Raw genomic sequence first — 288,358 nt, 5'->3', positions numbered from 1 at the left:
TGTCTTAGCCGCAGAAGAGCAGCATATATTGTTTATGGTTAACATTCATAGCATTAACAACACATTTAATTTGAATTCTCAGTTTGCTCAGGTATTAAATACTTTTTTTTTTACTCTGTCCTTTGGGTTATCTCTGTATTACTGAATTGTGCTTTGGAAATGCAAATATAAATTACTTAAAAGTTACAGAGGCTGAAGTTATGAAAACCTGCCCTATTGTGCATTCCATATGATATTGTGATAATATGCTCATGCAGTTTTTCGGGTTACTTTTCAGGTTTTCCCCATCTTCTTACACTTCTTGCATCTTCTATCTCCACACATACTGTAGATAGATAGATCTCCACTGCCAAGACCATGTACACACCATATTTAAAACAAACATATCCCAACAATCCTGAGAGGTGCAGTTTATTAAGGCTTCTGTATGTTCTAGCTCTGTGATCTGTAAACTACAGTTCCCAGAATTCTTTGGGTGGCGTTCAAATGTGCTTTAAATGTAGGCTGGCAGCAGCAGTCATAGATAGGCAAATATTTCAAAGTCAGTTCATTCTTTCACAAAGCTCTGTTTCCAAGTATGCTTCAATGTTTAAAATTAACCCTGTCTTATTTAAAACTATGCTGCAAAAGTCAATAAATTGATCATTTTAAACCAAGCCCCAACCAAATATCCAGTAAGCCTTTTCTTTGCATCTATTAAAATGCTATTAAAATATACTGCCAACTAAAATTTATATTAGGCAGTTTCCCTGTAACATTTTGAAAATGTTTTTCCTATATATCTGAGACTTTTCTGAACCCATATTAATTTACTTACTACTTTAAATCACTTTAGCCCACACTTTGAGACGATTGGAAATATTTATTAGTATTTTAAGGTTAAGGTGCTTAGTTACATCATTGCAGAGTCAGATTTATAACAGCCAATGAAGTCATCCTTACTGATTCTCATAACTTTTTTCTTCACTTAATGCGCTAATATCCCATTATTTCTGTTTTCCAATTACACATATAGCTTATGGACCAGTAACCTTTATCTGAAGTACCATATATTTAATTTATAATAACCACAAAAAATGTTCTGTAATGATCTTGTGATTAATAGGGCAGAATTTAAGATGTATAGACATGAAATGTATTTCAGCTGTAGCAGGCTAAGAAATAGCATTAAAAGGGCCAACATTTTGCTAATTGCTCCATAATATTTTTGTAGATGATAACACTAAATCCAGTGTCTGGCTTCCAATTTCATACTAAATGTCATTTTGTAAAAATGCAGTATCTGTAGCAACATCATATTGTTGCAGGATGGTTTTTCTAATGCATATAACTTTGCATTCTCTGGCTACTCTCACAATATGTTATTATTTAAAGGTATCTGTAAAGTACAGAGGAACCGTGTGAAGTGTGGAATTCATTCATTTTGTCTACTGAGTATATGTATGACAACCATATATGTGTATCAACATTTATGAAAGGGACTACGGTTAAGCTTTTTTCCAGAGGGATGGTCATGCCAGTCTGTTGTATCTAAACCAACAAAGAGCCCTATGGCACCTTGAAGACAAATGTATTATGGCACAAGCTTCTGTGAACTATAGTCCATTACATCAGATGCATGCAGTGGTATCCTAAGTCACAAGTAGAATCCTAGAGCAGGTTGGGAAATTAGAATCCAGGTCTCCCCATCAGATATCCATGTATCGTCTGGCTCGAGCTCCCAACCTTGTGGATTACGGTACATCAAAGGGCTAGTTGCAGCACAGCACCTGACTTTCTTATATTATCCAACTCAACCAGGCATAGGCAAACTCAGCCCTCCAAATGTTTTGGGACTACAATTCCCATCATTCCTGACCACTGGTCCTGTTAACTAGAGATGATGGGAGTCGTAGTCCCAAAACATCTGGAGGACCGAGTTTGCCTATGCCTGAACTCAACAGTCAACCAATTGCCCCTGTTAGTCTTCTAGCATGTCCCCTGGGTCAGAAACTTCAGTGGGTGGGCCATGGAATGCTTCTTCTGTTTATGCCGTGAAAGATCCCCTTCTAAGCTCCATCCAACTCATTCATAATTCAGGGGACAAGTGCAGAAGTGATTGTGGGCTCCAACAAATTAAAACACAAATATGAGCCTCCTGTAAGTTTCTTCACTTCCAGAACTGTTGCAGTAAACCTTATAGAATCAAATCTCAACTTTCCTACAGCAATACAGGAGCAACCTCTTGCTGCTCTAGTCTTTGCAGTGTTTTAATTGAGAGGTAGACTTGAAATCTTGGACTAAGAAAGCACAGTTGAAGAATAAGTGACATATCCACATTGGAACAGGAAGTGTTTAGAAATTTCAGGATCTCATTAGCATCAGAATCTCATCAAGCATTAACTATCTATTTAAGACAGTGTACAGTCATAGCAACGAGGCTGGTCTGTGTGAATCTGTGATTTGGGTTTCCTGCACAACACAGATATTTATCAGGCAGGTGCTTTCCGCCCATAGATCATTCTAGAGTTCATAGAATCTGAAGGGTTCCCTCCCAATCCCACACACTGTGTTCTCTCTTTAGTGGATTTTAAAAGACCAAAAGCAAAAGATTATTTATCCTACTCCTTAATTGCATTTATTATACAAATCGCAAGGGATGCCTTAAAGTGAATAGATAATTCATGGCTTAATATCCTGAAAACATAAAAGGGAGGGGGGCCACTAGGTGGCGTATCGGAAGATGGCTGACAATAACATCTCTCCGACCCACACGAGGTAATTTGGAGGCTATGATGGGGGTAATTAGCCTCCTTAACCCCCCCAGGATTATGGGGGGGACGGCCCTTGCCTGCTGTGCCCTATACCACCCCCGAATTTGTGGGGGTGGGGGCACTGGGCACAAAGCCCTCCTGTGGGATTTTCGGCACTCCTCGACGCCGTCCCCGATTCGTGCCACTGGTTGCAATGATCTTTAAAAGAAATAATTTGGACATGATTAATTGCACATACATCAAGGAAAAAGGGGAGTAAATACTGCTGATAGAAGAGATCTCTGATAACAAGACAACAATAAAATATGAGAAGAACGTCAAGATACGGTAATGACTGAGGGGGGAGGGGGGGGAAAACCTGCCTCTACCTTTTTATGTGATTTAACAAGAATCCCCCTCCCCTAATGAGTCAGAAATTAAGGACTTAAGCTGTGGATTTAAGGCTGTGTGGAGATAAACTTTCGATCCAAAGCAATGTTTCAAGATGAAGCTGGAAAGCTAAGAGTTTTGGAGTGACGCAGTCAGGAAAAAATGCCGTTCGCCATTTTGTGAGGCATTGTGGGAGCTCTTGGGTCTGGGAGGAGAAAGAGAGAAATAGAGTTGTTTACATATCGTGAATCAACTCCTCGGTGGGACTTAAGAGCGACAAATGCCAAAATTTACGATGGATAAAGTGATGTTATCTACGAAGGAGATATATGGAAACCATCTGGACTTAGTGGAGGAACGGGAAATCCACACAGGATTATTACACTTGCTATCGGCTTAAGGAGACTAACAGAAGAGATCGTAAAGGAAAAAGAGAAATTATACGAACAAGATATGATGTGGCAACACCAAGATAAGACTGGATAGAATTACGAACTTTGTTTGGACTGATTGGGACTGATTTGGACATTAACGCAGTAATAAGAAGATGATCTGAATTCCCCTTTGGATCTTGAAGTATGGGTTCCCCCAACAAAATTTGGCTTTGTAATTCAGAATTTATATGATGTGATTTAATTTGATGTGATTGGCCAGTTAATAAAAATTATTTATAAAAAAATAAAAAATGAAAACATAAAAGGGAAAGGATTCTGTGGAAATATGGTCATTTGTCCATAAGAGCATGGGCAAAAGATTATTATTGCAAGGATGATTTCATAGTAGAAAACATTGCTTGGAAGCATGAGCAGCGCGTGGACAGCTCATGCCATCCAATGATTGGTCCATGTAGTATAACATGATCAACTGCGTGGTCTGGTGTGAGAACATGAGACTAATGTATTGTATTGTCTTTTATCTGCTGACTGAGGCAAAGCTTTCTCCTTGAATTTGTATCTTTCTGACTTTACATAATAAAGGCTGTGCTCCAGCAGCTTCTAGAAGAGAGCTGCGGCCAGACTTCTTCAACCCATCTTGGCGTGAGACTGATTATTTACGGATGGCGAGCGGGTTCTCGTCATTTGGTGCCCCGTGTGACTACCTTCGGACTCCACGTTGTTTCTCATCGTCCAGCGCTCACCACACCTTTCTCATCCGCTTCGGATCCCAGTGAGTGCTCCCTGTCCTTCTGCCTTTGTGGGGCAGTCTCTTTCGGACTTCGACTGATTTCGGACTTCAGGGCTGCGGCCCTCTCAGCACTCACCTCGTCCGGCACGGGTTTCAGACGCATCTTTCATCCACTTTGGATCCCCGGTGAGTGCTCCCGCCCTTTTTGCTATTATGGGGCTATCTCTTTCTGCACCACAGAAGAAGTTTTTTTGATGAACTTAAGTCTCTCTTGGCCAGTAACAACCTTGTTGTCCAGGATGCCGATCTTAAGGCACTCATAGAAGCCCTGGACACCCACTGTCCCTGGTATCCCCAGGATTGCACTTGGAATTTGAAGGACTGGGAAAAAATAGGGCAATTTTTCCAGAACCATCCTCAAATTGATGTCAAAGTGTTACATGCCTGGTGTAAAGTCTACAAAGCTATGTCGAGTTTAACTCCTGCAAATATTCTCCTGGCTGCTGCATCGGCTTTTTCACCTACCCTCCCTCCTTCGTCTCTATATCTCACGTTGCCTTCTTCGGAACTACCAGTTTATGTCCCTCCAAAACCCCCACCTCCTCTGCCCAAGGCATCTGGCACCGCTTCCACCCCACTTCAAGAGGCCCTTCGCGCCGCTGCTCCATTGCTGGCCTTTGATTCTACAACTCCTAATCTCTCTCCTGTGATTGTTCCTGCCGCCCCGGGGAGAGGCCCAGCCCGGCACGAACAGTTTGATTTGAGATTCATAAAGGAAGCTTTGTCTTCTGTACCTGATGACAAAAATGAGCGAGATGGCCGTTGGGGCAGCGTCAGACAGGATCCTACAGAGCCTTCTGGACAATTTGTCGATCGCTTGTATAACACCCTTAAGCGGCAAGTTCAAGACATGGCAGCCCAAGAAGTGATTGTCCGCCAGCTTGCGTTTGATAATGCCAATGAATGAAGACTGTAAGCAAGCACTACGCCCTTTGATGACAACTCCCAATATAGCCATTGCAGATATGCTTAAAGCCTGCCAATCGGTGGGGACTGATTGCCTGCTAGCCACGGCTTTGTCCACCACCGTGTCCCAGAATCCTGCCAAGGATAAAATCTGCTTTGGATGTGGCAAAGTGGATCATTTTCATGCGCAGTACAGATCTATCGCACAGCAATGTCACCCCAGCACAAAGTGCTCCATCTTTGATACAGGCCAGGACTTGTCAATTTTATGAAGCACATCTTAGATCTCACACTGGCCACCCTGGGTATTTGGCAGAAAGGATTTTACGCCTGCTGAACTTCACTTCGTCTTCGCCCAAGGAGACACCAGCGCCTTGCGACCGTATTTTACGCTGTCTGCCTGTGGGAATCTGCCTTCTGACCTCAACCCACCCTGCAGCTGGAGACATCGCCACATTGACGTGCCCTGGATGGAGTCACCTTCTACAGCTGTTCCAGTGTTTCCTGGCACATTGAAAGGCCATCTTCGTCTCTACTTTTTCCCTGGGACGCCACTTCAACCACCAAATATCATGACAGTTTTGCTACCTCTTGTTTGGGAACTGAACCTGGCTTTGAAGGATGCCCTCGCTATACTGGCATCGCTTGGATTTTACCCCCCAGATCTCTTCTTCTTCTCTCCTCCCTCAGAAGTCCTGCCCCATGGTGTGTTCCCCTGAGCATGTACAGAAAGCTGTCTTGGAACTATTGTGGACTCTTGGCAGGACAGGGGGTGAGGGGATTTCAGTGTGTTCCAGTTGTTTCATTCTTGTGCTTTGGCATGGTTCCCGGACAGAAAGCAAGTTGCAATGTGGTTCTTTAGCAGGGCCTGAGAAGACAATGGGCTCTGTTCTCTACCTTGTTGCAATCTTTTTAGTTACAGCAAGCGGGATATGCTTGGCTAGTGCCAGTTGGCTGCTGAGAAAAATGATTTTGAAATAAATGTCAGAAATAAGAGATGTAGCGCTTAAAATTTTTTATGTAATCCTTGCTTCCTAAGATGGAGTTTGTGCCTTGATTCATTTTCATTGTTGTCAGAGCTGCCTCTAGGTCCCAGCTCACAGAGGACCAACGCTAGGCTGTAGTAATGTACAAAAGTCTTTATTGAAGTTCAGTTTCCATTTCGAAGCCACAGCGTGCAGCCCTACGTCTTAAACCCTAGATCGGCGAAGTCCCGTCTGAGTCTCCTCCCCTATGACACCAGTTTAAGATCCTAGCCCTGCTCCACCTTTTACGCTGCTCTCTCCTCCTCTGGGTCCTCCTGCCCGCTGGGGCATTGCCCTTTCTGGACTCTTCCGACGCTGAGTCGCTTAGCTCCTCCCCCTCCCTCCGGCGGGCTTTAGGACCCGGTTCCCAATCCTCATTCTCTGCTGTCCCGCGCTCCTGTACATTTGAACTTGCCTCTCGCGCCAGCCCAGTGACCTTTCTCCTAACCGTTACAGTACTTCGGTCACTGCTTCCCTCTTCCGGGACACTGGCCGGATCTGACCTCTCCTCCGTTGTCCGACTTTCTGATGGAGGCGTGGTCAGCCCTGCCTTATCTTCTCTCCCTGGTGGGGAATGCACTGGCCCCGATCCTTGGGACTCTTCCCCCCCACTCTGCTCTGGTGGGGAAGCTGGTCCTGATTTCCAGCTACTGCTCTGGGAGTCCCTGCTGCCCCCTTGCTCCTGGGGCATTCCCCTTGGGAACCCCCTACCCCTGGCCACTGGCGCCCCCTTCTGTGAATCTTCCGATTCGCTGGAGAGGCTCATGGAATCCCTCGGTCCACTGTCCTCTTCTCCTACGCTCCCCTCGGATTCTTCCCCTTCGCTTTCCATCTCCTCTCTTCCCTGTGCCTCTGCTCCTGAGCCCCTGACAATTGTTGTATGTATATATCTGATCAATTGACTAATATCTCTGCTACTACTGATTATATGGAACAAATGATAGCCCATAATCCTTTGAATCCACCCGAAGGTTTTGATCCATGGAATGGTTGTTTTCTTGGCTACCTAATAGAACATAGTTAAGAAAAATATTATTGATTGTAATTGCATGTATTGTTGGTTTTATTATGGTGTGCTGTTGTATTCAATGCCTAAGGTTCTCTCTTATAATATAAACAAGAAAAGAGGGGATGTGGGAATATGGTCATTTGTCCATAAGAGCATGGGCAAAAGATTATTATTGCAAGGATGATTTCATAGTAGAAAACATTGCTTGGAAGCATGAGCAGCGCGTGGACAGCTCATGCCATCCAATGATTGATCCACGTAGTATAACATGATCAACTGCGTGGTCTGGTGTGAGAACATGAGACTAATGTATTGTATTGTCTTTTATCTGCTGACTGAGGCAAAGCTTTCTCCTTGAATTTGTATCTTTCTGACTTTACACAATAAAGGCTGTGCTCCAGCAGCTTCTAGAAGAGAGCTGCGGCCAGACTTCTTCAACCCATCTTGGCGTGAGACTGATTATTTACGGATAATTATTTACGGATAATTATTTACGGATGGCGAGCGGGTTCTCATCAGGATTCAGCCTTAATAATGGGGAGAATGCAGGCAAAAGTGAATGTGAAACACATAGCCTCATTACTGAGTGAGAAGCAGAGGCTAATTAGCAACTAATAGCAATTAGCCATATGACCAATGTTTTAGCCCCCATTCACACAAACTGGCTTGCTCCACCCCTGACAAAAATGTCACACCCTCCAACATTCCTCAGATGAAAATAGGGACATTTTCTGACCCTCCATTCCCCTCCCCTCCCCCAGCATTTCCTAACAGAAGGAGGGTGAATTCCTCCACCGCTTCACCAATGGGACACAGCACACACCCTCTCCATCCACCATCCTCAAAAAATCCTGATTTGATTTCATTCTGTTCTTTCGTAGATTTACAAAAAGAAAAGCACACACTGATAAATAGATATTAGAAAGGAGCAAGAGTAGATGTTGACACACAAAGTTTTTTTTAAAATTAAAAACAGCGAAGTTCCTTGTGATTCCCTCTGCTAGGCCTTTCTTCCTGCCCAGAGCAGCTCTGCCCTCTGCCTACCCCTTTAAGCTGGTATGTCATGCAGAAGAAGCAGAAGAAGAGTTTGGATTTGACATCCCGCTTTATCACTACCCTAAGGAGTCTCAAAGCGGCTAACATTCTCCTTTCCCTTCCTCCCCCACAACAAACACTCTATGAGGTGAGTGAGGCTGAGAGACTTCAGAGAAGTGTGACTAGCCCAAGATCACCCAGCAGCTGCATGTGGAGGAGTGGGGAAGCGAACCTGGTTCACCAGATTACGAAGACTACCGCTCTTAACCACTACACCACACTGGCAGGGCTGGGTCGCAGTGGTGGCAGCATCTCCTCCTCCTCACTTACTCTCTACAAGCTGCCCAAGGGAGGAGGGCCAGAAGCAGCGGGATGGAGAGGCAACAGGATCCTCCCTCACCACCCTTGCTGTCGCTTGCACCTGCTCATCCTCCTCCCTCAGCTTGGCAGCGGCAGCCCTGGCTAGGGAAATAGGGACACTCTGGGATCAAATCAGAAACCGGGGTGGCTTTTTGTAAATCTGGGACTGTCCCTAGAAAAGTGGGACACTTGGAGGGTATGTAATGTTCACAACAGTTATATGGTAGATGCAAGTGCTGGAGGTGGGGCAACCCAGAGCATGTGATGTTGGAAAGGGGGCTAGAGATTATGGTCCCTGTAATTCATTAGTAAGATTTCTGAAGAGGACTTTAGATGCCACCCAACATCATAGAATAGATTGGAGCCTAGCTGCATGAGAGCTTATCCTAGATTTTAGTTCAGCACTTCAATGATCAACCAGGTATTTGGGGGAAGACCACCGCTGGGGTGACACCACAATAAAAAGGTAAAGGTACCCCTGCCCGTACGGGCCAGTCTTGACAGACTCTGGGGTTGTGCGCCCATCTCACTTAAGAGGCCAGGGGCCAGCGCTGTCCGGAGACACTTCCGGGTCACGTGGCCAGCGTGACATCGCTGCTCTGGCCAGAGCCAGAGCCAGAGCCAGAGCCGCACATGGAAACGCCGTTTACCTTCCCGCTGGTAAGCGGTCCCTATTTATCTACTTGCACCCGGAGGTGCTTTCGAACTGCTAGGTTGGCAGGCGCTGGGACCGAGCAGCGGGAGCGCACCCCGCCGCAGGGATTCGAACCGCCGACCTTTCGATCGGCAAGCCCTAGGCGCTGAGGCTTTAACCCACAGCGCCACCTGCGTCCCTGACACCACAATACCCAGGGCTATTGCCCAATCATTTTGAAGGGTGATTGTGGGGGAAAGTATAAAAGCACCAGTGCGACATGTGCCAAACACTGCTTCGCGCTGCTGAACACCCTGTAATTTAAGTGTCCTTTGGCCTTGCTTTGGACTTTGGTTGGTTGCCCGTTCTGAGTCGGGGACCGGGTAGGAATTTTTTCCATTTGGCAAATTGGCACAGGCCACTTGGTTTTTGCCTACCTCTTGGCAGTTGTGACAACTTTGTAAGGTTTGGCGGTTAGGCATTGGCTTATTGTTCAATGGGGGAGGGGTCTGCCCCTCCATTTCAAGGGTATTTCATTAAAGGAATCTGGGGCCTGGATCCTGTCTGAAGTCTGCTTGAGGGGCTAGGGCCATGCTAGGCCTCTGGGGGCACCGGGGGAGATGCAGGCGGGTTCCCCCGATGCAGTTTCCCTTTGTGTGGTTTACCCTTACAGACTTCCTGCAAAGTGGGCAGGAGTCAGATATAGTCTTGCCAATACCGCTCTCATTCCTGTAATCAATAAAGTTGTGGCCAAAAACCTTAAACAAAATATCCATCTCTGTGTGAATATCTTTATTCTATTGGGGGGTCGGCTTGAGGGTCTTGCCACGCAATATCACATGCTGAATTCTGCTCAAGAGCTGCTGTTATTTACATAGAGGTATGGAGGTTCAGTAGAGGCTGGAAAGTAATAAGGAGATGCTGTATTTTATTAGGAGCCTGTTCAGTCCCTGAAGAAACCCCAGTCCCTTCTTATTTTATATATGCACAGCCCTTTTCAGAATAGCTCAGTTCCTTAGCCTATCATACACCTTTCACAGTACCATAGTTCCTTGGTATAGTTATACAAACTGCCAACCATATAGAACAAAAAGAAAATATTCCCAAGTATTACTGCAGTCTTTCTCAGAGAAAGGCAGGGAGAATAGCAAAGGTCAAGGATGGGTTGGGAAAAATATGACATGGTATGATCAGACTACTGCGGGAAAATGTTGTGCAATGTTTTTAGAGTCATGTTTGCATTACTTTCGGACGTTCCACTGGTTTTCTTTAGTCACTTTATTTTCAATGCTGATGAAGTCTTCCCAGAAGTGACAGTGGTTGGGTGGGTTTTTTTACCCTTCAAATGTATCCGGTTATAACCATTCTTGCCAGTGACCACACTTTCCATTTTGTTTTGCAGGAAAATGAGATTTACGATTAAATTTGGTTTTTCCAAATGCTCATTGTCTGACAGACTGTAAACTGAACAAAATGTGTACTTAAAAGAAGGTGGAAGGAAGAACATTTTGACGTATTTTTCACTGAAGACCACAGTTTGTTTAGAAGCCCAGTCACATTTCTCCTTTCGGTTGACATTTTTATTTGGATTTATAGTCTGCCTTAATGAAAAAGCTTAGCTTGGGTTAACAAAAAATTCCTTCGACCATTTCTGCTCAGAACAACATTGTGAAGTAGTTTGTGGTTAACAAACAACCTGGTTTTCACAATCAAATCTTAGCCTAAGCACAATCTCTCTGCATCAGCACATGTCCTGCTGCATCAGCAGGCTAAAGACCATAAAGTAGAAGGAGATGGTGGAAGAAACCTGTGAACATCAAAATGAGGGTGTAGAATAATAATTCTAAAGTTTTTATGCAGTGTCATAAAACTTGACTGTGATTCCTGTCAGATCATTGCAGTTCTTCATAAGAATTTGGCTAGTTTGGAAAATCTAAGATTTGTGGCCAGTAGTTTAAAATGGAACAATGAGCATTCTGATTAAATTACTTGGATACAGGACTCTTACCCCTTTGGTTTCTAAGTTTGCTTTCTGATCTAAGTGCTAAGACAGCTCACTATGCGCTATTCTGCTAAACCAATAGAAGGGCAGAACCAGTTATAGTTACTGTGGAACAGCAGTGCCTCAATGTCCTCTTTTTAGACTTCTGGCTGACCACAATGGGAAACAGGATTGCGAGGATAGACCTTTAGTCTGATTCAGCAGGCTATTCACAGTAGCTATGTTCACACACTTGGCCAAAACATTGGACGAGAAGTCTTCCAAGGACACAGGTAGGGACAGATAAATCTGTCAATTTCAGGTTCTCCCCGTTTTTCATTTTTTCCATTGTTAAGTTCAGTTCTTCACATTTCCACATCTGTTTGCATATTTTAAAAGAAATTCACCTGGAAATTCATCAGCATTTAGTGTGAATTTCTCTCATATGCCCACTCATGGACATTTCAGTCCGCAACAAATTGATTGTCTTAACATTTAGGATTACAGTGCAGATTTTGAAAAAATTATGGACAGGAGAATGTAGTGTTATAATAAAAACATTAGAATAACTACACACACAGCAGTGCAACACAGAAACTAAATACGGTAACACCCTCCAAAAAAGGTATGTCTGTTGTGAAATGTTTCAGCTGAGCTCAGCTGAGCTTCTAAACAAAATTCAAGATATTTCTCAATTGCCTCCTTGTGTTTACAGTATTAGAGACCACATAATTCCAGCACCCTTCTGTTGTGGAAGGTAATACAGTAGCATATTTAGTGTATGACAAACTGCAGTTGAGATAAACATCAACTCCCTCCAATGAGAGGAAGGAAATAGGTTTATATGTTTAACTTAGATTGCTTTTAGACAACCTGTTTATTGAGTATTCATCCTGATTTGTTTGCAAAGAGATTAGATGATGCCGGCTGTTTAATGAGCATTCATTCATATTTGTTTGCGGAGAAGTTAGACAATGGGCTTGTCAACATTTGAGCATTATTTAGCTATTAAGCCACTTTACCCCCATTCGAATTAGATCAGAGTAGTCCTTACCCACAGGTACTTGAATCTGTATAAGAGGAGAAACTTCAGTCTCCCCCATTTATATCAGTAGGCATTCTCTTTTGTGCTTGTCCCCACCTTCTAATTTGTTTATTCTATTATGCCAATTTGGCACCAACAGGGCATGCAGAGAGATTGCTGCACACACACTGTTGGGCCATAGTAAATTTGCTTGTGCAGTTTCCTGGTTTTGGGCAAATCTGAGGGATCAAACAAAAGATAGGAAATGTTACAAGCATAGCCAGAAAATAAAGCACTGAATAAGTTGTGGGCATGGAAAGGGAAATAGCAGAAAGTGACAGTTGATCCCTGTACCCCAAAACACCAACAAAAATATCTGAAACTCAAATGGAGAAATTTGGAGCCTGGTTTCCCCCAAATTGCCACCAAATTGGAGAAATCCGACTTGTCAGGCAACACACTGAGATTTATGTTGTTTGAGGGCAATGTTGTGTGGACTACACAATTTAAATGGGGACTCAAAACAGCTGCAAGCACACAGGAAATTCTGGTGTGGACAACCCTGTTGTTGCAGCAAGCCAGTGTTAACACACACTTTCCAGTGCATTTTCTTATCACTCTCCTTATCACAAAAAGTGCATTCTTTGGGAGAAGAGGGTTTGTTAAAATCATTTTAATTACACAACCTTAATTTGCTGGTATGTGATTGAATCCCATACAGCAACAGTCTGGAAATGTCCACAGCCTTAAGAATAATAATTGATTTCAGGATACATATTCCTCTGTCAGAAATCATTATTTAGAAATAAGAAGTCTTCTCTCTTCTGAGTTATACATAATAACCAAAAGGAAATTGCCTTTCTTGTTTTCTTGGGGGGGAATGACATATTTTTATGATGCTTCAGGTACAACTTGTTCCCTCCTAGAGTGGGAGGGCTTAGCCCCTCATAGCTTTATGATTCTTTTTCTTTTTCATCAATTGGAAATCTTAAAAAACAAAAATCAGTATCTTCCATTGCATAGCTAGGTTTGCAAAGCAAGCATAATAAGCATAAAACACCCCCACCCCATTCATGCCGCTGATTTCCAAGCAGCGTAAGGGAAAAACAAACACACGCTCATGGCATGGTAGGATTCTGCTACGTAAAATTGGGTTTAAATTGCTAGCTAAACACCATTGCAAGGATCAAAAGCAGCCTCAACAGTAACAGCAGCTCTGTTCTTTTGAAATTTCCTTGCTTGTAAACTTCAGACAAAACCTCTTTTTGTTTATTGATCTGAACATTTTAACAGGAAACAGGAGTTCAGGCACTAAAAAGCAACTTTTTCCTCCCCCAACATAAATTTTGCCATTGTGCGGTGATTGACAGCCATCCCACTGTCTATAAACAATCCACAAACCTCCCAAACTGACCATTCAGACTCTGTGCCCAACATTTAAACACTGAGCAGTTTTGCGCTCAATAAAATTCCTTCTCATTTCACCCTGGGTTGCCATGTCTCTTCAAACACAGACAGAAAAGCAGTGCTCTGTGTCCGACAGATTTTAATTTTCAGTCCTCATCCGTTCGTACAATGTAGACACAGTCAAACAAACCCTACCCACAGCCTAGCAACGTGTGGTTTAAACAGTCTATGTGTATGAGCTGCGGGGATGAAGGCCTGGACCTGTTCACACATGAATAAAGAAGATTAAGATTTCCTTTCAAAGACGTGAAGCTTTTTGACAGCCAGTGTCAACAGTGCTGTCTGCCTCTCAATGTGAAACAGTCTTCTATCACAGGTTCCCACAGGGAGGTCCTGCTTATTAGCATGCTTTACACTTCCATTCCTTGTCAGTGTTTAATTTAAGAATAAGGGTGCAAAGTTTTGCAAACTCTTACTTACCCACAAAGAAAGGATAACTTACTAGAAACACTGAAAGGAAATATCAGCTAATACGAACACCTACTGAGTGTATTCTTAGTAGAGGATAATATGAGGGTAGAGAAAGAGGCAGGAGAATGATGGATACAGCAGTAGTTTCTATTACCTAAACTACACCCCCAACTTTAATGATTAAAGCAAATCTTTTCCTGCAGAGCTGGCTCTGTGAAGCAACAGTGATACAGGCAACCAGATCCTAAACACAATTGTCTGTGTTTATTAAATGTGGTCAGCACTGCAGACAAGACTGTATATCTTAGTGCATATACTGCTGTGGCACAGCTAGTCCATGACATATACTAACAAAGAAACGGACAGGATTCAACCCGCCTGCCCTCCTCCTTCTCCCATGCAGAGGCACAAGGCACTGCCATGTATACTTAGGAAAATATTCCTTAGTGGTATCAGTCCCTTGTACTACATCGGGTGCAGTTCTGAAGTTTTCTGGACTGGGGAACTTTCAGAGGTCACAAATGACTGCTACTTGAATGAAAGGAGGACCCAAGGAAAGCCCCAAGAATGAGTGGAATATATGACTTATTACAAAACAGAGAAAAAACAGATGGGGAAGTTGCTGTGCAAGTAAAAAGTTGACTAGACTGTTCAAACTAGACTGGCAACCTACAGGTTAACATCAGGAGGTGGTAGGCAAAGAAGGATCCTAATACCAGATATGGGGAGGGGAATGCAGTATACGCTGAACAGACATGTGTGGGGCTAAGTTAGGTTACAGAGATTAGAAAAATAAGCAGCGCTGGCAACGAGCGGCATGGCCAACTTGCCTGAGGATTAGGGAAACTGAAAGCTTGAAGCAGAGAACAGAAGAGAAGAAAAGAAACAGAGCACAGATGTTCCTTCTCCTAGTTCTGAGGCGGGAAATGGAACTTCTTTTCAAGGGAAGAGGCTTGTAGGTTGTCTTGAGGTGCCAGGCCTCCAGGGTGATGATCTGTAATGGGAACTGGGGTGTGGGGGTAGTGGAGCCCTACAGGTCCTCTGAACCCTCAAGTCAGGCTGTAGACCTCCACATGTTGTTGGACTCCAGCTTTCATCATCCCCAGCCACCCCTGCCTTAAGCAGCAGGAAAGTTCCTGAGATAGAGACTTGAAGGGGAGGTTGATGAGCCTTTGTCATCCCTTAGGTCACTTAATAAGCCATGTACAAAATTGCATAAACTGAAAGGAGGAAGGGAACACTGGGGGTGATAAAATAGGAAGGGGGAGCCAACCTGATTAGAGATGGGGCAGTTTGGAGTGGAGCGGTCTAGGTAAGTAGGGAATCCACAAGAATTTAACACTGAGGTTTTGGAAAGATAATCCTTGAATTTGGTCACTGTTATGTACTGAGTTGAATAGGATCCAAAATGCAGCAGTCTGATCGGTCCTAGAACAATAGGATCCAAAATGCAGCAGTCTGATTGGTCCTAGAACAATAGGATTCAGAATGCAGCAATCTGATTGGTCCTAGAACAATGCAGTAGTATGATTGGTCTGCAGGAGCCACCCAATCCAGCTCCAGATGGAAGTGAATCCACAACCTGATTGGCCTACAGGAGAATTCCGGAATCAGCCAATCACGTGCAGCCCATTGTGTAAATAATGTATATAAAGCAGATACTTTGGGGGAACATTCATTCCTCCTCCCACTCTGAGCTGAATAAAGAGCATGAAATCCACTCTCGACTCTGAGTATATTTCAGTCACCTAGGCAATTTGTTTAGCTACAACGAAGGGGGAGAAAGGTTCTGAATTTGGGGGCGGGGTCTAAACTTGTGTGCCAGAAAATTGAGGTTTCTTGCCATACATTATGAGATAAGTGCAAAGGGATGTGGTGTGCAGATCTCTATTGGAGGTTTCTAAGCTTGTTATGCCCAGGAGTGTTTATGTGTCTGCTGGTCACATAGGAATGCCCTTTCTTTCCTTAGGGCTCTATGTGGATCAAACAAGGATGTGCCAGGGATGACTTAATTATGTTAGATGTCAGGCAGAAAGATAAGGGTACTGGCACATTATGGACCTTTCACACTGGCTTCCATAACCAATGAGAATCCCTCACTGATCAATTTAGGTCAGCAAATACAAAACCAGATCTTGGTCCTACGCGCCCAGACTTTTGCTTTGCACCCTTTCCCAGGGAACGCGGACATTTATGGAGTCAAGATTCTAACGGTTGTACAGAAACCATTACCTTTGCTACCAAGAATTCAGAACCAACCCATTTTCATCTGGAATTTGGGTTTAGGTCTTAGAGGCTAGGTCATGGGTCAGCAAACTTTTTCAGCAGGGTCCACTGTCCCTCAGACCTTGTGGGGGGCCGGACTATATTTTGAAGGGAAAAAATGAACAAATTTATGCCCCACAAATAACCCAGAGAAAGCACACATTCTACTCATGTAAAAACACCAGGCAGACCCCACAAATAACCCAGATGTATTTTAAATAAAAAGGACACATTCTACTCGTGTAAAAGCACGCTGATTCCCGGACCGTCCACGGGCCGGATTGAGAAGGCAATTGGGCCGGATCCAGCCCCCGGGCCTTAGTTTGCCTACTTATGGGCTAGGTAGAAGATACGATGCCTTGGCAGGGTTGAGCACCGCCATCACCCTTTTAAGGAATGAAGGATAGAATTCATCCTATCGTGAGGACGGGGCAATCTTCCATTGGTATCCCTCATGCATCATCAATAAATACATTTATTTCCAGTTTTCTGGGAAGCTTCAATAGTTCAGCTTGAAGTTGTTTTTGTTCCCTTGTTGCAAAAGCTGACTGCTAACTAACAGAATATTCACTAAACAGGACGAAGGAAAAATTTGAATTATCTATGCTTGCTAGAAGCAAACAAGATAAGGAAGCCTAATTAGGATTACATGGCTCAAAACAGAGAGCTTCAAAGAACTTTAAGTGGAGCTAAATGCTGTTGTCTTAGAAATAAAATACCTCAGGGATATGTAATAGATAACTGCCTAATTGAACACAACGAATTGTACAATAGGTGATTTCATAATCTGAGTAGGACCATTGACTGAAATCAATGAAGTAACATTGAAGTTTAAAGCTGAAATCCTAAAAGTAAGTTTCACAGGTCTCAACAGACATTTCTTCTGACTAAAAGTATACAGGATTGCACTGTAAATTGTAGTGATTAAATTCATGAAAAGAGAAGATTCTGGTTTGATTTCTGTTCTTCAAATTAAAAGATTAGATTTTTGCAAAATTAGGATACAATGAGTCAATATTTATTTCTGTCAAACAAATATGTGATTGTGCACACTAGAGTTATAATTTATAACATATTTGGTTAAGGTCACAAAGATTCATATTTGCTTAGCGGAAATAAATGTCATCTTGAGTTTTAATCTCCTAATGTTAAGTTTGTCTAGACATCCAGAGAGAAAAAAGTGAGTAAGTCAGAGCAAAGAGAGAAATAAATAGAGAGGATGTGCAAATACAACAGACATATCTGGATTTTATTCGCTCCAGTGTTATTTATAGGTATTCATTTCAGGCAGAACATTACATTCTAGCTGTATTTGTGGCAGGCCTATAAATAAAGTGACATTTAAATCATGAAAGCAAAGTGCAAAGAAACCTGCTACTTTATTATTATTACTATGAGGGGGTAAATGATCATGTAAATAGCAAAACATTGTCTAGAGGGAAGTACTTTCTTAAAAATATGTGTGATTTTTATTACTTTCCTTTTAATTGTGTTTTTCAAATCTGAAATTAAATTTGTAGCACACCCTTTTGAAGAAAAATATGACGATACGTATCTTCCTGCAGTTTTGGTTTTACATGGCTACAATTGCTAAGTCCAAATTAGAGGGGGGAAACCTAAAGTAATGTTTGGAAATGTTTGACCAAACTGAGGGAGGCAGTGGAAGACAGGAGTGCCGGGCATGCTCTGGTCCATGGGGTCACAAAGAGTTGGACATGACTAAGCAACAACAATATTTGGAAGGCTAGAAATGTTTAACAAAAAAAAAAGGTAGAAAGTATATTTTAGGATGACTAGCACATGGTAATTGCAATGTGCTGTATATGGGGCTACGGTACCTTTGAAGGTGACTCAGAAACTACAGTTAATCCAGAATGTGGCTGCTAGATTGGTGACTAGGAGCAACTGCTAGGACCGTATCACACCAGTCCTAAAAGACCTACATTGGCTTCCAGTACATTTCCGAGAACAATTCAATATGTTGCTGCTGACCTTTAAAGCCCTAAACAGCTTCAGCCCTGTGTACCTGAAGAAGCATCTCCACTCCCATTGTTCAGCCTGGACACTGAGGTCCAGCTCTGAGGGCATTCTGGTGGTTCCTTCACTGCAAGAAGTGAAGTTACGTGGAACAAGGCAGAGGGCCTTCTTGGTAGTGGCACCCATCCGCCCTGTGGAACACCCTCCCATCAGATGTCAAAGAGATAACCAACTATACATCCTTCCATAGACATCTGAAGCCAGCCCTGTATTGGAAATCTTTTAGTGTCAGATGTATTGTATGTTCCTGAGCCCGGCTTGGCTGGGAGGGGCAGGATACAAATAAAAATTTATTATTATATTCTGTTGGAAGCCGCCCAGAGTGGCTGGGACAACTCAGATAGGTGGGGTACAAGTAATAAATTATTATTATTACTATTATGATTATGATCTAGGATCACTACAATTAAAATAACCCCAAATGATGGTCGGTTCATACAATTGCCTACCCAAAAATGTGTAGCAGAACACATACAAGGTGTGGGCATATTATATAAGTACTCCAATTCAACAAAGTGCTCCGTGCCCTTTCAAACAGCTAATATCCCACTGACCAGCTGTCCCTTCACTCGTATTCACTATCAGCTAACCCACAGAATTTTCAGCTGCTCGAAAGTGCTCCCCCAGCGGTTGGGTCAGAGAGGGCAACAATGTGTGCAGCAGATGTTTGAGCATGTGGTTGGCTTCTAAGTGGTGCCCTCTGTCTGTGAAGAGCTTTGAAATAAAATAAATAAGCATCACAAATAAAAGCGTTCTGCCCGGACACAGAGGTCCAGCGCCGAGGGCCTTCTCGGTAGTGGCACCCACCCTGTGGAACGCCCTCCCATCAGATGTCAAAGAGAAAAATAACTACCAAACTTTTAGAAGACATCTGAAGGCAGCCCTGTTTAGGGAAGCTTTTAATGTTTATTAGTTAATGGATTTTAGGTTGTTGTGTTTTAGTGTATTTTAGTTGGAAGCCGCCCAGAGTGGCTGGGGAAACCCAGCCAGATGGGCGGGGTATAAATAATAAATTATTATTATAAAATAGTGCTCCTAACTAGGCTGGACATGTAACTGTAACAAGGGTGTGGGAAACTGCCCCCAGTCCCCATGACTCCATTATCCCTTCATTCACAAATTATGTTGTACATGTGGGGGCTGGGAGAGGAGTCGCAGATACAGGGAAGATAGCACCTGCCAGCCTCCCTACTGCACTGGCCTGTGTACGTTGAATAGACTTTGTGGACAGGCTCTACATACACATAAAGCTTATCTTGCCTGTGTGCTCCATATACACATTCCTGTGCCATGGAACATACAGTTCCCCAGACAGGCAAATATACAGCCTGCTGTGTCCTCCATGGTGGCTGGGCACAAGGTCTATTCTATGTGCATAGGTCAGAATAAGAGAAGCAGGTGCAAATTGCTCAACATGCATTCTGTAAGCATGACATGTGGCATGAACAGGAGAGAAAACACCACTTTTTTCAGCTAAGGCCTTGTTAAATGTTAAGGTTTTCTTGAGAGAAAAACATTTTGCCAAAGAAAATACTTTTAATGAAGCACTCAGCGTGGAAAGGTAGCAAGGCTTTAAAGGTTTTATCTTCAGAGACCTACAAGTTAGCAAAATGACTCCCATATGTAATCTCTCTGAATTAAAAAGAAAACTGTTCTGACCGCATGAATAACTCTACTTAAATGTGAGCATCACTCAGTTCTGATGGCATAGGCAAAGCTGATCTACTTTTTTCTCCTTCAGACTGTTTCAAGACTGAGATTAGGGATGGGTGGACCCTGTAGTTTCTAATACCCAAATAATCTGGATCTGCTGCTTTTGCTAGAAATGCGCTGCATATCTGGAAATAGGTGTTTTCATTCTGTATTTTGAGGTCAACAAGTTTTTAGAGGACAGAGAAATTCTTGAGCTCCCCTGCTCACTTTTTCAACACCTGTTCATTACTTGCTTACCTAATAACCTGTTGATTTAGTGCCTTCATGAGAATGTGATCCTTAAACATCAGCTACCTGGTACTGATAAACATCAGCTATCCGGTACTCTACAAGGGACACAGATAATAGAATCATATAGTTGGAAGGGTCCCTGAGGGAATGCAGGAATCTTTTCCCCAACGTGGGGCTCGAACCCACAGCCCCAAGATTAAGAGTCTCATGCTCTACCAGCTGAGCCAGGTGGCGCTGTGGGTTAAACCACAGAGCCTAGGACTTGCCGATCACAACTGGACCTAATGGTCAGGGGTCCCTTTACCTTTACCTATCCGGTACTGAATATAACATAATAGCACTGCTTAGCAAATTGGGTCTGGAGCACATCAATGTCATAAAGCAAATTCAGAATGAGGACATGCTACAGTGATCAACCTTGCCCTCCCTTGAAGAAGTGGACACTCCCAGTACCTTTCAAGATGCCCACCTAAATAATCGCAGAACAAAATTTGTGCTTTTATTGGATGCTGTAAGTTTTTGCTAAATGTGCCCTGATTTGGCTCAATTCTGGAAATATCCAGTTGTTCGTTATCATTTCCATTTTATTTTATTTTAAATAAAATTTTTATTAATTTCCAAATTTTTTAACATAAACAAAAACAACATAAAAACAAACACAAAGAATCATATTTTCTTAACCTTATTTCCATAACCCTCTTTTCCCGGACTTCCCCATACCTTTCCCTTTTTGCATCCTTAATTTTATACCATTATTCAGCAACCCTTCTTAACCAATTAAATGTAAATTCATTCTCCTTTTCAATTCCACCCTAAAATTAAACACAATTTTCCGCTGCAATTCTACGTCTTCTTTTCCCTCAGCATTTTAGCACTCCTCAATTTTATAATAGTTCTTAAGATACATCTTAAATTTCTTCCAATCTTCTTCCACAGTCTCTTTCTCTTGGTCGCGGATTCTGCCGGTCATTTCTGCCAGTCCCATAAAGTCAATCACTTTCGCCTGCCATTCCTCCAGCGTGGGTAGCTCTTGTGTCTTCCAATACTTTGCTAGAAGAATCCTTGCTGCCGTAGTAGCGTACAAAAAAAAATTCTTATCCTTCTTCGGCACCAACTGGCTGACCAAACCGGGAGCCAGTCCCTCATTTCCAAACCGGGAGCCAGTCCCTCACTAGGCTCAGACTACTACAGCTTCCACTACCAAATCAGAGGTGGTTGGTGGTGGCAGCGATGGTGTACTGGATTTCCCAATGTCACTACTCTATTACGTCATTTAGCTATGTCTGGCACACCATGAGGTTTCCATCCAAACAGGGAGAGAAGGGTTTATCCATCTTCCACCTGATCAGAGGTGACAGCGATGTTGGCAGATTGCATAGGCCTAGGCTGTCAATGTCAGTCATCACTACTACTGCTCCCACCATGTTGGCACTAGTCCCAGGCCTGGCAAGCCAAGATAGGTCTATGATGCCATCAGCCTACATCAGTAAACTAGGTCTCAACCAAGGAAACATAAGGAGACATTCTGGACCTTTTCCAGATCATTTTTGTACTTCAAGCACACTCCCTATGAGTTCTTCCAGAGTCTTTATGGGTGGTCTTCAGAATCCCTTGCCAAAATCCTCTCCCCCTTTTTCTTCCCTTTTTACAAAATCCCTAAATATGAGGATTTAAACCTACATCTTTACTAATACAGTGAGAAATCTACATCCAAATTTGAGGATTCACGAGTCTGCCTAGTGTTGTAAATGCCACATTCATATGACAAGATTAGGTGGGCACAAATGTTGCAGTTCTTCCAAATGGTAACTTCATTATCATTATTAAATAATCTGATTAACATGCTATGGGGAACAATAGGATATGCACAGGAAAGGATGTACTGGTACTTACAAGTAGCTTTCTAGTTGTGGTTTTGGCTATCAATAGGAATGGGTCAAAATTCAAGATTGATTGCTGGCTGATTTCAAATAATGAAGAATGCCATATAGTGGGGGGACTATTGAAACTGGTCTTGAAGCATTGAGTTGAATTGTAAATGAGTAGGATCTGTTATTTGGTAGCAAGTGTTAATGTTTACATTATTATTGTAATCTTATATTGGATATTGGGGAGTATGGGGTGTTAGGGGAGGGGTAGTACCTCTGGTGGTAGACATGTTGTGCTTCTTCTGGGGTAGTTTGTTCATCTTTGGTCCCCATCCTGCACTCAGCTCTCCCCTGTGGCTCCTAGAAGCTGTCAGCATGTGACAGCAGCCAGACCCCTGTAAATGGCTTTGATTAGCTGGATAAACCAGGTGAGAGTAGCCAATGAGTCTCATCTCTTGGTGAGTTAGGGACTTCCCCTGCATGCGAAGACAGGCTCCAGTGGATTGAGTAGTGGAATGAGTGGGTCCAAGGAGAAAGGTGGCGGTCTCTGCATGTGCTGTAGAAGAAAGTGAGGGACAGATAGGACCACCAACCTAGGAAGGTAGCCCATCTACGAGAAGGAAAACGCTGCACAGTTCAGAGGTAGGGGGTGCCTGATACAGCAGATCTTTCAGAAAAGATGATGGAATGAGCCCTGCTTCTGATAGAATGGCTGCTCCCAGGTGACACTTGAGGGACAGGAAGCCTGGCTTCCAACCAGAGAATGACTTACCAGGGGACCTCTTTTTACCTTCCATCAAAGCTTTTAGGGAAGGATAGGAAAAATATAAATCAGAACCCGATCTATGCTTTTTCTGTCTTGCAGCAGCAACTTTCAGGGCCTCTGGTTCCAAGAGTAGCTAGCTGGAGATGGTTCCTGTCCACATCCTGAATCAAGCTCTGCCCTCAGCAGCTCTTCCCTGGCTTGCTTGGAACGCTGGTTGGTGGACAGACACAGGAATGACAGGCAACCTTCACCAGGTGCTACAACACCTGGCTGTGGAGTGTCCAGTGATGGTTACTGGCTGAGCAATAAGGACTGGAGATTAGAGATTAGCATGCTATGACTCAATGATAAATCAAGACAGGGTTTTTGTGACCATTACTGTAATTGTTAAATGCTCAGTGTCCTCCATCACTGAGCCCCTGAAGGTGGTTGTAACTCATTCTGAAACCATTCTGAAAGCCTTGATTCATCTTCCAAACTCAGTGTCAAACAAGAAAGCAGAGAGAAATTGTGGGCACATGAACAGGGAGCTTAATTTCTGAACATGATATGTAAGGCTGTATAAAGCCTTTACTTCTTAGATGGGGGGAACTTGAGGCCTGTGTCTTCTATGCTCTCTAGAGCATGAGTGAAATTGTAAGTGCCTAAACCCGTCTCTTAAATTAAAGGGGTTTTGATCCTAGTATATATACTGTTAGTAAGTAGAGAAGTTCTCCATAACTACATCATGGTTAAGGAATTACCTTCCTTGGAGTCATGCCAAAACCCAAATATCTTCTACTGGAAACTGTACAAGAACTTTGTGGTATTGAATAGTTTTAGTTATTTATATTTTGGCATTATTATATTCTACCTAAATTAACTGTTCTGTACCCTCTAGGTAGGCTGACCTATATTAAGAAATTTTTCAGATTCCAAATATTCTGATTCCATAGCAGAAAACTCCAGAATGTTTTGCTCTATTTAAGATGTGCCTGAGTTATTTTTAAGGCAACTGAGCTGCAATGGAGGAAAGTATGGGCCAATTTTTAAAACAATTTCCTGGCTATTAATGTATGCCATGTGCTCAAAAGATTGTCCTGCCCCATCAACATGGTGAATTTTGAGCTACAATCCAGTACGCATTTAAATGTGCAGTTGTATACACGCTTATCGGGAAGTAAGTGCGACTGAACTCGTTTTGTTGTTTTTTGAGTAGACTTATGCCCTTGCCCTGTTAGGCCTCTTTCTAGTTACACTGATGAGCCAACAATGTCTCATTTCACAACACTTTATTTTCATGGATTAGATAGCTATTTACCACTAAGGGGTCTGGAGCTAAACTTGCAGTGTAGTACTAAGAGAGACGGAAAGTGACCATGGATGCAGGCAAGAGCTCCAGCAATGTTTCATCATGCTATGAATGCAGTATTCCCTGTACAAGCAAGCATAGTCCCACAAAATTTACATTGCCTAATTTCCTGTAGCAACACTATGATTTCATCAACTCACTTTTCAAAGTTCCTGAAATGAAAGAGGATTCATAGGCTGGTGACAGAACTTTCACATGAGATGATCCAACACCTGAATCAATGCGTCTGCAAATAGTTAACAACATTCAGTCTGCTGCCTCGTTCCCAGTTTTTAATGTCATGTGTAGCCATTCCAAGGTTCCCTTCGCCTTAATGTGCCTGACTTCAAACATAGCTTACTTTGGCAGCTCTAAAACATCTGCTCAGAATAGTGTGGGAATGCTTTAAACTAAGGATCCAAAAATTATGTTTAGTTCAGATTTAATAAGGAAATCATTTATGTTGGTGAAATAATACTCAGACATTGGAAACACATTTCATGAAGATCAACAATTACATTATGGAAATTATTTACTTACTGCATTGTCCCCATGTCTGCACAAATATGTTTTATAATAAAGTATAGATTTAGTGCATAATAAACATGCCTAACACAACTGGTTCTGCAATGAACCACTTATTGGCATTTTATAGTAATACACTTGAGAAGTATTAACGAATGGAAATATAAACAACTGTGAATGCTTTGAAATTATTCATGATTTTGAAAGCTTACTGCAGAACTGTAGTGGCATTCTCTACCATTCATTCCATCATTTGGCAACTGGACCCAAACATCTGGATAGTGCCTAGCACTGTGTATGTCCCATGCCAAACCACCAGAGGGCTCAGATCTCTGCTCCACTGAATAAACAAATTCTCACACCCATAATATGCTAAAGAATTGATAGACTTAAGATATGCCAGCTTTGGATGAGTCCCGATTCCATTCCAAAGCTGCTCATAAAACATGTTTGTGCTGTTTTGTTAATATTCCCAAAATAGAATTTGAATGTAACAATGAGAAATGATGAACGTCTTTTTCACTTGTTGAAATAACCCGTTGAGTAAGTTAGCATATGCTGACAGCGCTAAATTAACTAAAATGAGAGATGTTAAACCTGAATTATCTAAAAGCCATTCCCTGACCTCCATGCCTTTATCAAAGCTAATCACTGGGGGAAGACAGGAAGATGGTGGTGTGACCTCCTGTTTCACTTTCAATACATCAACAGCTTTAGACACTCTCAGACTTCTGTCATGGCTCTGGAGTCGGATTACTCATCTTCAGGGGCAAAGGGCAAGGACGCTGAAGCAGAAGTGGAAGGGCATGCAGGGCCACCCAATAAGCACTCTCAGATAAGCCTCTGGGGCCAATGCACACACCCCACTCAGATGCAGCGCTGCCATCTTCTGACTCAGAGAGCTCCACTGCAGAAGACCCAGGAAGACATGAGGCTTGCCTGCTCCACCACCGTCCAGAAGATTACTGGGCCCTTGCCTCTTGCAGCACAGGTGGTTCTAACAATTAGGTGGCTCCTGTTACTACTGCTCAGCTCCTACTTGTTCTTTACTGGAGTAACTTCAGAGCTCTGTGTTCCACAGAGAGCAGTTTGAGCCTTTGTCTTAACTCCTGTGTGAACCCTGCCTGAACCTTCTTTTTATCCTGTCTGAGGCTCATCCCACCTTGTCTTGCTGCAGAACTGCCACATTAGGACCTAGTGCTGCAGGGCCTGTAGAAAGAGATTGCACAGTGTGTGTGTGTGTGTGTGTGTGTGTGTGTGTCCAGTTCACCTGAATTGAACAGCTGCTATATATCCTCTGACCATCTGCGGTAGTAGTACAACAGAGCAGCAAAATTAGCTCAGCAGTGTCCTTTGGTTATAGGTTGAAGTGTTGTTGCAGAGAATGAGGCCCTGGGCTGTGCTATCAACATCTTTGGTCCAAAACATTTAGCACCATAGCTAACTAGAAATCATGTTCACAGGCTTGCAGCAGAGCAGAAAACATGTGCTCAGGGAACAAGGAACTGTTAGGCTCAGACAGAATGGCAGAATGCTACCTTGATTATTTTCATCATACATCAAACTATGTTCCTGTGTGATGGAGCATGAAAGTTGGGGTTATCTCTTACCACCAAAAACTAACACAACTTTATGCAAAAAGGAAGAAAGAGATTGATTTACAAATCATTGTTATCTAAGATGTTGCCCATAATGCTGAATAAATGATAAATATTATGCACAATTTGAGCCCTCCCGATTTTCATGCATTTCTACCTTTTAGGTGGCGCTGTGGGTTAAACCACAGAGCCTAGGACTTGCCAATCAGAATGTCAGCGGTTTGAATCCCTGTAATGGGGTGAGCTCCCATTGCTTGGTCCCTGCTCCTGCCAACCTAGCAGTTCAAAAGCACGTCAAATTGCAAGTAGATAAATAGGTACTGCTCCAGCGGGAAGGTAAACGGCGTTTCTGTGCACTGCTCTGGTTTGCCAGAAGCGGCTTAGTCATGCTGGCCACATGACCCTGAAGCTGTCTACGGACAAACGCCGGCTCCTTTGGCCAAATGAGCGCCGCAACCCCAGAGTCGGTCATGACTGGACCTAATGGTCAGGGGTCCCTTTATCTTTACATATAATCATAAATGAGTAAAAAAATAATAATCTGGGCTGTTATCTAATTTTTATCATATTGTTATGGCAGGTATTAATCCATTTTTTGCAAAGCTGCTTGCTTGCCCGCCCAGGATGATCAGTTGCTGTTTCTTCAAGGGAAGGGAAGGACAGTTACTCTCCAGGGATATGCTGCCACCTGCAAAAGAGTCTACTTGTATCTAATATGATCTGCTTTTATATTGGCAAATAAAGCAAATATACTGTTGGCCTTTGGGGCACAAACTCTGTAGCATTTGCCCTGGAACTTCCCACTCCTTGGAAGTGGAGAGCATATAGCAGTACTGTTGACACCATTGATTTGAGTAAATACAGTTGTACCTCAGAAGTCGAACAGAATCTGTTCTGGAAATCCGTTCGACTTCCGAAATGTTCGACTTCCAAAGCACGGCTTCTGATTGGCTGCAGGAAGTTCCTGCAGTGAATCGGAAGCCGCGGGATCTCCGTTGGACATTCGGCTTCCAAAAGAACGTTCGGAAACCGAAACACTCACTTCCGGTTTTCAATCGTTCGGGAGCCGAAACGTTCGACTCCCAAGGCGTTTGGGAGCTGAGGCACGACTTATATTGTTCTGTAGAGTTCTCCGTAACAATTTCCTGCCTCAAGTTTTGTTTGTGAAAGTTATTTTGATGATGCATAGTGGCTGAAGAAGATAATTCACCCACTTTCATTATTTATTTACTGTAAAACCTGTCGTTAAAAGGACCCATTTCATTTTGTACTAGATATCTATCTCTGTGTCTGCCATGTGATGTACAGAACGTGAGCTCACACCTGCACTGCTGCCACTCAACTGCTACATGAAGTGATGACTTGTACATGTGAAACAGTCACCTCACATAAAACACCACCCACAGAGGTTTTCATATCAGCTGTCCTTTCCTCAGGCAGAGAACTCGGTCGTAATCAGTCCCAAGATGCTTTCCTAAAAGACATGTACGCTGTGAAAAGTGATGTTTGCAAGCAACAAGTAGGTGGTACACTCACAATGGACGTCTGAAGCAGATGTTTCTGTTTAAAAGGTCAGCAGGTCTAGAGTCCAATAGTAGAAGTGAATATTTCAACTGCTCTGCACTCGGTTTCCCCACACACCAGCAGGCAGACATCATGTCACACGCTGATTTTTATCACCTCTGTGTGCCTATTCGGTATATTTTAGTCATTCACAAGCTTTCTGAGTTTCACCCAGAAAGCTGATGTCATTTTTCCACAGTTTATGGGAGAAAGGCCTGAAATTTCAGACAGCAAAATTATAATGGGTTTATACTTCCCCTGTATCAAGATACAGCAACCCCTTTGAAAAGCTAACACTGTCCCAGTCATTCCTAAATGACCTGCTGCAGCAAACCGTAAGTGCTTATGATGGGGAGGGCTGGAAGGCTACAGCTGCATGACAATAATGTAACTGCTCAAATGAAAAAAATGAAAATTGGTGTTACAGGAACAGAATCAGGCCTTTCTCTGGGTGTCCCAGCAGGTAAGTGACGCCGGTAGCTGGTAGAACAGATTTTCCATGGTGGCCTTCAGAGAGGCTCAAATGATGTCTACTTGGTTATCATTTCGATACTGAAAAATAACTTTTTTTTTGCTTTCTCAGGCCTTTTACGTCAGTTTTACTCTCTCCTAAATTTGTTTTGGTCTGCTTTTTTGTTTCTTTTGAGTTGTATGCTGCATCATATCTGTATCATTCTAGTGTCTGAATTTTCAAAATATACACTAACCCACCTCAGAACATTTTGTAAGAGCGTAGCCTACAAAAGCTGTACATAAATAACATTTTTTTTAAAAAATCACAAGCAGTAGAGATAGGATTTTTTAAAGTACCTTATAAATTGTCCATGTTCAAGAAGTCTGTGTAAATAATTTTGACATTTGAATTGGCACTTTCTTTTTTCCACAAATGTCTTTGAAGATGGGCTGTCTGAGAGAAGGTATCTACTCCCTACATTCTTATGTACAAACATAGTGGCTGGATTTACCTAACAAGCCTTGTTAAGGCTTCACAAGGACTTGCTCAGCATGGCTTTCTTCTCTGAATAGCATCTGGTGATCATAGCTGTCAAGTGTCCCTTATTTGAAGGGACAGTCCCTTATTCCAGCACCATGTCCCGCTGCTGTCCCTTATTGATGGATGTCCCTTAAATGATGTCCCTTAAATTTCAAAGGAAGCAGCTCCTCTCCCTCCCTGCCAGCCAGCCAGGGAGGAGAGAGGCTCCAACTGTGTTGCTTGGCTGTGTTGCTCACCCAATAAGAAGTCTAAGAATGACTGGGGGGTGGAGCTTGCATGCCTTGTGTGTGGCTAGTTAATGCAAGTTGAGGGGTTTTTTGAATGCTGGACGCCATTTTGTTGCATGTGCTGCTGCAAACTTTGCAGTGTAAAGCCAGGCCAGGGAGCCATCTTAAGTTGTGGCTGCACAGGTCTTGTGGTGCATGTGATTCAGATTCTATTCAGTTGAACCTCTGGTTACAAAGTTGGTTGGACAGTGTTCTCGAAGCTACCAGCATGAGTTTGACCAGACTGCAGGAGGACAGGAAGACTGGAGTGCCTGGAACAGGTGAGGCTGCAGGTCCCTTATTTTGGCTGCTGGTCCCTTATTTTCAAGGCTGCTGGTCCGTTATTTTCAAATCTGTAAGTTGACAGCTATGCTGGTGATGTGTTTTCCTTTGTGTTGCTGATCAGCTGGCCTGCAACCTTTGGGCTCAACTGCGTCTTTATCTGATCACACATGATGTCAGGTGTAGGATACGTGTGGCTTGGATAAAATGGTCTAGCACAGAGCTTTCCAAACTGTTGTGACGTGTTAATGTGTCGGCTGCAGTGTGTAGGTGTGTCACGCAAACACTCCCTGCACTCCTGCAAAGGGGTTAGTTTAACCTCTGGTTTGCTAGTAAAACTGAATGTCACAAAATGATGCGCATCTAAAAAGTGTGCAACCAACATGAAAAGTTTGGAAAGCTCTGGTCTAGCAGGACAAATGGTGAAGTCTGGCAGGCCTAATCAAACCTGTGGGTCAGAGGTTCCCCCCTTATTGGTGTACTAGGCTACCAAAAATACAAATTCTTTAAATGCAACAGAGCGATGTATAGCAAAAATGTTGCTTATAGTATAGAAATATGCAGTGTGTTGGTTTATTTGTGCTCTTTTCCCTTGTAGTTGCAATTAGAGTTTTGGTTCCCACATGGTATTCCCAGCACAAATCTATTTAGTTGACGCTACAGTTTTCTGTTCATGATATATGATATTGAAGAACAAATCAGAAAGAAAAACTACAATGTAGTTTCTACAGTCATTACAGACACAGGAAATATAAATTAATAGCATTTGGCTTTTGTCCTAACAAAACATTTGGCTAAGACAGATAATAACGTTATGAAAGTCAGCGATTTTATTGTAACCAGATCTCCCAACTGCAGAAGAAAGACTGTTAAGCTCCAAGACCACAATCCTAAATATATGGCAAATCTTACGATCCCATAGGAGTAAATGAGACTTCACTGGAGTAAGTATTCAAATGAGACTGGATGTGGGAAACGAATACATTGGGCTAACCTATGGATTCACTACATGAATCACCTTACTTTGCGTGGCCTTCATTGTCCGTTTCACATGACAATGACAATGAATATCTTCAGGCTTAAACTGTGATCTCACCCACTGTCCCTACCCCATCAAAAGTTTAATAGAGCCTGTGAATGCGGATTAGCTCTGTGTAATCAGGAAACCTGCACAAATTTTCATAGGCTCTTTTCAGACCTTCAGCTCAACATGCAGAGAGGTATTGAGGATAGCAAATGATTCTGCTTCTCTTTCCACACATTCAGGGAAAGGGCTATTAAGACTGCCCATGGAAAAGCAGTTTGCAGCATCATTGTATCACATAAAATATGATAAAAGCACTGAGCAAAACAACAGCAACAACAAAAGCGTGGAGTAAGCTATTCAAAACAAGCCATCCAGAAACCAGCCTCTCCATTAGATCATAGGTCTGTTATCTATGCAAACCTTTCCTCAATCTGCAGGCCATGGTAAATTTGGGAAGCTTGCTTCAGTAATGCCCCAAAGCCACTATGGATGGCCATAAACACCTTTCTTAGGTACAGAAGAACATTTGAGCTCTTCCCCAAATTTACAGGAGATTTTTTCTTTGGATAACATCTACCGTAACTTGGTTACAGCAAATAACAGGTGGGACTCTGGAATAAGGAATTAACTAGTTATCTGTTTAATCTTCGGTGCATTTAAGAGAAAATGGTTTATTTTGGCAGACAGAGGAAAATTAAATACTGACACGTAAGTCCACAGCATTAAGGCCACCCAAGATTAGTAATTTTATGCTGGTATTGCATTTTCTATTAATTTAATACTATCTAAGATACAAAGATGAGTTAAGAAGCGTTCAAAATCCTGCAGCAATCCTATTTCAGCATTCTAGATGGTTTAAAGTTAATCATTAAAATCCAATAAAACACATCTGAGACAGAAAATAATCATGATAAGTAATGCTGGCAACATTTCAGAATCTTTTTCTTACAGTCTATTAATAAATAAATTCTAGAGTTTAAAGCTAATGAGTCCTGAATTTCAATAAAACTGTGTGGTCCTATATTGGAAAATCCATGTCTGGCATCCTGACCACGAAGTTTACATAAGCTTTCTGGCAACATCAGTGTAACATCCCTACAATGCTAGTGTGGTTCAACAACTGCTGTATTTGAGATGTTCCATCCCTGCAAATTATTTGCCAATCCAGTAAATCTTAGGACTGAGTTACATATTTCTTGCAGACCATTACTACAGAATCTGCAAGCAGAGCAGTGAAAGGATCACACAGGTTATAAAACTTAATCCCCTGTTAAGGACAAGCATCTTAAGACAGCATCTTAAAATAGACAGCATCTTAAAAAGCAGAGACATCACTTTGCCAACAAAGGTCCGTATAGTTAAAGCTATGGTTTTCCCAGTAGTGATATATGGAAGTGAGAGCTGGACCATAAAGAAGGCTGATTGCCGAAGAATTGATGCTTTTGAGTTATGGTGCTGGAGGAGACTCTTGAGAGTCCCATGGACTGCAAGATCCATTCTTAAGGAAATCAGCCCTGAGTGCTCACTGGAAGGACAGATCGTGAAGCTGAGGCTCCAATACTTTGGCCACCTCATGAGAACAGAAGACTCCCTGGAAAAGACCCTGATGTTGGGGAAGGTGGAGGGCACAAGGAGAAGGGACGACAGAGGACGAGATGGTTGGACAGTGTTCTCAAAGCTACCAACATGAGTTTGACCAAACTGCGGGAGGCAGTGGAAGACAGGAGTGCCTGGCGTGCTCTGGTCCATGGGGTCACGAAGAGTTGGACACGACTAAATGACTAAACAACAACAAGGACAAGTGTCTTTGACATATGGGGTGCTGCAAAGTTCCATCTTGTCTGTCATGCCCTTCAAACATCTATATCAAACTGAAGGGGAAGAGCATGCAGAAATTGGTGCTGCTCCTTCATGACCACCTCCCCTACAGGGGAGCACCTGGTGAAAGAGCAGAAGTCTGCACCTGCAGCACCAAATGCTCTGCTTATCAGTGAACCATGTGCCACCTTCCCTACAGAGAAGAACCCTCACAAGGAAGCAGCAACCTGCACCCCGTAGGGTGGAAGTGCCTGCTTACCAGCTGGTAAGCAGAGGGTTCCATCCTGTGTGGTGCTGATCTTCGGTAAGCACCTTCCTTGCAGGGAAGGCCCTTGTGAAAGACCACCACCATGCATGGTTCTGCTCCAGGGGGCAGAGCATTGGGTGGATGGGCAAGAAAGCCAGTGTACACCCCACACCCAAGCTCTCATCCCAGCTCTCATCCCTGCATCCAAAGGCATTCATCCATGCCTTCTCCTTGGAAGGCACAGCTAGCCAAGTAGGTCTCCCTTTCACAGTTTCTCCTTCTTTCCATGCAAGACCCACCTCTCCTTCCTGCCTGGCACCCCACCCCTTACCTGACCTCCTGTCAGGTGAGTCACTGCTGCTTCCCAGGAGGAAGAGGGGCACCACTGAGAGAGATAGCAGGTCAGTGCCGTGCTAACCCCTTTGCCTTCAACCTTGAGTTAATCTAATCTACTCCAACCAAGGGACGTGGGTGGTGCTGTGGATAAAACCTCAGCGCCTAGGACTTGCCGATCATCAGGTCGGCGGTTCGAATCCCCATGGCGGGGCGCGCTCCCGTTGCTTGGTTCCAGTGCCTGCCAACCTAGCAGTTCGAAAGCACCCCCGGGTGCAAGTAGATAAATAGGGACCGCTTACTAGCGGGAAGGTAAACAGCGTTTCTGTGTGCTGCACTGGCTCTCCAGATGCAGCTTGTCACACTGGCCACATGACCCGGAAGTGTATTCGGACAGCGCTGGCCCCCGGCCTCTTAAGCGAGATGGGTGCGCAACCCCAGAATCGAACACGACTGGCCCTAACGGGCAGGGGTACCTTTACCTTTACTTTACTCCAACCAAATGTTTGCTTTAAAAAGTTATCATTTATGGATAGTCCACCACATCTATTTCAGTGCTCTGCCAGTGCCACCCATTTTTTCAGGAGTCACTATTTGAGACCCTTCTTTCATGTATTGTACAATGAAAAAAGTATCAACCCTACTGCTGTTCACGAGCAGTAGACACGTTTGTATACTAAGTGCTGAAAAGAGAAAACACCTCTCCCATCTGCAGCTTCAAGAAGTTAAGTGTCTTGGCAGCTGTCTAGTAAGTCTGGCCCAGTTATAATAACCTGCTGCAAACATGTACTAAGTGGCATGAAAATGACCATTATAGGCCCCGGGGAGCTTGTAAGTTTGCTGATATTCACAGAATTTCCAGTGCATATATTAAATTTCTCCTCCTTGCCTGCCCTCAATATTATAGCCAACCTAAATAAAATAAAATAAAATTCTCAAAACCCTAAAGGGAATTCCCAGCAAGATGAACAATTCCATACACTTCTGTACATATATAACCACTAAGAACTGAAGGTCATCAGATAATGTTGGGCTGCGATGACATGCAACTCAATTACTCGTAAAGCACAGCAAAACTTTGAGAGCAAACTTCTTTATCTCAACTATCATTCAAAGACTTTCCCACAGTTTTCTGCACCGAAAACGAACCATCAGAGAGTTCACAGATGTTTCACAGACATTTAAGTTTATTGCCAAGGTCAGCATTTCTGTTTCACATCATATTGAGGAAGGTGGTGCATATATTGTGTTTCTACATGCTCAAGTGATGCAAGGGACTTATATCAGGAATGGCAGAGTTTGTGAAACTGGTAAGTGTCAAGTCAAAGTTGATCAAAACTGCCTTGCCTGTCTCATAAGAGCAGTGAAGGGAGTGTCAGTTTTTTGCCTGTGACAGAGTCACATTCAGATGTGTCACATTTATGCTGAACAAATATACTTTTGTGCGATAAGTTTTGCAAGAGTTTGTAAGATCTGCCAAACTATTTAATTTCTTTCTTATGAATGTCACATGGTGACAACTAAGGATTTGAGCATGCTTAATACTTAGCTATGCTGGAGGAAAGATAAGGTGTTAAAAACCTTCCTAAACCCTCCATGGGCAATTACGGAAGGAGTAGTGGAAAAGATGGGAAGGGAAATTTTATCCAGAGCTTAGCTCCTGCAGAAATCAATTTCTCCTTCAGTGATTTCTGTATTATGCACATATAACCAGCAGATAGCTATCCTGGTGTTAGAATATCAAACAAGAATTCTCTTACCTCCTGCCTCCATTAGTGTTCCTGGGAGAAGTTCTTGTTTCCATTCAATCTTCACAAGGGGAAGATGCTCAAGATGCCAGATCATCTGACAGCATGATCTGGAAGACAGTAAACAAAGCTCTTCTTCATCTGAAGCTGTTGCAAGCTGCAAGTTGGAGTCCATGTAACACCCATCTACTGGGTTCTTTTGGAGTCATAGGCTTTCCCAGATTCTCCTAATCCAAGTTAGTTGAAATCAGACTGGAGTTAATGATTCCTCCCATCCCTGCAAATAATTAATTAAGCTGCATTATTGTATTATGTAACACACACACGAACATGGAGGACAACATACAGGTTGTATTGGCAAGCAGGGAATGGCTAATCTGACAGAATACATTGGAAAGTTTGATATATTGCTAGGAAGCACCAAAAGAGAGTAATGAGACAGCTCATTGCAGCACTGTTATTTTTATTATTCATTAAATTTCTATACCTCCCTTCATTCAAGGATCACAGGGTGGTTTACAGTAATAAAAACACAAAAATACACACCATGGTAACAAACAAAAACAATAACCCTGCCACACACAATTTAAAAGGCCATAGGTGGTTTAATTATCCAAATACCTGGGAGAAGAGGACTGTTTTTGTTGGCACCTAAAGATATGCCCCTTTCCACAGGCGTATAAAGGAGAAAATGATAAGGTGGGTGTTGAATGGCAATGAGATAGCCAAATACAGTCAGTGATAATTTCAGCTTAAATGTATGCTCAATAAGCATTTTACACAGTAACAGGCTGGTGGTAATTAAGCACATAGGAATTTGTTTTGGATGCAAGACACCATAATTCTTGGGTTTGGCAAAAGTTAGAAATAATGAAGGTTTGACTAAACTATGCCAAACACGGTAACCTCTGGATGCAGTTTAAGCCAATAAGCCAGGCCAGTTTGGCAGAACTAGCTGAGCGTGGCTGATGATGGCCAGGCATTAGCCTATCAAGGAACCCATTAACAGGGCAGAGAACACAAAGGATTAGGATTTCATTCTGGATGATGTAGGCTGGAGGAAATAGTTTCGTAGCAAAATAAATGTCTGGGCTGAAAGGGAAAACTCCAACAGCAGTGAGAAAACAAAGGGTGTTTATTACTAGCAATAATGGCTCAGTGGGATCAATCTCCAAAACCTAAGCAAGTCCAAAAGGGTGGGGCCTGCTACAGTGGTACCTCAGGTTACATACACTTCAGGTTACATACACTTCAGGTTACAGACTCCGCTAACCCAGAAACACTACCTCGGGTTAAGAACTTTGCTTCAGGATGAGAACAGAAATCGTGCTCTGGCGGCAGCAGAAGGCCCCATTAGCTAAAGTGGTGCTTCAGGTTAAGAACAGTTTCAGGTTAAGAACTGACCTCTGGAACGAATTAAGGTACCACTGTATACATAGCTGTTACCTGTTAAAGCAATACATATGCATAAACTTCCTCCAATCTAAAGTTACAACACAATACTAATTATACCATGTATGGTCTTTCCTTCATTACCTATTCATTAGGCAAGGAAACAAAGGACTCTCTCTTGTCAAATGTAGACACTTAAGAATGTTGTTTACAACCTTGGGAGTAAAGCTGCTCCTAGCACAAGATAAGGCACAAGGCCTCTAGCCTGACTCGTTAGCTGAGCTTATAGGTCTCTATGTGCATCAGTTTCACTGCGTTAGCAGCAAGAGGGAGAGGAAGGGGAGCAGAACACCATGTGAGCTGACTGTGACAGGCTATAACAAAGAGACACAGAGCATGGGTGATTTCTCTGCTTTTAGACTCAAGCCTGCTGCACCTATGGGAAGAGCAAGTGACCCTCTGTACAGGATGTAATGCTGGGATTCTTCCCCATCTGGACTCGGGTTGTACATATATGTAAATAAACCATATATCATAAGAACCCCACAGACTCTTCTGTGGCTCGTTTTTTCCAAAAGGAAACTGACCCTGGGTTTAGAACGTGTGGGACCCATGGAATCTCAGACTGCTGTGGAGATTGGGGAGGCATGTAACATTACAGAGGATGAGACCATTGGTCCATACAGCTTGGCATTGTCTGTACAAAGTTCCTTGCAGTTGCTTTCCAGCATTTACGGCAACTGTTATGTACTGAAGTTCTCACCCCGGGCCAGCAGGGGGATACTGTAGATAGTTCAGGTCCACATATGCAAATAAGGGATCAAAAGTGACGTTCAGTGATTGGATAGTTACAGAAAGTTGTTACAGTTACGTGGTACTGGAGCTCTATATAAGCAGGCTGAATGAACCCTTCAGTTCAGTTCAGTTCTGGCCTCTGAATAAACAAGAGCTGTTTGAAGAATCGCTGTGTCGTCTGATATGTTCAGCCACAACTTAACAGCAACTGTTTCTCCCAGCCCTGCTTGGGGATGCCACAGAAACTGGGATCCTCTTCATTCAAAGCAAATACCAATGAGCATTTTCTGTTTCCCTGAGAGAGCTGTCTCTTAAGTTCCAACAGTGCAATCCTGTGTACATTTATATGCAGGAGCAAGCCCCTTTGAGTTCAGTGGGGCGTACATGAACGTATGTACAGTGGTACCTCGGGTTACATACGCTTCAGGTTACAGACTCCGCTAACCCAGAAATAGTACCTCGGGTTAAGAACTTTGCTTCAGGATGAGAACAGAAATCGTGCTCCGGCGGGGCGGCGGTAGCAGGAGGCCCCATTGGTGCTTCAGGTTAAGAACAGTTTCAGGTTAAGAACGGACCTCCGGAACAAATTAAGTACGTAACCAGAGGTGCCACTGTATAGGATTGCAAATTAAGGTATACTGTCAAGGCAATTAATTAATGAAATACGAAAGTTTGTGTTGTGGTTCTTCGGCAATAGGGGACTACCACCTTAGCCAGTGTTTGTTCTAGTTTAAAAGGGTGTAGTTTGAGAAGGAAAAGGACAAGGGCTTTCCTGATATCCAGTGTCCAAGGACCCCTGAAAGCCAACCCTGATTGTTATCATGGCTACTAGTAGCTGCTCATAGCCTTATCCTTCATGCCTACTAAAAAAGATGTTGAAGGATTCTGCTTTGGAGCCGAAAATCCCTGAGACAGCCCCAATTTCCCTCACCTCCAAGGTAGAGTACTTGGGTATGTGGGTCTTTAATTAGATTTCCTCCAGCCATGATGATGTAATGCAAGCTGCAGAATTGTCAGCAATGAAGTGTGCACAGACAGAAAGGCAACAGTGTACATGACATCATTATAATAAATTAACAGCAACATAAACCAAACCATGCCAGTTTATGAAATGAATGAATGACAGGGCTCTTATTTTTGTAGCTCCCGGACTCGTTTCTAATTTACAGCTAATTTTTAAAGATGGTTATTAAACTTCAGCAACATGTCTAGCCATACTTCTAAGCACGTTAGTGCAGACATTTCACGCAAATTAACTGAACAATTCCAATAACAATTTTAGTGAAGGGATTGAATGTTGCTTTCAATAATGGAACAGTGCACTGTTTTGTAGCTGCCTGGTGTAACAGGTTTAACAAAGAAGAACCCTCAGTACTGTGGTACATTTTCAGGGCCGGTCCAGCCATTGGGGAGAGAGGTTGCCATCTCAGGCAGCTGAATCCGAGTGTCATGAAAGGGCGGTACCTTCTACCTTATCTCTCTTGGCCCGCTTATCAGCAGGCGGTAAAACATTTATTATAGTCAGGGTTTGCAATGCTTGGATAACTTCAGTGGCGTAGCGTGGGGGGTGCAGGGGGGGCCGGCCGCACCAGGCGCAACATCTGGGGGTTAGGGTTAGGGGGCGCAAATCCACGGGTTAGGGGGCGCAAATTACTTGCCTTGCCCCGGGTGCTGACAACCCACGCTACGCCACTGGATAACTTTATATAAGGGCATATGAAGACGACTTTCAATTTTTGTGACTTGTGATGTTTTAGATGGTTCTGCATTTTCAAGACATCTAGCTTTTGCTTTTTAATGAGTTATATTGTGCGATTTTTGTAAGCCACTTAATACTTTGATATGTAGCTTGTCTACTTCTGAGTATCTGTTTTTTAAAAAAACTTTTTAACTTTGAATTTTATTGACACTTTAAATGTATATTTTATGTTCTTTGTACACCACTTAGAGGTTTTATTTACAACTGAGCGGTAAACAAATCCTGTCAAATAAATTCAAAGTGCTGTTAAAGTGCTACCTGCTTTTAGTATCTTTCTTATTTATTCATTTTGCAGATTTCTTTTTTTAAAAAAAATCACCTTCCATTTTGTTATATGTTTTAATGAAGCTGTGTCTTATAATTCTTAAGTATATAAATATTAATAAATAAACTGACCAGGCATCATTTTAGGAGAAGGATTGGGTATAGTGAAGTGTGGGAGGGTTCAAGGATGACCTGAGCATAGCTGTCAACGTTTCCCTTTTTTTAAGGGAAATTCCCTCATTCCAAATAGGATTCCTCGCAAGAAAAGGGAAAAGTTGACAGCTATGGACCCAAGGCCTAGATTCAGCTCAAAATGACATTGCAGCAACAGGAACAAAACTGGCAGACGGGGGCACTTGGCCCAGTATATAGACCTTAAGCCAGCCTAGGCAAAACACACACCCCGCCTGTGAAAGGTCGCCTTAATGCTGCAATTAGTGAATCACAGCACTGGCCCAATCTCAGCAGGGATTGGTTGCCTGCCAGCTATTAACAGTGTCATTGGAGGATTTTAGAATCCGCTCTGTCTTTTGTTATGCAGATGAAGCTCCTGAGCTCCAGGCCTCAACCTGCACTGAATGTTATGCATACATAACATACGGAAATGCTTTAAACATGACTAAATTAATTATATTGTTGAAATATACAAGTGGGATAAAGGTGTCTAGAAAGACATACTTACCTACCTAGCCATCAGAAAATGCTGACAAAATGTGATTTTTCTCATTGTCATAAGGACATAGGTTTTGTTTACAGTGATGGGCATGATTTACAAATCCCCCCCCCAATGGAATTAGTGGTTCTCTGGATTTCATGAACACTGTAACCATCCAGAAGGGAGATCCATGCTCAAATGCAGGCTTCTACCTGTAGATTCCCATGTTAGACCAAGTCACAGTACAGAATATTTGGAACTGAATCCATGTTAGCACTGCATGCTCTGGAAAGAGCTGGTGTTGTGTAGTGGCTAATAATAATAATATTTATTTATACCCCGCCCTCCCCGGCCAGAGCCGGGCTCAGAGTGGCTAACACCAGTAAAATTGCAATAAAAACATAATAGGAAAAAAACCAATTTAAAATACAGGTTAAAACACAGCCTCATTTTAAAAGTAGTCCATAGATCAAAACCATAAGGGGAGGGAAACATAAGGGTCAGAATGAGTCCAAACCAAAGGCCAGGCGGAACAACTCTGTCTTGCAGGCCCTGCAGAGAGATGTCAAGTCCCGCAGAGCCCTATTCTCTTGTGACAGAGCGTTCCACCAAGTCGGGGTCAGTACTGAAAAGGCCCTGGCCTTAGTTGAGACCAATCTAACCACCTTGCGACTTGGGTCCTCCGAAGTGTTGTCATTTGTGGACCTTAAGGTCCTCCGTGGGGCATACCAGGAGAGGCGGTCCCGTAGGTACGTGGGTCCTAGGCCACATAGGGCTTTAAAGGTCAAAACCAGCACCTTAAACCTGACCCTGTACTCCACCGGGAGCCAGTGCAGTTGGTAAAGCACTGGATGAATGTGATCCCACGGTAAGGAGCCTCACCGCGACATTCTGCACCCACTGGAGTTTCTGGGTCAGCTTCAAGGGCAGCCCTGCATAGAGAGAGAGAGAGAGTCTGTCTAGAGTTCAAATCCCCATTCAGACATCTCACTTGGGCATATTAAGAACACAAGAAGAGCCTGCTGCATAAGGTCCATGGCCCATCTAGTTCAGCATCCTTTTCTCACAATGGTCCATCTGAAGCCTATGGGAAACTCATAAGCAGAACCCAAGCACAAGTAATAATAATAATAATAATAATTTATTATTTATACCCCGCCCATCTGGCTGAGTTTCCCCAGCCACTCTGGGCGGCTCCCAATCAGTGTTAAAAACAGTACAGCATTACATATTAAAAACTTCCCTGAACAGGGCTGCCTTAAGATGTCTTCTGAATGTCAGGTAATTCTTTATCTCTTTGACATCTGATGGGAGGGCGTTCCACAGGGCGTTCCACTACCGAGAAGGCCCTCTGTCTGGTTCCCTGTAGCCTCACTTCTCGCAATGAGGGAACCGCCAGAAGGCCCTCGGCGCTGGATCTCAGTGTCCGGGCTGAACGATGGGGGGTGGAGACGCTCCTTCAGGTATACAGGACCGAGGCCGTTTAGGGCTTTAAAGGTCAGCACCAACACTTTGAATCGTGCTCGGAAACGTACTGGGAGCCAGTGCAGATCTCTCAGAACCGGTGTTATGTGGTCCCGGCGGCCACTCCCAGTCACCAGTCTAGCTGCCGCATTCTGGATTAATTGCAGTTTCCGGGTCACCTTCAAAGGTAGCCCCACGTAGAGCGCGTTGCAGTAGTCCAAGCGTGAGATAACCAGAGCATGCACCACTCTGGCGAGACAGTCCGCAGGCAGATAGGGTCTCAGCCTGCGTACCAGGTGGAGCTGGTAGACAGCTGCCCTGGACACAGAGTTAACCTGCGCCTCCATGGACAGCTGTGAGTCCAAAATGACTCCCAGGCTGCGCACCTGGTCCTTCAGGGGCACAGTTACCCCATTCAGGACCAGGGAATCCTCCACACCTGCCCGCCTCCTGTCCCCCCAAAACAATACTTCTGTCTTGTCAGGATTCAACCTCAATCTGTTAGCCGCCATCCAACCTCCAACCGCCTCACTCTTCCTTCCTGTGGTTTTCCTCAAGTGGCATTCAGAAGCATTAGTGCTTCTGACTGTAAAGGCACAGCATAGCCATCCTGGCTGGCACTATGCTGCATGAATTTGACTACCCCCTTTTTTTTTGAAGCCATCCGAGTTGGTGACCCTCACTGCCTCCTTTTATTCTTTTTCTCTTTCTAACCCACCTCAAGAGGCTTGTTGTGAAGATGAAATGGTTGGAGGGAGAACCACGTTAATATTTCACAGGTAGAAAATTATATGTTATACATCGCAGAAGCAAAATAGTAAAGTTATTAGTTAAGCCTGTTGATTACAGCTCCCCTTCTCTCCAGGCCAAGCCTAGTCAACCAAGAGGAATAACATTTTGTTTTAAGATGCCAAGTGCCAACAAGTTTCTCTATTTACTCCTTTATAACTTTATGAATATCACAGTTTAATTACTTAGTGCTCTTGCCAAGTTTTCCCTCCCTGTGTCAGTTTGCAAAACAACAAAACGAGGGGGGAAATAGGATGGTTTGCGAAATGCAGCTACTGTCTGTTCTATATTTTTAAGTAAAGTTGTGCCAAAAAAAGAAAGTCAAGCAGAGCCAGAAAGTCTGTATGAAATCATTTATTACCCTGCAAAATATGTACTGAAGAGAAATCAAGTCCTGAACTTTCACTAATCTGTAATGTGGCTCCCTACATGAACAAATTTATTGTTCATGGGCCAGCACTCAAAATGTAATTAATTCCAATTTATAAAATATGCTTTGATCATAATTATTACATATATTAATGCATCATAACCATTTCTTTAGTGAAGTAAGTCATTCCCCCCTTCTGTTTCTTCCTAAGTGGGGTTTTAGGTGGGCAGGTTGTTGGGAGGGGGGTGGGCGCTGGAGGGAATCAGGTAGCGTCCAAGTTAGGATGGTGTGACTTTGCAAGTGTGAACATGGAAGGCCATAAATCTTCAGCAGCTCAGATCAGGCATTCCCTGCCTTTACCACTGATGAAATTCAGATCTCCAAGGGGTTAAAGCCAGAAAACCTGGTTTCAATCCACCATTATAAGGCAGGAAAAACGTGGATCGCACTAAAGATGATGAGATCAGCCTTCTAAATGCTTTCATGTACTGCGCAACATTAAATATTCTAACTATTGTGGTTTTTAAAGATATAAATTCAATGTGTCTGCCTTGGCTTTGAAAGTAACATGGGAGCTTGTTGCAGTTCTGGCGGGTGGAGACAAAATGCTAACACAGCAGCAGCAGAAGAGGGGGGGGAACCACACACACACACACACACACACACACACACACACACCACACACACACACTTTGCAGCCTGATCCTAGCCATTCCTGGTCAGAGATAAACCCAACTGAGTTCAATGGAGCTTACTTCTTTGGGGTGCAATGCTCTACTGATATGCTTTGGTGGAAGTCCCTCTGTATTGGTGGAATGTCAGGTATGCTGCTGCCATGACAGATAGGCTGGTAAAATATTCTGCCAGTGAAGGCATGTCAGGGGATTGGCTGCCACAGGGCAGAATCAAGGATGGGACATGAGCAACACACCAATCCTATATCATATGATCCCCTTAAATCCACAGCTGTGCCCACATTAGTGGCACAGCTTTACATCAACCGAACAATTTTACCTCCCACTGGCTTCCATGAAAATATCCACTCTCACAATGACTGTCAACCCTATGTCACCAGGGCAGAGCATGGGATATGGTGTAACTCAGCACCCAATCACAGCACACCACTGCCAGTATATAAACCACGTACAGGGAGACCAGACATTTGATGACAGAGCCCACAGCATGAGGCTGTAACTTCCTTGACTCTCGACATTCACCCTTAGATCTCACAAGGATTGAAATGGAAAAACGTGCTTTGCACACAACAGCCTGTTCTGAGAATGCACACGGGGGCTTGAGCCTTGCTAACTGTTCTCTGCCTAGAACAGGCATGGCTAAACTTGGCCTTCCAGCTGTTTTGGGACTACAACTCCCATCATCCCTAGCTAACAGGACCAGTGGTCAGGGATGATGGGAATTTTAGTCCCAAAACAGCTGGAGGGCCACGTTTGGCCATGCCTGGACTAGAACATCTCTGTGGAACTCCAAACACAAATCTGTAGCTTCAACTCTTCCTCTTCCTCCTGGAAGAGCTCCCAGCTCCTTTCCTTCCCCATTGCAGGCACCAAGAAAGGTTCCCAGTAAAAATGGGAACCTGGGCTTGTCTGAGCTGTATTACTCTTATCACTGTCCCATCCTTGTGTGCAACAGCTGGGAGCAAGGTTCTGCACGCAGAGAGTGCACTCATCCTCACATGCAGGTAAGCTGTGTAGTAAGGGGGTATAAGATTGCGGCCCATTTAACTTAAAAATTAAAAAATAGTAATATATGACACATTTAAAAAGTTCAAAAAAAAAAGTACTTTATATTACCATAAGGTAAAGGGACTTTATATTACCATAAGGTAAAGGGACCCCTGAGGGACGCAGGTGGCGCTGTGGGTTAAAGCCTCAGCGCCTAGGACTTGCTGATCGAAAGGTCGGCGGTTCGAATCCCTGCGGCGGGGTGCGCTCCCGCTGCTCGGTCCCAGCACCTGCCAACCTAGCAGTTCGAAAGCACCTCCGGGTGCAAGTAGATAAATAGGGACTGCTTACCAGCGGGAAGGTAAACGGCGTTTCCGTGTGCGGCTCTGGCTCGCCAGAGCAGCGATGTCACGCTGGCCACGTGACCCGGAAGTGTCTCCGGACAGCGCTGGCCCCTGGCCTCTTAAGTGAGATGGGCGCACAACCCCAGAGTCTGTCAAGACTGGCCCGTACGGGCAGGGGTACCTTTACCTTACCTTTTTAAAGGGACCCCTGACCATTAGGTCCATTTGCAGACAACTCTGGGGTTGCGGTGCTCATCTCGCTTTATTGGCCAGGGGAGCTGGCGTACAGCTTCCGGGTCATGTGGCCAGCATGACTAAGCTGCTTCTGTCAAACCAGAGCAGCGCACGGAAACGCTATTTACCTCCCCTCTGGAGCGGTACCTATTTATTTACTTGCACTTTGACATGCTTTTGAACTGCTAGGTTGGCAGGAGCAGGGACCGAGCAACGGGAGCTCACCCCGTCATGGGGATTCGAACTGCTGACCTTCTGATCGGCAAGCCCTAGGCTCAGTGGTTTAGACCACAGCACCCCCCCGCGTCCCATATTACCATAAAGGCAGTTCAAATAGCCATCAAGTTGCAAGTATGACTGATGGCAAACTTTTAAGCACCCGCTAAAAAAAATAAATGGCTTCTTCACTTGGCTCTTTGATATAAACAGTTCATTAAGTATTGTTGATTGGTCACCCGCTGTACTGTAGTTTGTGTGATACTTCCATTAATGTTTACATTTGCTGTTTTAAATTTTACTGTTTTGATGCCTGTAAACCACTCTGGGACCATACCAAATGAAAAGTGGGTTAGAAATTGGATGAATGAATGAATGAATAAATAAATAAATACAGGAAATAATGCATTCCAAATTCCCAGTTCCATGTTGTCATTTCCTCCTTGGCATTTCACAAAACTAAGGCGAATTCCTACAACCTTGGTTTTATCTCACTTGTTTCAATGCTGGTCTCCAAAAGTAGGTGGTGCTCTCTAAAATTCATTTAAAATAGGCAGTGTTCACTTTTGAAAAAAGAGAAGGGAACAACCACAGACCTGTTGAGCTAATCTTTCCTTTAACTATGAGACTTTGAATCTAACAAAGAAATTCTGCATCTAATTGGGTGGGAAATCAAATGGGAATATATGCCTTTGCTTCTGTCTTGACAAGAGAAGAATCAATTTTGAGGGTGTGCATAAGATGTATAGAAATAGTTTGGAACAATTAACACTGCCTGACTTCACATGTTCCATTGACAGTGCTTAAAACCAAGGAGCCAGACTTTATAATCTGTTTGCTGAACAGATGAGAGTATAATGTCGGTATCATTTTAATTACTATAAAGACAAGAATTAACTGGAAAGTGTTAAAAAGCCATGTTTGGCTGTGACGATAAGATATGTTAATGCCTTTTCATTTGGGAAGGTGGGGGGTCTCTGTAATATTTTCTGTATTCAGATAGAATGTCTCCTTTTTTCAAGCTATCTGAAGGGTATGTATTTCAAATTCTGGATTCTGCTTGAAATCTATTCCTGCTCCAACCACCTGTGGTTCTGTCATTTGTTCTACCAAGGAAAAGCAGGAGGCCCTAAGTGAACTGATCAAGGTATAAACTGACTGATATATTTAATTTTGACGTGTTGGGGACTATTGGAATTTATCTCAAACTTTACCAGGGCCATGTTTAAGCTTTGAGGGCCAATAAACATTAAAGCTATCCTCAAAAGCAATGGCTTATCTGCTTGGCTTTGAGATTTATGTAGGCAGTGCCTTGGTACTTGAATCATGATATATAAAAATTAGGTTTTCTATTTTTATTGGATAAGATTACTTTCTTGAAGAAAGACAAAATAGAGGGTGACCTCCTCAGAAACATCTATAAAGTTGAAGAAAAACATACAGCATACAGAAATTCCTTGATTTTTAAATGCCTGAAATATATTTTACTTGCACATCTTCAAGTACTGTTCACACACACACAGTTTGCTATATACAGTTCTGTACACCGCCACATGGACAAGTATTAATATGAACCTGTGGACATGTACAGCAGAGGGGTAGGAACTGCAACTCTCACCAACCCTGACCAAGTAGACCTGTAGTTTCTGTGCCACTTCCAAAGGCAGCTTTATGTACATTACCATACACTGGAGAAGTCTAATCAGGAAGTTACCAGTGCACAAACAAATGAAGCCAAGTTATCCCCATCCAGGACACCAAGGAAAGGGAAGAGGATTCTGGTGAGGGGTGTACTGGGACAAGCTGAAAATGAAGGAGAGGTTGGGGACTCAGGAGGTACTCACATCAGAGAACGTCAATGGGGCAGCTGATGTTTCATAGGAGCCAGATGTGGACCCATCACCACAACCAGAGGTGCCCCGTCTCCACAAACACAGCAAGCTCTGAGGCATCAGGAACAGCAGGAAGTGCACTCTAAGAGGCTGAGGCAGGCAAAAGAACACAGCCCAGCTTGCTAGTTGACCAGGTGAAGATCATGATGCTCGTTAGGACTGGGAAGAGGTTTGTGGCCACTCAGCTTGATTAAGCTCAGAGCAGGTGAGGGTCACATGATTTGTTAAGTGGAGACAGCTACTCAGTTGATGCAAGCTCAGGTGCGTCAAACAAGATTGGGAGTGGGGAAAGGGAAGAAAGGCAGAGAATCTGTGTCTGCTCAGCTTTCACTGTTGATTGACCACAGCTTGGCTATTTCAGGAACTCCACTGGACTACAATTTTGGAACTGACCCTAGCATTCCAACCTTCTGCAGAGGTTGGAATCTGGCCTTACAGTTTGACTTCAAACCTTTCTCATTGCATTGGACCTGACCTGTATTTGACCATTGGACTGTGTGAGTTTTCTCTAGTGTTGCCCTTGGGGCTGTGTGCACAATCAGAACTTACCTCAGAGTCTGCTGGGGTTGAGGACACCTGATCAGCCACCAGATGAAAGTAACAGAAGCCACTTCATGCCATGGATGTAATTTGTGACTCCACTGACCATTTGGAATTCAAGAGTACCCCCAAGATTCATACCTGTCCCTTCATGGAGTGTGTAAATTCATTTAGAACAAGGTGCTTTCCTTTCACCTGCACAGAGGAACCACCCACAACAATTGAGCTATGGTTTGCTGGCTCTAATCCAGTCCATTGATGAGGCCAGTCATATGAAATTCAATAGTACATGTTTTGGTAAAGAAGAGGCAAAGCTGAGGCTTATGTGTGCCTTAATTTTATTTCAAGCTGAGAAAAGATCCCTACCCCAATCCACAGGATGCCTCGTTCACCTAATGTAGTACCTGGCGGGTCCATTGACCACAATGAGAGCTGAAAATCTCTACCCCACAGGAAAAACCTTGCCTCCATTCCTTGTCCTGAATGCATTATGCCAGCAAAGCTTTGATTGCAGGAATGGAGTCAGATGCAGATCAGCACTAAAGTAATAAGTCACCGATGCCAGTGAAGTTAACTCTTTATTCAAATAAACCAAAATACAGTTCAGGCGTAGTGGTCTCAGCAAGCCTTTCGGGTAGGTTGATGACATAGTTGTGAGGACTAAAGATCCCTGCCTTCTCATCCCTAAGGATCCTCCTCTCCTGGGTGTCTCCCACACAGTCTCAAAACTACATCGGAGCACAACCAACCTCTGTTTTGCTCTTTCCATTTCTATGTGTGTTCTTAGAGACTTGGCGGGGGGGGGGGGGAGAGAGAGTTGGTTGCAGCAGGAGGGGGATTCTTCAGGAGTCTGTCTCCACTCTGGTCTTGGTCACCCTCCCCTCCAGCCTTTGCTTCAGCCTCAGAGTCAATCTGAACTGCTCTCTGCCACAGCCTCTTCCTGTTCACTAACCCTTGTCACCTCCTGCTGCTGACACCGCCTCTTCCCAGTCTGCTGCTTCTCCCTCTGACCACTCGTCACCATCCCACCACCAGTCCCTCAGCTGGTGCTTTCCACCACTCCTCTTCATCCAGCCAGGCCATTTGGATGAGGTGGTGGCTCTGTTATGGAATCTCCCTACAATTACCACAGAGTTGCTCTCTAACAGAGCCAGCACTGTGCAAGTTATACTGGATGTGGGCCTGCTTTTGCCCTATATCCAAATTAAACAATTAAAATACTTTAGTAATATTTTACGAAGAGGCTTTTAAACAAGATTTTCTTCATGCTACCAGCCAAAGCATGTTTCAAGCAACATGGGGTCAAAACAAGGCTCCATCTCTTATAAGTCAATATCACACAATCAGGTTTGAGAACCCAGAGCTCTGTCCTAAAGGACTCCAGAATGGTTTAATTACCAGTCCTTTTCATGATCCATCAATATGCCATACTGCAGCATCGCTGGTCTTAGTGAAGTCCCCTGGGAACAAGGTTTACCACTCCGTGTGTGACTGCCATGGATTTTGAACAAAGTAGGGGGTGAGAAGTGCCATATGGTGAATATTAAATGGAGGTTTCTGGGCCATAAATCAAATACAGTGTTTGTTGTCATCGCTAGAGTTATGCAACGGCTTTTTGCAAGGGTCAGAGGCTGCTGCTTGTGTTGTTTCTCCACTGGCCTGAATCATCAGCTCATTTCTCAACCTCTCATACAAAAATGCAAAGGGGGGGGGGGGCGGGAATCCATGGTAGAGAATGCCAGATGAATGATTTTATCATGCTACTTGTCTGCAAAATCCAATGTCATCCCATATGGACCCTTTCAAGATTTCTTTCAAAAGCCTCCTTAGGACTGGCCAAAATTCTAGACAAAGTATTTACTCGGCAGAGAAATCTGTTTATTTCAATTAATGTTCTTGCATGAACACTACTGAATTGCATAAGGCCATCCTCATCAGAAATGCATGGTTCGTCCCTCAGATCTGCTGCTCGCCCCCAACTCCACCCCGCCCCACTTTTCAGCTTAAGCATGTATGTCAATGTTGGGAGGCATTTGGGCTCTGTGGGCAAGATCCTTATCAGGCCACCAATGAAATGGCACCAGTGGACGGGCCTTGCTCCAGAAAATTCAAAATGAATAATCTACATATATTTATCCACCTATCAAATATATACACATGCACGGACACACACTAAACATTTGCCATCATCTGTGAACCACTTACTTGGAAGTCAATTGTATTCTTTCAGAATAAACAGCCTGTGAACTGCAAGTCAGTATAATCTTATATGCTGAGCATACATATTATTGTCTTTTAGCAGGGTGAAGTATTTGCAGTGTCCATCTTTTCTTGAATATATAGAATATATATATTTTTAATGATGTGATGGGAATTCTTTTTCTCTCTTTTCTACAGTTATCCCTCAATTATTCCACCCACACAGAGCAGCTAATGGCTGAATCCTTCCGGTATAGATTTTACGGCATCACCTTTGAGATCCTTTGGGGGCTTAAAAGTCTTGTTACACAATGGATTTAGAGGAACTGTTTGCAACAGGAACTCATCAGGTCTACCACAAAAACCTCATTACTTGAAAGCTTTCAAAAGGGTGACACATCTTGTAATAAAATGTGGAAATGAGCTACCTTTGCATGAACCTGCCAAAAAGCAATTACATGCTTGCATTACCACAATTAAGCATTTATCTTATCCTCTAATTGCAGATAAATGCTCCAAACCAAACCCATGACCAAAAAATGGGAAGGAAATGTTCTAAAATGTGAGGTGTGCTAGCGGTCCCGATCTTCTGTGATTTGCTTGGATATTTGGTATTCGTTATGTACATGAATAATTTAGTGGTTCGAGAACAGACCAGATATTTAAGCAAAGACATATTTTTGGATCTGGGGGGTCAACTCATCCAGCTCAGCCATTAAGCATAGTGAAGATCTGCCCACCCACGAAAAGGCATATTGCCCCAAACACACACAAAAAGTATTTGAAACAGCACTAAGGGCTAAGATAGGATGAAAGAAAGTAATTACTATATTAACTTTCTCTCCACTATAGCGAGTGCTTCCCCCCAATTGTGTTACAATGCACACGGAGGGTAGTCATGTGTGTTTACCCAATGTATGTTGAGCTGCCTTCCATGAGATGCCCTGAGAAATCTTGGTTTTTATTTGTGATGTATGTGGCAGTGAAGGAATGCAGCACATAAGGAGTTGTCTTCTTTGACCTGTGATGGGAGTCCACACTTTTAAAGTTTCACATGTGATTCCACAAAAAGCACTTGTTTACACAAGCTGCTTCTGTACTTGACTTTAACACAATGACTAATCGGGGGAATGGGGTTGCCGCATGTCTCAAGGATCATAATTCAGACATTAGCATCTCTGTTGATGGGATCTGTGGAGCTTTATGACAGGATATAAAGCCCCCCGCCAAATAGAGGAACACTAGTATCTATCTATTATTAGTAGTAGTATTAGTATTAGCATTACTATTAGCGTTAGTATTAAAATTTGTATTCCACCCTATACCCGTAGATCTCAGGGCGGTTCACAACAATTAGATCCCTGCTGGATCAGAGTAAACAACCATAGTCTATCATCCTGTTCTTACCATGGCCAACCAACTGCATTTCCCACTTATGGTCCACAGAAACTGGTATCCAGAAGCATATTACAGGTAGATTGCAACCACATTACAATGCTTACGTTTGCTTTAACTGTTTCTGAATAATAATAATAATAATAATAATAATATAATAATAATAATAATAATAATAATAATAATTTATTTATACCCCACCCATCTGGCTGGGTTTCCCCAGCCACTCTGGGCAGCTCCCAACAGAATATATAAAAAATCAAACATTAAACACTTCCTTAAACAGGGCTGCCTTCAGATGTCTTCTAAAAGTCACATAGTTGTTTATTTCCTTGACATCTGATAGGAGGGCGTTCCACAGGGCGGGCGCCACTACCGAGAAGGCCCTCTGCCTGGTTCCCTGCAACTTCACTTCAGGGAACCGCAGTGAGGGAACCGCCAGAAGGCCCTTGAAGCTGGACCTCAGAATGCTGGGGGTAGAGACGCTCCCTCAGGTATACTGGAGGAGGAATATATTTGGAGTTGTAAATTGTTGTAACCCTCCCTAGGACCTGATGAAAGGCAGGAATTTAATTAATTTGTTGTTGTTGTTGTGCTGGAAACTGATATACAGGGTGAACCTATTTCTCTACCATTTAACACACCCGTCCCTTTCACCTGTGCTGCATAACAGAAGGAAAGAACGTGGCCTTAAAGGAGCTGTGTGAAATGGCCCAAGGCATGCAAAGCTTTCCCCAAATGGATAGTAATTGCTCCTTCAACCGCTTGAGGCCAGAAAGATATAGGGTGGTATCCAATTAATATGCCTACCATAGTAATGTTTGTGAATTTTAATGGGTCTAATAGAATATATTGTTCTATTATTAAATATAGCTCCACGTGTATTTAAAAAAACCAGGACAAGAGACAATGCCTCGCTGCTTTACCACTTAATGAAAAAAACACATGATATATGGACCTTAGTTCTTGCTATAATCTGCTTTGGGAAGGAAAATTACATCACCCTCCGAATAACCCTAAACCGTGAATAGGAAATTATGGCTGAGACTGATGCTAATATATTTCCCAAAGTACTTATATGTTCAGATGCTCCAGGCAATTCCCTCAGCTGTTTTCAACAACAAGACAAGGGTGAGGGAAGGGGATTTAAATTAGATGAGCTGTTTGTCCAGCTGCACTCCTATCGCAGATAACCATGTCCTGGATACTATAAAGCGGCGTCACTAAAGGGAATAGCAACAAGGAACGGCTCTGGAATTTGAGCAAAGGGCCTATACCTGTTAAAACTGAAATTGTGAGCACTTAGGTGTTGGATTACACACATCAACAGGAAGAGAATGATGACTGCAGGCACTTTGGGAGAGATCTGGCGTGTGTGTATACCAGGCCCCGAGGAACATTCTTTGGCAACCTTTTGAAATTAACTCATGAATTCCTCATGTACTCTAGATGCAGTTGTGATGACTGAAGGGAAGAGGCATGATAAGACATTTACCTTATCCGTCATTCCTTCTAATATGTGATAGGTACACATTTTAAAACAAGCATCCTAGAAACTAGAGGAAATTATCACCTGCTGTCATTCAGGGTGATTAGGAATGACATCCTTTTCCATTATAACCCACAAGGGTGACTTGACATACACAATGTCTTCCTTTTCCTTAAGGGTAAGGCTGAGTGACATAGAGGCCGTATGTGGTTTCAGAAGTATTTTGTGTAGTCTTTGACCTCCTCTTAGGATCATTGTTTTCGTGTTTCTAGCCCCTGTGGTTGCAGAAATCCATTTACCTGAGAATCAAAAACAAACAAGCAAATAGAAAGGTGGCCAAATTCAAGCTGTCCTTGAAAGAAGCATTACATACTATGAGACAGGGATCCAGCTCTCAGTGGAAAAGCTGTAAGAAAGATCATAAGGAGATGTGAATGAACAGCACAGAGGATGTATTGTTTTCAACCTTTTGAGGTTGTTGGGTTTTAACAACATGCGATTCCACTGCTCTGAAAGCAGAAATGCACAATTCAGAAAACTGTTTCTATTTTTACCAGAAGGAGGGTTTGCATGTCTGTCACAGACTGAAGAATCAGGGAGTCACTAAATGACGGCAAGGCTGGCTGTTTCAGTAGATGTTTCCATCCAGAAAGACTGGTTGATACTGCGCTTGTTCACATTACCCACCTTTGGACCTTAGGGTGAAGGGCAGGAAATAAACTGTAACAATAACAAAACAACCCACCTTGCAATCCATTAATACTAAGGATAAAAACTGATACCACTGCATTTCTTGCCTAACAGTAATGTTGAAATTTTATCCTCCTTAACATACCGTATTGGCCTGAATATAAGCTTCAACCACAAATAAGACACACCTTTAAAAGTGGGGGGGGGGAGAGAGAGACAATACCCAGGCTGTGTCCTGGGAGGAGGGGAGCTACACCGCTTTGCCGACAGCCTCCCATCCTTCCTTAGGCAGCTCAGGGGAGGCTTGGGAGCTGTGGGCAGGCGGTGCGCCGTTGCCCCGCGCTCCAGGGCTGCTTCTTGGGAGGGAAGTGAGCCGTAAGGTCGTGAATATAAGCCATACTTTAACTTTTCACAGTCAAAATTTGGAAAAATTGAGGCTTATATTTGGGGCAATACGGTACATCCATTGGCATCAGTAAAAATGTGGAAAGGTCAAGAGTGCAGCAGGAAGCATCTTAATGACCTGGAAAGGCGTTACTGTCTCCACCAATATACACTATTGTATTTTTTTTAAAGCCATAAAGCCCATTATACAATGCTATCCCCAAGGAAACTCACCCAGTGCCCATATTGCTATACTTTTTTCATCCTCAACACCATTTTTTAATTCACTCAGGCATTTTAAATTTAGTTGCCTGCTATCAATGTATCTTGGTTGCATTATGTTGCATTGTTTGCTTGTCCTAGGCCAAGGGGTAGTTAATGTGCCTTCAGATGTTGTGGGTTTCAATTCGCATAAGCCTCAGCTGGCATGACCAACAACCAGGAATCATGGGAGTTGTAGTCCAATGGCATCGGGGGGGGGGGCACCATGTTGGCTACCCCTAATTTATGCTGTTGTAAACCACCTTGGAATCTAGATAAAATAAATATGTTTTATTTGAATGCTCTCTCCATGATTACTAGCTCTCAGAATGAAAACAGAAATGAAACAAAAAGCTCATATTCTCAGTATATTTGTGATAGGAATTTCATTTTATTTCTTCAATAATCTGACAATGTATATCTATTGTAACAGCAGGCAACTTTATTATGTGGTTATGGCTGAGAAACAGAAGGCACTAAACCAAACCCATGCTTAACAGAATAAATAGCTTAAATTAATGCACCAAATGCAGTCATTCTGACAGCTCTTTCATTTGAAATCTTTGCAGAAATGTCATACCCAGATCCAGAATAGTCAACTTGTTTCACACATAAACACATATAGTCAAATGCTTAAGCCATTTAGGATATGAGTAAAGAATATCATTTAATAAACTGGTATATTTCATTTGTGCATGCTGCATTCCACATTATTTCACTTAGTAGTCTCTTTATTTTGTAAAAGATTTAATTAGAACTCAGCAAAAGCAATGTGAAACTGCTGATTCTTAATAGTTAGGCTTGTGTGAGTACACATGCACACAAACACATGTAAAAAAACACACACGTGCCCCACACCCCATTCATTCCTTTCTATTGTCTCAGCAAATTTCTACCGTGGTTATGAGTGAAAAGCCAACCATCCGTGACATTTGAATGTTATATATACATATCGGCAGATGTGGCTAAATACTTTAAAAGTTTATTGATTTAAAAATGAGGAAAGTTTAGAAAAATATAAGGAGTAGAAAACCTTAGTCAAGTTATATGCATAAAATCTTTTAAGGAAAACTTTCTTTTCATCAGGCAAAGTTTTATATATCAAATTAAGAGGGGTATAAATAAAATACATTATATTATGGACTATGTATTAAAAAGTGACTGTTAACCATCTTTACCTAAGGCCATTGTACAATAAGATAGATGTGAGGTTAGTGCATTTTAGCATACACACATTAAAATAATTCCACTTACGTTCTGTTGAATTTATAAAAATAAGCTTTTATTATACACAATCAGTGAAAAGAACTTTTCACTTGCAGGTTATATAATTATGAGAAACCGATTTTGTTCACAAACCTGGAAAACAATAAAAGAAAGAATAGTTAGAAACAACATACTTGAAAAGAAACATGAGAAAATTAGTGTGAGCATCTTTTGTAAGGGTATTCTTACTGGTAATGAGTAGTGAGAACATGAAATACATAAATGTAGCTTAAATGAAGTTACACACAGTGATAAGGGATTATTGCCACTTTAAGAAATGTATTGCACAGGAAGATGTTCCAACCCTGATCAATAACTCTCATGATAAAGGAAGGATCTTAGACAGTATGGAAGCTAGACAGTATGGAAGTCAGGTCAAATTTGCATGTGGCAGGAACAAGCAATCCTTATGTGCTTGTGTAAATCTAAAGTAAGCAGAAGTTTATGTTTTAAGGATTAGAACAGGAATAGGGAAATTGTGGCTCTTCAGATGATGATGGATTTCAACTCCCATCAGCCCTAGCCAGCACAGCCAGTCATGACGATGATGGGAGTTGGAGCCCATTATTATTATTATTATTATTATTATTATTATTATTATTATTATTATTATTATTTCTATACAGTGGTACCTTGGGTTACAGATGCTTCAGGTTACAGACTCGGCTAATCCAGAAATAGTTACAGGGGAGTCTTTGGATGATGGGGAAACACTTCCTCAGGCCCAGATGGTATAGAAAGGGGTACAGAGTTAAGTGACTTTTTGGTACAGTGGTACCTCGGGTTACAGACGCTTCAGGTTACAGACTCCGCTAACCCAGAAATAGTACTTAGGGTTAAGAACTTTGATTCAGGATGAGAACAGAAATTGCGGGCCGGCGGTGCGGCGGCAGCAGGAGGCCCCATTAGCTAAAGTGGTACCTCAGGTTAAGAACAGTTTCAGGTTAAGAATGGACCTCCAGAATGAATTAAGTACGTAACCAGAGGGACCACTGTACTGTACCTTCATCTGAGGATCATAGGGCAGTTTACAATATAAAAACAAATACAATACAAAAACAGTAACTCTTCTCTCATACACTTAAACAGGCCATAAAAGGTAAAGGTAAAGGGACCCCTAACCATTAGGTCCAGTCGTGGACGACTCTGGGGTTGCGGCGCTCATCTCGCTTTACTGGCCAAGGGAGCCGGCGTACAGCTTCCGGGTCATGTGGCCAGCATGACTAAGCCGCTTCTGGCAAACCAGAGCAGCGCACGGAAATACCTTCCCGCTGGAGCGGTACCTATTTATCTACTTGCACTTTGACGTGCTTTCGCACTGCGAGGTTGGCAGGAGCAGGGACCGAACAATGGGAGCTCACCCTGTTGGGGGGATTCGAATCGCCAACTTTCTGATCGCGAAACCCTAGGCTCTGTGGTGTAACCCACAGTGCCACCTGCGTCCCAAACAGGCCATAGTTTGTTTAATTAGCCAAAGACCTGGGAGAAGAGGGCAAGATGTTTTCCACCCTGGGCTCGAAGGCTCAGTCGGCATATTTACCAGTGAGGGTGGGGTTTTTTTATTAAAAAAATTATTAACAATTTCAACATTACAAATTATCAAAACAAATCATCTTCATTATCCCCCCCCTCCCCCAGAACCCACCAGTGAGGGTGGTTTTAGTATGTTATGTAAAGAGTGACTACAAACCCAATGATGGATAGAAGGAAGATGGGCATGATTTGTCGTTCAATTTTCACTTGTTGACTGCCAATGCTATTTCAGTGCCAAAGTTAACAAAACAATTTTAAAAGAACGTATGAACAGTGCAGGTTTACTGAAAATTGGCATCTTGTTTGGCTTTATATTTTAGACACAATCACTTTTATTAAGACTAAGACTTCAAAAATGAGTGATGCAATAATTACTATGTTTTAGACTTATCTCTGCATATTCCTTTTCTGCTAAGTTTATAAATGAGGTTCACAAATGATTTAAAATTTCACAGTATACAGGAAAGTGTAATCTCTCCTGAATGCTCGGAATACCATTGTGAATGTTTATTTGAATGTAAGAGAGTCCTTTTAAGTCTAAATGACAAGTTAAACATTTATATCCAGTATGGTTTATCTTGGCATTTCCTATGAAGGATATTCAGTGTTGGGATCAGGATAAATTAGAAATCCCTCTATCATAGTTCTAAAATGGAAAGTCTTGTTTGCATTCACAATTTCACTGCACATTTAGATAAAATAGTTCAGTAAATTTGCTTTTAGCTATATTTGTTTAAATGGAAAAGCACTTATCACCTAACTTTTTATTGCATAGGTTACCAAAACTGAATGATTACACTGCTTATTTGGAGAGCTTGGCAGTTACAATACCAATGTTAAATGGCCCCAAACCTGAAAACATACCTTTAACAACTTCTATGTCATGCTGGCCACGTGACCCGGAAGTGTCTCCGGACAGCGCTGGCCCCTGGCCTCTTAAGTGAGATGGGCGCACAACCCCAGAGTCTGTCAAGACTGGCCCGTACGGGCAGGGGTACCTTTACCTTTACCTTTACCTATGTTCAGGTTATGCTGACAGTTTGTACAGTCCTGCTAAGAAAACCACCCTGTACTTGAAAAGTCTGCAGCTGTGATTTCTCCCTTTCACAAATGCCATTTATTTCACAGCGGAGCTAAAACTTACAATTCCACTCCCTCTCCAAATAAATACAAATAAAATAATTGCAATTCAGAATACTTTTTAGGCAATTTTGTGAACTTTTGCAACAATGTCTATTTATTTACTTTGTCTTCCACTCTTCCCTCAATGATAAAACTGCATAGGCAATCTGATTTGTTATGTCGCATTGCTATGCAATCTCATTCACATATTTTCCCTCATTGTGTAGTATCAGCCAATTGACAAACGCAGGAAGGAGGAAGCAAAGGGAAGGGAATGACACCAAAGAAGCAACAGCAATTGCAGAGTATTTAAGGCATCTCTAATTCCACCTCACTTGTTTTCATAAGTAACGCAAAAAAGTTTATCACAACAAATCATGACAATTACATGATGGAAACAATTTGCGGTTTATGGCTGTATTTCAAGCATTAAAATCTTAAGGACCAATTAACATGATACTTTGTATATGCAAGATTCATGTTCTTGTTTTCACTGCAATAAGTTTGTGGCGAAACAATACTCTGATGGCTTCAAAATGAGTAGGTCAGCCATTGGCCCTTAATGAGTTGAATCAAGGGACATTTGTGTGCACGTGTCAGAAATGAGAAGAGGTCAGTTTTTCAGGTGGAGATGTAGTGTAGCTATTCATCATTTTATCACATGCCCATTCCAATGGGCCAACCCACATCTCAATATGCACAAAGGTCCTTAATCAAAACACACCTGAAGTCCATATGGATCTGTCTACTTACAAGAACAAGAGATGGTGTCCTCAATGAATAGAGTAAAAAAAAACCCAACCCTAAATTTGGTATATCCACACTAATTCAGTTTAACTTAAATTTCCTGACTTAAATTTGTAGTTCACAAAAGGGTCTACAGCCCTGAATTTCATACTAAAATAAAAATAAAATTTTGAAATTCAGGTTTTGCCAGCCTGGTTCATGCTATATGATCTGTGGTCCTCATTCTGGCAGGAATCCCAGAATTAGGTATGCAAAAATACACCACTGCTAATCATAACAAATAAATGAATCTGAATCTGAAAACTCTGAATTCTTTTGAGCAAAAGCTTTCTGGTTTACATATCAGCCTCATTTGATAAACCTTTCTATTTTGTTTTCTCAATGATGCAGATGGTGTTTTAGACTTCTCTGTGAAACACTGAACAAAACTGCTATTTAATTATTTAAACTGGTAAAAAAGTAGGATTTTCAGTTCCACTTGTTCCATTCAAAGCTTCCTATCATTGGACCATACACACTGACCTGGGAGCAGTGCTTTTTTTTTAGGGGGTACTCAAGGATACACAGTACCAGCACCTCTTTTTTGTTGTAAGTTCCATCAAACTCAATGGGGTATACTTCTAGCGAGATATGCATCAGATTGCACACAGTAAATTTCCCAGTACAGTGCTCATTAAATAATGTTGTGATAAATGAAGTTCTTTCATCTCAGCTGGTCAGATGATTAAAAACTATCTATAAAAAGCATTAGACTACTGTGATACTCTCTTTCCAAATACCTGTGCAGCTGGTGTAATTTTCTTTCACTGTCCAAAATTAGCTTTACACCTGGGCAGTTATTATCTTGAAGAAGTTGAAGAATGTAGTAAATATTAGCTGCATGTAATTTATTAAAAGCTGTGTCAAAGGACACCTGTTGTTGTTGTGAAGATTAATTCTACAGCTCTTCTGCTCATAGTCATAAATTATGAAGTTTCATTCCTCTTGGCACTAAATCAAGCACAGAGTGTCCATGAAGATTTCTAATGCATTAACTTTCCTCACACACACCCAGATTAAATTAGGCTGGTCTTTACATGGTTGGGCCTTTTACCTGCACTGCACGCTGGGAATTGGCACTGTAAACGATGCCAGGCCTTTTACTGGCTCTCTGCTTTACAGACATTTCAACACCTGGGTGCTGGCAGCCTGTTGGCAGCCTGCGTTTTCCAGGAGTTGCCCTTCACTTGTGAGATTGGCTACAGCAACTACATTCCAAAACCAGATGGTTGCCATTACCCCATATAATTATTTTTTAAAGACTTATTCCTTTAACCAATTTACCAGTCTCAGATGTCACATACAGTACAATATTGCTTAGATCAAACATTTTTGTTCTCCTCCAATGGTTAAAATAGTACAAAGAACAACCTACTTCATGCAGCAAAAGATAGGTAACTATGAAAGTTGATATATGGGTTTAAATCAAGATGCTAGTCTGTTGCGCCCTTAGAATATCTGCAAGAAGGTAGCCATTATTTTAATTACAGAGTTTTGACCCCTCTCTGCCTTGCATGTTACAGGTTTAAGCTAAAGTAAACAGTTTTTACTCATGAAAGCAAAAAGCAGATTTTTAAATTACAATTCAGCGGACTGAACTAATTTAGTAACATGGTGTTGGTAGTTGCATTAGTAACATGAATGCTAGTTCTCTCAAAAGCCCAAATTAATTTGTTGCCTTATTATTGTCTCTATTTGTCTTTAACATCTGTTAATTTAATATGTGTAGATTTATTCCAAGAATGAACAATGAAACAAATAAGAATTTTAGATAAATACCGAGCATCAAAAGGAGCTGGCGCAAAGTTGTAATTCCTAGTTGACAAAATTAAAAGGTTCAGGAGATTTTCCTTTTAAACTAAATCTAAAATAAAATCTAGACCAGTTTCACATGGTTTTTCTTCCAGACACGTCCAGTGACTAGAGGAATAACATATGGTGATATCTGGGGTTGGGTGTTAGCTTCACAAAACTCTAGGAATTCATTCTTCTCAGGTGGTGGTTGACAGTGTCTGTCTGCCAGTAATGTGGTCAGGGAGTAATTTTAATCTATTCTAGTAATTTAACTTTTGTATGTTCTAAAGTAAGGTTGTAGTTTTTGTGATTTTATTATCTTATCTTTTTGTAAACCACTTAGAGGTTTCTACAATCAAGCTACAATTATTTATGAAATAAATTGATTTATGGAATTGGTTTCCACTCCCACTGCAGCCCTGCACACTCCACAAATCTGCTCTGAATTTTGGGGATTGTGCTAGGCTACAGAGAGGAGAAAAAAGGGAAGTCCTGCTGGGTAAACTGATGGTTGATAAATAGATAGATGATAGATAGATAGATAGATAGATAGATAGATAGATAGACAGGCCGATAAACAAACAAAGAAAAAGAAGATGATTTTGGATTTGATATATTGCTTTATCACTACCCTAAGGAGTCTCAAAGTGGCTAACATTCATTCTCCTTTCCCTTCCTCCCCCACAACAAACACTCTGTGAGGTGAGTGGGGCTGAGACTCCAGAGAAGTGTGACTGGCCCAAGGTCACCCAGCAGCTGCATGTGGAGGAGCGGAGACGCAAACCCGTTTCCCCAGATTACGAGACTACCGCTCTTAACCACTAGACCACACTGGCTCCCACATTTTGTACCCTATCTATCTGACTGGGTTGCTCCATCCACTCTCAGCAGCTAACTACCTAGTGATGATCCAAATGGTGTGAAATCAACCCTGGAAAGAAAATGTACATCTGTGGCATGTACTCTAATGTAGAGATTACTCTAAGTGCAGGCTGGATTGAAAGGTTCCTTTGATTTCAGAGGAAAACTTTCTCCATCAGGAAGTAGTTTGACCTAGCTTAATGTCTGAAATGCATACCATGACATTCTGAAATGATGTGAACATGCAGGTCCTAACAGATCACACATGTAAATGTTCTATGGATAGTTCTGTGAGCCAAATAGGACTCTATCTAATGTAGTAATCCATTGCACATCTCAGAAAAGTGACAATGGCAACTCATTTGCAGGTAACTTCCTTGTGTATGGACTCAAATAGCACTTTGTGAGCATCAGATTTTGGGTCTGACCTGGCCTCTTGGGCAACATGTACATGAAGGGCAAAATAACTCACCATCAGAAATAAGATAAATATTATTTAGAGCTTGATGTTCTAAATTTACAAGTTACGTTAAAAAATATATATATTGTGGTTGTCATATTGATGTAAACAAGTAACAGCTCAATGGTTTTCTTCCCTCTCAATTTCTCCACAAGTCTGATTTTTCTTACTTCAATATGTCTTGTTTAAATGGTTTCAGTTCTACTCACAAGGGCTACTCACAAGCATCTGGTTAAACAGCCTGCTACAGTGTAGCCATAAAATCTAAAATACTTTAGGAAATGACACACATTTTCACCCTGGCAGATTACAAACTACTGTGATTTTTTAAAAAAGCAACCGTCAGAGCAATTCACATTTCCAGCAAGATTATTTATGTTTACTTGCCACCATATATAATTTGTTGTAGCCACAGCACATGGAGGGAAACTAGCAGACACTACTTGTCTTAACGTCCATTATTTAGGCTCCTTAACCCAGTAAGATGTCTATCTCACACCCTTGAGCTGGGGCTGTGAAATATGTTTATGGCACAACAAGAATTATTCAAGCAAGCAAAGTTTTTAAAGCCCTCCCCTTTTTTAGGACAGCACTCCAGGATGCTTGGTATCTGGCTGTGTTACAACACTCATTCGACAGAGATTTTGGCTTGGCACAACTTTTTTATCCTTGGTCTCTGCATGTAGCACATATTGATAAGAGATGACTTAACATGTTAAGGTTTGTGGTATGGTAAGCAGGGAGGATAACCTACATGAACTTTCAGCCCTACAGTAACATAGCTGAGCTCCCATCAATAAAATCCACCGTTCTTCACTCCTGTAGGCAAATAAAAACTAAACCTGTCAGAAATAAAAAGTAATTTGCAGAGCACATATTTTGTGAAAATATGGTGCTTACTCCAAGCTGCCAACAATTTATATCAAACAAGGAGCAACCTCTTACGTTTATCTAGATCTGCTTCCACTCCTTCGCTTTCGTTATCGCTTGGTAAAATCCAAGGCTGGTGGGAAAGTTGAAGTTGTAAGAATTCATCCTGTAACAAAAATAACGGATGGAACAGGTATAAGAATTAGGGCTGCAATGTGTGTTTTTTTCAATTATACCCAAACAGATAAAAAGATTAAAGACCTTCAAGAAAATTCAAAAAGTCCTCCTGATTAATTGGGTATCAGTTTGGAAGGGGACTCTTTCTGCCCTTTCTGTGTTGTACTTGTCAATCCCAGGAGTTATGTGCTAGAATTGAGACTCAGAGCTGAGTGTGGGTTCTAGGCTCCTTGGAAGAGTCAACTTCACAAGGAAAAAAGCTGATGGCTTCAGTCCCCAAACCAAGGCCTAGACATCATACCACTTCTTCCAAGGAAGCTAGAAAGTTGCAGTTCTGTGGATTTTCTTGGGAAGAGGCTCTATTGAAGTCAGCGAAGTTAACAAATAGCCAGAAATCGATGATTTTATGCACATGCAAATTTAACCAATCCCAAACGCAGTTGATTAATCTATGATTTCTTTAATCGTGTGACAATTCTAGCAAAACTGACACATAGAAGGATTGTCTCTGTGTAGAAAAGTAGCAAATAAATGAATCTTGATATACAATGAACAGATGTAAGCTGTAATAAAATCCAGACTTCTTGCAGCAAAATAACCCCCCCGTTTTCTAAATTGCTTGCAGATCAGGGAGGACATGATTTCACACAGAGAAGCATTGATGTGATTTTAACACAGGATTCATAGGAGGATGGCTTCCTGGACACTTTTGTTTGGAAGTATGTTGTTTGGGCTGCTGTTGCTGTGCTGGGAATTAGCCAACAAGTGAAACCCAGTACCTAAGAAAGTTTATTGTGCTGAATAAATCTTTGGTCAATAAAAAAGGTAGTGATGTTTTGAGACTCACAAGGTTCTTCTTTGGAGAAGCCACAAGACAGAGGGTCAGTGTGATCTGCATTTGAAAAGGCAAAGGGCCCAGCTCCACATGACATTTGTCACACAGCAGTTTCTTTTGTAGTTGTGCATTTACTTTTTCTTGCACAAATAACCAGCACAGGAAGTCCTGAACCAGATTGGGGCTGTTTGGCATAGAAGAGGAGGGCATTAGCCCCTACCCTCACCACTGTCCTGACTTAAATCAACCCCACTGTATCCCTGCTAGCAGGTACCAATAATAGCAGACATGTGATGGAAGACTAATTCCAATCAGTTCTGCAAAGGAAGCCTCTGTTCCCCATGCCACAGTCTTGATACATCCTGTACCTCCCAATGTTGGCTATTTTTGAAATAAAAAGCAACTATGCGGCACCAAACTATGCAAAAAAAAAATGGGCCAAGTCTTGAGGTAACTTGCAACCAACCTACACTAGGCAAATAAGGTCACTGGAATGTATTAAAGTTGTTTCCCACTGCAGTTCAAGTTGTTTCCCATTGAGATGAATGGGATCTATTAGTCATGACGTAAGTTGGGTTCCAAAGACTTCAATGGGAACTAAGTTCAACTTATTTAATTAAGACATAACCCACTGATGCGGGTGGCACTGTGGGTTAAACCACAGAGCCTAGGACTTGCCGATCGGAAGGTCGGCGGTTCGAATCCCCGTGACAGGGTGAGCTCCCGTTGCTCAGTCCCTGCTCCTGCCAACCTAGCAGTTCGAAAGCACGTCAAAGTGCAAGTAGATAAATAGGTACCTCTCCGGCAGGAAGGTAAACGGCACTTCCGTGCGCTGCTCTGGTTTGCCAGAAGCGGCTTAGTCATGCTGGCCACATGACCCGGAAGCTGTATGCCGGCTCCCTCGGCCAATAAAGCGAGATGAGCGCCGCAACCCCAGAGTCGGCCACGACTGGACCTAATGGTCAGGGGTCCCTTTACCTTTAACCCACTGTAGAAAAGCTGTTTATAAAGCATGTTGTTGGGAAGGGCCATACAGTCTGACAGTCTCCCTGTCCCTCCCAAACATCAAGATAAGAGCTATTGCAGACTCCAAGAAATACTGTCCCAAAGAGATTCAGCATTCAGTTGTCACACTTCATAAAAGGCTGAGGGAAACACTGAGAATCTGATCCTCAAACCTATTTGTCTCAATTGGGAGTCCACCTGTAGAAAGGTCTGGAGATCTAAAAGACTAAATGTGCATATAAGTGCATGTAGGAAAGGATTTAAAAACTTGATTTATTCATTCTGTAGCAATAATAAAAACATTTATCTATGTTACATTGCTTGGTTTGATTTTGAAATGAGCTGGTAATACAACACACCTGCACATTTGCTACAGCATATTCCCTGCCAACAGAAATGCAGGCATGTGTACAAGAACTAAGATCATCAAGCAACTTATAATTCTTTCAGACAGAACTCTGAAACTAAAATTTTGCACTTTTTACAAAAAAAAACTTCACAGATGACATGTTAACCATTGCCAAATTCTTTAAAAATCGCTCTTTGCCTGTTTAGAAAAAAATGCCTGCTTATAACATGGTCTCGCCCATAATGATAGGAAGAGCTTTAAAGAATATCACTTACTAGAAATGGGACATAAAATGTTCTAGCATTCATTCTTTGAACACTGCACATTTTAATAATTTGGCCATTTAAAAAACACCAACGGATCTGACATTGAATTACTAAGCAAATTGTGACAGATTCATGGACTGCTGAGGATAAAACTCCTTTACTGAAGCTTCACACCTACCTGAATCAATTAAATAAAGTGTGTCCCAGCCATATTCAATCTTTTGTGGGTTATTGGTGCAATAGCGCAATATCCCAGTCTCATACAATGGATGGGAAGGGACAGGTTTGTTTCCTTACTACACAGATGGTATCTGAGATCCACAGACACGCTGGATCTCACAAAACAAAATTCTCTGTGGAATTCTACTTGTGAGCAAAAAGGAGGTATGTGAATCCTCCTCGCAATTTGCTTTCCAAATATAAAATATAAATCTCAACTTTTTATTTTAGGAGTGTTAACACCACTCTGAACATGCAACATTTGCCATTAACTCTTGTCATAACATGAAAAGAGCATGCTCAACTAGGACAGTGGTCCATTGAATTCAGCATCTTGTTATCACAGAGGCTAACCTGAAGCCTATGGAAGCAGATTTTGCTATCTCCCCTTTCCACACACACCCCAGCTCCTAGTGCCACCTCCCACAGTTACTTCAAAAAAATACCCCAACCCACTGGAGCAGATTTTCAGGGACTAATAGGGCTAAAGAAAGAAATCTGCAAAAATTGCCTTCCTCCAATATAAACCTCTGGCAAGAGATAGAGAAATAAATACATGCACGCTTATGCACATGTGTGTACACACAGACTTTGAACACCACTATGAACAAGTAGGTGTTGGATCTAGTCTCAAACATTATATGATAATATATGGGCAATATATGAATAGTCAACTGATTTCAATAGGTCAGCTCTGAGTATGACTTACCTGGATATATACAGGATTCTGATTTACTGACAATTTTTGCTTTCAAATATATAACTTACTTCGGACAAACTGCTTCTTTGAGTGACGTTTCCTAGAGTGTCTCCGCTTGTTTCCAGGAGCCCTGAGGGAGTAGTGATGGTCCTCCCAAGTTGGTTCTTTGATATTAAAGACCGGCTTCTCTGCATACTAACAACTCCCTCCTTGTTTCCTTGGTTGCTAGGGGAAAGAGGTTTTTGCAACAAAGCATTTGGGGCTGCAGGTCTGTTTGCTGGAGCTGGGAGCACAGAAGACCTGTTGGTCTGTGTACTGGGAGACTGAGGCCTACTGTTTGTGACACTTGAGACCTGCAGTCTATTGTTGCTAGATAATGGTGGTGATTTGTTTCTTTGAAGCTGGAGCTGAATATCTTTCCCAGTCAGACTTGGCACTTGAGGTCCTGAATCCTGGCTTGGTGGAACTTTAAAATTTCCTTGGTGATCTAGTGCAACTAAATTAGTTTGTTGGCTACTGGTAATCCGCAATAGTCTTCCTTCTTCCCACAGCGCAAGGTCCTTTGCGATGTCTGCACAGGCACAAAAGTAATGCAATATAACAAGAACTGAAATCCCTGTATCTTATTGATCATCATGTTTATTCGAACTTGAGGATATGGTTTATTTCTTTCTCTAATACTAGGGAACTTGAATTCATATCAGCAAGGGACTTACTAAGTAGTTTATGGCAAGCCACTTTCCTGGACTCATTCCTCACAATCATTTCTGATACAGAGAAACCCCTACAAGCAGATGTCATATTCTGCCAGGGAAAAAAGTGGATATAACTGAAATAATAATAATAGCAGCAATAGTAATATTCTGATGGCAATCTAAGCAATCTGGTCTGGAATAGGACTCTACTGCAGTACATGCTGCCACAACCCACATGCTGGGTTGCAATATCACTAAGCAAGAGAGCATTCATAAAAATTACAATCTCGAAATTTTACATACATCAGCACATCCCTAAAGAATCTCTTTTTTGTCATGATTTGGTGAGTGCCAGACTTCTCTAAATTCCTAGGTCCAGCAGGTGTTAGAATTTAATGAAGGCTTGGGGAGTTAAACTGGATGCTAGACCCCTAATGCCTGGATTTAGCTTCCTGTGTTCAGGAAATCACCTGGGAGATAGGCCTTTACAAGAACAAAGGAAGGCCAGACTGAAAATGGGTGAGACCCCTCCTCCAGCTCTGAGATAGTTAGAAGAACTAAAGCCAGAGTTTGGTGTAGAGTTGGCTGTGATGTAACCTGGAGAAAAAAGGTTGCAGGCTGCTAAAGGCAGCAAGCTGGAGGTCAGAGCACAATGATTGATTTGTGTTTGAATCCAAGGCTGCGGCTATGGCAATCACTGGTTTAATGGACATCTTTGCTTAATTTAATAAAAAGGTAAGAACAGGTATTGCTATTGTTGCTATAATATTAACATAATTGAGTGGAGAAAATGATGCCATCAATGATTTTTTTAAAAAAATGATTTTGCCTGCATTACGCTTTTTCTTTAAAAAAAAAATACATATCACTTCACTTCACAATTTGGAGACTACCTGTTTAAATTGTCTGGGTCAATAGATGACAATGCAAATGCCATAACTTAAACCAAATGTGGAATGAGCTCTCTCACAATTAAATTAACCTGTGTTTTTGCAAATGACTGGGTTCATTGACTTATCTACGGTGAATAAGAAGGTATGTTGGAAAACTGATATATGCTGTTTATGTTTCAATGAGAGTTCAATGAACATCATAACTTTTGGCCCAAGATGCTATCTAAAAAACTGATTGGTTCTGCTGATAAGCAAAGCATTTCAATCATTTCTCCACAGCTAATTTAAAGATTTCCACTACAAAATGGTTTTCATTTATTTAGCATAGAATATATATGTTGATTTTGAACATCAGCTTTTCCCAATGGAAGAAAGGAAATATTTCAAAAGAGAATATAGTGCCACCAAATATTTTGATGTATTTGGCATATTAATTTATTTAAGAAAGTTCTCATCCGTGGCACATAAATTGAAATAGATACAGACATAGAATATTAAATGGGACTATGAAAGGTCTGTGCAGGTAATAAGTCTGGGAAGCTGATGGATGCCTCACAATCAACCAGAGCCTAGCACTTGGTGATCTGAAGGATATCTACTTATTTACCTATCTACCTTTCTGGACTTGATTGCTAGCAGTAGCAGTTGGTGGGATGCCACTGCTCTCCCAGTTTCCATAGATAACATGATTCTGACTTACTGGGAGAAGATGGGAAAGGTGCAGGGAGCTTGGCATTGCACAGACATGATGGCAAGAGTGGCAAATTGGCTCCACCACACGGCACAGCTCAGAGCTCCCCATGCCTCCCCATACAGTGTGGGCCAGTAGCATGCTGTGTTTGGAAGCCAGGAGAGCAGCAGCACCTCCACTGGCCACTACTGGTAACTAATGTCTAAACAGAAGAGCTTTCCATCCTGAATATCTTGATGGGCAGAAGCAGGAGGCAAATGGTAGTGGTAGGTGACATAGACAAAGTGGGGAGGAGCATCACTAATTAAACCTCATCCTTATATGGTGAACACTGGGGCGAAGTGACGCTGAGCAATGAAATTGAACGGGCCAACAAAGACATGTTCAAATAACCCAGTAAACCTTGGATGCTTCTAGCCACTAGGCAGCTGTCCCTCAGATCTGTGCCCTGCGGAGCACATGAAGTAATAGTGGGACCCCACCCCTCTGCCAGCTTATATACCCTCCCCTGATGGGTTGCGTGCCTGCAACCTGAGACTTCTCCTGCATGGAGGTATGCCTCCTGCCCACACTCTTGGGAGCCAGACATCATGCTATGAACTGATTATTTCAACACATGTTTTCGCCCCATGCAAAAAGCACCCATAGCTCAGTGGCAAGAGCTTTGCAAGCAGAATGTCCCGGGTTCAATCCCCAGCATCTCCAGGTAGGGCTGACAAGGACTCCTGCATGAAACCCTGAAAAGCAGCTGCCATTCAAAACTGAGCTAGAGGAACCAATGGTCTGACTTGGTATAAGGCAGCTTCTGGTGTTCCTGTCCAAAGCTTCGTGTTTAGAACTGGGATAAAGTCTGACTGTGGAAACTAAGGATGAAGAACTGGGATCAGTTCTCTTCTGGCCTTGGTGATACCGGATAATGGAAGACCATCTTTGAACAAGAAAATTCCACTTGCCCTGTTTCCTTGAGTTTCTTTCCTTTATGGACCTAATCTTGTGACCCCTTCACTGTGACTATTTGTTGGTTTGCAAGCCCCCTCCATAGAGGCTGGCCCCTCTCACTGTCCTCGGAGCTTGCAAACCAACACTATTCTCCATAAGTAGTAGTAGTAGTAGTAGTAGTAGTAGTAGAAGAAGAAGAAGAAGAATAGTAGTTTGGATTTGATATCCCACTTTATCACTACCCTAAGGAGTCTCAAAGCGGCTAACATTCTCCTTTCCCTTCCTCCCCCACAACAAACACTCTGTGAGGTGAGTGGGGCTGAGAGACTCCAGAGAAGTGTGACTAGCCCAAGGTCACCCAGCAGCTGCATGTGGAGGAGCGGGGAAGCGAACCCGGTTCCCCAAATTACGAGTCTACCGCTCTTAACCACTACACCACACTTGCAGTAATTACTGCAAGACCAGGCACCTAAGAATTATCCTTCAGATTGCAGGTACAATGTGATGGCTTCAGAGGATAATATTTCCTTCAAACTTTGAGTTTTCTGGAGCCATTTGGGAAGATTTATACAGTGCTATTTTAGCAGTAATAACAATAATTCACTAACACTGAATGTTACTGAGCTATGGAAACAAATGTGTAAGGAAGCTGTCCAGATATATTTCGATTATGATCTACAGGCAAGCCTCGGTGTCTGTCTTAAAATGAGTATTGTTGACTCAAAGTACCACAGTAATGAAGACTGGGAAAAGAAAAACCACCCCTGTTAACACCTTATTGTTCAATCCATTAAAACCTGTCCTGAAATTTCTTCCCCAAGCAAATGCTAGGGTTTTATGCCACTATACCTACCAGCAAGGTGTTTTTCCATGGTTTGAAGTTCTTTTGCAGCCAATGAATCTTTCAATAGCTTCTGGCTTTGAGAGTCTCCACTGCTGGAACTCATAATGTCTAGATCCCAAACTGGTTGATTCTGGCATGATAAAAAAAAACCAGGGAGAATGCTAAAATGTTTTTGTATACTTATTAAAAAAGGTAGTTACCAAGCATCAAAACGGCACGTTCTTTTCATTACATAATTGAGACAGTCTGGTACTGCTTACCTCTATAGAGACTGGCACAATATATGGCAGCATACTGGGCCGAAATTTGAAATGGTTTATACTCTCTGTGGTCCCACTGACTTCAGTGAGAGTGCATTTAGTTTAAGTCAACATCAACTTGGCCTCAATATCTATATAATTCATCACCTCTGGGGACAAAACAGCATTTCTAGTGCTGTTGTATCATTGCAACAAAATATAAAAATAAAATACTCCTTTCAGAAGGAACTAGTCGTGATGACCTTACTGTACTTTGGGAGGACTGTTGGCAACGAAAGCATTTGTGCTGTCATTTGGTTATTGAACACTGCAGTGCTCAGAATTACTTATATTTTTTTGGACGTTAACTTTTAGAAGTTGTTTCATGAGAAACCATGAAGTAAACTTGGTAGTTTCTTTTTACATTCAGAGAAGCTAACAAAAAACATATGACCAGATGTGGAATACCGTTAAAACAACAAGCGTGTAGGTTAATTAAAGTAGAAATTAGCTATCCATTAGAGCACAATTTATTTTATTTATTACATTCATATCTTTCACTCTCTTCAAAGATCTTGAGGAAGTGTACATGCTGTCCCATCCATTTTATTCTCAAAACAATCTTATATGGTAGTTCTGGCTGAAAAGTGTCTGACCAGCCTCCATGGTCACATGGCCAAGTAGAATTTGAACCTTGGTTCACAGATCTGTTAATATATTTTCTGAGTTTCTAAGAAATGTGTTCATAACAAATGAACACGATACCATGAAATTATATGCCTATACATAAACCACAATTTTTTTTCTTACAGAACCCCAAAGCCTTTTGTTTAGCCATAAACACATAAGCTGTTGTGTTTATGCAAAAACATTAAACTGTGAAGCTCCACGTTAGCACAGGAAAGAAAATCTGGCTGCATTTAAATATCACATCAATCAACTTTATAAAAGCGGCTGGAGATTATATCTGGTGTATTTCCTTACTAATGCAGAATTTGGAATGAGAGTGTTCCAACTGACTTTGAGGTCCAGTGCCGAGGGCCTTCTGGCGGTTCCCTCACTGCGAGAATCTAAGTTACAGGGAACCAGACAGAGGGCCTTCTCGGTAGTGGCACCCGCCCTGTGGAACGCCCTCCCACCAGAGGTCAAAGATAAAAACAACTACCAGAGTTTTAGAAGACAGCTGAAGGCAGCCCTGTTTAGGGAAGCTTTTATTGCTTGACAGACTATTGTACAGTGGTACCTCTGGTGGTGTAGTGGTTAAGAGCGGTAGTCTCGTAATCCTGGGGAACCAGGTTCGCGTCTCCGCTCCTCCACATGCAGCTGCTGGGTGACCTTGGGCTAGTCACACTTCCTTGAAGTCTCTCAGCCCCACTCACCTCACAGAGTGTTTGTTGTGGGGGAGGAAGGGAAAGGAGAATGTTAGCCGCTTTGAGACTCCTTAAAGGGAGTGAAAGGCGGGATATCAAATCCAAACTCTTCTTCTTCTTCTTAATTCGTTCCGGAGGTCCGTACTTAACCTGAAACCGTTCTTAACCTGAAGCAGCACTTTAGCTTATGGGGCCTCCTGCTGCTGCCACGCCGCCGGAGCACGATTTCTGTTCTCATCCTGAAGCAAAGTTCTTAACCTGAAGCACTATTTCTGGGTTAGCGGAGTCTGTAACATGAAGCATATGTAACCTGAAGTGTATGTAACGCGAGGTACCACTGTATTTTAATATTTTGTTGGAAGCCGCCCAGAGTGGCTTGGGAAACCCAGCTAGATGGGCAGGGTATAAATAATATATTATTATTATTATTATTATTATTATTATTATTATTATTCCTACAGCAGAATAGGTTTAATTTTGAAAAGCTCTATTTTTGTCCCCACATTTAGCATTCAGTCCTCAAATCATGAAATCATGTAAACAGAAAAGCTAAAAACATACTCACACATGTACAACCCTGTGTGTTTCACATACTTTGTTAGACTCTTGTATCTGCAAACACATGTTGTCATTACAATTTCAGATGCGTAACTGGTCAACTGACATCTGGTGAGGGAAAGTGTTCCCTAAGAGGAAGTGGGGCACATATTTGGGTCCATCTACATGTCTGAAAGCGGTGCCATCTTTACTCCCAACCAATTGGCTTGGTACAGGAAACTAGTAAGACAATGGTTTCTGTCCGATAATTTTGTGTGTCAGCATCCAAACCTACAACCAAGAAGTACATTATCCTTTTCAAGTGTTTTGCTAGCAGCAGCGGCGCACAAGAGGGGCAGTGGCATTATCCTGGCAGCACTGCACTCATTTGCCTAGTAGCAGTGGCATCTTCACCCTACCAACCACCCCTGGATCAATTCTGCTGTAAGGTAATATCCTGACCAGGCAGGCATCTCACAGATACAGCCTATTTCTTTGTTGCTACACTCCTCTGAAAGCTGTGTCCCCATGGGGACCAGAGAACATTTAGTGGCCTTACTGCTCCCCAGCACGGAATGAAAGGGCCCCTTCCTGCAAAGGCTACACTCTGCCTGAACAGTGAGCAAATGTCTATCACCCCTCTTTTAAGATGGGGCACTGCAGAGTCCCGTTCCAAAGAACTTTCCAGATTCTGTTCCTTGTGGCACCCTCTCAGCGCTTGCCCAACTAGAACAAATAGCCAAGTGACATCTCAAAATTTTCCACTCCGGGTAGCACCTGACCTTGCTACGCCACTGCATGGATCTGCTTCTTGCAACTGACAGCAGTCTCTCTAAAGACTGGTTTAGAAAGCTATGCAGCAGCCTAGGACTTTGTGAAGTTCTGTCGCTCATTCTAGCTTCTAAGCCTATCTGCTCACCCTCTGAGTTGTCAGTGCAGCTAGAAACACTGGTTGTGAGCATAAAAGGCTTCTTTAACTTTCCTTCCCTGCATTATAGCAGTTTTCCCCACAGATCAGGTAGACTAGGCAGAGCACAATCATTAGTAGGTGCCAGACCACTTAAAAAGTGACTCCACAGTGACATCTGGCGGTCAGACTGAGGTTCTCCAGCCTCTGCTGATAATAACGTTGAAGCCAATGAATAAATAATACACTAAATGACATGGAGAAACTCTTCGGTGCTGATGGTAGGTTTCCTTCCTCTGAAATATTGTCCTGCCTGCAAATGGTGAAATTCCAGAGATGGGAACATGTCAAACAAACTTCTTGGGGAACTGATCAATGAAGAGATACTGGTTCTTGAAAGATTTCAACGAATATGTCATACACTTAAGACACATGTGATAGCTATATGTTAATGCCTTATGCATATATGTATATGGGACATGGGTGGCGTTGTGGGTTAAACCACAGAGCCTAGGACTTGCCGTTCAGAAGGTCGGTGGTTCGAATCCCCGCGACGGGGTGAGCTCCTGTTGCTCGGTCCCTGCTCCTGCCAACCTAGCAGTTTGCAAGCACGTCAAAGTGCAAGTAGATAAATAGGTACCACTCTGGCGGGAAGATAAACGGTGTTTCCGTGCGCTGCTCTGGTTCACCAGAAGCAGCTTAGTCATGCTGGCCACATGACCCAGAAACTGTACGCCTGCTCCCTCGGCCAATAAAGCGAGATGAGCGCTGCAACCCCAGTCGGCCACGACTGGACCTAATGGTCAGGGGTACCTTTACCTTTTTATATATGTATATATGTGTACTCTGTGAAACAAACACATGTTTCTGCTTCCTACCTCATAAATATGGCCTGTAATACCATAGCTGATAAGATTATTCAAGCTTGTCATTAGTTTTCCGAATGCTTGGGCATGACTGATGACATTTAGCACAACACACAGCAACAGGAAAAACGGTAGCAGTTATTTGTCTGCTTTCTCAATAAAGTTTTGATGTTTGAAAAAACAAAACCTTTATTGGTGGACATGACCATCAATGGCTACTAGCCATAATGTCTATGTAAGCATTAACCCTACAGTCTTCCTACCTGAGCTTTACCTAGTGCCCTTAATCCACAAATCCTCCCCAGTAGGGGAGACAATAAATATGTCAACAGACTTCCCAGCTGCCATATAAGCATTAAGCATGACTCTTGATCATGCTGCCATAAATGCACATTGAACAGAAACACTTATGAGTTCTGTTTGGGTAGCCAGTTGTGGTTATTGCATTCTTCCCTGACAAGGCAAGTATACAGGGCAGAGTCAAAATGGCACTTCTCATATTATGCATGGTTTTTCTTAGTGCATCACATTTATTTTCTTGAATTAAAGGCCATAGCTCCACATAGCTCCAATTGATCACTACAGCCCTGCTGCTTTCCAGAGGCTCTGACACCAAAACCAACAATTGGCAGATGAACCAAGAGAAACAAAACATAGCTGGGTGTACAGGCAAACTCAGAATCACAGAATTGTATAGCTGGAAGGGAGCCTGAGGGTCATCTTCTTCCACGATGTCATGTACTTGCCATACACCTCAGAATTTTGAAAATCTTTCCCACAAAGTATGCTTTAATTATACTGAGATGCTACAACAGGTATTCTGGAAATGCGTGGGAAGTTTAATATGTTGGGAAGGTTTGCAGTTCTGGCTCCTGCTGCCAGATAAGCCTGCGGACTTGGAAATGGACGGGCAGCAGGACTAAGCAAGTACTGGCTGAGGGCCTTCTGACAGTTCCCTCACTGTGAGAAGCCAAGTTACAGGAAACCAGGCAGAGGGCTTTCTTGGTAGTGGATCCTGTCCTGTGGAACGCCCTCCCATCAGATGTCAAAGGAATAAACAACTATCTGACATTTAGAAGACATCTGAAGGCAGCCCTGTTTAGGGAAGTTTTTTAATGACTGATGTTTTAATGTATTTTTAATCTGTTGGAAGCCGCCCAGATGGGCAGGGTATAAATAATAAATCATCATCATCATCATCATCATCATCATCATCATCATCAGTGGACTCTGCCAAGCTGCTCAGGCCCTGGGCATTTCTGACCTTGTTTATATTGTGTTTTCAAAGTGTCCTTTCTCACTTGTTTATAATTCTCTTTGATATTATTGCTATTATTTGCTTTAGTTAGTGAAGCAACATATAGACCAACCTATATGTGGCACCATATCAACAAAATACCCGAATTTTGGTGGAATTTTATACTACTTACCTAGAAATTTTGTTTGCTGTGATGTTTTTATTTTGTTTTAAAATGTTAATAAAATTCCAATATATAAATCTAGGACACTTTCTTTCTTAATATTTGGACTAGAGCAGTATGGCCCTACAGCTTTAAGGTGGTTTTTGTATCTCAGGCAATGTCTTAGTCAAGCACAGTTAATATTAAAATCAAGTACACACTGGCAGTTCTTTTTTAATTGTGACCTTGATATTACTGGCATTTTTATTTCATTGTAATGACCTTTGGCTATACACAATAAAACTGTGACTGGCTGAATCATGACAATTTTCAGACAAAGGAAATTATTAAAGCGTTCTTGTCCATGTTACTTTTGGAACTGGATTTCGGCTACTCTTACCTAAGATTGAACTGAGGCAAGGCCCCAGCTATCGCAGCAGTGGAAAACTGTTCTCAAGCAATATATCTAAGATGTATCTGCCAGCAGCTGAGGTCAGCCACATGTCAGTTTAAAAGTTTCCCCCCATGTCTTCATTATTTTTTCACTTACATTATATTTATTTTTGTCTTTACTCAAGTTACTACAGATAAATTCTTCCTGGCATGAACATTAACAGAAAGAAAAGACCCAAATTCAATCATTACTTATCTGGTTCTTTACATTTTTGGAAAATACTGTAAGAGGGTAGGAAAAAGGAAACATGCCTGAATATCAGCATATTAAAAAACAAGATCAACCATCACTTGTGTCTAGTTTCAGCACTGCATCTGACCATACACAAGTGATTTTTTGCTCTTCCACTTAGGAAATATACAAAACTGAAACACATTTAAACACATTAAAACTATGACAAATCTCAGGGCCAAAATTTGCATGACTGATGGGGTTTCTTCAAAGGTGTGCTCAATTAAACAGCACAAGAGATTTCAGTTTTAGTATACCCAAAAGCAAATTGAATGATACTGGCTTTGTTCACTAAAGTAGGTTGTTCCTCAATCAATACATTTCCTTTTATTATAATGGCTCTTTATTGTAAAAAATGCTAGCTATAGCTGAGTTGACTAGTCCTTATTCCCCCAGGACCATAACATAAACTTGGATCTGCCAAGTTGGGGAATCTGATGGAGTTGTTCTGGCTTACAAAGTTGTGTTCCCACTAATCTATGCCCCATTGGCTCCACCTGGTTTTCTAGAACTGAGGTTTTGTCACTCAGTACTTCCTCACCAGAAAGCAACTTCTAGTTCAAGAATAGTCAGCTAGGTTCTTTTAACAGTTACTATATCCCAAGGAAAAATCTGATCACTGGGCTAGTCACTCTTTTAAATAGTGACATTCACTCATCTTTTCTGAGTGATTGTTAATCTTGAAGGCTTAACCTGCTTTCTGGAAACAGAGGTGTTTTAAAGCAAGAGCCTGCAGAAAATTCGTGGAAGGGCCTAAGCTCAGTTTCTTCATTTTTCCTGTAGTTATATTTTATGTAATTTAACTATTGTACATAAAAGCTAATGCAAACCATTGATGGGGCGCAGACTGGCATTAACACAGTAGAATCCTGTGAGATTATGGAGGAGCTATTCTGCTTGCTCCAGCTCACACTGAAACAATAAACTATGGTTTATTGCTGCAGGAATGAGAGTCACATGCCTAGCCTGCTAACATAAGGTTAGCAATGCCAGCTGGGACAATTGAGAAGGCTGACTAGACACACGGAACTAGATTCAGCACTAATCCTTTTGGGGCAGGACTATCAAAACTATTAGCAACAGCCATCTGTTAGGTCTTGCACACATGGTTCCAAATCAAGTACCACAAGTCACTGCATAGATACTGAGTTCTAGCATGTGAAAACAGCACCATTTGGGGACAGGTATTCCAACGTTTTTGCAGCGTACTGCTTTTTATAATTCTTATACGAGAACAAATAACACATTCTGCACTTTCTGGGGATGATTTTATCCTTAGAACTTCTCTCCCGATGACATTTCAGAGGTGCATAAACATGCTTTTCATTTCTCAGACAAGGCTAATGTGAAGCTTGCAATGACCAAAGTCAGGCTGAAAATAACAATTCAGGAAAACAACTAAAAAAGGAGCCAAGATGAAATGTATTTCAGTGATACTGACGCCAGTAAAATCTGGAGATTGCTATTTAGTAATCAGCTCCTGTCAGAATTACATACAAATTAATTTGGCTGAACTTTTCATTTTTCCAGTTTCAGTTTCAACTTTATGAAATGATTCAATGTCAAAAAAAGAATGGACAAAAAGCAGTTGAACAATCTTCATCTACTCAAGATGAAATGGAAATATTTGTCACAGACTTCAGAACATGGTTAAACATTTCCGTGTTCCTGTGAATCTGTCTCTCTCATTAATCCTGCCTGAGGAGGATATAAGAAGACTGATAACTTTCCAAGCAACTAATGAAATACTCTGCATGCAGGGTAATTCACGTCATTCATTTTCCTCCTAGAGTTCACCAACTGTTCAATCTTTTTGCTCCATGAGCTTTTTTCAGGCACATGTTGCAAACGAGTCAACCTTTTTCATGTAATCTAAAAATAATAATCCTCCTCAGAGCTTTGTTGCAATATTGACAGCTATTTTTAATCCCTATGTCCAACATTAAGGTCCGTTCTACTTGAAATGCCATGTAATTGAAATTACAAGCTTTCTGCTCTGTATAGCAGGCAGCATGCCAGCACATTTTTACGCCAAAATCATACTGAGCTAGTCCTTCCCAAACCATGATTCATGCTGATGCGGACAGGGAAAACCTACACAAATGGCTGCATGTAATAAGACAGACAGAAGCAATGCTTTTGTTTTTAAGAACTGGTAATTCTGAGATTGAAAATCTTATGTTATTGCTGAAGATAGCAAAGGTTCAAATACAGTGCTGATTTTCATAAAGAGTGGCCCTTTTACTAATAGAGTTATATACATTTAGGATAGAAAGTTACATATACACCCCCTATTTGGTAAAGAAACGAAGGCCAGGAATCTAAATAAGAAGTCTTCAGGTCAGTAGTTTTTTTGGGTTACCTTAGAGGCATCAGCAAAGCCAATGAACACTTACCATAGCTTCCTTTACAAATCCTCATGATACAAAGGCAAATTATATGGTAGAATCATCTAAAAAGATGTATGTGGTAAATGGTCTGTTTTGGTGAAACCTAATATTTGCTCTTTATTTCCCATTGCAAATAGTCACTACATTTCCAATTAGCACCACTGCTCTGATTGTCCCATTCTCTGCCCTCTCCAAAGCCACAAAAAACGCAACCGGTTTTCATCTCTCCTCATCCTAAATCTTCATTTTTCCTCAGCTGAGTTTCAAGCAGGCATGATATTCAAAACAACGGAAACTTTAGGAAAAAGAAAAACTATCAAGAGATAAATTGATATTGAATTGCTTTGTAACGACAGGAAAACACATTATATGTTGTCTTGTAGATGCCACTAGCCTATTTGAAAACCCAGGATGACCCCTTCAACTCTTGACTTCCAGAATTTACAGGATCATTGCACTGCTGAAATCAGCACTTGGCTGAGACTGTGTGTTCTTTCCAGATGTGAATGTCTGCGGCTGAAGAAATATGAAAGGCTAGAACATAAAAATTTTATCCCAAGATGCTGGGGGAAAAAGACTTGGTTTGATGTTTTGGAGAAGGTTTTAAAGTAGGTTACTTCACAGATAACCTCCTTATTTATACATTAGCCACCTAAGCTAAAAGCAGATATAGAAAACAAAAGCACATGCACCAAATTACAAATAAAACATAAAAAATAGTACAACTGGTAAACCTAAGGACAATGAGCTATTTATGTGCCAATAAGGAAAAGGCAATGAAGATAAAACTCTTTGTTTGTATAAAGGAAGGAACAGTGCCATCCGGAAAAAGAAATAATAATGGAACTTTGAAACTGTGGGCCAAAACAGACAAATCATGGGAGTTTCATAAACTGGATATCCCAACACTTACATTTAATTTCAGAGGTGCCTAGGAGCATCCCTTAACTAGACTGGAGATGCAGCACTGGAAGAAGAGAGAATATAATCTCTCTACCTATGTCATTTCTCTGCTCTGAATTGCCACCCAACAGCAGAAGATACAGAGATTTCCACAGTGTGACTAATAGTAATGGGGTGGGTGATTTAGATCAGGGAAATGACATATGGCAGGGAAAGGGTTTCTGTTTGCTGCTCCCATTTAATTTGAGAATTCTCCCATGGCTGCTTGTTGAACCGAAAACAGTGGGAATCTGATCATAGTTCTCCTGCATCTCATCTATTTTGGTCTGGTAACAAAAAATTGAAAACATAAACTTAAGTAACAATGTGAGTTGGGCAGAAGAATAGGAGTTAGAAGTAAATTAAGAGTTATGAACAAAAAACCATGAGGATTATTTATTTAATTAGAGCATTTTTACCCTGCTCTTCATCCAAAATGGCTCTCAGCACAGCTTATTAAAATCAGGAGTGAGGCATATCGTATATATTCCACAAGTGACAAATGCCCCATTTTCTTTTTAACCGATGCGGAACAATATGCTTTGGACTCAAATTTTGCACAGCATTGCAAAATAACCTTGACTGAAGTTGCATCATTCATGGATAAAAGTTCGCAAGCGCTTAAGCTTTTCCGTGATGTTAACAAGTGTGAGGAGGTTATGCTGTTATATAAGAAATGAATGTCAGTACATTTATTTGATTTAGTTTCTGAAAATCAAGGGAGGCTGAAATGAGTACAAGATGTGCCATTAAAACTTGCTTTCTTGGTTGTAATAAAACACCTTATGAAAAACAGTACCTATTTTTGTGGAGAACAAGCCACTGCACACTCTTGCACAAGCCAACAAAAATAGATTATATGATTTAGTTTGACAGAGAACACTATCATAGCTATACTTACATCACAATAAAAATATAGCATATGATCCAGCCAGTTCAGAATTTTTAAGGAGGATTCATTTCAGTTGCAGAGTAAAGCAGATGCCTAACATGCCTCCTATTACAGGATTTTAAAGTGCTTACCTTTGTCTTGATTCTGCCAATATATCTTTAAAATTACATATTAAAAATTAACTTTAAAAATCCTAAGCTCTTGCAAAACTGAAAGTACATGTTTATATATAAACATTGACAGTTATACATGCTGAATATTCTGATTGACTCTGAAAACTTGAACCAACTAATTGGTTAAATGTGATTCATATTCTAGTCCAGCGCTCAGGGAATGTGATACGCAAACCTCCAGTATTCCCTTCAGTTTCATGCCAAATGTATTCAAGTTAATCTAGAAAAACTGAGGGTTTGTTTGTATTTATTTACAGAATTTGTGTTCATAAAACTGAAGACAGTATATATGGGATCCTTATTCTTACCTGCTCTGCTGCTTGGAGTACATTCTCCAATTCATCACTGCTTTCCATTGAAATTTCTGCTGCAGGCACTGGTGCTGTTTTAAAAGATGGGTGAAAACCAATAAAGAATAACGGACAACATTTTTTATTATTGTGCACTCCCCGACCACGAACTGCAGCTGTGGAGATGAGATCAGAAGCATCTGCTTCTGGGTTTAAACTAATCATAGCTCCCCATTACGTTTGAACTCAGGCTAGTTTATGTTTAGTGAAAAGACCAGTATCATACATTATGGTTTGAAGCTGGCTTGTTTCAATCAACTGAAGCTAAGCCAACCACATTGATTCCAAGTGCTGATATCACAAGGAACTCTGGTTTGTTTAATACTGGAAATGAAAGGTCTGATCTCCCTTTTGCAGCCGAGGAGAGGGGAGGAAAGAGTACACAAAATAAAGAGTATCCTGTTGTAATAAACCTCAGCACCCGCTGATCTAGGCTTGGCATGGCTTAGTTAAAACTGGGTTGCCAAAGAAGTCTCCTCTGATAATGAAAGCTTCTTTGAATAACCTCATAGCTGTGTAAGTGATTTCTTGACTTCTCATCTAAGAAACAATTTACAGTAGCATTGGAGGTGGCAGCAGGGCACCAGCAGTGCCATCCCAATAGCCACAATGCATTGACCCAGACAGAGAAGGGATGGGCTCTGAGTTGTTGGTAGCACCATCCTCGCTCCGGAAAATGCAGCTCTGCTGCCCTCACTCACTGCTGCTGAATATTTGGGCAAATACCATTGATTTGTGTCAGTTGACCCAAAATCTGCATTTGCTAACCTTTGCGTATATTTGTAACTTGCATGAACCAACCATTCATCGCTCAACATGGAAAAGTGGCAAATTTCCAATAAAATATCAGACGACAGAACAGCATTGTGAATGCAAGATTTACTACAATATGGAAGACATTAGGGCTTCAAAACTTTTTAAAGGATGTGATAAACACGTATCCCACCACATCACAGTGCGCACCGTGTTCATTCATAATGAAAAAGCATTGTGGGAAAGTCATTTTACAGACCTTTCTGTATCACGCATAGTTATTTTAACACAGCCTATATATTGCCATCCATGCATTGCCTTATTAACTGGGGCCAGTTTGCTTTGTTTTGCCACATGATGAGCAAATAGCTTTGCTCAGGAGTGATAACACTGTTAATCCAGAAATAATTGCTATTGTCAGAAAATACTGTTGTACTGACTTATGTTCTGATGAAGCAATCTATGAACAGCAGACTGAAACCATGGAATCCAGAACTAATGATTATGCAAGCATTTATATATATCTACATATAATTTTAATTAAAAAACTGACCCACTGGCTATGTGTTACATTAAACACGTGGACCAACAAATGTTTGCATAACTAGCATTAACTACTGGCATAATATATTATGTAGATATATATTGCAAGTCAAAGTTCACATGGTAATAACATACTGGACCCCAAAATTTGTTGATTAGACGCAACATTAATTTTAATGTTAAATTACGAAAGATGAAACAACACCTTGAATAGTCATACTACCTGACACAGAGTCTGTATCATGGCCATTATATCTTGGTCCAGTGTTACTCCAAGGTGGACTCTGATTTAGAGTACAGTGGTACCTCGGGTTAAGAACTTAATTCATTCCAGAGGTCCGTTCTTAACCTGAAACTGTTCTTAACCTGAAGCACTACTTTAGCCAATGGGGCCTCCTGCTGCTGCCGCACCGCCGGAGCACAATTTCTGTTTTCATCCTGAAGCAAAGTTCTTAACCCGAGGTACTATTTCTGGGTTAGCGGAGTCTGTAACCTGAAGCGTCTGTAACCCGAAGCATCTGTAACCTGAGGTACCACTGTACCAAAAAGTCACTTAACTCTGTACCCCTTTCTATACCATCTGGGCCTGAGGAAGTGTTTCCCCATCATCCAAAGACTCCCCTGTAACTTCTCCTGTTCCATAGCTATCTAGGAAAATGTGACCTCAGAATAAGTTATAGGCTCTTTAAGGATTGCATGACAGCTCTGCTAGGTCCCAGGGCAGGTTACAACAATTTAAAATTCAGTATGAAGAACATTTAAAACAATTAAAGTAATAGGAATATTGTGAATCCTGGAAACACACGACTCAGTGTCAGGGTAACACGTATCTTATGGTAAAGAGATGTATCCTCAGTCTTAACTAAAAGCTGCTTAGTAAGTAGCACCTTTGTGGGAAGAGAATTCCACAGCTTATGAGTTATGGGCAGCTCCATGTACAGCTCATTGCAACAATCCAATCTGGGATTACCAGAGGATGGAGTACTGTGGTCAAGTCATCTCTGCCCAAAAGGAGACGTATCTGAACAGCTCCAGTTGAAACTGGAAATAGGCAGGCCTAGTCTTCCAAACCTTAGTCAGCAGGGTTCACTGGGAGCTGCCCAGGGTCCTGCCTTGCCTTTGCCCATGCCAGCAATTCCCCCACAAGCCCCCAGAATACCAGTTTAGATATTCTAAACGTCATGAAACTCCCATCCCCCATATCACTCATTTAGTTGTGAGCTCTATAGGAATATTCCTTACACTGAATCAGATCAGCAGCTATCAGGATTTCAGATAGGGTTCTTTCCCAATCTACCTGGAGAGGCTAGAGACTGAAGCTGGAACTTTTGCATGCAAAGCAGATGGTCTGCTCCTACTGAGCTTTGGCACTTCCCAGTTATGGATTTTTAGCTAATTCATAAAGAACAAACTGCCACAGGAGAGGTATTTTGAGTGTAATCACATTGTGCCTGCTAACCAAGTTATACATCATTATCCAAACAGCAGAGATAAGCACTTTAATTCTGCAAAGCCTCAGCATTGTGCTGTTGTCTTCAAAAAGCAGAGTTGCATCAGCGTTTTCCACACAGTGTTAAGTCTAATCTCAACAGGGAGTGGAGTGTGAAGACTAGTGAGAGCAAAGAAAACAAACTTAAATAGTAAGGAACAGGGTCTGATGAGCTAAATTTCTTTCCACACATTACTGTAATTTGGTAACTGAAAAAGGAATTTACCTCCCACCAAAACTGGTCTTAAAAAGTTTCCCAGCAGATATTCTCGAATGTGTTTTTATCAGTATGTATTGAGTCGTTCAGATTATTCCATGCGAGGTAGCATAGCTCTTTCAAGAACTTACCGACAGATTGTGGCACTTCTTGCTCGAGAGTCTGGGACGCAACAGATACATCCTCTGTTCTTTCTGCCAAGTTATCTCCTTGCAGTCTAGGATGATTGAAATGGAAACAATTTTGAAGTTATATGGAACATTCCACTGATTAATGCACAAGACAATTGGACAGCTTCCAGCTTGCACTGCTAAGCACCAGTAGGAGGCTGATGCCCTTGCAAAAGTGTTGAAAGACCCTGAGCTGGAGGCTGCTGGCTGATAATTTAGTGCCTTACAGGTACGCAGCTGCTACTGGTGCCCAACATGGGCTGTTGATACTTTGGCTTGTATCTGCAGTGGATACTATTATTTTATTTATTAAATTTATATACCACCCTTCATCCAAGGATCTGAGGTACGAACTGGATCTGCATGCAGCTTGGGCACCACTCTCCATACCTCTAGTAAGGGCTCTGGATCCTCCTCCTCTCACACAGGTGCTCTGTGGTGGAAGCTGGTAGCCACACAGTGAAACCTCTCAAAAGCCACCATTGAGTCTATACCTTACCATGTAATTCATTGAAAACATTAGTTGCGCAAAGTATATCTTTTAAAACATTAATTATTAATATTCCTATCAAAAATACGTATTTGAGACTAGCTAGCAATTTCTTTCTAAGGACTTTGGGAGGTTTTTTTTTTTTTGTCTTGTTTTTGATAAGTGATAACTTATCAAAGCTGCTCCATCAACAGCTGCTATGGAAATGGCTGGTGTGACTGAGCTCCATTCACAGCCCACCAGGGGTTAGCAGTGGGATGACAGCTTTGTTTGGGAACTGGGCAAGAGGCTCTGCCTCTTACCAAAGCTGGCCCCAGAATACCAACCACTGTTAGTCTCCTGTGTCTCCTACCTGGAGCTGATTCAAGTTCTGGGCAAGCATTGCAGATAAAGGTTCTCTTTAACCTCTCCAAGGTAAGCGCTGATGAAGCTTTGTTCATTTCCATCTTCATGACTGCTGCACTGATCAAGTCTGGTACAATGGGTTGGTTAACTTATTTGTTCAGTCTCAATGATTTTGCTAAACCATTTCTGAGACTAAACTAACATTCCCCAATTTCTCATGGCTTACTGGCTGGGATGTTCCAAGCTAAGTTTTAGGTAGCAATCACTTGGTGTATGGATGCAGATTCATGGAAGATTGGGTTAAAGGACTGAGAGCTGGACTGGATGAGCTTCTGATTTGCAAAGTACTAAAATATCACACATTCAGACCACATAGGAAAGAGAACTTAAGTAGAAAAGATTTCTTATCCACAATTTTGAAAAGCTTTATTCACAGTCACAGTATTTTCTAAGACTCGGTAATTATTGAAGTTAGCTGAGCAATAGCAAGCCTGTAGCTTCTTCTTGTTTTGCTTTCTCTCTCTCTCTCTCTCTATATATATATATATTCATATATTCTTGGCATCCGTTCCTTTTCCTTTTTTAATAAAAGTTGTGCTTTCCATAAATATAGCTGTTAATTACAAATGAAATCCATAGCCTTTAAAAAAAATGTATGATGTATTTCAGGAACGCCGGAAATATCCAACCTCATAGGTGGGCTTCTCTCTACAGTGCCAAATTACTTGGCAGGAATTTCAGTAATATAGAATATGAAAGATTGATCAAAGACAAATACGCCTTGTTCCCCACCCTACATGTAATGGAAAAGAGGACATAGAAGACACATATCTACACTGGATGGGTGCAGATACTAACTAAAATCAGGCCCGGTGACACCCAGAAACATGGGTTCGGCAGCTGCTGAGGGCCACAGTCACCTTCTTCCAGTCTCCTCTTCCCCAGATGTGAGTTTTTGTTTCCTCAATTCATGCCACAACTGGCACTGCCACATCCTTGGATGTCCAAGACTGAACTTCCTATCTATCCTCCTAAGCCTGATCCCTTTGTACACTTTCTTTATCCACAGGCAATGTTATTATCCACCGTCCTGAACATGCACAGAGCCTTGGCTTTATCTTTGCCTCCTCTCTGAAAATTTCTGTTCTCTGGACTCAATTGTCTCACTTTGGCTTCTTCCAGGGAAGGGCAAGGCTGTCAGTTAAGGTTTCTCTGAGTTGCTTTCTCTCAGTAAAGCAACCAAGTTGGGTGGCTTTAAAAGAAGATTAGACAAATTCATGAAGATTTACCACATTATTTTCATTTTTGTATGCATTACTTGGCTGGAGAACTGTATTGCAAAATTTAGAGAAGTGTGAATTTCAAAAGCTAGCAGTGTTTTAGTTCTTGTATTGCTTTGGAAGGTATGAATTAGACAGATTTGCCTTTCAATGCCAGGTTAACAGAATTTCTCCCCTACCCCTAGTCTCTTCACACCTATCCAGCACTCAGCTGCTAAAATAATTTGCTGCTGGACCCTCATTGCTCCACCATGCAAGTATGGAACTAGTGGGAAATGAGCATTTAAAACCCCAGTGTGATGTTCCACCTTAAATCCCTATGCTGGCTTCCTAAATCCAACACAAGCTCCTTGCCCTTACCTTCAAAACCATTCATAGCCTTGCATCCACCTGGTACATCCACACTTATATCCTGATATTTCCCTGCCTGTGATCTTCATTATTCCAGCTCTAAGCACCTGCTTCTAGCTCCCACCATTTCATCCTTGCTGTACTGTATGCTTGGAACTACCTTCTCAGGATAAGAGATTTCACCTCTCCTGATTTATTCTTTCTCAAAACCCACTTTTCAGTGAAGCCTATGGCTAGTTCCCATGCTCTACTGTTAATTATATCTGGGCACATGTCTCTTAAACAGTTGCATATTGCTCCTCTTCTTACTCCTTCCTCCATTTTCCTCATCAGCAATCAGACTGATGAGTGCTATACCAGCTTCTTCTTCTAAGGCTTCTTCAAAGGTAGACCCACTTCTTATGCATTGCAAAAATCTAACCCAGAAATTACCAAAACACAAACAACAATAGGTAGGCTACTATCTGGGGCCATCAGCTGAAGTTGACAGAAGGCACTCAATGCCACTGAGGCCACTTATGTCTCAAGTGACAGTAATGGATCCAGAAAGACCCGCAAGTGACGTACATGCTCCTGGCAAGATAAAAATGTAAAATGAATAACTGAATCTTCATCTATGTCACACAGGTGGTATCTGTTGGGATACTGCCAGGGAGACAAAGGCCATCATGGCCCCACGTCGATTCCGGACGATCCATCGATCTCCCGTAGACACGCAGTATCATTCAATTAGCGACACGAGCTCCAGAAATAGCTTGCCACATTCCAGAGCTGATGCACGCTCTATCAGCAGAGTTTGCATAGCGAAAGACGCACGCAGGAGAGCATTATTTACAACTTTATTCAGCGTTGGTCAGAACAAAGAAAACATGACTGCCTGCATTGATGTCTCAGGCACAGAGAGAGAAACAAAAGCAATAGACAAACAGAAACTTCCTGTGAGCAGGAAATACGTAGACTCTGTGACTCACAAAGCCTGCTCCCTTTTAAGGTGGAACGGAAATATCCTAACAGTATCAAGGCCACATTTCCTTTCCAGTTTTAAACAGGGTTTTATGCGAACAACAAGTATATAAAAGTGTATCATATTACTTGTTTTACTTTCTGCAGCCACTCCTAAAAATGTTCATGAAATGATATCAGAATTGGAAACAGACAATTGTTTTGTGGAATTAACTAGAGGCTTTCTTTTTTGTGTTCTTTCTGATAAAACCTCATCCATTTCACTCTTCTGATAACTTTTAATATAGAAGACTATCTGGGAACTGTAAGCAATTATTCATTACAGCCTGAAGCTCTAGGGAAGTCAGTTGCTAATTCTACAGCAGATTATCACAATATGAAAGAATGTTCATTTAAAGTTTGGCAATAGTTTCTACATCTTGCAGAGTTTTAGAAATGTGAGATACGATCCATCTGGAACATCTACATAACTTCTTTTTTCCCAGTGCCCATAATCATAAAACATAAATATGTTAACATAGCCTGAATTTCATTTTGTATTTCCTGAAATGGTTTTCAATGAGCTGAGCTCATTCCTGTACATATTCAGTGATTACTAAAAACAACAGCCACTTTTGATTCATCAATGAAGAAGCACAACACATGAGTCTAGTGATGCCCCAATGCATGTAGTCCTTTGAGTTGAAATACGAATTTTTGTGATTTAAAATTCCCATCTTCAGGTATTTCCAAGTCTGGCTCAGGTTTTAATTTGAGCCAGAGAAGAATGTCTCCTTCCACCACCTCTCTGCTCCTCTCCCCTTTCCTATAGCAATGTCTCGGGGATTAGGATCTCAGGAACATGTAATTTTCCTAATGCACCAGTTACTCCTCCCTTCCTCTTCCTCCTCCTCCTCTTTAGTTATCCTCTTGCATCTATTCATCTTTACTTTCTCATCCCATCCCCATTGCTTCCTCAAATTCTCTGCTGTCCCTTACATCTCAAGAGAACAAGCAAAAAAACCCAACTAAGTGACTTCCTTGATTTTGCTGCAGACCAGGGTAGGCATGCGAAAGCTTTGGCCATGGCAGGACCATCACAAAATACTTTTGTCAGCAGCCATACTCCACTCTCTTTACTCCTACCTGTGCTAGTCACAGATCAGTCACCGATTTGAGCACTGGAACCTACTAAGTAGATCAAAAGGTGTTTCTTTCCCCTTCTAGCTCACCCCACGGCACTGAATGCTTCTTCAGAGGGTTTCCCTACTTTCAGGACAGGTCCTTTGGAGAATATGCAGAGCTCAGATTTGTGAGAGAGAGGGGGAGAGACTTGCTTTGCATGTGGAGTGCCAAGCTCAATAGCCCTACAGATCCTGGGCTATGTCTATGTGAATGTATATCATACATGAAGGTATGCACATGGAAGCAGTCTGAATGCTCATTCTCTGCCCTAAAAGCAAATCCATCAAAATATCAAGAATGGACGTTGAAACTATTTCTACCATCCTTCAAATTTATGCCTATCTTATTCTAGTTTTGTTAATGCGACGTGATGCCCAAGACTAGGCTCCCCATGCTATCAGAGAAGGGAACCAATGACAAAGGGTGTGGAAGACTGGGTTTAGGAGCCATCTGAGGAGAAAGCCTCTGAAGAAAGCAGCCTATAGGATGCTCCCATGGAAGGGAAGTTCCAATGGTGATGTATCCATCCACTCTGCATAGGTAGTCTTACTTCCCTCCTGTGACTCAAAAGACTCATTCCCTTGGAAGTGTCCACTCCACCACTGTAAGACATTCACCTTCCTGCAGGACTATTTGAGGCCATAGTTGATTCTAGACTATTGGTGGAGCAACATTTCAAGCACTGTTTCCTTAAATTGCATCCAGTTTAACCTTGAAACCAGCTGCCACAATGTGCTGTCCATGGTCCTGACCACCAAAGTCTATCCTGGACTCTTGCTGCAAACTTCTGTAGGCTCCAGCCTATAATAGGACACTTAGATTAACCTTATACAAAACTACCTGAGTGTAAGCCTCATTGAACTGAACAGAGCTTACTTCTGAACAGACATATATGGGATTGTGCTGCTAAGCACATATAGCACATTATTTAGGGAATGCTCAGCCATGTAAGAACTATATTGGGCAAATGAGCCATGAGTCACCTAGATTTTGGAAGATATACATATGTGTTGGTTTAGTTTTGGAAGTCTGATTTTTCACATTTTACTGGGTTTTAAAATATACATTCCCCACTAGTTTATTTAGAAAAGGATCATCTATTATTTACAGACCACTTACTATAGTAAATGGTGCTATAGGCCACATACTATAGCAATAGCCACAAATAAAATTTTAAGGCCTTAATATTATCTTAATATGAAATACAGTGGTACCTTGGTTCTCGAATTTAATCTGTTCTGGGAGTCCATTCGACCCCCGAAACGGTTCCTGCACTCAGTTCGGAAGCTGTGGAAGCCACACTGGACATTCGGCTTCCAAAAAACATTTGCAAACTAGAACACTCACTTCCGGGTTTGTGGCATTCGGGAGCTGATTTGTTTGGGAGCCAAGCCGTTCGACTACCAAGGTATTAACCTTTCTAGGTTTCAGATGTTGGTACAAAATTTCCACTGAAGACTAAAGATTCTCTTTCATTTGATAGGTTATTCCAGTGTTTCCCAACCTTGTGCCTCCAGCTGTTTTTGGACTACAATTCCCATCATCCCTTGCCACTGGTCTTGCTAGTCAGGGATGATGGGAGTTGTAGTTCAAAAACAGCTGGAGGCACAAGGTTGGGAAACACTGGGTTATTCAGCCTAACAAATGCTACTGTTACAAAATACTGTATCAGCAATACTGTAAACATTTATATTTGAGTTAAATGAAAACACTTATAAGTAGACATGAATAGGGTTTTACAGCACATTACACTTTTTTCTGTGATTAGTAAAGATAGATAAACTTGGAATTACCCTTCTATAAACTAAACTAAACAAAAAAAACCACATGTGGCATAAAATGACTTAGAAATGCACTGAATTTTGGCATGGGTATATTTTCTACCCCAGCTAATGTTAGCAGACTGGATTAGTAAAAACAACAACAAACAAACAACAATCGCTTTTTCACAGAAAAACAGTCAGAGACAGGCTACCAAAGAGCACTGGAGTCAAATAATACAAAGCTTACTTGCTACAGGCAAATATAAAGCCTGGTTAAGGAATTAAGGTTTGGTTGTTGTTGTTTGAAAATAAGTTTCATTTTCTATTTTAGATACAAAAGAAAAATCTCAGCTTCCTCTGAAACATACCACTAGTGAAAAGTAAACAAAATCTTACTGGAAGCCCTTTATAAATTGCTTCTGATACAAACCAGTGACAGTTGTAATCTGCTATTAAAACAAGCCAATAATAGTAGACTGCTTCTTAGCATTCCAAGCCAGAAAAGTGGGGCAGATAGAAAACAGCATTTGTATGAGACATATCTCTTCTTTCCCACTGCATCTTTATAAAACCGTGCGGAGGAAGTATCCATACATTCTTCTCTTGTTTCCCCCTCCATCCAATAGCTAGCATTAGTATTAGAATTAATGTCCTGTGTAATGGAACTATTCAACCTTTTCTTAAATTTAGCCTGTGTCTGACCTGTCATGTCTGATGAAAAAATATATCAACATTGCCTTAAAATTCCAAAAGGAACATTTTTCTCTTTCTAAACTGCTGTTTAGCATCCTTCTAAATTACTGCACACACATGGAGCAGATTCATTTTCTGTTGCTCCAGCAGCTAAGACCTGTACCAAGAGGTTCATATTACAAAAGAGGGGATTTCAGCTCAACATTAGGAAGAGCTTCCTGTCAGTAGAATGTTCAGGAGTGGAAAAGACTGCTGCAGAAGGTGCTGAACTCACCTTCATTAGAGTTTTTTTAAGCCATAGGAATGATTGTCACCTATTAGGGATGCTATAGCAGTGGAACTGGACTTTTGAGTCCCTTCCAACTCAATGATTCTACAATCGAGTAGCCTTTTGCTTGGTAAGCAATTTCTCTTTAATTGAGACAATAAAGAAGTTTATTGGAAACTTCTTATATGGTGATGATTTATTAATTTATATACCATTTCATACCAAAATAGTCTTCTAAGTAGTTTACAAAAAATCTGAAATAAACAATTGCACAAGTATTAAAATATAAACATCCATAATTAAGATTGCTGTACCATGTATAGATCTAAAACATGGGAATGGGTTAAATTTCTGAACAGCTCACAGTCATGACTAGTGATGGGAACTACAATTTCCAGGGTGCAATATAAGGCACAATAAGCTTGCATATGCTAACGTAAGCAGAAGAGAACTTTTTAAAGCAGACAACTGGTTTCCGCTTAAATATTCAATGAAGTAAATAATGTAAACACCAAGCCAATTCCATACCAAGCCAAATTATAGCAAAGAAACCTATGTAACTGCAGTGGAGCAAATTCCTGTTTGTGCCACTACAGTAACCAAATCAATACAGCCAAACTGTAAAGACGCACTGCTAAAAACTGATGCAACACCTGTGTAAACATGCCTCACTTCAAAACTTGTCTTGCTTCCTGTGTTCTACATCCTTTGTTATTGAAAACATAACTCATTCAAAAATGTATCCTCTTCAGTTTCATTATATGAATGAGCTGAAGATTTTTCCATGTTAGTATATTTACCAATACACCTGCTTGCCCATATTTGTTTGCAATTTGTTTTAAACTGTTTTTAATGCTGGATGTCAAATTGTTGTAACCCTGGGACCTTATGGCAAAGGGTGGCTATACAGATGATGATGATGATTTTTAGTCACTTAAAAATTTATTTAAGGGCACCTATGCTATCAATTTTGTTTCCAAATCCCTACAAGATTTCAATGTATCAGACTACAATGCTTTAATACCTGAGGAAATGTTATACATTGAAATTTTCAGGAGGAAACCTTTTCTGCGAGGGTTTTTTCTTGCATTTTCAAAAGCTATTAAATATGGTTGCTGAAGAGTTGTAACTCACCCTGGGACCTTAGGGTGAAGGTGATAAATAAAATTACTACTACTACTACTACAATGTATTAGATTTTGCTTCAGAAACAGATGCATTGCTTTTAAATGGAAGAGAGTGGAAATTTCCTTGGAAATTTCCCCATTTTATCTATGAAGTTCTAATGTTATAGATTGTACATTTGTACAGTACTATTTGTGTAATACACAGTGCATTAAGTCACAGTCCCATACATAGTTGGTCAATATTAAAGTGTGGTTGTGGTTTAAAAGTATGAAACCAAAAAATACCAAATAGTCAACGGAACAAGCATTTTGATACTTTCTTTACAAAATTAGGCGAACAGGATTCTTGGATTGTCCTCATAGCAATAATTGCATGTGTCAAATCAAACAGAAAACACTTGCAGACATTTGTTTTTTAAAGGACTAAAACAACTTTAAGACAGACTCAGTAGGAATATATAATCTCTTAATAGATTATGCAACAGAAGGACAATTAAGACTGCAGTTATTCCTCCTTTTCCTTCACATAGAGAGCAATTCCTTTTGACAGACCCTATAACTCTTTAACAGAGAATGTTTTGATTATCACATCAACTTTTTTTTCAATGTTGTTTCTGGATTTACTCAGTGGGAAAATGTGGTCAACTAGGGAAATTCTATGCCCCATGAGATTTTGGTTAAGCTGGAACATAAATCTCCTGTCTTATGTTGTTTGTTTCCCATGACAAAGCTAGGGTTTTGGAAATAATGAGACTTAGCCATTTCTTTCAAAAGGGGAAATTCACAGGGAGTTCACCATGAAATTGATTTAGCAGCAAGGGATTCAAAACGATAGTAGTTCTTGGTTTATTGCACACATTTTTCATTTAGGCACAATTCAGTAAATAGTTAGCACTACTGAAACCAAACAGGATATAAGTGTGAGTAACTGTGTCCTTATAGCTTTACAGTCTACCCTACATTTGATTGAAAATGTGTTCAATAAATTTGATGTACATTTAGGATTAAGGCCATACAGGCGAATCCTCTATTTGTTTTTTCAGAAGTATGCTCCACAGAAGTCAACAGGACATTTTTTCAGAGAAGGAGGTATTAACAAACCCTTTATTCACTTCATAATCCACTGAACTCATGAATTCCTCGACGTTTTCATGTCACCAGGAGGCTTCCAATAAAGATTTAGGTGACATTTAGCCATCTATTATGAAGCCAAGGTGCAAGTGATGGTAATTATACATGAATCAGGGAGTGCTGCTACAAAGATTGCATGGGAAATTATACAGCATGCTAGCTATCTCAAGAATTTTGTTGTGATTGGATACATCTCATTTCCATAACATGTTTAGTGTTGTTGATTTTTTAATGTGTGATTTATCTAGTTCCAGGTCCAAGTATTTTCAAAGCTTACCAACAAACTTGGCATACATATGGTAGTCTTCTTATAATTTCATTCAGATCATATAATTTGTGACAGTGTGTGATCTATTTATTTTGAAATTACACGTAACTCATTCTTTTGTATAAAGTTGCAGGCAGAAATTGTCATATTTTTGTGGGTTCAACAAAAAGTGTTTCATTCCCAAGTATCTTTTGGCAAGAGCAGCAAGAAAGAGATTTGCCACACTGAGAATGCAAGTCAAATTCATAAAAAAATTCCCCTAACATCTTGTAACCCACCTTGAGAATGTTGGATGTGATACTCAACTAGACCCATCAAAATTAATAAAACTAACATAGTCATGTTCATTAATTTTAGTGGATCTTCTCTGAGTAAAACCAATTGACAACCTCGCTTAGCACTTTATAAATACTCCAAAAATGTAAAACAAAAAATCTGCTCCATGTCTTTTTTATAGTTATAGGTAATCCAGGGTCATGATATATGGAAATCCTTAAGATTTATCTGTGAATTGTTATTTATAACCTGCCCTTCATCTATACAGATACAAGAATGGGATACAGCATATAAAAATACACAATAGAATCATAGAATTGAAAGGGACCCTGGGGATCATCTAGTCCAACCCCTAGCAATGCAGGAATATGCAGCTGGTCCATACAGGGTACCTGTATCCATGGTGTTATCAGCACCATGCTCTAACCAACTGAGGTATCACACTATAAGAAAACCATAAAATTCATTTTAACCAATAGGAGCAGCTGAAAACACAGGATAGGCTAACCCAAATGCCAATTAACTAACCACTGAGAACACCTGGGCAAAACAAGTATGTCTTAACTTGATAAAAATATCAACATTGTCCACAGTTTTGAGGCGGGGACAGTCCACAAGTAGGGTGCCAGTGTAGAGAAAGCTTTCTCTTGTGACACCACAAAGCGCAGCTCACCCAATGGTGGATCATGGAGAAGAAACTCATTCAACAAACCTAAGGCACAGGCAGGATGATAGAGGGAATCCTTCGGATATTTGAGTCCCATGACATTGTGTCATGTTCTTTTACACTGTAGCCTGCATTCAACAGATATCCCTCACCTGTTAAGGTCATCTGATGACCTAAACAGGCCATATGGATCTCAGGGCACTGCATTACTCAAACAGTCAGTGATTACAGAACAGAAGGTACTTCAAGCCACATCGGATAATTACACCTAGCAATTGCCACCTAACAGTAGCATCATACACATACTGCCACTGTGCAATGGAATGGAGAGTATATATCGTATGATCCAAAAAATGGTTTATAAACAGAGCAAGTACTCATTCAGTTATAAATTCTGCTTCTTCTGCAGTCAAGTTCTTCACCCACACTGTAAAAAGGACAAGTCCTCACCTCATTTAATCAGCGCAAATTCTGGGGCAGCAGTCAAGGCTAGACAAAGCTCAGAGTTTAACATATAGATAATTCTGTCATCTGAGGGCAGTCAGGTTTTGTCATGCTATTTGGTTGTTTGGGCAGATGAGGCTTAGCATTCTGTTCCATTTGATTTAGCAAAAGACTGACATAATAGTCTTTTGGTGTAATCAAGAGAGGACTAAGTATCAGCGGTGACAGCTATGGGTCAGGGATGTAAAACCGCATCTTGATTTATATTGCAGGGTTTAAATCTTAAATGGTGGGGAAGATTTCTCTAACAATGACAGCACTACATTATGATTCTACACGCAAGGGCATGGGGGTATTTCTGGAAGTGTTATTCAATCAGTATCTCCAAGCAGGCATCCGTCAAAAAGTGGCAGCCTCAAATCAAAGAGGATGAAGTTTAAAAATAGGACTGGAACATGCTCAAATTTCATCCTGATGCTATCACAGGTTCCCTTTATTTAAAGGTATTTAACTTTATCTGGAGTACCACAATAGAATAGCGAGCAGCAGAAGTCAAGAAGTTAGAACTGTCCCATACAGACACACACAAACACACACACACTGCAAATAATGTTCTTGCTAATCACTTAAGTGATTGAGTTTGGCTAGTTTTGTCAGGTGAAATTCCTTTTTAAAAACAAGTCTTCATTTAAAAAAAATATCAAAGGGCTCACAGTTATTATTGCCTTCTTAGTTGATTTGGCTGCTTTGCTTTTTTTGCTCTCATACTGTAGATGGAAAAAAATAACTTCCAAAGCCATAAAGATTCCATATTGATTAGGTTCCTTCCAGAAGGATAGGATTATGAATTGTTAAAAGGCAACTGTATGAAACTCCCCCCAAACACACATGCAACTGAATCTGAATTTACACAGGTGCATTTTGAAGCCGTAAATACCCTGGATCATCTTTGAAAAGCCACAGAAATTCAGGTAACTAATCAAATTCAGAGAAAGAAAACTGAAAATAGTTCCAAGCTGTGACATAAAGCTGATAAGTATGTGAAACCATCTGGTACATTGTTGGTGTGAATGGTGTCATGTGCAAAAGTAACTTGAGCAATCCTGTTCAAATCAACAAATCAAGTCAAGTGGTAGACAGAAACATGTGTTAATAGTCCATGCTAAGAGGGATAGATCTCCGGCTTGCCAAAGGCTCTACTCAACCCCAACTCCTCCTTATGAACTTGCCAAGTCCTAAGACCTGATAAAGATTCCACACAAGATTTAATTTTAATTAAGAAAGCCTCCTCTTTCAACAAAACACCAGACACCACTGTTTCTCAAAGCTAGAGCCAGCAGCTGTGGCTCCTCATGTGTCTAGAATTTAGGATTTTAAAATTAATTTCTAATGTCACTGAAAGTCAGGGATAAAAAGAAAAATTCCTCTATCCAACTTTAAGATCAAAAAATGTATCCTGTCCTTTCTTTTAGATAGCTGGGTGAAATTGTTGCAAATTCCAATCTGCAATAAGCATTTGCCCCTGGGGAAGGAAGCACAAAGAAACATACAAAAATCTTATTATTTACCTGGCACACCTAGCACAGATGTTCAAGGTGACCTTGGCTTGTGGTTCAGCTGTATGTGTACTTCGGGTTTGGTTAAATTTGCTCCCAGAAGAAATGACACTGGTTACCCCTTCCATTCTTAAATCATCAAGATCCTCTGCAAATTAAAAAAGAAGAAGCAAGTATATCACTAAGTATCATATTTGTTTTAGAAACATATACTGTAAATTGCAGCTTCAGCCGTGAAGCTTACTGAGTGACCTTGGGCCAGTCACTTTCTCTGTGTACCAAAAGCCTCACAGGGTTGTTGCAAGGATAAAATGTAGGCGTAACCATGCACACTGCCTTGAGCTCTTTCCAGGGAAGGTGAGAGGAAAAGGTAATAAAGTAAAAATAAATTTAAAAATCCCATTCACCATTAGCCTGTTGTGAAAGACAATTATTTAACGTGAGGCAAGGATCAGCTTGGCAGAGAATCTTTAAAACCACAAGCATGGAATGCTCTCCACCCACCCACCAGTCAAAGCCAGGGTAAGCAATAATGCAGATCTATGTGGGTGAAGGAAATAACGTAATGTATGGACAGTAATGAAAATATGTATGTGGGGGTTGTCACAAAGGCACTCAACTCCTACATGCATACATGCTGGTAGATGATTCTTAGGGATACAAGGCATTTGAAGGGCTCTCTGCCAGGTTAAAGGTTGCAGATTCTCCAAGTATTCTTCTGTCTTTCTCTCCTTTGTATCTATCTCCCGGTCCAGGCAACATTCCAAAGGACAGATGCCAGTAGAGGGCAAGGCCAGAAGCAAAAGTGGATGGAACAGCAAATGCTAATTTACTCACACATCCTTCTCTATTCTTCACCAAGGCAAACAAGAAGCTTTAACAGAGTTAAAGGATACATTCAAGACAAGCAAGAACTTAAGGAGGCTGCAAAGCAGGGCAGGGGTTAGGTGTGTGGCCTGGGGACAGCACAGGTAGAAAAGCCAGGTCTCTATTTGGTTGCTGGGGGACTGCGGTTCCCTATCCCTGATCTAGCACATCCTAACAAAGCATTATTGGAGGAAAAGGTATACACTCAGAAGGGTATGCAGATCTGTGCAATATTATTTTTAGAGGGATCATTTTGGGGTTGGCAAAAAGCATGCCTGTTTTGTAAATTATACTGGTTTCTGAAAAACCAGCCAAAGTTCACAGGAGATTGTTTGTCATATGTTTCTTCAATAAAACTCCACTGTAAACACATTTGTGCTTGCTTTGTGTGTAGGAGGGAAAGGGGGAATCTGTGTGTCATATTCAACTACCATATTTTAAGAAATTGTTGCCGGTAAACAAACACTGAATTCATTACCGCTGGCATATTGTTGAGGTAGCCGATTTTTTTTCAGACACATGGCTATATGGTGTAGCTGTTTATATAGCGTTAAATCAAATTTTGGCCTAGCCTTGAATGCCCCGCTCGTATTTCTTTATGTCTTCATAGTTTACTCAACTAGTTTCTTGTTGCGTCAACTTTTGCTAGTTTGCCAAAAGTCTGCTGATGCATGCCACTTCCACTCTAAAAATAGTAAGGTAGGGCAAATCATGAAATTAATCAAACAGTAACCATCTGTAACATCAACAGTAATTTATACTGAACAATATTGAGGATTGTTTTAAATGATTTCATGCTATTAACATAGGAGTTATATAGAGATGCACTTTATAGATCTTAAACTAATATTTTAAGGAGTTCCAAGCCTAGGAGCCAAAGGGTTGCCTTAGATAAGCTCAATAACTTAAATATGCATACAGGGATTTTTTTTTGGGGGGGGGGGGGACCCGGACATAATTGAACAGTAGATTCCTATGCCCCATCACAAATGGCTTTTGAAAATGTTTTCAGTTTTGAAAGGGGTTTGTTATGTTGCATGGGGTGATTGTGCTCAAGAAAGGTAAGTTAATAACCTCCTTGGGCACACAGAATTTACTTGTGCAATTCGCTAGAACTCAGCCACTATGTTGCTGGTGGTTTTAAATATCACAGAACCTTTCAGAAGGACCAAATTGAAAATAAGAAAATGCCTTTATGAAGAAAATAGGAATGGATATACAGTGGAACCTCGGAATACATCTAGCTGAGCTTTTCATACATGTTAATATTAATTCAAGAGAGCAATAAAGTGCATCTTGCACCCTAAGAACCATTACATCTGTATATGTTTTGGTCTAGGCACTGGCCTGCTTTGCACTAAGCCAGATTCCTCAGTCTTTTTCTACTGTTGTAAAAAACACTGGCTTAGTATGTCATCCAAACCCAGACTTGTGGTTAAACTTTCTCAATGCTAACCACAAGCAGTAACTAGGAAAAAACTTTGGTTGCAGCTCATGGTTAGCCTGTAGGGAAGTTGACCAAAAGCCTGGATTCACAGAATACACTAAACCAAACTTGGACTTAGCTGAACACATTGCAGAAACAAATAGGACCAGGGAGGAGCAAAGTAGCTTATCATGACATATACTGTATTTTTCGTCCTATAAGATGCACTTTTCCCCCTCCAAAAATGAAGGGGAAATGTGTGTGCGTCTTATGGGGCGAATGCAGGCTCCTTGGCTTCAGCGATAGCAACGCGAAGCCTCCGAAGCCTGCGCTCCAGAGGCTTCGCGTTGCTTCTGCTGAAGCCAGGAGAGTCTGCTCTTTGAGGCTGGCGGTGGGGAAAGCAGCGCTTCCCCCATCGCCAGCCCCAGAGGATGGGGGGCAGTGGGAAGGCGTGCGAAGCCTTCCTGCTACTCTCCAACCCGGCTTGGAGGCTGGCAGTGGGGAAAGCAGGCTTTTCCCCAAGGAGGGAGAAGGGACGGACTGGCGGAGTCCGTCCCTTCTCCCTCCTGTGGGCTTTTGCGGGAGATGGGGGAATTCCCTCACGTCCCACAAAAGCAGGCAAAAGCCGGGCGCTCTTTAAAGCGGCTGTGTAGCTTCTGCTGGCTTTTCTAGGAGGTGGGGGAATTCCCCCACCTCGTAGAAAAGCCCGTAGGAGCCGCGCAGCCTTTAAAGAGTGTGCCGCTCTTGGGGGCTTTTCCCCAAGGAGGGAGAAGGGACTGACTGGCCATTTCAGTCCCTTCTCCCTCCTGCTCGAAAAGCCCGCAGGAGTCGCGCGCGGCTCCTGTGGGCTTTTGCGGGAGGTGGGGGAATTACGCCACCTCCCGCAAAAGCAGGAAGAAGGTCTTGGAGTAGTGCACAGGCTGCGTGCAGCCTGTCCGCTACTCCCAGAGCTGCGGGGGGGAAATGATTTTTTCCCCCTTGATTTCCCCCCCTGAAAACTAGGTGCATCCTATGGGCCGGTGCGTCCTATAGGGCGAAAAATACGGTAAACAAGGCCAGTGAAATAATTCTGTCTCTTCATTTTTTAAAGCAAAAGCTAACTTGGCTAATTTACAAGCGTACGTCAAGGTCATCCGAGCAAATTCAAAGGATGAATAAACCATTTACGAATTGGAAAGATGCATAGATTTGTTTCATGACTGTGAGGGGCAAATGTCAAGGAAATGAGCCAAAAACACATGTAGTTAGTAAGACTTAATTTATGAATCAGGATGAGCTCTGTATATTTTTGGATCTGCCTGCTGTGAACTGAGTAAATAAAATGTTAAACTTAAAAGGAACGAGGACAAGAATATTAAAATGAAACTTTACAATTATCAGTATGTAGTAGCATCAAGGAGACAGATACTTAAAGGGAGCTTATTTGTCCATTTTTACAGAACTATCAATAACATTAACAGCTGCAATTCTACTGTGATTAATAACTATATAAACACATACAGCCCCACATGACAAAATCATGATTTAAACTATTTCTGTTCACACAGACAAGCTAGTTTTACAAAGTAAATTTGAATCTGAATATTTAATTGCATTGTATATTTATTCTTTGTTTTTGCAATGTACTTTTACATTTTTGAATATACTTTTTGTTCTGACGCACTCCAATTTTTGAGAAAAGTTATATAGTTAATAAACTGGGAAAATTATATTAAAAAAGAAAAGTAAAGGAAGTATGATGAAAGATACACATTCTGGTTATTCTTCCCAGGCTTGGAAGTGTTTTTGCTTTTGTTTAAATAATCCAACACGGCTTTTTGTTCAAGGAGCTATATTTTATATTTCATGCACAGAACTCATTTTTAGTAAGATCCTTTTCACACATTTAAGTTTGGTTAAGATTACTGGATTCATAAAGAAAATACATTAGTGCCCTCAAGTGGCAACAACCTAATGCTGGAAATAATGCTTCTATAACAAAATGTTAGCCTATAATAGTATTAAGACACTTGATTCAGTATAAAATATTTCAAAATAAGAATAGTGAACAACAGCCAATATAAATAAATAAACAAGGATGCAAGTGTGCACATATATCTGGGAGTAAGTCACACTGAACCAGCTTACTTTGCTGTAGACATGTGTAGAATTCCTGCCTATTTCCCCAGGACATTTAAGGAACAAAAGTTGCTACTGATATTAACATTTCTAAAGGACACAGGTCACTTGCTATAAAGAAAAGACAAATATTGCAAGGTATGAACAACCTATAACCATCAAAATTATTTAATCCTCATTCTCTGAAAAATATTACAATAGAAGAAACCTTCTGAAAAGCTGATAAATTCCAGTAATTATTCTGAAAACATAAAACCATAGGGTGAGACTAAAGTCACCACCAGTGGACTCACTAGAGACAAGCACAGCTGTTGCATTTCTTTAGAGAAACTATAATGTTTCTTTGTCACTCGGGGCACCATTTTAGTATTATTGTGATGTTTCCATTCAGCCTTCCATGCATTGTTGAAAACCAAGAGAAAGGGGCACAATATTGGGCTTAGATGTCATGGAAGAAAAGACCTTTTTAGCCCATGCTACAGAAGACAATAACAGCAACTTCTGTGGGATGGTTTCCTCCCCAGAATAATAATAATTAAAAAAAACAACAACTGGGTTAATTTGTGATCTTTTTGTAGTTCTTCCCACAGCAATTGCCCCTTCTACCTACTAATCTGTGGAACAGTATGTTCAGAGTGAGCGAACCCCCACCTAATTCACTGTAGAATGACCTGCTGCACAAGTTCTCTGTTTGCTGTACAGAGATAGTGACCAGATCAGCTGCTGGAAGCCCTTTGCCTGCCTCAGTGGACTACTGAGCAGGAGGTGGATGGGAGACCACAGGCAATTGTATTAGAACAGTGGTTGGAGGCACAGGTCCCCCTGGACTCTTTGAACGAGGCTTCCTGGAAGGGGGGGAGAGAAAGAAGTATCACAGAGCTGACAGGTGGGGAGGATCTGTGAGATCACCTCCTGGATCTCTGAAGATGTGCAGGTGCACACCTAGGGAAAGAACCTGGGAGATTCACCTTCTAAAACCGTAGCCCTGAACACTTAGCAAAGGAGAAACTGCAAGACAGTGCCACAGTGGAACCACTATGGTCAAACATGCCTCATTCCTGTGCACAATTGCACTGGCAAACTGGAGAGTCCCCCTGGGCAAGCCACAGAAAAAGCCAGACCTAACTATCAGAAGAGGAGGAAAACCACCAAAGCAACATTCCTCTTTGACCTGTGTCAATTCCACTGGCCTGATCAGGGAACAATAATTGCTTTTAAAACACCTTCTAGTTTAAGGATCAAGGAATTTGGGATCAGCAGAGTAATCCCTCATGATTCCAAAAGGTTGTGAGACAAGCTGAACAACAAAAAGAGTTTTGGGGCTAAATGTGGCTGCATCTGCTGAGGGACAAAATGGCAGTCGCACCCACTTTTGTGCAGCTGTGGAACCCGCCTGCTCCAGCCAAGTCTCAGCTGTGGCCCAAGGAAGCAGAGGATGAACCCTCTGCAAATCCACCCCACCAAGGCTGCTTGCCACAAAATGATGGAAGCACTGACTGAGACAAATGTCAGAAGCAAGGACAAGTAGACAGAGGAAAAGATAAGCTGAGGAGAATGAAGGAAATGACATTACAAAATGTACATGCTCCCTAGTGCCAAGTGGGGTTGAAAAGTTGTTGAAACAAACAGGCTAATTGAGCACCCAAGTGCCTTTGACTGCAGACAGGCTTGGACTGGAGGGCAGGATGACGCCTCCCCCTGGAAAACAGGTGAAAGGTGTTCTGGGAACTTCCTGTCAGATCCAGTGGGAGGAGTCGTCTCTGTGACCAACTGTACACCATTGACAACAGGCATGCTGCCAATGTGAATTATCTCAGTAAAACTTCACTGTAACAGAACTGGACTACTCGGAATTCAATCTAATTCAAGAATGCGAAGGGCATTTTTAATCCAATTTGTATTCTGGAAAATGGGCTCCATTTGTTTTCAGGGATTAGTCCCAAATGCAACTTTCATTTGAAATAGGGCTTACTTTAGAAATGTAAATATATCAGAACCAACTACAGCCAAAACTCCCATTAAGGTAACTGAAAACTCTGTTTCCAGCATTATTATAGAGTCTGCCTTACTAAAACAGTGATCCTCAAAGTGCTACACTGGCACAAGCCCCATTCATTTCTATAAAGCTTCTGCTTCAGTGAGAATTTTCAGAAGTGGCAGCAGACTGCCTTCTGTGATTTATAGCTGCCAGGTCTTAACCATTCACTGTGGAATTAGAGAAACATCTGCGGTGTGTTGAACTTGGGGGAAATGAGGATATTTTCTGTTCTGTTCAGTGGAAATTTACTCTTTGTTGCCACACTCCAATAGAGAGGACAGCATCTGGATTTTAAACCACCTGGGCAAGCACCATGTTACCTCTGGGCTCCATATTATGCACAGCACCTAGCATTGTTGGTACATGATAAATCAATGTGGTGATACATTTGGAGCAATTAAGAGCAGGCTTCTTGCGACAATCATAACATGAAAGCTGGCCTTACATTCAGATGGGAATGGCAACACTAAAAGATAGGGCATGATAGAAGAGATGCAAGGAGTGGGTTAGTGGGTAGGAAGAACAGGTAGCAAAATGTCCAGAATAGACAAGGTGGTGATGGTGTGGCAAAGGATATATGGGCATAATGGGTTTTGATTAGGAATTTTAAGAGACTTAATCCAGACATATGGAACAGAATGGCAGAAAACACATGTGAAAGTCAGAAATAAAGGTGGCCAACAACAGATGAGTATGAACAAAGAACAGATAGCTTTTTGGTATAGGACTTGCTGCTGTCCTTTCTGGAGGGTGGGGTGGGGGAGAGGAGGGGAGGGGAGGGTCATAGAGCCCACAGCTGTCCTCAGGGGGGCAGTGGGATCAGGTTGAGATAGCTGGTGCTTCTCTGGTCAGATACTGTTCTATCTCCAGCTTCCCCTTTTTGGGGGGAGGTGTGGGACAAGCAATGCATTACTACCTAACAGACATAACTAGAAAATATTAGACTTGCACACCGTGCCATTCTGACTTGAGGCTGGCAATATTCCTGTGCTTTTAACAGGTGCTTATAGCAGAAATCCAGAAGGGGAAACCTTTGCATGAGATCTGGAATAGATCTGGAATTTTAGCCCCCCACCCTTCCCCGCTGCCTTTTTTGTATGTTGTGATGGAAATAGTCTGATCCTAGGCACACAACAACTCAGCTTATAGTCATTCATGAATAGTAATAATAAGCAGAGTCTTGTTACCTTTAACCATATTTTGCTAAAAATACAGATTTTCAGTAGTGAACGCCAGTTCTAATAATCTAATTTAAATACTGAGTTTGCTAGTTCAACATTCATATTCACGTGAACTCCTGAATATCTGATTATGTTGCAGCTTTACAACTCCCTCTTCCCTCGGGCCACTTGCTCTTGAATATAATAGGCTGTTTTTTTTTTCCTAATTAGGCTTATCTCTGTGGATTTTGTGCCAGAATAAGCCAAATTGCTAATGTGCGGCAAAATCCTATACAATTTCGCTTAGAAGTAAGTCCTTCTGTTCTGTGATCTGTGGGATTTACTTCTAGATAAATGCTCGCAAGACTGCAACCTTACAGCACAACTCTGTACACATTTGCCAGAAGTAAAGCCCACTGAGTTCAAGAAGCTCACCTTTTTTAAAAGTGTATGTAGGATAACAGCCTTAACCTCTTTTTATGTATCCTTTCTACACTAGAGTACAGAACACTTATTAAGTTGGAGGAACTGGACATGGAGGAATCAATGAAGTGATCAATCTCTCAAAAGGCCAGTGATTCTGATTACAGCTTACTTGGTTAACCGTAAAATTGTATTCTGTATAAACACAAACCATTCATTTAATCCTGTCATTCCTTCAGTAACTTCAGTTTAGTTCTCTCCTCACCCACTCCTACCTTTCCCCCCTCTCTTTAGAACAACCTTTGTGAGGTAGGGATAGACTGAGAGAGACTGACTAACCCAACGTCACCCAGTGGATTTAAATGGCTGAATGACAACTTGAATACAGGCCTGCCCAATTCTAGTCTAACACTCTAAAAATCTAACCACTGTGGAATACAGGCTCCAAAAACAGTATATGAGAAGGGGGAAAGGCCTTAAAAAAATAATTAAAGACTTCAGTTTGTGGTCTAAACTAGCAGCTTCTACATTACACAGAAAAAAGGACTTAACAGATGTCTCACATTAAATCTGGCATCAATGTGCCACAAATACAGCAATTACTAAAATTCATTATAATGTGCTAATTAAAACCATGGCATAAATAACCTTGAATATATCTTCTGAACATATTTAAAATGCACACTTTAACTAAATAAACTAAATAAAAGAGGGGATAGTGAGAAACCCAAACTATTGTTTTAAAGGAATATTACCAATACTTAAAAAAAAGAACAGCATTCAAGAAATGGGAAGGTGCCATAGCTCAGTGACAAAGCACATGTGTTTGGAGGCAGATGGACCAGATTCAATTGTCAACCATCTCTAAATAAAAAGGATAAGGTAGGAGGTGATGCAAGAGACATCTACTGAGACTTTGGAAAGTTGCTGCAAATCAGAGAAGATTGGCAGTCTTCAACGTTTTCAGGTTCAGGACCCACTTTTAATTCAAATATGCATTTGGATCTTTCTTAATCTATTAACATATATCTGCATGATGCTAGTGCTCCTGTTGTGACCCACCTTGGATCAGGCCATGACTCACTAGTGGTCTCAACTAGTGTAGCAGACAATACTGGGATAGAAAAACAATAAGTCTTAGTATAATGCAATTTCTTGCCCTTCTAAAAGATTCTTCAGCTACGACTACATACGTTGTTCACTAACTTGTATAATCTAATGTTATTAAAAAATTATGCGAGACATTCCAGTTAAACTGTATAAATGAAACCACAGGGGGAGAAATGCACATTAATTTAACCAAATACATATTGTTATAATATTGCCTTTAGGAAGACTAACAGAGCACCATATTCTTTTAGCAGCAGCCAAGGCTAGGCAAGCAGCTGACAGCGTGGAAACAAATCATTTGAACGAGTAAGGGAAGGGCTAAAATTAGTGCGACATTGTAGGAAAATGGGTGACTTCCTAATGATGGAAGGCAGCACAGTTAGTAACGACGGAGGTGAAAGAAGGCTCTGGATTCTTTTTTGGGTTACTTTGCTTAAGTCTATCCTTTTGGCCCATATATTTATTTGAAACAGCCCCAACATTTAAAAAATGAATGTTATGACATCATCTAAAGAGCCTGAGGGCAATAATTTCCTGTCTTGTTTTTCGGGATTTTTCCAAGAACACAAAGCATGTAGTCATGTCCCCATATGTGATACAGCCTTACGAAGAAAGTCATAAGGTGACACTGGATTTTGCGCAATAGGTGTCAATCATTATACTACAGGAGGGGCAGAGTAAATGCAGCAATGCAGCAACGGCAAAACCACATTTGAACTTGCTCCGTGAGTGAATTAAGCTTTTAAATTACCCAGCAGTTCCATAGCATCATCTTCATTGTCAATATCTTCTTCTGTTACTGATGGAGCTGTGCTTTGTACAGAATCAAACGAATCCTGGGAGAGCATGGCAGCGAGTAGCTTCTTATGTTGCTGCTGCTGATGTTTCAGTCCTTTAGTCTTTGGTTCCATCTTTAAACTAGAAGAAAAAGAATTGCCTCTTTGATTTGTCAGTCTCTCCATGAGAGCACCTAGGGGTGCCCACTGACAGCTCGGGAGAATTCATAATTTTATCTTACTAAAACAATTTACCGTGGCCAACATAAGATAATACATATGAAGGAGCTGAATTGCAGGTAGGCTGCTATGTCCACATAGCTGGGAACCACAAACATAATTCCAATCCATAATTTAATATTTATTCCATAAGTTCATATTATTATTAAAGGTAAAGGTACCCCTGCCCGTACGGGCCAGTCTTGACAGACTCTGGGGTTGTGCGCCCATCTCACTTAAGAGGCCAGGGGCCAGCGCTGTCCGGAGACACTTCCGGGTCATGTGGCCAGCGTGACATCGCTGCTCTGGCCAGAGCCAGAGCCAGAGCCGCAAACGGAAACGCCGTTTACCTTCCCGGTGGTAAGCGGTCCCTATTTATCTACTTGCACCCGGAGGTGCTTTCGAACTGCTAGGTTGGCAGGCGCTGGGACCGAGCAGCGGGAGCGCACCCCGCCGCAGGGATTCGAACCGCTGACCTTTCGATCGGCAAGCCCTAGACGCTGAGGCTTTAACCCACAGCGCCACCTGCGTCCCCATATTATTATTAATTATTATTATTATGCCACCCATCTGACTGGGTTGCCCCAGACACTCTGGGCAGCTTCTCCAAATGTTCTTGAACTACAGCTCCCATCGTTCCCAACCCCTGGCTAGGAATGATAGGAGTTGTAGTCCAATAACATATGGGGACTCAAGGTTGAGAAAGGCTGATTTAAAGTGTTTCAAGAATGCAAACCCATGTTAGCAGATAAAATAGAAAAAGTAAAACATTGCTAGGAATAATAGCTTCAGTCTATTTCATTCTTGCATCATCTCACAACTCTTCTTTAAGAAACTATTTGTGGTCATATATTCATTTTGCCCTAAATATAGTCTTAGGAGGCCAGCTATTTACTACTCATCCCCAGAACCCAATAACTGCACCTTCAGCAGATACCACTATGCTAATACCAAGTTTCAGCCACATTCAAACCATAGCAAATGACAACCCACTGAGGCAGAGAAGGTTCAGCACATCCAAATTGTTGTACACAGTATTCCTAAGGAGTTAATAAAATGAACATTCATATTTTTCACTACAGCTGTGTCTTCAACAGCCCTTCAGCTCCCACTCCTGACAAACCACCAAATTGCCTTTTAAGCTCCCAATAATGTACTGTTAAAATTGATGTAAAACCATTCTCCATCTCACTTAACATTTAAAATGATCTGACAATGTTAATAAATTAGCCCTTTATTAGTACTTGAAAGAAAGATTGTTTGCAAGTAGTAGAGTTACTAAACTCAAGGCTAAATAATTAAGTTGAATTAAATAACCATCTAATCAGATGGTATTATATGTTGGAATCATGTAAACACTGCAATTAATTAATACTTTAATAATTAATTAAATTGAATTAACTCCTGGAAACAGATCTGTTACTCTGAGATGACATGCATTTAATCAGTTGCTATACAAAGACACCTGTGCAGGTCTAAAGAGGTACCTGATTTGAACTATATGTAGATAATATTGCTATCTTAGTTCTTCTATAGAATTCCAAACAAAATACATAAAGTGAAATATTTTACTGACTAATTTTAGTGCATGTGGCAAACTGCCTTACATAGAGCTCATTATAAAACGTTTTATTGACCCTCATGCAACCCGCCATTTCATGCAGCTGCTAGTCTAAGTTATGTATCTAGAGAGGCTAAACTCAGGTTGTTGTATTAAGATAACCAATAAGGGGACAATTTTAGATGTTCGAGTTTTCGGTAAGAGCAGCAAAGTTTACCTTCCTCCAGGACTGCTGCTATCTTCGCTATCCCATTGTTCCATTTTGCTTCTTGGTATTGGAGGCTGTAGCATTTCGGCAGCCAATGGGTCTGCATCGTTCTCTTCACGGCCAACCCATTCTCCAACAACACGGGGCCGTAAAAGGGGAGCATTAAAGGCTGCTGTGTCCTAGATAGGGAAAATGATACTTTAGCTGCTTTTTTATTTTCATTCTCTCCCTGGAACATTTATATAATGCTTTCATCTCTTAATGATACACATCAAGCTCAACAAATACAATGGAGGAAAAATAGTTTAAAACTATAAAAAATCGTCAGTAGGCACTGAAAGTTCAACAGCAAGGGAGACTGTCTGATCTTAGCTGAAATATTAAATGCAAGCTTAGAATAATAGAGTTACACTGGACTCTTCTAATGCCCCTGGAAGAAAGAAAAGATTGTCTATGACGTTATATATATATATATATATATATATATATATATATATGTATGTATGCGCGCATCACTAGATATCTGCTTTCATACCAAAGCATTTTATGTTTATAGAACTGATTTTGTTTGAATATATTTAAAATGAAATTTCAAAATATGTGCAAATGTTTTCTTACTAATGCAGTGTTCAAAACTCCCATTGTTCTAGGCACATTTTGCGACAGGGAATTTCATTAGCGCAAGCAGTTTCTGAGCTCTGGGCACAGTACTGCACGTAAGATTTCAGATTAAAACTGCAGAGTGAAGGGAAAGGAGGATCTTTTTCTGCTTCCCCACTTCAATCTACTCTCTGAAGACTGGAGAAGAGAGCTTCTTGAGAATATTAGGGGGGAGGGCAGGGGAAGGACTAGAGCATGTGAAAAATGAACATAATATTTTAGCGGCAGTTCATTCATTTTCAGCTTTGTATTCTTGTTAATAAAAAAGTGTGCCTAGACATTCCATTGTTGCGCCCGTAACCTAGTTTAAGGTGCCATTTAGCTCCTAGCTTTCATATCTCAGTTTCTAACACTGCACTAATGGTATGCATGCCTTATCATATCTGTTCCAGATAGTTGTTATTTGTGTTTTTTGTATTTGTGTGCCTCCATTGCTTCAATGTAGACACTCAGAGGCACACACAGAACTTGTATCATTTAACGAGACTGAAATATACCCAGAGTCGCAAAGTGATTTCATGCTCTTTATTCAGCTCATAGTGGTGAGGAGGAATGAATCAAAGTCCCCTCAAGGTATCTGCTTTATATACATTATTTACACAATGGGCTGCACATGATTGGCTAATTCCGGAATTCTACTGTAAGCCAATCAGGTTGTGGATTCACTTCTATCTGGAGCATGATTGGGTAGTTCCTGCCAACCAATCATACTGCTGCATTGTTCTAGGACCAATCAGACTGCTGCATTCTGAATCCTATTGTTCTAGGACCAATCAGGCTGCTGCCTTTTGGATCCTATTGTTCTAGGGCCAATCAGACTGCTGCAGTTTGGATCCTATTCAACCCAGTACATAACAGAGACCGAGCCCTTACCTTATCAATCTCATCAGAAATGGCAATGCCTACAAATAAAAGAACACAGTTGTAACGTATTTTAAAAGCAAATTAATAAACCAGTCTACTATTTTATTGCATATCTCATGCCTTCTGTGTAAAACTAAGGAGCTGTGGTAAGGGTTTTTTTTTGGGGGGGGGATATTTTAAGAAGATAAACAATCATGCAAAAGTGTTTCCCCACTTTTTTTTTTTTGCTGCTGTTTTATTTCAGGAAGATAATGGGTTACAAGTTAAAGCTGCTGCCCCCCTTGAATGTTCCTCAGAGAGAAAGAGAGATAATGCAGGAAGCAAGACTCTCCAGAGCTCCCCTGAATGTTCTTCAAGTCACCCCAGAGTGCAATGGCACACTGGTTGAAAACCAATGGCATTTAACATTACATGTGTGAGCCTCAGGGCTTACATGCCCTCCCTTCCCTTTGTTACGATATAGAAGCAATGCAGCTGCAAACTGCTAGCTTGAAAGCAAAACATAATGGGAATGTTGGGACTGCCCGTGGGAAACAGAGGGAAAGTCAATTCACAGTGCGAAGCACCGGAATTAGCTCAGAGTGTAATATGAGCTCTTCCGTTTATTCCTGTCCAGGAAGTGCAGGAAATGTTTGCCACTAGACTGCTGGAGTTTGAAGAGAGCAGTCATGTTTTTTGTAACGCTGCAAAGACAGAAATAAAGGCATGTAAATACGTTTCTGTCTATCTCTTTCCCCTGCCAGGGGGCAGGAAAGAGGGGGGGTGTTCTTCTCACGTTTGAGAAGAATCGCCTATCGAGACCTAGCCTGGATCTTGCTGGGGAATGCAGCCAGGGAGGTCAACAGGGAATCATGCCGGGTGCCTGGGAGAGTTGCCAGTTTCTCCTGATAAAGGCTTGATTTCCGACACCCTTCCCTTGTCATGATCACAAGACTGAGATTTGAAGCTTTTGCTTATGATTTCTAACCTCATTTACTCATTATGTCTGAACCTGAACAATCTATCTAGTCTCAACTATGGTTTATGGGAACGAGCTTACAATCCTGTCTTGTTTTTCTAAACCAAGGGTTGTCAACCTGGTCCCTACTGCCCACTAGTGGGCATTTCAGGATTCTAGGTGGGCAGTAGGGGGTTCTATGGCACAAGCTGAATCCTCCTTCCATCGAGCACTGGTGGGCGGTAAGGAAATTTTACAATCAAGAAAGATGCATTAGTGGGCAATCGGTATAAAAAGGTTGACTACCCCTACTCTAAACCATGGTTAACCACTAGCCACAGCTCTCAGCTTGGACCAAAACAACAACTGCAGTTAGTTGAAAATGGAAGAAAGAGCTTCCAATCTTCTCCACATGGTGCCACCAGAGGAGAGGGGAAGAGGGTGGGTATAAACTCAAGGTTTATCCAGGTACATTCTTGTAGTGCAAACCTCACAGCAGTTACCTTTCTTCCCTTAATGGAAACTTCAGCTAGATAAAAAGTCCTTATGGGATCAAAATAACACAGTTGGATCCAGCCTAACATCTTTCCTCTAAACACTAAAAATGCATGCATAGTATCAATATGGTATAAGTTTGTTAAACACACTAGACAAATGTCGGATTCCTATTTTCTTAAAAGTTTTTCAAAACTGCCAATACACTGACCATTTTTTTCAGTCTATACGACTTCCTTTTATTGACTTTTGTGTGGAAAAAAAGCATAACGTACTGCAGAGTACAGTAATTAACATTTTATGAACACATCGATGTGTGTGTGGAAATACTAGCCATTAATGGATTTTTTCCCACTCTCCCGTTACAAAGTACATATATATCGAACAAAATACACTTTGCTTCCAGCAGATAATCTGTTTTTAATCCTGTAGAGATTAATTTAGGAATGAAAGTACATCCCGGCATCTCTAGCTGTGTGGGTGTCTGCAGAAGCTAGAAAACAGAAGCACGCTCCAAATACTTAATTTAGCTCACTCTTCACTTAGACAGCTGCTCGCTACAGCCACGAAGAGAGACAAAACCACCCTACTGAATCTTGGTTTGGTACGTCTACAAATATGATGTACCCCTTGAATTTTAAACTTTGCATTTCCCCCCTCCCTGAAAATACAATTATATTCAACACACTATCTAAACCATCAGTAATGATAGTGAATAGCAACAGACCCCAGACATATCCATTTCTTCTTTTTCTAATACTGAAACCCTGAGTTTTTACGCATGCACAAGAGAGGTATCAGCAAGCTCAGCAAAGCCTCAAGGTTTGCTGAAATACAAAACATTATGGTGAAAAATATCTGAGTGACATTTTTTAAAAAAAACCCACACAGAACAGTTCAATGGCCATAAAATACTTGGTGGTCTGCATGCCAGTTGGTTTAACATGCCTGGTGATCATGAAATGCTGACTGTGTAATAGGAGAAAATTTATTTAAGGAATTTATATACCACGCTTTACACCATATGTCTCAAAGTGGCTTACAAAAACAAAATTCAATAAATTGTTAGGACAGCATTCATGGTACAAAGACCTGCTTAAAAAAAACTGCTTTAACCTGATGTCTGAAACTTAGCAGGGACACGGTGCCTGCCTTGAGTTCTAATGTGAGGGAATTCCATAAAGTTGGGCCCATTACACTGAAGGCATTGAATAATGCTTCTGGTCCATAGGGTCCAGAGAGCTCCTCCATCTGATCTCATGGAATGGAGTGTCCTAGTATGGGGCACAGCTGACTGAAACTCTGAACAGAAGCACACTACACTAAAAGGTTTTGTGGCAGGTCCTACTTGTGCCAATTATTATATTTATCCCTTTCTAATTTGACATGGAATCAGGACTTACAACTAGTTTACTCCTTTGTGGCATCCCTCCTGACAAAATAAAAATCTTATTCCTTCATATCAATTGGATGCATGTGATGTCATCACTGAAAGGACCTCAAGTGGCAATTTTAGCTCTTGTGGTTCATAAACTGAATCTCTGGAATTCAAGACTATTCAACAGATAATAATTCCCTATTCTTTTTTATAGGCTTATTTTACAGTTCCCATCCACTCATATAAAAGCTTGTAGGTCAGATCCACATCATTGTCTGACCAAGAAAGTAGAATAACCACAGAGCCTTTATTTCTTAGTCCTTGATCTTTTACTTGACTCCCAGACAGCTATTTCTTTCAAATAAGTGCAGGAAGAGTGTGCTACCACAATTTTAATGTAACCCAGGTGATTTCTAATCACAGTGGTGGAAAAGAAGGCACTGTTGCCTTTACTGGTTTCCTTTCAGATATCTCAATTAAACAAATTCTGTTGGTGTTTATTGCACTTTAAACAAGAAGTCTATGGCAATGCATTTTTCTGAATTGCCAGCAGATGGCCTTTCTAAAGATCCCATGCTTTTAACAGCTGAATTAAATGCCTTTAACTGTTGAATTAAACATGTTGGTTTTGATACACCACAGCTGGTGCATCTTTCAGAGCGAGTTTAGCTTTTGTGAGTAAAACTGAACCATGCTCATTCTGTTTAGTACAGTTGCATTGACTTTAGAATTGGTTTACTCTACAGCCAAATAACAGCAGCATTTACCCAGTTTCTAGAACAGGTCAGTTGGTCATGTCCTTGGAAAAACATATCTGGACAATATAGAGCAATCTATCTTTAATGGAAATGCAGGAAGATATAGTGAAGCAGCTCTTTAAGAATGGAGCACAGTCTTCATTACCTCTACTGAGATATCTCAGTATCTCCACACTACTGAGTAAAAGGAAACTGCTTTATAAGTAGAAACCCAAAGCAGTACAGTGGTGCCCCGCAAGACGAACGCCTCGCAAGACGGAAAACCCGCTAGACGAAAGGGTTTTCCGTTTTGGAGGTGCTTCGCAAAACGAATTTCCCTATGGGCTTGCTTCGCAAGACGAAAATGTCTTGCGAGTTCCTGCGGGTTTCCCCCCCTTTTTTCCCCCTTTTCCTAAGCCGCTAAGCCGCTTATCAGCTGATCCGCTGATAAGCCGCTTAACAGCTGATCGCTAAAAGCCGCTAAACCGCTAATAGCGCTAATCCGCTAAGCTGTCAATGGGCTTGCTTCGCAAGACGAAAAAACCGCTATACGAAGAGCCTCACGGAACGGATTTATTTCGTCTTGCGAGGCACCACTGTACTTGGCACAAGGACAAATTTGGACACAGTTCACCTTCTAACAATGTAAAGCTTCCTCCTAGTACAGTATTTGAAAGGGACAATAGCGACACAAATCAATACAAATTTAGGAATTCATATATCACTATGGAATTTAGGGTTCATTGTGTATGTGCATGCATAAGCACATATATAAATGCCATAAATAAATAAATGTGTGGATAGCTGTCACTAATTATTAATATTATAAACTTTATGGTAATGACAGCTGCAAGGAGGACTAATGGGTATTACAGGAAGACACCAAAGAACAGTAAAATGATATGGGAAATTATAATACCTGTACTCTAAATATTGACATTGATCTTATGTTTGTTACATGACCTTTCTTTGCCATGGTAATAGAACACTGGCATAGAGGCTGGGAGTGGGGTCTTAGAAAGAGTTGGCTTACGTACCAATTCACACCCATCATCCATTTCCACCCCTCCAATGGACTATTCTGTCACCATATGTCGGAATATACCGTATTTTTCGCTGCGTGGAGCTAAAGAAGCCATAGCCCCGTGCAGCCTCTCCCTGCCGGAGGAGTTGTGCACGGCTATGGCACAAGCCAAGGCAGCGAGCAGGATGGATCCCGCTCGCTGCTTTGGCTTCCTCTTTAGCTCCGTGCAATCTCTCCCTGCCGGGAGAGGCTGCGTGGAGCTAAATAAGCCATAGCCCTGTGCAGCCTCTCCCTGCCGGAGGGGTTGCGCACGGCTATGGCACATGCTTGCATTTGCTCCATAGGACGCACACACACATTTCCCCTCAATTTTTGGAGGGGAAAAACTGCGTCCAATACACAAAAAATACGGTACTCCACAACAGTGGCAAATATCCAAGATCCACTGGCACAGGCACTGGTTTGTGTCCTAGCCAGTGGGAATGGGGCAAAAGAATGAACAAAAGAAAACAGATCTCAGGTAAGCATGTTTTTTTCTTTCCAAATAAATGTGCTTAGGATCCGGGTGTCGATCTCAGGCAACACTTTAATTTCGTTCATTATGTAATGGACAAAACAAATTGCATTATTTGATCAAAAATGGTATCACTTAGCAAACGCAACACAGATTAGAAATTTTTTTTAATAGCTTGCCTTAAAATGTACAGAAATTGTATATTAAAATGTCAGTCACAGAAATTTACACTGAAGGCATACACTTGTGAAATTGACAGAGCGATGAACATAAAGAAGGGAAATTCTAAAGAATCTGTTGGCTTACTATATTTCAATTACAGTGTACTATAGGGCCGCTCAAGGGTGGGTAACCAACCATTCAGTAAGTCATATTAACTATTTCTGAAAAAATATGCAAACATGGAAAACTGAATTACATTTTTCTGAGATAGGTTCAGGAAGTGATTGCCAAGAATTCAGCTGGGTACTATAATCATAAAAATGTGCATTTTATTATCAAATGAAAAGGCATGTAATTGTTTCCTGAAACCGAAATACAAAGCTCTTAGTGCGCTGCATTTTCTGGCATCTGTTCAGGTTTTCAATTTTTAGAAATGAATAAAAGCAAGCAATATAGCTTTGAACATTTTCAACTGTGCTTCAGATAGTGCATAAGCAACACTTACTCAAACTTAATCCTGCCCTACAGGCACCATAAACTATATTTTAAATGAGTTTTTGAAGATTTGGTTTGAAGAATCTGGGATCATAGGCAAATTGCCTTTAGTAGTTATTCCTAATCTGTGCTCTTGCAACTAAGACCAGCCACGTGCCTTTTCAGCACGCACATAACATCAGCATTAATCAACTTACTTCGAGAAAGATTCTCCAGGGCTTTACCCAGCTTCTTACTTTCTTGAAGAATATGGTTTAATTCATCAAAATCATGATGCTCTGATTTTGTCCTCCAGTCCCATTTGGGGTGTTCTGCTGATCTTGGCACTAAAGTAAAATGAAGCATATTTTTCTTATTTCATATTAGAAAAATTGATAATAATGAGCCTGCACGGAATACACAACTTTCCCAATGCTACCAAAGTCTTCCCCAAACTTGCTTCATCAGGATTTTAATTATCACACTGCTTTATTTCTATCAAAACGGATTTTGCAGTCATCGGTTTTACCTACAGTGCCCTGGTAACAACAGAATGTGATCATCTAGTGTCACTCTCAAGGGACCCACGCTCAGGAAACCGAGTCAATGTTAGCACAGAGAAAAGTAGTGGAAGGCCTGTTGCTAGGGTTGGGCCCTTTCAATGCCTCTCCAGACCTTAAGATGCTTTTGGCAGTGGGCAGCAGTGTCGCTTTTGAACGTAAGCAATACTAAATTCCTATCTGGCCTACCTTGCCATGGATGGTGGCCATCATTGGCAATGTGCCAAGGACTTCTGCAAGTCTTGCAGTGGCTCTGAGTGGTGGCTCCTTTCACAAGATTTGGGACTTCTTAAATTACTCCAGTGGTGAAGAAAGAAATAGCGTTTTTCTGCAGCTCCCTTTCCAGCCCAGTGGTAGGGGAGAGGGAGAATCAGCCTTCATACAACATTTTAATTATATATTTCCCCCTCCCTCCACGAAGGTCCCCATACATACATACAAAAAAAATAATCCCCCATTAAGAATACCAGTTTCATTGTCTACGTCTGCCATCACTATACTGTAGTAATTTCTTATGGGAGATAAGAATAAGAATTAGGGTAATTCCTTAGTAATACTTTCGACCTTCACTGGCTTTATAGTCACCATTTATTTGAAATCACAATTTCCATTTAAAATCAGAATAGAAGCTAGCTAAAACCCCTGTCTTATTACTTGAATTATTATTATCTCCTAATACCCAGCATGCAAAGCAAGTAACTATAGTGCACTAGATTTGTCATGGTTTATGCATAATGTTATTTTAGATTTCCCCCTCATTTCATAACAAAAATGCTCTCAATTTATAACAAAAATGTACTTGCTCATGTTATCCCTTTTTGATTCCCTCCCCTCAAATATTTAAATAGTCATTCGGTAACTCCTATTCCCCCCCAAAAAAATTATGTTGGCATTCATTACACTAAAATGGCAAATGAGCACATTTGTGTTATATGGTGGAGTCGGAAGATACGTAAAGGGAGAAAAATGTCAGTGTTGTCAAGAATCTAAGCTGATGGTTTAATCTTAATTTAACTGCAGCCAAACAAATATGTCATGCTCCTAGTTACCTCAAAATAGGTACAGAATGAGGAATGTGTGGATGCATAGCAAATGCACAAATGAATCATGTAAGGTGTACTGCAGTGTTACAAGTGTAAAAAGGTAAGGTAAAGGTAAAGGACCCCTGGACAGTTAAGTCCAGTCAAAGGTGACTATGGGGTTGCAGCGTTCAATTAGCTTTGAGGCCAAGGGAGACAGTGTTGTCCACAGACAGCTTTCCGGGTCATGTGGCCAACATTACTAAACCGCTTCTGGCGCAACGGAACACCGTGATGGAAGCCAGAGTACTGGGTATTTGGAATCTATGCAATGAAAGGAATAACCTTTTGCCACCCATACAGTAAATCCTGTACTACTGTTACAAACAATTACAAATTTATCTAGCGGCTGTAGAGTAATATTTCCTCCTAAATATTTAAAACTGAATATTTTATCATGCTCATTATTTTCCCTTCTCAAATATACATATTTGTCCAACCATAAATTGTTTCTACACAAGACGCCATCATGCAGGAAACAAATGAAATAAAACTGAATATGACACTTATAATGTTTTAAAACAAATTATGTGCATATGATATCATAATATTATGACAAGCAACCCACATTTGAAATAAGAGTTTTTCATATTGACACATTTAAACTTAAAAGTGCAATCCCTGGTTTGGGTCATATTTCATTTCTTAAGAATCACAAGGTAAACATTTGAAGAAATCATTCATTATTAAATATGCTATACATTTGCTTACAAGATTTGGACTCTGGTGACGGGGGCGAAATGTTGGATACTGCAAGGTCACTCTTTGATTTCTTAGGCTTCTTTGCATTTGTCTGCCAGGGTTTATCATAGCTTCTGAAATCTCTTCTTGTTCCTTTATTTTCTGTTGGGGGAAGAAATAAGATTGTATTTGCTTAGTAGGTGTTGTTTTTTTTTTTTAAGACAGATATGTAAAATATACCTTGATAAAAACAAACTCATTCAAAATAAGGTATACTGTAAAATATGCATGTAGACTGTGGCTCGGTTCACTTGTGACAAAATGTGTGCACTTCCAGAAAGGAGACTGTGGCCACTTTATTCCTCCTCTGGTCAGCCATGTACAGCACTGCAAAGGAAACGCATTAACATTTTGATATATATTTTTTCATTGCAAAGTAGCTACAGGAGGCTGTCTGACCAGTCAGAGCAACAACAAAGGAGGGTGCTTCGTAACATCTTCCCTCTTTTCCAAAATCACCATTCCAAAGGTGTATTTCATTTTATAGGGGAAAAGACAAGGGTCCCATATCTTTTCACCCAACATACACATAAACCACTTAGGGGGAGGCGGACAAAGGCTTCACCATCATACACCCATTCCACCACTTAAACTAACAGCTTCCTGTAAAAGAAGATTAGGTGAGAGAAGCAGGAGACTGAGGGTGCTTCCAAACAACTTGCTCATTGACCATTCATCCAGATTTGTTTACAGGGAGGTTAGATGATGATGCATCAAACAAGGGTTAGCCCATAATTTCCATGGCATTTCCCCATCTTTCTTTATTGGAAGAAGTCCAATGTTTTGCGGAAGCAGGTTTGTTGCACAGGACCTCCTGATCAACAATAATTGCGCAGCCTGAATTTGCCAGTGTGTGACTGAATCCCACCTAAAAATAGCGAGTCTGGAAGCACCCTGGAGTTGGAATGGTGGGAAGTGTCATAGTGAGTAGCAGGTGGGAGGAGTTAGTAGAGAAGGACAGGAAGAAGAGGTAAAGGGCCGTTGGTTAAGACAGTTGGTGGTGAAAAGGAGAGTATGATGTGTCAAGTGAATTTATTAGGTAGCAATAAAATTCCCTACTCTTTATTGACCGTATGTTCCTGGTTGTTATGATCCCTAAATAAATACAATACCTAGCTGTTCAAATATTTGATATGTTCTGATCCAGCTATATTTCAAAGTAAAATGTCTCACTCCACATTCTTGCCTTCATTTGCACAGTCAAGCAAATTTAAGAAGAGTCCTACCACTCAGTAAGTGGTAGCAGTGTTTACCTGTGATCCGTTTATGATGAGTCTGTATCCAAGGGACAAGCTGGGCTACCAGACAGCTAGTTACCCTGGCTTACCCAGTGATTTCTAGGGGCCAGAGCTCTAGGGATGTCACAATCCCACAGCTGCTTTTCAGTAAAAAGCAAAACATCAGGCACTGTTCATGAAACTACTGCATACCTAATTTGGTTCTGAACGAAGATTAAATTTTACAGTTGGGAGGATTAGGAATTTCTGACATCCTAGAATCTCGTCAACAATGCACTATATAAATAAAATATCATTACAGAATAATAATAAATAATAACATGTACTGTACAAATGTTCAGCAGTGTTAAGATAGGAAAACATGGATACAAAGCCTAACTTAACAAAAAGCTTACAATGTGACCTGGGCACAATCAGTCATGCACAACCAAATCTACTTCCAAAGATTATTGTGACGAGAATATGGGATAACCCCAGGCACGAGCATGAGTTCCCCAGGCATTAAATAAAAAAATAAAAATAAAAATATGAGCATTGTTGTACAACAGTCTTCCCCAGCCTGGTGCTGCTGGATTACCATTTCCATCGCTGACCTCTGATCATTGCCTATGCTGACCGGGACTAATGAGAATTGCAGTCCGAAACATCCAGAGGGCACCAGGTTGGGTGTGGAATGACTGTTGGTTGGTACTTACTGAGAATTCCCTAACATACAATTATTTTTCTACATACCTGAAGTTTCACTTTCTGCCCAGAGAGCAGCAGATCCAGACAGTGTCCTCTGAAGCTGACTACGATTTCCCTGTTTGGACTGGAGGTGGTCAATGAGAAATGGGATAGGATGCTCAGGAGTCTCTGTTATCAGCTTGGTCATCAGTTCCTTAAAAATCATAAAACCAAAGAAGTATTTTAAAAAATCACCTTGTAATGGTAGGAGATTAAAATATAATTAATAGCGCACATTAATCAAAGCCTATTTTAGAGGAGCTTGTCAGTGGTATCCATGCAAGTCTGTTCTCTGAGTTCCCCCAACCTTCTAGATTGCCTCTTTAAGGCTGGTTTATGGGAATGGGTTAGAACCTCAGAAATAAGGAGCTCACCTACAGCTGTCTCCCGTTAAGGCTTCAAGGCCAGTGTCACAAGGTAATTGGGTGGAAGAGGTGAACGCCAATGGTCTAAGTTCCCATAAAACCTGGATTGTTGGGAGCTCTCGCCAGGCAGCGGTCAGCGTCTATTTGGGCTTTTGACAGCATCTTGTTCCATTGCTCAGCCTATTGAGATTCAAGTGTAAGCTTTTACATTAATTAGCTGGATAAGTTAGTGTTTGTTGTTTTCTTATCTTCTGAGCTGTTTTAATCTGTGTTATTATTTGGAGTTTTTCACTCTTGTAGAGTTTTGTTTTAGTAAAGTCTGTGTATGATTTTATGAAATTTGCTCTGATCTAAGTTCCTGAACCCTTTAATTTTGACAATGCTTCTTGGAGCGAGGGTCATCCATCACAGGGGCCAAGGAGTTAGGAGAGGGGGAGTTCTGTTGCTTAGGTGTAAGTTCTTGCACAAACAGGATGATTTAGTTGGAGACAACCCATTGGTTTTGCATGTGTTTAATATGATCTACTTTACTTTGGACCAAACTACATATTACAAACAGCATCTTTGCGGGTAAAAGGCAGTTGTGAGGATACTGGGTGAGGTCCTGATCTGGACCCAAAGTGTGATACAAGACTACACAGTTCTTTCAAAAGGTGAGAAGACTTTAAAAACCCAAACATGACTAATGTAATGCACGGTTTGGCCCTTAGCCTGCTATCCTTTATGCAATTACCTCAGAGTAAGCCCCACTGAACTCAGAGGAATTTAGAAACAACTTAACATAGGATTGCACCTAGGCAATATATCCCCTGGATCTTGCAGAGTGTTGTGATTATAAACATATGAACATGAAGTTTAAAGTCAAGTTTAAAGTTTCCTTCCACAAGGCAAATACTACTTCTTTGATGGCCCATTCTTATAAATCTCTGAACTACAGATCCTACACATACAGATTTTTGTGTGCACAGAGTTAAACAAAAGTTTGTACCACAGCCAATAAATTAATCGCACAATTTTGATCATCTGGAAACTGCTGCACTGGATTCAGCAGCTCAGGTGGTAGGACTGATGATAATTTACAAGACAGTTTAATATACAGCAATATGAGCCCAAATAATCAGGGGAATGGCGTGGGCTGATTTTGTGGGCTTTAGATGACAGGCATGTGCGGGTGCAAGATAAATGGCAACAGGAGTGTGTTCATTAATCTTTGCCACCTTCATTGTGTGCAAACGAGGAAATAAGAACCAGTGTGATTGCCGTATTGATCTGTAGGCTAACTAGTAACTCATTTACTATTCCTCTCAAGTTTTTATTTTCTATTGCAAGTTGGAAATAAAGCCAGTGCTTACAATCTTTTCTTTAAAAGCATGCAATATTTTTCCAGTCACTTTCTAAAGTTACAAAATGTATTTTTTCTCTCACTTTCCACAACCCAGTTATGTTGTCTTCTTTCCCGCCCACCTCCAAAATTCTGAGTCCTTTTCCTTATGCAAATGTACACTGATAGCACATGATAAAGAATAATAAAGTGGATTACAAATATTTAAAAGTACACATTGAAATGTTGGTATTCCACTAAAATAAAATAAAAATAACCATTTCACTTAGTTGCAGTAAACAGAGATGTGGAGAGAGTTACCAATTGTCATCTGGCTCCTTCTCTCTTCCTGAGCTGTCATCCATCTATTAGGAGCCATTCTGCCTGTCTGTAGCAGAGGGAGAAGTGGTCCCACATCGGTTCAGATGACTAGCTGCCTTTGAGTTCTTTTACTCCATCACAACTAGTCATTATAATAATATACAAGAAGTGGGGCCATGCCCCACTTATGTCTATTAGAGTGTAAGCCTATGGGCAAGGACTGCCTCTTTTTTAGCCTCTGTTCGGCAACTAGAAAATTCTAGGTACTTCACAAATTAACTAAAATAATATATATTTCAACCATGAAATAGACATGTTCTCCCTCCCCCCCCCTCAAAAAAACCCCCAGTATTTAAATGCATTAAGACAAATTAAGCTACTGGATTTCTTAATTCCATAATTCCACCATAGTGTATAAAAACACTTGATGTGGTTTTACATTGAAAAGTGGGATATAGAATGTGTAAGATAAATCTAATATATATATACACACACACTTTACTGTGGTACTTCAGGTTAAGAACTTAATTCGTTCTGGAGGTCTGTTCTTAACCTGAAACAGTTCTTAACCTGAGGTACCACTTTAGCTAATGGGGCCTCCCGCTATCTGTTATTGTTTACTTTGAGAGCTTAGCGTTACCTTGGGGGGGGGGTAGACAAATCCCATGTCTCTAACAACTTTATGAACTTTCACAATGTTGTGGGATATACAGAAGGGGCAATGACTGTCATATTAGCAATCAATACTACCATGTAACATCTCCTTGGAATGGATCCCCCAAGCCTCCATTGCTGGGACTTCTCTGTGATGCTACACTCTCCCAACAACCACCTTAACATAGCAGTTCAATGTTCGATTACCATTCAGTTGGTTAATGTACCCTTGAATTTGCATTAAAATTTTACAAAGGTAGTTATATAACTTCCTTCATCTGAGACAGAAAAAAATATCTACAAATGAAATAACTAACTGGATATCTTTCAGACTCAATGTACAAAATGTTCAGGGTAATCTTTTTGCCCTCTATCAGAAACAACCTGGCAGCTTCGCTGTACCTGCCCTCATTAAAGCAGGAAGGATTCGCTTCTGAATTCTTTACTTGCCAATTTATTACTCTGAATAGCAACGTAATCTTCATCAACACTCCTTCTCCCTTGATTTTCCTCATTGGTGTCATTCACATATTTGATTTTTCTTTTCTCAAAACCACCACCCACGTGCTTTTTAAGGGTACTGCATTATTCTACAAATTGGTTTCTGAGTTACTGTACCTCCTTTTACTTCTTTCATAAATGTGATATTTTTCAGTACTCTAATCTTGCCTCTTTTGAATGTTTTTCTTTTCCAACATCCATACCTAACTGTGGCACTATTAAGAAACCTACTAAATTCATACCTGCTCACAAAGGCTTTACCTTTGCAAAGGACCTCTTTGCTTACAGGCTATTGAAATAGAGTTCAATATTTCTTTTACAGTAGGCAATGTAGCTATAAAACGGTCTACCTCCAGCCCCTTTACCATTCCTTTTATTGTTTTTCAGGTAAGCAGATGCAATGATAGAGTGCAGTCTCAGCATTCACACATTTCTCCAGCCTAGGAAGCAGACTAGTTTGCTGTGGATGCTCAGTTTGTGTGCTCTCTCCATCTCTCTCTCACACACAGCAAGAAGAGAGGGGAAAATTATCTCAGACTGGGGCAGCCACAGCACACCAGTATGTTTCTCTGATGAAGAACATAGCAATGTGTTATGGTTGCTGCCTCTCCAGTCTGACCTTCTTTCTCTTATAAAAGAGAAACAAAGAGGACTTGGGCTGAGGGTGATCAAATGCTTCTTTCCTTCTTGCTTTAAGAGAAGGGCATTTGTAAAGGTCTCTGCCAGTTCCGATTTCCAGAAGGCAGTGAGCTAGCGCCACTACAGCAGAAGTACAGCAGAGCATATCATGCCACTAGTGGCAGTTGCCAGTTCCATTTCAGAAGTTGTAAACATGTGATCAATCTTTATTCCCCACTCACATCTAAGATTTCAGGGTTTTCTCTCCTCCATAATTAAATCTGTAGGACAATCGTATGGCAGGTTCTTGGAATGAATCCATGAAAATATGGGTTCCAGATAGCTGCTGTTTCTAGATCATTTTCAAGGCTAGCCCTACATTGAGCACATATGGTAACCAAGGTAGGAAGTGTGCAAAACTGTGGCCAACCTATCTCGTTTCAGGAATGGTCATAGCTGGCAAACCAACCACAGCTGGAAATAGGCACTCCTAGCGACCAAGGTCACATGTACCTCAAGTGACGAAGTTGCGTCCAGGAGCACTACTACACTACTATGTATCTGTTATTTCAAGTCAAGTACAACTTGCTCTAGGTAAAGGTAAAGGTACCCCTGCCCGTACGGGCCAGTCTTGACAGACTCTGGGGTTGTGCGCCCATCTCACTTAAGAGGCCAGGGGCCAGCGCTGTCCGGAGACACTTCCGGGTCATGTGGCCAGCGTGACATCGCTGCTCTGGCGAGCCAGAGCCGCACACGGAAACGCCGTTTACCTTCCCGCTGGTAAGCGGTCCCTATTTATCTACTTGCACCCGGAGGTGCTTTCGAACTGCTAGGTTGGCAGGCGCTGGGACCGAGCAGCGGGAGCGCACCCCGCCGCAGGGATTCGAACCGCCGACCTTTCGATCGGCAAGTCCTAGGCGCTGAGGCTTTAACCCACAGCGCCACCTGCGTCCCTACAACTTGCTCTAGAACAGGCCAATTGCCCCAATTGCCAGACATGAGAACTGTCCATCAAGAGAGCTTCATTCTTGTCAGGATTCAGCTCCAGTCTACTGGCTTCCATACAACCCATTACCACTTCAAGGCACTGGTTGAACAAGAGCACAGCTTCATCAGCTTCAGATGGTATATAGAATGGTAAAACTGAGCTTCACCAGCAAAATGGTACTGAGCTCCAAATCTCCTGATAACTGCATACAGCGCCATAGATTGCTTCATATACGATAGATGTTGAGTAGCGCTGGAGACAACATGGGACAAGACCCCACAGCAAAACTGTCATGTGGCCAGGCAGAAGTCTTTGTGGTGTTCTCTGGAGGTAGCCTATAGCTAGAAGCAGAACCAATGTATCACTGAACTCCAACCCCCAACACTCTAACAGGATACCATGCTTATCAAAAGCATGGTATCCTTATCAGTATCAAAAGGCACTGAAATATCAAGAAGAATCAACAGGATTGCACACCCCATGTCTCTCTCCCAATAGAACTCATCAATCAGCATGTCTCAATACCAAAATCAGGCCAAAAGCCAGACTGTAATGATTCAAGACCATCTGTTTCATCTAAGTACTTCTGCAATTGCAAAGCTATCACACTCTTTGTAATAGCATTGCACCAAAAGGGGGCATTAGCAATTGGCTGGTAAGTCTTTAAATCAAGATGTATCTACCTTCTCCTGCATTGAGGCATTCTCCAGCCCCCTATATCTTTACAAAGTCAGGAATGACAGATTGAGAGCATGTAGAGCAGTTGACCAACTCCCTACAAGTATCTTCACTTTACCCTCAAGCCACAGTAAGTGAAACTGATCCCAGAGAACATGACCAGATGGCTTTCTAGACATCTCATCAGAGACTATATTAATAGTAGTGTCAAGGTCAGAGCAAAGCCAAGCAACGTTATCCTTGAAATGCCTTGCAGATGTGTTGTAGTAGGCTTCGGAGGGTTCTGCTGTTGTTGGCTGTGATCCAGAACTTACTAGCTTCTTTACCACTCTGAAAAGCTCTGCCAGATGCAAGTACTGCCGCCGCCACCACATTGTGCTCTTATTTGTGTTTTATCACCCTCACTGTGAGACTTCTGCCATTTGAGCTTGAGCCATCATCCAACTTGTTTCACTGTTCGAAGCTCACTGGAAAACCAAGGCATACCTTGGGCTGTGCAGTGCAAGAAAGAGCACATAGGGGCAATGGTGGCCCTGGACATGCCCATCTCACCATTTTATAGTGGGATCAGAGCTTCAGTGGGAATATCAGACATGCCAACCAGTAAGTATTCAGGGATGAACCATCCCTACAGTCACCATCAAACCTCGTCCGGAAGTGATCTATCCATGTATTCATCTATCCAGTGATCTATCCTCATCCGGAAGTGATCTATCCAGTGTTACAATCGCACACACCCAACTACGGAACCACACCCAATCCACTCTGGGAAAGAATCAGAACAGGAATGTAACCTGCAGCATGTGTTGGGCTAGTGATGTACGAAAACAGCTACATGATTCTCATTGCAGGCACAAAGTCCCAATTTGATCCTATCAAGAAAGCCTCGGAATATATGTCCTACAATAAAATCACTTCACTTAGGGAGTTCTCCTATACCATCCCTAAGACTGTCTCTGTCAATTCTGACAGGAAGGCAGTTAGGCAGTGGGGTGGGTGATACACCAACAAGTTATCTGTTCCGTTTCCCCAGCTAAACACCAGGTACAAACCCCCAGGTGCACTGGCTTCCTGACAAGAGACATAATTTTTGTAAATGGCAGCAACTCCACCACAGCCCTTCAGCCTATATTAGTGCTTCACTAAGTATCCAGTCACTAATTCCCAACAGTATTTTTTTCTGCCTCACAGAAATATTTACTGCTTGATCTTATAACCCATGACACCAGTATAGTAATCTTTATATCTGGTTTTATACTGACAGCGGGGCCATATCACATAAACAATTGTTATGCTTGCAAATGCTCTCCCTTACAGATCCACAATGCGATGTAAAGGCCACCATAATGCATTATTGTGTTTTTAAAAAGAAGCATTGTGGGTTGTAGAGGATTTATGCAGCTTCTTCTCAAAAACCATCTTCTCAGAAGTTCTTAAAAAACCAGCAACCTAATTTACTTGGAAGTAAGTCCCACTGAGTTCAATGACACTGATTTCATTATTTAAGTGGATTGAGTCTAAGTGGATATAGGATTGAGCCATTTCATGAACAAAAAAGAAATATTAAGCTTATGGCTTCTATAAGCTAATTAAAAAATTACCACAGGGATAGTCCCCTCTCTGTGTCTCTCTCACACATTTTGTTTCCAAAAAATAATCACAGATGCAAGTGATAAACCAAGAAAGACTTAAAATGCAAATTGCTTCAGAACTGAATTGCACATTAGAAATAAAACCTCATTAATCCTACAATAAGAAAACCAATAGCAATTCAGGTGAATATTGCAGACTTCTCCTCTTTAAGTGTTTCATTGATTTCCATTTTCATGAGGTTAAAAAAAGCCAACTATCGTTTTAAAAATTCAGGTCCTACTCATTCAGTGAATAGGAGGTTAGGAAGACAGAGAGGCATGGTAAAAATAAGATGTCCTGGATTCTGCCTGCCATCTTCTTGTATCTCAGCCTTAAATACGTTTGTTCAAATCCAAAGCTATTATACAATATATGCACAGGGCCTATTGCAGCAATAAAACTGCTAGCACATTTGCAAAGCTAAGCAGGGTCCGATATGGATTCAAATTGGATGGGAGATTGCATGCTGAGATTCCTGTATTGCAGGAAGTTGGACTTAGATGACCCTTGGGGTCCTTTCCAACTCTACAATTCTATTTTATGATTCTATGACCTCTGTGTGAACAGGGCTGCTTCAATTATGGGAACTAAATCCCAGGAAGCTGCCTTATATTGAGTCATAACGGTAACGGTACCCCTGACTATTAGACCCAGTCGCGGACGACTCTGGGGTTGCAGCGCTCATCTCACTCTATAGGCCAAGGGAGCCGGGATTTGTCCGCAGACAGCTTCCGGGTCATGTGGTCAGCATGAGTAAGCCACTTCTGGAGAACCAGAGCAGCACACGGAAACGCCGTTTACCTTCCTGCCAGAGTGGTACCTACTTATCTACTTGCGCTTGATGTGCTTTTGAACTGCTAGGTGAGCAGGAGCTGGGACCGAGCAATGGGAGCTCACCCCATCATGGGGATTCGAACCACCAACCTTCTGATCGGCAAACCCTAGGCTCTGTGGTTTAGACCACAGCGCCCATACCATTGCTCTATCTAACTCAGTATATTGCGCACACCGAACCAGCTCACACCTAATGCTAAACCATGGTTTAGTGGTATGTACATGATTTTCTGTGACAGTAAGTGAGTGCTGCAACCTCCTCTTACCCCTGGCTAGGAGAAGTTTTGCTTTACATGGTTCCTGGCTTCTTGTTATACACAAAGCAATACTAGTTTAAAACTAATTTCAGCATCATAACCTATGATGTGAAATTGCTTTGCAATTGGTTAAAGAGTGTCTTAAAACAAGATTCCTGGTTAAAATCCAGGAACTGGTTGAAGTGAAACTGAATTGTGGCTTATTTGCCTTCTCAGCAGACTGGGACGACTAGAAAGGAGAGAGGAGCGTTCAGATATGTTCCCGCACAGAATGCTAAATCAAGGTTTAGTGGCATAGGCTTTCCAGTGGTTTAGACAAATATCTTTCCTAGCCCTGCTAGGAAATGCCAAGGATTGAACCTAGAACTTGTCATGCAAAGCATAAGCTCTATACTTGCTACAGCTCCTTCCTTTGCTGTGAGTACACAGTACAGCCTTGATACAGAATATTCCTCAATGCTGAAGCGAACACAGCAGCTCTCACATAAATGGTAGTTTATGCACCAACACCAAAGGTACTGGATCAAAGCTACTGCTTGCAAGAAAGTCCAGATGATTTCTAAAGATTGCTTCCACACAGGTGGAAACTTCAGCCTAAGTTGATACTGTTTTATTTATCCATTGGAATGCTTAAGTAAATATTTTAATTTAAAACACACAAATCCCATTAAGAATAAAAGCTTGATCAGATATTCTTGGTTTATTGCCACGATTCTTGTTTTATTGCAGACTTCATGCAAACTGTATGAAGTTGCAGGGAGCTAAGCTGCAAAGGCAGGAAAGCTTAGCACCTTCACCTTGTGATTTATGTATTATTGGACAAAACAGATACAGAGAGAGAGAGAGAGAGAGAGAGTGCGCGCGCGCAATCAATATGGGCGGTCTTAAGCATATACCTGCTGGCCTAGCAATGCAAATTCTGCTGGTGAAAAGGTGGATGCTGAGTGAGCAGCTTCCTTCAATAATACCCCTAGGTTCATCTTGATTCTAAGTATACTTCAGAAATATCAAATGCACTATACCAGTATTAAAAAAGAGGATTTAGAAGCCTTGCTTCACCCCAATCCAAAATATATATGAAATAGAAAACAGCAACATCAAATCTCTTCAGCACTAAAAACTGCTGCTGTAGAAAATTTAGCTGTGTGCACTGTTTTCTCCTGTGATTGCACAAAGCCTTTTTAGATACTGTCTCTTTTTTTAAAAAAAGCAACAACTAAAAGCTCTGTTTTTAAGAACGTACACCTTAACACAAAACATGGTACAAGTCAACACTGCAAAATGCCTTAGTGGTTTTATATATATATATATATATATATATATATATATATATATTATTTTGAACTATAGCAACAATTCCCCTTTATGCTAGCCCTGATGAGTTATTTACCGCATTTACGGTATGTACCATACAGCCTGTTTTTGTTGTTTTAAGTTATTCCAATTCCTTTAATTGTTATGATTGTTTTATTTTGTTCTCTGAATGTTTTTAGCTGCTTTGAACACTCTTATATTGGAAAGGCAGCATATAAGTCATTTTCATTAATAAACAGAATGCTACCTTTCTTAACAAGTTCAGGTAAGCTGCCAGTACAGCCTATTGCCAAGGAAAAAATACTGTGATACATGCTCACATATTTATTGACTATAAAGTAAGCCCACAACTTACACACATTTAACTTGTGTGCATTCAGCTATATGCGTGTGGTAAAAAAATTAAAAGGGGGCAGAATTCTGGGGGGAATTACTTTGGCAATCCCCTCCACCATTGAACCCAATGTGTTTTGAATATACACAATTTTGGCTTTAGCTGCAAACTCCAGAATGTAACCCTTGCATAAATTGTGGGCTTACTGTATCTTAAAATGTTGCACAGTTTACTAAGAAGACATTATGCTGCAGCCCTATGCATATTTATTTACACATCAGTAAACCCTACTGGACTCAGTGGGATTTAGGGCCAAACTAGAAATTACTAGAAATGTGTGCTTGTTTCAAAAAAATACAAATAGTAGCCATGGGAAGATGTGTATATATGTGCATAATAATTACTGAGGACTTAGCTACTTTAATAAAAATGCATTATAACACAGTGACACCAGATGGCACTGTAGAGCTGAAATTGCAACTCAATTATATTTTCAATTGTGAGATTTACAACCTTTTTTTGCAGAGCATTTTCCTAACCCTCCAAAAATCAAAGAAGAAAGGAGCCACAAATCTGACTTAATAGCACAGTATTTGGAAGTAAACTGCAACCAGATCAGGCTTACTTCTGAGCAGGCATGATTAGGCTCTGACTGCCACAATAGGATTTTTATATACCACATTTTTCCGTGTATAAGACGCCCCCTATTTTGGGGGACTAAAAATTAAGAAAATGCACTATGCACTATCCATGTATAAGACCCCTTATTTTAAACTTCAAAAATTTAGGAAAAAATATAGTCTTATACATGGAAAAATACGGTATATACAGATTTGAATTCCTGACTTTGAGCATGACTAGAATGCATAGTTTTCATTACCATATGGGGAAACTCTAATATTAGACTGTTACCCAAAAGCCAAAGCCTGTAGCCTTAGAATGACATGGAAATTCATTTTCAGAGAGATGTAAGATACTATTTCATATCAGCAGAACCTACATTTCATCAAGGATCTATACAGCAGGGAATCTGTAGTCAAAACTAATTATATTGATTTAGCAATCAGGAAAGATCATTGCAGACAAAATTACTGATCTCAGTCATAATTCCCGTTTCCCACAGGTGAGGAAATCTGCTTTTTCACAGGACGTAATCACAGACACAAATCTGCCAGGTTAACTATTTGACAGACGTATAGCTTTGTGAAATATTATCCTAAGAACTACTGGAACGAAAGTATGTATTTTCATTGCTTCATGTCATTTTGATACACTGTGTTTTGTTATTCCAGCCTATGACTGAGGGCATCTTACCTTCAAACTAGTAGCTCTAGTCACAATCACCCATAAGCAAATGCAACATGTGAACCAAATCAGTGACCACAGATATAATCGGGGGGGGGGGGGGTATTTGATACTGTTTTAAGCATTCTGCCTCCATGTGACAGTTTTTCCAGCTTCCAGCTGGAGGAAAATGTACAATATGGTTACCCTGACCAGAATGAACATCAGGATATTCTTTGTACTACAGGCAATTTTGGAGACAGGACAAAAAAAGAATGAAGTGAATCAGATTGTGGAGATTATGCAAATGTAGGTAGGCTTGGACACTTTCTTTGTAGAAATGATGACACATGAGAAACTGTGGAGCATGGATTTCGAATTGGGATAGAAACCACAGAGTATGTCTCTGTTCCACACTTTGAGTATCAAGGATGTCTGTGCATTTAAAAAAGGTTTTTCACATATCTAAACATCTGCATGCATATTGGGACCCAAAACCATAGCAGGGGCCCCAGAAATATGTTCATGAGTATATGTAGTCAATATGTTACATATTTGCCATGAGAAACAGTGGTGTACGCACATGGAACACATTTGCTGTGTAAAATTAGGACTGCCACCAGAGCCCCATGTCTCGGAAACAAGCTGTGCCCATGTTGCCCAACTTCCAGTCATCATTACAATGAATGTGCCACGTGATTAACGCTTCATGCGTACTCTCTAAGCGTCCCCACAGATGGTTTTATCCATGGCATACAACATTTCCCCCTGATAATGGGAACAGGTTCTGATTCTGCAGTTTCCTTGTAGCATGCATGCATCACTTTCATGTTAAGTCAAGGAGGAATATGCAATCTCTTCTCACGCCCCCCATAAGGTTTTAAAAGACTATGCGTGCGCATGACTATGAGAACCCAAACATTGTGAGGAGACACCCCAGATTCAAGAGAAAATAGACAAGCAGTGAGCCAGAACCATGCCACAACAAAATATTGTACAGACCAGACCTCAAAAAAGGGCAAGAAATCAAGGTGTAACACACATCATTAAGAATGGGGCATTTTACACAGGTGACAAAACTGATATAATACAAAATGTTGTGGAAAGAACATGTACAGTCTAGACATCTATTTATGCCCCCCCCCCAAATGTAGCTCAAAATGGTTACAGCCATAAGAAAGCCCTCCAAATAACACTTTTTAGCTCACAAACGCTGGTTTAACACTTGAAAAACAAATTCTTCAGCCAGTATAAAAGATTAGGGAAATAGTCTTCATAACATTTTTTAAAAGTTTGCACAGATTTGAAAGTCCCTTCGAGTAAGGAAAATGAACCCTGTCACTTTTGTTTAGTGATTCCCGGAATGGTGATCCTAAATGCACTTGCAGCAAAAGGACAGTCCAAGAAAGAACTTAGTGTCTGAAAGAGCTCATTGTGTGATTATATAATACATAATCAGTAAAAGTGAAGTGCAGTAAAAAAAAGGGGGGGAACCCTAATTCTAAACATCAATCAAGCCTCTGATTAGGGAATCCAGGTTAGGATGTATGGCCAAAATGCCCAAATCTATAAGGCACATGTAAAAACTGACAGACACATATGCCGGGGCACAGCTTTGCTACTATTTACCTCTCAAAATAAACATTCATTCTGAATTTTTCCTTCCTTAAAAGCCCCTTGTCATATTCTACTCTGCTTTTCTTAGTTACAGGTCCTCTATACTGCCATTAAATGAGATTTCTGACTCCTTTTTTTCTTTGATTTTTGTAGGGGTAAGGAAGACAAAACTTATCAGAGTTCTCCATCAGGTTGGAAACCACACATGTAGATTTCCCAGAATGCCCCCTTCTGAGGCATCCCCCAACCCCCAGAATAATAATAGGGCCATCTACCATCAACCGTGTGAGGAAGATTTCAGGAGAGAGGGAGGCAGGCAAAGACCACTTCAGAGCATGATCCTGCTGGACTTCTCAGCCACAAGATCATTCTAACCAGTGCTACTTTTCCAGGAGCTTACCCAGGGTGCATGTTTCCTTTTAGAAATGAGGCACACTGGAGACTGCGGTGTCTTTAGGATATATGGTTTATTTACACATATATACTTATATCCTTAATACCCTAAAAGTCTTGCTTCTCGCATAGCCACAGCCTTGGATACAAACACAAATCAGATAGGCGGGGTATAAATAATTTATTATTATTATTGTTATTATTATTATTATTATTAAATAATTAGGCATGCCTCTGACTCCCTGGCTTCCTAGCCTGCTGCTTGCTTCCAGCTCTCTTAACACTCAACTCTGCCCTTTGTCTTTCTACCAGTAAGTTGAGGGAAGAGCACTCATCCATTTGTTGTCTGGCACAGGGCTACTTCCTTTGTTACCCTAAGGGCCCATATTTGAGGACCATTACCAAGATACTTGTCTGCTTATTTCCACAATTAGAATCTTTGCTTAGATTTTACCACTTGCTGGATACAGGAATTAGAAGGGGCTCAGGCATACAGCCTATTCCTCCCCCCCCCCCACTCATAACAGTACCCAATGTGAGCCTAATGTCAGTAGTCATGGGATGGAGCTGCCCTCCCAGCACTGGTGTTGCTACTACTATTATATCCATGCAACCCCAACCTTGCCGCCACCCGAACACCTTCCAGGTAAGCAGCAGGGACACCAGTGTTTGGAGGGTGGCTCCACCCCACCCCCCACTAATGCCTAATGCAACCTTTAAAATGCATAAATAAACACATTGATCACAAACATTACATAGCATTTTCTGACAAAACTAGGGCCAGTCAGTAAGAATAAGAAATTAGCCTTGAGGACAAAAATTCAGAATCGTGTTTGGAACAAACTTTACCACTGCTTTGCAGGTTATGGTATTTTAAAAGAAAAATACCACCCCCATGAAAAATCAATTTCAGCCAATACACTAGTAAAATTAAGAATGTGTTTTACCAGCTATCCAGCTATTTCTTGGACGTATTATGGAAAGAAATTATCTTTAAACTCTGTATTTTTCATCTTTACTAAAGTGCATTTGTATTGCCCTGATGGCCAGGTTCGTTTGGGGTAGCTTAGCGCAGATTTCCTTTCTAGACCATGCAATTAAATATATATTGTTTGCAGTTTAGAATGTACTTTGTACTTTAATTAGATGCAGGAAAAGCATTGTTAATATAAGCTCACCATGAACATTTTGAATAAACTGACACTCATTAATGAGTCAGCTGGCAAACAAGCTTGCACACTACAGTATCCTTGTTCTAGTACATATTAAAAGTAAGAGAAGGCATAAGATTTGCTGTGAAACAAGCACAAAGGGTAGGTGGGGAGCCAGAATTAAAAATATGATCATCAAAAATGTATTTTTCTTACCAATGTATTGTGTTTCCTTTCTACAATAATAGCTAATATTAACTTCTACTAAATTTTTATTATTCCTTAAAATGCTGCCACCTTATCAAATTTGGGGTATTATTTTTTAAAAAAATCATGCTGCATTATATTATGCATAGCCATTTTTAAATATTTCTCTAGAACAGACTGCGGCATTCTGAGTGTCTCAGAGAAAAAATAGCATTCAAAAGCTTGAATTTCAGTTCCATTTCAGTAGGTAAGATCTGAATATATATTTTTGTTATCTGCAAAAAGAATCTGATCTTTGCCATTTTCAAAACTTGCAATATTTTTAGAACATGTATCTTCAAACACTTTGGGGTATTTGTTCTATATCACAATCCTAGACATACCTACTCAGAAGTAAAACAAATTAAAAAATTAAAAAAATGTCCAGTAGCACCTTAGAGACCAACTAAGTTTGTTCTGGGTATAAGCTTTCATGTGTGTGTGCACCACTCAAACTTTTCATTCACTAACAGAAGTCAATAACCATATCTGCTCTTTTACAGAAATCAATGGTATTTCCCCTAAACATAACTACATTTCTCATGATGCATTTTTGGCTTAGTCTTCTCCTCAGGAAGACGATAAACACTAGTTTGGTGAGCCACAGAAACCAACTAACTAAAAATGTTGTTATGAAGCCAAAGTTGGCAAAATCAAAACCGAAATAAATATGAACCTTGGGGGTGGGGAGGTGATAGCTGTACTTTCTAGAGAAGGAGGTGCTGAAGAGAACATCTTATGAGCCCCCTCCTAAATCAGTAGCCCCACCCCAGCAGACTTACCTACTGCTGGACTGGAGGTGGCAGGCTATAGTGGGCAGCTGTGAACTGCCTACCATTTTAGTTAACCACAATATCCATGAACTAGAATCACTCTGGGGCATCTGCAAAATCAAAATCATCACCACCACATACAATTAAAATGGCTCTCAAACCCAGCTGCCTGGCCCAGAGGGCCATATTAAAAGTGGTAACATGTTTGGAGTCTATAAAGGAATATTTTGAAGACCATTCATGATTCTATGAAACACTTCATAGAAGTGGAATAGTGCAGTGGTTACGGATCTGGGCCAGCAACAACCTGGTTAAATCTCAAATCACAGCACAATCCTAGCCCTGACTACTTAGCACTAAGCCCTATTGAATTCAATAGGGCTTTGCCAGGTAAGTGAAATTAGGATTGCTGCCTTAACACTGAACATGAAGACAGTTTAGAAGCTGCAACTAGTGAAGAATATCTCTGGTTGGACACATATTATGCTGGCCTTGAAAGATCTGAACTGACTGCCAATTAGCTACTGAGTCCAATTTAAGGTGTTTACGTTGACACAGTAAGTCCTAAACAACCAGAGGCCCAGATTTCTGAAGGAGTTTCTCTTGCCACATTGACCTACCCAGTTGTTAAGTTCAGCTGTGGAGTCCCTGCTGGTGCTATTGCCACCCTCAGTTGTGATGGCACATCACTAGAGGCCTTTATTTGCGGTAGCCTCCAGGTTGTGGAATGATCTCCCCATCTTGCACCATCAATGTATGCTTTGCAACTCTTTGTCAAGATTCACCTCTTTACCCAGGACTTTGATGGAGTGGATGTTCTCCCTCTTCGTGCACTGCTGCTCTGTGCTGCTGTTTTGTTCTTTTGATTTTATTTTTGTGCTTTTATTTTATTATATTAATGAAGATTGCACTCATTTTAATTGTGGTATTTTTGCAACCTGCCCTGGGGTCCATTTGGTGAAGGACAAACTATAAGAACAAATAATAAACAAATGCCTAGGCTCCTCTTACTAAGAAAATGCCAGACTGGTCAAAATCCAGTAGGCTACAAATATTCAGTTATGCTGAATTAGTGTGCTCAAGACCCAGAAGCCACACAGAATTCACACCAACTATTAAGTCCTCTATATAAGTGGCTAATGAATGTGGCAAAGATATGTAATGTACTACTGTTTTATACTTCTCTAAATTGAGTATATTTATTTGTTAGTGTTGTGCTCCTATTTTCCACAAGTTACATAATGCTTTGTTCTGTCATTCCAGAGCAGCCTTTCTCAACCAAAAGTCCTCAGGTGTTGGACTACAACTCCCATCATTCCTAGCAAGCAGGGCTAGTGGACAGGGATAATAGAAGTTGTAGTTCAGGGAGGGGGGGCGGAGGTTGAAAAAGGCTGCTCCAGAGGGTGGGACCCAAATCAACAAATTATAAGGGGACTTCAACTAAACATTAGGAAGAACTTCTGCTTGGTACGAGCTATTTGGCAAATGGAACAGGCTGCCTCGGAATGTGGTCGAATCCCTTCATTAGATGTTTTTAAGCAAAGGCTGGGTGATAAGCTATCAGAGATGCTGTAACAGTGGATTTCCTGCAATAAATAGCAGGGTGCTTGGACTAAGTGACCTTTGATGTCCCTTCCAGCTCAATTATTCTTTGCCTACATTCACAAAGACCAAGTAGACTTAAGTAGGTATGATTTCCCTGACATAAAAACAATAGAGATTATTCTACCATCTGATTCCCTAACGGTCCACTAGAAGTATGGCAACATAACATTTTGAGGGAGTAATGTGAATAAAACTTAAATATTAAAACTATATGACACCTCTTGTAAAGGTTAACAAAGAAATTGAAGTTGCAGTTGGGAACTGGACACTTCTTTGATCCTCAGCCACTATATTCTTTAGAAGTACCACTTCATTTCACAATATGCACAATATTACAATGAGTACATTTTTCATTACAGCTTGGCAGTAGTTTCCTGGCAGTTTGGTAAAATGGTTTTGGGATAAATACGTTAGTTTTTTTAATTCTTCATACATAAGTATAAGACCAAGGCTTGTGTCACAAAAAAATTTAATGGTAAAAAAATGAATACAGTACTAAAAGCATAATTCCTTTAAAATGTTACAGGAAAATTTGGCCAGCCCTTTCTTTATAGATGTTTATATCAAAGCAAAAGCTATATAGAGAAATGCTGCAACCTGTGGAGAACAAACAGAATAATTGCAAATGCAGAAGGACATAAAGAAATAAAGCCTTAAAATGCTCCAATGGGACGGGTCACTTTTATAACTTATCTTCTCTTTTTAAAAAAATCTGCTTTGTGCTTCCAGTAAATCCTGAATTAATCTCTCGCGTGGTATTTTTGTTTCAGATCAGTCAAAAGAAGATAATAGCTCTGGTGTTATCTATGCTGGCGTGCGCAGCATGCTTAAGTCCTCAGCTATCCTCTGGTTTGCTCTCAGAGCACAGCAATGCTGCTTTTGCATTATATCCTGAAGCAAACACTCCCATGTGCTGAGTCTGCATGTGGAGCCCTCACCAGTCCCCCTGTCCAGGGAGACTCTAGAACACTTTCCATCCCTCACATTGACATGACAGGGAGGGTGAAGCACAGCAGCCTCGGGCTGCCTTCCGATGCTGGGCAGTGCAAAGTCACTCTCTGACCCTGTGCCCTGGCAACTAAGAGGACACTTTCTGCCCTGGATTTGCCCGCACAGAGCCAGGCATTAATCCACAAAAGGCTGGACTATATGCACAGCCTAAAGGTGACAGATGATTCCAACTCAGTCCAGTTTTGCTGACTCTCAGCAAGCGCAGTGACAGGAAAAAATAATCAAGGAATGCCTTCAATGGAACCGACTGTCCATCTCTACACACGTGACTGCTCAGTTTTAGTGTTTGAAATGTTAGACCCATATAAAGAGAAGAGGAAGGAGAGTTGCAAAGAGAGATGTGCAAGTGGTAATATATGCACACGAAGCACATGCAACAGAGGACATGTATGCAGGCAAAGGAGCTCGGTAAAAAATAAAATGAAACTATCTAGGATGAAAGAATTCATATTAGTGGGAAAGACAAAAAAAGAAGACAGATCAAATACAGAACATGTTGGATTAATAGCAAGAGAACAGTAAAAGGCAGGAGAAAGGGTGCACATATATATATGGATGCAGTTAAGCAAAGAGACTTGTGCACCTGCCAGAAAGAGAAAACGTGCAAGAAGGTTGCCTGAGTCACTGGTGAGCAGGGCTTCTTTTTTTCCTTAACAGGTGCACACCAAGAGGGGTGTGTAGGGAGGAGAGAAGTTGCTCTTGGTATGAGATGCTCCTTCTGGGCAATTCTCAAAAGAACAGGAGCACGACCCTAAACTGAAAACGGGCGGGGGCGAAGGGAGAGTTTGGAACAGAGGAAAACGAAGAGCGTGTGCGAGAGAGGGAAACAGGAGGCACAGGTGAATTCTCTGAGGTGAAGCATACCTGCATGCAACCTGCAGAGAGGTGTACACACACACACACACACACACACACACACACACGTTAGAAAGTAGTCCCGCGGGCGGGCGCTCGGCCCTCAGACCGGTCCCTCACTTGTTCCTGGTGTGCCTCACAATTTCAATTGAAGGCGAGGCTGAAAGTTAACTCGGCGTGACCCGCGCGCGCGTTTGCCCAGAGGAATGGCGCGCGCGCAGGGCTGCTGCTGCTGCTGCTGCTGCTGCCGAAAGGAGCCGAGCGCCCCGGGCTCGGGGCAAGCCAGCCGGTGGCCCGAAGCCGCCTTACCTCGAACAGGGGCCCGATCTTGTTCTTCTCCAGGTAGGCTTGAATCCTGTTCTGCTGGTGAGACGCCATCAGATTCAGCTGCCGCCCGGGGCGAGGGGCTGGCGTGGCCGGGTTGTTGTTGCTGCTGCTGCTGCTGCTGCTGCTTCAGCGACTCCCGAGGTCCCCTTTTGCTCTGAAGCAAAAAGAGGAGGGAGGGAGAGAGGGAGGGAGGGAGGAGCCGGCGGGACAGAGACGGAGAGAGCGGCGTGGAGAGGTCCGGCGGACGGCGCCAACTCGCCTCCCTAGAAGCCCGCCCGCGCGTCAGAGCCGAGCCCAGCCCAGGCTGCGAGGCGGGAAAAGGCTGGGGTCTCTCGCTCCATGGAGCGCCGGGTGCTTGGAGGGAGGCGGCGGGAGCAGCCCTCGCGCGAGCGCTGCCTGGCTGCTCGACAGACACTCGCTCCTTGGTTACAGGGAGCGGAGGAGCCGCGGCTCCTGCTGAAGCCGCCTCGCCAAGCTTCGCCTCCCTAGCGACAGCGCCTCTCGCAAAGCCAATGGCAACGGCGCTGCTCTTTCCCAAGCGCGGCCAGACGGGGGAGCCGCTTCCCTCGCCAAGGAGGAAAGCCGTTTCCTAGGCGGCGTGGCGTCTCCCGCCCCCGGTGGAAAAATGTGGGGAAGCCACGGAGGGGCTGCAGGAAGAGGGCGCGCGGTGGGATGGCATGCACGGAGGAGGGCGCTTCCGAGTCTAAAACGCGTGCTCAGCGTCACTTGTGAAAACGCTTCGGACTCCAGAAACACAAACCTCAAGTTCCCTCAAGTTCCAACACGCGTGTTGTTGTTTTATTCTCTACAGCCCTTTTGGCCGTTGCAAACAACCCCGGGGAAGCATGGAGGGACGAACATCCCCCCTCATATTCAATCTGAATCTTTTTTTTTTTTTTTTTTTTTTGCCTATTTTGGAGGTTCTCAGATACTGAGGAGGGGTAGAAATTTTGGAGAACTGTGCAACTGCCATAACAGTCCGTGAAGATGCATCTTCTTTAAATATTAATAATAGTCTTTAAGAGATCCATGTTACTTTATTTCCCATAAATAATCACCTGTCCTCAACCATTTGCGCCACAGGGTCTTTTCAGGAGTACATGACATTTCCCCCACAACTGAAGCACACAGCCCCAATAGGAATGTTTAATAGCCCTTCTGGAATACGCTGACATGAGTCCCCTGCACACCTGAAGGGGCTGCCATCAATCACGCTACTCCATTAAAAAGTCACTCCCAAGGACTATTCAAGTGTGTGGGCCTAAAACCTTTAGGGCACGGGTGGGCAAGGTACACAGTCCCTCCTGAAGAATATGATGGGGGCCACATGTCAGTTACGGGGTGGGGTCAAAGGGAAAAGGGGACGGAACAATGAATGCAACTCTTAACTTTGTAAAGTCAATTCCAGCTACGCAAAGAGGTTTCTACACCCGTCCAGGTGAGCAAGAGGCAGTTTCACAGTTTCAGCACAGAAAAAGTACTCAAGGAGGGTGCTGTTAAGTTGTGGGTGAACATATCAGACGACACAGCGATTCTTCAAACAGCTCTTGTTTATTCACAGGCCAGAACAGAACTGAACTGAAGGGTTCAGTCAGCCTGCTTATATAGAGCTCCAGTACAATGTAACTGTAACAATTTTCTAAAACTATCCAATCACTGAACGTCACTTTCAATCCCTTATTTCCATAACTATCTACAGTATCCCCCTGCTGGCCCAGGGTGAGAACTTCAATACATAACAGGTGCAGAGGAAGAACATTCAGGGTTGTGGCCTGGAGAGCGGATGTGCTGCCCACATAATACTGGGGGCTGGATAGAGAGGCCTGGGAAGCTATGTTCAGCCCCCTGGGATTCTCTACCCTAGCTTTTAAGGCTGGGGCTTTGGCAGAGGTGGCCAGTAATATTTTGACTTTGTAGGGCTGCAGTTTTTAACCTTGCCCCTTTCCTCACAACAGGACTTGCACAGCACTTAAGAAAGTGCCATTACACAGGTGCAGAGTTTAATTATCTCCTGCTCTTCCTCTAAAAAAGAGAATCAGTTATTATTATTATTTTCAGCACATCCATGGACAGGAAAAGAGCTTCCATGTAAGAGGACCTAAATATGGTTTTCAGGCAAGATTGACTCTATATTTCTCACTTAGAAATTAAGCCATACTGTATCAGTTTTTTAATTCATGTATTGTTTACACCTACGCATCTGTTGCTGAAAAACTAAGCACATAAAATATGAGGAACACTTGCTTCTAGTTGTATGCAGTTTTCCTTGCACCCATAATCTACTTAACTACAGTATTTAATATCCAGAACACTTTTTTCCTCTGAATTAAAATAAGAAAGTATTCCAATCAGTAAACCACAAAAAGGAAATAACTGTTGTTTCATTTGAGTCAGGACACATCAGAGCACATCAGAAAATATTTGCAATGCATAGCTGCCCTGCAAATGTGCAGTAATAATCTCAGCTCGTGAGTAGAGTTCATTACACCAGACTAATCATAATCAACCTTTTCTTGTCTGAGATTTGGGATAATATTTTCCAAATGCTATACTAAACCATAAAAAACCTCCTCAAAGTAGGGAACTTCTTGTTGCTTTTCTGGCTTTCAGAGAAACAACACTGAACGTTCTCAGAATCAATGTATGAATCTTATGCTAATGCCACCACACAGAGCTGTTTTTGAAGCAGTCGGGACTCATCCCATGGCTGTGTTGGACACGCCTCATAACAACAGATGGAGTAAGAGCTTTCCTAATAGGACAGACTTTCCACCAGCCCACTTTGTCACATCCTTTTTCTTCTTAGACACATATGAGGAAGATCTCTTTGCACTGATATACTTTTGATTAGGATTGGCTGAGTGGTCCAGAGAACTGATTAGTCAAGGGAACCGGAGGTTGGCAGAAATGCCTCTATAGTCCAAAGGAAGTATATAATGTGTGTGGAAGAGGAAAGAGTGTGTGGCTTTGAAAGTTTGAGGAACACCTTTTTTTTTTAATTGCTTGACATTTTTGGAAGGAGGTCTGTGCCCCAGTAGTTCTAGTGAACCAGCACCCACTAGGCAATTGGTATAGGTTTTTTAATAATAATAATAATAATAATAATAATAATAATAACGCAACACAATCTCATTGAGTTCAGTGGGGCTTACTTTCAGGTTCTTGTCTTTGGGATTGCAGCCTTAAGGTACCATCCAAACCCACATCCTCTTCTCAACTGGCAGAGCCACCTCCACAGCTCAGCCATTCATGGTGATGGAAAGAGGAGAAGGGGCAGAACAATTTGGCCAGATCCATGTGCCAGTTCAATACTGGCACACTGATTGGATCTGGATTGGGCCTGATGCCATCAGTGGATCCCAGGCTGACTCATCTCCACTCTTGGAACATGAGTGGAAGTGAGGGATTGGTTCCAATGAAGTGATGCTTGCATCACTCTATTGGTGGGATTCTGGCTCAGCCAGCAAAGCTGAATGGGGCAGCACCTCTGTTCAATCTAAAACCCCCATAACCAGGTCTAAGAGGTGTATGGATTGCTCGGTTAGGGTTGGAACCAGACTTCCAGTGCAGTCCTAATCATATCTACTCACAAGTGAGTCCTGTTGAATTCAGTGGGGCTCACATCAAGGTAAGTGGGGTTAGGATTTCATGCTTAGAGTCCCATTGATTTCAGTTAGTAAGCTATAAGCATAAAGTCTGGATTCAACTCTTAGTGTATTAAGTGGATTTTAGTTCTTGCAACCTTTGAAGCTTCTAAGTTGATTGAGAGTAGAGTCTTGAGAGTAATCTTGAAAACCCAATATTCTGTCTACTGAATTACATGAGCTCTTAAACCCATTTTGTTGTGTTTTCATAAGTTGTGCCTATTCTGATAATGTCTATAGAGTTTCAGAAGTGTCTCGTGCATCTTTGAACTGTGTGATACATTTAAAAATACTGAGGACTCGCCATTTTCGTTTATGGGGCTATAATGAACCCTCAGTCATCACAGGAAAATCAGAACTGGATTTAAAGACTTGAGTGCCTAATAAAATACGTGTTCTGCAGAAATAATTGATTGTGTAAGCACTAGAAGAAAAAGAAATTGAAGTGATAATTTGGCTTTCTGCAAAGGAACAAATATGAAGTGCCAAGTCATTCTATTCTGATTACAAGTTGATCCATATGCTATGTATGGAACTTCTTTTTCCAGTTTCATCTGGGTATCTGAAACATATTTCATTGTATCAAGTTCAATTGCTGTAAGTAATGTAAGCAGACAATAAGGAATTCTAAAAAGAGTTTGAGGAGAATGTTGCTAAAACATAAAGACAAACAATGAAAAGGTTTTTAAATACAATGGATGTGTGGGATACATTCTTTGTCTTTTATTGAAAATTCCCTGCGTTCTTACAGAACTCTCCAACTTTGCTGTATCTTGAAAGATCAATGTTCCAAAAGGCATTTGTTAATACAAAATTACTTCAGATTATAGATTGGAGTAAACTTGCAATACAAAAAAGGTCCTCAAACAGAATTCTGAAATGACCATAACTTTCTGTTCCTTTGTCAAGGTTGATGTCATGGAGAATTGCCCAGATTAAACCTTAATCAAAGCCCATTCTTTCTCATCCAATCAAGTGTGTTCATAAATGAAACATATTGAAGCCTTCCAAACATAACTAAGATAAATGGATTGACTCCTGCCTCTTAGTCTTTTCCAAATACAGAGTTGGAAGGATCAGAAAAATATGGTAGAAGTTTTTAGATATGAAACAAAAACCCCAGTATATTCCATGGCTGATCCATTAGGTCACATCATTATGAATCAATAAAATGGATTCACATAGCACATTGCATTCAAAACTATTGGTTGTGGGCAGGGCAAACCTGCTCCATATTAAAAATATATATAGTAGTTTGAGAGAGCTTAGAGAAGATATTATGACTCTTTCCAAATTATATAGTTCTTCATAAATTAGTGAAACATTTCCAGATTTTTAAAGACCAGGATCTTTAGCTTTCATTTCTAGTCTCTCTTGATACCCTTCCAGCAATAAATGCTAGAAATATCAAAGAACAAGAAGATGGGGGCAAAATGGTCCCTTTATTGAAGGTGGGGTGAACTATTGGCTCAAAGGTACATTTCCCATTCAGTTTACCGAATTCACTACAGAATTGAGGCTTGGAATAGCTCTGCTAAACTTTATAGGGAGTATTTGCTCTAGCCATTTGGAGATGTTACTAAGTAAGTACCAGAGTTCGAGGTTTCAGCCCCCATTCCCCATGCAGAACCACAAAAGTTCATCTTGCATGGTTCTACATGAAGATTGGAGGCTGAAATTTGGACCTTTGGTTTTTACATGTCAGCGCCTAGGACTTGCCGATCGAAAGGTCGGCGGTTCGAATCCCTGCGGCGGGGTGCGCTCCCGCTGCTCGGTCCCAGCGCCTGCCAACCTAGCAGTTCGAAAGCACCTTCGGGTGCAAGTAGATAAATAGGGACCGCTTACCAGCGGGAAGGTAAACGGCGTTTCCGTGTGCGGCTCTGGCTTGCCAGAGCAGCGATGTCACGCTGGCCACGTGACCCGGAAGTGTCTCCGGACAGCGCTGGCCCCTGGCCTCTTAAGTGAGATGGGCGCACAACCCCAGAGTCTGTCAAGACTGGCCCGTACGGGCAGGGGTACCTTTACCTTTACCTTAACCCAGCCATCTGCATGGAGCAAATTCATACCACCTATTAAGCCACTAGAGGGGGCATGTGTACAGTTACACATTCCTGTCTACAAAATACAGTATTAGAAACTTACCATCATCAAGCATTCTGCCTTGACCAACTTTAGCTCTTGTGTTTCTCCTTATAGCAGGCCACAATTCAGAACTGCATTGCATAATTGAAACCTGTGATGTGAGGGACTTCTTTTGTTTAGTAAGGGAATACTCTATTTATGCAGAATATATATAGACATTGATATTTTCGGGTACAGAAGAAAATGAAAATTTCCTGTGCATACATTACCTATGATCAAGCTCTAGGTCTACAGAAATATTAACTGACCCATTTTAGAAATGCTTAATTGTTCACTTAATTGTGCTAGTAGTACACAGCCTTGAAAAATGAATAGTGAGTATTCAAGGCTCAGCTTGCAGATTATTCAGAAATATATTACTTCAGAGTTTGCTATTTTTTCCCACATCAGATCACATTACAATTCTATGTGCTAGCAAATAAGTGTTTATAATGAAATACTTAATTTGGACACTAGTGTATCATTATAACACAAAAGTAATCTGCCAGGATTTTAAACTGGTCTTTGTTCTTTTCACTGATTGATAACTCATTCTATCCCAAAGGTTCAAGAAGAGCTCCCCTGCCCCAGTTCACGTGCCAATGCAGATCAGAAGTTCCTGCAGGTACTATTTCATATTTTTTAATGCTACAATTACTAATTGCATGAATATTCTATACCTCTTTTTCCCCTTAAGAGTGTAAGAATTATTGCCAATGGCTTTCTTGCTGGTTTCATTTTATTTGTACCAATAAAGCAGAATGTGGATTAATTACTGTTTTAACAAAGTTTGAGAATTGGAATTAATTATTAGTTCTTTGCAGGCAGATTTCATAGCAACATGATAAACAGTTTCTAATAAATTTAGAATGAAGTCAGCTTTCATGTTTTTTTACTGAGGCACTCTATTTAGTCAGCCCATCTGGCAGAGTTCAGAGTTATATGTCAGTCTCCCTAATAAAGAATGAAAAAGTTGAGTTTCTCCTCAATTTTTTCCCCCCTGCTGAACTCGGGCATGTATGTTTTATTGCTTCACGAAGGTCTCTTGCTCAGTTTTAAAGTACCGTATTTTTCGCTCTATAAGACGCACCAGACCACAAGACGCACCTAGTTTTTGGAGGAGGAAAACAAGAAAAAAAATATTCTGAATCTCAGAAGCCAGAACAGCAAGAGGGATCGCTGCGCAGTGAAAGCAGCAATCCCTCTTGCTGTTCTGGCTTCTGGGATAGCTGCACAGCCTGCATTCGCCCCACATAAGACGCACACACATTTCCCCTTACTTTTTAGGAGGGAAAAAGTGAGTCTTATAGAGCAAAAAATATGGTACTTCATTTAAATCATGAATGGGGAACTATCAGGACCGGGAGTCAGATGCTGTCGTCAGAGCCTCTCTCGCTGCTCCTCAGAATCCTACTCTGCCACTCCCTTGACTGGTTTTGCTTAGCTGGAATGCGTTATTGAACTGTGATCATATCTGTTGCTTGCTTGGCTGGGGATGCAGCACTGCGTGTGGGGATGTAGAAACCTGTGATGTTTTTGTGGCTGTCATATAGCCTGTTGTGCACAGATAAAACTCTGGCCATGTCCGCCCTGGCATGCAACCCTGAAAGGTTGCCCATGACAGAATGTGGACCTCAGGCTAAAAAACTTCCCGCACTCCTGATTTCGTGCTTAAAGTCTGTACATACCTATGCAGATGGAGTAACTGAGATAGGTACTTAAGGAAACAACAACTGTAGCACATATGGCATTGTAAGAGGAATACTGTAGGTGTATTTTTGGATTTGATTATTGATGCTAAATTCAGAGATAGCTAGAAAAAATGAATAGGTAGACCTGTTAATATTTTTATAGCGAAAGGGGAAAAATGCACCAGCTGAGATAGCATTTGGGAGAAAAAAATGGACAAAAATTAATGGAAGCAGAAGAAACATATGAATTACTAGTTTAACTATGAAATGAAAGATGGGAGTAATGATGTGTAGGAATTATGCAGGGCAGAACAGATTTGTCTACTTCAAGGGTAGGGAAAATATAATGGAAGAGGGAAAAGAAAATAGTGGGCTTGGTTATATGATTATTGTCAAGAGCTCTGCACGATGCAGTGCTGTCAGTCAAAGTAGCAGGGGATAGGGAAGAAAGATTTGGTAACTGAGCTATGCTTACAAAGAAAGAGGGGGGAAATGGATGAGGTGACTGCCTGACACTGAAAGCATATGGAATTTTATATCATGGGTCTAATATATTTTCTCCTTGAAGACTGATTAGAACCATAACAATATGGGTGGCTTTAAGTAAGCTTTGGAAAATTTGTCTATGTTCTAAAATATAGGGTGGAAATCTTCTGCTTCAATAAGCTTCTGGCATCTGTTAATAAAAAGGTCAACAAACTGAGCTTTGGTACAGGAGATTATTATTAATAATATTTATTTGTATAACAGTATTTTATTTGGAACTTTATCGTCTATAGGCCCAGGTGACCCCAAAGTAGATTACAGTGATCCTCAGAACAAAATCCATAAAATCATAATTTTTACTGTTTATTATTATTTAAGTGTTTACATTATACAAAAATAGGAAACAAATCTGTCACATTTGGACGACTTATCAATCACAAAATCAGTTTTTCTGAAAGCTTATTTTTTTTATCACAGAAGGGTTCACTGCCGTGGTTATCTAAAAAAAAAAACACCAGGCAATTCTGTGAAAACCTAGGGAGGGAGGGAGAGATTGATTGATTGATTGATTGATTGATTGATTGATTGAATTTATACACCACCCTATACCCCGAGGTCTCAGGGCGGTTCACAGAATAAAATCAAAATATAAAACCACTCAATACATAATCAAAATAAAAGCAACAACCCAATAGCCCCCCCCCAAAAAACCCCACATTTTAAAAGGGCGTAGGATGTCAATCAAATCAACCAAAGGCCTGGTTAAAAAGGAACATTTTTGCCTGGCGCCTAAAGGTGTATAATGAAGGTGCCAGGTGAACTTGGAGTTTTCCACAGATGAGGAATCAACTGCAGAGAAGGCCCATTCTCGTGTTGCCACCCTCCAGACCTCTCAAGGAGGAGGCAGATGAAGAAGAGACTCAGAAGATGATCTCAGGGTCCGGGTGGGTTCATATGGAAAGAGGTGGTCCTTGACGTATTGTGGTCCTGAGCCATTTAACACTTTATAGGTCAAAACCAACACTTTGAATTGGGCCTGGAAGCTAATTGGTAGCCAGTGCAGTCGAACCAGGATCGGTGTAATATGCTCACACCGTCTTGCTCTGGTGAGCAACCTGGCCACTGAATTTTGCACTAGCTGAAGTTTCCGAACCATCTTCAGAGGCATCCCAACATATAATGCATTGCAGTAATCTAACCTTGAGGTGACCTGAGCATAGACAACAGTAGTTAGGCTATCCCTGTCCAGAGAGGGGCGTAGCTGGGCCACCAGCCGAAGCTGATAGAAGACACTCTGGGCCACTGAGGCCACCTGAGCCTTGAGCAACAGCAATGGATACAGGAGTACCCCCAAGCTACGAACCTGCTCCTTCAGAGAAAGTGTAACCCCATCAAGAGCAGGCAATCTTCCACCTATCTGGTCTAGATAACCACTCAGTAACAGTGCCTCAGTCTTATCTGGATTGTGTTTCAGTTTGTTGGCTCTCATCCAGTCCGAGTCAAGACACTGGTCCAGCACTTCCACTGCCTCACCTGCAGATGTAAAGGAGAAATAGAGCTGAGTGTCATCAGCATACTGCTGACAACATGCTCCAAACCTCCGGACTTCATGTAGATGCTAAACAACGTTGGGGATAGGATTGATTCCCACATTGCAGGACACCACACTTAAGGTTCCACAGGACCTTCTCCAAGCAACACCCTCAGGGAATGACCATACAAGTAGGACTGGAACCACCTCAAAGCGGTGCCACCCACCCCTAGTTTGGATAGTCGCTTCAGAAGGATACCATCGTTGATGGTGTTGAAAGCCACTGATAAAGTAATTGCTTGGTCAGAAGTTCGCTAAAAATTGGGGCTGGCAGGCATGTCTGGGATGCCTGATTCAGCCTGAGAATTGCATCTTTAAAGTTTAGGGACTATAAAGAAGGTGGTCCTTAAGATATCTTTGTCCCAAACTTTGTAGAGCTTTAAAAGTTAATATAAGCACAGTGAAATTCACCTATAAATGAACTGCTTGTGTATTTTTTTTTAAGAACACTTGACGTCCATTTTGTGATATGGATAAGATCCAGCAGCAGCATCCTGGCCTCTGTATTCTTGGCTTTTAAAAGTACCTCCCTCCCTCCCTTTCTCTCCCCTGCTTCCAACCCAGCAAACAGGAGCCAGTGAAGACAGCTCATTCCAGTCAGCTGGCCTAAGGCCAAAATACATTCCTCAATGGACTGGCCTAAGATAGCAGGGAGAAAAAACCAAGACCTTTACTCTCACAGTAATGAGACTTTGTTGCTGTCCCAGATATATTATTCTAGTCCCCTCTGTTTTGTACTAACTTAACATTAAATCTCTTCTGCTATGCTGCTACCCTTTCTTCCACTCTGGATTGAAGAGACCTTTTTGGAGCTTTCAGTCTACTTGGGATTTCTCCTAGTTTGCCCTTATCTGCAAAGTTGGCTTCCTCGTCATCTACTTTTATTTCATATAATTCATGGGGGGAAATCATTGGGGTGCCAACAGATATTCTTCAGGACCCATAATGTTTATCATGGACTCTTAGAATTGTATAGTTGGAAGGGACCCCAAGGGTCACCTAACCCCCAGCAAGGCAGAAATCTCAACACATGGTCTCCCATCCAATTTGAAACCATTCTGGATGCTGCTTAGCTTTGCAAATGTCCTAGTAGTTGTATTGCAGCACCACACTTTTCTCCATAGGAAAACTATCTACTTGTCCTTTCTCCTTTTTTTTTTAACCCATTAAGGATCCTTAATGAAATCTGCCATCTTATGCAGTTACTGAATATTTTGGGGGTAACAGACTTACCAAAAGCTTTTTGCCAAAGTCACACAAATGTAAGAATAGGCTAAAATCATGTACATCATTTGTGCATAAATAGAACATTTGTTTTCCATCCCCCAAATTGCAGTACAGTGAGGACATGTGGTACAACTAAACATTTCCCACCATTTGAGATCAGTGCTGCTCCACTGTCATATGAAAAGGGAAACATTTCCATTTCTGTACTGTATCTTCAGAATGCAGAGTGTATTTTCTATGTGTGCCCATGAAAAACCTCTTGTTAATCAGGAGGTCAAGAAGTTATATTTGAAGATGATAAAGACTTCAGTACTTTCATCTTCAAGAATTTCAGTTATTGCATATGTAAATATTTGGCCTGGGGAACAGGTATAATAAAATTATGGAATACTAGATTTTTCTGATGAAAATATAGTTGTGCCAGGCATAGTGAAACACATTGCTGTCACTGGCTGCTTTGGGCATAAGTGTGTAAGGATTCCATTTGAGAGATCTGGTAGCAAGTCTTTTCATTTCTGTAGACAATTCTCCCATGCATAGATATTTGTAGGGCTTGCAAGTGCAAGACACGCGGGACACGGGTGGCGCTGTGGGTAAAACCTCAGCACCTAGGACTTGCCTATCGCATGGTCGGCGGTTCGAATCCCCGCGGCGGGGTGCGCTCCCGTCGTTCGGTCCCAGTGCCTGTCAACCTAGCAGTTTGAAAGCACCCCCAGGTGCAAGTAGATAAATAGGGACCGCTTACTAGCAGGAAGGTAAACAGTGTTCCGTGTGCTGCGCTGGCTCACCAGATGCAGCTTGTCACGCTGGCCACGTGACCCGGAAGTGTCTCCGGACAGCGCTGGCCCCTGGCCTCTTAAGTGAGATGGGCGCACAACCCTAGAGTCTGGCAAGACTGGCCCGTACGGGCAGGGGTACCTTTACCTTTTTTACCTTTTATGTAAGGATTCCATTTGAGAGATCTGGTAGCAAGTCTTTTCATTTCTGTAGACAATTCTCCCATGCACAGATATTTGTAGGGCTTGCAAGACAGGCCCAGAATTTTGTCAAACCTCCTGACATTCTTGCATTTCCCTTAGTTTTTCCTCTGTCCCTCTGTTTCACATCCTTAGCTAAGCTGCAGAGTGAGTCTGTGTTGGCAAAGAGTCATATACATGCAGATGATTTGGGTCTCGCTGTAAAGCTGACTGCTCACAATGGCAGTTTTATACCTTAGAATTTGAGAATTCCTTTATGAGAACTGCAAAATGAAAACTCCTCATTTGACAGAGCACTATATGCTTTAGAAAAATGCTTTGTAGGTATAGATTGCTTGGGCTCTTTGTGATGCCTTGTGCAAATGCAACTTTGCCAAGCTCTTAATCATAGCTATGAGATAGAGAAGGATACTTAAACCATCTCACCACCACCACCCTGCTTTCCATTCTTCTTTGTGAGCGTGAACAATTGTTTAGTGCTACATTTACACTAATATATTTATAATAATGAGTGGATTTCCTGTGAACAAAGATTTGCAAACTCATTTAATATCCTGGTTAAGGTGAGAACTCTAGTTAATCATGGCAAGCTTCAGTGTAAATGTCATGATACCAATTCACAATTAAAGCTGACAAAAGAAGGAAGGGAAGGAACTCAGGCCAGAGAGGAGAGAAAGAACAGTTAAGAAATCAACACAGTTATATCCATTTTTTATTATTCTGATGTGTGTTGGAAGCCGCCCAGAGTGGCTGGGGCAAATGGGTAGGGTATAAATAAACATATTATTATTTATTTATTATTTATTATTTATCTGTACTTACTATACAAAAAACAAGGAATGTGGAAAGAAGTTTATTTAAAATTTTATGGGCTTCGAATGATGAAGGAATAATCTGATGTGTTTTCAGAAACACCTTTGCTGCAGAGTGTGTAAATCCAGTGGTTATTTTGTATAGAGAAGACTGGAACAAGTAATACATATGCTAAGGATAGCCATAAAATAAATTTAAGACTACTATAAATATATTTTGAAAATCATAGTATGTCCCCAGAAATATATGCACAGATATTTCAGAGATGAAAGTATTATATCAAGAATTACAATCAATGGAGGTAGATGAGACAGCTCAGTGATAAAAACCACAATCCCAGAAACAATTCTGAAATCCAGCCAGTTGTATTAATACATTAAAAACTTCCCTAAACAGGGCTGCTTTCAGATGTTTTCTAAAAGTCAGATAGTTGTTTATTTCCTTGACATCTGATGGGAGGGCGTTCCACAAGGCGGGTGCCACTACCGAGAAGGCCCTCTGTCAGGTTCCCTGTAACTTCATTAGGCTTTTAGGGTGGTTCCCCCTTTAAGGTCCCCCCCCCCAACGGTTTTTATACTTATGCAAACCTTGGAATTCTCCCATGCCTGCTTCAATTTCCCTCCTGTGCATCAATGGTGCCATTTTGTACCACCTCTGAACTGTACAGTGGTACCTCTAGTTACGAACTTAATTCATTCCGGAGGTCCGTTCTTAACCTGAAACTGTTCTTAACTAGAGGCGTGCTTTTGCTAATGGGGCCTCTTGTTGCCATTGTGTCGCCGGCACATGATTTCCATTCTCATCATGGGGCAAAGTTCTCAACTCGAGGTTAACTCTTCCAGGTTAGCGGAGTTTGTAACCTGAAGCGTTTGTAACATGAGGAGTTTGTAACTCGAAGTACCACTTGTATTTCCAAAAGAGGAGGAAGTGATTATCAGAAGTTTAACCGTGTTAAACTTCTGGGAGAGTAGGTAATGAAAGTGTAGGTTAAATTCAGTTTTGGTAACTATGGCTATACTTGCACACTAGCATCTTAATCCTATGCTTTAGCTCTGGTATATGCTTGTTCGACTGGTGTGATCACACCAAGACTCTATTAATTTCAGAGGATGTTAGCATAACAGCCACAATCAAGAAAAGTTGTTTGCGCAGTTCTCCACTCCACATAGCATCGCTTCAGGCTCCTTATGTAGTGAAGAAAGCAGCTTGAAAATTCATAATGAGAGGTATTAGGGAAGAGAGAGAGAACACACCTCCTGTGGCATATATACAGTCTCTTGCATAAATGGACTCTCTGGATCATAGCCAATGTGATTTTGACTGAAGGGCAAGCATTCTTGATGAACTATGTAAATGTGCATTATATGCAGTATAAAGGCTCTTAAGAACCCTGATTGTAGAACAGCACTACCATTTCATCATCATTTAACATTTATAAAAACCTAAATTGCACTAGGATCTGTACAGGAATAAAAGTAAACAAGTTCCTGCCCACAGGATCATAATCATAACATTTCAATATATTTCATTATAGAAGATGATGCTTTGATAACTCCTTGGGTTTGTTATTCTCATTCCACCCACAAAATGGGATTTAAAACCCAGTGGTGCAAAAGCAGTATAGATAAGTTATAGAAAAATCCTATACTTGCATTATGCTGGGCCAGGGGTGATGGTGATAAGAGATACACTACCATTATGCCAGTGGAACAGCTGCTGTATTCAGTGTGTGCTTAGCCCAGCAGGGGAAGAGGAAAATGTATTACCAGGAAATACAAAAACAATGTAGACAAAGGGACGCACATCCTGGAATCTGCACCCGTCAAGGCAAACAAACAATAAGGCTTGCACACCATCAACACACAGAGGAAGCCAATGAACTTACTTCAAGACCCATACTGTTTATCATAGAACTGTAGAGTTGGAAGGGATCCCAAGGGTCATCTAGTCCAAGCCCCTGCGATGCAGAAATCTCAACTAGATCATACATGACAGATGGCCAGCCAAACTCTGCTTAAAAACCTCAATGGAAAGACACCTGAGGGAGTCTATTCCACAGCTCTTACTGTCAGAAAGTTCTTCCTGATGTTTAGTTGGATTCTCTTTTCTTGTAACTTGAATCCATTGGTTCGGGTCCTGGCCTTCGTGTGACAGCCCTTTAGATCAGGCATAGGCAATGTTTTGGGGCTATAATTCCCATCATCCCTGACCACTGGTCCTGTTAGCTAGGGATCATGGGAGTTGTAGTCCCAAAACTTCTGGAGGGCCGAGTTTGCCTATGCCTGCTTTAGATACTTGAAGATAGCTGTCCTATCTCCGCTTTCCCAAGCTAAACATACCCGATTCCCTCAACTGTTCCTCGTAAAACTTGGTTTCCAGACCTTGATCATCTTGGTCACCCTCCTCTGCACATATTCCAGCTTGTCAGTGTCATGAAGTAGTGATCCTGTGAGCAGGTATCGCTGGGTGGGGCCCCTCAGGCAGGTGGTAACAATTAGTCCCCAAAGCGGGAGTATGTGATGGGGCTGGCTGGTTGCCAGCATTCCCCAGCCCCTGTAAATCTTTGAGTTAACCTGCCAGGGGAGAGAGAGAGCATGCCGTGTATTAGACTTGCTGTTTGATGTTCTGAAGCTGGGCCAGAGAAGAAGCCAATAAAGCGTGATAACCCATTCGGTGCCTGCATGTGATTGATTAGTAGCTTGGAGGGAGGACTCGAGAAAGCGACCCCCTCCTTGACAGTCAATACGCTTCTTAAATTTTGGCACCCAGAACTGGACACACTCGCATGTGTGGTCTGATCATGGCAGATTTGATGGACCTGACTTGGTATAAAGTCTTTACTTGTTACAGTGAATTGACACATTTGTAAGGTATAAATTGTTGCTTTGTTTCAATAGGCCCAATGTTCACACTTGCCTTAAGTGCTAATAATTCTCTTTAAAATGTTCATTGATCTGCAAAGATACTGTTCCAAAGAAAATATATCCTCATATCTATCTATCTATCTATCATTTATCTATCTATCTATATCTTCTATCTAAATATCTGTGATTGTTTAATAAAACATGTCACTTTATCACAGTGATGGACAAGATTTCATAATTTTGGGTTGGCATAATGACGTCCTCTGAGCTTTCAATTACACAGAAGACAGATAGCAATAATATGAACTAGTGATTAGGATTCTATGAGCACTTTTCTTTCAAACCTAATTAAATGTCATACAGATTTGATAACAGAATGCTGGCGTAGGAGATGCTTCCAGCTGCAAGCTTTGAACGCTGCCTGGTCATTTATCTTCTAATCTAAGCAATATATGGAATTGCAATGGACTCCCCATACTTCAGGGGATATAGCACAGTTTTTTTAAAAAAAAATATTTTGAAGGAAAAGCACCCACACTGGGCCCCTGTTTTGATCATGCCCCTGATGTAGCTTAGAGCCCTGTGCAAGTTGTCCACCAAATATTGCCCTTCCCAACTGCAAGTTGTCTTCAAAAGTGCGAAAAGCAAAAGTAAACAAAGTGTTATTTGCATTGGTGCTATATAAATTAGTAATAATGAAAAGAACCCCTCAGGTTATACATATGACAAGTTTATTATTGTTTGGTGCTATTCCATTTTTATATAGACTTAAAATATTCAGATATCTAATAAAAAAGAGAATGATATGCAGTATTGGTCATATTCAGAGTAGGCCCATTGAAATCAATGGACTTTCTCCAAGTATGAATAACATTGGATATCACCTGGAATGTATTACACTGTAAGTGATGGTGATATGATGGACACAAAGATATACATAGAAAAATAATTTGATTCAAATCCATACTAAGAGGAGGTGTCATTTTTATTTACCAATGTTACAATCAGAAAAGTTGAAGTATATGGCTACAAATATGGGAGATTTAAAAGAAACTAGTGATAATACTTTGTAGTTTTCTTTACATATGTATACTTTTTTTAAAAAAAGCAGCAATGTTCTAGATTTCTTACTGAGTAATTAAAAAAATATATTCTCCCTTTGCAAAATCTAGTACTGCAAGAATGAGCAAAAAAATGAAAACAACTAACCCCCCCCCCCCAAAGGACACATAAGTTTACTGGATTTCTTACACTATATACATGATGCTACAGACTAATAGTGCTGCTATAATCTTTAAAAATTGGTAGGAATATATGATAGTAATGATATGATGAGTCACCAATATGAGTTCAGTAGAAATATGTTCCAGGCACTATTAGAATATACTAAATTGTGCTTTTGAACTGTAGTAGCAATCATCCTGTCTAAAAGGCAGGATTTCTAAGCCAAGATTCCTAAGATGAAATGAAATTTATAGCCCAGTCAGATAAGTGATGAATAATATGATTTTGCAGTGAACAATTTGAAATTATTCTTACATTTTAGAACCTGAATGCTCCAAATATATACCCTAGATACATTTAAACATAAAGTTCAGTATTTTAGAAGTGATAATAACAGTTCAGAAAGTGAATTCTGCATGTTACATATCCTTGAAGTAAACAATTAGTTGCTTACTATATACATCATATTACCATATCATGGCTGCTGCTTCAGTGAGTAAATTCCTGGGCTACTTCTGAGTAGACATATAGTCTAGCCTCTCCCTGATAGTGGTCAGCCAGATCAATTTTGCCTTGGGGTGGGATATTTTTAACGTTAATTTTATAATCAGGCAAGCTGTTAATCCTCTGCATTTCTAGATGATATTTACATATTTTATTGTGAAGTTTGTATATTTTGCTCTATCTTCTCTGTTTTTCTTTTCACTGTCACTCTGTCCCATGGTTGATTGCAACATAAATTTGATGTCATTTCTGACATAAATTTAAGTATGCTGTCAGTAAACTTTAGTTTTCAAAATGTTTGCTTTTCTTTTAGGATACTGATACTACATAATTTGCCAGGTGGTTTAAAGAAAGATTAGAGACCTCTGATTATCTAATAGTAGATAGAACTTTTTTGTATTCTTATGTAAATGTAATCCACACTCTTATTTTTTACCCAGAAGTACAAAAATATAAACAACTGCATGTTCTCAGATTCAGCATTTTCAAAAATCCCTTATGCCATGGAGTTCACTACAGTGGTGCCTCGCAAGACGAAAAGAATCCGTTCCGCGAGTCTCTTCGTCTAGCGGTTTTTTCGTCTTACGAAGCAAGCCCATTGACAGCTTAGCGGATTAGCGCTATTAGCGCTTTTAGCGGATTTTAGCGGCTTATCGGCTTAGCGGATAAGCAGATAAGCAGCTTAGTGGCTTAGAAAAGGGGGGGGGTGAAAAAAACCCCGCAGGAACTCGCAAGACATTTTCGTCTTGCGAAGCAAGCCCATAGGAAATTCGTTTTGCAAAGCACCTCCAAAATGGAAAACTCTTTCGTCTAGCGAGTTTTCCATCTTGTGAGGCATTCGTCTTGCGGGGCACCACTGTATCACAGGAAACACTCTTGTCAGTGGTTCCTGAATAATTATTAAGGAGTCTAATTACGGTAATGGAATCTTGGGACTCTTCAGAATCCACCTGCCGCTTCTAGCATCTGATCTCAATGTGAAATAAATTGAGCATCTCATGCTAAAAATCACTTATTGTCAAGTCATGAAAAGTAAACACAACATTCCTGTATCTAACACCCATGTATTAGGAATAATGCTTTTCATATAATCCATTTGCAATCATCTACTACCATCACCATCCCTTTTCTCAAATCTATTTCAATTATTACATAGAAAATGCAGGCCAGAAGTGTATAGGAGGCATGTTTCTCCTGTAACTGTAAAGTGGAACTCCAGAAATCTTGCCCCCAGTGCAGTCTTTTTGCTTCAGATAAAACCCTTTATAAGGTATGATCTTCGTGTCCCCCTTTGCAGGTTTAGAAAATCAGGAACACAAATTCACTTGTACTTTTTCTATTCCTATTAGCTTTCGAGTCTGCTTTTAGTATGTAACCGTATTTTCAAGTATAGCTCCAACTTACAGTATTAGAATATTGGAGGTGGACGCAATTATCTGTGCAAGAAACTGCAAAAGTGTAGCGTAATAACTTGAAACTAGTATTATTTTATCTTCCTCTGAATCAAAACTTTTTGAAAGGGTCTTTTAATAGTGGTTTTTCCATTCTGTGTTATACCTTTGTGTTCATACAGTTACCAGTGCTTAGGTGGGTGATTGGCACTGTTGAAGCAACCACCTAAAATGCAGACTTATTCCAGTGTAAATGTCCTAAATATTACTTCACCAAGCAAGCAGATCAGATCTAGGTATCTGCTTTTTCCAGAAATAGTTGTTCCTCAATAGCTAAGTCATATTTAAGATGAAGCACTGCTGTATTTGGAGCTACGCGCTGTTGTTCATCAAGACACATTCTAGGGAATACTAGTGTCATGGAAGCTGGAATTTTGATCATTCCTCCAATAGGAGTCTTTACTCTTCTCCAACAGGAGGTGGTGGTTGACAGAGTTTGTATAGCCTGCCAAAAACAAAGAACAATTATAAAAGTGCCTGAGTTTTGTGAAACTGTCTAAAACATTTAAACTTTCTACTAACTACTGGAGAGCAGGGGTGGAAGCAATTATCAGGTCCCCAACCTGCCCAGTATTTTGCCTGACCAATGGTGGCAACTCTAGTTCAAATGAGTATCCAGAATAAAAGAAAATATCTGTTTAGCTCATGAAAATATGCCCCAATCTAGGCAAGTTGAACCCGAGCTTTCAAAAGAGTTCATTAGAAAGATCCATGTCCAGTCAATTGCAAGCGGAAGACCGCCAAAGTATGGAATCTCACGCGTTACCACAGCCGGGACAAGACATATATACAGTATATGTTAATAATGTTCAGTGTAAAACTAATTATGCACATTCCAACTCTACCTCCAGCAGGGGGGCTGGTATGAACCAAAACATTTATAACTAAAGGGAGAGAACTGACCATTCACTTGGCAGTCACATTTAAATGTTTCCAGGGAAAAATAAACAACCCCCAAGATAATAGGCTCTTAAATATGTCTCCAGGGATCAAAGGAATTTCACCCAGCTCCTAGTTCAGCCCAATCAGGATATTTTCCTAAACTGGCTAAAACTATATTACAATGGCTTTGTAATAATCAAGCACTCAACTCCACCAGAACTGGCATTTGGTACCAAATTGCATAAGCTCCAAAAGTATGGATGTCCCTAAGAAACAAACAAAAAAATACCCTGTACTTCAATATCAATAAAATTGTGATCTGAGTCTAGGTAAATTATTTGACAGAAATTGGAGAAATGATAGTCTTGGTCACAGGCCATTTATTGCAATGTTTCGTTACCTTGGAGCAGATGGTGGTGTTCGGTCCCTAACTCCTAAATTCTTGGCAGTGTTCTGCACTCGTGCTCCCTGCAAGACAGAAAAATGATTGTGCTTCTAATAGAGTTATTCCTTAAAACCGGGGGGGCGGGGGGGCTCTCTCCACCAGGACATTTACAGGGTTATTCATTTAAACAAAATGGTCAAATATTGGATACCTAAACAATCATTTTTCCTTGCTGATTGGGAAATAGAAGATGCCCCGAAGCAGCAGTAAGTAACTGAAGAGTTGTTTGTGGCTTCAGAAAATATAATCGAATAAAAAAGACTCTTCCCACTGCACCTTCAGTTTCTAAAGGCAGAATTCCGGCCAAATATTCAAAAGCCTGGAGAGGTTCAAATAATGGTCAGCACCTGTGCTATCCATAATGCTTTATTTCCTCATAAAATGTAACAAATTCAAAAAATATATACCAAAGTTATTGGGAAAACTACAAGGTAGATGGCAATTAAGATCAAAACAGACGCATCCATTGCTGTGCTGTAAATGTTATGTTTTATGTTTTGACTACCTCAAGGTCATGCTGAGCCAGGAGAGATAAATTCACACGCTCAGCGAGCTGGGAATTCTTACTTTCATTTTGTACCTCGCACCTTGCTGTTTTATTCTCTGAAGTGGTGTTTTGTTTTGTTTTTTCTAACGAAGCTATGGCACGCTGGAGGAGTAGTGGCCACCAGTGCCGATTTGGGGCACAATTGTGCCAATTTTGAGTGAGATCTCCCCCCAGATGGGCATAATCTTGCTTGAAATCAGCACCACTTCTTTGCCGAGGTGATGGGGCAGCAGTGGGCCCCTTTGGATTGATGGCCATGGCTCTAACCACCTGCCTTGGCTGAGAAATCCTGGCCTCCCAGGCCCAGTCCTGTTCAACCTGCATATGTGTTAAATATTAATGTTGTACTTTCAGATGGATAGAATTGCTTTCCAAGGCCAATAATCCAACTGGGGGAAAACTGAGCATTGGGTAGTAAAATGTAACTTATCAAAGCAATAAAGAAGCTTACTTGTTTGCGCATCACATCTGTAGCTTGCAGGATATAGCGAGGAGGTAGGCCATGACTCCGAGCAAGAATTATAGCCTGTTCCAGAGTGACACTCAAAGTGCACCTGCAATGCAAAATCAGATAAATGCAGGAGAGATCAAGTTTTATTGCGTTCTAGTTCTCTGTGTAAAAATGTGTAGTCATGTTGGTCCATTAGAACAAAAATCCAAAGCTGCTGTATTCATTAAGTCCAAAAAAGTCAAAGTAGTGAGTAGCCTTTCTTTCTAGTTTTACAGAATTCTTCTTACCATCGAGAACACACACAAGGGAGGGGCTTATTTCGGAGCAAAACACAAGCCCCGCCCACCAGATACCAAGCACTCTACTATTCAAATTAGGCTCAAGTGTTTTTCTTGCAGTTTTATGACGCAAACATGTTGAAACTGTGCACCACATGAAAATAAAAAGTCTATGTGAAACTTCCTATTAAATTTAAAGAGCAATTTTATCATTTTTTTCTCAAATGGGTAAAACTCAAGTTTATAGAACATATTTTGGATTTTCATTTGAGAAGGCAAATTTGCACCTAGATGATCCAAGCCTACTGCTCTTATCCACTGGGCAACACATATACTTCAACCTGATGAATATTTACTTAGTGGTAAGTTAAACTGAGCTGAATTCTATTGTAAATTGTTGTGATCTGCTGCAGGGTGGGGTGGCATTTGTGCTTGCTACGCAGCTAGAAACCAACCAACCAGAGCATCTAGGATTGTAGCTGTGGCCTCAAAATCCGAAAACAGAAGATTCTCCCTCTTTAGGATTATGCTAATTTACATAAATGATTGTGAATTTAAATAAATGATTACTTTGTATACATTATAGTAAATATGTTTCATATGGCACTGTGAAGGTTAATAAGTACATTTATTTTCTTTCTGGTGTGATCCTATTCAGATGATACACTTGATTGCTATACATGTCTGTCTGGAGAGATACAGGATTTGTTGCTTTAATTGGAAAATGCACTGTAATAAAAATCAAAGCAAAAGTAATTGCTAACTTTTCAGAAGCTCAAATATTAGCTTCGATGCTGGAATGCAAATAAATCTTTCAAGCATTTTTAGCTTAGTGTTGTTAAGTGCAGTTCAATTTGGACTCTGTGGAAAAAATAACAGACAAAAGAGCCAGACTCCATCCACTCTCCATACCAAGCTGAAAGATAGCTAGGACTTGGATTTGTATTTAACTAAAATGAAAAGCTGATGACATAATTTGTTGCCAATGGTCGTTTTCTGTGAACTCACATTGTTAGTATACATACACACAATCCTTTTAAACTACATTTATTCTCTCTCTTATAGAAAGGATAGGATTGTTAAGTCCATTCAACCTTTGATCCTGACTGACCTGGGTCCTGTGACTGTCTCCATGTTGGAAACCCTATGCACAAGTAAGGCAGCCTCCTTGAAGTTAACACCAATCACGCGTTGGCTGGGAAGTGTCCGCAGTGTGCATCAAAGAGGTGAGGGTCACTGTGCATGTTTTCACTTGCCCTTTTGTACATTCAGAACGAACATCTGAAGAGGGCTTTAAAGTTCTTAACCTCAGCAGGTCATGTAGATTTCAAAAGATTATAAATTTCTTACTGCTTTAAGAACACTTGCATTACTCTAAAAATAAGGTCTTTTATTTTAACATTTGGTTTTATTTCCACATATTTTGAAAAAAACGCCCTACCATCTGCTACTTACTCATTCTGTTCTCTTGGTTGGGTTTTGCTAATTAGTGACCTTTAAATAAATTAGTTCTTTATTCATGAGAAGAGTCAAAACCATTCAAGATTTAATACAAAAGGCAGAGAAAGCAGACTAGATTCTTAAAACCAGTGCTTTTCTTCTGGTGGTACACATACCCCTAAATATTTTGTGAATCTTTGTACTTTTGTCCATTTGCTGTATTTATTTCCCCCAATTTGAACTATAAAATGGTGATTTTCTTGAGTCAAAATGAGAGTACCCCTAAACATTTTCTTTTTTAAGAAAAAAAGCACTGCTTAAAACTGCCAGTTGGGTTCTCACTTCTGAGCTGTCCTCATATGACAGTCCACAAAATGGCTTATATTCTTCTCAGACCAGTAGGAGGCACGCATCTAGGAAGCATTGTGGTATACCTAGAAGCAGCATGCATTTAATTTTTGTTACGTAATCTCTCCCTTACTCAAGTGAAACCCAGCTTGCAGTGTGGCACCCAAGACAATCTAGACAATGTTATTAGCTATTCAAGAGCAACACCAAAGTAGAGCAGTTCACAAGGAGATAGCTCTCAACCACATTTGGGACAACAACATTTTTAATACATGTTTTACATAATGTAAAAAATAGTGTTACATATCCTTATGCTATGCCACCTCACAGTCAGTTACAAGAGCTGTACACACATGTTCAGTTCTGAATAAAAAAGGTTTTAATAAATCATTATTATTGGAACTGGGTGGCAATAGCAGCTATCAAGAAAAGTGATAAATTACCATACCGGTGAACTCCGCTATTGCACATGATGATATGGCAAGCTCCGAGTCTGCTACAGAGTTCTGAAGAGACTGACAGCAGTCCAACTCCTGAGGCACTGCATGCTGTGTAAGCACAGGATGCTGTGCGCTTGGATCTTATGAATGACACCATCAGTCGGTAAAGTTCATCCAGAGAATTGATGGGCCGCATCAGCTGCAAGTAAGTGAAAATGCTGCTGTCATTAACATATACTCACCGTCTCAAGAAGAAAGTAATGAATTCTAAGTTCATCAAAAACCAAACTATAATTTCTCTTAATGACATGAGAATAAATAAATTCAGAGCATAGGTACCATGGCATCCTGAAGACAGCCTATTTGTCCTTCATGTAGAAGATAAGTAACTTTAGGGCCCATTACAGTGGTACCTTGGTTGTTGAATGTAATCCGTTCCAGAAGACCGTTCGACTTCCAAAATGTTCGACAACCGAACCGAGGCGCAAAGGGAGAATTTCAATTTCAATTGTGAAAATTGAAAAACATGCAGCAGAAGCCATTCGACTTCCAAGGCGTGTTCGAAAACTGAAGCAATTACTTCTGGGTTTTGGGCATTCGAAAACCAAAACGTTCAGCTTCCGAGACACTTGAAAACCGAGGTACCACTGTACCAGGACAAAGACAGGCAAAGTTGTAGCTGGCCCTTTTAGCAATTATGTAACAAAAGATCACAGCTTTTGTTCTTTAATTAGGCAATTAAAGGAAATTAACAGTGGAAACTTTTTAAACAGGCAGATTACACTTTCTAGTGAGACAAAGAAAGGAAATGGAACTAATGAATTGTCATACTTACAATAGAGATTTTTTCCCCCTGAAAACTCTCTCTTATATTCACATTCTCAAGGAAGACAGGGTTGTAGCTCCAGAGAGCTCTACTGATTTTGGCTGCTAACAGTTCTTTTAGTGGGGTAAGAGAGCGGGGGGGGGGGGGAATCACATATGGCAACCAATGCACCCCTTTGGTTTCAAATAGTACACGGTAGACAAGTCTAAAAAGCCTGTGACACAAATTTTCACAGTCCTCTAACAACTATGGCTCATTTACCAGAAGTAATGTATTTAGTGTTAACTCTGGAAGTGTATATTCGATTCTAGCCAAACTAAGCCTCCTAGAGTAGATAAATAGGTACCGCTCCAGCGGGAAGGTAAACGGCATTTCCGTGCACTGCTCTGGTTCGCCAGAAGCGGCTTAGTCATGCTGGCCACATGACCCGGAAGCTGTACGCCGGCTCCCTTGGCCAATAAAGCGAGATGAGCGCCGCAAGCCCAGAGTCAGGCATGACTGGACCTAATGGTCAGGGGTCCCTTTACCTTACCATGTACTATCTGAAACCAAAGGCGTGCGTTGGTTGCCAGACGTGCAATATATTAGCATTATTTTCAGCTCTTCTACCCCACCACTGCTGCCCTTTCTATTCCATTTCTGATGCTTGTGCCTCCTGTTTTATGTTCATACATATGCACTTGCCCAAAATAGCCACTTATAAAGGTGTCATCTTATTAGCTTACATAAGTAAGTTTACACTCTGCCTCCATGACTGGAAGCTGTGTACTTTTGAATACCAGTTGCTGGAAATTGCAGGAGGGGAAAGTGCGCTAGTGCTTGGATGCTGCTTGCAGGCTTCCTGTAGGCATCTGGTTGGCCACTGTGAGAACAGGATACTGGACTAAATGGGCCATTGGCCTGAACCAGCAGGCTTTTCTTAGGTTCTTAAGTCAGCTATTCTATGTATAAACATGGGCACATGTTTCTCTACAGAGAAAACAAATATGGCAGCAGCAGCACTGGAAGGCATGGTATAGTTGAGTGAGCTCTGCATTGTGAGTAACCTAATTCTCTGAAACATAAGAAACTTCCCTGATAAGGACCCTAAGGAATAGGTTCCCCTCCTTCACATGATCAGTCCAGTTTTTAAGCTTAGTATGTCTCAAGAAATACAATGTTTTCCTTGTGGACAATATGCATTGCACTATTGCTCTTAAGGGATACCTAATTCGGATGATGAAACAGTTTAATTAACACATCCTTATTTCGTTTACCTTATCTATATAAGCAGCTTTTGATGTTGAATTAGGTGGAAGATTTGACTTGTCCAGGTAAAATGCCCTGAAAAAAATAAACATCTACAATGGGTTAATTGTTCAAGAGCTTTTATAATGTACTTTTAAAGCAAAGACCTTTAGCCTCTTTGTGGCATTTTTAAAGCATTCACAACACAAAGAACCATCATGCAAATTAGTGATGGGCAAATGTTAATTTAATGCAACCCTCCCTTGAAACTTATTGTGAAAAATATTAATAATTTTGAGGCAAGCTGTCCTGAAAATTAAATGTACCCCACCATATGGTGCAAGCCAAAGCTTTCATTAATATAAAATATGCTAACCCTTGAAAACAGACTTAGTTAAAAGTTGTAGAATGAGAAAATCTTAGTTTGCATTACAAAAGTAATCCTTTAGAATATATGACCTTCACAGGGTCATGTTTACAGCAGCTTGCATATGATTTACTGCAATTAGTAATAGTCTGGAAAAGTAGATCATGAATGGGTAGTTCAGGACCCAGGTTCAAATACTTTACTTTCAGCTGAACAAATAAAGAGCACTTTTTTTTATTTGATGGGTTTTGATTTTATGGTCTACAAAATAACCATGAAGGAATCAGTCAACACCAAGCAACATCTATGCATATTCTGGGGTGTGCTATCGCCTTCCTTCCATTTGTGTTTGTCGTGCTTATGAGGAGAATAAAAGGATTTGAACCCTGCCTGTATGGGTGCCTGGGGACTAGCTCTAGCACAGTAATTGCTAGCATGCTTCACTGGCTGGTTGAGTTGGGGTGGGAGGATATTGTGGTGTCATATTGCAATTTCTCTGTGCAGTGATGCCAGGGCTGCGATTATGTTCTTTCCCCTGTGTCACAAGTTCTTTAGTTATTTCCATATATTGAGTATATTAGTGGCAGCACAGCCCACAAGCTGCCACTGGTGGTGTTCCATTGGACACCACTCGTGTTTGTCATTTTTTATTTTATTTTTACACTCTTTTGGTATTTTTAAAGAATGTGTTGTTCGCATCTCTTCCTGGGCTGAGCATGCATTGTATTTGGCAGCCATTTTACCAGCAAAGCAGAAACATTTATCTGTTTCCTGTGTAATACAAATATAGGACAGTTCAGCCCTCGCACAAGATTGGTTTTCAGAGTGTAACTTATGTGAACATGAAATAATTAATACTACTAAGTATTATTATTCTTTATTAAATTTGTATGCCACCCTTCATCCAAAGATCTCAGGGTGGTTCAAACCATGAAAATACAAAATAAAAGTGAAATGCATAACAAAAACAAAACAAACCCATAACCCGCCCTCCTACAAACACATTTAAAATGTTAATCAGCCCAAGGCCTGGTTGAAGACGAATGTTTTCATCTGGCACCTAAAGTAGCTGACACTTGTAGAAAATTTGAAAGTGCTACACTTGTATAGCTTTGTACAATATGATCTTCTGTATTATTGAGAACACGGTGAGCTGAGGACAGCATACAAATTTCCAAAGTACTTCACTTAATTACTAAATGCCTGTTTAGGACCTTAATCAAATGTTACGAGGAAAGCTAATGGGAAACTTGGAGTAATGCCCAAAGCGAGGCAGTATTTTCTAATCTGCCTAGAGTGACAAGTGTGAAATCATAATACTTACTCCATGGATAGGCAAACTAAGGGCCAGGGACCGGATGCGGCCCAATCACCTTCTAAATCCAGCCTGTGGATGATCCAGAATCAGCGTGTTTTACATGAGTAGAATGTGTGCTTTTATTTAAAATGCCTCTCTGGGTTATTTGTGGGGAATAGGAATTTGTTCATTTTTTCCCCAAAATATAGTCCAGCCCCCCCACAAGGTCTGAGGGACAGTGGATCAGCCCCCTGCTGAAAAAGTTTGCTGACCCCTGACTTACTCAATGTGCAGAAAATATTAGCTTTGCCATTCTGAAAATGTGGGAGAAATTTTTTTAAAAGGTAGAAATTATATAGGAGTAAGACCCATTTCAGCTGAATGAGAATTGTTGTTATGGGAACATGCCTTACATATAACAATATAAGGTTTAAAGCTGCCATTTGATGTTTGGAACAAATCATAGTTTCCACATTATATTTGAATACAAGAGATTGGTTTGTTGAAATCATACAGCAACCAGGATCAAATGGTAATTAGGTCTAAACTTATCTAAATCATGCACCATAGAAAACAAGGTCAGGGAAATAAAAAGTCAGGAAGTGCAATAAAAGAACATATGAGATCCAGTTGAATTCCAAATATGGTTATGGTTTAAACACACACACGCCCACACACACACTTTTTATTATAATATACTTTCTAAATTCTACCAACATTTCTTATGTATTCTCATGCTTTATATTTTGTAATATAGCTTCATTTGCATGGTCACAGCAAGCAAATTGAAGGTCTAATGACTACTAATTTCGTTGTGAATAAAAATCTCATTACTAAAATTTTGTTTGCAATTCTAACTCTTTTTTATATTTCACTATAGTACTCCATGGGACGCAGGTGGCGCTGTGGGTTAAAGCCTCAGTGCCTAGGGCTTGCCGATCGAAAGGTCGGCGGTTCGAATCCCTGCGGCGGGGTGCGCTCCCGCTGCTCGGTCCCAGCGCCTGCCAACCTAGCAGTTCGAAAGCACCTCCGGGTGCAAGTAGATAAATAGGGACCGCTTACCAGCGGGAAGGTAAACGGCGTTTCCGTGTGCGGCTCTGGCTCTGGCTCTGGCCAGAGCAGCGATGTCACGCTGGCCACGTGACCCGGAAGTGTCTCCGGACAGCGCTGGCCCCTGGCCTCTTAAGTGAGATGGGCGCACAACCCCAGAGTCTGTCAAGACTGGCCCGTACGGGCAGGGGTACCTTTACCTTTACCTTTATAGTACTCCATTGATCATATATGTTTACACAGAATCGTAGACTTCTTGAATTATGAAATATTAAATTTGTGATGTTATTTGGAAGCAACATGTTTATTGTGTATTCTGAATTGTAAAACACAAATTTAAGCTGCCTATTGTTAGAATTATCATTGGTGTAGTTGTCATACTGTACCCCTGCTTAACTCTGAAAAGTGAAGAAAAGGGAAAAAGTACTTATAGAGGACAAAATACGTATTTGTCCTCACAAAGAATATGGAGTTACTAAGTGAGCTTTCTCAGTATCTCTACTGTTCAGCTAATAAAATGGATTTGGGAAATCCCCAGAACAGGGAGAAGTCCTATTGTACAAGCAGAAGCCCTTTGCCAACCAGATGATTTTGGTATAGCCCAACCTTTTCACCTGTGTTGTTGCAATCTACATTTCCTTTGCTTCTAAAATTCTATTAAAATATAAGAGACAGGAAGAAATTTTCAATAAGAAAAATACATGGCAGACGGTTGATCTCCATAATTATTTATTTTGTAGTATGATTGGGAAATGCTGTTTTAGACTTCTAAACTTTATTTTTCTTACACAAGGAAGACTTCCTTGTAAGAAATAAAAGAGGGCAAAAATCCATTAAAAATATTTATTTGAATAAATGCAAATAACTATTAAGCAAATCAGGTTTGCTTTCAGCTGAAAGGCATATTTTTCATAAAGTTGAAATAGTAATTAACTATTCCTGGTTGAAAGCAATTCATTTATCAATTTTGCTCTAGTGCACAACTGGAGAATTCAAATTGTCAAAAGAGGCATGTGGATTGGGAGCTATTAGCAGAAGATTTGTTTTCTGTAAATGAGTTCACACAAAATATTCTTCAAATGGATTGCATCTTATGCTTGGGAAGGACCACATTTGTATCCACAGAAGAATGGAGAACACTGGCCACGGGGAAGCATTTTCCACAATGTTTTAAGCAGCTTGTATAAGATATAGTTCTGAATATACTAGCCAAATTACATGGTAGTTACTCTGGCACATTCCAAGTTTGGAGGCCCTGGTTAGATTGCAGACAGGTCAGCTGCCAGCCTACGATATTGTAGCTGCATATGATGTCCCCAAACTTCTCACTCACATTAATTCTGCTGCTCCTGGTGTGTGCATAAGTAAGGCAGTGACACCATGCAGTTTGGGCATGCAACCCAGTGCTCGAATCAGTTCTGCTTCTGTGGTCCCCACACAAGTGCCCTTGGAATAGCTAGGCTCTCCTGTGGTGAGTATTGGAGGAGCTGAAAACAGGACTGCCACAATTAAGATGGTAAGGCTGGAAAGTATTGGCATGCAGCCTTCAGCTCCAACTAGCACTGTCCTGCAAGTTCTTGCTGGCTGCCATGGCCGTGGTAAAGAGGATGGGCCAATATGGCATATGCTGGAACCAGGCCCACTTAGATTCCATAAGATAAAAGAGAAAATCAGTTGTAAAGAGCAAGAGATATGAAAAAAATAAAATTTTATTTCATTTTAGAATTGATTTATGGTAATGCATTACTACTGTATTTGATTTCTTCCTTTCACCTAATTTCCCAAGATTATGACGACATTAACTGATTTAATCAAAAGCTCCTGTAATTATTCTATGTTTATAATGCTATGCCTAAGTTTTTGCTAATGTATCACTAAGTTCCCCATAGCTCTTAATAACTGCCGAGCTTTCATATATACCGCAATAAAGGTGTTTAAAAATCTTTGCTGACTTAATTACTTTCTCTCTTTTGAGCAGCATCTTACCATCAGCAAAACATAAGGTCAGGGTAAATTTACACCATTAACCTCTCCCCCAACTTGAAAACAGAAAATCAGCATACCATTTTTCTTGCAAAAATGCCAAGGAAACAGAACTAGTAAAGTCTAATTATAAAACACAACAGCAATCTGGCTGAAAGTTTGACAAGAATATATAGAGCCATTAAAATGAGACTAGGGCAGATGCTAAAAGATTTATCTGCACCTTTCTAAATTCTCAAGGTAAGTAGTTTCCTGACTATTACCATGCCTTTGCTGATTGCAGCACCCTGTTTTTTCACCTAGTACACAGTGTGTTCCTTATAGGCTACCATGTATATGTTGAAATCTGGAGCAAATGGGAAGTGAGGAATTTCACAGCAGACTGGCTTTTATTGTCTCTTCAGAAGCAGCATGGTGTGCATTGGAATGGAATTAGGTCAGTAGGGTTTGGAAGAATGTCCCATCTTGTAGATGCTTAAACCTGCAGCCTAGTTAACTCTGTCTTTTTTCCTTCAAAGCATTTGGCAAACTACTTGTATCAGTTTATATTAAAATTATAGAGAATCATAATGTTTATGAAGCTTGAAATGAACATCAGGTATGTGTGCTTCTCCCTTCCCTTGCCCCACCTCTCCACTCCTCCTGTGCTGGCTTCAGCAAGGAAATCCTGGTGGTGTTCTAACTCTAAGTTACCTATTATATCCAAAATGGGGAACCCTGGTTTAATATTTCAGCAATTTCTTACCTACCCTTCACCACAAGATCCCAGTGGTGGTTGCAACCATATAATCATACAATATTAAAATATAACAAAACAATTTAGAACAAACCAGAGAATGTACATCAGACAACAGGCATGGTCTCTTAACCAGGATATTAGGATATGAACTGATTCAGTACAAGAGGGGAATGTACATGTGGACCTGGTGTTCATTCCCTTTGTAAACTACAGTTTATTTATGAAGTTGGAGCATTACATCCAAACCTTCTTTCTGCATATGAGAGTACAAACACTTGCAAGAAACGCTACAGAATGTTAAGAATTATTTTTAATAAGCGAATTAGTCAAACTAGTTGCATTTAAGATAATGATGTTGCTGCTGCAATTTATACAGGGGCATCAGTATGCATAGTGCTTTCCAGAGACTAGAGAACAGTTCCCTACTGTGAAGAGTTTCCAGTCTAAAATTTGCAAAGAAGAGGAAGGGGTGGCAATATTCATTTATTCAGTTGCACATGCTTAGGCTGAGTTGCAATAGGGCATGGGAGCCATACTGACTAAAATTTAGGTATTCCTACCTGAACTAATTTGTAGGTCAGGTTGATAGCAATGCATATTAATAATAGTTTGCAATCCTAAAAGATGCTTGTGCTTAGAGAGCCACTAAATAGGACTTCATTTGCCCTTTACTTGTTTCAAGAGTGTGACTCAACTAGTTCTTGGATAAGACACATATAGATAAGCAATTACCTTACCTGAGTTTTTGGTTATATTGTTTCACTTTTTCCAATGAAGCTGCATTAATCTGGGCTTGAAATTCTTCTACTGATACATTGTCCCTGTAATAATAGCCTTCCATGCTTTCTAGGGCTACAAAAGAAAATTAATATAAGTATCTATATGATTCTTTTCCAATTAAAATATGTCTAAGATATGCTGAAGCCCCCTGAATGGATCCATTTGATCTGGAACCCTGCACAGTCAGGATCTCATATCATGGCAGCTGCCTATGTGTGTTCGGCAGACTCTGCAGACATATATGCAGCCTCCTATAGATGGTGTGGAATGAATACAGAGAGTGCAGCAATAGGTTCAGTGCCATAGTCCCACTCTCTCTTTCATATGATTTCTAATTTCTGTACTGTTTCTGTCACTGCAATTAGAAGGAACCATTTCAATTTATTCTTCAAGTATTGGCAATGCTCCTTACACATCCAGCTAGGTATGCATAGGATTGCAGCCTTAATCTTTATTCATTGCTGAGTCTTTACCTACTCATTTAACAAGAACTTATGCAAATCTAAAGCTGATAAAATTAGAACTTAATAGGTGAGTAATCTCATTATTACATTGAAATTGGAACACGGTAACTGACATTTGAGGGAAGGAGCATATTAATAAAAGATTTTGCAATTAGGAATCGCACCACTTTGATATTATAAAATTTTGAGGACTTGTCCCTCTAGGGAACAACTTGAAAATGTTCCCAATAAACACAATTTTGTTGCAAACAGCATGTGGGTTCACAGCCTTAACTGTATACTGAATATTAATTCTGCTAAAAGTTCGTTAAATGGCCAGTTAATAAATAATTCATTTTTTGCCCAATCGCTTGCGTGCTGTAAAAGTCCTTAGCTTTCTTTCTGTACAAAAGATAGTTAATAATGTTGGTCAAATTATATACCCTTATCCTTGAATTAGAGTCATAACTAGCACATGGGACCGTACAACCTACAGAGGTGCTTATTCAATAATCCTGGAATAGGGTTCAGTTTAAAGGCATTTTCTTTTTCCATTTCAGCAAGAATAGAAAATGACTGCATATAATAACTCCAAATCTAATTCCAACTCTAGTCATAGTTAAATCCTAGACAAGAATGCACGTCTTCACATGCCTTCATCTAGTTCAATGAGGTCCAGATATTTATTGCAATGTACAGTGGTACCTCGGGTTAAGTACTTAATTCGTTCCGGAGGTCCGTTCTTAACCTGAAGCACCACTTTAGCTAATGGGGCCTCCCGCTACCGCCGCACCACTGGAGCACAAGTTCTGTTCTCATCCGGAAGCAAAGTTCTTAATCCGAGATACTATTTCTGGGTTAGTGGAGTCTGTAACCTGAAGCATATGCAACACCCGAGGTACCACTGCATATCATATAATTATAGAACTGTAAGTCTCTACCAGAGAAGAATGGCAAACCAAACTGATGGACTATGCTGAGATGGCAAAGCTGACTGGAAAACTCAGAAACAAAGAGAATAAAAACTTTGTAAAAGAATGGAAATAATTATAAGTTACTTAGGAGACCACTGTAAGCAGACAGAAACAAGAGCAGGATTTTGATTCATTTGTAGTGTAAAAATCACTATGGGCAGTATGGTTTGCTATAAAAATTGGAGTATGGATGAATATGCAGTTGTAGATGTTTAAAATGAGACCCTATGGAGGGGGTGGGGGGAAGTCTTGTGATTCGGAGAATCTCTTTATACTGATATGTTTTTATAGTTTATGTTTATTTGTACTTTGTATTTCTAAAACAAATAAAAATTATTTCATAAAAATAATAAAATAATAATAATAATAATAGAATTGTAGAGTTGGATGGAACCACAAGGGTCATCTAGTCTAACCTCTGTACAATGCAGGAATATTTCACCCAACATAGGTCTTGAACCCATAGCCCTGAGATTAAGAGTCCCATGCTCTTTCAGATGAACTAATCCCAGCAGATAGAAGAATCTGCATCCAATATTGGATGTTCATCCATACCAACTACTGGGTATTGAGTTTTGTTTGTTTGGGTTTTTTGCAGTCTGTATATATATGACAAGTTCAAACTTTCAAGGCAGTGTCCAAATAGCTGGAAGTGAACAACAACAACAGCAAAAATGAACACTAAAATTTGCATCAGGTTGTAGTCGTGCACAATGTGTGCGATTAGCATCACACAAAAATAACATGACTTCCTACAGAATGATTGAGAAGACTGCCAGCATACCTTGTGCAAAGAGGACGGGGTAAATTTTAAATCCTCCACCATTCTTCAGTCTTTGAGGAAGCTGTTCAAAATTGTAACTATTAAGATAAAAGTAAACTTTCAAGGCTTGCCGGCTTCCTTCTGCTTGATATGTGATTGGCATATCTAAAGAAGAAAAGAAAAATGTTACAGTTTTATCAAATGCTAACACCCGGTCAGTATTTTTGCTACAAAAAGCTTCAAGTACTGTAAGAAAACATTAACTGAGCCAACTTTTCTCATGCTGGGGAAGTGGGAAAGGAGCTGAGTGTGAGAGAAGAAAGCCAGGGTTGTATGGTAGCTAAATGGTCGACTAGATTTGGGGAAATCCAGGTTCAAAACCCCTCTTGCCAGGAAGCTCACTAGATGGCCCTGAACCAGTCACTATCTCTTAGCCTAACCTACTTCACAAGATTGGTGCAAGGATGATATCGGAGTGGGGAGTACCATGTACGCTGCCTTGAGCTCATTGCTCACACACGCCTGGCTCCTAGCCCTTTTTCAGTCTGTCAGATTCCTTTCAGGCCCTGGTCCCAGGGACTTGGGCCTCCAGCACACACATACACCTCATTGGGCTGCCTATAGTTACCATAATTAGCATTAACATCAGTGCACACATGACATTGCACCATTGTTAAGTTAAAGGAAGGGAAAGGGCAGGGGATCGCCCATAATAGGAAAGTTGGGTAATTTTGGTAGTATGTGAAAGCCACAAGTTCCATTCACCTAACAATGTTTAGAAAATTGGGACTTGGACATCTGCACTGGGATTTAAGACTAAAATTATATTAATTCCAAAGCTATATAAAACACCCAACCATTACATATGCAGGTGATATGATACAAGTTAGAAAAGATAAAGCTTCTATGTATTTATACCATACTATATTTTGAAGTAGCAATGGAAGGACGAACATTTATTTTATAATACTCACTTGCAACTAGAGGCTCTTGTTCAGATTGTTTAAAAGAAAATGTAACTTTCTCCAAGTCAAACAGTGCAACCAATGTGTCTTCTAGCATAGCTTGTTCATCAGCCTGAAATATATATATATATGAGTCTATTAAAGATACTAGATTGATGTATATCATTATTAACATTAACTGCAGGTGGTCACATCCTGTTTCAGTAGTTAACCCAATTAACTCAGGAGTGCATGAAGATTGATGTATTTCTATTGACTTTGCACTCCATCATCTGCTCTCAAAAGATGACTGTTAGCAAGGATGAAATATAGCAGGTTAATTTACCATTTTCTATGTTTAATCTTATCAAATTGTAATTGTGTTTCATGCAAATGAGTAAGCTCAGAAATTCTGCACAGCAAGCTATGCTTAAATGCTTTAAATGATTTTCGTGTTACAATATTTAATACTTTTAAAATGCAACTCTGTGTATTATTGTGGCTTATAAAATAAACTGTAATCTTCTCAGTGCACTTTATTGAACAAGGGGAGCATTCCTCCAGAACTTTGCCAAAAGGTAAAACTTACAGTAGCTATAACAGAAATCAAATAATCTGATTCTGAGTAATTATATTTTCTGATACCTTCCCTAGCTTATCAGCATGTTGATTAGAAAAATATAAATTTTGCTTTATATTCAGCTTCTTACTGAAGCCAGAAGCATTAAATAAAATCACCAGAAGAACAGAGATATTTTATCCTTGATACATGTAATATATACACAGACATTTGTAGCTTCCTCAAATGTACATTTAAAAAATAAACAAACAAAAACCAAACACAAATTGATCACAATGCTTAAATAAGCACTTCTACTCCTGAGGCCCCTCAGGATGGTTGCTGTTTGACTGGGTTTCCAGTGGAAACCAAATGTTATTAATGCAAATTGGGGGGGGGGGATATAAAATATGCAAAACCTTTCCTTTGCCTATTGGTTCAATGTGTCAGCTTCCTGAAGAATACAGAGCCATATGAATTAAATTTAGCACTTGTAGTATATTTTTAGAAATAGTTTAGGTTTTAGAAAATACACTATGAGCTTCTGGACAGATGTTAATTCCAGATGCCATTGGTCAGGACAATAAGAACATTACACAGAATGGCGCAGCTGCGCACAGGAACTCTCACCAGATTAGGCGACAACAGTGACTGGAAGTGAAGGAGGACACCGGCACTGGATATCTGTTCCAACCATCTTCTGCTGGCCTCTTGTGTCTCCATTTCACACTCTTTGTTATTGTCAAACATCTGATTTAAGGCAGCCATTAATTGTTCTGAAAAAGCACAAACTGTGGCCACCAGACTTTGGCAAAAGACCATGTCTCGCCTGAGCTGTATCTTACTATCTGTGAAGGGCAAAAAATAAATAAGGAGAAATAAATAGACTATAAAGAAAATGCACAATGAATTGTGTCTCTCCTTCAAGAAGCAGTGCCATTATTTTCTTGGGTAAAAGGTGACATTATACACAGCGGCTGTCATGTGTGATAGCACAATGTCACATGTATGCATCCCTTCACGATCTTTGTAGATGACAGCAAAAGTTTTGACTCTAAACAATGAATAATTTAGTTATCAAATGCCACTGCATCACTTGGCACTGGCGACTATATTAGAATTCAGAAGCAGAGCAAGGAAGTCAACTATAGTTCACATTGGTGCTTCTTTTCTAGCAACTTTCATTTAAAATTGCCAAATAAGTTGGGTGCCATATGTGTTCAGTCTATAGATTAAAGGTAAGGTAAAGGTACCCCTGCCCGTACGGGCCAGTCTTGACAGACTCTGGGGTTGTGCGCCCATCTCACTTAAGAGGCCAGGGGCCAGCGCTGTCCGGAGACACTTCCGGGTCACGTGGCCAGCGTGACATCGCTGCTCTGGCGAGCCAGAGCCGCACACGGAAATGCCGTTTACCTTCCCGCTGGTAAGCGGTCCCTATTTATCTACTTGTACCCGGAGGTGCTTTCGAACTGCTAGGTTGGCAGGCGCTGGGACCGAGCAGTGGGAGCGCACCCCGCCGCAGGGATTCGAACCGCCGACCTTTCGATCGGCAAGTCCTAGGCGCTGAGGCTTTAACCCACAGCGCCATAGATTGGTCCCTGATAATTCATCACTATGTTCTGTCCAGTATAGGCCTGCATATCTCAGCTTCCTGCAACCCCTGCTTTTTTTTTTTTTTTAAAAATGTATTTTAGTGTATCTAGGACTTTTCCTTACTCTTCTTGATCCTAATTTTGCTTGTTAAATTTTGCACTAGCTCGCCCATTTCTAAGTATCACCCTTTATCAGATGACTGATACTTCTTCATACTCTTCATCAGTTAGGAAAGGAGGAAATCACATTTAATATATTCACTTCACTTAATAAGGACCACTCAATTTCTATGCTCCATTTTCTTCTATCTTTATGAGTGCCCTTTGAGCTCATGAAAATATAACAAAAATTCTTGGGGAGACTCAGCCAACTGCTTTGAATAGAAATACTGAAATGGATGCATTAAAATTACCTGTATATTCAAGGAGTGCCAAGAGGGCCCTTGCTTTCACCTCTGGGGAAGAAAAGGACAGACACTTAAGCCAAAATTCTGTTTTGGACTCAGATTTGACTATACTTTGCCCATCTTTCTATTGATTTCTTCCAATCTTCTAATTATACATACAATATCATGCTTATTGTATTCATTTTCCAAATTAAATAATAAAGTGGACCACTGAATTTCTAGTAAGCTTTGAATATGCAAATTTGTAGCTATATGAACATGGTAATTCATATTCTGCAGTACAATCCAACCTATGACTACTCGAAAATAAGCCACATTCATTTCCACGGCAAGTTAAGCAAGTTAAGAATACAGCCTGGCCTTCTAGTTCAACATTTTTAGAAGTTGGTATTTGTTTCTTTCAATCATTTCTTAGAAGCTACCACATGAAGAGTAAAAAAAAAGGTAAATCTTAATCTTAGTTCTTTAATTAACTAACTATATTGACTTCTAGGAATTCTGTTCTATACAGCAATGGATGCATTTGCAGTGTTGACTATGTCGTGTTGAACTGATTCCTGTTCTTATCCCAAATTCATGCCTAAAGATTACCACTGAAGCTGGAATTCTGCTAGAATTTGCATTTGGCTCACTAAGTATATCTAATTAGGATCCCTTAAAATAAAATAAAAAGGACTGTCTCATATCCAAGTCAGTTTTCCAAATGTATCCTTTTTCTTTATTCCTCAATCTGTCACTCATGTACTCTGTGCTGATTTTTGTTTCCTCCCAGGTCTGCACTTACTGGTTCCAGCCTCTCTCACTCCTGGATTCATGAATGTCAACTTACTGGTTCCAGGTTCTATGCTTATTCATTAGAAAATTATGCTGCTTTATATAATAAAAATTCTTAAGCAGTTTATATAAAAACCAGAAAAACACAAGAATAACCATAAATAACATTCCCTAAAGATAAAAACAAAACAAAAAGTATGCCTCACAGATAAAACTGAGCAATGTACTACAAAACTGAATAGAAAATGTACGAGTCAGAGTACACAAAATATATAGTTTAAAGAGGCATTAAAAAGTTATTAATGTATCTGCCTCACAAATTACCCCAGGGAGTACATTCCAGAATGTGGACACTACCACTGAAAAAGCCTGCTTCTGCATTGTCAAGAAGTGATAATTTGGTTGGAAGATCTTAAAAAGCTCAGCTTGATCTGTATAGAGGAAAGCAGACTGTGGTCCCAAGTTTAGAACTTTACATACCAACAAACCCTTAAACTTGCTCTCTTGCAGCTGCAGCTGCAGCTTCCAAACGAAACTCAAGAGTAGTCAGGTTGCCAGTGTATGGACAGCCAAATTATCCCTGTCAATGCATGGTCATAGTTGGTAGAAAAATTGAAGCTGGTAAGGTGTATTCTGAGCCACGGAGGTCACCCAGACTGAGTCAGTGATGGATCTAGGAACACCCCAGAACTATACACCTGCTCCTTCAGAGGAGCTATAACCCCATTGAGAGCAGGTGTGCACCCCAACTGTGAGACTTGGGATTGCCCATCCATTGGGTCTCCCATCAGGATTCAGTTGCAGCTTTTTAGCAGTCCTCCTTCCTATGGCTGCATCAAGGCACTGTTTTGGGACATGCATGGCCTCTCTTGATTCAGCTGTTACATAGAAATGCTGGGTGTCATCAGCATATTCGTGACACCTTGCCTCAAATTAACTATGATTCTAAACACTATCCTTCTACCATCACAATCAGCAGAACTTCTCATTAATATCTAGCTAATTTCAGTGAACCAATGCAACTGCCAAATGCATACTGAAATGCACACCAGGCAGCTTAATTAATCATCCTTATCTGTCCTTGGTCACATTACAATACTTTTTAAAATTCATCTGCTGGCCTTGAATATATTTCACATTGAATTAAACATTTTCACCTACAGTATTTTCTAAGGAAACTAAGTAGCTCTGGTCCATTTTTGTAGGACAGCTTTTGTTGTGTATTTCTAATAATCTCCTTTCTAAGTGAACAAACCAAGTGAAATCTTAGAAAAATCATGATATGAATAGAATGAATTTTCTATTTTTATCCTCATTATTCACTACTAAAATCAATTGAAGAGCAGTTAATATTTTAATATTACATCTATGTTTAATCACCAATCATCATTTAATTTGGTATTCTGCGTACACACTAAAAAGAACTATGACCAAAAGCCCAACAGCCCCTGATTTTCATCATAGATTACTTTAGTTAACTTCCATAACAAATCAGCAAAGTTTCAATCACAGCATACTTGGTTCACCAAAATGAGTTTAGATGCGCGTCAAAAAAGATTTCCTGGTCTCTGTTTGGGTATTTGCAAATTCTAGATGCAACTCAGGAGACATTAAATATCTTCAAATTAACTTAAAATACTGATAATGGATTGGGCTTATAATGTGCAGAAAGATGCAGCTTTTATTAAGTAGGAATTTGGACATGTTAGCCAACTATGCTGAGACTTTTCTTTTATCCACAAAGTGACTGCAGACAGGATGGGGTGAACTAGCAAGAGAAAACCAATAATCAAGAAGACCCTGCGGAGACTACTGCTACAGCTCAAGCACAAGATATTACTGACGGCTTCTCCAGAGTAGTCCTACCTACTAGTTCCTTGCAGTCACCAGGCAGGATGACTGGAGAAGCTGATATCATAGCTCATGAATTCTCCACATTACATCAAAGAAGGCAATGACGACTCCAATTTCTGAACACAGGTCTAGGGTCTCCCATTAGCAACATTAGTCTCCATTGACTCAGCTAGTCAGGCTACTGGTATTGTTTTGGAATATACATTATTCCTTGAAAGATTCAATAAATCTCACAAGCTCTATCTCAGAAGTATGACAAAACTACCTATGATAAATGAGTTACCTTCAACAAGTTTTCTGATGTTTTGGGAAAGGTTTTGGACACTGCTAGGGAGATTCCAGGGGTCTTGTTTGATGTGAAGTCTCAATCTCTTTGGGCAGCTGAGTTTAGGTCCAATCTCTTGCTGAAACTCTGTTCAAAAGCAAAATTACTTCTTTAATTTGTTATAATTTCATTTTGCTCCATAAGTTTAGTGAACTTAAATATTGAAGGTGAGCCTTCAGATTCATTTCCTTGAGTAAAGACTTGTTGTATTTAAATCTCTGAATAAACATTTTCATTCAACACCAGCACTAATTTAATTGGGCATAAATAGAATGCAACACTTCATAATATATTTTCCAGATAACAACTAACATAATAACCAACATGTTTTAGAAATGCTGTTCAGTAAAAAAATAGGTTAGACTCCTCATAAGAACATGAGGTTTGCAAATAAGTCCAAAAAGGTTAATAGGCCACCTGCTCTGACACTCTTATATAACTTCCAGACACAGCAATCAAACCATGATATTAACCAACAATATATGAAATGGGTCGTATGTGCCCTATTTCCCCTTAGGCACCCCAGATCTCATGAAAATCATATTTTGAACTCTGTTGCTAATTCTGATTGGGGGCAAATTAAGGTTTACACAAGCCAGAATTTTATTTGTAGGCTTATTTGTTTTACTATAAATATTTATAGCCTGCTCTTCAGTCTTTCAGAATGGCTTACAATGTAAATGTATAAAACACAATAATAAATAAGTGTGAACACAATCTCAATAAAACAATTAAAACACCAGTTCTAAAAGATTACTAATTGACAGTTATTACATTGTTTAAGATGTTGTATAAAAATGGTTGGACAAATAAAAGCATTGCCATGTGAGCGTTCTTGGCGAGAGCATTCAAAAACAGGGAAGGTCCTTTCCCTAGTTATCACTCTCCTAACACAGTAAGCAGAACACAGAGGACAGTCTCAGAGAAATATCTTGAAATTCAGGCTGTTTCATGTGACAGAATAGAACCCTTTCATATTAAAAAATATTATTCGTGTTTTTTTTTAACTCCAGTGCCATATTAACAGGTGTATCTATCTTCTGTTTCTGTTTGAAAGCCCATTGACTGCCATACTTAGGTTTGAATATTACCTTGCAAGCTTCGACCTGGTGTGAAGAACTTTGTCTGCTCAAAAGCTCTTGCCACTGCTGGTCCTTTCAGTAGATTGATAATCGAATCTACCTGTAGAGTTGAAAAGCAATTGAATGGTGAAAACGTAACTAGCTTTTTGTAAAGTTTATGTTGGATCCATCGAGACAAACACAAAAGGTAGGCGCAAGTTTTCCTTTTGGGACAAACAGAAGCTTTGCCGTAAGATCAGGAATATGAGTATGGAAAGGGTGAAATTCCTCTCGGCCAGTGCTACAGTTGTAATCTGACCCCATACTCCATGTTTGCTTTTAACTTTAAAGAATTGCACAGAGGCCAGGGGCTGGTATTAGGTTTCCTGGGGACATGTACTAAGTCAGACCACATTGGTGCAACTAGCTGGACTGGCAGGGACCCTCTAGGATTTCAAGACTAAGGTCTTTTCCCAGCCCTACCTAGAGATGCTAGGGATTGAACCAAGGACCTTTTGCATGCAAAGCAGGCTCATGTCTAAGAATACATTCTAGAGAAGAATAAATATCTAAGGCACAGCATTTGAAATAACGATGCAAGCCAGAAAGAGAGGGGAAATTGCTTCAGATAATTTTCACAATGCATCCCTGTATAGTCTCATTTTATTAGAAGATAGCACTGTTTTTGCACCACAAAAAGGTCATAGAATCATAGATGGTAATAATTGAATACCTGACCAAAAAGATGTTCCAGACAACCATGGAGTTTATCCTGCTTGTCATGAGAGATGCGTATACTTAAAGGAAGTTCATCACCTATTAAAACAATATTTGAAATTCTTATGAGCTTTTGAATTTAACTGTACAAACCTTACACGTGGATCACTTTGTTGCACAGAAAAGGGGTCTAATATTGCTGCCATATGTGATGGCACTGCTTCTGCTTCCAGAACAGGATATTCCAAAGGTGAAATGACCATCTCATTCCTTTTCCTACTATAGCTGCTTTCCTTTTAGCTTTCCTCACAGTTTTATTGATGCTCACTGCAGCCTATCTAATCCATTTCATTCCTCACCCCAGTTCCTAAAATGTCAGGGCTTCATGGGGGAAGGTGGTAAAACTTGCTGTTTCTCAGCGTCTTTCACTTTTAACTAGTAATGACTGAGTATTTCAGTCGCCTGGCAGAAGAAACAAAGAGGAGTTGTTTGTTTGATTTAAGAAAGAAGAAGAAAAAATCCTGAAATGGCAAAGCATTGCTGTCAGGTGTTAAAGCGTTGTATGACTGTTCCATGTTTGAGTGTTGGAAATGTTGAATTCTCAGCATCTAACTAACTTTGTTTGAAGCACAGGGAATTGAGGTTGCCCTCATCACTGAATCAGGAGCTTTGCACTGACAACACTGGCCTTTGCTCTTTGTTCTCTGTTCCCAAGCCATTTGTGAGGAGATTAAGATGATTCTTGCACCCAGCCTAATTTTCACATAAAGTATTTTGCAAGATCAAAGGACAACACTTCTTACAGATTCACTTTATTTGCATCAGAAGTTGAAGCATCTGTAGAGCTAACTGAAGCATGCATTAAAGCAAAAGGAAGACAAACATTCCTTTCACGTACCTCAGAAGGGAAGTAGACAAACCCATCTAGTTAACAAATCTCATACAATTTCCTCTAGCAAAGTACATTTGGTGCGGGTAGGGGTAACAGAATTACCTGAATCCATTTCATCACTGTGAAAGAAGGAACTGCATTGGCTACTGGAAATACTGGTGAAAGATGCACTAGAATTTCTGTTGCTGTTGCAATCACTGAATAGGGAAAAGAAAACACACATTATAAATCGTCTTGGAACATTTACATTTAAACAGTAGCTTTTCCATCTTTTTCTCTTGACCAAGCACCTCTTTACAGTTCCTAACCTAAATTATCCAGGCTGTACATTTTGTGAGCAAGAAAGCTCAACATTTTAAAATTGAACAGAGTAATACCAAAGGCAGAGTTTAAGCTAAGTGAGCTTCAGTCCTTTGAAATAAACAAATCAAATGTCTGTTAATTATAACACTATAACACATCTTTTTTATTAAGTGTTATTTTAACCATACAAAGTTTTTAAGTAACAGCAAAATGTTTGAATAGCTTTATATGCAGCAACAACTGAAGACATGATTCATTCATTATTCTCTTATCCTTGATGGAGGTAAGAGTTTACCTGTATGAATCCCGGTTGCTAATGGTGTCATGGCCAGAATCTTCCTGTTCATCAGCTGCTACACTGAAACAGACCTTTTTCCCATTTCGTTCTCCTTTTTCACTATCACTGTCTGTTGGTGTTAATGGCTCGTGGTTTTTCCGTTCTGATTGTGGAGAGTATGTTATTGAAGAAAGGAGGCTGAAATGGGATAAATTCAGCTACTGTTAGTAAGGATTGTTTTTATTTTAAATAACAGTAATGCTACAAATACAGTATGAATACTAGCATGTGCCAAAATGGACATGGTACTGTCCTAAAATTCAGCAGAATTATAAGATATAAATAATAATAATCAGTATGGCTTAGCTCACATCATATCTAATCAAGCACACCTAACTTAAGACAGGAACCACTCTGTCCAAATCATTGTTAGGTTAGCCCATCTTATAGAAGCTTTGGGAGTAATTGTGTACCTGGATGAGCAGGTGAGGCTCCAGCAGATCTGCAGCTGAGTTAGGCGGTTCTTGGTGCAGCTGGGCTATGCCAGCTTGACTCCCTCATTCTCAGCTCAGCCAGAGAGCTGCGGGTGTATCTGCCCCATCCCCACACAGCTGGCTGAGCTGAGCCCAGCAGATCATAAGGTGGTGTAAACACTGGAAAAAGTGGCCAGGGGCATAGTGTGGGTGGGCCAAGGGCGGGGGTATAGGCTGCTTTCGAAGTCTGTTCAATTTGATCATGTGTCCTGACAACCTGGCATAAATCAAGCTGACAGAAAGGGTGGTGTAACTCAACACTATTCTAAAGGCTTATTTTCCCTCTGCCAGACTTAGGCAGCACTCGTCTCCCTGCTGAATGGAAGTTGGATCTGGTGTGACTCTGTGCCAGCTTAATTTACATCATCTTGCTTTATGCCAGCTTCTTGTGCATAGGATTGTTTCCTTAGTGTATCAATATAGAATCAGAGGACCAAGGTACAATAATTTCTAGGATAAACTAATTTTAGTAAATGTGATTAGTATGATTATGTGAGAACAGAGACACAATCCAATGAGTATTCTTACAACCCAATGGGTGTGTGTGCCTCAGCTGCTTAGTGACATACCACAAAAGGAAATTGTGCATTCATAATAAATACAAACAGATATTATTCTAAATTAAATGAAAGGCATACAATTTTGCCATAATTTAGGGGCTTAGCAATATATACATTAAGGTGCACTGCTACATCTTTCCATCTAAGGTGATTAAACAATGCATGAAATCTAGAAACAAACTTATCAAACTCAAAAGGTGGAAGCATAAACAGCAGCACTCAAGCCTTCCAAGCACTCAGCTGCTACATTCAAATTTTACAGTATTGGCATCAGTAGCAGGAAAGGAATGTTCATCACCATTTCGCATAAAGCAGCAATAGGAAATAGCCCAGGGGCAATGTAAGTGTTATTCTTATTAGCAGAAATGTAGCTATGCATCTTATTATGCATCCGTACAAATTTTAGTATTTAATCACAAAACTCTTGCATGATGGGCAATAAAATTTATTGGAAATAATCATTTCTGCCAAGTACTACTCTGGGGCAGGGAGGAATCAAGTACTTCTTACAAATAATGTAAGAAGTACTTACATTATTCTACTTACAGCAGAAACAGAGCACAAATAGGATGTAAAATAGGATGACTAAGTATTGCCTGCTCTGGTTGCTAGTTGCTCTCTTTTGGAGAGGTCCCTGGGACCTTGTGCATCCTGTATATATTGGCCTAATGATACTAGGGTGTGATAGAACTCCAGAAACTAGACATTGTGTAAATTGATACTGACAGCCAGACAATCCTGGCCTCATTTTTTCCTATTCTTCCACTGAGATTTAAAAATAGGCTTCTGGGTATCCTGTTTCCTGTACAAAACTGCTTTCTTTCAGAACAATTAAATGCTGGCAGCCTATAAGCCCATAAGGAATAGTGATAAGAAGCCTGACAATTCTAAGTATTAAAAAGTTTATACCCTTTGTTCAATCTGTTCATCTTAAATAGGATTTTCTACTGGTTCACTTTATACAGAATTCTTTTACAATATAAATACTTTATGTAAGATTCTCTTGTGTATTGTCAACATTTGCAACTATGTGACTCACACAATTTATGTTTTCTTAATTATATCATTTTTACTCCAGCATGAAAAAAATAGGAAAGTTACTGGTGCTACATCACATAAGTCTCGAGAACAGAAAAGAAATGACAGTGAGAGTTACCAAGTAAAAAAGCTACTGAAATAATAACTGAGACTGAAAATGTAAATACTGATCAAAAGAGATTGATGATTTTAAAGAATTTATAACAACTTTTCCCTGTTTCACTCTGTGGCTATTTCATTCTGTGATATTTCAGCTTTATAATGTATGTATTCATAAATGAAATGTGAACAGTTCAATCTATCATCTCTGGAAAAAATACAAATTATTTGAAATTGTGTTGTAGCTCTTTGAAAAAGATGTACATAAATATGTCAGTGAATGTGTTCATTCGACTTTTTGTTCATCAATTTTGGTTATAAAAGCAATTTCACTGGTCCAGTATTTATGATTAATTGGGAAAGTTGTGTTTATTTAAAATGAAACTCTTTCAGTAGAGGAGCTATTGTCATGGTCCAGTTCACGGGCGATTGAAGTCCCGGAAGGGGATTTCAGGGCCAGGGGCAAGATAGCAAGGTGGTAGCAGGAACAGGGGTCCAGAAGCCAGGAGTCAAGAAGCCAAGGATCCGAGGGTCAGGAAGCAAGGAGGCACAAAGTCAAGGGTCCGAGGATCAAGAAGCAAGAAGTCAAGGGTCCGAGGATCAAGAAGCAGGGAGTCAAGAAGCCGAGGTTCAAGGATCAGGAAGCAAGAAGCCAAAGGCAGGGAGCGTGTTGCTGTGGCAAAGAGCTGAAGGGAAATTCTGGCCTTATATCCCTTCCCAGCTCTTGCCACCAGGTGCTGTGAGTTACCAATCAACCTCACCTGTTGGGCTGCACCTTGCCTCTTCAAAACAAACTTAGGAAGGCCCCAGTCCTTCAAAGTGCTATTGGTCACAGGGCCTAGCTGCTGCATGCATATATCTGACAGCTATCACTGAAACCTTTCACCTAAGGAAGTCAGTCAGTCACCACTGACTTTTAGGAGGCTAGTTTAAACCAACCAAACTAACTAAACATAACCTCAACATCAGGAAGATGTTGAGGTTATGGAGTGTGTGAGAGGGGGGAATGATATGGCTACTATTCATGGCTGGCCGAAGACATATTTTGGCTTGAGGCAAAGATCAGTATGGCACCCTTCTCCATTCCAGATAAAAAAGTTAACTGGACTGGCAGCTGAATCTTAATTCAACATTGCTGATGAGGTAGTGTGTACCACCACATCCGAGAAAGCTGGTTTTGGGGGGCAGGACACACCACATCCTCCTGTCCCAACTCAGGGGAATGGCTGAGGCGCTTAAGAGAAACAGCAAGGGGGAGGGGAGATTATTGGCTCTTTCTTGTTTCTATTATGTATTTATCATCTTTATATTGTGATTTTATGTTGTGAACCACCCTGAGACCTATGGGTATAGGGAAGTATACAAATGTAATTAATATAATACTAATACTACTACTACTAATAATAATAATAATAATAATATCCCCCAGCATCTGCCACTTGAAGCGGTTGCCTCACTTTGCCTAATGGCTGGGCCATTCCAGCCTCTGTTTTTTCTATTTTCTTGTTATTTTATACTGTAACATTTTGCTGTGGTTTTTATTGTATCGCATTGTATTATTTTAAATTGTAAGCTGCTTAAAGAGGTCATTTGAGCAGTATGTACATCTTGGAAATAAATAAATAGGATTTAATCCACCCCGCCTTAAACTCTTTGCTATCATTTTCTGCCAATTTTATATTGATTATTTAATATTGATTTTAGGGAACTGCATTGTTCCAATGGCCTTTATCCTTTTACTCCTTGACTTATATGAATGTGCCAATGAGTCAGATCATCTAACTCACTTCTGTCTATTCTAGCTTAAAGAAGCTCTCCAAGGTCTCAGGCTGAGATACTTTCCAGCCATGCTTCCAAAATCATACACACACACACACACAGTGGTACCTCGGGTTAAGTACTTAATTCGTTCCGGAGGTCCATACTTAACCTGAAACTGTACTTAACCTGAAGCACCACTTAAGCTAATGGGGCCTCCTGCTGTTCTCATCCTGAAGCAAAGTTCTTAACCTGAAGCACTATTTCTGGGTTAGCGGAGTCTGTAGCCTGAAGCGTATGTAACCCAAGGTACCACTGTATATTTGAATGAAATGGCAGGTATTTAACCCAGGATGTGCAGCACACAAATGAAATCTACCACTGAACTATAGCCCTCACAGAAAAGTCCAATACATAGGCTAAACTACAATGTTAGGAAGGGCTCCTTTAAAAGCAAATTTATGTCTTAATGTCCAAAATCCCTACATTCCATAAGTTTTACTTACTCATCTATTTGAGAAACACAGTTTTCCACCTCTTTTAGTGCAGCTTGCAGTTTGCACAATAGTTTCTGATAGACATCTTGCGTTTCCAGATCCTCTTCTTTTAACAGATACCTCAAACCATGGCCATCTTGTTGACCCAAGGAGTGTCCCGATGGAGCTGCCATAGTGGTAACTGTATGTTGTACATAAACCATGGGACTCAGTTTACCTGGGCAGGAAGGAAATAATATAGAATGCATAAGTAGGTTATCAGGTATATTGGTCTCTGTGGTTGTAGCTCACTTATTTTGAACCATAGCAGATAATACATTTTTCATGAATCCAGTTAATAATCACACTGAGTTTAAAAAAATAGTTTTACACATTCAACACATGAACAATTTGATATTTAAAATCCAACTGTGCATAACAATTAATTCATTTTTTTGCAAATTGTTTGCTTGCTAGTGAAACATTAGTTCTGTTATTCAAGGGTTATAAAATGTCTGTTTAAATAGCCCAAGCACTGAAGGATCAAACATTTTGGCAAAATCTGCCAGTGCCTAACTGGTTCTTAGTTTGCTTTATGCTAGGAACAGAAAAGAAAATGATTAAGGAAATGGCAGCTTTTGATACCATACACTATGGTAGCTTCCTGAATCAGCTGTGTGGGATCGGTATTGAGGGCACTGTTTTGCAATGGTTTCACTGCTACCTAGAGGATCATGTCCAGAAAGTAGCATTGGGAGACTGTGTTTCAGCTACATGGTCTTTGCACTATGGTGTACCACAATGTCGTGTCTTGTACTCAGTGCTGTTTAACATCTATATGAAATCACTGAGTGTGGTCATTAGGAGTTTTGGGGCAAAGTCAATGTGCTGATGACACACAGCTGTACTTCTCCATAACATGTGAGTCGGGGGCAGCTGTGCATAATCTGGACTGTGTTTTGTGTGCAGTAGTGGACTGGATGAGGGGCAATAAACTGAGCTTGAACCATGGGAAGATGAAGGTGCCATAAATTAGTAGTTCCTATATCTGAAAGATGGGGCAGTTGCCTGTTCTGGGTGGGGTTGCACTCCCTTTGAAAGAACAGGCTCAGACTTTGGTGGTGCTCCTGGATCCATTTCTGTCACTGGGTTTTTACGAGTGGCTAGGAGTGCCTTTTACCAGCTGTGGCTGATATGTCAGCTATGGCCATGCTTGGGACAGGGATGGTCTGGCCATGGTGATCCATGCATTGGTAACTTCAAGGCTTGATTCCTGGAACATGCTCTATGTGGGATTACCTGGCTGCTGCAAAATGCTGCAGCTGATGTTGAGCATGGGCTCAAATGTTGAGGGGTAGTTTTCAGACAGACAGGTAGGTAGAGGAAGGTAGATAGCTAGAGCTCATATTGAAACTTACCTTGGTCAGCATGTTTGTTTTCTTTTTCATGGGAAAGATGTTTTCTGCTCTCTAGCTGAACACCAAAAGCACTGCCAAGTGACGTTGAAGTTTTAGGATATGAGACTTCCATCACGTTGATATGGCAGTTAGTTGGGCAGAAGTCACTGCTGTGCAGTGGTGAGATCTTTGACTTTGCTTGCTTGAAGGTAGGCCAAGCTCGGTTTTTTAACACCCGTGAAAACTGCAGTGGCAGGGTAGAGTATATTAGCAACTACTAAAAGGTTATATAGTTAGCTCTATTTACTTTTCAGATATGAGGAAAATTCTCTCTCACACACTTTAGTATTCCCCAGCCTAATAGGTGGAACTGAACTCAAGTTTGACTTCTTGAAATATAACAATGTTGCTTCTCTGTGTCCATGCCTAACCTCATATTGCTTTTTACTGGAAAAGAGAGGAAGATGATTTCAGGTGAGTCCAAGTGCTACTTCTATCCTAATTACTGACTATGGGAACAATAGTTTGAAAAGCAATTAAAAGCAAAATGAACAATCCTGTGGCAGCCTAAGACAGAATGAATCCTTATCCTATTTCATTAATTTAGATGTTTTTATTTTATTTTATTTTATTTTATTATTTTACTCTACATCAAGTTGGCGTATCTGGTTCTCCCACTCCTCATTTAATCCCTACAACAATCTTGTGGCCCACAGTCACTCAGGGAGCTTTTCATGGCTGAGCAGAAATTTGACCCCTGTCCTAGTCCAACACTCTAACTACACCACACTGGCTCCCTGCCTTTCCAGGAAAATCCCCATAAGGCAGTTTATAATCAGTGTTAAATCAATACAAGAAAAGAACAGCTATATAAAGTCAGAAGTGATTCGCTGGGTGGGGTAGAATTGCTGTGCTAGTTTGTAATCCAGAGCCAAGCCAGAGCATTTCCATACTGCATCAGCCCTCTACCTCCCAATAAGCAATAGTGAACAGTTCTGCCCCACCCATCAAATCACTTGTAGAAAGATAAAAATTAATCAACAGGCAAAACAAGCAACAAACAAACCATTCAGGGAGAATGGATCTTTTAAACAGGGGGCTTGATGTGAATATCATGGAGGTAATTGCTGAAGCAGCCCCAACTGGCTCTCCTAGGGACCAATCAATTGATATTTAGGTACCCACATAGCATAGCCTAGGAATGCAGACTTTTAATTGATAGGCGTCTTAGCAGCAATTCTAACCAAAATAGGTACTTTTTCTTACAGATCAATAGGAACAGTGCACTCCTACACCCACAAACAAAAACACACATCTGTGTTCCTGTGTGCAGCTTCGGTTTTGAATAAAATCAACAGATTATTGAGCTTGTACAAGAAATTTATGCTGTGCTGCGTTGATAATATTTCTGCTATGCTATGTTGATAATATTTCTATCCATGTATGTTTGTATGGATATATTATACTTAAACTTGTGAAACTGGAACAAGGAGGACACAAGGACACTTAAATATGAAGTAAGGCAGTACAGTTAAATCTTGGTTGTCGAACATAATCCGTTCCAGAAGACAGTTTGACTTCCGAAACGTTTGACAACCGAGGTGTGGCTTCCAATTGGTTGCAAGAGCTTCTTGTACTCAAGCGGAAGCTGCATCGGATGTTCAAGTTCCGAGGAATGTTAAAAAACTGGAGCGTTTTCTTCCAGGTTTTGGGCGTTTGGGAGCCGAAACATTCAAAATCGGAGCCGTCCAAGAACCGAGGTTTGACTGTACATTTTTCACATTTAAATCTCCCACACATTGTCTCCCACAGGTGCCAAATGGCTAGTTACAACTTAAGTCAAAAATAAGTTCCACATTTCTTTTCATGCATGTGTTGGAAAAAGTGGCGACTATTACCCAGGCCTTAAAACTTCTCTGAGAAATAATGAGATAATAATAAGCACTGCAGGAAGCCACTGCATTTCTGTTTATAGATTTCAAACTTTCACAATGAAGCTAACAGCACACTTTTGTTACTATGGTTACATTAACCTCCCTAAAATAAAGGCATAGCTATTCTTGGAATGAAACAGGTTACTAATAGCCATCAAGAGCAGTAAACATTTTTGAAACGGCAAATTTGCAACATGATTATGGAAAGGTCTTATCTGAGAAGTTGATGAATATGTGGGTTTATAATAAGATAATGTATCAGGTATAGTAATTATATACGCCTTCGCCTTGTGGTTGTGCCAATGTACTTCCTCCTGACCTAGTATGATCTTGCTATTCTTATCCTCGAAACTGCACATCACCTTAAATTCTTGTAAAGTAGGCAAGAAATATGAAAAGCATAATGTATTTGGCTACATTGAATTTCTGACTGAGCAGTTAAAATACCCATCCAAGGCAGTCAAGTTGAAATAAGGTGAATAGACAGACCGACAGGGTTTAATAAATGGATTGCTAGCTATATTTATTTAGACCATGAAACGTTTTTGAACCATTTATTCTAAAGTAAAGTGGTGAAGTGTTAAAGTCTCTCTCTCTCTCTCTCTCTCTCTCTCTCTCTCTCTCTCTCTTCCCCCCGCCCCCCCTCTCTCTCCACACTTGCAAATTGCAAACATTTGCTTGCCAGGTTCCAGTTTAGAAATATCATTTCAGTCCATAAAGCAAAAGACCCAGTTTCAAAGTACAAATGTAAAACTCTAATGCGTGTATAATTCTTGTGAAATGCAAGCAAAATAAAGGATCACTAGGGCAGGGGTGGGGAAACCCCTTTCGGCCAGAGGGCTGGGTCAAATAGCGGCCAACCTTCTACAGGCCGCATTTGAGCGGCATGCTTTCAGCACTGTTTAGATTTGACGCCAAATGCAAGCTGCACTGGTTTTGGACCCAGTCAGCAGGGATCAGCCCACTCAGGAGCTCCAGACAGGAGCTCCCAAATGGATCCACTTCTGCCTGAAAGCAGCAGGACTGGCATTCGGCACTAACTAAACAGCAGCAAATAGAAGCCATGGCTGCAATGGAACTTTCATAAGGACATTCTTGGGTTCCTGGTTCTTTCTTTGCAGCCACAACTTTACTTGTCCATGCCTTTCATCTTATTACATCAGGTGAATGACCTGTCAGTGTGGTCAGCCCAAAACAGTCTGTTGAGCAGAACTGGGAGGCCTGGCAAATCTAACTAGGCCTTCAGGTCAGGTTCCTACAGTTGCTCTCCTATCTATCCATTGTTCAAAGGGGGAATGGATAAAATGAACATTTGGAACAGCATAGTTAACAAGATAATAAAATATTTTTCTGTATTATGGCTGATTATTTCTTTTTCTTTAGCATCATTAACGTGCATGACATCTCACAAAGTGGACAGGTGCCTGACCTTTTATTTAACATAGAATTTGACCTAGGAAGACAATAGAGGAAGGAGAGGGGGGAATGTAGGTAGGAGTAAACAGTGGGAGAGCTAGTATCTCAGTTACACATATTTAGCTCCAGCTGAGTATTTTTAATTTCTAAACAAAGTCAGTAAATTCCCCCCCCCCAATTTTTTTTTGCTCCTTACCTTTTTATAACTAGTGATTCTTCTGCAAATGTGCTCAATTTTCTCACTGCAAGTAGCACTGAATTTACTCTGAAGTTCAGTGGGGATGACTTCATTTAAACTATTTAGACTATTACAGTTTTGCACAAATTGCTCATCACTTTTTGCCAAAGCTTCGAGAATCTGTGAGTAAGACAAAAGCGGTGGATTGTGTTGGTGTTAAAAAGACTGCCATTAGATATCAGTGTAAACAAACAAGTAATGCAGGACAATAAACATTTGTTCTTGCAGAGGATATTTCTTTTCAGATTTAAGTATGCTGCTTGTCAGCAATAGCTCTCAGATACTGAGCTGCAATTTTATTTATTTATTTATTTAATTCACTTCCATACAACTTTCCATATGCCTTACCTGCCTTCCATAAGCACTAGTCAACTTGGCTATCACTTCTTCCTCCTTCTTCTTCTTCTTCCTCCTCCTCTCAATTCCTTTATTCCTGTGAGCTGGAACCTGATTACCTTAACACCCTGCCCTTGTCATATTTGTATTGTTTAAAACAACCCCCCCCCAGCTCGTTACAATTATAAATAAAAGAGAACATGTCAAAGGAAAGGTGAATTTTTAAACCTCCTTCCGCAATCCTGAACAGAGGTTTTAATTGTAGAGTAGAGGCTTGCAAAGCCCATTGGCTGTCATTAATCCATCCTCCCTTCACAATAACTTGGCAATATTATTTAGAGGAAAACAGATCCAGGATACAGACTCCAGATCCTACAACTGCAAAATATGCAAAATCAAAAGGCCTGATAAATTAATTTATTCTATGTGAAATAATAATCTTTTATTAATTTTTTGTTTGGAATTTGGTAAAAGTCAAAGGAATTGGGAATTTACTAATCACCCAATTTTTGCACACATTTTAATTATAGTTATAAATTATTATAGTTGCCCTAGAACTGAAGAAGTTAGTTCATGTTATAGACAGAAAGCTTTTAAACTCTTACTTTCTGAATCAGCACATTAATTAAAGGTTTCTAATTGCTTGTAAGAATTTAATTTTCTGCAGGTTTAATTAATAATGCAAAACATACCTGCAAACGTAATCCCTTGGTTATAACTACAAAGTCTGCGGTTAAATCATTACTATGACTTCTGCACCTGTTCTTGATTTTCAAATTATTATATTTTTAGCAGCTCTAAAATATTGCATTGCTATATGGTTTCCTATTTTTTAAAAAATTAAGCTGCTTATTAATTAGGCTTCATAGCTTTGGAGAAAAGAAATCTACGAGGATTACTATATCCAACACTCAAACACAGCTACCCTTCCCTTGTTCCATATTACTTCTATTTGCTACAAGGTGACTTACCAAGCAATCCTCTGGTTCAAGGGGTACAGCAGAGGTGGGTATACCTTCTCCCTTCCTATTGATGGCTTTCACTGGGTGGCCTTGGGCCAGTCAGCATAACTAGGTGCCTTGTGCACCTAGTTCCAGGAAAAAATCAACTCACTTCTTCACCCAGAATGCAAAAGGCTTTTTTTACAGGGTCTGGCCTGGTATCTGAGTGATGTTTCATAACAAAAAACATGGGCAGAGTATTCCTGGAACATTATGACTTCAGTTAATTAGCTGTCATGCCACAGGGCTTTTTCTCCCTCCTTGTATTTTGTATTTCCTCATTTATTACATAGTTTTAATTTATAATTAGTTTAATTTATAGTTTAATTTATAATTATTAGTTAATATTTCTGTGTGAATGGTTTTGTGCTGTTTGCTCAAAAGGCAACATGAATATACAATAATTCAATAAATGGATTTCTGGAAAAACTTCTTCAGCATTTGTTGTTTTGAGTTTAGAAGCTCAATTTATGACTACACTACGACTTAATTTTCTTTCTGGGTGAATGACCACAATTCATGACCATCAACAGGACACAGGTCACTGGCAAAGAATACACTTGAAATTAAATTACAATAATCATATCCATAAATCATATTCATAAATAGGGTGTGCTGCTTCAGTGATCAATGGAACAATGAAGAACTAAACAAATAAATATTTTACGTTTCATACCTTTGCAGTCAAGCTGAAAAAGCCCTTTGGTTCAATCATCTTTTCCAAAACATGGCATTTTATTCCCGCCGTGCTGTCATACTCATAAACTACACCATATTCCAGGTGAACATTATCAACAGTTAGACTGACATGGTCCTTCCGTCCATCAATTATTGCCATAGTATTAAATTTGTCAATTACTTCTGAAAACAAATTTAAAAATCAAATTGTTTTGAATCCTATTATGCTTACTAAACTAACTAATATGCCTAAATTAACTAATTTACTAAATAAACACCTATTTCGTTTTGTTAATGATTGAACAGGGTGAGTCAGGTGAAAGAGATTGTAGTGCAGATACTGTGTCTCTCTGTAAAGGGATTTTAAAAATATTATCTGCAAATCAAAGCTGTAATCACAGTAACAGACAACCAAAATATGAGTATGCCTTGCTGTTATTCTGTGGGCACAATCCAATATGAAAATAAGCATGCTTAAATCCAGGGTTAGGGAATCTTCTGTATTGCATTTACAAGATAAAAATATACTATGACAGCAGATATGTAATAGCTAATAAAACCATGCCATCAAGCAATAACTGCACTTTATCTTATGCTTTGAATTGTATTATACGAACAGGTGAAACATCCAAAGCTCACCTTTATTTTGCTTAATAATTAAGAAACAAATAATCCTACCTTCTACTTTGCAGTCAAAGGCATCTCCTCCATCTTCCCCCAAGGGTTTGGAATTTGCTCTTTGAAGATCTTCCTGGGCACTCTCAATACTGTTATATACCCACTGAATAGAATCTTGCTGTAGGAAAGGAATTAACAGTTATGAAAGTTTTTACACACACACACTAATTCATATTAGCTTTGCCAGAGAAACTGTGTTTTTATTTTAGATGAACCAAAAAGGCGATTTGGTATTTTACATTTTTAAGTCCCCTAAGCACACACATCCTTTTTGTGTGAGAGAGAAACTCAAAAGAGGGCAAATATGTGCAGAATATATTCTTGTTGTGGAATTCCCTCCCAAGAAAGGTTAGATTAGTTCCTTCATTGTTATTATTTTATGGGAAGGCTGATTCAGACAAGCCTCTGAAAATTAAGGCAAAGACAATGCTGATCACTGGGATGCTCTCAGGGCAAACCATTTTACTTGCTGGTTTTAAATGTTTTGATGTATTTTAATTATTGTTTTTAGCTAGTTTGCTTTTATTACTTTATATTTTATAATTTAATAATTTTTTTTAATGTGGAAAATTGCCCTGAATCCCAACTTGGAAGAAAATCATGATACAAATATGTTAAATAAATAATAGAAAGCTGTTGCTTGCTGGGTGTTCACCACAAAAATTAACAGGTGAGAGAAAGGAAAGCATGGTTTTAAATTACATTGACTGTAGCAAGACCAGTTCACTTCGGCATTTGTTTTACTTCAAAATTTGTTCCCAGATATGTAGAACTTTGCTGGACTGGCAATCAAAATTGAATCCATCCCAAAAAATGTTAATTACCAGTAATTTACTTAATATATTTGAAATCAATCTCATGCTAAGTTACTGAAACATTACAGCCCCCATAGAAGCTTATATCACCAGCACTTAAATGCAGCTGGATGAACCACAAAAATAGCTTGTGTTCTGATAGAATTGAAAACATAGCCTCTAAAGGGAAACGTGTCGGATGAAATGAAAGTTAAGCAAGAACAGCAAAAAAATACAGTTTTGGCACATTGCTCCCATAAGCTTAAACTTATTTCTCTTTCACTATCATTGCAATTATATTCACGAAGAATTCAAAATACATTTTATTTACCAGATGAGGTTGAAATCGGAATTCCATTTATATTTTATAAAAGATGCATCATAACAAATGGTATGTTTTAAATCTTTACTTTATCTTACAACACCCTGTTGCCAAAACTGTCAACACAAATCTCCTGAAGATTCGTATATAATAGTGAAAACAAAGAAGATAATCTATCAGAGTATTAAATTTAAATATTACTTATTTGATTACATCTTGTCTGTAGGGTACATTCACCAAAGCAAAGCAGGACTGTTTGGATACATATTTATTTGGTTCTTCAGAAAAAACCCTGGGAACCAGTGCCGTTGTAGGATTCTCAAGATCATCAGTATAACCCATAGTCATTTTTTTACCAATATAAAGCTGTTCAGAAGTGCAATAAGTTTTGATTAAAGGTAAAGGTAAAGGTACCCCTGCCCGTACGGGCCAGTCTTGACAGACTCTAGGGCTGTGCGCTCATGTCACTCTAGAGGCCGGGGGCCAGCGCTGTCCGCAGACACTTCCGGGTCATGTGGCCAGCGTGACGAAGCTGCTCTAGTGAACTGGCACCAGAGCAGCACACGGAAATGTCGTTTACCTTCCCGCTATAAAGCGGTACCTATTTATCTACTTGCACTTAAGGGTGCTTTTGAACTGCTAGGTGGGCAGGAGCTGGGACTGAACGACGGGAGCTCATCCCGCCGCGGGGATTCGAACTGCCGACCATGCGATCGGCAAGTCCTAGGCGCTGAGGTTTTACCCACAGCGCCACCCGCGTCCCTATAAGTTTTGTTTAACTACCGTTAAAACGAAAGCTATTGCACTTCACTGGAGCTTTATGACCAGCCTTTGTCTTATCTCTAATAATCCTTCTTTGGTAAGGTTACTTAAAAGGCTGTTGGAGGGCATATTTAGCACTAGGTCAAATTTCTTTATATCCCTTGCCTTTTTTTAGTTCAGTTTTTCACCCTGCATGTGCTGGTTTCGGCTGTAGATAATCTTCCCTCAATGCTGGAAAGGAGTAAAGCATTCACAATAATCTCCCTACATCCTGTTCCAAAACTTTTATTTAAAAGTGGGTCCCCTTTGATTTCAGGAGAACTCAGTTCTAATGTGTGGTTCGAATTAGATTAGACAACAGCTTTGGAATAATTGACTATTATATATTTTTAACGTTCATTTGCCAAGGAATGGAAGCGAGCTGTATTTTTTGTTTAAGTAGCATTAACAATAAATAAGTAAGCACCATCTTTACATGCATTGGACGTCTGTATTTCCTGCAGGCTGTGACATGGGCAATAACACTTGCATGAGTTTCTTTGCTGACATTAATCCCATTCACTTTAATTATGCACTGTCCAGGGTGGAGGCCAGCAGCTGCTGCTACAGTTCCTTGAAAACAGTTAGAAAAATTGCCAAGTTAGAAATTTCCTTCTTAGGGAAAAAAAAGTTTGGTTTTATAGTTGCTTGTTTATTCAAGAAAATGTTAAATTAAACCAACACTGTGATTCAACAGAATATGTACAAGGTGATTTACATGAGAATCCCACGTCCTATAAATTGTTGGTGTGATCTATTTTGATAAGGTTATCAGCTTGGTGGGAACTGGACACCTCTGGAATTAGTAGCCAATAAAGCAGGTCAATAAAACTGACAAACAATGGTGACCATGCATTCAATGATGAATTTACACACAACAGCACCACTTGTACTTAGATGTATACTGGTATTTTGTTGTTGCTGCCCCTTTTGCCCATTTATTTATATCTATCCTAATCCTAAACATGTCAATCTGGAACGTGTTTACTGGAAAACCTTAATTCGAGTATGCAGGTATGTTTATCTGTCCTGACCTCACGAAGGAGTCAGAGACAGTGAAAGTCACAGGGCTCAAAGGCTAATCATGGCAGCTCAGCAGAATATAGAGAAATACCATGTTTGTCCCACCTATGATCTAAAAAAGCTCATCAATGTTGGCTTATTGTTCATAGATCGTTGCTGGGAAACAAACAGTGAGCCTGGGTTCAGATGACGTGCTTATAGTGTTGCCAAAAGCAGAGAGGAGCATAGCAGGGACTTCTGAGCAGCATGCACCAGTGTGCTGCTCATGCATGTTAAAACCATAGTTAAACAGTAGCTATGGTTTAATATGGTGTGTGAAAACCACTATAACCTTCTTTCATCACTACTATTCATAGAACAACTATCATTTTTTTTTTATAAATATTTATTGAGATTTTTTTAAATACAAAAATGCAAAAGTAATAAACAATATGACATGTAACATAGCATATTTTCAAAGCTTCTTTGGACTCCCTCACGTCTCCCGCTCCTACTTGCATCATTGTAAAACTTTTTCCAGCAATTTATCAACTTGTTTACATTCTTGAGTCTCATTCATTTAATTTAGTCTAATAATTCTCCAAAAAGTTTATATTTTCCTCAATCTCATTTATCATCCAAATTACGTCTAATTTAATGGTGCTCAATTATTTATGATCTGGCATCCTTCTTAACATTCAACCAAATTACAGTGTTTTTGTAAATAAATCCTAAATTTCTTCCAGTCTTCTTCAACCCTCTCCTCTCCCAGGTCTCGAATTCTGCCGGTCATCTCAGCCAATTCCATATAGTCTATCAGTTGCATCTGCCATTCTTCCAGTGTGGGTAGATCTTGGGTTTTCCAGTGCTTAGCGATGAGTATCCTTGCTGCCGTTGTTGCATACAGGAAAAAAGTTCTGTCCTTCTTTATCACCCTCTGGCCGACAATACCCAGGAGGAAGGCCTCTGGTTTCTTAGGGAAAGTATACTTAAATACCTTTTTCAACTCATTATATATCATTTCCCAGAAGGCCTTCACTCTAGGGCACGTCCACCAGAGGTGAAAGAATGTTCCTTCATTTCCTTTACATTTCCAGCATTTATTATCAGACAAATGGTATATTTTGGCAAGTTTAACTGGGGTCATGTACCATCTATATATCATTTTCATTACATTTTCCTTCAAAGCATTACATGCAGTGAAGTTCAACCCAGTGGTCCACAACCTTTCCCAGTCCTCAAACATAATGTTGTACCCAATATCCTGTGCCCACTTTGTCATAGCCGATTTAACCATTTCATCTTGTGTGTTCCATTTTAACAGCAAGTTATACATTCTTGAAAGTACCTAGAACAACTATCAAAGCAAATACCCATCAAGTATTGATCATATGACTCAGCCATATATATCTAAAGTAATTCCATCTACAGCTTTCTATATTTGTGGGGATGGTTTTATTTGGAAAAGATATTCACAACTACAATCCACTTAAATCCCTCTGCCTACCTCTTCCAACAGCATGGACAACAGAAGGACCAAAGCCTCGTATTTGGAATCCAAGGCCATCCACAGAGTCGGGGATCTTCACTGTCCTGAGTGCAAGAGAAACATCAGGGTGGAAGATCCAAAACCAGTGTGCTTATTACATTTATCAATTTTTACACAGAATATAAAGGTAAAGGTAAAGGTACCCCTGCCCGTACGGGCCAGTCTTGACAGACTCTGGGGTTGTGCGCCCATCTCACTTAAGAGGCCAGGGGCCAGCGCTGTCCGGAGACACTTCCGGGTCACGTGGCCAGCGTGACAAAGCTGCTCTGGCGAGCCAGAGCCGCACACGGAAACGCCGTTTACCTTCCCGCTGGTAAGCGGTCCCTATTTATCTACTTGCACCCGGAGGTGCTTTCGAACTGCTAGGTTGGCAGGCACTGGGACCGAGCAGCGGGAGCGCACCCCGCCGCAGGGATTCGAACCGCCGACCTTTCGATCGGCAAGCCCTAGGCGCTGAGGCTTTAACCCACAGCGCCACCTGCGTCCCCACACAGAATATAGCAATTTACTAATAATAAAACTATTGTTATTATTATTTAAAATTCTACTAAATTCTCAAACAATGAATTACACATTAAGCTTAGCTTTTGAGAAGGGGAAATAAGCACTGATGATAATAATAATAATAATAATAATAATAATAATAATAATAATAATTATACCCCACCCATCTGGCTGGGTTTCCCAGCCACTCTGGGCAGCTCCCAACAGAGGACTAAAAACAGAATAAAACTTCAAACATTAAAAACTTCCCTAATAATCATGGAACACTGCTTATTCCAGAAAACGCCCTCTTCACGTGTTTAAGCTATTGAATATTTATTTGGTGTTGACAAAATGTTAAAAAGTAACAGAAAGAGATACTTAAATCACATTTTCTGATATATTGATACATTGTTATTTATTATAGATTCATAGTCTCATCATTATCATTATCAACAACACTAGATATTCCTTACTCTATATACAAATAATTTAAATTACTTAAATTCTTGTAAGTCCTTTACCCCCTATTCTGATCATTAAAATTTGGCAAAAGAGTGTTTCCTCTTTCCTTTTGTATCTGCATGCCTTTGCAACACACCCTCTTCATAATTGACCAAACCAAAGTAACAACTTACTCCCTGGGTTTTGTGTTCACAAGCACCCTGAGGGGCTTTCTGCTGCTTAAACATGCTTTCAGAAAGTTATCCACTTCACTGAAGGGTCTCAGAAAAACTAGGTCACCATTAATGGCAAAGATCTTTTTCCCAACTTCCAGACCTGCCATCTAGATAAGAAAAGATAAGACATGCACAATTGTTTTAACAGAACTAGTGATGTACTAATTTCCTGTACACAAAGGAAGATGCTGAAATGCTTGCCATGTGAGAGTATGCCCACAGCTGTGAAATCTACACAATCCACATTATTTTGGGAGGTCAAAGAAACATCTCTGTTTTGTAAATTTAGAATTACTGGAAGCTTCACTTTGTTAATTATAATATTTATGCAGCCTTGACAGTAGTGACCAAAAAGTTTAAATTATTCCATTTTATCTATCTTGACTCACCTTTTTCTCCATTTATCGAAAACCACTTTGCTTCATGGAGATATGCATTTGAAAGCACAGAACTTACTGAATATTTAGGTTTGTGGATACAGCTCAGAAACATACAGAAGCCCAACAGTACCTTCAAAATATTAATTATTTAGACTGAAAACCTGAACTGCTATATTACAGAAGCCATTCACATCCAGTCAGTTTCATCTTGCAAAGAAAGTGCATACAGCTGCAAGGCTCTGTAATAAATGGAACTACTCAGGGAATATTTCTCAGTTTATTCAAAAGTTAAGCGTTTGAATGAAGGCAGAATAACAACCTTGTATTGACAACCTTATCACCAATAACCTGTTTCTCTTCCGAGATTGTTCCCTGACTTATGAAATGACAAAGAACTGTGTAGAGCCAACTTTGTAGTCCTGTACCCACTTATCTGAAAGTAAGACCAACAAAAGTCAATTGAGCTTACTTTTGAGTAGACATATATAGTTAGGCTCGTCCTGCACAGGTATGTTTCTTGTGCTAAAACAGAGTTGCTCAGACTTTGTAAGAATATATCTTTGTAAGAATATTTCCTGTGACTCTCCAACCAAAAAACCTGACCACCTCTTTGCAGCAGTTCTATACCAGCTCCACTTTAACATATCCCCATGAGAAATTCCTCCTACAAAGGCTTGCTCCCTGTGCCAGCTCATCATCTCCAGCAGCATAGTCAACAACTCATGATCCCTTTCCTTCCTTCCAACGATTCCAGTGTAGCAAAACCCACATTCTGGGAAATTTGAGCTCTGGCTACCTATAAACTTCATACAAACAATTCACAAGTGGGGAACCGCACTAGGAGTTTTCTAAGTTTTAAAAATATATTTGCAGACAGGAATATCTGTGAAGTAAAATAATCATGTATTACCTCAGCATTTGATCCCTTCTCCACTATTTTAATAATTGGCACTTTGTTTTTGTCTTCCAAGCCGAAACCATAGCTTCCTTCAGTTGATTTAATCTGTAAAAGGGAAATTGACACATATTGGGAAAAATATTTAAGATACATTTAAATTAGAACATGAGGTGCAATCAGGTGAGACTAAATCTTGACAAAACAGAGGTCTTGTCTGTTGAAGGAGCAAACACATAGCTTTGGTGTTTTCCTTGTTCAGGCATTGTTACTGGAAGCCAAAGTGGTGTCACTGTCATTTAGTGTCTATTCCAGCCACACTGGTTTGCCAACTATGATCTTTCATAGACCAATGAAGGGTCACATTAACCCCTGCCACGTTAATCCACATTCTGCTCCCCCCGCCTCCCTCTTCCTCCACCAGTGACTGATGCTACAGGATTTCCATGGGTTACCTGTCTGTGACTGACCCCAGTTTGAGAAGTTAATAGTAACTTATTATGTCTTTAACAACTTAAGATCCACGGACTTGAAGGAGCACTTCTCCTTATGCCTGCCGATGTACTGAGATCTGCAGGGAAGGCCCTTCTTGTTGCTCTAACACTGGGTGCAGTGTCACAACTTAGTCCCAGTTTGCTGCATTTTAAATTGTGGTTGCATCTAATACTGGCTTTAAATTGTTATTGAAATTGTTATTATTTTACTGTATTGATGCTTTGGGCTGCAACCCATTCTGATATAAGTGATGAAGAGCAACTTGAAAACCAACCAACCAAATGTAAAGAAGATTAAATAAATGTTGCCAAGAGCAAACTGTTAACACTTTGCGGTTTATTTAAAATGTGGCCACCTAACAACCTGTACCTATGAACCTCAGTCCTGACAAGTATAGCCAACTTCCTGACTGATGTCACCATTGCTCTATGTCAACACACAATGGGATACCTCAATCTACATTGCTTTCTCACAAAAAGCTTCCTCTTATAGATGTATCATCTGCTGGAAAGTGAAAGGTGGCAGAAAAGACTGGGGTAAGACAAGGGCTGAAACGGGACTTAAGGTGACCAGCAGCTATTCAAGATGGATGATCTTCATCCAGTCTAAGGTGCCAGAGACTAATTCTATGCATTCTGTGTGCCTTAAATCTGTGCCACCATGACACAGCTTCCAAGAGGAGGGAACTTCTGACATGATCTTTGCAATGCCATTACTGCAAATGCCCAGTCTAGCAGAGACACAGGGAACCAATGTTGTTGTTGTTTTGTTTAATGGTTGTTTTCAGTATTTTATTCATCTGTGAGTTTTTTGTTGTTTTTAATTAGCCAACCCAATAAAGAAAGGAAAAAGCATCAATGTGATGATGTAGATAATGATGATGATGGTGATGATGATAAAGGAATCTCAATCAGGCCCTAAAGGCTGCTAAATGTAACCTGGCTTCTCATCCAGAGAAACTCAGGAACAGACTTAATCATCAGTTTATCTGCTTCCTTGATGACCTGTCAGTTATTTGTCTGCTTATCTGTCTGCTTGAACACTCACACATCCACCTGTCTGTCTACCTGATTATTTCTCTGCTTGACCACTTGCTCAGTCACCTGTGATACCTGCTGCTTGCCTCCAGGCCACTAGCCCTTGCACTAAGATATGACACAAGTCACTCAAAAAGATTTATATGACTCCCCAGTTGCTGAAAAAAATGTATCACCCAGGTCACCTAATCAGCTTATAAAACATAGTAGCCAAAAACTCAATATACAATAACAATCATCAGATGACATTCAGAAGAGGAAGGAGGAAAACAACCCTAGGAATAAAATTCAAATAAATGCAACAATAAAACACAGTAGAAGTGATACCAGCTTAGGTGGAAGTCTTGGGTAAAGAAAAAAAAGCTTGTTATTTTGTGCACCAAAGAAAACATACTGGTTGACAATTGGGCCTCCCTATCAAGTGTATATTAAATAATATGTGTATACGTACACACATGCATTAATGCATGCACACATACTTCATTAAAAACAAACAAACTTACCAGCAGTGATTTGGCTATTACATTTTCCACTACTTTTAGATCATGTTTCATGAGCCTGTGCTTCATGTTTGAGCCTTCCATTTCTTCATCAGCAAAAAAACGAAAGAGAAGTGGTTCATCTTTGAACTCACTTTTTTCCAGCACTGTTTGATATAAAAATAATATTATTTTTCTGTGATGCCACAAACTCATTTTGCTATTGATATTCTGATTTTGCATGTATAAGTGAAACAGCCACTTATTGCTTCCCTGTGCCCCCTTCCTCTCGTTTCCCCTATGACAAATTCTAGATTTTATGCTCCTCACAGCAGAGACCTGTCCTGCATGTTCTAAAACTCCAGAAATACTTCAGTGATAGAAAATGTATTTTTGCACATAAATCAACAATGGAAGAATTCTGTGTTTGGGGCATTTAGTACTGTTGACCACATTAGCTATCTGTGGCATGCTTTGGAACATACCCACCCATAAGAAAACACAAGGTATACCATGCAAAAGTTTACATAGGATAAATATTACCTTTATTAAAACATACATTGGTGGCTCAAACATGTGAGCCACATTGTTCCAGGTACAGGAAAAAATATTTTGCTTCACAAGCCTTACATTATTGATGGCCACCAAGCTTGGGCATTCTTCTTCTTTGGCCATGCAATACTGAGACACAAAAGTATCTCCTAGGTGAGGGCTTTCAGTAGTAAAACACAAGGAGGGGGAATGTGTGGCCTTCCTATCATCCATTGGCCATGCTCGCTTGTGCTGATGGGAGCTGGAGTATCTGGTTCAAGAGTTCCAGACTTACAAATTAAGGAGTACTTGAATGAAAATTGCATACCGTGGTGCATAAATCCATTGTCACAAAGTGCTATTCCAAAGATCATTGCTTCTTCTCTTGTCCTACAATCTCCCTATTAATAAATAATATGTACCTCAATGTAAATATCACAGGCAACAGTTCTAAATCAGGAAAACAACCATGCATCACTTTTGCAACATGTACAAAAATTGGGTTGCATATAAATCCATTGTTTTAGAAGCCTTGTATCGGTCCTAGAGTGTTACTGATAAAAAGTAGACACCTCCGTTGGGGAACAATAACCTTTATTAACATACTTGTTTTGGATGGTAGCCAATGCTGCACAAGTGGAATAGCCTTCTGTTTCTGTGGTGATTTCACCATGGCCCCTGCAGCTGTCTACATGGCTCCAAAATCTGCATGTGGACAGCTGCAATGTTGGGGGAAGAGGACAGTGAAGTCTCCTGGCAGAACTGGAAGTCTATTCTACTCAAAGCACAAATAGGGTCGGGTACAAAAAAATCAACTTACAAAAATGGAAGGCAACAAAATCATGACATTTCAAAAAGACTAAAACCCCAACACATTCATGTTCCCACCAAAAGGCAAAGGGGAAAGAAGAAGTAAATCCATAGGGGGGCCACGCCTCCTTATAAGGGTCCCACAAAGGGAGGCAGGTCAAAAATCTTGTCCCCTAGTGGTCCAGCACAGAACTCTGCCTATGCAGCACTGGAAACAATCCAATAAAAGGGGAATCAGCATTCTACTGTGGCACTGGTAGTATTCCAATGATGCCAGGTGCTAATGTTGGCCTTGAGGTGTATATAGAGCTACAAGTTAATTTCTACATCATGGGAAAATCTGTATTGATAATAGCAGTTAGTAGACATTCCATTTGCTAATCAAGGCTATGTGCTTCAGAGCATTTTCCTACCTGTGCAATTAGCCAGTCTATCAATTTATTAGCCATGACTATAGATTTGTAGGTTCTTAGATGGTAATCTTTATCTCTAAAGAAATAAAACATACAAAATAATTCAATCCCAAATTGACATATCTGACATTTATTGAATATCACACATAACATGTCCCATGATTTAGCCAACAGATTGCCATTGCCATAGTTGTTCCCTGTTGCAACAACTCCACCTCACTCTCCATTACCAACACATTAATCAATCTTTCGCCCTCCCCACGTGGGGAGCAACTACTATCTAACATTCTGAAGTAAAAGCTCTGAAAACAAGACCTACCTTACCACAGGAGTAAACAGGCTGTGCAGACGACAATATAATCTTACACCCTGTTAAGAGATATAAACAGGTTTAATGCTAACCCGATGTTCAAATAAAAAACCAATAAGCACTTGTTCAAAACCAGTTAATTCAAACTAATACTGTGTTGGATCCAACCTTAGTCATGTTTGGAGAACCTTAGTAGGCATTCTTGTAAATTCAAAACACATTGGTGGACCACAGAAATTTTATTTTTGAAAAGCTAGATTGCTTTTAGAATGCTAGAAAGGTAGACAAATTTAATATTTTGATCGGCCTACTGAATAGACTCAGCTCTGAGCATGACCAAGCCTGAGGCTAATCCACATTCTGAATACTGCTATAAATTGTAGTATTAAAGTGGCAGACTGGTAAAGCAACTATCACAGGCACAATGCTCCAAAGTTTAGCTAAGTTCCTACTCAGCCACCTCCATTGATTAGTCAATGAGTATTTAAATACAGCCATTTCTCATAATTGTCATTTTGGTATACAACAGCAATATTGCCTTTCAAACGTAGGTGATTACCCCACTCCAATATGCATTCTTATCCCATACTGAGCGACCTATGAAGTATAGGAAAAGGACCTCACTGGGCCCAGTGAACTGGAGAACAGGTTTATCATTCTCCTTCTGAGAATACGTATTGTGTTATAATTTCATACATTCAAGCTCGTGTGTGTGCAGTGATGGATGAATTGTTTTAATATAGAAAAATCTTTTTTTATAAGAATATCTGGTAAATTTATACTATACCATGACATTATAAGGTTTATACCTTGGAAATTACGTCCTGCATTTCACTTCTCGGATAGTATGTGCCATCATCATAACGGAATCTGTAGAGCATGTGCTCAGGCTTGAACTGATGTTTGTCAGTAACTAAAGTAAAGGGAAACATAAAAGACAGATGAAAAAAATCTAGTGTTTTAACACCCGAGATGTGTGTTTTCAGAACCTTCTCTATTTCTGTGATTCTAATTTGCTTAAACTATTTTTAATACTGAATTTTAAATTGTTGTAACCCACCCCAAGACCTGCTGGTGAAACCTTATATGGTTGCATTTCAGTTAGCTTTCTGCCATGTTCCCAGATGCCTTTTATTGAGAATCCATTAGTATATACAGTCAGACCTCTGACGTTGAACGCCTTGCGAGTCGAACATTTTGGCTCCCAAACACTGTAAACCTGGAAGTGAGAGTTCTGGTTTACAAGCATTCTTTGGAACCCGAACGTCCAACGCGGTTTCCACGGCTTCTGATTGGCTGCAGGAGCTTCCTGCAGCAAATTGGAAGCTGTGCCTTGGTTTCCAAAGTCGAACAGACTTCCAGAACGGATTCCGTTCGAATTCCGATGTATGACTGTACTTATAGTTAAGAATTTTCTTATACCACCCTAGGCCCCTTCAGAAGGAAAGGCAGAATGTAAATCGATTACTCATCAACAGGAAATTCCTGCACTACCTTTGATGCATGACATGCCTTAATTAATCAGAGGCATGTTTTAGTCCACTATCCATCCTGTCACAGCAGCTACTATCTGCTCTATGTATGTACATGTGTGTGGGGGTGTGCTATTGAAAATGGCAAAAAAATCCCTTCTAGCAGCACCTTAGAGACCAACTAAGTTTGTTATTGGTATGAGCTTTTGTGTGCATGTACAATGCTGGCAAAGAACTGAGCTGATTTGCAGAGGCTTCTCAAACTAAGCAACGGTGTGTTAAGAAGGACTGAATGAAAGGCAGGGGCAGTAGCTGCAGGAAAAATAATTACAGGCAGCATATGAAGATGCTTAAGTGAGTAGACAGCAAAAGAGGAAGCAACGAGCTGCATGTTGCTTAGCCTTGCTCTGTGGTCTATATTGACTGATTCGCCTCTAATATTGAAAGAAATTAAGTGGTATGAAGCTTCTCATTGTAGTTATAGGCTGGTATTTATCAACTTGCCTTCCATATCTGCAGAGGAAAATGCTTTTTCTTAAAAGGCAGCTGTGCTTGGGGAGTGTCTGAGTGCATACTTGCATTCATTAGATGTGATTATGACGTATTAAAGAAAACAAGCAAAAAATAATGCCTGCAATTTCTGTAATAGGTCTGAGTTTATTTAGGTTTTAGCAAACAATACTTAATGCAGTGTGCATGTATAATAATACTAATTATTTTTTTCCTTAAAATGTATAATTAAAGTTGTGTGTTTGTAATGTGAACCTGACTCCTTCACAAACACACGTCCTTTCTCAGTTGAAGAGCAGATGGTTCATTCAACTTTATTTTAAGAATTCTATTCCTGTGGACGACACAGCTGGGTCTACTTGGTAATAAAAGTAATATGTCTGGCTCAAACTTCTGTGTTCTGTCTAAAGTAATGACTCCATCAAAACAGCCGATAAAATATTCATTAAATTTCTATTGGGTCAATCTAGGATTGAATTCTGAGTATAATTTAAAAGGAAAGTTATTTCTTCAAACAAAATTTTTATATAGTACATTTAAATATAGTCTGACATAAGAAATTATTATACACTTCCAATCAACAACCGATTTACGCATGTCCGACTAATATGTGATCCAGCACACGTGCACAGCACTGAACCTAGAAGTGACCCTAAAATGTCACTGAAAGGGCGGAACGGGGGTGGGGCGGGGTGGAATGCTTTACGCAGGTCCCACCAAAATGTGTGGGGGTCTAGAACATATCCCCCGCCCAAACAAGGATTGTCTGTATGCATTTTTTTCATCCTGTCTAGAGAAAATCTCCTCTATTAAAGTGAGGTGTCGATAAACAACGTAGCATATTTGTAGTAGATTTCTATCCAGCATTTCCTGTCACCAGGCAATAGAGAAACATACCCATTGTTAGCAAACTCTGATTGTCTTGCTATCAGCAAGCCTCCTGCTATAGCATTTCACCAGACTTCAAATCTACACTAACTATTATTGAGAGCTGTACTTAAGTCATCTATGAGGAATCCTGGATCTCATCCTTGTTATTCCAAATGTGTGGTAGCTGTCTCCATGAGATACACATGGAGACAGCTACCTTCAAATACTTGAGGGCTGGCTGGCTGACTGACTGACTGACTGACTGACATAAATACTTGAGGGAAGGGGAATATAATTACCATGGTGTATAATGCCGTTCTCTAGTAAAGCCTGACCAAGATGAACACCTTCTTCGGGTCTGTGGATCTCCCCAATTTCCAGCAACCAGGATACAAACTCACTAGTTAGGGGGAAAAACAATGAATTATTTTAGCATATTTTAAAATTAAATGGCAGAAAAATAATGACTTCAAATGAATCAAGATTGTTATGGAAGCAACAAAACTTGGTTTGGTTTTTAAATTTACTATTCAAGAATTAATACAACTCCTCCACAAATCTAGAGCCCTTGTTCCCTTCAGCAACAAGCTATGATATAGATAAGGACATAGGAATATGGCACTATGAACTATGAAAAGAATCCAGCACACAGATTAGTGTAGGTTATCTCATTAACTTGGATAAGTGTAGTTTGCTGTTTTTCAATTTGTCATCTTCTGCTGCTTTTTTGTTTTGATTGTTAAATTCTTGGTGCAGCAATAAAACTGCTAGCACATTTGCAAAGCTAAGCAGAATCCAGTATGGAGCCTCCTAAAAGTTACTTATGAAGTTACCCAGAGCTGGCTCTTTCACTTTCAGAACTGCCATCACCTGAAGTATCTAGTGTGTGCATTGCTGCACATAAATAGCCTTCAGTTCCCTGGAGCAATGTATATTGATAACATGCCACAACTCCAGGGGAGATTATACAAAGAAAAATACATGGCTGCCCTCACGCCCCCATACAATTTCCTTGAGAGTCATGTCATCAGTATATGTCACTTCAGGAAAAATGAAGACTCTAAGTGCAGCAATGCACATACCAGCTACTTCAGACCTGCTGTTCTGAATGTAAAAAAGAAGAGATCCAGCCTACAGCCACATCATCATAACTATTTTTTAAAAGACTCCAGCACACTCAGCCACATAACTGTGGAATTGAGACAGATTGTAGATTCTGAACTGAACCCACATCCAATCCACACTTCAGTCAGGAGGTGCAGAGAAGGTAATTGCTTCAAATTCATGTTTACTGAATTCTTCCTCTGGCCAAATGAAGTTTAGTCACCTCCAAGTAAAGTGCTAAAGCCCAAGAGCCATGTAGCTGGTGACTGTATTTGGGTAATGCCTGTCTCTTATGCATCTTCTAGACTCTAAAATTTAGAGGGTCAGCCTTCCAAAGAAATCTCTAGTTGCATGTTTGAGGGCTTCCAAACTATCACTGTTTTCATTAAACAAGGATGCAGGGATGGGGAGGTATGGGAAAGTCAAAAGAAAGAAGGGTATGAAATGATGAGATTGAAATTATATTGTTTTGTATTGTTTTTGTTATCTATCTGAAAAATGAATAAAAATTATTAAAAAAAAAAAAACCTATCACTGTTTTCAGATGGGATTCTGCCACATACCTGCAAATTCAGACCATGCAATTAAAGCTTATATGGAGTTCTTGCACAACAAACCCACTTCCCCAAAAGACTGAACTTTTTGAAACAAGGATAGGGACACAAACCTACCATAAGTGGAAATTGTGGGATAGCACTTTCTTTTACACAGTTAATGTAAAGTAAGTACATTAAACTTATGTTAATTATTAAGAGGGTGCCATCAACCTTGGTTTATGTCTAAAAGAAATTTCTATGTTGTCTAGCTTCCCTGCGAATGAATCGGAGTGAATGCTTATTAAGTAGCCAGTGTCATCTAATCTGCCTGCAGACAAATCAGGATTAGTGCTTAATAAACAGGTAATCTCAACGTGAAATGCTCTTTGCTCCTAGCCCTTGAGACCTGCCTAGAGAAACTTCAGCCTGGCACCTTCAGTGAAAATCTGGGAGGCTGAAAGAAGGGCTCCTGTCAGTTTTTGTTGTTCTGCCTGCTGGATTAGACTAAATTTTAGTCTAATTTAAGTTTTATCCTGTTCTCCATTGGCCAACCAGATAGCTATGGGAAGTGCACAAGCAGGACATCGGCACAGGAGCAAGGGCAATTGTCATAGAACTGTAGAGTTGGAAGGGACCCTGAGAGACATGTAGTCCACGCCCTGCAATGCAGGAATCTCGGCTGAAGAATCCATTATTTTGGGTGTATGAAATAACATGGTGATTTCAACTTCAATATTTGGGAGGCAACAGGTGGACATTTACATACACAAATTGTACTAATTTGTCTCATAAATATTCTTTCTTAAAGAACTATCATGTCTGCTGACTTACATAATCATTTAAGAACAATTTGGGTAGCTAACATAGGAATCCATGTTTCATAGATATAGCCCTCTTGATTTGTTCTTAACTAACCAGAATGGCAAACACTAGCTAAAACAAGGTTTCAGTCAAGTGAAATCCAAAATAGAAATAGAAACACATACGGTACCTTCCAAGAAAGCATTTTGGGAAAGTGGTTAATTTTCTCTTCCGGTCTTTTATCAAATTTCCTTGTCTGCACATCATTTTGTAAAGTTTTTCTCCTTGTTCAGAGATCATCATCCAAGTATCTTGTTCCACACCTAGTTTTAGTCCTGAAAAACAAAAACAAAGTTATTTTTTTATTTGAAATGTTTCCAGGTTTTTGTAACTGTAGATTTATCAGATACAAATATACATCTTAGCTATAAGATAAATATATAAGTTCTTTGGCTTTTATAACAAAACTGGTATGGTAATGTTATTGAGAGTGGCATTTGAACCATTTCCAACAAAGTAATATATGCAATCAATTTTTGTATATATAAAAAGAGACACCGCAATGCCCAAGAGATTCTATAAGGCCTTGCATTTCCAGTTATAAATACTGCATAACGAAGTAAGAAGAGCCTGCTGGACCAAGCCAATGGCCGATCAAGGCCAGCATCCTATTATCACAGTGGTGAGCCAGATTCCTGTGAGAAGCACATAAGCAGGAGCTGAGCTTCTGGCCTCCTGTGGTTTCCAGCCACTGGTATTCAGATCTCAGACAGCTGATCTGGGCAAGATCCCTGCCAAATGCAATAATGGCTACAGTCTTTTCAGTCATCACCATTCATCAGTGAACTCATCTCACAGTGATTCTAAAAATCCAAAAGGGCTGAGTACCAGTCTACCTGCAGGTTCGCCAGGAAAACCAGAAAATAGCTACAGTACCAGCTTGTCAAAATTAGATAATGAGGGAAGGGTCAGAAGTTCATAATCAAATAAAAGCAGTACAAACAAAACCTGGTATCAGCTTCTGTTAGAGAAGAATTGCCTTTGCAAACTACAGCCTAGCTACTATATTTCTTGACTTTCTGCTACTGCAAGGACTTTTAGCTGTGCAATGGAAATTCTCCACCCTCCTCTCCCTGCACAAGCCCTGAATCTGCTCTGGAGGGTTGGGAGAAGCCCCAAAACAGATTTAGGGTCATGTGGGGTCAAGCAGAAGAGAGGGCAGGGAATTTCCATTGCACATCTAAAAGTCCTTGCACTAGTGGAACTGTTTGGTCAGATAGTGCCCTAAAGAAAGGAAAAAGTAAATGTACAGAGCCATGGAATTACACCTCCCTCACCACTCCTCAACCTTGAGGTCTAATGTACACACAGAAGTGTTCCAGAGCTGGACCAGATCCTAGAAGGGAACAATATTTTATAAAGAATGCCTTGGCCAGCCACTTTGAACCAGTAGCAGTTGGTGAGACAGCACTGCTTAGCTGACCTCCCAACACTGTGTCACTGTGGCATACTGCAAGGGTGATGGGGAAGAGCAAAGCAGTGAAGAGGTCAGTACAGGGCAAACACTCCAGTGCAGCCAAGCTAGTGCTCCTGCTTGTGTGTTTGCACCATGCCAACTTCCTGGCTGCATCACTCCCAGTATGCCAACAGTGACAGGGGATCAGGTAAACATCAGCACACCATCAAAACCTACTGCTCTGTGTTGCAGGGTACAGTGGTACCTCGGGTTACATACGCTTCAGGTTACAGACTCCGCTGACCCAGAAATAGTACCTCGGGTTAAGAACTTTGCTTCAGGTTGAGGACAGAAATCATGCTCTGGCGGCGCAGCAGCAGCGGGAGGCCCCATTGGCTAAAGTGGTGCTTCAGGTTAAGAACAGTTTCAGGTTAAGAACGGACCTCCAGAACGAATTAACCTGAGGTACCACTGTATTAATACAGGGTGATTCATAATGAAGCATACAGTTTCCAGGTGCTGTAAGACAGTAACAGGCGACAACACAGACCACAACTGCGAACCGTGAGGTAGATGTACTCACAAAGTTTTTGTTCCGCTACTGAGGGAAGTGATGTAGGTGATAGTGCATGTGTCACATGACTAGTCAGGCAAAATGGCTGCGTCTGCAGTGAGAAGGCATTTTGTGTTGTTGAACTGAGCAAAACGGAATCTGTAACTGTTGTGCAATGGCATTTTCAATTGTAGAAAATGTATCTATGGTTGGCATTAAAAAATTGAAACTATGGGCTGATTGTGCAAACTTAGAACTCCTAGATAGTTGTGTGTATCAGAAGAAGTCGTCAATAGTGTTTGCACCACCATTCAACGAAGCCTGGGAAAATCGATGCGTAGGGTGAGTCACGTTTGGGCAAAAATGGATTAGCGGTTCAATGTGTGTTGTGTGACAAGGAACATCTGTGACTGTTTCTAAAAAAAACTTTAAACATTCTCCTACAATTCTGTTACAGGTAAGATAAGATATGTTACATTCTTCTTTTTTTATAGTGCATTGAAACTGTGTACTTCATTGTGAATCACCCTGTATTATTGGTTGAATTTGTCTGTACTTATAAACTGTTTGCATCATGAGTACAAATTATAAGGATAGGACCCTTCAAAGGTGTGGCTACTCAGTGGCAGCAATAGGTGAGCTCTCCTCAGCTCAGTTCAGAATTAGGCTCCACTAATACATTTTTTTCTTGAAAAACAATTACAGTATAAATCTGTTAAATATAGATTTAATTCTCCACAGTTTTTAAATTCTAAAACTTGGAAATTGTGTCAAATGCCCAACGGCATAATTGGGAGCAAAAAGGGCCCAAACATTTACCCAGAATGCCTCACCCGTGAGCTGTAACCCATTTCATCCATCCCAAATTCATTTGTCAGTGGCAGCAGCACCATGAACAACCAGGTCTCCTTTGTTCCCTAATGCCTAGAATACTGAAAAGGCAGAATTCCAGACTGCAGGGACCATGAGACATTTAGTTTTCTAGTGCACCTGGGTAATTAGCAGGGATGTGGACAGAGCATGTTCCAGGTTTCTTTGCACTTGGGATGTTGTTAAATATACCCTTAGCAGTGCCAGGAGACCTAGGTCATGTGGTTTCCAGGATGCCTGATAGTTCTACTGACTACTCAGATACCATGGGGAGACAACGTGTTCCCCGAGCTCCTTGCTGATTTGAATATTGTCAGAAGCTCAGCTTACATTCCAAGTGGAATAACTCTGCAAGGAAGTGGCACTTGGTTCTTAATACAGCTGAGTAATACAAGCAGGAGAAATTTTAAACCTGATAGAAGCAGGCAGACATTTATTTATTTATTTATTTATTTATTTATTTATTTATTTATTTATTTCTATACTGCCACATCATAAAATAAAGGGGTGCTGTACGTGTTGAAACATAAAACACCATTTAATTTTTTTAATGTAATTATTCTCTAAGGTTACTGGCTAATCAAAAGTAAGCATTAAATATCTGCAAAGGACTGAAAGTTAAAAGGGAGAAAATTAGGAAAATGACATCCTCATCACTTAAAAATCACAGGGGCGGGGAGATGAGAGATCATATGCCTTCCCCTCATCTCCCTTTCTTTTTTCAAGTAACAGCATTTAAGATCACAAGATCTCTACTTCAGAAAGTCAGCTGAATTTCCTTTCCAGTTATCCGTGTGCAAACTTTTCAATTTGTTTGCATCCAGGGAAGTGAGCAGAATTTTGGCCAATGCTGTCGTATGAAGCAAACAAAAGAATTACAATTTCTCTTTATTCACGTTGAATGGAATGCTGTTTACTGCCACTTTTAGCAAAAGCATTTGAATTTTTGCAAACTGTGCTGTTGAATCATTGGCAATCATTGGCAATTCTGCTTGCAATTAAGGCATCCTGCTTTGTAAAAGAGGTGTTTACACAGATGTTTCAGTTATAGTTAGCAGGAGATGGCAGGAAAAAAATAAAGGTTGTAAATATAAGAATTATTTGAGAGATGTTTCAAAAGCTTCTGTCTTGAGAACTGATGTGATAGATCATCCTGCTCTTACTGTCTTGTATTTGCCAAAGCCTTTGGCTATACTTTTTCCTGTGTCTTGACTCCTTTCTATACAGTGGCTTCTTTGTGCATTAAAACCACAGTACTCACACAAGCCTCATGGGAGACCCAAAACACATTCCTTCACCTAATGTTGCCATTGATGGATGATCCAAACACCTTTCATTATAGTGGCACCTCAACTGCAGGGAAATCATGGTTCCCCAGGACTTTGTAGGTGGAATTCGCTGATAAAATTCAACAACTTCCTATTCAAGCATTTCTGTTGCTCCTATAATTGTTGTGTGTCCAGGCACCTATTGATTACTGCTTAAGAAACCATTTTTATACAGTGGCAAATGCTGATGTATTTGGAAACCATTCAAAAATTTGGAGGACTATATTTTATTTTATTTTATTTCAGTTTTGAGACAAAATACTCCAAGCTTTACAAGTTGAGAAAGACCCTTCGCGTAATCTTCTATATCCACCCTCCTCCCATGCTGCATTGCCCCATCATCTCATGAATGTGTATTCCTATTCTATCTCCTATTGTTGTCTAAATAGGCAGGGGGCAACATGAATGGTGAATGGAAGAAAGGAATCTCCAACATATTTTTTGGTAAGAATGCCAGCTCAGATCCCCAAAGGAAGCAGAATAAAGTGTGTCAATTAAGGCATGAAAGAAATAATGGGGGTTGAATTCTTCTTGGCTCAGGCTGAGGAAATCCTCAGATAGGAGGCACAAAGCCAATTTCCTCCAAGTGTGATATTGCCTAGAAATAACCCACAATTTGACATTTATGCTCTCACCTTTTCTCCTTTCTCTTTCTTTCAGAATAGCTTCCAGCCATTCCTGCTTTTCTTCGGGTGTTTTAGCCATACACACAAACCATTTATTCTTTGCTGTGTTGTGTATCTTCCAACCATTGAGAACTATGTGACCACTGCTGTGATAATCAGCTAGAAAAAGGTAACACAAAGGAAACTTTGGAGGATGTGCATGAATGTTTAGCAAGTAAACCCTCTGGCCCATACAAAGTATTTTCTGATCCCACCCTGAGACAGGAAAATTACCCTCAACACTACCAGCACACACACTGCCCTCCTTTAAAAAAATCAATAGAGTCCTAAGATTTTATTATCTACCTCAACACCAAACAATCATCGTGGGAGATAAGCTTCTCCCTGAGAGTGGAATGTGAAATACAGTGCTGCCCCGCAAGACGAATGCCTCGCAAGACGAAAAACCCGCTAGATGAAAGGGTTTTCCGTTTTGGAGGTGCTTTGCAAAATGAATTTCCTATGGGCTTGCTTCGCAAGACAAAAATGTCTTGCGAGTTTTCCCGACTTTTTCCCCCTCCCCCCCTTTTTCTAAGCCGCTAAGCCGCTTATCTGCTTATCCGCTAAAAGCCGCTAAGCCGCTAATAGCGCTAATCCGCTAAGCCGTCAATGGGCTTGCTTCGCAAGACGAAAAAACCGCTAGACGAAGAGAATCGCGGAACGGATTCTTTTCGTCTTGCGAGGCACCACTGTACATTTATCAAGGGTTGTATCCAACTAAGTTAGAGCAGACACATTGAAATTAATGTTAGTCATTGTCCATTAAGTTCAACAGAAGCCATGTTGGATACAACCCAAAGACACAATGAATCTTGGCATATAAGAACGTTGCAATTGATGAGCAGCTAATATCTTTTAGAGGAAGATGTCCACTGAGGCAAGATATACTGTCCAAACATGCAAAGTATGGCATAAAATTCTGATTTTGTTGCAATTCCTCATCATCTTGCTTATGATGCAGACATAGTATTCAACAGCACAGGCAGATCTGGGCTGCTGATGTGGTTTCCCAATGCTAAGAAACACCTATTGATGGACAGTTCAAATAATAAAAAAGACTTTACGGGGTCTGAAACAGCTAAGTGCCCCATTGAATGCTTAATGAATGTTTTCTCCTCAGAGTGTACTACCACTAACTAATTTTGTTACCACAAAGATATACTGTCTCAGCACAGCAGCTCATAGAATAGATGTGTGCCTTTGTTTAACTCTTATTATTATAATAATCTTTATTTAATTTCTGCTAACTACTGCCAAATTACTGCATGAATATTAAACCTATATAGATTATTGCAAATATAAAGAAATGTAAAACCAACAGAATAGCTCAAAAAGAAGATGCATTTATATTTAGTTACAGCAACCATTTTAGATTATCTCCTTGGTTCAGATGCACATACCGGTGCCATCATCTACATTCTCGACTTCCATCACCTCTGTGTTTATTCTGCCCCGGAAGAGATAACGATGGCCTTCTGTTGATGCTTTGCTGTTCTTCAGTCGTCTTATGGTGAGGGTAGGGGAGAAAGAGCAATGTTCAGACACTGACTTTGCTATTTTTACTCCAGAATCATCACAACTATTAATCATTATTACCAATTAATTATATTACAGATGCAACAAATCTTTTTTTTAAGGGCTACTGTCCATCTCTGTATGCTGTGATAAAAAAAATTATAATAAAGTTAAGCTTGAAAATACAGGCAAGAAGGATACCTTGCAGAACTATTGTTCCCCCCCCAAAAAAAAATCTTTAAGTGTAGTTGCTTTGCATTCTACAGAGTGTATAAATTTTTGAATTTAATGCATATATGAACATTAAAGTAGCTAAATCAAAATATCAGAAATATTTTTAACATTAAAATCGACATCATTTTGTTTTATGGAGTCAGTCTTCAGTGCATGTTTCTTACCTATGTTTTCTTTTGCAGTAGACCAGAAGGTTGTCAAAAAGAAAAAACACCCGTTCCTGAATATTTCCTGCAGATATTTTCAGCAAAACTCCATACATCAGCATTTCTGTGCACGTGTCTGTGATGTTAGATCCCTACCCAAGAAACATATTTTTAAAAATTGATTGGATCCTAAAGGCTGGTAGAGATTGGCAAAACCAAGATACATAGAATTTGGGACCGGTTTACCTACAAGATTGCCTTACCCCATATTTGCCCACTTGACGGCTTCAATCAGCGGAATTGGCACTTTTACAGGTGCCACATAACACACTGCATATGTAAGAATTTCGGAATTCCCTGCCTATTGATATTAGGCAGGTGCCTTCACTGTACTCTTTTCAGGGCCTGCTGAAAACATTCTTATTTAGACAAGCTGACCCAGATATTTAGAAAGCTTATATGAGTTTTAATTTGTTTTAGTCTATTCTATTGTGGTTTTAACTTTCTGTACGTTTTAAATGATGGTATAAATTCTTTAGTGATAATGTCATTGTTTTATATTTTTGTAAACTACTCTGGTGTTTTTTCTACATATTCTACATATTTCATCAAAAAAGAGTTTTTTTGCAAAAAATACGCACCCTAATCTGCAGATTTTAATCAAGAAAGCAAAATAACACACTTTATTGCAAGTATTGGGGAGCAATGGTTTTTGGCCAGAACTCTTCCTTTGCTACCAGATCTTGGTTGAAGAATTTTGCTTCCCTCTAAATCTAATGTCCAGCTTTCAGTACTGAGTTTCCCCTTGAACTGTTCTCATACATATCAAATACCATGGAAATGATTCATGCTACTGTGTCGTTTGAGATGTAACTAAAGATCAAAAACAAGGTATCCATGATCTGAAACCTATCAATAAAAATAACTGTTTGTAACAGAATACAACATATTCTCTAATTAGCTGCTGGCTAGAAAACAATTGTGTTTGAGTTACTCCATACAGTATCAGGGGTTTCTTCTCTTGTGAATCCCAAAACGTTACCACCTATTTTTCTAACAGCTGAGATCCTGCTATATGAACATCATCTCAGACAAGCTGTACTTTGATGAGGATATTGAAATTAGCATTGTACTATGATTTTTAAAATAAAAATAATTGAAGTTTTAAAGACTATATTCTTTTTTTTAAAAAAAGTCTGTATTCCCACAATTTTTTTAATTGTCAGCAACACAAGATTAGCTTATGAAACTTTTGTGTAGGAATGCAAGTCATGCTTTGATCCTCCATCAGATGCTAAAAATAGTCCTCTTCCCAGCTAAGCAATGTGCTAAACATTTTCTTCTGACAGAAAATCTCTAACAAGTGTGCTTCTCTGTTCTTAAGAATTGTAGCAAACCAGATGTTTAGTTAATTAAACCAGCTCTTGCAGTGTAGAAGAATTTATTGCAAAGAAGCCTCCGAAAACTGGCTAGCTTTTGCAGAAACCATTTAAATTCAGAGAGTTTGAAGTGGAAAACTATCATATGAAGAAAAAGTCTTCCTTTACTGGGTATTAACTTGTAACTAAAGCATACCTTCAAATCTGATTACTAATATAGGGCTGGATGTGACATCACCTTACTGAAAAACTATCATTATCCAACATTATGTTACTGGTACAAAACATAGGAAGCTACTCTGAGCTGAAGCAACAAGCTCAAAGCTCTTTGCACACTGAGCTTCTCAGGTAGACTTGAGGTTGAACAACAGGTTTGATTACCCATTTTCCTTCCAAGGTAAGGGAAACTGACCTCACTAAGCCTGGCAAGACAGCTTACTCTTACCCCTTCTTGAACTAATTTGACTTATGTTGGTAATATGAGGCTGGTTGCCCCATAATAACTAATATGTGTTTTGATTTGAACATAGTAACACAGGGATACAGGTAGAAATAGATTATAACATGAATACTTGGCTACTGCCAAAAGCAGTAACATCAAGTAAATCTCAGTTCACAACGGCGATGTGAGTTTTCCTAACCACACTCTTTTTCCTTGGGAACAGGGAATGCCTCAGTGCATTGGTATCACATCACATGCTTTCTGTAACTAAACCTTATCAAGGGACGGAAAAAAGAAAGTATTGAGCGACTGCATTTGTCACCAACCATCCAGTACTCATATTGTACAGCAGGGCTCAAGCTATAAAGGAAAGGGCAGAGAATCCATAATGAAATCCACAACCCATCTTCTGATCCCTCATCCCAACCCTCTCAATTTCAGCTAAATCATGCCCTCTAAACCATGCATTAAGAATATAATAAAAGCTCTGCTGCATCAGGCTAAAGGCCCATCTAGCCCATAGTCTCACAGTGGCCTACCAGCCAGCTGCCTACGAGAAGACCACAAGCAGGATGTGAGCACAAAAACAGTCTCCCCACTCATGATTCACAGTAATCCATATTCAGAGACATACCACCTCCATCAATGGAGGGGGAACATAGCTATTCTGGCTAAAGCTAAGGGACCCTCCTCATTCTCCTGAAATTCAAACATCCACCCAGAGTGTTCCATTGACAGATAAGAGAAAGAAGTTGAGACATAATGGGAAGGGGGGTGGATGCTCCCTTACACGTGTTTCCCTACCATAACACACGTTTCCCCACTTTTCCTGAAATAGACAGGGTAGTGTAAGGGAATCTCATCTTAATCCCACCCTCTGCCTCACCCACTGAAAATATAGGTGGTGTCTCCCGCAATGGTTTTGGGGCAATAGTCAAAAGAGACCCTCCTGCTGCCTTGCCCAATCCCCAAATTTCTGTTATTAATCCTACAGACAATAACTCACCCAGTTCACAAGTATAATATTATTCCTACTATCAAGAAAAAGGACAAAGCATTTTATTCTAATTGTGAATTATGGATTGTTCCCAATATGTCACATAATGTACCGAGCTGAATATAAATCAGGCACCATGTGCAGACATCTAAATGCCTCCCACATCTGATAAAATGACAAAAATTGTGACATTACCTCCCATCCTTCAATGTGAGACTGCCATTCTTCTAAAACCTCTAATTTTTCCATCTGTCTCTTGGCCTCATTTATGTTGGAGCAGACAGCTTTCATGGCTTGGAGAGCTTCCATTAAGGCTGCGTAGTCACTGTGTTTTTTGGGAGTGCGCTTTATCAACTCCTTTTTTTAAAAAAAAAAAATTAAAAGAAAAAAATTAATCCCTGCACTTTCACACTAATGAAAACCAATTCCCGCACTTTCACTGCTCATCATTTCACTGTTGGGGAAGAACCACAGCTCAGTGGCAGAACATCTGTTTTACACATAGAAGATCCCAGGTTTAGTCCTCATCATCTCCTGTTAGGGATGGGAAAGGTCCCTGCATAAAACTCTGGGGAGCTGCTGCCAATCATTGACTAGATGGGCCAATGGTCTGACTCACCATAAGGCAGATTCCTATGTTCCTATTATAGGAAACAAGCTGTAGTGTCATACACACTTACTTGGGAGCAAGCCTCACTGAATCCAGAAAGATTCATGGGAATGACCAATGAAACTGATAGGGATACTAAAACTAAATATTAGGTATTAGTACCCTCTTTTATTAAATCTATGCTTAATTCTTCCATTCAATTCTCTCATGGGACTTCCCCAACTCCTTCCCTGGACTAAGTAGCACACACCAGTCCACAGCATACTGCAGGATGGGGATTTCAGGGGACTCCACAAATATGCAGCATGGGAAAAGGGAAATGCTAGCCCCATCCTTCAGAGATGCTGATAGAAGCAGGGAATGGAGACAAGCTCCTGGCAAACAATGGGAGGGAACTACACAGCATCCAGCAGTAGATATGCATGTGAGAGGAAGGAAGTAGGGTTTCTCCTGAGCAGTCTTCTCTAATCTGGTACCCTCCAGATATTTGGGACTTCAACTTTCATCAGCCACAGCCAATCTATCACAGATGTTGTCAACTCCCCCAGTCCAAACACGGAACCTGTCAGTCACAAAGCAGTTCCTCGCAGCAGCACTACTCTCTCCAACATTACCCCGGTTAGGGACAAAGTTGCGAACTGCTAGAGTGATCCCAATGTTGCTTGCCTACTAGAGTTTCACACTTGTTCTTTATATCCCTTCACCTAAAGGATTCTGCAGGCATTACATGGAAAAATGGATCAGATCCAAAAGTAAACTTCTATCAAGCACAATAGGGGAAAATGTGAATTGATAAGTCTCATTTGCTTCAGGAAAGGGATTGTCATTACTGAACATCAAACAGAATTTAACAAAGAATATGTTTTCAGAATAAAATATTCTAAGCAACAAAAATGTATACCTTCAGAAGAAGTGGATACTTGCATATTCTCTGGATTGGTGTTACTAAATAACCTTCCAATGGTACATCAGTATTCTTCCGTCCTCCTAACAACATGCAGTTCTAGAAAGGAATTGAAACATTTAATTCTTTTGGAATTAACTTTTCCATTGTCAATATTATGCTCCTGGATCTTCCTTGACTGCTCAGTTTTCAGACGGTTTCACTGGGTGGCAATGCCTTTTACCAAATTCCCTTTATTAGCAGGCTGCAGACATTCCTCTGTTATTATGGCCAAAGTTGGATCAGGCCAGTGGTTCATCTAGTCCAGCATCCTGTTTCCACAGTTTTCTGAGAAAAACTTAGTTTGCATTCAGCCAGACTTTTTCTCAGTTGCATTTGAGCCATCTCCCAGCTTATTTCCTCACCCTAAGCTCTACAGTATACCAGAGAGCCAAGGGGGCTCCACGAAGCAGGAGAGGGCGCTCAGGAGCAATTGTGTCAACAGCCTGAGCCCCATTTGGCTGTTTCAGAGGTCAGCCAGGGCTTTGACAGAAGCACCAGTCATATCAGCCAGAAAATCCCTCAGAGCTGTCTAAAAACATACTGGGTCAATCAGCCTTTGAGGGTGGACCATCTCTGCAGAGGGGGGAAGGTGCTGAAAGCCTCAATCTCAGCAGGAAGTGTTCTGACCATGACCATGACCATGACTATTTGTTGTATGTGCGACCTTTTATGTTGCAGATTTCAATGGGATAAAGTTTGGGACTGACCCAACCACGCAAGGCAGCCAAAATTCAAGAGTTTCCTACATCCATTACACAAGATAGCTTGGGAGAGTGAGTCCTGCTGCACTTTTGAAGAAGGTACACAGAGGCAACTTAGCAGCTTGTTGACTGAGTCATATCTGCTGAATTCTAGCAGAGTTGAGAGCTTTTAAATACCAGTTCCTGGGAACCACCGGAGGGGAGAGGGCTCATGTGTTCAGATCCTGCTTGCAGGTTTCCCCACAGGCCTCTGGTTGGCCACTATGTGAATAGGATGCTGAACTAGATTGGCCTGATCCAGCAGCCTCTTATTATGTTCCTAATCTCTATTGCCATTGAAGCAGGACTCTGGGGCAGAAACCAGGGCCCAACTCAGCAGAATAAATGGCAAGCGGGCCTGGCTTACCACATTTTTGAAGTGATACACATTTCCCTCCAAAAACAGCGTGCACGCGCGCACACACACACACACACACCCAAGATTACTAAGTCCAAAATCACCTAACCCCACTTTTGTAATGGTACCTGGACACAGTTGTAAGACACAGTTGTAAGGAGGAGGAAGTGAAGAACTTACAGACATTAAAAATGAATCTATTCTTCATATTATAATCAATACACTGCTTAGTATATGTTATGACAGAGCAGGGTTTATGTTTTGTTTTATTTAGATCACTCTATAAATATCCCTATATGTATTTTGCTGTATAATTTGTTTCTAAACCAGGCATACAGTGCTGCTCTGTAAAATCTTCGCAAGACGGCACTGACTGTGTAATGAAAGCAGACTCTCTAGAAGCATTATTTTGGTGATCTTCTTATCTTGTGTAAAGAATTACACAACTTTTAGAAGATATCTGAAGGAAGCTCTGTATCAGGAAGTTTTTAATGCTTTATGTTTTTATTACGGTAAGCCGTCCAGAGTGGCTGGGGAAATCCAGCCATATGCCAGATGGGTGTGGTATAATTAATAATAATAATAATAATAATAATAATAATAATAATAAATCATCCTCATCATCATCTACAGCCATGGATAAATGTAATTGGAGCAATCTCCCTACAAGGAAAATCCAAAGTGCTAGGAGTTTTGACATTTAGAATAAAAGACAGTGGGTGCAGCATAGGACATGAAAGGGATTTATGGATGATGTAGAGAAAGTAAACAGTGAAAGCTTTCCCCCTCTATTTCATAACACTAGAATTTGAAGTATTCAAATTATATTGATGGAGGAACTCATTCACGCAACTCATAATTAATTTATGACATTCATTGCCACATGATGACCACTAACTTAGCTGGAAATGAGGTGAGTTTCTATCAATGGATTTTATGAAATGTTGTATATCACCCTCAGAACCTTTGAGTTAAAGTGTAGATGCATTATTAATACTAAGGTGGTGGTGGTGGTGGCGGCGGCGTCCAAAGGCAGTCTACAAATACTAGATGATGGAGAAAAATGCCAGGGCAGGAGGGGTTGACTGTTTCCACAAACTTTATTGGAGTCACCTGGCTGGCGACAAAATGGACCTTTAGTCTGGCCTTCCAGGGCTCTTTGATTCTTTCTGCCCTTAAAACAGGCAAATATTTCACTTTTGACAATAACTTATCAATTTATCAGTTTAAACAAAAGACTTAGGTACAGAATACAAATAAATATTAGCTTACCAGTAGAAAAGCCCGTACTGTTCTTATTTTGTTAAGCTCAAGCAGAAGCTTTTGTGCCTTCTCATGGTTACTACAGTATTCATCATAGATCCGAAATTTGTCTTTCTGTGGGGGGCAGATTTATATTAGTCATTTGGTCTCCAGGTTTGCTTTTTAACTTTTTGATTAAACATTTTTAAAGGCTTAAGTAACATATATAAAATAGATAGTAAAGGTAAAGGTACCCCTGCCCGTACGGGCCAGTTTTGACAGACTCTGGGGTTGTGCGCCCATCTCACTTAAGAGGCCAGGGGCCAGCGCTGTCCGGAGACACTTCCGGGTCACATGGCCAGCGTGACATCGCTGCTCTGGCAAGCCAGAGCCGCACACGGAAACGCCGTTTACCTTCCTGCTGGTAAGCAGTCCCTATTTATCTACTTGCACCCGGAGGTGCTTTCGAACTGCTAGGTTGGCAGGCGCTGGGACCGAGCAGCGGGAGCGCACCCCGCCGCAGGGATTCGAACCGCCGACCTTTCGATCAGCAAGTCCTAGGCGCTGAGGCTTTAACCCACAGCGCCACCTGCGTCCCTATAAAATAGATAACTGAACTCAATTAGATAAGTAAGTAAATAAAACTATAAAATACAAACACATTATGCCCAATACTGGAAAACTAACCACAGACAAAACCAGACAGGAAGAACTAGTACACATTTCCATTTAAGTGTCAGCTTCATAGTTCAGTTCAAGTAGTTTTTGCGCTTTCTCACTGATTCTAAACCCAGTGCACCGTGAATACTAGATGTAACTGCAAAACTGCATTTTTGGGAGAATTACAAGGTAACACTTCATGCCAAAGAATGCACCGCACAGACTGCCACTCATTTCCACAGTAAATGCACTTTAAATGTAAAATGCTTTTTGCACCTGACTGAAAAAAATTTAATCTATTTTTTTTAATGTGGTAAATCATTATAATTGACTCCAGCAGTGTATGCTAAAGGGTATCCTGATGGGGGTGGGGGGGACGCAGTGCATCGTGCTATCTACAAAATGAACACTGAAACTGTAAGGCTTTCCTTTTCCGCTGTGACTCTGGCTTCCAAGTGTCCTGAAAAGACCTTTAATTATGCAATCAAGTCTGTTTTTGTCCTCAGTGTGAAGTGTACATGAGCTACCATGCCAGAATTCTTTTTTTAAGCTGAGCTGAGGAAGAGAAAAATCAATTAAATATGAAGCTTATATTATTAAAGTTGACATACAAAGTGAAGAAAGCAGGCTCCCACTTCTTGTTGGGCATTGGGTTCAGGATTTAGACATTCTTCAATACTAGACAGGAAGTCCTTGTGCGCTTCAAGAATATCTTCAATGTTTGAGAACAATGTCTGTAAACAAGAAGCCCAGAGAATGAATGAATGAATAGAAATAAAGTACAATACATAAAATGAGAGTAAATAACAACTAACCTTAACTGTTTCTTCCGTAACATTCTTGTCAATCTTGGAAAAAGCCCATTGCATTATTCTGTGAAGGAATGCCTTGAGAGAGAGGGAGAAAAATAAAAATAAAGAAACTGCCCAGGCACTGAAAAGCTTTAAGGCAAAGAAGTATTGTTTTGAGATCCAGTGTGGTTTAGTGGTTAGAGTATCAGATTAGGGCCTGGGAGACCAGGGTTCAAATCCCCACTTGGCCATGAGGTTCACTGGGTGGCCTTGGGTTAATCACTGCCCCTCAGCCTAACCTACCTCATAGGGTTGCTCTGGGGATTAAATGAAAAGGGAGGGAGCCATGTATACAACCTTGAGCTGCTTGGATAAAAACATGGGATAAAAATACAGTACAGTGGTACTTCAGGTTAAGTACTTAATTCATTCCGGAGGTCCGTACTTAACCTGAAACTGTTCTTAACCTGAAGCACCACTTTAGCTAATGGGGCCTCCTGCTGCTGCCGCGCTGCCAGAGCACGATTTCTGTTCTCATCCTGAAGCAAAGTTCTTAACCTGAAGCACTATTTCTGGGTTAGCGGAGTCTGTAACCTGAAGCGTATGTAACCTGAAGCGTATGTAACCTGAGGTACCACTGTAAGTAAATAAGTAAATAACCATGTTAGTCTATAGCAGCAAAAATATGCTTAATAAATAAATAAAACATATTATTACAATTCACTTTGTACTGCTGACAGCATTATCAAATTATATTATTGCTGTCAGTAGTACAAAGTGAACTGAGAAGGTGGCGCACTACACCACTGATTGCAGTAAAGTTAACAAGATGAGAACTGAAGAATACAAATGCATGTCTCAAGAGAGTTTCAAACATGAATATAATAATTTATTGGCAAAACATGGTAATAGGGGGAAACCATGTATTAAAAGGGGGGAGGTAATGAACTGTAATGTAATAAATGGAAGGCTGAAGCTACCCTCAGTCAAGTACAGATACTTTTTCCATAGCATAAGCACCAAGTGAGATTTTCTTCCAAATAAACATGACTTGTATTAGAACGTTAAGCATACAGACCATTTTCTTATCCAGTTGTGGTTAGGCAGCAGTGGTTGCGGTAGCTTCCACAATCTCCTTACTCTTTTGTTACCCTGGTGTCCCAGGCTTCCAGACAACAGTTTCATAATCACACACCCTTGAGTGGGGGACAACGACACACAACTGTTCAAGTCTCACCTCCAAGTATTTTATGCATGATGTGAAAAAAAGTAGGAAAACAGAAGCCAAACTATGTATATATGTTGTAAGGGACAGCCTGGTCAGAGGTAAGGAACTTCAGGCCAGCAAACCAAACACATCCCTAGACCATGGGACTCTCTCCAGGGCACACACCTCAGTGGTTTTACTTCACTGCCTCCTTGAGTGTTTTAGCTTGGCTGGAATATGTCCTTGATCTCTGACTCTTCCTTGCTGAACAGAGTATAGAAAGTAGCCTACTTAACAAAGGTAGAATTTTAACTCATGAGACCCTTAGGCTGAAGAAGGTTCCTCACACTTGGCCTTTTGTTGTTGTTGTTTAGTCGTTTAGTCAATAGGTGCTCACACAGAGCAGACATCTGCTATGGGGCACCAACAGAAGATATGCATTTGTGCAGTACAAACATGGCCTCTGTTTGCATGACTTTACAACATCAGGTAGGAACACTGACAGCCAGATGCTGAATATTGAAATCAACCTATATTTGAAATTGATGGTCTAGATAACCGTACTAGGGACACAGTTGATCTTTAAACCAGCAATGTCGCTGGAATCCTAAGGAGAGATATTTTTCATATCTCTGCATGCCTTTTATGATATATACCGTACTTATCTTCTAAGACAGTTAAGATGTATACTATATCATAAATTAGGAACAAGACAGAATAAGTAGATAGCTTTAGCAGCATGACAAATGTGGAAGAGCTTACAGGAGCCCTATCAATTTATGAGAGGTGCCTGGGGCATCAATGATGGAAAGGTGCAATACAGAAACAAACTTCCTAACTGTTAATCATCTTCTCTTATGTGGCCAGAACATTTTCTCTCTCCCTCTCTCTGGTTTGTGTCTGTTGTCCTTCATCACAGTTTTTATAAGAAACCATCTAATTCTACAACATAGGTTTTCATACAGTGGAATTGTGGTAGGTGACTGCTTCCTTCTCCTACAACATAATAATATTATTGGCTTGTATTCTGAGAAACACAAGAAGGGAAATCGTGGAAGGGCCTTTCCTCCCCACCCCCTTGCAGTCACCAGTGCCCTCCCCCAAAATCCATTTCAGGGGGTCAGGGCATGGGGAACAGGACATGGTGGTTCCTGAGAGGGAACCCTTGTTCATTTCACACTATTATTAATTCTTATGAAAACATAAAATATTCTTGCTCTATCAGTTCAACATGTTTACAAAACATTTGCCTGCGTAGATGCTCAATGCTTATTTTTCCAAATGTGTTAGGGTGCAGTCCTAAATTATATTTTCTATTTGTTGTAACTCACCCTGGGACCTCATGGTGAAGGGCGGGTGATAAATCATATAAACAAGCAAGCAAATAATAAAATGGGGCTGGGGGCTGACCGTGGTTGACCTGCCTCATCTAGTGGCCTGCCCGGTTCTCTCCAGCAGGGCAGAAGTGAAGATAGAGCAACACTCTTGTGCTCTTCTTTCTCCCTCCATTTTTTAAAAAATTACAAATTTCCCTTCCATTAAAACTACACCAGCTCCAGGGGGCTAGAAAGACATGCTCTCTGATCTACCCTAACAAATCCCACTTTTCAATGTAAGGCAAGGATCATGGAAGTGTCAACACTGGCAGAGAGGAGCATCTGACATTAGATCTCCCTGTTCAAGGCTGGTGTTGCTTTTGCTCTCAGAGAGGAAGGATTCAATGGGAGGGAGGTCCTGGGAGAATGCCCACTCAAAGACCATAGGATTAGAGGGCTAATTTAAATAAAAGTTTGTAAGTAAACAAGCTTTACGTTTAGAATCAACTGCTTTATTTAACCTACATTCCTGACACTAATTTATAGATGCTGAAATACATAAACATTTGGGCTTAGCAACAGATTTACATAAATTACCAGTGCCACATTCATTACTTTGAAGCCCCACCTTAAAATGTGGCAGCCTACCTTTAAGTCACTATAGATACAGTATTCACATTATTCTATTCTCTTCTGCCTGCTTCCAGCTAATTTCAGTTTTGGAAGACAATTAAAGATAGCACTATAAATGACTGTACTGAGAGCACAAACAACCCAATTGTAATGCTATTTGCATCCTTCAAAAATAAAGCAGCTTATTTTTATGCCCTGCCCCCTGATTAAACCGTTATTACTGGTATTATGGATCATTCAAAAAAATTAACTTTTCCCGAAACTAAAGTCAGATGAAGCAAATTACATCCCCATGTTGCTAACAAATATGTTCATCAGCCCCAGACAGTAGAAACATTGACCTTGCTCCACTGAATTGAAATTTCAGCCTTCACGACATAGGAAAACGGCCAAGTAAACAGCTATTTTTGTGGAGGAGGGTCAAGATATTAACTGATATGCATGAAATTTCATATATAGCTATATAATCCCTAGTGTAGTAAGATAAGACCTTTGGAGCAGGCATTTTCAAAAATCTGCCCTAGGTAAAGGTAAAGGGACCCCTGACCATTAGGTCCAGTCATGGCCGTCTCTGGAGTTGCGGCGCTCATCTCACTTTATTGGCCGAGGGAGCCGGTGTACAGCTTCTGGGTCATGTGGCCAGCATGACTAAGCCGCTTCTGGCGAACCAGAGCAGCACACGGAAACACCGTTTAACTTCCTGCCGGAGTGGTACCTATTGATCTACTTGCACTTTGACGTGATTTTGAACTGCTAGGTTGGCAGAAGCAGAGATCAAGCAACGGGAGCTCACCCCGTCACGGGGATTCGAACCGCCGACCTTCTGATTGGCAAGTCCTAGGCTCTGTGGTTTAACCCACAGCTCCACCCGCGTCCCAATGAACCACCCTAGTAGGGCAGTAATTGTTCCTTGATAATTTGTCACCCCCCTCCATGATGGCACCTGGGACGGCCTACGCCCCTGTGACCAAGTACATATTTTTGACTTTCACATTTTCTCTCTCTCTTATTTCAACAAAGCTTTGGAAATGTAGTTACTATCTTTATTCTTGTAATGCTTTTAATGAAAAGTTAAAGACTAAATTTAGATAAATACGCATATATTCATATTATATTCAAAACCCTATCTGTGTTCCTTGAATCATTTGGATGTCAGTTGTGTTACTAACCCATCAGGCAGTATAAATATTTGTACAGAATCTTAATTTGTGTTTAATAGCTTTGATGCATGTTAGATGCAAAGCATATACATACAAAATACTATTGAGAGAACTGATGCACTTCCCTCTGTTTCTGCATATAACACATACTTTTTCAGACAGTTCTTACAGAAGAACTGGAAAATGACTCCTCATTTAGTTCTTCTTCCTATGTCAATCAACCTGTGCCAGCAACAGAGTCAGAAGCCAATCATGCTGCTATTTGATACTGAACAAAAAGACTCTCTTCTCAGTAAGTCACCAGCTGGATGAACACCTGTTTCCCCTACTTGGCTGGAGTGCTGATGGCACTAAAAGAAATAAACAACCCAACATCCCAGAACAGAACTACAGAACTGCTTCTATTTTTAAAGAAAACTTCTAAAAGTTCTAAAGTGAAGACTGCGAACCTGCTCCTCAAGGACCACATCCATCCCTTGGTCTCATTTAGGGTTATCATACATCTGGATTTTCCTGGATATGTCTGGGATTCCAATGGTGGATTCTGGGGGGAAATTATTCAAATGTCCAGATTTTTAAACCCCACCCCCCCAAAAAAAAGCTCAGCAACTTTCTGTGCTATTCCTTGAAATATGGCAACCCTAGTAATTTCATACTACAATGGTACCTCAGGTTAAGAACTTAATTCGTTCCGGAGGTCCGTTCTTAACCTGAAACTGTTCTTAACCTGAAGCACCACTTTAGCTAATGGGGCCTCCCGCTGCTGCCGCGCCGCCGGAGCACGATTTCTGTTCTCATCCTGAAGCAAAGTTCTTAACCCAAGGTACTATTTCTGGGTTAGCGGAGTCTGTAACCTGAAGTGTATGTAACCCGATGTACCACTGTATTGTCAAGGAAGCAGGGGGGAAGCAGAGAGGGTGATAAAGAGAGAGAGAAATTGAGTGCTCATCCACTTTTGGTTCATGCTCTGTCCATTGCTGACATAACCCTCCCCTAACAGATTGCCTTCAATAGAATGTGGCCCCAAACAGAAAAAAAGATTCCCCACTCTTGTTACTCTTCAAGCATCCTTCCCATTGCACCCCCAAACAGCAATCTATTTCAATTCCATAGGAGAGAAAAGTTCTTTTCTAATATAACACATACATCATGCTATAATCCAGATTGTTGTGGGGCATGTTGATTACAGTTGTGTCTAACACATTTGAACCAACTGTTCCTGGGGTTGCACTGCTACTCAGTCATATTTTATCCTGATTTGCTTCTGATGAACTGGTCAGAGAAAGTTCTAAAACAACTCCTCTACAGAGTTTGGCACCTTCCTTTGCAAATTATCATTGCAAATACTGTATAACTCTTAACATGACAGCACACACAAACTCCCATTGAAGCACGTTTTATGACATTTAAGAGCCTGGCTATAGCTAACAGAATTTTAATGTATTTTGAGTGCCTGCCAAATTTGATAATTCCAGTGTGATAGTTTGTACATTTTCTGCAGTCTGATATCGGCTTATGTTGATAGTTGTGTCTATAAAGTAGACGCCTGTTCTAAAATGCTTCAGGAAAGCTTTAAGAAAAGAGGGCTATTCAAATTGTGATATAGCTGTAATTTCATTTGGTGCTTCCAAAAATACTAATTAAGTACTCTTCCATTGTCTCCTGAGACAGGCAGATGCCAACCACTACTTCAGTACCTCTGTACTTTCATTCCATTGAAATAATTGTAAACCTTATCATTACAGTGGTACCTCGGGTTACATACGCTTCAGGTTACATATGCTTCAGGTTACAGACTCCGCTAACCCAGAAACAGTGCTTCAGGTTAAGAACTTTGCTTCAGGATGAGAACAGAAATCATGCTCCAACGACGTGGCAGCAGCAAGAGGCCCCATTAGCTAAAGTGGTGCTTCAGGTTAAGAACAGTTTCAGGTTAAGAACGGACCTCCAGAATGAATTAAGTACTTAACCCGAGGTACCACTGTACAACTTTCTTATACTATTCAGATTTTTTCAGAATAATATATTTATAAAAAGAAATAAAGAATCAAGATTCCATGAACCAAGAGAGATTGAGATCCATTTTTCATCCAGGATTTTATAAGTTTTCGTGGAAATCCAAGATATCAGCAGAACAGAGAGCAGGGGAGGAAGGGAGGAAAGAAGTAACGGACAAACCTGGCTAAATTTTGTTTTACGGAAATTTTTACGGGTTGATGTTTTTATTATGTTTTTAGCTATGTTGTAAGCTGCCCAGAGTAGCTGGGGAATCCCAGCCAGATGGGTGGGGCATAAATAATAAAATTGTTGTTGTTTATAAAAATCTTGCGTTCTGGATGAATGCTTGAACTACTTTTTTAACTCTCTCTCTCTCTCTCTCTATTGGCTTGCTTAAAATTACAGCCTTGGATAATCCTCGTTTTCTTGTGCAATGTAATTCCTTCTGGGACACCATATCCATTTTATTTTATTTCTAAACAATTTACAATTAAACACATCCGGCCTACGTTTTGCATCTGCCAGTAAGAAAAATAAATCCTGTATTCTGCACACCTGGATGAATTTTAAAAAACAGCTTATTTTTAAAATATCCCTATTTTTATAGTGATTTATGAAAAGCAACCACCTTAGATAATCCACATTTTATTTTCAACTAATTCCTCATGAACAGCTCAAAATGAAAAGGTGATTCCATGCTGTGCCTTTTCAGAGAGCAGCTTCCACAGGGAAATATATATTACTGAGATGCTTTGGCTTTTCCAGATGTATGGTAAATAATCTAGGATAAGAGGTGGGAATGCTGCCAGCTTCTCAGTTAAAACCTTTTCCTAAGTGTGCTTGTTTGCCTGGGTGAAGGATGGAGTGATGGAGGGGATACATAGAATAATGTGATTTTTGCATGGCTGGAATGCGGCCCAATGTACAAAGGTAACAGCCATATTCATTTATCTGCCCACCTTTTCCTCTGCCCTCACCCACCACTGGCATGCAGGCCCCAGAAGACTGCTCACAAGGAAATGTGGACCTTAGGTTGAAAAAGCTCTCTCACCTGCCACCTCGCACTACATGAATCTGCCTAAATTATAAGGCCGCCTTCTTGAGAAAAGGCATACCCAGTTCTAGCAATCTGCGTATGGAATGCTTTCCCCCCAGTTTTTCCTTGTGTCAAATCCCAAGACTTTCTGGTCCCAGGTGAATACTTTTCATTTAGCTGTGCTTTTTATCTTGTTTATTAGATCCATTTTGCTGCTACTGCTGTTTTATCCCGCATTGCTCCTTTTTATGTAATTGTTGAGGTTTGATTCCTAACACTGGTCTGGCTTGAAGAGGTGGGGAAATTCCACAAATGTATACTCCTAGTTAGTTATACAACAAAACTCTGGTTTATCTCACTCAATGGCACAATATTTCATTCATGACCCACCGAGAGCCCAAGACAGCTCACTCTCCACCTCCATAATCACCACACTGTCAGCTGTGTAGTTGTATGCAGTGTAAGTAACTGAATTTGCTCACAGTATTTTTTTGTTTTTTGTCTGGGAGCACAGAATGTGTCCACGTATTGCTGCTGCTCTTTCTGATAGGTATTGTGAGGTCACGGAAGTGGGATGACCCATTTCTTTCTGAGGCACAGCAAGACTTGTCCAACCATATAAAGAAAAATATCTTACCCCAAACACATTTGCCAGCTGTTAACTGCAAACCTTAAAGACACATTTCTTTCCCTGTTATTCTTAAGGAACAGACAAAAAGGAAGCAAACATAATTTCCTGGCTGTAGTGGGGGCGGGGGAAGGAGTTCACCCTGAGAACAAAGGAGGGTGGAGACCTCAACACGCTTTTTGTTCCTATGAAACAAATTTAAATGGTTGCAAACCCCTGGACTGACAATGCGCTGCTTCTGAGAACTGAGCTTCTATCTGATTACTGTGAGATACACAATCTTAGCAGATAAATGGAATAAAGAAATCTCACGTGGAGATGCAGAAACAAGGCCAAAATTTATCTCCATAGGAGTACAATAGCATTAGAACAGCTTCTTGGATGAAGAGTACATTAGCAGTATGAAACTGCATGTGTGTTTCAGTGAAGACTGTTACTTAAAAGAGACAACAAGTGGCTGCAGGGTAAAGTGTAGTCTCTTCCCTCAAAAGATATTTTTTAGAGAGAACAATATATGCCTGAAACATTCTGATAGTTTTTTGGTATTACTGCGCTGATGCCATTTTAATACACAGGTGCTAATGGCCAGATATTGGTCAGAGTAACTTTCTGCCACATTTATGTCCAATCAGAATTGTCAACATTAACTTAGTCTGCTATTCCCGCTCACAACAGCTGTTTTCACTGAGATACACAGATGTTGGCACCAGAAATTTCTAATGCCCTTTTAAGGGTCAAGCTAGATGTTACCTTGGAAAACATGTTGTTGCAACCCCATATTTGTGGGTAGGAACATGGCCACATACAGAGGAGGATTGGTCATCAGGTAGGAATGTGGGAAGGTGGATGCACCCCAGGCACCCACAACCTTCTTCATGTGGTTTTGGAAACTGGCTAGGGAAAAACATTCAAATCTGCTCGGATGAGAAACATTTGCAAAGGAGAATCAGTAGGCTGAGGGGAAATGATTTTCCCCTCCAAGAGCCCTATATTAGCATTATGAGGAAAAATCTAGAAAACATCTAGTCTGGTCTGATGAGTATTACAGACTAAACAGAAATGTTGCAGATAAGGTTTAGGACCCCAAGTGATGTAGCATTTGGTGCTTATACCAAAACTGTTTTGAACAGAACAGTAAGCACATTTATGTGTAGATGGACCCAAAGAAATATGGGAAACTGCTTTTTAGGAAGTCAGATTATTGGTCCGTCAAGTCTACTATTTTCTACTCTTGGTTGGTAGAGGCTTTTTGGGGTATCAGGTCCCAGGGAAGTCACATGGATAGCCACTTTCAATGTAAGTGCGCTCTCACAATCACTTCAAAATGTCTATAGCACCACAAAAATGACACACAATATTTCATTTGACTCATATGACATCACAGTCAGGAGACATTGATTTGGCTGATCTGCTCTTACAGAAAAGAATGACACGGCAAAGAACAAAGCTTGATCAATGTTGAAGCAGTAGGTTAATTCTTTTAACAGCATGTGAAGCTGCATAATGCACATGCCAATTGACTTAATTAATATCAAGCTAAGATATATCCCATCTTAAGCCATCTGTGAAAATAAGTATTTCATATCTGTTTAGATGCAAGCTGGTAGCCAAACAAAAAGTGTTCAGGGATTTCAACTGTGCTGTATGGGCACTTGCAATATAATACATAGCTCTGAATTACTGTAAGAAATAATTGCTACCTGGTTCAAATATCATAATGGTTTTTCCATGCACAAGTTCATGCCAAAGCATGTTTTCAATATATATGGTTTTAAAATTATTGTAATCCATGTATCGCAGAAAAAAAATCCCTGCAATACATGGAATGTCAAGAGTCATTGATAAATAATAGTCATCATGCTCTGTATTGATGCCATGAGAGAGGATGGTGACTGTTCCAGTCCCTTGGCAAAGAAAAGATTTGCTCGGAGGTGTTTCTTCTCTTCGAACTACTGTATATTTTGAGCACAAAATTAAATTTTCTTCTGAAATATTTTGCATACGTTTTATCACATTTTATTTCTCTATATATAAATTTTGCTTGCAATCCTACTGTCAGGATGCTGTCGTCAGCTCCCAGTTGGCTGCCCAGGAAAGTATAAAGACAGGGAAAGTTTCTTACTGTCCTTTTTATTTCAGTCTTTACAGAGAAAGGCTATAGAACCCAGCCTCTTGGATAATGGCGTTATCCAAAGTGAATCTCTACCCGCCTGCCCCCATCTCTCTCACTTCCTTATTCATCACTTCTACGGGTGCTGCTAAGCGCCCTCTGTCTTTGAGCACTTTGCTTTCCTAATTTAACGCTTGCTGGGTTCTGAGAGATGGAGGGTCTGGAATGCTTTCTTATGACAGCGTGTCAGCCAGCTGCTCCGGTTCTGCCTGCTCCTCCTCTCCCATTATTTTCTGAGCTGTGACCTTCTGCAAACCACTGTTGTAAATCTATACTGTCTTCCTCTTCCTGCTTCCTAGCAGGATCAGAAGGGGGTCTCCACCATTTCTCCTCTGCCCAGTCCTTTACCTTACCTGATAGTAAGCCCCACAGATCTCAATGGGCTTTTTGAGTAGACAAGTATAGGATTGTGCTGTTTGTTATCCTTAAACTAAATTGCCATTAAGTACAAAAAAATATTTTTCATAATGAATTTTGTAATTAATAAAATCTCAATAAGGTAAAAGGTAAAGGTAAAGGTACCCATGCCCGAACGGGCCAGTCGTGTCTGAACTCTAGGGTTGCGTGCTCATCTCGCTTAAGAGGCCAGGAGACGGTGCCACCCGAAGACACTTCTGGGTCACGTGGCCAGCGTGACGAAGCTGCATCTGGTGAGCCAGCACCAGCGCCGCACACGGAAATGCCGTTACCTTCCCGCTATAAAGCAGTACCTATTTATCTACTTGCACTTAAGGGTGCTTTTGAACTGCTAGGTGGGCAGGAGCTGGGACCGAACGACGGGAGCTCACCCCGCCGCGGGGATTCGAACCACCGACCTTACGATCAGCAAGTCCTAGGCACTGAGGTTTTACCCACAGCGCCACCTGCGCCCCTCAAAAATCTCTATAACTACTGTTTAATACTTGCTTTATGACTGAGATGAACTTTTGATTGTTAGAGATCCATTCTAGTCCTTTAACAGTCACTCAGTAATGGCTCTTCTTCATGTGTGAATAAGAAAATATTTCTCCTTGTGCCTTCTCTGGTGTGTTCTAAACAGCTCTCCCGTCATGTCATATTTTAGATCCCACATATTTTAGATCCCAGTCCTATATATATATATATGGAACCCATTCATTTCAGTGGAACTCATTTCTATGCAATGGATCTTTAAAAGTGCATGGTTAGTTTTGCAAATTCAGCATGGTTATTTAATTTTGTATAGTAGAAGTGGCAGTGCAATGCCAGTTGAGAGGAAGGGAAAGATAGAGATTCCAATTAGCGAAAAAATGATGAAAGCTTCATTGAGTCTTGTGTACAAATTGTTCTGCATACCTCTAGTGAGTAACTGTATCATGGCCAATATGCTTAGCTAGGATGGAAATATTGCACTTTACTCTGAATGATTCAGCACTTTTTCTTTTTCTCTCACCAATTATCTTCATACTCTGGCAAACTGATTAAAATTCTTGTACAACCATGAAATGTTTAACCAAATTTGGAACAATTATTCAGCAAGACTTTTTGAATATCAAGTATCAGTCTTAAATTTAATAAGACTTGTGCCCAAACTAGAAGTTTGTGCACTCTCAGATGTACAGACAGACCTCTTCCGTGCCCAGGTTTGGGAGGGAGGGGGCACCCAATTAACATTTGTATTTGTTTGCATGCATGAATGGGGTTCAGTTATCAATGGAAATCCAAGGCTTATGGCTGACAGAATAGCTTGTATGCCTCCATAAGAGCCAGTGTGGTGTAGTGGTTAAGAGCGGTAGGCTTGTAATCTGGGGAACCGGGTTCGCGTCTCCACTCCTCCACATGCAGCTGCTGGGTGACCTTGGGCCAGTCACACTTCTCTGAAGTCTCTCAGCCCCACTCACCTCACAGAGTGTTTGTTGTGGGGGAGGAAGGGAAAGGAGAATGTTAGCCGCTTTGAGACTCCTTCGGGTAGTGATAAAGCGGGATATCAAATCCAAACTCTTCTTCTTCTTCTTCATAAACAATTTCTGAACATTAGCCTGTATTTCTCGTCTCTTTTTAGCTGAATCTTCAACAGCAGCAAGCAGCTCTCATTTAAATGTTGCTACACTACTAACTTGATAATCTTTGTTTCTTGCAAAATTTGTATCAAGGCTTCCCCAACCAATCTTTGTTTTAATTCCCTATTGGCATTTGAATCAGTACCTTGAGCTATGATAACAAAGCATGCAAGTGACACAGAAATAAATGTGGTTGGTTTATGGCTTTTCATATGGGATAGGGGGGGCAACTCCCATCTCTTGCAGGGGCGCAATTAGTGCCAGCACCGTCCGTTAAGAGTTTGGGTGTAATCTTTGACGCCTTCTATGGAGGCGCAGATTGCAGCTATAACAAAGGCAGCATTTTTTCATCTCTGCCAAGCTAAGCAGTTGGCTCCTTACCTCTCTCGCCCTGACCTAGCCACTCCTGGTATGTCCCACGGAGGACCTTACGGTCTTCAAATAAAAACATCTTGGAGATCCACAGGGAAGTTAGGCTGGCCTCAACCAGAGCCAGGGCTTTTTCAGCAGTGGCCCCGATCTGGTGGAACTCTCTGTCACAAGAGACTAGGGCCCTGCGGGACTTGACATCTTTCCTCAGGGCCTGCAAGGACAGAGCTTTTCCACCAGGCCTTTGGCCAAGGCACAGTCTGACCCCCTCCTTCTGTAATCCTCATAGAACTCTAGCCCAATGGTTGCCATTATTTTGATTCTGATTTTAGACTGAATTGATTTTAGAAAGTATGTAATTAATTGACTGTGATTTTATGTAAACTGTGCTATTTTAACTGTTGTTAGCCGCTCTGAGCCTGGCTTTGGCTAGGGAAGGCGGGATATAAATAAAATCTTATTATTACTATTATTATTACTTTTACTTTTTAATTTAATTATTAGTAACTAATAGTTTTCATATTTTCCTTTAGACTGTTCGGACCATGTAAATCACTGATAGGCAGTGAAACTCCAGCATGGTTCTATTTGACCTCAAAGATGTAGAAATGTTATTAACCTGTTTGAGTAGCTTGAATTTGCCACACAGCAGATAAGAAGAGATGGAGAGGCCACAAAAGAGCCTTGGTGGATTAGATACAGCCATTGGCAGGCATCAACATTATTTGTCACTCACCCGCTTACCAGGAATGAGTGTCCCTTATCTACTGGCAAGAAACCTCACTGCCTCACTATAACAGCCTTTCTCCAACACAGCAGATAAGGAAAACACAGGTAGCATTTCTCACTGTTGCTTATTCAAGCTTCAGCTGAAGCGAGGCGGAACCCTGCCTCTCCCTCCAGTCCTCTGTGCCTACTAGAGGGTGTGAGGGAGAGGTGGGGCCTTCTCTCAGTTGCAGACAGTTTTGGAAGAGGACAGTTGGATAAATAGCCAGCTGTTTCTGTCCTTCTCCAAAGCTTCTTCCAAGACCCCAGCTCTCACTTTATCATTCGGGATTTGTTAGAGTGCTGAAACAAATAGAGAACTTTGGAAAAGGAAAGTTGTTATTAAATACAAGTCAGGAACAGCGTTGCCTCTTTCTTGAAACCTATAGACCTATAGTGAGGTCTTACAAGAAGCTTTGGAGAAAGACAGAAACAGTAGAAAAAACTGCTGTTTCTGTCCTTTTTTGACTTGTGGGAAACTTTGGCAAAGGACAGAAGCAGCAGACATTTATCCAAAGGTCCCGAAAACTTGTTCATATAGTTCATTGGTTTTAACATCTGAAAACAGCCAATGAGTGTCTAACCTGGTAACTTGTGTAATAATTAACCTTTTATACTGTACACAGAATTATTTATGTGAGTGTGCATCATGTTTTCTATTTTGTTTTAACTCATTCATTTTCTTACATTTTGTAACTGCTTAGGACTGAGGTTTGAGCTACTTTAACTTGTGCCTTGACTTAGCTTCCCAGCATTGCTAAAAACACTGCCAAAAGGTAGCCTCCGAGTTGCTGTGCTAAAGATTTTAAAGAGCAGTGTGCTCTGCTTCCTACATTACACTAAAGTAGAGGCACAAGTTCTCCTTTCACTGGTAAATCAATTCTCAAAGGGGGTGCTATTATTGGGAACAAGGGAGCTCTATGGTGCTTGTTAGACTTGGACAAGAGCTGTTCTTTTCTTCTCTGTCCAGTTGTCTGTCAGGAAAGGAGGCCAGTGTCTCTAAGCCAGCCTCTAGCAGCTGTCCAAACACTACTACTTGCAAGTAGTGCATGGAATCTCTTAGTGTGTATACATGCAAATTGCCACAAAGGAGCAGCCAGCTACTCATGGGTTTCTCTACTTATACAGTGGTGGTTATCCTTGCTAGCACTGGGGAATGTTGCTTTTGCTTCCCCGGAAATCCTATCAGTAGAATCTGGAATGATTATGTTATTGCTTACAAGTGCACTCTTATTGTAGACACCAGTGGTTCTCAACCCTTTTGCAGAATTGAAACACCTAACATTAAACAAAACTTCTGAAGAATGCTTGCAGCAAAATCTTTTAAAATGATTTTTTTTAAGAGGGGAAGGAGTTGGTTATTGGGAAAGCAAGCAAGGGAAAGCCAACCAGACTGCAGCTTTTAAAAGAGCAACTTTAAAAGAGCAACTTTTTTAATGTTGCTGATCTGATTTCTCCTAATGGGAGAAGCCTTTGTTTTGTTTGTCATTCTTAATGCTATAGCTCTTATCAGAGAGAGTTCTTATCTCTCAGGCAGTGTTAAATGAGCAGTATATTTACCCATTGCCACCAGCCCAATGACAGCATCATCTTTTAAAATTTTAAATAGTTCAGCTGGAATACCATCACTTCCACTGGCCTTGTTATTTGCAGTGCTTTCTATCGCACAATTGCACTAATTTCTATCGCACAATTGCACTAATTTCTCACGCTAGCAAGGTTATGCTTAAAATTCTACAAGGAAGGCTCAAGCAGTATGTGGACCGAGAACTCCCAGAAGTGCAAGCTGGATTTAGAAGAGGCAGAGGAACCAGAGACCAAATTGCAAACATGCGCTGGATTATGGAGAAAGCTAGAGAGTTCCAGAAAGACATTTACTTCTGCTTCATTGACTATGCAAAAGCCTTTGACTGTGTCGACCATGGCAAACTATGGCAAGTTCTTAAAGAAATGGGAGTGCCTGATCACCTCATCTGTCTCCTGAGGAATCTCTATGTGGGACAAGAAGCTACAGTTAGAACTGGATATGGAACAACTGATTGGTTCAAAATTGGGAAAGGAGTACGACATGGCTGCATTTTGTCTCCCTGCTTATTTAACTTATATGCAGAATTCATCATGCGAAAGGCTGGGCTGGATGAATCCCTAGCCGGAATTAAGATTGCCGGAAGAAATATCAACAACCTCAGATATGCAGATGACACAACCTTGATGGCAGAAAGTGAGGAGGAATTAAAGAACCTTTTATTGAGGGTGAAAGAGGAGAGTGCAAAATATGGTCTGAAGCTCAACATCAAAAAAAACGAAGATCATGGCTACTGGTCCCATCACCTCCTGGCAAATAGAAGGGGAAGAAATGGAGGCAGTGAGAGATTTTACTTTCTTGGGCTCCATGATCACTGCAGATGGTGACAGCAGCCACGAAATTAAAAGACGCCTGCTTCTTGGGAGAAGGGCAATGACAGGCCTAGACAGCATCTTGAGAAGTAGAGACATCACCTTGCCAACAAAGGTCCGTATAGTTAAAGCTATGGTTTTCCCAGTAGTGATGTATGGAAGTGAGAGCTGGACCATAAAGAAGGCTGATCGCCGAAGAATTGATGCTTTTGAATTATGGTGCTGGAGGAGACTCTTGAGAGTCCCATGGACTGCAAGAAGATCAAACCTCTCCATTCTGAAGGAAATCAGCCCTGAGTGCTCACTGGAAGGACAGATCGTGAAGCTGAGGCTCCAGTACTTTGGCCACCTCATGAGAAGAGAAGACTCCCTGGAGAAGACCCTGATGTTGGGAAAGATGGAGGGCACAAGGAGAAGGGGGCGACAGAGGACGAGATGGTTGGATAGTGTTTTCGAGGTTACCAGCATGAGTCTGACCAAGCTGCGGGGGGCAGTGGAGGACAGGAGTGCCTGGCGTTCTCTGGTCCATGGGGTCACGAAGAGTCGGACACGACTAAACGACTAAACAACAACAACAACCAGCCCAATGAAAGGTGCTAACAGGGGGATGTGGAATTCCCATGACATATGTTTGAACAACACATTTAACCCAGTAGTGGCACATTCAGGGCAGCAATATTTACCTGGCTTCTCAGTGTGGCAAGTCACTGCTAGTTCCTGAGAGGGGGAGGGCGAGCCAGAAGATTAGCTCTGCTGCTGAGCCCACATCCAGCTTCCCACAGCTTTGCTCCTCTTGGTAACCGGCAGTAACTTGCACCATTGCAAAGCCAGGTAAGCAAGGCCATGCTGCCCAGCCAGGCATTACTGATTTAACCCTTGGAAAGTGTGGTGAAGGAAGTAAAGAAGGAGAGGGGATTTCCAGGACAATTGCTTGAATAGTGCACTTAATCCCCATTATTGCAGCTCAGTAGTAATCACATGTTGTGCATGCTTGTCTGCCATTACACCTTTTTTCTTCATGGAAGCCCATGAAGTGCTTCTGGAGCAACAGGACACCGTGACGGAAACCAGAGCACATGGAAACACATTCTACCTTCCCACCGCAGCGGTACTTATTTATCTACTTGCACTGGCATGTCATTCATTTTAAATGGTACATATATATTTTAAAAGCTCAATCTCATAATCAGCATGAAGAATCACAGGATTTCCAAAAAAAATTCCACAAATTTTAACCAGGTATAATGCAGATACTATAATCCTGATAGACAGCTTCAATAGTTGTTGTTTAAAAGAAAAATTGTTTAATTCCCTGCATTAAAAAAAACCTCAGTCATAAAATATGGACAGAGGAAGCCAAAGGGATGTGAGAGTCTAATTAGAAAACTATGCATAACAAACTCACAAGTACATACTTGATAACATTGTAAATCCCAGTAACTGAAAGCTGACTCACTCTGAATACTATATGGCTCACTCCCAATACTCACTCTAGATAACTCCCCTTTACCCCATTCAAAAATCCTATCAATTAGCTGGAAAGAAAAGTTGCATATTTTACTAAATCCTTATTAAGAGTGCACTGTGTTATCCCATCTAATTCAAAGAACAAACCATAGAGAAATGTATAATCTACATGGGAATTATAATTCAAGAAACAAAGTATTTTCTGTCCAGAGTTGGATGTATTTCTGATATTTTATGTTATGGCACTCTGCTCACTGAAGCAAATTGGCTGCTACAAATGAAAAGAAGATTTTGCATCTAATCAACAGCATGAATTTAGGTTGAAAACTGTTGTACAGGGACTTCTTTGAGGCGTCTGGGCTGACTGCCATCCTTGCATTTGTGAATGAAATTGCATGACCAATCCACCTACCTCTTTCCACCACCGCCCTCCCTACCTCCCAAGATACCATTAAGGTCTTTTGCTGCTTCCTTTACTCAACGGACAGACCAGGTAACTGTTCTAGGATCTAGAAAGGCATTCAACATCTTCAAAATGATCAGTTACATGTCTACTCTCCCCAGTGTTTAAGCACCTGTTTTCTGCATTACTATGGAACAAGCTCTCCTTTACTTATAGAACTTGACAGTTAGCTACTATGTTGGTCTTTGTTCCAACAACACTAATATTACTCTGTGGTCATATTATTTTATTCAAGTTACACTTGTAACTCAAATCTTCCATACTGTTCTGTGAGTTTATAAAATGTTTCAGCTCAGAAAGGGAAATCCCAGCAGCTCAAACTTCTCTTTTGTAACTTGTTATTGGCAGGATCAGCAGCTGCTGTAGTATTTATTCATCAGTCAGCTTCACTGTTCTAGTCCCCAATTCATATAACAGAATTCTACTACTGATGCCAGCAATTAGAATTCTACTTTACAGAAAGAAGCAAATCCATTGATCAGAATAGCATGGTTTAAACTCTAACTCTTCTGTGTGTATAACATCCCAGAACATTATGAAGAAAATACATCCGCTATCTTTATTTTTAACTACTGTATTATTGTCAGTTCCACGGACATAATCTGTCTTTGGCAAGTATAAGCTTTGACTTACATCATTCTGACAAAGGCTTGCTTTCAGAAGCAATATTATAAAGCTACAAAAGCAAGCCTCTTGCTAAGTGATTCATGATCATATTGCAAATTACAATATCTTTTTTAGTGTGTCAACAAACTATAAGTTGCTCAAAGGTAAAAGCAATGGGCAACCATTTTTCATACGTACAATTATTAAATATGTAACTCTTCATAACTTTGGAATGGAAAGGAATGTAACATAGTAGGCTGATAAAGGCTAAGAAATCGCACACACTGGGTTCCATAGAACAAGGAATCACTGAAGGTTAACAAAATAGGAAAAGGAAAAGGAAACTGAAAGGGTTGGTTTTTCGGGGGGGGGGGAGTGTCAAACAAACACTTTTAAAGAATAAAAATGTTGCTAAGCATACACAAAGAACTATTGAAATAGGGATGTTTTAAGCATGGAAGGTGGAATGAGATATACTGTTATGAGTTGGGGGGGGGAGGCAGCGTGTTAAGTCATATGTCATGCCCCTCTAATCCTTGCATCCAGCAAATCTTAACAGGTAATCAAGCACTCTAATTCCTGGAATAGCCAAACTAGCTTCCTGGTGAAGTGATGAGGATTAAGGGGCTTGGTGTGAGACAGCAAATGGGTGGGGGGCTCCCTCAACAGACAAAGCCAGACTTGAGGGCACAGAGTTGAATTAATGTGAACTATAGGCATAACAGCAAGCTGGAGAGAGAGACAGAGCAATGTTTGATTTCTGTTTGAATCCAAGGCTGTAAGATGGAAGATAGTGAACAAAGTATGTGTTAAGCCTGGGTTTTGCACTGTAATCATTCCCTTGTCTGGGCCTCAAATGCCCTGTGGTGTAAGTGTACTTTAAGTCCATTTGTTCCTCCACCCATCATATTTAACTGGACTCATGACAAGCTAATTTATCAAAAAACATCTTTTAGATTTTTTTAGTGCAACCAATCATTTCAGTAAGAGTCATATGACTATTTATTTGCATTAGCAGTTGCTGTGTCTGGTGGTCACCCCAGGATGCTTTGGAAACCTTTCTGTTCTCTGCCGTGGTAGTGGTAGAATACTTCTTCTGCATTTAGAAAACAATACATAGAAATTGTTTGGGTTTCACACGGTGCACCTATTTATATTAATAGCCATTATTTTAAAATGGAAGATCAATAATTTAGTTTTCCTGAAAACACCCAAGAAACATCCATTTGTGTGCTGTTGAAATGGTTTCAAGATAAATTGCCAGCATGGCAGTAAATAAAAATAAACGGAAAATTGCTTTTTCTTTATTCATCTGTCTGAAGAAAACAGCCATAGTTGTTTAGAGTACAAACTCTAAACATTAGAACAAAAATAACAGGAAAAATCCCTTCCCTTGTTTTCAAGTCAACCTGATCACATCTGCAGTTGTGTGGATATACACACAAAAAAAAGAAAAAGTCACAAGCCTCTATTATGTTGTTAGTACTTGGCACCAAAACAGTCTCTAGCCTTTATTTTATTGAATTTATATACTGCCTTATACCCAGAGGTATAGGACTGCATAGGAGTTTCATTAAATAATCAAGACTCTGACACCTCAATTTCAGTTTCAATCCTGGCATCGCATGGAAAGTAGATGCCAGACAGTAATTACTACTGTATCTGTTAAAGTTTTAGGTCTTGCCTCTGACAAAGCATCTGTATGCAGCTTGATCAGTTCACTAGTAGCAAGCTATTATGTGGGAGTATTGTTTCCACCCCTGCCAATTATAAAACAGAACTGGAAACCTGGGTGCTACAGACTGAAGAAGATTGGTGCCCTAGAGCTTTAAAAGCTACAGATACTGACCCTCCCCAGGGTCAACTAGCTCCAACTTTCTGAGTTCCATTCCTCCTCAGGATCCAACCATTCTCTTCATGACATTACCACAGGACTCATGACACCATCTGAACCCAGGCTCATGGTTTATCTCCCTGACACAAACCACAAGTGGTATGCCACACAACAAACCTTGGCTACAATTCATGGTTTGTCTGGAGAAACTTTTGATGCAACGCTAAGTCAAACCATGGCTTAACTCACAGTAATGCAGCAGCAGGTAGAAGTAAAAAAGGTAAAGGACAGTTAAGTCTAGTCAAAGGTGACTATGAGGTGTGGCGCTCATCTTGCTTCAGGCCAAGGGAACCGGTCCACAGCTTTCCAGGTCATGTGACCAGCATAACTAAACTGTTTCTGGCACAAGAGAACACCATGATGGAAGCCAGAGCACATGGAAATGCCATTTATCTTCCTGTCACAGTGGAACCTACTTATCTACTTGCACAGGTATGCTTTCGAACTGCTAGGTTTGCAGAAGCTGGGACAGAGCAACTAGAGCTCACCCTGTCAGGCACATATGAATCAATGATCTTCCAATCAGCAAGCCCAACCACAGGAGGATCAAAGCAGTTGCAATCCTCTCTCTGGGAATCCACACTACATTCAATGGGGCTAGTGACTGCATTGTTAATTTCTCTTTCATACAGTATTCATTCATTTTGGATCTAATACTGTCACAGTTTTAACATGGTTCATGCATGTCTCATAATTTTTCATTCAAACCCCTAGTTTGCTTTCTCCTTTTCTTTTTCTATTTGCAAGTTCTAATAAATTGAAAAATTAATCACCACATCCTGCATTTTCTGCATTGAATAATACAAATTGTAACAAGTTCTAAACATATGTTGCATTAGTTACAACTTTCGTATTCTCACTCAATTCATCACTTATTTTTTGCTGAATTGCTAGTGAAAAACATCAAACTGACTTTGAACTTGTGCTTAAATTAAATAAATGAATTGACATTGTGAAATATGTATATTTGATGTGTTAAAATGTTTAATTATTACAACAAAATACTTCATTTACTACTCTTCTTGGGTGTCTGGACTTTTTACATGTTTGACAGCTATTGGATGAACTACAAAAGTCTGAAAATAATTTCCTGCAAATAAAATGCATTCAATTTTCTTTTGTTTTCTTGCATGTACATCAAAAATAAGTATTCTACCTTATAAAGAATGCAGGTGGTGCTATTGATATTTAATCCTTAGTCACTAAGTAACCATTCACTGTTTTCCTCACTTTGTAACAGAGTAGACAAAAACAGCAGAAACTGGAAGTGAATGGAAGTGATTTTGACTTTCTATGGTAATTGTGTTTCAGCTTCCTCTTGACTTTATATGATGCATCAGCCATACAAGTGGTGTGTTAGAGAGCAGAGGAAAAGGAAATCGCACAACCTTATCAAAAAGCACAGCCAGCTGAAGTCTTTCCCCTTCCCATTAAAAAAATTCCACAACACACTGTGCAGCTTTCTTAGCCATTATAAAGTCACAAATTACCGTACTATATATATTTGATTAATACTTTTTCAATGAATAAAATACAAGCCATTTGGAAGTGAGATATGGAACACAGTTAAGATAACTAACATGCAAGAAATCTAAATTTAGATCCCTGGTTACCTTGTGTTGACATAGACTGGGGGGAAACTTGAGAGGTCAAGAAACACATTGCATTTCTTTAATTCGGTCGCCCATTTTTGTGTTAAAAATAGTGCCAAAGTGTTCCTACAATATTGTGGATTACCCTCCTGCTCTGAACTTACCATACCTTCTCAAGCTCCCCAACCCAGCACACATAACATGTTTCACAGGTCAAAATGCACATCCTTCTATGTGTAATGCTGTGCCTGCAACCTGCTGCTGGATGCTATGATCTGTAGATGAGGGTCCCTGAACAACACATCTCTGATTCCCTGCCTAAATCTGTACACTACATCATAAGCGCAAAACAGCAGAGGTTTCTGAGACCCCTTTCTCTTGAATCTAGTGATGAGCAAATTCCCTATAGCTTGACCTGGAACTGGGCTCAGCAAACAAGACTTTGTTTTTAATTGAAAACCATGTCTGTGTTTTTCTGAAGCGAGCTTTGAAGCTTGGACCTCATCATACAGAGTCAGAATATCTTATTTCTCCTGTTTCTCTTTTTGTATAAGCACCTTGGACCTCACTGCTCTCCCTCCCCATTTACCTAGCAGTGACAACATTCAGGACTTAATGGAATGCCTCCCACCGTAGTGTCAGCAGAACCAGCAGGAGCGGGTGCTTGCTAGAAACAGTCTTCATCCTTAAATGGCCTGGGCACTTCTAAGCTTTCAAAGGAACACTATTTCCTGCAAGGGGGTTATAGTTTCCTGTGCCTCCTGATTCAATGCACAAAGGTAGGTTTGCCTGGGAAGAAGGAAAAACTCACACGCAAGGCAGGGTAGCAGCCAGAGGAAAACACCATCACAAATCAAGACAAACCTGAATTAAGAGCATAGGCACAGTCTGCTGGATCAGCAGCCCATCCAGCCCAACATCCTGTTCTCAAAATGCCTAACAATGTGAGAAACCAGCAAACAGGATTTCAGCACAAGAGCACTCTCTCCTCCTGCAGTTTCCAGCAAGTAGCACCCAGAAGCATTGATGCGTCAAACTGTGGCGGCAGAGCATAGCCATCATGGCCAGTAGCCTTTGATAGCCCTCTCCTCCATGGATTTGTCTAATCCTCTTTGAAAACCATTTTTGCTGGTGGCCCTCACTGCCTCCTGGGAGTTCCAGCACTGCATGAAGAAGTGCTTCCTTTTATCTGTCTTTAAGGGACGCGGGTGGCAGTGTGGGTTAAACCACAGAGCCTAGGACTTGCCGATCAGAAGGTCAGCGGTTCGAATCCCTGCGACGGGGTGAGCTCCCGTTGCTTGGTCCCTGCTCCTGCCAACCTAGCAGTTCGAAAGCACATCAAACTGCAAGTAGATAAATAGGTACCACCCAGGCAGGAAGGTAAACGGCGTTTCCGTGTGCTGCTCTGGTTCGCCAGAAGCGGCTTAGTCATGCTGGCCACATGACCCAGAAGCTGTACGCTGGCTCCCTCGGCCAATAAAGTGAGATGAGCGCCGCAACCCCAGAGTCGGTCACAACTGGACCTAATGGTCAGGGGTCCCTTTACCTTTACTAATCTTCCAGCATTTAGCTTCATTGGACGTCTGCAAGCTCTGCTGTTATGAGAGCAGGGTGTGTGGGTGTGGGTGTGGGTGTGGGTGACTTTCTCCATTCCATGCATATTTTTATACACTTCTATCATATCATCTCTTAGTCACCTTTTCTCTAAGTTAAAAAGCCCCAAACATTGCAACCTTTCTTCATAAGAGATGCACTGCATCCCCTTGATAATTTTGGCTGAGGTGAGGTGACCAGCACTGCACACAGTATTCCATAGAATTATGGTATAACAGAATTATGATACTGGAAGATTTATTTTCAATTCCTGTCCTAATGATCCCTAGCATGGAATTTGCCTTTTTCATGGCCACCATGCACTGGCTTAAAATCTCCATTGAGCTACCTATTACCACCCAAAGTCTCGTTCCTGGTTTATCACTGCCAATTCAGATCCCATCAGTGTATATGTGAAATTAACATTTCACTTTACAGTTGTTTACATTAAATTGCATTTGCCATTTTACGGCTCATTTACTCAGTTTAGCTAGGTCCTTTTGGAGCTCTTTGCAATCTCTTTGTCTTTTAACAACCCTGAACAATTTACTACCATCAGTAAACTTAGCTACCTCACTGCTCACTCCTAACTCTAGCTCATTTATGAACAAGTCACAGTATCGATTTGGGGGGGCGGGGCTTCACTTTCTACTTCTCTACATTCAGAGAACTGTTCTTTGCTCATGAAACTCAACCAATTTCTGATCCACAAGAGGACTTCTCTTATTCCTTGACTGCTAAGCTTACTCAGGAGTCTTTGGTGAGCTACTTTGTTGAAAGCTTTTTTGTAAGTCCAGGTATACTATGTTGACTGGATCACCTCTGTATAGTATAAGTTTATTGCCACTAGGTACATTTCAACAAATGATCAATGGTTAAACTATTGGGACAGAAACTTACTACAGTGTTATATCTTCTATTTTGTAGGTTACATGATTTTGACTCAAGAATAATATAGATTAATAACTGAATTCAAAGATAAAAATGTGAATAAGTAAAATATGTTTGTCCAGTTAACAATAAAAATAACAATCCTAAAAATTATGAGATTTATATAAGAAATTTATAAGATGCTGGTCCCTTGTTTTAAATCTCCACATAAGCATTGTTAACAGCTCGTTTATTAAGAAGTGTTTATACAGCTCCCTGTCAGGGCTCTCAAAACAGACCTGTGGCAGGGCTTTTCCTAGGTCAAGAAGAATGAGAAGAGAGCTAGGTTGTACTAGACAGACAAATATTCAGATAGATAGACAACAACAACGTCTTTAAAGCAACACAGGAATGTTTTTTTGAGACAGGCAGCTATTCCTCTAGAACTGCTGCCAGTTAATGTGAAATCTTGCCATCTAAACTTTAGATATATGTTACAGATATAGCTCTAAATTCTGGATGAGCATTTTAAACTTTTAGAGCTAAGACTTCAATGTTTACTTTATTTTTATTTCCTGTTTACTGTGTCTCGGGACTGGATGTGTGTTGATGTTATCATGCTTTCAGCTTTTCAATCTAAGCAAGTCTTTGCTTTGAAGAGCCTTAATTACCTCCGGTATATTAATTCAAGAGTCACCGTCTCTGCCTTAGTATTGCATCACAAGATGCTCTGAAAAATTTGACCTGTGTTGAAGTTAATGGCCAAAGTTCAGTTGCAATCTGGAGAATCAGTATATAGTGGTGGCTGAACCAGGCAACCCCCCACATAATTTGTCCAAATTCCATTGTCAGAGCCAAGATTGAAATTGGAATTCATTCTGAGGCAAGAGAACAAGAATGAAAACTGGGGAATTAGAGAGGCTGGAAAGACTCCATGATGAAAGTAGATGGGATCCATCAAGGCAGGAAAATATAGTACCAAAGGAAGACCTTGGGGCTGTATGAAAACAGTTCCTTTGATAAGAAGCTATGTTTAACATGGAAAGATATATGACCATCAGAGAACTAGGGGTGTTCAGAACTATCTTTGTTCAGCAGCTACCAGAGCCCCTGTTTCAAAACCAGCAGGCTCCTGATATATCTTCTGAGATAATAACACTGGACTCAACAAAGGGCTGTTATATAGCAGCAGGACAAATCAGAGGGCTGGGAAAGCTCTAGTCCAGTGGATCTTCTTATGAGTGAGCATCCTAAACTGGAATCATTCCTAATGTATGTAATTCTACTTCTCTTTGCAGGTGTGGTTACAAAAGAGAAGTAGCAAAACCTTTGGGGGAAAGTAGGGATGGATCTCTTATTCGGGGGAAATAAATAGGTGGTGCAAACATAGAGAGGAAAAGGTTCTGATCTTCCTTCTTTTATGCAGAGTGTCCAAGTCAGATTGCTGTTTAGGTTTCTCTGTTCTTTCCCTGCCTCTGACCTTTCCTTGATTCTCCATCTTTCATACATAATTTCTATGACATCAGACCAAATTATATGTTAGTGTGAGTGTGATCACCGATCCTTTGCATGGATCCTGCTTGGCTACTAGATTAACAAACTTCCTGTGGTTTTTAGTTTTGTCCCCTAAATGAGCTGAAATGTCATTGTCACTGTCTGGACCATGTAAAATATTTCCTGGCTGGTGTAAAGATTTCAAAGATAGGCCCAAAGAATAAAAAGTCTTTCAGCCTCTTGTAATGGGCAGTGCATCATCTGTTGTACTGAACAAACTTTTAGGAAACCCAAGTTCCTTTGATGTTGTTGAACCACAGAGAAATCAGCAATAGCCTGAAGATTAATTTCAAACATCAAAAAGAACAGCATATCAAATAATTTCTCTGAGGCTTCCCCAGAGTTCACTCACCACTTCAACAGAAATCTCAATTTTTGCACAATTATTTTTTTTACCTAATGTAGTATTTATTATACACTTATACAAATCTACTGTGTGACCATACTTGGAATAGTGTACAGTTATGGCCACCAAACCTCAAAAATGTGTTTGCAGAGATGGAAAATGTGCAGAAAAGGGCAACTAAAATGATCAAAGGGATGGAGCGACTTCCTCTGAAGAAAGGCAACCGTGTTTGCATCTCTTTTTTGCATAAACATATTTGTGGTGTATAAAACGATGCATGCTGTGAAGAAAGTGGAAAGAGAGTCCTTTTCCTCCCTTCTAATAACACTGGGAGCCAGGGTTATCCAGTGAAGCTAAACAGTGGGAGACTTCCATAGTGCAAATTCCGCTATGGAATTCACACTACAAGATGTGGTGGTGACTATCAACATGGATGGTTTCAAAGGTGATTATACAAATTAACAGATAAGACTATCAGTAGCTACTAGTCAAGATGGATCCAGTACCAAAGGCAGCATGCTTCTGAACATTAGTTACCTGGTATCACAAGTGGGAGAGTGCTACTACTGCACTCATCTCCTGCTTGCAGCTTCCCATAAGGATGTAGTTAGTCGCTGTGTGAACACTATGCAGGACTAGATGGACATTTGGTCTGATCTAGCAGTGCTCTTCTTATGTCCGTATTAATGCATTACTGTATGCGTATGGTTTTGCCCAACCTATGTACCCTGTGCCCTCCTAGCAGTAGTTGGCAGCTACTAGCACCCAAAGGAAAATGAATTATAATCCTATTCCTATGCATGTTTACTCATTACTAAATCCCATAGTGCTTAGTGGGACTTACTTTCATGTAAATGTGCACAGCATGGCAGCTGTAGTCTCACAATGAGATCAAGAAGAAAATGACAGACCAAGGCAACAATCCAAAAACCCCACTGTTGCAGAGGTCATATGCATAAGAATGTCTAGGCCATCAGCACCGCTATTCTTTCACATTTGTGTAATATTCATAAACTGTATTTTCAGGAAATTTGAATTTATTTTTTCATGTAATATTAGAACATCTTGAGTTTCCCCACCTAAAAAGTACTTCAGGGATTCCCTGCAACAGAGTTCTGCTTCTTTGCAAGTTTCCACATTATCTAACTAATAAGAGAAGTTAATTCCAAGGTCCAGTTCACTAGGTCACAATACTTGACCATCTGACCCAGTATTGTCTACTCTGATTGGCAGCAACTCTCTAGGTTATCACCTGAGGGCATTCAAGTCACCTGCTACCTATTGTCTTTTGCTTATTTATTTAATTTGATGCCAGGCCTTGAACCTGGGGCCAGAGGTGGAGCTAGCTGCTCTGGCACCTGGAGTAGTACACATGCTGTGCACCCAGGGGCGGGGCGAGCATCCCAGGGCCACACCCACCTCACCCCCCCTTCCTCCGCCAATGCCTGGGGTCTTCTGAATGCAAGGCCTGTGTTCTATGATTGAGCTATTGCCCTGGTTCTATGATAGAGCTATTGTAGGTAAACAATGCGGAGTTCAGTCATATTGGGACACTGTCCTGAACAAGCTTAAAAAGGTAAAGGTGTAAAGGGACCCCTGACCATTAGGTCCAGTCGTGACCGACTCTTGGGTTGCGGCGCTCATCTCGCTTTATTGGCCGAGGGAGCTGGCGTACAGCTTCCAGGTCATGTGGCCAGCATGACTAAGCCGCTTCTGGTGAACCAGAGCAGCGCACGGAAACGCCGTTTACCTTCCTGCTGGAGCGGTACCTATTTATCTACTTGCACTTTGACGTGCTTTCGAACTGCTAGGACAACCTTACATGCACACAAATCCCACTGGAATATATAGGCACTGCACACTTCAATTTTTTACCAGAACCTTAGCTTGAAACTCTAGCTAGCCTGCACACATCCCAATCTTCACAGGTGTTAAATGCAACTTACATTTTATTCAACCCAAAGATTGCACCACCATCACCCTCCGCAGCCTGAACTAAGATGTAATATTTGTGTCAACAGCTTTATTTTTCAGGAATGACCAACATTGTACTAAATATACAGACAAAACAAGATCTCAGGAGTTTTCAACTTGTTGACACTTTTTAGAGCAAATTCAAGGTGCATCAGATAAGGAGCAAAAAATACTTTAACAGCTAGATTTTGTGTAAAACAGAAGCTGAATGAGAAAACACAGTATAGTGTGTTACTCTCTACTGTTGGTCTTCTTGCCAAAAGCCAAGCTGAGGATTTTCTCTTGCATGATAAAGTTCACAGATCTCAGAAAACTACCGGTAAGCAGGAAGTTTGCTGTTTGAAAGATTTCCCCCTCAGGATGAGAAGGGGCAGAAGAGAAAGAGAAATGTGAGGGGTATTATGACAGGCACTCCACAAAACTAAGCAGACAACTTGAGATTTGTTTATCCCAAAAGCTTCTTAAGTGATGCTGCCAATAAATGTGTAAATTAAGCCAGGAGGTAATATAGAGATGTTTGCGTTTATGATCCTTCACAGGAAGTTCTACCTTCCTTGTTTCTTTCAGAAGTCTGCTTCATCCAAATGCAAAAGCTTCTTCTTTTACACTGAATTCGGCCCTATATAAAAGGTGTGTTACCTTTACAGCTGTGCAATTCATAGTCATTTCAATCATGGGTCACCAACTTATTACCAAAATAAAATTTTGAATAGAAGGATGTCAAGGGGTGGGGAGAAGGGGCAAAAGCTACATGTGGCTTTAATATTGAACAGCTGCTATAGATCAAGCATCCCCCCCCCTTTTGCTTGTGTGTGCGCCTCTCTCTCTCTCTCTCTCTCTCTCTCTCTCTCTCTCTCTCTTTTACCCCCTGCCAGCATACTGTGTTACAAGGATTATTGTAAATACAGAGACTGTGGCGCCTTAGGAGATGAAACTCTAAACTTCCAACAGTTAATATCCCCCCAAATGCCATTCAACCAAATGTACCTGAGGCAAACAGCACTCACTACTTTTCAATGTCTGTGCCCAGAGAGAAAGTTTGTTCGTTTGAAATGTTAGCTCCATCACATCTTCAACACAAAAGCAACATGCTTAAAATCAGCTGAGGAAAATACATGTCACAAGAAACACCACCCTACCCCCCATTTTCTCCTCTAAGGAGGAAAAACCACAACATGGCTTTACAAAGAGACCTGGATCACCAGGAATTCGCCTCAAAACTTCTCTCTTTTTTTTCTCCTACTTGGTCCCCAAAGCTTTTGAGTTCCTCTAGGAAAACCATTCCCTTCCCCCTCCTCTCTACTGGCAAACTTGGCAAGGGGGAAAGATGGGGAGAGGGAGGGAGGGAGGGAGAGAGGAGCAGGCTGGTTGTTTGTGCACAAGAAGTTCAGGACGAGGCGCCCGAGGAGCCCCGCGCGGAGGGGGGAGGGGCGGGCAACTCACCGACACCAGAAACTCCAGAGTGGCCACATAGTCGCGCTCCGTCTTCAGCAGCTCATTCAAAACGCACACCCGGAGGCGCAGCTGCTTCTCGGGGTCTTTCCCGCTCTCTCCTTTCCCTTCCCCTTTGCTTTCTTCGGTCATTGTGTCCTATTCCACCGCCACCCCCGAAAGAAGCGCCTTCGAAACTTTCCTTCCCCTCGGCTCCTTCTCGTGTTTGGCGAGGCGGCCGGCAGGGGAGGAAAAAGGCGGGGAAATTCCCTCAGGGGTTCAGAAAAGACCACAACAAAAGAGCCCGCTCCGTTGCATGGCGAGGCCGGAGCTCGCTTCGGTGGGCTCCCCTCACTATCCCAGCTGTGGAGGAGCAGCTTCGCTCCCTCCACCCCTCGCCTCTCTCCCCCTCTCTCTCAAGTGTCCTTTCCCAGTCAGGAAGAGGGACCCAGCCTGAAGGAAGTGCGAGTGGTCACCAGCTCTCGGCTCTCTTTGTATGACTGTGGGGAGATTTGGAGACTTCAAGCAGCAGCAGCAGCAGCAGCAGCAGCAGCGCCTGGACATTAATCAAAAGCTTTGTATCCATGTGACTCCGACCCCTTTCCCTCGCCTGCGCCAAATCTCAGCGAAAAGCAAAGGAAGCACAACCTTGGGAAACGGTTGCGTGCCAGCAACTGCTTGTTTCACACACAAGCTTGTGCGCTTTTGGAGTTTGTTTCGGGGCTAATTGGAGATCTCCCAGTTGAGAGGCTGCGGCTTTAAAATGTCCCAAACGAGCTAGACTGCTGAGATTCTGGCTCCGAGTTTGTTATTCTTTGTGTTTCACAGCCAGTCACGGGTCGTGCCTCCTACCCACACATTCCCACATAAGTATCATTTAAGATGCTAATGTATATGTGTGTGCTTTCGTAAATGCATGCACACATGCACACAATCACACAGAACCTATAATTAGGGATTGCTGTACAGTATATAAATACAAATCTGGTTAGTATACAGCATCGTACATGCATTAGTTGAGGCATAGGGGCCAACTCCCTGGGGCTTTGGGTGCCCACCCACAAAATTCCCATGAAGGGCTCCGGGCACCCACAAATTTTGGTGCCAGGGCCATGCACACTGCATGGCACCCATGGCCCCTGGTACCCATGGTCGTGGGGCCAAACTGGCACTCCTGAGCTGAGGTATTTGGCAATTTGCTGATCTAAAACTGGATGTACCTCTCATGGCAGAAGCCACAACAAATAAGGAATTCAGTTTATAATAGCTGTACATCCATTTGTCAAAAAACAAACAAACAAACCCAGGAGCCTTGTGCAGATGACCAATTTAGGTACAGCCTACCTGTAGGGCTTAATCACACTTGTTGGCACACCTGCCTTCCATGCATTACATTTGCACAGGGCCCTATGCATGTACATCCAAATGTATGTTGTCTGCCTCCATTGCTGTAGTGGAATGGAGCCTATCTACATTCTGGTATATGCTAATAGGTCCCTGTGCAAGTGTAATTGATCTGTAGAAAACACAACCTGAAAAAGAGACCATGCACGCACTTTTGTAAACTAAGAAAATAATAAAAATTAAAAATAAATAAATGTGCATGTTAGCAAAATTATAGCATCTCCTGCATTCTGATTACATGAGGTCACTGAAGCTCCACTCTGGCACCCTTGGCATTTTAAATATATGCAGCTATTTAGTATACAGAATACAGGTTTACTATTGCCCTGGCCATGCTTCTAAAACATTGGATTCAAATTTTCACTGAGATACTTACAATGGAACACTTCCCTATGTTGTTATCCCATCAAGTGTATGTTGGTGAGCTAAAACTTTACTGACTCTCGCAATAGGAAGCAATGGAGGGGCAGTTCAAAAGAAAGCTTGAGAGCCACCAGAGAAAAGGCAACAAAATAAGAACAGTAAACCCTCTGTTTTCTTTCCTTTAATGTGTGTATGATTTAGAAAGCCCCATCACAAATTGTGTCATGAGCCAGGGTACAGAGAAGCTACTGTCTCCTGTGAAGAAGAGGAGTTTTCCTGTAAAGATACTAGTGTGTGTGTAAATGCCTTTGACAGTATTTATCAAAGCATCTTGATCATGCTGTTTGCAAGAGAGAGTTTGTTTGATGTACATTATGAGATTTTGCAGCACTTGGACTAGGGTTTGAGAATGTTGGCACTTCAGACAGCATACAGGTGTTTCACATAAATTTAAAAAGTGACCAACACGGTTACTTGAAATTCAGATATTCCCATTGCTTGCAATATCCTTGGGTTGCAAACACACCTATCATTGTAATTGTTTATTAATTGTCCTCCACCTATGTCTCAAGGCAATGTTCAAAATATGGGAAGTACTTGGAAGAAAATTATATTTCAATTGTTTAGTATTTCAGTGCTTGACAGGCTATGTTGGCTCAAGTAAAGTGGGCATTCCCTTATATTAAAAAATGTTTATATCCTTTCTTTAATAATGCAATCTGCAGTTTCTCAGTGTTAGGTCACAATATTGATTCCCCCCCCCCCCATCTTGTTGATGCTTTCTTTGATTCACAAAACAAATAAACATTTTCTTAAAAATCAAATATGCCTATATTCCTATGTAACATGTATAAAATTTGCTGCCAAACATGGGTGGATCCATATAAATATTTACCTCTGCCTTCCTTTAGCTGAAGGCCCCAGACCAGTAGGGTTAAATTTTTATATAACCCACCCACATTTGGTGGCAAACTTCATACATATTACATAGTATCCATCTAGTAAAGCTTCGCAGTGCCCTAGGAAAGTCTCCTTTTTCTGGATGTCTTTTTGGATTTACCCAGATGCTGAATCCAAAGGTCTTTGCAAGGGAATGTCCACTTCCTGCTACCCCTGCCATGTGGCTCAAAATCCTGCCTTGCCAGGAGCTGTCCAGCAAGTCAGTGATCTGGAAGTTTAGATAGCAAGGGGAGCTGTCCAACAAGGAGTAACAGGAAGCACACCAATATTAGGTGTTGTTTCAGCACTAACTAGGCCCCAACTAAAAAACTTTAGAGTGTTGATTCCATTGGACCATTCTCAGGAAGCAACACTATCCAGCCTCTGCTTCTTTGTTTCCAGTTGTTTTCCAGTTAAAACAGAGACCTGCTATAACCTGCTGCAACCCAGTGATGGGTTGTTAATAACTGTTAATAACAACATCTGTAACTGTATGTTTGGGTTTAACTTGTTTGGTTGAACTTGAGTGGTTGGTTGAACTTTGTTTAGCTTTCATCTCAGTTATCCTTCCATTATACATTTTATGCCCAGTGTCAGTGATGGTAAACCCCTCCTGAGAAATATAAGAAATTTCTCCACAACTCCCCCTTCTCAAAAAATACTCACTTTCATGGGAGACCAACAGTCCCATGGAAGAAGGGTGGGGTTATCACAGCCTGAGCTAGAATCTGCTTCCTACCAGCAAGTGGGCAGGAATATTGCTACTATTTTCCATCCGTTTACATGGTTATAATCTGTTTTGAAAATAACACTGAAACCATAGTTCAGCATTATGTGAATGAGCAGTGGTGCCCTTGCACTTTCTCACTTCCTTTGGTGTACTGGAAGCACCTGCCTTTTTTATTTTAAAGTAACTAAAGTCCTCTCTGATGTCTGAACTGGAAGAACTGTGGTTAGTTTAAACCAGAGGTGGCCAATATGATGCTGTCCAGGTGTGTTGAATTCCAGCTCCCATCAGCCACAAATCACATGGCTAATGGTAGCAACTGTACCTCAACAACAACTGGAGGGCTACTTTCGCTACCCTTGGTTTAAACTATAGTTTGTGTTAGCAAGTCAGTATCATAAACCATTATTTGATTCCAGCTTGTTTCAACAAACCATATTTTAAACTGTCCACATTCTTCTACCCCAGTTCATAATGACAAATTCTGCTTAATTTAAAATAGGAACACATAGTTTCTGGTCTCCCCGTCAGGGTTACTAAAGACAAAAAGGGAGGGAGGAGAACACAAGCCTGAGGCTTGATACTGCTCATTCATGTAACACTAAGCTATTGTTTAGCATTAAAACCAAAATGGGGCTATGTATTACAGATGGATTTCAGATTTATTGTAACTCATTTTGTAGTCTGACCAAAATAAATTCCATCTTTTTAGAATGTTAGCTTTGCCCTGCAGGGGATATGTAACTGTTAATAACAACATCTGTAACTGTATGTTTGGGTTTAACTTGTTTGGTTTAGCTTGAATGGTTGGTTGAATTTTGTTTACCCTTCATCTCAGTTATTCTTCCATTATACATTCTATGCCAGAGACTCAATACACAGAATAAAACTGAAGATGAGAAGGAAAATTGATGGTTGGAAATATTGTAAAATAAACTTTTAGCCTTGTTGTGAAAAAGGAATGACCAAAATATATTTATCAAAATATTTAGGTTTTCTCCAAAGTTATCTATGAATACAGTCTGGCACAAGTAAATGCTTAACTCTCATTGATATCAATAGGATTTACTGTCAGTTCTTTGATCAAGATTTGCCCTTGTTTGTTCCATTTATTGAAGGGGCAGATTCAATGGAGGCTTGTCTTGTGCTGGAGGAAGTAAGGGAGGCAATTTTCACTGATTTTCCCCTTTTCATAGAATCATACTCTAAAGTTGGAAGGGACGCCAAGGGCCACCAGGCCCAACCCTCTGCAATGCAGGAATCTCAACCTGTGGTGTCCCCCATCCAATTTGAAACCATACTGAACCCTGCTTAGCTTTGAAAATGTACTCAGAGTTTTATTGCTGCACCAGCCCCCAGGGCCACTTCCCTTGCTGTTCTGGTGGGCCCCCCAATCCTCCAGAACATCTTTTTGGGATGCAAATACAACTGTAGGTGAATGAGGGATTGATGGAAATAGCTGCCTCCTTTTCCTTCAACAGGAGTATCCCATAAGAGGAATTCTCCCTAGATCCCGACCTCTTACTTTGTGAGTACACCCACAGGTTTTACATCACTCTACGTGCTCCAAAGCCTTCCAGGTTTATAAAATAGTAAGTAATTTTAAAATTCTATATGATAACGGTTCTTCATGTCCCCCTCCATGAGAAGTCCAGAGGATGGCAACACAACAGACCTTTTCAGTAGTGATTGCCGGCTTGTGGAATGCTCTCCACAGGGAGGCTCGCTTGGCACCTTCATTACATATTTTTAGGCAACAGGCGAAAACATTATGTAGCTTTTAATTATATAAATTGTCTTTTAGATTTTTCTTTGTTTTCTTTTATGCTGGTTGTGAGAGAGAGTGTGTGTGTGTGTGTGTGTGTGTGTGTGTGTTTATATATTGTAAATCGCTTTGAGTTTCCTTGGCAAAAAAGTGACTAAGACATTTTAATAGTTAATAATAATAATAATAACAATACATTGTGGCATTAATTCCAATCACTGCTATTATGATCCCTACTTTATGCGTACTGAGGCTGGATTAATTTTGTCTTATAGTAAGAGTAAGAGCTTAGTATATATTACCATTTTTTACTTTCAGATGGAAAGTGGACTTTTCTTGGTAGTACTCTTATTCCTGTAATATATTTTAAACATTTTACATTAGAATTATTTTAGCTGAAGGCAAAATATTTGCATAAACCTTTCAAATTCTTTGTCAACATCTCTGGACTTCAAATGGGCTCCTTTCATTTTACTGCCTTTATTTGACTTTTTTCTTAATGTACAGGCAAAGAGTTTTGAAAGAGAATGAAATATTTATAAATAAGATTAGCATAAGCTAGGATAAAAATTATAAAGGTTATCATCTCCAGCCATGCTAAAATAATACACAATTATACATACTATGTAAGCTTTGTTGAAGCATACAATGTCAGCGTTTTCCATATTTTTAATAATATAACTACATGCATAATGTACAACAATATTTTAAAAGTTCAATTTAATCTGAATTGTGAATGCATCACATAAAAAAGATGCATTAAGAAAGAAAAATCCTGTGATTTATTTTACCTTTTATGTGATTTGCTTGGTTAAGGTTGCAGTCCTTTGCACATTTATGTGAATTCAATGGGACTTGCTTCTGAGTAGACATGTATAAGATCATACTGTAAAACGCTTTTTACAGAAATCTACAGAAATAATTGAACATACTAGATTTTCCCATCTTACATTTGGATAAACTTAAATAATTTATTTAATATAAGATAGCAGGGCTTAGAAGAAAGGTAACTTCTATTTAGTTCTACAAAGAACTGGCAAAAGATAACATACCTTTGATACACCTGTTTCCCTTATTGTCAGTATGTTGAGACCTCAGCGCAAGAGAAATGCGTGAATACAAGACTGTGCTCTACTTAATGGCTGCCTGTTTCACAGCACCCCACCCACAAAAGTGGGGAGACATGAAAGTAAGGCAACATTATATGCTTCCTTTGGGGAAGGCATCAGATTTTAAAAACAAAACATTCAATTTTATATTAAGTATGTGGCTAACACTGACCCAGTTTCATTCAAAACGGTTTGACTTTCATGTCTCTGCATCCTTACCAGAACACTGGTCATCTGTCCTGTGATTTCTGAGGGAACTCCCGCTCAACGCATGAATGATGAAGGCTGTTGTTCCTGGTTGTTTCATGTAATCTAGAAAATAAAAGCTCATTCAGTACATAGTAATTGAGAATAAACATGCTACTTGGTAAGATTCTGTGACACAGTCTGAGCAAACTTGATAGTTCATATATTCAGCATATGGGTGGCAGGGAGTTCCCTATCCTCACATCCTGGTCATTCAAGAGAAGTGAATGAACAATTGGCAGCACTGGGAATTTGTAAAATGGGGGTGTAGTGGGGGGTCTGGAGACTGAATTGGCTGCCTTCACACACACATTGGGTTGTCGTGCAGAACACTAGAGAAGAAACATTAAAACACAGGGGATGGTGGGAGCAGGATCTTGCAAGAATACAAGATGCTTCAAGGAGATTGATTTCAAAGTTTATAAACTAGATGCTAAGTTGATAAAATATCCACTCCAATAACAATCTGTTAAATGGTTGGTTTTCTGCCCTGTAGCTCCTGATGAGCTCCATACAGGTTGGCTGAAGGACCATCGTTGTTCTACTATGACTCAGAACTGAAATAGACAAGTTACAGGAGATTCCTTTCCACCATAACAATTATCCACTATTGTTCCCCAACATAGATTCCCCCCCCAACTGCTATTAGTCCTGCTGGGGGAAAAGACAGGTCTGTGTATTGTCTCTTGATTAACCGTGCCCCAACTCATAGAACTAACAGCAGTTCTGGGAAGGTGATTGTCACGGTCCAGTTCACGGGCGATCGAAGTCCCGGCTGGGGACGTTGGGACCATAGGCAAGATGGCGGGGTGGGGCAAAAACAGGAGTCCAGAAGCCAGGAGTCAGGAAGCCAAGAGTCTGAGGGTCAGAGAGCCGGGAGTCAAGAAGCCAAGGAATCAAGGATCAAGAACCAAGCAGTCAAAGAGCCAAACACAGCAAGGCAGGGAACATGTTGCTGTGGCAAAGAGCCGAAGGGAAATGCTGACCTTATATCCCTTCCTGGCTCTTGCCACAAGGAGTTGTGAGTTACCAATCGGCCTCACCTGTGCGGCCACGCCTTACCTCTTCAGAACAAACTTAGGAAGGCCCCAGCCCTGCAAAGTCCTACTGGTCACAAGGCCTGGCTCCTGCACGCACGCCCGACAGTGATTTTGCTTGGGAAAATAGATTTGAGGGACATTAAGGTACACTTCCAAGTGCCCCAATATATTTGAGGGCTTCCATGGCTGCTTTTGAGCTGAAATCAAAATGTCTGGTGATCCAATAATGCATCTCATCTATTTTCATCCTAAGAGAACTGCTATTCTACAGAAACTTTCCTGTGAGCAAGCCTAGTTGAACCCCACAGAGTTTACTTAGCAGGCATTCCACTATATCTTCACTGTCCAGAACTTGAGCTGTTTGCCCCCCCCCCACACCTCATCAGAAAATCTGTAGCATGAAATTAAACTCTAGAAAGATTCATGGAATTAAATACTCAACACACATTCTAATTCCCTTTGTAAATATATTTATTCTTCAGATACTGTGGAGCTTACACATCATTGCTAATTTGCAGGGCTGCAGCTCTACCACTAAAATAATCATATTCCATTTGATTTTTCAATGAATGTTTATCTACATCTACCGAATGCTGAGAATTAACAGTAATTTGCTGGAACCAGATTCACTATAGAAAAATGCATATAAAATTGAGTGCCCAGTTGTGAGGTGGAGGGGATATATTGCTCCTTTTTCATTTCATTTTCATTCATTAAACTTATTAAGTCACTTGTCATCTGAAGGTCTCCAAGCAACTTACAGCATATATATATATATATATATATATATATATATATATGGAAAAATCTCTGTGTGTGTGTGTACACACACACACATTTTTCTGTGTTTAAGACGCCCCCTATTTTGGGGGACTCGAAATTAAGAAAATGGGGGGAGATTGCCCATAGTTGTTAAGCTTTTTCGGGGAGGATTGCCCAGAGTTGTTGGGCTTTTTTTAGCCAATCCAGCAGTTTGCTCACATGCCTATTGCAGTTCAAATATGAAAGAAGCAAGGTATGAAGACACTCTGGCTGCCATAGTGTCTGCTTACTTCTTCATGCTAGTTCAATAAGCTATTGAGTCCAGAACAATCACTCCCCTTCTTCTTTGTCATGCAGAGCAAATGCAGCACAAGGACCATGCAGACATATGAAATTAACTTCCGTAGTTAATTTTTCCCAGTCAGATAAAATATTCACAGATATCACAGCAGACTATAACCCACTTTAGGATCCACAAAGTGTTCTTTATATTTATATTGGCAGGTTCTCTGCTGCATTTCATGCCCAGAAAGCCAAACAAACAACATTTTGATAATGTTTTGGGGTGAGCAAAACTTCTTTAAAATTAAAATTAACAAAATTTGCACAGTTTTATGGATTGTCAAGCTTTCATGCAATAATTAATTATTGACAATACAGTTTTGCCATTTGGAATAAGATAAAATTATACACTGTCATCAACAACAATAATTGGCCATCTGCAGCAGCAATCAACATGTTTTATATTTATTGCACATGGAGGACTCAGTTGAGCAATGCATCCAAGGATGCATAAAATAATATTTCCTTGTACGAGGCTAGGAAAATTCTATGCTTAAAAAAAAAACCTGACCATAAGGGATGAACCCATCAGCTATAGACAAAATCACATATAGTTCCTAGCTGACTTTCCCCAAAAATCTATTATTAACACACTAGAAGAGTATTATGGCCTTCTGGCAAAATAATAAACTGAATTAATTCATCCAAACAAAGCAGGCTGTGCATAAACTATATTCTGCGGCCTCATTTTTCATCAACTGCACATTTTTTATTTCTTCCTTTCCTTGCACTATCTTGAATACACACATCCTTGTTACTGACAATAATAATTTATGAAGGACTTTAACATGAAAGTACTTTATAATAGTGTTATTTGTCCTGAGAACAATAATTTAATGCAGATTAGTGCTATCCCCATTTTACAGAGGAGATATACTACTAAGGACAGTTAAACTAGATGTGGCATTAATTGAGTGAATACAATGAGCATGCTCATTGTTAATGTAAATGTAATTGTTAATGTAAATTCTCTATGTACCTTCTCCACGAGAGGTCCAGAGGGGGGCAATACAAGAAGGGGCCTTTTCTGCAGTGACTCCCTATTTGTGGAATTCCCTCCCCAGGAAGCCTGACCTGGCAACTTCATAACGTATCTTTAGATCTTTAGACAGAAACATTTCTCTATTGACCAGGCCTTTGGCTGATTAACATTCTGTGTTTGTGGGGGTGGGGTTACTGGTTTTATTTTATGATATATTTTGTGTTCTCATTTTGTATTTTTATGTTGTGAACTGCCCTTTGATCTTTGAATGAAGGGTGGTATACAAATTTAGTAAAAAATAGCAATATAGCATCCATGCGAAGCAGCATTGGATCTGCATCATGGAAGAAGTAGGGGGTTCAACCCTTTCCCCCTATTGCTGTCCCATTGAAACTTGCCCCATGGAAAATTAGCACAGGAGGGAAGCCTCCAGTGGCTTAAATAACAGTTAAAGAGGCAGGACGCGCACAAGAGACTGTGCTGTTGTCCCCACTTTTACTCCTTCTCTCCTACCTCTGGTACCTCCTACCTCCATGTCCTGCTGCCTCTGCCACCATCTCCCTCTAGCCCATCCAGTTCATGACTATTTCTTTTTTTGTTGTGCATTAGCAGCTGCAGCACTGGGTGGCTCTCTTCATCCTTGTTCAGAGGCCCTTTCACAGAGTGAGGTCGGGAAGGGAGCAGGAGGAGAGGCATGGGCCTCCTGCTTCTCTGGGGTGTATAGAACTGACCTGGAAGCAAGGTGGGAGACTGAGGGACACCAATTCCCCACCTGTCATGAACTGGCAGACACTGAGGAAAGGGAAGAGGGGTGTAGCCATGATTGTATACACTGGAATAAGCTGAAGTTGGGGAAGGGGAGGTTTGGCACTTTGGAGGTGCTCAATGGACATCAGAGGATGTCAAAGGAGCAGCAGACAGTTCACGGGAGCCAGGGGAAGTAGACACCAGAACCAGAGGTGCCCCTTTCTCTGAAAACATGATGAGCAGGAAGTACACTTTAAGAGACTGGGCCAGGCAAGAGAGTACAGCCCAGCTTACTAGCTGATCAGGTGAAAATCATGGTGGTCATTTAGCTTGATTGAGCTCAGGGCAGGTCATGATCATATGCTTCATTAAGGGGACAGGCACAGCTACTTGGCTAGAGCAAGTTCAGGTGCATCCAATAAAATTGGGAGGAATCAAAAGAAAAGCAAGGCAGAGACTTCGTGTCTGCTCAACTTTCATTGTTGACAGTCCATAACTTGACTGTTTCTGGAGCTCCACTGGACTTAGATTTTGGGACTCACTCTAGGATTCCAACTTCTTCAGAGACAGGAACTTGGCCTTACAGTTTGACTTTCAACCTTTCTCATTTCATTGGACATGAGCCTGCAATTGAACGTTGGACTGTCTCTCTAGTATTGCCCTTGGGACTATTATCAATAGCTCTTTCTGCCTAGATAGACTACACTGCTCACTGTGTGCACTATCAGGACTTGCCTCACAGCATTCAGGACACTACCTCACCCCTGTGCATCTGCTGTTTGCATCGGCTGTCACATTTCACTTCATGATTGGGCCAGCTCTGTTTGTAGGTACAATTTACATTGAGATCATGGAAGGGGGGGGGGAGGTTAAACTCTTCTGGCTCATTCTCTGTTGTTCCACTGTGGCTGCGGGGTCAAACATGGCTGCTATTTATTTTATTTATTTACATTCATGCAACTAACATCCCATCAGCTTTGACCTTAACCTTAGCTTCCTGTTAGCCAGAATTTCCTGGAATTCTCTTAATGTGTCTCTCGGTCAGCTATTTTCTAGGCTATGCTGCATTTGGAATTATGATAGCTCTCATGTTAAGACTTTGGTGCATTTGCATCCAATTCCTGATTGTGAGGACAGGCTTCCTGGAAGCTGAAATACATTAGTTATGTTTGCCTCATGAACCCACCTACAAATAAAATTATAGCATCCATTTCACTTATGAAACCTGCCATGAATGGCGCATAGAGCGTGTCCATTCTACAACTTATGCTGAGGCAAGACATTTATGGTTCAGAATTCCTCCACAACTGGAAACATTAATTCGGACACCCTAACCTCAGTTCTTTGTCTTTTGTTTTAGTGCCATCAGCACCAGAATGTTTTAACAGGAAACATCTCCTCTTACTCTAGGGCAGTGTTTCCCAACCTTGTGCCTCCAGCTGTTTTTGAACTACAACTCCCATCATCCCTGACTAGCAATACCAGTGGCAAGGGATGATGGGAATTGTAGTCCAAAAACAGCTGGAGGCACAAGGTACCTTGAGTCTAAAAAACAAAATTGCAGCAATTAGGATCAAGCATGTTTGAGCTGCAATCCAACTTTATTTGTCTCAAGAGACCTATTTTCATTGTGCTTTGCATGTGCATTATTTCCCAGTGACTCTAACAGAAATAGACTATTTCCATGGAATTTTGGTTTCTACCACACCATTTATAACAGAAATTTAAAGAGAGACAATGCAACAGTTATGCATCCAGTTCAGCCCACAATGGAAGAATTACTCACTCTGGATTGTTGCTCCTCTATTCATGTGGTGTGGGCGTGATTTCTGCCAACTTCCCGCTCTGCAGTCCCTTGCACCATATCTTTCGCTATTCCCAGGAGTTCTGCATCTACAGGAAAGGAATTTTCAAGGAGTTCAGAGAAAAGGAAGAGGCAGGAAAGCTCATTCCATGAGAGTGAACTCTGTTCTAGTTTAATTCATTTCCCCAATTCATATATGTTCACAGAACGAATATTTTCTCCATACAGAATCTGGTTGAGTTGACTACTTGATTTCTTCATTTTAGTACAGTGTATATACACAGATAGTAATTACACTCTTCATTCTGGTCTGTAAACATCAAGCCATCACTTTTTTGTTAAGATGACAATTCCACAATGCAATCTTTCAGTGCCAAATGGATTTTTAAAAAAATTCCTGAAACATTTGGAAATTGGGTTGCTATTTTTACTTCTGCCAACAAATTTACTGTATCTCAATAATTTTACAACTCTGTAAGACTATTTAGTATTAATGATAACATGGTATTCCGTTGACCATGAGTAGAAGTCCACATATAATGATCTGGACCTTGGTCCTGACTTTGAACATGAGTCTGAGGGATCATTGAGCCAGACGCTCCTGAAGGACCAGCCTTCTCTTCACTAGGAGCCCCCATCTAGTTCCTCCAGCAGAAGCCCGATGGCATCTTGGATAGTTAATCAATCAGGTAGGTAGCAGATTGGAGGTGCAGGACCTTGGATAGCTCCAAACAGTCATCCTATTGGGGACATGGTCTGGCACTCAAACTGAGGCAATATTTTAGTCCCAGTCTCTGTCTGTTCCTGGAGTAAAGAGCCTTAAAGGGATAGTCTTCTGGCCTGGAGTCTAATACTCCATGAGGTCCTGCCTCTGACTTCTGCTTCTGCCATATACATTGCCTATGCCAGGAAGCAAGAAATTCAGGTCCTGAAGGCCCCAGTCTAGAGGGAGACGGTCCCTTGGGAGTATCTGGCTCAGGAATTCTAGTTTAGGGGTCTCTGGAATAAGCAGTTCCTGACTGATAGTCTCAGGCTCAAGCCCTGTATAAGGGCCTAGGTCTGGGTTTAACATCTCTGCAAATTGGTTACACTGCTGGTCCACATCTTTGCCATAGTCTCAGTTGCTGGTTGCAGTCAGGATAATGTTAACATTCCTATTTTGCAGATGGAGTGCATGAGGGTTGCAGGAGAGTGCTGTGTCAAAGGCTACCTAGTGGAACATAGGAATCTGCCTTATGTCCAGCTAGTTGAGTATTGTCCATAGTGATTAGCAGCAGCTCTACAGGTTTCAGAGGGGAATCTTTCCTAGTCCCTACATAATTGTAGTATAAAATGTAGTAAGCTTGATAATAATAGAACACAGTAATCTTGATTCCTCAAAGTAATTAATAATTCAAGAAATTCCTCAAAAGAATTTGCTTGAATTAAAGGGAGGCATAAAATATATTAAAAAATCGGCAGGAGAGTACCTAAATTCCCCCCCCCCCAATATAAAGAAAAAATAGTTGAAGTAGATTTCCTTCAGTGAAGATATATCATACTGTGTTATTTCACAATATTATTTAAATAAACTAATTATAATAATTATAATAATATGTATATAATTAGAATTATTATAATAAATTATATAATGGGAGCTAAGAAGGCACTGCGATTGAGGCTCTGCTGAATTTTGCTGGTTTGCATTTTTTATCAAATGTGCCAAGAACCTGTTGTCCAATTTTCCAAAGATTTGACAGATCAGCTGAAATTGCTGCTGGTTTCCTCATTTGTATTCTTCAGGACATGTCACAAGAACTGTGTTTCTCATTAGGAAGAGTATGTGGTATCCTTGCATAATGGAAGCATGCTTTGTGTTTCAAAAGCTGCTGGAATTTTGACCAAAGTGAGAAGAGATTTTTAAAAGGGGGGGGGGTTCAAATAGATGACAAAAATGAACAAAACTCCAGAATGTTGCTTCTGTAAATCAGACTTAATTTCAATATATAAATATGATTGCAGATTGGGCAGATATCTGTGTTTAGAATCTGAAGTCAGCCCTGGTTCAAATTGCATGAACCAATATGGGGTGTGGTAGTACTGTGTTCCCAAGGCGGCTAACAGAAACATAATTAAAACAGCATACAGTATAAATGGTGTGCTGGTGGAAGAGAAGTGCAAGAGGGCATTGTTCCCTTCCATAGGATTGTGTAGATTAGGATTGGGGAATCTCTGGCGCAGAGGAATGGCTCCCAATTTGGCCTGCCAGGCTATTCCTGGCAAACTATGCCCACCTACCCCACACCTGATGTCCTATGTGCTGTCAGGGTGGTGCAGGTACTGCCATGGCTTCAAAGCAAGAATCTGGAATTTAAAGTTAGTCTTCAGTTGTTCCTTTGTTGGAGCAACACACACTTCTCCCACCCACCAGCTGAAGGAAGTGCCTTTTGCTCCAGGAGCTGGAAGCAGTTTGCATTGAAACAAATGCTTAAAAAAGGAATCTCCACCTACCAGCAGTTCTCAACCTGTGGGTCCCCAGATATTGTTGGACTACAACTCCCATCATCCCTGAGCTCTGGCCTTGCTAGCTAGGGGTGATGGGAGTTGTAGTTCAACAACATCTGGGGACCGACAGGTTGAGAAAGGCTGAGTCCTAAAACAACCAACACCTCTGCAGCTTTGAGGGCCTTGGATTGCTCTGATAAATGCTACATACATAAACTGGAAGTTTATTGTACCCCTAACCTTCCACGCACTGCCGAAGTTTTAGGTTGCTATGTAAATCTAAAAAATAGTAAATATTTGTAAATAGCAAATCAGCCTTCTCATTTAAGTGCCCTGGATTATTTCTTGGACTCACTCAGAGTAGTTTCTGAACACATGGTGGTGATTTATCCTAAATATAAGCAACTGAAAGATGTGCTTTAATAATAGAATCACATAATTGTAATGTTGGAAGGGACCATGAGGGTCATCTAGTCAAACACCCCTGCAATGCCTTAATGTAACTCCATTAGGTTAAGCTTAATGAATTTGGGCTGTGTAGTTTTATAGCTTTGGAAACTTGCATCTCTCTCTTCCTCTCCTTTCTTTCTTTAATACTTTAACAAGTGGTAGCATTTAAACAAGATGTTTCATCTTCAGTGTTTTAGAAGGATGCCTATTAGCAGGCCTGTACAAAGTTAGGAACATGTTTTACCAATAACTTTTAAATTGTTTTAATCAGTTGGAAGCACTCTGAGCAAACCAAGAAAGCAAAATAAAATCTAAATCCCCTCTTCCTCGAAAGCGTTCTAAGTACAATAGTACCTAAAATATCAGACGGCACCTTGGGAGGATATAGTTGTTGTTTTCCAAATGTTCCAGTAAAAGGAAACTTGCAGATTAGTATACAGACGCAAGATAAAGTACTAAGGAGGTAACCATAGTAACTAAAAGAATGCTGTTGGGGAAATGCCAGTCATATTAGACTTGGTCAAGTTCAATGAAATGATGTTTTTCCTCTTCCAAGAACATTCATTCACTATACGATGTAATCTCAGTAACATTATGGGAAGTTGTTGGGGGTTTGTTTTGCTTTTTGATTCAGTATAACATGCACCAGCCAGCAAAAAATAATAATTGTTAACTTAATGGGTGGGAAAATGCCATAGAGGTGTGTGAAAACACATTCCAAATACTTGGTTATTTATTTTCAAGTGGAAATAAATAGGAGAGTCTAGAAATACAACTCGCACCCAGATGCTTGCAGGGAGTGCACAGACATGCATTATCATTGGTGTTATTCCACTAGGAGAGGTTTCCTCAACCTTGGCCCTCCAGATGTTTTTGGCCTACAACTCCCATGATCCCTAGCTAGCAGGACCAGGGGTCAGGGATGATGGGAATTGTAGTCTCTAAACATCTGGAGGGCCAAGGTTGAGGAAGCCTGCACTAGGATAGCTTGCCCAAGGACTTCTCTAAACTTCCCCTGCACCCAAGTGTATGAAGGAGGTACTAAACCAGGCACTATGGGATGTAAAACCTGCAGGGGCATAAGCAGCTGGGCTGTAAAACCTGATTCTGTGATTGTGGTATGTTGATTAGGGACTGAATAGTGTATATAATTTGGGCAACTATAAGAACATACTTTATGTGAGCAGAAACAAGATTATACAGAACAATCCTCCTCTGGATTTAAGCGATAGGAATTGTGCTCATTAATTAATACGTTGTTTGTAAAATGCACATCCTGATTTGTTCCCAATATACTTAATGAAATGTGTTTGTATCTTTAAAGTGGTGTATGAAGCTACATTTGTAGATAGAATTGAATCAGCGTACTTATTTGTGCAGTACAGTAGAATAAAATGTGCACATTCTCCTTCTCCCCTGATACTCGCTGCATTGCTGTTCTGACATCTGAACTCTACCTTAGTATAATGAGATTTCCTGGTAAGCAGACTTGGGGCTTGTTATCATTTCTTTCTCCTTGACAGGGCTTTGTGAGCAAGGCAGTGATTCATTTCTGTAACCTGCCACACTCTACTGACATTATTTTGAGTTGAGCAGCAGGCAGACACCCCTATTTCAATACATTAGATGATTCTCAGGGCTTCCCTTTCCTATTAATTTATTCGCAGTTTGACTTTTCAAAGCAAAGCACTACAATGCATTTGCAGTGTCCTGTACCTAAGCAAAAGCTGCCACCTTATAACCCTTCCCATGCTTTATAACCAGCTTACTTATCAAATGTTGCCTTTTGACAGAAAGGCAGTACCTTATTTGCATTTGTCCTTTTGCCCCTTCACTCAAAACTTGTAGAAATAAAGTAGCTTGCTGGAGTTAGGGCTTTATAAACTACTACCCTGCATTTATGGTCAGTGGTGAAGTAGACATGGCCCCATCATTGGTAACTTTGAAAAGAATTCAAGTGCTCTTATTTTAACCCGCTTTTTATTAATTGCTGGCATAAAGGGTCAGCATTGTCAGGTATCAGCCAAGCACCCAGGCACAGTTAACAAAAGGCCCCTGAACCTGCTCTCCCTTCATCCTAACAACCTGCTTGCTTGCTCATCCATCTCTTGCTGTTGAGAAGGAGCAGCAGGAGATGCCACTGCCTGCTTGTTCATTGGGTCTCTGCCTGGCATTGTTTGTAATGATGGGGAGGAGCTGCTAGCGATAATGGCAGTGAGGAGGTGGGCTTACTGAGGGATGGAGATGTTTGAGGATGCCTTGCCCAAGACCCCTCCAAAACCTGGAGCCAGTTCTGGTGTCTAAAGACACAAGAGGAACTCACATTTGTGATGGATGCACTTGAAACAAACACCACTGCTTCAAATAATTGGCAATTGTGTACCGACAATTTTATTTCATTTCATTTATGTGCTGGCTTTCTTCCAAGGAATTCAGGGAACTCAAGCTGGGGTACACAGGCACTGGCAAGTTCCAGACATCCTGAACTTCCAGAACCAGCCCAGGACATTTTGTTGCTTGAGGCAAAAATTGTTTAAAAAAATAAAATCTGCCTCCCCTGCTCCACCACCTCCTCTACTGCCATGGGGAAAGAAAAGGAGTCTGAAGAGAAGCAGGCTACTGCAGGATGTGGCAGGTGTGTGTGGCTATGGGCGGTGTGGTAAAAGGATGTGGTAGAGAGGCAGGAGAGGTGACTGCTGCCTTATGGTCCTGTTGGCTTCAGTAGCATTGTTGCATTGTGTGCCTTCAAACCATGCCCCAGGGCTGTGGGTACCCTTATTTTGCTGCTCACTACTGAAAAACTGCAAATAATTTGACATGAATATTTATTTTTAGGAATCAAATTGCTTCCATATTTCTTATGAAAGAGATTATTTGTCTCTGGCATGCACAAAAGAATCATTTATCGACAGCAGACGTGTCTCACGATTATTCCCCTTTCTTGATGTTTCTCCAGGTGTCCGTCAATGTTCCCTTTGTATTTGTTGTTTTTGTACTTTAGATGAGATGCTAAGGAAATTTCAAATTAGGCCCTCATTATCTTTTTGAAGAGTCCAAGTGAGTGCTCTTTTGAGGAAAGCACGTGTACCCATTAACAAGATTTACAATGGATTATATGTTGAATACGTATTATCATTTAATATTTTTAAAGCCTATTTTCAGGATCTGCAGATGTGATGGATGATGATTAATTAAAAAAAAGAAAGATTTCAGGACTGAATTGCACAATATAATTACTTACTGTTAACCATTTCAAAGGCTGAAACTAAGGTTTCAGGTTTGCTGCTGTTAAATAGAGTCATAAAGTACCAAATTTTACATCACACTCAAATATCTTTTCCCCATTTGTAGTCAATGTTATAGCCAAAATGTTTACAGTGGTACCTTGGTTGTCAAACGGCTTGGCTCCCTAACACCACAAACCCAGAAGTGAGTGTTCCGGTTTGCGAATGTTTTTTGGAAGTCCAATGTCCAACGCAGCTTCTGCGGCTTCTGATTGAGTGCAGGAAGCTCCAGCAGCCATTCAGAAGCCATGCTTTGGTTTTTGAATGGACTTCTGGAACAGTTTAAGTTTGATAACCAAGTTACCACTGTAATTGGTAAGTTGGTTAGAAACTAATTACAGTACAGTGGTACCTCAGTTTACAAACTTAATCCATTCCGGAAGTCCATTCTTTAACCGAAACTGTTCTTAAACCGAGGTGTGCTTTCCCTAATGAGGCCTCCCACCACCAGTGTCCTTCCAGTGTTCGGATTCTGTTCTTAGACCTAGGTAAGGTTCGCAAACTGGGACACTACTTCCAGTTTTGTGGAGTTCGCAAACCGAATTGTTCGTAAACAGGACTGTTCTTAAACCGAGGTACCACTGTAATTAATTTGCAATCCTTATTTTAAGTGAAATCTAAATATTATATTAATTGATTAAACACTTTTAATTAACTGAAATTGAGCCCTTAATTAATAATACTGTATATATACTGTTTATAACTAGTTGCTATAAAATATGTCAGCTATTTATTTTAAACTTTATGTGGGGCACAGGATGTCAAAAACTCTGGAGGAGGAACTAATAAAATCAGGAAATAGACCTTTGACCCCACTAGCAAGGTATGCAAAAAGACAGAAAACAAGGACGTACTAGGCACCTGCATCTAAGGTGTGCTCTTCCTCCTCCCTCCTTTAACTAGGTTGTCTGTGTGTCATCCTTAAATTAATCAAATGTTTTTTTAAAAAAATTCAAATGTATATCCTCTTCTGTCCTCTTTTCTGTAAATGCATTTCTTTCTTTTGGTGATTTGTAAATGGGCACAGTATTATTAAAAGTAAAGGACCATGTACCAGGGCTATACATTTGCAATATTGACCCCCTATGATTGGCAGGGAGTATGAAGGCTCTGAATTGGCTTGTCCTAGTTATAAATACTTTGAATCAAGCCTGAAATCAGACCTACCTTCCAATAACAACTTCCTCATTCTAGCACTCAGCAAAATATAATTTTGAATAGATAGTATCTTCATCATCTTTTTGATTTGTTCAAGATAAAATCATGTGTTATACTTTAAAGTAGGAAGGCGAATCATTTTAGTCTGCCACACAGCAGAACGTTTTGCTTCAGGGAACTGACTATGGTTTTTTTTTATGATAAATAGTCTTGAAGGAGACCTATAGAATAATTGAACAGCGGAGAAGTAGCTATCCATAACATCATTTTGGACTCATTGGAAATATCGTAATGTAGAATTGTGAAACCTCAAGTAATTATATTCATTTCCCAAACTACTGAGAAATATGACCTAATTAGTGCCACCCTATTTTTCCACAGCTGTCCCAACACACTAAAACCTTCCCATTCATTTTTCCCTTCACACTTTGAAAAGGACATCTGAGCACCTGAAGTGGATCATTTTCAATGAGGCCTCATTAACGCTCATTCAAATGCATTGAACTTCATAACATGTTGAAATATTTTTTATATATAGGCTGAAGAACTGCCTATGATTATATAAATGGGAGCTGGATCCACAGATAGGAGGCTTCAAAGAAGCCAAAGAAATACTGTCTCTAAAAGCTGGTATTGTGTATGATTTGGGGAAAACTTAAGGTGTACTGAGCCTACCAGCACTGCCCTCTTTTTAAAGTGTAGATTTTTAAGTGTGCAACTCACAGAGCTGGAATAGTGCAGTGGTTATTAGCAGTGAGCTGGAAGTCCTCCCAGTTCAAATAGTAGGCTAGTGACCTTAGGCAAGCCTTATGGTGTGCCTCATAAGCCTGTTCCCTACCCCATCTGCAAAATATACTGAGGTAATAATACTAATGGCAGGGACGCGGGTGGCGCTGTGGGCTAAACCACAGAGACTAAGGGCTTGCCGATCAGAAGGTCGGCGGTTCGAATCCCCTTGACGGGGTGAGCTCCCGTTGCTCGGTCCCTGCTCCTCCCAACCTAGCAGTTCGAAAGCACGTCAAAGTGCAAGTAGGTAAATAGGTACCTCTCCGGCAGGAAGGTAAATGGCATTTCCGTGCGCTGCTCTGGTTTTGCCAGAAGCAGCTTAGTCATGCTGGCCACATGACCCAGAAGTTGTCTGCGGACAAACGCTGGCTCCCTCAGCCAGTAAAGCGAGATAAACGCCGCAATCCCAGAGCGACTGGACTTAACGGTCAGGGGTACATTTACCTTTTAATAATACTAATCTCTGACAGAACTTCCTGTTGCTGTTCTGTTCTTATTGGAGAGAAGCAATGGGAGTTCTTGTCTAGCATTCTAACTGCTGTGTCCTCTAAGCTTTTCACCACAAATGGGATCAGAACTGCTCTTGACCCAAAATCAAACTCCAATTCTGCTACCAATGGTTTTGCCACCAATTCCTTTTTTGAAATGTGTCTCCCAAGGAGGATGTGTAATTAATTTCAACCAGGTAAGTACGTGCCAGATGAAAATGTCCTGTTACCACAAGGCAAATCTAGCATTCCATTTGCAAATCTGTATAATTGGTATATTTGAAATTAAAATTCAGTTGTTGTTTTTCAAAAGTCACTGACATATGAGGATGGAAAAGGGAACCAGCTCAACCTGCCCAACAAAATTATTATTAAAACTGACTTTCTGTTAGAGACCCTCATTAGAGACCCCTGCTGCCAATGTGACAGACTGCTTATCACTCACACATGCCAGGGTCCAAAAATTCATTTACCGGTATTTATTATTTATTACTCCAAGTAATTGTATCCTGCCTTTCTATTGAAAGAAATGCTCACTGCAACTTACACTCTAATCAAGATATTAAAATAAAAATAAATAATACAAAATAACCAATGAGCAAAGAAAGAAAATACCAGTTAACCTTAAATCAGGACATACCTTCATGGGATACTATAGGGTGGATCCTCTGTATATAATCAGGACCATACATATGTTGATGTATAAGGGAAGGATGCGGAGCCAGACAACATTTATTCTGAATAAAATATGAATATTGGTGATCTGGATTAATCATCCAAAATATATTTTTGCTTCAATAAACATACACACAGTTGTTTACATATGTGCCTTGCTTAAAAACACAATGGGAATGTATAACAGAGTCCAAAAATGCTGTTACCATCATAAGATATGGGTAGCTGTGCTACAGAAATATTGCAGCTAATAAAATATAATAATAAAACAAACATATGGCTTTAGTTCTCTATGAAAGAAAATGAAAAAGTGCTGATCCCTTCATCTGTGGCACTGATCTTCCTACTGATATCTTGAGAGTACCAGCTCCTCAGCAGAAAAGCATCATGTAGAAAGAGCTCATAAAAAGCATATGGCTTGGCTCAACCCAAGTGGAAGCTATAAGCCAGCATCTTGCCTGTATTAGTAATACCTACATGTGTTTGAGAATATGATTGCCAGGTCAAACTGTCCAATATAATTGACAGCATGGTAGGCTCATGAGATTCTCTTCAATTGAATTTCACAGAGCGCTCATGTTTTGTTAATCAAGTGGTGTTCCTCCCAAGATAAGAGTTGTTTGCCAAACTTTATTTTTGAAGCATTTGTTTTTTTAAAGCAATTTCTGTCAATTCAAGTAAATAGGTACGCTCTTGATAAATTCAGCCTGATAGAGACTGTTTTGCCATTACCTCTTTACAATCTTCTGCCCTGCCCCATATAGAATTCTCTTGAGATTTATGTGGATATGAACAGCATTTGATTTCATGTTGATTTCAATAATAAAGCCATATGGTTTTCATTTTATCGAGACTGAAGTAAATGAAGCACATTCATCACCAGCCTCTTTAAATTGTAAATCTCTTCTATTTGGACTTGAAGGCCAGTACTTTATCTTTGTGGCAAAACTCACTACACAAATATTTAACCATATGGTATGTTTTTTTCCAGGGATATATATTAACCATAGTTAATGCTTTGGGGTACTCATATGTCACAAAAACACATATATAAAATGACTATTTAAAAATTAACTGACCTGCATCATGCAACACTTCTAGAATCCCTGATAACAAAACTGTTCCATGTGTGAGGAGATTACTTGTTTCAGAGAGACTCTTACTTGACCTTGCGGTATTTAGTTTATTTTTGGACACCTGGTTCTCCAAGAGCAAACATCAGTTTAAAAAGTCCAGTTAACAAGATTGCTGTTTCTGGTGACATAAGCTTACAGGTCTAGTTAATATGCCCTAAGGCACGCAGGTGGCGCTGTGGGTTAAAGCCTCAGCGCCTAGGGCTTGCCGATCGAAAGGTCGGCGGTTCGAATCCCTGCGGCGGGGTGCGCTCCCGCTGCTCGGTCCCAGCGCCTGCCAACCTAGCAGTTCTAAAGCACCTCCGGGTGCAAGTAGATAAATAGGGACCGCTTACCAGCGGGAAGGTAAACGGCGTTTCTGTGTGCGGCTCTGGCTCTGGCTCTGGCCAGAGCAGCGATGTCACGCTGGCCACGTGACCCGGAAGTGTCTCCGGACAGCGCTGGCCCCTGGCCTCTTAAGTGAGATGGGCGCACAACCCCAAAGTCTGTCAAGACTGGCCCGTACGGGCAGGGGTACCTTTACCTTTACCTTTAAGGCCTTTCTGAACCTTGTCTGAGGGCCTCTGCAGATGCCATGACTTATGCCCAAGTGGGGCAGCACTACCTGAGAGCAAGGAGACGGCACACTCTGTTGGGTTGCAACAGGCCACTACTTTCATTACCAGCTTAGTAAATATCGTCAGGTTTGGCAAAAACACCAAGGCTGAAACCACAATATCAGTTGTATTTCTAAGCCATGAGATGATTGGACTAAATTAAGAGGGAAATTGTGTTAAAAAGAAACAAAACACAACTTTCCTCCACCATAATACTTTGTAATCACAATATACCTTCTGTGGAACCTGCTTCTCTCAGAGCAAGGATGAGAAACCTGTGGCCCTCCAGGTGTCTGTTGGGCTCCAACTCCCATCAGCCCCAGTCAGTATGGCCAGAGGTCAGGAATTATGGGAGTTGGAGTCCAGAAACATCTGGAGGGTCACTTGTTGTTCAACACAATGTAGAGAATCACAGGTGCCTTTTCCTAAAAAACTTAAATCCCAAAATGGTAGGAGGTTTTTGAGGGGAAAACTGATGAGGAAGAGAAAAGAAGGCAGATAGGGAATATCTTAAACTGAAACACAGTTTCCTTTATATCAGTTAATAGTAAGTCATAAAACCTGAGGCACCAGGTTTTATTAAAGTCCCCTGAACCAGCTAGTTTCAAATCATGGTGAACAGAACTCTGCAAACAGTTATGCTCTTTCATTTGGGAATACACACATGCTTAAAATTAGGCACTTGGGTGCAATTTTTGTGAAACTTACCAAATCAAAAGTATATTCGAACATGTATTTAAATCCCATAGATGTTTTGGCCACATTCAAATAAACTATTCTATAAAGCAGAGTGCAAAAGTATGACTGTGTTCAGTATTGTGATGAATAACATCATGCACAGACCAAAATGCCACAGTCCTGGTCCCGATCCTTGCTAAAGCCAAGCCAATCTGGTCATGGTCTGTGGCAGCATGGGCACCTGAGAAACCTATGCATGCTGCCTTGAGCTCCATGCCAGAAAATCAGGGATGATTTAAATGAGAGAGAAAGAGAGAGAGGCTGACTGAAGTTGATCTTCAATATTCAAACCACTTAAAAAGTATCCAGGTCTTAAAACTATGGAAGTGTGAAGAATGACAGAAGGCTGGCATGAATCCATGGGAAGCTAAATGTGTATTTGCAATGCATCTAATGTGCAGTGTTGTTGTTGTTTAAAAAATGCATCAGCTGAGATAAGAGCACTGAGGAGGAATTTAACCCTTTCATCCCTTGCTGGACTCCTGACAAAAATCTCTCTTATGAAAATAAGCTTGCTTTGAGGGAGAAATCCCATATAGATTCCATTGCATGGATTGCAAATGCCACCTAAATTTGTATTTCAACTTGTGTGAACAAATTAAAACTTTGTAGTACATTTTAAAATTTTCCTAACAGAGCTTTTTTTTTTTTTTACAGAACACATACATAAATAATAGAATACCTATTCTTATCATTTTTAAATGTACCGTATGTGTTTCCAATCTCCTTTTTTTTTAAAAAAAAGGTTTAGAAAAAGGTTAACTGCAGCAGAGTATGTGGATCTGATTATTTTGTAAACTTGGAAAACCTTAATATACACAGAAATCCTTAGCCCTGAGGCAAGTCAAAGGAGTTTATAATATGAGTAACTCTGGCTTGTATTCCCAATATATTGACATACTGGAACTAACATGGCCCGGAGAGATTTAGCCATATTCAAACTGTATAATTTAAACCACACACCAGGTCCATGAATTAATTGTGTAAATATACTGCTAGATAGCAGCATATGCTGTTCATTTGAATACATACGAAACTTGATTCTCCACGTGTTCAACAACATCATTGTCATAGATGTGAGAGGGCCTTGCAGCAATAAAACACGAGAGGTTCAGAACTAAGCAGAATCTGTTTAGCAGATAAACATTAAAACATCTCTTTTTTCCAGTTTATAGCATTGCTAACCTAGGATGCCTGTCTTTGTTTCCTGGGAATCTGCCATGCAGCTGACTCACAAATAGCATTTGCATTGGAAAATAAAATTACTTTATGCTCAGTGGAGGATTTGACTATGATTCCCAAGTTACAAAATGTAGTTTCAGAAAATCTTGATGCATAGACAATTCAATGTGGCAACAGACAGTGGGAAAGAATCTCCTGTGAAGTTGAAAAAGTTGTTGTGATCACCACACTGTTCAGAGGCTAAAAATACATCCTCTGCTCAAAAGGGAACATTTGAGTGAATCAAGTGGCAAGTTAGTGAGTCATCTCATGAAATAAAACTAAAAGAACAAGTGCTCATTGATATGCTGTAGGAAAATGTATTCCAAAAGAGATGGAGTGTGGGCAAGTTTGAGATCAGTGTGGGATATATCAGGGCCTCTAGATCGCCTCAGAAGCCACCAGCTGCATCATCCCAAAGGCACTACCTGATTGTTGTGCTGTGCTGCTTCTTCTTTTGAGAACTGGTTTTTGCTTTTAAAGGTGGCATATGTGAGCTGGAGCAAAAGATTAATGGGAAACACCCTATTGTCAGCAAGTGGCGCTGTGGGTTAAGGCCTCAGCGCCTAGGACTTGCCGATCGAAAGGTCGGCGGTTCGAATCCCTGCGGCGGGGTGCGCTCCCGCTGCTCGGTCCCAGCGCCTGCCAACCTAGCAGTTCGAAAGCACCTCCGGGTGCAAGTAGATAAATAGGGACCACTTACCAGCGGGAAGGTAAACGGCGTTTCCGTGTGCGGCTCTGGCTCGCCAGAGCAGCGATGTCACGCTGGCCACGTGACCCGGAAGTGTCTCCGGACAGCGCTGGCCCCTGGCCTCTTAAGTGAGATGGGCGCACAACCCCAGAGTCTGTCAAGACTGGCCCGTACGGGCAGGGGTACCTTTACCTTTACCTTTACCTTAAAGAACATTAGCCTGTTTTCCTCAACAAGGAGAATGCATTCTGTCTTCCAACATGATATTCCCTGCCCCTTAACAATTTTACATGCTTGTGCCAAGGGATGGGGAAATTGCCGAGGTGGTGGGGGGCAAAAATCTTCACAAAAATCCCCCTTAACTCCATTTTTGCTCAACACAAACTACTATGGTCTGAGATATATAAAAAGGTAAAGGTAAAGGTACCCCTGCCCGTACGGGCCAGTCTTGACAGACTCTGGGGTTGTGCGCCCATCTCACTTAAGAGGCCAGGGGCCAGCGCTGTCCGGAGACACTTCCGGGTCACGTGGCCAGCGTGACATCGCTGCTCTGGCGAGCCAGAGCCGCACACGGAAACGCCGTTTACCTTCCCGCTGGTAAGCGGTCCCTATTTATCTACTTGCACCCGGAGGTGCTTTCGAACTGCTAGGTTGGCAGGCGCTGGGACCGAGCAGCGGGAGCGCACCCCGCCGCAGGGATTCGAACCGCCGACCTTTCGATCGGCAAGCCCTAGGCGCTGAGGCTTTAACCCACAGCCACAAATATTAATCTATATCCACACTTCCATCAATTTGTGGCGACATTTCACTGTCTATTAGGATGAGACATGGAATGTTTAAGGATCACATTATTTTTCTTCTGCCGTAAGCTACCCTTCCTCTCACAAAGTATTACGTATTGAAAAGAGTGAAAAGCCAGACTGCCATCTGAGCCACCATGAATTAGATTGGGCCTAGGATCACCTATGTGTAGTTCTTATCCTCAGGGCCCTTGCTAGGCACAAACCTACCTGGGCACAAAACTTAACAGTCAGATGGGATTGCAACTTACTCAGAAAATAGCAATCAATATCTGTGATGCCCAGCAACTGGTATTGGGAGATAGTGGAGATAGAACATAGGAGTGCCTAGTACCTGTTGATAGTCTTGCCTTCTTTGATTTTGTCTAATCCTCTTTTAAGACCATTAAAGTTGGTGGCTATCACCTGCTCCGTGTGCTTGCTAGTGGTCAGTTCACTGAATCTCAATAATGTAAGCATACATGTTGCATTGTTTGATGCTCAGAAATCTTAAAAAGTATGTTTTACTCTAAATTCAAAAAAATCTAAATTGTACTAGGTTGTTTTGTTTTTTAAGCACAAAATAATAGTCCTCTCTCTCTCTCTCTTTCTAGTTATTGATAGCCATCAATCTGACATGCTATGGCTTCAATGAGCTTTGTTAATGTGTTCTGCTTTGGTAAAACAAGCGATTTATCACTTTTTTCAGTGAATTGAAGCGCTAAGTTTCTGTGATGTATTACTGACAAGGTATTAAATTGATTTGTCCAAAGAAACTCTAGAGCATGAATATCAAATCAGGTTAGGAAACAAGGAAATACTATTTCCCAACTGTAATCATGCCTTTTTTATTTTTAAAAAGAAATTCTAATGTGTTGGGAGGAAATGCGCACTGTGTATGTGTGTGCATATTCTGGTTACTCATCCATTTCATGTTTTATGAAGAGAAATGTCTTCATTCTCCATCATGTGCATTATTCATCACCATCATATACTTTTCATTTTATGGTTGAACTAATGATATCACCATAACATTTTGCTTCAATTTGAATTTGAATTTAGGTATTAGAGCAGCGGGGAGAAGTACTCCCTTGCCTTAAGGGGAAACATGCAGGCTACAAAGAGTAATCACTGTATTGTAAAATTATTTAACTGTAGTCATCATTGTATCCACCTGAACCCTTATATCTCAGCTCAAACACTCAGATCATGTACAGGAGCATCATTGGACATTACCAAAGCTGGAAAAGCTCATTTAAACAAGAAGAAACCAAGGCTTTGGCCTACTTCTGTGGAATATTCTGCCAATAGAGATTCAAGCAGGGGCCTTCTGTTTCAAGTTTTAAACACCTGCTGAAAACTTTTCTATTCTGTCAGGCCTTTGTAGGCTTACTAGATAGTTGAATTCTGATCTTAACATTTTTATATGGTTTTTCATTATATGACTGTATGTATAATTTTTGTAAACTGCTTTGATTTTTTTTATGAATAGCAGTTATAAATAGTTTTAGAAAAAAACAAAATAATCAAGCAGCAATGTACACACTTACTTGGGAGGAAATCCCATTGCAATAAATATGTATAGGATTACCCTGTGTCATCAACTGAGACAGTACCATTCTTGATCCATGAGCAAGAAGTGAGTATCTTTTCATTATCTGGCCAGAGTGGAGAGTCTGTCTTGAATTAATATTAATATGAATTAATATTTGAACCACCTTATCATGACCAAAATAGTAAGTTGAATCCTTGATGGCCTGTTTAGCAAGACTTTCTTTTAATACATGATATTTGGGCAGGAATTGATCATTTTGCATTATTTGTCTAAGTGTATGTGCTTAAATTGTTCTAGCTGCATGGCTAAATAAACTGAGACTTTCCCTCCCTGATTTATGCCTTAGTCAAAAGAGTGAAATTGCAAAGAACACATAAGTGGAAGCAAGCTGCTGGTGGTCAGATGCTATTCCAAAAGGAAAGTTCCAGAGTCTTGAGTGTACTAGCAAAAGATTTATTATAACAAGTAGAAAGGACTTTCCTTTGGAATGAAAAAAGTAGTCTAGTGTTGAATATTTACAGACAACCACCCTTATCCAGCAATTTCAGCTCAGCTTGGCGACTCCCTTGCTGGCACTTAGACCTCCCAATTTACGTCAAAGGGCATAAAGGAAGCTCCACATATGCAGATCAGTTTACATGCAGGAATGTTCTCTCCATTAAACAGCATGGGGATTCCACCACACATGTAGGAGCTATGCTCGTGGAGACATGCTTCTCACAATTGCAGCATACATGTGTTTCAGGCAATATGATCAGAAAGCCCAGTTGTCCCCAATGGTCTTTCACCATTTATTCTGTTCGTAATAGCAACTAGGACCTTTCTGTTCCAACAGGAGTCTGACATCTCAACACCTTCAGCATTTCAAAACTCCCTACAACTATTCTAACAGAAAGACAATTGAGTAAGACCTACTTCAGAAACTATACACAATGCTCCTTAATAAATAGGAGAGCTGTTCTCAAGCACAGAATAATAGTCTTTGTCTTTCTTTCCTGTGCAACTGGGAGAGCAGCTGGCTTTTATCAACGTAATTGCTCAGGAAAGCTACGAGAAAGGAAAGAAGTGCTGTCCACTTTGAAAGGAAGGGTATTTTGTTGCAGAGAACACATGCTAGATTACCCAACAGGCAGACTAGGCACTAGCAAAGTTTATTATTGATCCCCACCTAAACCAGAGGTCATCCTACTAACATGGGTTGAAATAATGAAAGGAAATCAGATCCTGACATATGTTGCAATAAATCTATGTTTTGGTTTGGCATTTTATTTAAAAAAATATGTTATGGTTTAGTATTGCTTTTATTTTGGATTACATGGGGAGGTGCCAGAATCTTTTCAGTGCTTGGGGCCTCTAAAGGTCATAATCCAGACCTTCAGAGGACAGACTGGCCAAGAGCAGTCAGAAGCTGCAACCACTTTCTGTTATATTATTTATGCTTCACTGTTACAATTTCAGTTGTGAGACACGCCTTCTCCATCTCCATCAACAGAGCTCCATGCCTTTTGACATGTGAAAGTCACTAATGCTGATTGGCAGGTAGCATTTTACAGCAAGGGGTATTAGCAGAGCAGAACTGGGGAACCCAAGGATTGAAATATTAATGTTTAAAAACTCTCTCTTAACTCCTGTCATGCCAAAATCATTGGCACTGGTGGTGAAATGGCTTTACAAAAATCTCCGAATTAATGCTGGAGTCTGAGTCACATAATTACCTTCTCCCACACATGATGACTTGTATTTTTAGCCCATCATTAATTTATATGAAATGGGCATCCTGTGGAGAGCTCCAAAAAGATATTTTCTAGCCTTTGTGACATTTATATCCTGCCCCTCCTCCAAAGAGGCCAGGTGGCACAGACAGGATTATCCGGTTGTTGGCATCCTCACAACAACTCCGAGAGGTAAGCTAGGATGAGAAGGCAGTGAATTAGATAACCAGCCAGTGAGATGAGTGGAAATTTGAACTCGGATCTCCCTCGCCCAGTTCAGAATCAGCTTGTGGCTCTCTGGAAAAGGACTATCACATGGATTTTGCCTCTTCATAAAAAGAGGAAACAATACTGCAAACCAGCTATAAGAAACCCAGTAAAATTTGCCTAGATTCTTACCCTCCATGAGAGGGACTGGAGGGAGAGAAAATAAAAGACTAAGTAAAAAGTAAGATCATGCAGAATCTATTTGTAAATGCATCAAGCGCCAGTGAGTTTATTGCCTACTTTTATTTCCCAAAATGAGTCTTGTTTGCCAAAGCTTAAAACATTTACTCAAAATTTAAGAAATATAGAAGAACCAACTGTCCTTGTTCAGTCTGAGGCTGCAGCTGATACAACAACAAACTGTGCTTTATGCCCATTGGAGTCACAGGCAGATTCCACAAGCTGCTGCCAGAGAGGTGCTCTACTGTATTCCTGGAGAGACTTTAGTGTGTATGTTGGGGTCTTATCCCCTCGCGGCTCCATCCTGGCAAGAAGTAGATCTGTAGTGGGAAGAATGTGGCCTGGGAGCAGTGCTCCCCACACTTCTCTGGGAATCTGTGTGCGAGCAGTTGTCAGGGGGAAGGGAAGAAGGGGAAAGTCAAAACAGACTGAGAGGTTGAAGAAAGGAGAGGGTGGGAAGAGAGAGCACCCTGTACAATCTTTCAATGCTACAAAGTATGCTGGGGTTTTTTGCTCAGGTTCCACAGACAACAAACATGTGGCCCCTGCCAGATGATCAATCTTAACGTGATTTTGCTGCACATGCCATTATGTAATACCAAGAACTATGGAACTTGGAAACTGCCATAATAGTTAAACATCTCATGCTGGAAACATCAACTCCACCGTGTATTGAAACTTGGACAGGCAACATTCTGAACTTCACATGCAAAGAACAAACAGCATTTAATATTTGGGATGTGAGGGTTTAATTGAATGGTGTCTGAGTGCTTTGAATCCTCATTTATTCATTGGTTCTTTCGTTCATTCCTCTCTCCTCCTCTTTACCCTCCTCTATGTTCCCAGGGGTGGTGTCATAAGTGATGGGTATTTTATCCAGGGAGAATGGTCCATGCTGCTGATTTTAAAAAATATTTTTAATTGCTTAAAAATGTTTCAATATGCCATACATAAAAATTTCCCCAAAGTAAGGCTGCAATCTTATGCACACTGACCTGGAAGTAAATCCAACTGAAAACACTGGGACATACTTCTGAGTAATCGTAGTTAGGATTTTGCTGTATGTCTCACTGTTTTCAAAAGCGATTATTGCCAGATACATGTGTTTCTCATTGTAGCCTAGATCAGAGAAAATATTAAGTATCTCAGCCTTATAACCCTCAGAATTTTTTCAACCATTAACATTCAAAATGCAAAAAGGAATTATCTTTAATTTTGGCACTGTAATTAAATGTGTGTCAGGGAACTGCCATCAGTGCCGGAGGGAGAGAGCAAAATCCAGAGGGATTCCAGAGAGCGTCCCAGGATTGGGAAAGGCAGCCCATCTTCTGGGGAAGAGAATCAGTGTAGCAGCAGTGGAGAAGGGGGGCAGATGGGGGAAGCGGCGGGGCGGTCCCATGACTCCTTGCCGGGGACCAGCGGGGAGAGTAGGGGTCCTCCGCTGCCTACGACTTCCTTGTGCAGAAGGCTTTCGCGCAGAGAGAGTAGGAGGGGACTAGGCGTCAAAGAGCTTCTTTGCTGGAAGAAGTTTAAGAAACACCCACTGACGGATTCTGCCAGCGATTGAGACAGCCACGAGTGAGTGGCTGTCCGGACAGAAAAGGTTCACTCAGGCAACCCAGCCAGGTGTTTGCACCGGCTTACGCACGAGCAACCCCTAGAACCATTACAGCAATCCGTGAGTCCCTGATGTTGCTTGTGCGCAGCCCCGGAGAGGCAGCACGATGAGCCAAACTGGGCCGGCCAGAGAGACAGAGCAAGAATCCATGGTGCGAGGTCTGGTCGAGAGGAACCGAGACCTGGAGGCGCATGTCGCTATCCTGTCTGCGTGGCTGGAGGAGAGACGGGCTCAGGATGCACAGGTCAGAGCCACCCCGATAAGGAGGAAGGTCCCTGGGCTAGTACACAAGTTTGGTGGAAAGCCCCAAGACTACAATGCCTTTCGAACGGAAATTCAATAGGCTTTGGAATTGCAGAAAAATGACTTTGCGGATGACGGGGAGAGGGTGGCTTACATTGTTGGACATCTGCAGGATGGGGCGCACGAATGGATCAGGCCCCTAATGGCGACGCAGAATGATGCATTGAAAGATCTTAAGAAATTCTACCAGGCATTGGACGTAATGTACTCCAGCGAGGTGGAGCAAAGCGTGACGCGGAGGGAGCTTTGGCTGAATTTGCGTACAATAACGCTGAACACATGTCCACGGGAATGAGCCCTTTCATGGCCAATTACGGCTGTCACCCCAGGGCCTTCCTGGGGAGGGGGGAGGAAGGATGGAGTGTACCTGCGGCTGAGCAATTTGTGGAGGAAATGGAGGCCTTACACCATCAACTCAGGCTGAA

At 40.7% G+C, this 288,358-nt stretch overlaps 2 protein-coding genes and 1 long non-coding RNA gene across 12 annotated transcripts; 1 reads left to right on the top strand and 2 right to left on the bottom strand.

Moving 5' to 3' along the window:
- Nucleotides 1-53,955: 53,955 nt before the first annotated feature.
- On the bottom strand, nucleotides 53,956-139,732 carry LOC307219696 (uncharacterized protein C8orf34 homolog). 4 transcript variants are annotated; one of them, XR_013840514.1, is made up of 15 exons: nucleotides 139,155-139,732; nucleotides 120,100-120,247; nucleotides 118,100-118,231; nucleotides 115,968-116,096; nucleotides 110,038-110,066; nucleotides 108,514-108,683; nucleotides 106,492-106,658; nucleotides 96,611-96,746; nucleotides 83,774-83,859; nucleotides 80,599-80,672; nucleotides 69,899-70,019; nucleotides 65,896-66,398; nucleotides 62,352-62,442; nucleotides 57,400-59,242; nucleotides 56,501-57,259 (listed from the first exon to the last, which is right to left on the bottom strand). XR_013840514.1 is itself a non-coding variant. In XM_079983107.1 (14 exons), the coding sequence occupies exons 1-14, from the start codon at nucleotides 139,221-139,223 to the stop codon at nucleotides 54,936-54,938; spliced, it is 1,863 nt and encodes a 620-aa protein (XP_079839233.1). In that variant the 5' UTR covers nucleotides 139,224-139,731; the 3' UTR covers nucleotides 53,956-54,935. The 4 variants fall into 4 exon arrangements, 2 of the variants coding, with proteins under 2 accessions (XP_079839233.1, XP_079839232.1); XR_013840515.1 differs by lacking the exon at nucleotides 139,155-139,732 and adding an exon at nucleotides 138,855-138,885; XM_079983107.1 differs by lacking the exons at nucleotides 56,501-57,259; nucleotides 57,400-59,242 and adding an exon at nucleotides 53,956-54,943 and having other exon boundaries at nucleotides 139,155-139,731.
- On the top strand, nucleotides 139,092-218,074 carry LOC307219770. Of its 4 annotated transcripts, none has more exons than XR_013840536.1 (6): nucleotides 139,092-139,187; nucleotides 145,503-145,562; nucleotides 161,434-161,594; nucleotides 215,763-215,817; nucleotides 216,034-216,168; nucleotides 217,970-218,074. It is a non-coding gene; the product is annotated as an uncharacterized lncRNA (long non-coding RNA). The 4 variants fall into 4 exon arrangements; XR_013840537.1 differs by lacking the exon at nucleotides 217,970-218,074 and adding an exon at nucleotides 217,429-217,540; XR_013840535.1 differs by lacking the exon at nucleotides 215,763-215,817.
- Nucleotides 157,180-262,141, bottom strand: PREX2 (phosphatidylinositol-3,4,5-trisphosphate dependent Rac exchange factor 2). Of its 4 annotated transcripts, none has more exons than XM_079983029.1 (40): nucleotides 262,112-262,141; nucleotides 226,123-226,194; nucleotides 225,919-226,041; nucleotides 224,678-224,782; nucleotides 222,263-222,364; nucleotides 220,947-221,108; nucleotides 217,952-218,085; nucleotides 217,439-217,542; nucleotides 216,009-216,158; nucleotides 211,357-211,501; nucleotides 209,025-209,125; nucleotides 206,683-206,786; nucleotides 205,883-205,932; nucleotides 205,564-205,639; nucleotides 204,669-204,741; nucleotides 203,834-203,976; nucleotides 201,814-201,906; nucleotides 200,482-200,630; nucleotides 199,319-199,404; nucleotides 197,237-197,382; nucleotides 194,893-195,010; nucleotides 194,213-194,397; nucleotides 192,158-192,319; nucleotides 188,633-188,855; nucleotides 187,245-187,452; nucleotides 182,769-182,948; nucleotides 182,273-182,367; nucleotides 181,295-181,377; nucleotides 180,592-180,682; nucleotides 179,459-179,587; nucleotides 176,554-176,595; nucleotides 175,179-175,396; nucleotides 174,020-174,122; nucleotides 173,067-173,210; nucleotides 170,823-170,937; nucleotides 164,679-164,745; nucleotides 162,605-162,795; nucleotides 160,091-160,193; nucleotides 159,048-159,115; nucleotides 157,180-158,210 (listed from the first exon to the last, which is right to left on the bottom strand). In XM_079983029.1, exons 1-40 carry the CDS (start codon nucleotides 262,124-262,126, stop codon nucleotides 158,165-158,167), a joined length of 4,704 nt encoding a protein of 1,567 aa, XP_079839155.1. In that variant the 5' UTR covers nucleotides 262,127-262,141; the 3' UTR covers nucleotides 157,180-158,164. The 4 variants fall into 4 exon arrangements, with proteins under 4 accessions (XP_079839155.1, XP_079839156.1, XP_079839153.1 ...); XM_079983030.1 differs by lacking the exon at nucleotides 262,112-262,141 and adding an exon at nucleotides 257,366-257,467; XM_079983027.1 differs by lacking the exon at nucleotides 262,112-262,141 and adding an exon at nucleotides 255,598-256,260.
- Between the last annotated feature and the right edge of the window lie 26,217 nt (nucleotides 262,142-288,358).

The sequence above is a fragment of the Podarcis cretensis genome, assembly GCF_951804945.1.
Source record: "Podarcis cretensis genome assembly, chromosome: 7".
In the NCBI taxonomy this organism is placed as follows: Eukaryota; Metazoa; Chordata; class Lepidosauria; order Squamata; family Lacertidae; genus Podarcis; species Podarcis cretensis.
Note: the sequence above shows the minus strand (reverse complement) of the source record. Positions and strands in the feature narration are given on the sequence as shown.

Coding starts and splice junctions, on each gene's coding strand:
- PREX2 (XM_079983027.1), bottom strand. CDS start 255,738: ATGACCGAAGAAAGCAAAGGGGAAGGGAAAGGAGAGAGCGGGAAAGAC. Junction 224,783..225,918: donor GAGCCTGCTTTCTTCACTTT/GTATGTCAACTT, acceptor TGCCCCCCACAG/AAAGACAAATTTCGGATCTA. Junction 175,397..176,553: donor GGCACTCCTTGAATATACAG/GTAATTTTAATG, acceptor TGCCCTTCACAG/ATAGTAAGATACAGCTCAGG.
- LOC307219696 (XM_079983106.1), bottom strand. CDS start 139,223: ATGGCGTCTCACCAGCAGAACAGGATTCAAGCCTACCTGGAGAAGAAC. Junction 108,684..110,037: donor TTTCTGATGAGATTGATAAG/GTAAGGGCTCGG, acceptor TTCCCTATCTAG/GACACAGCAGCCTTTAATGC. Junction 80,673..83,773: donor AGAAGTGCCACAATCTGTCG/GTAAGTTCTTGA, acceptor CTTTTAAAACAG/CACCAGTGCCTGCAGCAGAA.